The 239742-nt window shown below is 43.2% G+C and overlaps 9 protein-coding genes across 13 annotated transcripts; 7 read left to right on the top strand and 2 right to left on the bottom strand.

Annotated features, from left to right (window-relative positions):
* The first annotated feature begins 36775 nt into the window (after nucleotides 1–36775).
* LOC110525938 (inactive carboxypeptidase-like protein X2) lies at nucleotides 36776–60990 on the top strand. The gene is made up of 23 exons (XM_036980095.1): nucleotides 36776–37679; nucleotides 43132–43392; nucleotides 43539–43586; nucleotides 43802–43960; nucleotides 45707–45790; nucleotides 47144–47221; nucleotides 48156–48212; nucleotides 51862–51939; nucleotides 52074–52183; nucleotides 52584–52723; nucleotides 53067–53151; nucleotides 53302–53446; nucleotides 53544–53635; nucleotides 53887–54010; nucleotides 54140–54336; nucleotides 55665–55841; nucleotides 56456–56640; nucleotides 56753–57196; nucleotides 57504–57634; nucleotides 57862–58001; nucleotides 58908–59007; nucleotides 59268–59434; nucleotides 59524–60990. Exons 1-23 carry the CDS (start codon nucleotides 37439–37441, stop codon nucleotides 59899–59901), a joined length of 3621 nt encoding a protein of 1206 aa, XP_036835990.1. The 5' UTR covers nucleotides 36776–37438; the 3' UTR covers nucleotides 59902–60990.
* A 12282-nt stretch (nucleotides 60991–73272) lies between these two features.
* Nucleotides 73273–84523, top strand: npc1l1 (NPC1-like 1). The gene is made up of 20 exons (XM_021606462.2): nucleotides 73273–73657; nucleotides 74624–74785; nucleotides 74975–76180; nucleotides 76391–76614; nucleotides 76773–76873; nucleotides 77222–77394; nucleotides 77623–77751; nucleotides 78156–78338; nucleotides 78574–78688; nucleotides 79075–79340; nucleotides 79457–79546; nucleotides 79733–79923; nucleotides 81327–81454; nucleotides 81592–81721; nucleotides 81920–81975; nucleotides 82072–82222; nucleotides 82371–82602; nucleotides 82844–82957; nucleotides 83111–83273; nucleotides 83403–84523. The coding sequence occupies exons 1-20, from the start codon at nucleotides 73601–73603 to the stop codon at nucleotides 83561–83563; spliced, it is 4032 nt and encodes a 1343-aa protein (XP_021462137.2). The 5' UTR covers nucleotides 73273–73600; the 3' UTR covers nucleotides 83564–84523.
* Nucleotides 84524–98127: 13604 nt separating this feature from the next.
* On the bottom strand, nucleotides 98128–103713 carry LOC110525934 (synaptobrevin homolog YKT6). 3 transcript variants are annotated; one of them, XM_021606459.2, is made up of 8 exons: nucleotides 103460–103713; nucleotides 102907–103077; nucleotides 102605–102687; nucleotides 102413–102513; nucleotides 102133–102237; nucleotides 100909–100974; nucleotides 100642–100743; nucleotides 98128–100434 (listed from the first exon to the last, which is right to left on the bottom strand). In XM_021606459.2, exons 2-8 carry the CDS (start codon nucleotides 103008–103010, stop codon nucleotides 100399–100401), a joined length of 597 nt encoding a protein of 198 aa, XP_021462134.1. In that variant the 5' UTR covers nucleotides 103011–103077; nucleotides 103460–103713; the 3' UTR covers nucleotides 98128–100398. The 3 variants fall into 3 exon arrangements, with proteins under 3 accessions (XP_021462134.1, XP_036835989.1, XP_021462133.1); XM_036980094.1 differs by having other exon boundaries at nucleotides 103514–103713; XM_021606458.2 differs by having other exon boundaries at nucleotides 103377–103709.
* A 4315-nt stretch (nucleotides 103714–108028) lies between these two features.
* On the top strand, nucleotides 108029–113281 carry gk (glucokinase). 2 transcript variants are annotated; one of them, NM_001124249.2, is given in 10 exon segments: nucleotides 108029–108208; nucleotides 108898–109060; nucleotides 109316–109470; nucleotides 109611–109730; nucleotides 109868–109963; nucleotides 110114–110213; nucleotides 110396–110579; nucleotides 111370–111525; nucleotides 111694–111927; nucleotides 112044–113281. In NM_001124249.2, coding segments are annotated over 10 exon segments (1416 nt in total). In that variant the 5' UTR covers nucleotides 108029–108148; the 3' UTR covers nucleotides 112192–113281.
* Nucleotides 113282–114443: 1162 nt separating this feature from the next.
* Nucleotides 114444–118319, top strand: LOC110525935 (myosin regulatory light chain 2, atrial isoform-like). Its single transcript, XM_021606461.2, has 7 exons — nucleotides 114444–114645; nucleotides 117069–117170; nucleotides 117345–117420; nucleotides 117502–117606; nucleotides 117702–117780; nucleotides 117872–117920; nucleotides 118107–118319. Exons 1-7 carry the CDS (start codon nucleotides 114643–114645, stop codon nucleotides 118209–118211), a joined length of 519 nt encoding a protein of 172 aa, XP_021462136.1. The 5' UTR covers nucleotides 114444–114642; the 3' UTR covers nucleotides 118212–118319.
* Nucleotides 118320–118325: 6 nt separating this feature from the next.
* Nucleotides 118326–137074, bottom strand: LOC110525933 (glycerol-3-phosphate acyltransferase 3-like). 2 transcript variants are annotated; one of them, XM_021606456.2, is made up of 14 exons: nucleotides 136924–137074; nucleotides 130129–130296; nucleotides 129373–129439; nucleotides 127667–127815; nucleotides 126313–126458; nucleotides 126004–126078; nucleotides 125771–125860; nucleotides 125493–125586; nucleotides 124308–124423; nucleotides 122659–122714; nucleotides 122292–122377; nucleotides 122034–122162; nucleotides 121857–121936; nucleotides 118326–121692 (listed from the first exon to the last, which is right to left on the bottom strand). In XM_021606456.2, the coding sequence occupies exons 2-14, from the start codon at nucleotides 130270–130272 to the stop codon at nucleotides 121578–121580; spliced, it is 1347 nt and encodes a 448-aa protein (XP_021462131.2). In that variant the 5' UTR covers nucleotides 130273–130296; nucleotides 136924–137074; the 3' UTR covers nucleotides 118326–121577. The 2 variants fall into 2 exon arrangements, with proteins under 2 accessions (XP_021462131.2, XP_021462132.2); XM_021606457.2 differs by having other exon boundaries at nucleotides 130129–130288; nucleotides 136924–137064.
* Nucleotides 137075–141899: 4825 nt separating this feature from the next.
* On the top strand, nucleotides 141900–193591 carry LOC110525932 (A disintegrin and metalloproteinase with thrombospondin motifs 12). The gene is made up of 25 exons (XM_021606454.2): nucleotides 141900–142230; nucleotides 142547–142908; nucleotides 171308–171491; nucleotides 171703–171832; nucleotides 174766–174859; nucleotides 174972–175055; nucleotides 175724–175848; nucleotides 176010–176159; nucleotides 176293–176436; nucleotides 176757–176901; nucleotides 176990–177082; nucleotides 177207–177352; nucleotides 177491–177660; nucleotides 177927–178060; nucleotides 178742–178862; nucleotides 181692–181936; nucleotides 182057–182198; nucleotides 182529–182655; nucleotides 187692–187902; nucleotides 188678–189934; nucleotides 190774–190926; nucleotides 191450–191626; nucleotides 191773–191919; nucleotides 192108–192258; nucleotides 192443–193591. Exons 1-25 carry the CDS (start codon nucleotides 142116–142118, stop codon nucleotides 192556–192558), a joined length of 4923 nt encoding a protein of 1640 aa, XP_021462129.1. The 5' UTR covers nucleotides 141900–142115; the 3' UTR covers nucleotides 192559–193591.
* A 6832-nt stretch (nucleotides 193592–200423) lies between these two features.
* On the top strand, nucleotides 200424–211650 carry LOC110525027 (fibroblast growth factor 10-like). The gene is made up of 3 exons (XM_021604986.2): nucleotides 200424–201516; nucleotides 208718–208821; nucleotides 211070–211650. Exons 1-3 carry the CDS (start codon nucleotides 201021–201023, stop codon nucleotides 211259–211261), a joined length of 792 nt encoding a protein of 263 aa, XP_021460661.1. The 5' UTR covers nucleotides 200424–201020; the 3' UTR covers nucleotides 211262–211650.
* Nucleotides 211651–214509: 2859 nt separating this feature from the next.
* Nucleotides 214510–229718, top strand: LOC110525931 (polyadenylate-binding protein-interacting protein 1). Its single transcript, XM_021606453.2, has 11 exons — nucleotides 214510–214968; nucleotides 221005–221153; nucleotides 221557–221754; nucleotides 221873–221985; nucleotides 222142–222253; nucleotides 226178–226303; nucleotides 226510–226616; nucleotides 226775–226889; nucleotides 227104–227158; nucleotides 227251–227332; nucleotides 228065–229718. The coding sequence occupies exons 1-11, from the start codon at nucleotides 214779–214781 to the stop codon at nucleotides 228153–228155; spliced, it is 1338 nt and encodes a 445-aa protein (XP_021462128.1). The 5' UTR covers nucleotides 214510–214778; the 3' UTR covers nucleotides 228156–229718.
* Nucleotides 229719–239742: the final 10024 nt, after the last annotated feature.

Genomic DNA, 239742 nt, shown 5'->3' with positions numbered 1-239742 from the left:
CACAGTATTTGCAAATATACACAGCTTTTCCTTCTACATTAGCTGCAGGGAAATGTCTCCACACATCAAATAGTGCCCATAGGAATTTTCCTATAAAGATTATGGAAAAAATTAGTAAAAAACCCCAAATACAATTCCATATACTGATAAATAGTTAAGCAGTTAGATTAAACAACTTCTTTGTAAGATAAATGTTTTAAAATGACACATGTATGGAAACAGGTGAATTAACACTCCTCAGTTAGCAGGATCAAGCAAGCTAAAAGCCACATGGTAGCAAAGACTAACTAGCAGAAATTGTTCACCTCTCTGGAGCAGGCGTTCCGCTAGCGACCCACCTCAACAACATCCGGTGTAATTGCAGAGCGCCAAATTCAAAATACAGAAATACTCATAATAAACATTCATGAAAGATACAAGTGTTATACATCGGCTTAAAGATGAACTTCTTGTTAATCTAGCTGCTGTGTCAGATTTCAAAAAAGCTTTACGGCGATAGCATATCATGCGATTATCTGAGGACTGCGCCACACTTACAAAAGCATACAAACATTTTTAAGCCAAGTAGAGGAGTCACGAAAGTCAGAAATAGCAATAAAATGAATCACTTACCTTTGATGATCTTCATCTGGTTGCAGTCACAAGAGTCCCTGTTACACAAGTCCCTCTTTATTTCCCAATACCTCCGTTTTGTTGGCGCGTTTTGTTCAGTAATTCAATGGCGGTCACAACATGCAGATGAATACATCCTAATAGTACCGGTAAAGTTCGTTGAAACATGTCCAACGATGTTTAGAATTATTCCTCAGGTTGTCTATTATCTAAATAAATGATAATATTTCAACAGGACAATAGCGTATTCAATAGAAAGGAAAAACAATGAAGGCCGCGCAATCGGCCAGGCGCGCAAACCAGCTCTGCTTCATTCTACAGTCCACTTACAAAATGGTGTCAATCTTCCTCATTTTTCAGAAAACAAGCCTGAAACAATGTCTAAAAACTGTTGACATCTAGTGGAAGCCATAGGAACTGCAATCTGGGTCCAAACCCATTACATACTGTATAGGCATTCAATTGAAAACTACACACATCAAAAATATCCCACTTCTGGGATGAATTTTCCTCAGGTTTTTGCCTGGCATATCAGTTCTGTTATACTCACAGACATTATTTTAACAGTTTTGGAAACTTTAGAGTGTTTTTTTATTCAAATCTACCAATTATATGCATATCCTAGCTTCTGGGCCTGAGTAACATGCAGTTTACTTTGGGCACGCTTCTCATCCAGATGTCGAAATAAGCCATAAGTTTTAAATTAGAAATTATTTAAACACCCTTTATATGTGGACAACTGCAAAAACCTAGGTGCCTGGTTAGACTGTAAACTTTCCTTCCAGACTCATATTAAGCATCTCCAATCCAAAAATTAAATCTAGAATAGGCTTCATATTTCGCAACAAAGAATCCTTCACTCATGCTGCCAAACATACCCTCGTAAAACTGACTACCCTACCAATTCTTGACTTCGGCGATGTCATTTACAAAATAGCCTCCAACACTCTACTCAGCAAATTCAATGCAGTCTATCACAATGCCATCCGTTTTGTCACCAAAGCCCCATATACTACCCACCACTGCGACCTGTATGCTCTCGTTGGCTGGCCCTCGCTTCATATTCGTCACCAAACCCACTGGCTCCAGGTCATCTATATCTCTTTGCTAGGTAAAGCCCCGCCTTATCTCAGCTCACTGGTCACCATAGCAGCACGCGCTCCAGCAGGTATATCTCACTGGTAACCCCCAAAGCCTCCTCATTTGTCTGCCTTTCCTTCCAGCTCTCTGCTGCCAGTGACTGGAATGAATTGCAAAAATCACTGAAGCTGGAGACTCATATCTCCCTCACTAACTTTAAGCATCAGCTGTCAGAGCAGTTTACAGATCATTTCACCTGTACATAGCCCATCTGTAAATAGCCCACCCAACTACCGCATCCCCAAATTGTAATTATTTCACCACTATGGCCTATTTATTGCCTTACCTCCCTAATCTTACTTCATTTGCACACACTGTATATAGACTTTTCTATTGTGTTATTGACTTTACATTTGTTCATTCTATGTTGTTTGTGTCACACTGCTTTGCTTTATCTTGGCCAGGTTGCAGTTGTAAAGGAGAACTTGTTCTCAACTGGCCTACCTGGTAAAATAAAGGTGAAATAAAAATAAAATAAAAAACTTTGCTGTAGACTACTATTTACTGGTTATGTCATATAAAATATATTCACCCCACCCAGTATTGTAATCAAAACTTACCAGAAAGCATGTAGTCCTTGGCCCAGACAGTGTGCTAGTGTGGGCTCAATAGCATCTCATTAGTGTGCAAGATCTTGAGAATCAGCTGTACATGTGATGGAAGAATGCACTGTGCATGCAGATGGTTGCAATTCCATTGAATTGGGGATAGTTTAACCAAAATATCCCACAAGACCTAGAATTGCTTTATATGTATCCCACAAAAAAGGTTCCCTGTTGTAAGCTAACTTTTTTGATGAATTTAAGGAAAATTCCCAGGCTTAAATTAATTTACGGAAATTTCCCAGAAAGATTGCAACCCTATCTCCAATTTCCGTTTTCCCCATAAGTTTGCGCAGAATTGAAATTTGCTTGCTAAGGATAGCCACCTCATTCCTGTAATCCTCCGCAAGCAAACGATTGCCGCATTGGAACTCCGGATTTTCAATATTGTCCTGGACAAAGCGGTATAAACACAGCTTCTACAGCACTGGAAACGTTTGTTAGTTATTCCAGGCGAAGCGGGCTCCATTGCAACCTAGCTAGCTAGTTAGCTGGTTAGTGTGGTAGCAATTCTATAGGAAGAGAGACTGCAGATTCTTTCAAACAACACTTTATTATAAGATTTGCAAAAATGGAAAATCAACTATCCACTCAACAGTGCAAAGTTGAAAGCTCAACGAACAGTGCTGGTTCAGCTTTTATAGTGAACCACATCCTTTTTGTATACGTGGCAGTCAGATGGTGTGTAAAAGACAATTAGTTGTCTGTGCAGATTTAAGATACCACAAGGTTGATAGCCTGAGGGCTCAACCGTCTAACTGCATTCACAACAGCAAAACACCATAATGTTCACCTTTCTTCAAGTTTCCATACATGGGATGTCACATGCTGCGGTCGCAGCCAAGCGGACCTTAGCTATATGCTGAGTCTTAGAACTAAGTTCCACAAAGACATGTTTGTATCAGGTTAGAAAAAACACACTAAAAAAAATGTATTGGTCACATACACATGGTTAGCAGATGTTATTGCGATTGTAGCGAAGTGCTTGTGCTTCTAGTTCCGACAGTGCATGAATATCTAACAAGTAATATCTAACAATTCCACAGCATATACCTAATACACACAAATCTAAGTAAAGGAATGGAATAATAATATATAAAGATGCAATAGATAGTATAGAATACAGTATAAACATTTGAGATGAGTAATGCAATAAATGTAAACATTATTAAAGTGGCATTATTAAAGTGACCAGTGTTCCATTTATTAAAGTGTAGGCAGCAGCCTCTCTGTGCTAGTGATGGCTGTTTAACAGTCTGATGGCCTTTTTCTGTTTTTCAGTCTCTCAGTCCCAGCTTTGATACACCTGTACTGACCTCGCCTTCTGGATGGTAGTGAGGTGAACAGGCAGTGGCTCGGTGGTTGTTGTCTTTGATTATCTTTTTGGCCTTCCTGTGACATCGGGTGCTGTAAGTGTCCTGGAGGGCAGGTAGTTTGCCCCCTGTGATGCGTTGTGCAGACCGCACCACCCTTTGGAGAGCCCTGCGGTTGTGGCTGGTGCAGTTGCCGTACCAGGCAGTGATACAGCCTGACAGGATGCTCTCAATTGTGCATCTGTAAAAGTTTGTGAGGGTTTTAGGTGACAAGACAAATTTCTTCAGTCTCCTGAGGTTCAAGAAGTGCTTTCTTCACCACACTGTCTGTGTGGGTAGACCATTTCAGTTTGTACGTGATGTGTACACCGAGGAACTTAAAACTTTCTATCTTCTCCACTGCTGTTTCGTCGATGTGGATAGGGTGGTGCTCCCTCTGCTGTTTCCTGAAGTCCACAATCATCTCCTTTGTTTTGTTGATGTTGAGTGAGAGGTTATTTTCCTGACACCACACTCAGAGAGCCCTTACATCCCTGTAGGCTGTCTCATCGTTGTTGGTAATCAAGCCTACTACTGTTGTGTCGTCTGCAAACTCGATGATTGAGTTGGAGACGTGCATGGCCACGCAGCCATGGGTGAACAAGGAGTACAGGAGGGGGCTGAGCACGCACCCTTGTGGGGGCCCAGTGTTGAGGATCAGCAAAGTGGAGATGTAGTTTTCTACCTTCACCACCTGGGGGCGGCCCGTCAGGAAGTCCAGGACCCAATTGCACAGAGCGGGGTCGAGACCCAGGGCCTCAAGCTTATTGATGAGCTTGAAGGGTACTATGGTGTTGAATGCTGATCTATTGTCAATGAACAGCACTCTTACATAGGTATTCCTCTTGTCCAGATGGGATAGGGCAGTATGCAGTGTGATGGCGATTGCACCGTCTGTGGACCTATTGGGGCGGTTAGCAAATTGAAGTGGGTCTAGGGTGACAGGTAAGGTGGAGGTGATAGGGTCCTTGACTAGTCTCTCAAAGCACTTCATGATGTTTATTCCTGTCGGTGCTACGCACTGAGAATCCAGGTGGCTGTACCAACTCCGACAGCATTTCCTGGAAACCATGTTTCCGTGAAACAGAATATGTTACAATCCCTGATGTCTCTCTGATGTCTCTCTGGAATTCAACCCTTGCCCTGGTTTCATCGACCTTGTTATCCAGGGACGTTAGGGAGTAATATACTCGGAAGCGGTGGGTGGTGTGCACGCCTCCGAAGTCTGACCAGAAGACCGCTCCGTCTCTCTCTTCTCCATCGGCCTCTGGATGGTGCGGACAAAGGATACGCTGGTAACTGCTGGTAAATTGACGTCGCTCTGATATCCAATAGTTATTCCCGGCTGTATGTAAAACACTTATGATTTTCTGGGCTAACAATGTAATAAATAATAATGCAAAGTTTCCTAAGGACTAGAAGCGAGGCACTATCATATAACGAGACAATTATTTAAAACAGTAGAACAGGGGATAGCATGACTAATTATGTCATTTTCCACGATACTAGTTGGTAGCAGGTTTTGACGGAAAATAAATAAAACGTTAGAAACAAGAGGCCCGAAACTACAGTTCGAGGCGCAGGAGGTATCCGAGTTTGTGACAGGAGTTTGTGACAGGAAATGACATATAGTAGGTGACAGGCATCTCAGTCCTTGGGTAGAAACACACTGTCATTGACTGTACACAGTATGACCTTTTCCAGGGATATTTTTAGAAACACTCTAAACTGTCCCCCAGTTTTGTCAGGATTCTGATAGCCTATTCACGCAAAAAGGTGATTGTTAGAGGTGATGGGGTTTCTTTCTTGTAATTTTGTAGCTTCACCACTTAAGGGCGCCCTTTGACAGGAAAGTGTAGGTTTGTACCAGGATCAGCTCCACTCTGTTAAATTGAAACGTCTTCTCCACACTGGAACAAAGTAGTTCCTAAATTGACTCCAACCCTGCACTGTTTCTACAGTGGAAAAGTGAGACATTTAGTCATGGCCGATATTTCCACCCCACATCCGTAACTCATGCATAGCTGATCTGTCCTGTCTCTCTGGCTGTCACACTTACTGTAGATACTGAATTTATCTCCTAAACTGACTGCATTTAAATGGTTTGACCCTGACCCTGATTTTCTACACATAGCATTGTTGTCATATGTGACTGACCGCCTTGATTCGGTCTTATGTAGCAAAATTTGAAATTGTGTTTCTTACATTAGATAAAAGTAGAGACTTAGAGCTACAAAATGGCATATGCAGTTTAGGAACAATAGGAAAGTGATTCTGCTTTGAAAGTTGATAAACTTGTAACCCTACTTTTGAGAAAATGGCCCTTGAATGTTTTGGTACACCTACTAGAGAGCTCTTCTTTGTCTACATCAGCATCGTTCACACCCTCTTTAAGGCTTAGCACCACCTGTCTCTTTAACGATTCACATGAGGCCATGTGTTCAACATGCTATATCAAATAAAAGTTTATTTGTCACATGCACAGGAGACAGAAGGTGTAAACGCTACAGTGAAGTGGTTACTTGCAAGTAGCAATATCAACAACCGAAACTGTCCAGATGAAAATATTTTATGAATATTTTATCATTATTAGATGACGCTTACCCAACCTACTTGTCTAAATGGATGGGTCATGTGAAGGAAATGCTAAAACCAACCCCCAGCCACATCTAGCTAAGTGGATGGGTAACTATTGTCTAGACATGTTCATGAAATACAGTAGATGGCCGTAATCATCGCCAGAAACACCTGGCTAATTTGATGGGTCTTATAATAATCCGGCCAAGGTGGAGTCTTTTGTTTAGACATGTAGCTAGCTAGGTTGCTAGCTAAACTATGAACCGGCGTAATCCCAACTCCTGAGTGATGCAGCGGTCTAAGGCAATGCATCTCAGTGCTAGAGGCGTCACTACAGACCCGGTTTCGATACCAGGCTGTATCACAACCGGCCGTGATTGGGAGTCACATAGGGTCGACGCACAGTTGGCCCAGCGTAGTTAGGGTTTGGCCGGGGTTGGCTGTCATTGTGAATAAGAATTTGTTTTTAACTGACTTGCCTAGTTAAATAAAGGTTATATATATATTTGTTTTTAAATACTATCAATACAAACATTGTGTTAGCTGTAGTATGAATCTGCATGTAGCTAAAGCTAACAAACTACATTCAATGTTAGCTAGCTAACATTAGGCTATAACTAGCAATGGAAATGGATTTCTAATGGATTTCTACTATTAATATTACTACACAGGTTATACACGTAACGTTAGCTAGCCAGCAAGCTGGCATTCTGAACGCTTTAACTGACTCTGAACGCTTTAAGTTAAATTTAAAATTACTTTCTGACAAAATTAGAAACGTATATCTAAAAATGTAGCTAGACTCTTACCCATGTATAGTTGAAGTCAGAAGTTTACATACACTTGGCAAATAAGTCTGGCTGCACAACCGATTGGCAAACGTACCGCAAATTGAGAAACCATGTGGCTAAACTGAATAAAAATAAGAAACTATACTATGAAACAAAGATAAATTACAGTGCCTTGCGAAAGTATTCGGCCCCCTTGAACTTTGCGTCCTTTTGCCACATTTCAGGCTTCAAACATAAAGATATAAAACTGTATTTTTTTGTGAAGAATCAACAACAAGTGGGAAACAATCATGAAGTGGAACGACATTTATTGGATATTTCAAACTTTTTTAACAAATCAAAAACTGAAAAATTGGGCGTGCAAAATTATTCAGCCCCCTTAAGTTAATACTTTGTAGCGTCACCTTTTGCTGCGATTACAGCTGTAAGTCGCTTGGGGTATGTCTCTATCAGTTTTGCACATCGAGAGACTGAACATTTTTCCCATTCCTCCTTGCAAAACAGCTCGAGCTCAGTGAGGTTGGATGGAGAGCATTTGTGAACAGCAGTTTTCAGTTCTTTCCACAGATTCTCGATTGGATTCAGGTCTGGACTTTGACTTGGCCATTCTAACACCTGGATATGTTTATTTTTGAACCATTCCATTGTAGATTTTGCTTTATGTTTTGGATCATTGTCTTGTTGGAAGACAAATCTCCATCCCAGTCTCAGGTCTTTTGCAGACTCCATCAGGTTTTCTTCCAGAATGGTCCTGTATTTGGCTCCATCCATCTTCCCATCAATTTTAACCATCTTCCCTGTCCCTGCTGAAGAAAAGCAGGCCCAAACCATGATGCTGCCACCACCATGTTTGACAGTGGGGATGGTGTGTTCAGCTGTGTTGCTTTTACGCCAAACATAACGTTTTGCATTGTTGCCAAAAAGTTCAATTTTGGTTTCATCTGACCAGAGCACCTTCTTCCACATGTTTGGTGTGTCTCCCAGGTGGCTTGTGGCAAACTTTAAACTACACTTTTTATGGATATCTTTAAGAAATGGCTTTCTTCTTGCCACTCTTCCATAAAGGCCAGATTTGTGCAATATACGACTGATTGTTGTCCTATGGACAGAGTCTCCCACCTCAGCTGTAGATCTCTGCAGTTCATCCAGAGTGATCATGGGCCTCTTGGCTGCATCTCTGATCAGTCTTCTCCTTGTATGAGCTGAAAGTTTAGAGGGACGGCCAGGTCTTGGTAGATTTGCAGTGGTCTGATACTCCTTCCATTTCAATATTATCGCTTGCACAGTGCTCCTTGGGATGTTTAAAGCTTGGGAAATCTTTTTGTATCCAAATCCGGCTTTAAACTTCTTCACAACAGTATCTCGGACCTGCCTGGTGTGTTCCTTGTTCTTCATGATGCTCTCTGCGCTTTTAACGGACCTCTGAGACTATCACAGTGCAGGTGCATTTATACAGAGACTTGATTACACACAGGTAGATTGTATTTATCATCATTAGTCATTTAGGTCAACATTGGATCATTCAGAGATCCTCACTGAACTTCTAGAGAGAGTTTGCTGCACTGAAAGTAAAGGGGCTGAATAATTTTGCACGCCCAATTTTTCCGTTTTTGATTTGTTAAAAAAGTTTGAAATATCCAATAAATGTCGTTCCACTTCATGATTGTGTCCCACTTGTTGTTGATTCTTCACAAAAAAATACAGTTTTATATCTTTATGTTTGAAGCCTGAAATGTGGCAAAAGGTCGCAAAGTTCAAGGGGGCCGAATACTTTCGCAAGGCACTGTAGGTTAAAGTCATTAAAACTCGTTTTTCAGTCACTCCACAAATTTATTGTTAACAAACTATAGTTTTGTCAAGTCATTTAGAACATCTACTTTGTGCATGACACAAGTCATTTTTCCAACAATTGTTTACAGACAGATTATTTAACTGATAATTAACTTTATCACAATTCCCGTGGGTCAGAAGTTTACATACATTAAGTTGACTGTGCCTTTAAACAGATTGGAAAATTCCAGAAAATTATGCCATGGCTTTAGAAGCTTCTGATAGGCTAATTGACATAATTTGAGTCAATTGGACGTGTACCTGTGGATGTACTTCAAGGCCTACCTTCAAACTCAGGGCCTCTTTGCTTGACATCATGGGAAAATCAAAAGAAATCAGCCAAGACCTCAGAAAAAAAAATTGCAGACCTATAGTACGCAAGTATAAACACCATGGGACCATGCAGCCGTCATACTGCTCAGTAAGGAGACGCGTTCTGTCTCCTAGAATGGAACGTACTTTGGTGTGAAAAGTGCAAATCAATCCCAGAACAACAGCAAAGGACCTTGTGAAGATGCTGGAGGAAACAGGTACAAAAGTGTTTATATCCACAGTAAAACGAGTCCTATATCAACATAACCTGAAAGGTCACCCAACTTATTGTGGGAAGCTCGTGGAAGGCTACCCGAAACGTTTGACCCAAATGTAACAATTTAAAGGCAATGCTACCAAGTACTAATTGAATGTATGTAAACTTCTGACCCACTGGGAATGTGATGAAAGAAATAAAAGCTGAAATAAATAATTCTCTACTATTATTCGTACATTTCACATTCTTAAAATCCAGTGGTGATCCTAACTGACCTAAGACAGATATTTTTACTAGGATTAAATGTCAGGAATTGTGAAAAACTGAGTTTAAATGTATTTGCCTAAGGTGTATGTAAACTTCTGATTTCAACTGTACATGGATGAACGCTTCACGGCAGACTGAAAACATTTACCTCCATTTTGTTTGTAGCTACATTGTGTCAAGTCTCTCCAGTTCACACTGATTGTGGCGTATGCAGAAAGTAGCCCATCACTTTTTCCAACTAATCTGTCGAAAGTGCCTGCTAAGTTCAGGGCATCAATGTTGTTGAGAAAAGTAGCAAAACTTTTGTAGTTCTCGATGGCTAACGTTATATCTTTCAAGAACAGTGCGGTAGAAAAGACTGTCAACACATACTGAATAGCTCACATTATAGACAGAAGCATGCTACATGGCAAACCAATCCAAACCCATCTCCCGGAATGTCCAGGCCATCGATTATTTCAGCCAATCATGGTTAGTGGGAAGGTTCCTGACTTTTTCCGTGGCTAAACCTACTAGGCTCGTAATGTAACAATTTTATTCATATTTATGGATGAAAACAAGTTTGTTATTAAGGCACATGAAAGTTCACATGTTCCAGAATGCATTTCTGACACAAAAAAAACACATTTTGTTAAAAATTTATATTTACTTTCAAATGCCGCTCCTGTGAAGTAGTGACGTGCGATATGTGCCTAGTTTCCTGAAACAAGTCAATTTTCCCCTCATTATCCTTTCATGTGATTGATGGCTTCTACGTTTGCTGCCTGTGGGTTATCCAAAGTGTGATGATAAAACGGGTTGATGCCTCCTCCAGATCTGTGTCTGTATATTTTAGACAAATCAACAAAAGTGTCTGGAGCATTTGAGTGTCACCCTCTGGAAGGGAGGCCGGGTTCTCTGGTTCACTACAGATTCACAACTGCAAATTATCTCCTGCATGGCTAAATGTGGACAGTGTATTAATACCGAAGGTTATTTATCCAGATTTCACCTATCGGATAGGATTAAATGCAAAGAAATAGAATGGATAGAATGGACAAATTATTGACTTGAATGGGGACTCTCGTTCTATTCATTCTATTTCTATGAATTTAATCCAGCATTTAAGACAGAATCCGGATAGATAACTTTTGAAATACTGGGCCGTGAGGATTGCTAGGCCTCCGCTATTACCCGTGTGGCTCAGTTGGTATAGCATAGTGCTTGCAACTGCAATGCCAGGGTTGTGGGTTCTGTTCCCATGGGGTCCAGTATGAAAATGTATGTGCTAACTACTACTGCAAGTTGATCTGAATAAGAGAGTCTGTGATAGCATGGGTTCCTAAACTTATTCATTCAGGCCCCCCCTCCAGCATTGGAGACATCTCTGCACACGCTAGGGTCGACCCCAATTAGTCGACTGGTCGATTGTTTGATCATTAGGCTGTTGGTCAACGAATATTGTTTTAGTCGAGTAGTAACAAATACATATTCCGCTCATCTCAGTGAACTAATCCATTGCGGATGCCTAGACTAAAAGAACATTTATGCCTGATCCAAAAATGTGGTTGAAGGCACCAAAAGGAGGGTGTGACGCAATTGCCAATTGTGAAGCCTCCAGAGGTATGCATTGGCCAAATCTAGCTCTGTACCACATTGCCATGAGCCTCAACATTTTTGTAACAATGAGCAGGGCTCTGTATAGCTTTGCATTGAAACGATTGGTTGATGGTAGGTGGGGGCCGGTACATCCTGTGTAAACACAAACTCAATTCCTTGACAACAGCCCCTAACCAACAATGCAGTTTTACATTTTTTTAATTTAACAGCAGCAGTAAATTAACAATAGCGAGACTATATACAGGGGGTACCGGTACAGAATCAATGTGCGGGGCACAGTTTGTCGAGGTAATTGAGGTAATATGTACATGTAGATAGAGTTATTAAAGTGACTATGCATAGATGATAACAACAGAGAGTAGCAGCGGTGTAAAAGGGGGTGTGGGGTGCATTGCAAATTGTCTGGGTAGCCATTTGATTAGATGCTCAGGAGTCTTATGGTTTCGAAACCCCAGGAGTCTTAAGCTGTTTCGAAACCTCTTGGACCTAGACTTGGCGCTCCGGTACCACTTGCCGTGCGGTCAGTGACGGTTCTAGCTTGTATGGCTCCCTGGGCGAGCCCCCCCTTCAGGCCCCCCCCCCCCCACAACAAAATAATAGCACCATTGTGCACAAACTTTTTATTCAGACATTTGGAACACCACAAATAAATAATCACGACATTTAAAACAATATAAATACATACAAAAATAAGACTAATAAATACCAAAAAGAAGTAACAAAGACAAATAAAAACAAATTTGTGTTGATTTGGCACTCGAGCATCAATACATTACCCATACCCCAACACTGTCACAACACAGACTAAATCAATTCACCTTGGTGGTGTGCAGACTGTTTTTATATTATTCTTAACGATTTCACACAAACCAGAAAAAAATGCTACAATATGTCTGTGAAACTATATATTCACAGTATTATTTATGAATTGTGGCTCCTTGAAAGTGGCAGCTCTAGCCTTTAGCTCAGTGCGGATGTTGCCTGTAATCCATGGCTTCTGGTTGGGGTATGTACGTACGGTCACTGTGGGGACGATGTCATCGATGCACTTATTGATGAAGCCAATGACTGATGTGGTGTACTCCTCAGTGGCATCGGAGGAATCCCAGAACATATTCCAGTCAAAAACAGCAAAACAGTCCTGTAGCTTATCTGACCACTTTTTAACTGATCGAGTCACTGGTGCTTCCTGCTTTAATTTTTGCTTGTAAGCAGGAATCAGGAATTTGCCAAATGGAGGGCGAGGGAGAGCTTTGTATGCATCTCTGTGTGTGGAGTAAAGGTGGTCCAGAGTTTTTTTTCCCTCTGGTTGCACTTTTAACATGCTGATAGAAATTTGGTCAAACAGATTTAAGTTTCCCTGCATTAAAGTCCCCGGCCACTAGGAGTGCCGCCTCTGGGTGAGCGTTTTCCCGTTTGCTTATGGTGGAATACTAAGTGCGGTCTTAGTGACAGCATCAGTCTGTGGTGGTATGTAGACAGCTACGAAAAATACAGATGAAAACTCTCTAGGTAAATAGTGTGGTCTACAGGTTATCATGAGATACTCTACTTTAGGTGAGCAAAACCTCAAGACTTCCTTAGATATCGTGCACCAGCTGTTATTTATAAAAATACATAGACCGCCGCCCCTTGTCTTACCAGAAGCCGCTGTTCTATCCTGCCGATACAGTGTATAACCAGCCAGCTGTATGTTGATAATGTCATCATTCAGCCACGACTCCATGAAGCATAAGATATTACAGTTTTGAATGTCGTGTTGGTAGTTTACTCTTCCGCGTAGGTCATCGATTTTATTTTCCAAAGATTACACGCTTGCTAGCAGAATGGAAGGTAGTGGGGGTTTATTCGATCCTTATGAATTCTCAGAAGGCAGCCCGCCATCCAGCCCCTTTTTCTCCGCCTTCTCTTCATGCAAATGACGGAGATCTGGGCCTGTTTCCGGGAAAGCAGAATGTCATTCACTTTGGGCTCGTCAGACTCGTTAATGGAAAAAAATAACTCTGCCAGTTCGTGGTGAGGAATCACAGTTCTGATGTCCAGAAGTTATTTTCGGTCATAAGAGAAGTAGCAGCAACATTATGTACAAATTAAGTTAAAAAAAAAAAAGTTACATACAACGCAAAGAAATGAACAAAAAAAACACAATTGGTTAACTTTCTTCTCTGGCGCCATCTTTAAATGCTGCATGGCTAATACAGACGTCGGATTGACCATCCACCCAGATGCACAATGCATTTCTCTCTCCAGAATTCTCTCCCCTGCCAATTTGTACCCATTCATTGCTTCATAACTTAATTGTGTGAATTGTTTGCATTTGATTGTTAGTCTATATCAATTCCCCATTGCATGCATTCAGTATTATTATTCCAGTCTTCCCCTTCTCATTGTCTGTGTGGACACATTGTTTGCAGAGTGCACAACCTATGCTGCACTTGTGAGAAACAAGTTTTGGTTTATTTCATTCCATTTACGAGTTATGTCAATTTAGTCATTGTCTTTTGTTTGGAACGCTTCTGTCAATGTTGAGTACGGACGCATAGGCATAGAAGTAGGCCTATAGGCTACTTGAAAAATCCCTTTCGATAACCACTTAAAATGTAATGCTCTGATCCATTGGAAACATCATAAAATAGGCCTACCTGATTACTTCAGTGCTTGGCTTGTACTGAAATAGGTTCTGGTACTCTTTTTGGGTGCTGGTACTGTTTATATTTAGGTGCAGGATTTCTATAATACCTTTGAGCTAATAATCTATAAGAGGAAAAGGAGATTCAAGCAGTAGAAATGTTGTGGTGCAGGTACTCAGCTCCGGTGAGCTCCCGTCCAAGTCAGGCACTGCTTTTTATCCCTTGCGCAAATAGCCTATAGTTGTGTCTGTCCTGAGCTCATTGGCAGGGAAACTCATTATATTTAATATAATGTTGCAAGTTCGCTAGCACAAGCTTTGGGGCCTTGTAGACACAACTTAATAGTTGATACAATGTTTCACGTTTTTTGCAGCCAGGCCATGTGTAGCCAATGTGATATACAGTGGGGCAAAAAAGTATTTAGTCAGCCACCAATTGTGCAAGTTCTCCTACTTAAAAAGATGAGAGAGGCCTGTAATTTTCATCATAGGTACACTTCAACTATGACAGACAAAATGAGAAAAAAAATCCAGAAAATCACATTGTAGGATTTTTAATGAATTGATTTGCAAATTATGGTGGAAAATAAGTATTTGGTCACCTACAAACAAGCAAGATTTCTGGCTCTCACAGACCTGTAACTTCTTCTTTAAGAGGCTCCTCTGTCCTCCACTCGTTACCTGTATTAATGGCACCTATTTGAACTTGTTATCAGTATAAAAGACACCTGTCCACAACCTCAAACAGTCACACTCCAAACTCCACTATGGCCAAGACCAAAGAGCTGTCAAAGGACACCAGAAACAAAATTGTAGACCTGCACCAGGCTGGGAAGACTGAATCTGCAATAGGTAAGCAGCTTGGTTTGAAGAAATCAACTGTGAGAGCAATTATTAGGAAATGGAAGACATACAAGACCACTGATAATCTCTCTCGATCTGGGGCTCCACGCAAGATCTCACCCCGTGGGGTCAAAATGATCACAAGAACGGTGAGCAAAAATCCCAGAACCACACGGGGGGACCTAGTGAATGACCTGCAGAGAGCTGGGACCAAAGTAACAAAGCCTACCATCAGTAACACACTACGCCGCCAGGGACTCAAATCCTGCAGTGCCAGACGTGTCCCCCTGCTTAAGCCAGTACATGTCCAGGCCCGACTGAAGTTTGCTAGAGAGCATTTGGATGATCCAGAAGAAGATTGGGAGAATGTCATATGGTCAGATGAAACCAAAATATAACTTTTTGGTAAAAACTCAACTCGTCGTGTTTGGAGGACAAAGAATGCTGAGTTGCATCCAAAGAATACCATACCCACTGTGAAGCATGGGAGTGCAAACACCATGCTTTGGGGCTGTTTTTCTGCAAAGGGACTAGGACGACTGATCCGTGTAAAGGAAAGAATGAATGGGGCCATGTATCGTGAGATTTTGAGTGAAAACCTCCTCCCATCAGCAAGGGCATTGAAGATGAAACGTGGCTGGGTCTTTCAGCATGAATATGATCCCAAACACACCGCTCGGGCAATGAATAAGTGGCTTCGTAAGAAGCATTTCAAGGTCCTGGAGTGGCCTAGCCAGACTTTATGTAGGCTATTTTTACATAGTTGGCAATAGAAGTACATTTTTAGGTTTGTATACATTTCATTTAGATTGAGATTGAATGTTCTACCTGCAGGCTGTAATTATTAAATGTTTAACATTTTTATTTCACCTTAATTTAACCAGGTAGGCTAGTTGAGAACAAGTTCTCATTTGTAACTGCGACCTGGCCAAGATAAAGCGTAGCAATTCGACACATACAAGAACACAGAGTTGCACATGGAATAAACAAAACATAGTCAATAATACAGTAGAACTGTCATGTACTGTCATGTTGTCTTGTCTCTGTCCTTTCCCTTCACCCTGTCTCCCTCTGCTGGTCGTTGTTATGTTACCTTTTCTCCCCCTCTTTTCCCCAGCTGTGCCTTGTCTCCTCCTAATTACCCATTCACCCCGTTCCCCACCTGTTCCCTTTTTCCCTCTGATTAGGTCCCTATATCTCTCTCTGTTTCTGCTCCTGTCCTTGTCGGATTCTTGTTTGTTTGTTTGTGTCATTCATGCCTGAACCAGACCATCGTCGTGTTCCTGTAACCTTGTCCTGTCCTGTCGGAATCTGCCTGTCCGTCTGAGCCTACGTTTTGTTTTGTAATTAAAGATACTCTGTTTTGTTAATTCGCTTTTGGGTCCTCATTCACGCACCGTAACAGAAGAATCCGACCAAGAATGGACCCAGCGACTTCGGATCCTCTCCACTCAGCCGTCGAGATCCAGGGAGCGATGCTAGGCAGACACGAGCAGGAATTGTCTGCTGCTCGACATGCCGTTGAGACCCTGGCCACCCAAGTCTCCAACCTCACAGAACAGGTTCACCATCTCCGCCTCGATCCACCGGCCACTTCCAGGGCTTTCGAATCTCCGGAGCCCAGAATCAATAACCCGCCGTGTTACTCTGGGGAGCCCACTGAATGCCGCTCGTTCCTCACCCAGTGTGATATTGTGTTTTCTCTCCAGCCCAACACTTACGCCAGGAGCACTGCTCGTGTCGCCTACGTCATATCTCTCCTTACTGGACGGGCTCGTGAGTGGGGCACGGCAATCTGGGAGGCAAGGGCTGAGTGTACTAACCAGTATCAGGACTTTAAGGAGGAGATGATACGGGTTTTTGATCGATCTGTTTTTGGGGAGGAGGCTTCCAGGGCCCTGTCTTCCCTATGTCAAGGCAATCGATCCATAACAGACTACTCTATTGAGTTTCGCACTCTTGCTGCCTCCAGTGGCTGGAACGAGCCGGCTTTGCTCGCTCGTCTTCTGGAGGGTCTCCGCGCAGAGGTAAAGGATGAGATTCTCTCCCGGGAGGTTCCTTCCAGCGTGGATTCCTTGATTGAACTCGCTATTCGCATTGAGCGACGGGTTGATCTTCGTCACCGAGCTCGTGGAAAGGAGCTCGCGTTCTCCGTTGCCCCCCTCTCCGCATCACTACCATCTTCCTCTGCCGGCTCGGGAGCTGAGCCTATGCAGCTGGGAGGTATCCGCATCTCGACTAAGGAGAGGGAACGGAGAATCACCAACCGCCTCTGTCTCTATTGCGGTTCTGCTGGTCATTTTGTCACTTCATGTCCAGTAAAAGCCAGAGCTCATCAGTAAGCGGAGGGCTACTGGTGAGCGCTACTACTCCTGTCTCTCCTTCAAGATCCTGCACTACCTTGTCGGTCCATCTACGCTGGACCGGTTCGTCAGCTTCCTGCAGTGCCTTAATAGACTCTGGGGCGGAGGGCTGTTTTATGGACGAGACCTGGGCTCGGGAACATGACATTCCTCTCAGACAGTTAAGGGAGTCCACGGCCTTGTTCGCCCTGGATGGTAGTCCTCTCCCCAGGATTCAGCGTGAGACGCTACCTTTAACCCTCACTGTTTCTGGTAATCATAGCGAAACCATTTCTTTTTTGATTTTTCGTTCACCTTTTACACCTGTTGTTTTGGGCCATCCCTGGCTAGTTTGTCATAATCCTTCCATTAATTGGTCTAGTAATTCTATCCTCTCCTGGAACGTCTCTTGTCATGTGAAATGTTTAATGTCTGCTATCCCTCCTGTTTCCTCTGTTTCTTCTTCACAGGAGGAGCCTGGTGATTTGACAGGGGTGCCGGAGGAATATCACGATCTGCGCACGGTGTTCAGTCGGTCCAGGGCCACCTCTCTTCCTCCACACCGGTCGTATGATTGTAGTATTGATCTCCTTCCGGGAACCACTCCCCCCCGGGGTAGACTATACTCTCTGTCGGCTCCCGAACGTAAGGCTCTCGAGGATTATTTGTCTGTAGCTCTTGACGCCGGTACCATAGTCCCCTCCTCCTCTCCCGCCGGAGCGGGGTTTTTTTTTGTCAAGAAGAAGGACGGGTCTCTGCGCCCCTGCATAGATTATCGAGGGCTGAATGACATAACAGTTAAGAATCGTTATCCGCTTCCTCTTATGTCTTCAGCCTTCGAGATCCTGCAGGGAGCCAGGTTTTTCACTAAGTTGGACCTTCGTAACGCTTACCATCTCGTGCGCATCAGGGAGGGGGACGAGTGGAAGACGGCGTTTAACACTCCGTTAGGGCACTTTGAATACCGGGTTCTTCCTTTCGGCCTCGCTAACGCTCCAGCTGTCTTTCAGGCATTAGTCAATGATGTCCTGAGAGACATGCTGAACATCTTTGTTTTCGTTTACCTTGACGATATCCTGATTTTTTCACCGTCACTCCAGATTCATCTTCAGCACGTTCGACGTGTCCTCCAGCGCCTTTTAGAGAATTGTCTTTTTGTGAAGGCTGAGAAGTGCACTTTTCATGCCTCCTCCGTCACATTTCTCGGTTCTGTTATTTCCGCTGAAGGCATTAAGATGGATCCCGCTAAGGTCCAAGCTGTCATTGATTGGCCCGCTCCTAAGTCACGCGTCGAGCTGCAGCGCTTTCTCGGCTTCGCGAACTTCTATCGTCGTTTCATCCGAAATTTCGGTCAGGTGGCAGCTCCTCTCACAGCCCTTACTTCTGTCAAGACGTGCTTTAAGTGGTCCGTTTCCGCCCAGGGAGCTTTTGATCTCCTCAAGAATCGTTTTACATCCGCTCCTATCCTTGTTACACCTGACGTCTCTAGACAGTTCGTTGTCGAGGTTGACGCGTCAGAGGTGGGCGTGGGAGCCATTCTTTCTCAGCGCTCCCTCTCTGACGACAAGGTCCACCCATGCGCGTATTTTTCTCATCGCCTGTCCCCGTCGGAACGTAACTATGATGTGGGAAACCGCGAACTGCTCGCCATCCGGTTAGCCCTAGGCGAATGGCGACAGTGGTTGGAGGGGGCGACCGTTCCTTTTGTCGTTTGGACTGACCATAGGAACCTTGAGTACATCCGTTCTGCCAAACGACTTAATGCGCGTCAGGCGCGTTGGGCGCTGTTTTTCGCTCGTTTCGAGTTCGTGATTTCTTATCGTCCGGGCTCTAAGAACACCAAGCCTGATGCTTTATCTCGTCTCTTCAGTTCTTCAGTAGCCTCCACTGACCCCGAGGGGATTCTCCCTGAGGGGCGTGTTGTCGGGTTGACTGTCTGGGGAATTGAGAGGCAGGTAAAGCAAGCGCTCACTCACACTCCGTCGCCGCGCGCTTGTCCTAGGAACCTTCTTTTCGTTCCCGTTCCTACTCGTCTGGCCGTTCTTCAGTGGGCTCACTCTGCCAAGTTAGCCGGCCACCCTGGCGTTCGGGGTACGCTTGCTTCCATTCGCCAGCGTTTTTGGTGGCCCACCCGGGAGCATGACACGCGTCGTTTCGTGGCTGCTTGTTCGGTCTGCGCGCAGACTAAGTCCGGTAACTCCCCTCCTGCCGGCCGTCTCAGGCCGCTTCCCATTCCCTCTCGACCGTGGTCTCACATCGCCTTAGATTTTGTCACCGGACTGCCTTCGTCAGCGGGGAAGACTGTTATTCTTACGGTTGTCGATAGGTTCTCTAAGGCGGCTCATTTCATTCCCCTTGCTAAGCTTCCTTCTGCTAAAGAGACGGCACAAATCATCATCGAGAATGTTTTCAGAATTCATGGCCTTCCGTCAGACGTCGTTTCGGACAGAGGTCCGCAATTCACGTCTCAATTTTGGAGGGAGTTTTGCCGTTTGATTGGGGCTTCCGTCAGTCTCTCTTCCGGCTTTCACCCCCAGTCTAACGGTCAAGCAGAACGGGCCAATCAGACTATTGGTCGCATCTTACGCAGTCTTTCTTTTCGCAACCCTGCGTCTTGGTCAGAACAGCTCCCCTGGGCAGAATACGCCCACAACTCGCTTCCTTCGTCTGCAACCGGGCTATCTCCTTTTCAGAGTAGCCTCGGGTACCAGCCTCCGCTGTTCTCATCTCAGTTCGCCGAGTCCAGCGTCCCCTCCGCTCAGGCTTTTGTCCAACGTTGCGAGCGCACCTGGAAGAGGGTCAGGTCTGCACTTTGCCGTTATAGGACGCAGACTGTGAGGGCTGCTAATAAGCGTAGAACTAAGAGTCCTAGATATTGTCGCGGTCAGAGAGTTTGGCTCTCCACTCAGAACCTTCCCCTTAAGACGGCGTCTCGCAAGTTGACCCCGCGGTTCATTGGTCCGTTCCGTATTTCTCGGGTCATTAATCCTGTCGCAGTTCGACTTCTTCTTCCGCGATACCTTCGTCGCGTCCACCCGGTCTTCCATGTCTCTTGTGTTAAGCCCGTTCTTCGCGCCCCCGCTCGTCTTCCCCCCCCCCCCCATCCTTGTCGAGGGCGCACCCATCTACAGGGTCCGCAGGATTTTGGACATGCGTCCTCGGGGCCGTGGTCACCAGTACCTTGTTGATTGGGAGGGGTACGGTCCGGAGGAGAGGAGTTGGGTTCCCTCTCGGGACGTGCTGGACCGTGCGCTGATCGAGGATTTCCTCCGTTGCCGCCAGGTTTCCTCCTCGAGTGCGCCAGGAGGCGCTCGGTGAGTGGGGGGGTACTGTCATGTACTGTCATGTTGTCTTGTCTCTGTCCTTTCCCTTCACCCTGTCTCCCTCTGCTGGTCGTTGTTATGTTACCTTTTCTCCCCCTCTTTTCCCCAGCTGTGCCTTGTCTCCTCCTAATTACCCATTCACCCCGTTCCCCACCTGTTCCCTTTTTCCCTCTGATTAGGTCCCTATATCTCTCTCTGTTTCTGCTCCTGTCCTTGTCGGATTCTTGTTTGTTTGTTTGTGTCATTCATGCCTGAACCAGACCATCGTCGTGTTCCTGTAACCTTGTCCTGTCCTGTCGGAATCTGCCTGTCCGTCTGAGCCTACGTTTTGTTTTGTAATTAAAGATACTCTGTTTTGTTAATTCGCTTTTGGGTCCTCATTCACGCACCGTAACAAGAACAAAAGAAAATACAGTGAGTGCAAATTAGGTAAGATAAGGGAGTTAAGGCAATAAATAGTCCATGGTGGCAAAGTAAATACAATATAGCAATTTAAACACTGGAATGGTAGATGTGCAGAAGATGAATATGCAAGTAGAGATACTGGGGTGCAATGGAGCAAGATAAATAAATACATGATGTATGGGGATGAGGTAGGTAGATAGATGGGCTATTTACAGATGGGCTATGTACAGGTGCAGTGATCTGTGAGCTGCTCTGACAGCTGGTGCTTCAAGCTAGTGAGGGAGATATGAGTCTCAGCTTCAGAAACTTTTGCAGTTCGTTCCTGTCATTGGCAGCAGAGAACTGGAAGGAAAGACGACAAAAGGAGGAATTGGCTTTGGGGGTGACCAGTGAGATATACCTGCTGGAGCGCGTGCTGCGAGTGGGTGCTGCTATGGTGACCAGTGAGCTGAGGTAAGGCGGGGCTTTACCTAGAAGAGACTTGAAGATAACCTGTAGCCCGTGGGTTTGGCAATGAGTATGAAGCGAGGGCCAACCAATGAGAGCGTACAGGTCACAATGGTGGGTAGTGTATGGGGCTTTGGTGACAAAACGGATGGCACTGTGATAGACTGCATCCAGTTTGTTGAGTAGAGTGTTGGAGGCTATTTTATAGATGACATCACCGAAGTCGAGGATCAGTAGGATGGTCAGTTTTACGAGGGTATGTTTGGCAGCATGAGTGAAGGATGCTTTGTTGCGATATAGGAAGCCAATTCTAGATTTAATTTTGGATTGGAGATGCTTAATGTGAGTCTGGAAGGAGAGTTTACAGTCTAACCAGACACCTAGGTATTTGTAGTTGTCCACGTATTCTAAGTCAGAGCCGTCCAGAGTAGTGATGCTGGACGGGCGAGCAGGTGCGGGCAGTGATCAGTTGAATAGCATGCATTTAGTTTACTTGCGTTTAAGAGCAGTTGGAGGCCACGGAAGGAGAGTTGTATGGCATTGAAGCTCGTCTGGAGGTTAGTTAACCCAGTGTCCAAAGAGGGGCCAGAAGTATACAGAATGGTGTCGTCTGCGTAGAGGTGTACCAGAGAATCACCAGCAGCAAGAGTGACATCATTGATGTATACAGAGAAGAGAGTCGGCCCGAGGATTGAACCCTGTGGCACCCTCATATGACTGCCAGAGGTCCGGAAAACAGGCCCTCCGATTTGACACACTGAACTCTATTAGAGAAGTAGTTGGTAAACCAGGCGAGGCAATCATTTGAGAAACCAAGGCTGTCGAGTCTGCCAATAAGAATGTGGTGATTGACAGAGTCAAAAGCCTTGGCCAGGTTGATGAATACGGCTGCACAGTAATGTCTCTTATCGATGGCGGTTATGATGTCATTTAGGACTTTGAGCGTGGCTGAGGTGCAACCACGACCAGCTCTGAAACCAGATTGCAGAGCGGCGAAGGTACAGTGGGATTCGAAATGGTCGGTAATCTGTTTGTTAACTTGGCTTTTGAAGACCTTAGAAAGACAGGGTAGGATAGATATAGGTCTGTAGCAGTTTGGGTCTAGAATGTCACCCACGTTGAAGAAGGGGATGACCCTGGCAGCTTTCCAATCTTTGAGAATCTTATTCTCCATGGACTTTACAGTGTCAGGCCGATGCTAACACGCTAACAGTTAGTAGGCCGGGGCTAAACATGCTAGCAGTTAGCAGACCGGGGCTGGCAAGCTAGCAGTTAGCAGACCGGGTTAGCAAGCAAGCAGTTAGCAGGGGCTAGCAGTTAGCAGACCGGGGCAGGCAAGCTAGCAGTTAGTAGACCTTGGCTAGCAAGTTAGCCTTTGGTGGACGTCGCAATGGGGGTGAGTCTGTTTTTGCCTCTTCGTGTGGTGATGTCGATAGACCAGTCATGGAATTAGTAGGGTTCCAAGTAGCTCTAGGTAGCTAGCAGGCTACCAGAATGGGTCTTCAGCAGGCGTCGCGTCTGAGGGGCCTGTTGGAATCCTCGGGCAGATTATGTCGGTATTCCAGTCGTATAGGATCGGCGGGGTTCCTTGCCCCGCACCGGCAGTAGAAGGGGTCCGCATATTGTAGCCCAGGAGTGGGCTTCGGTGGTAACACAGGAGCCCTGGCCGGGCTAGCTTCAGGCGAATTGGTGCTTGCTCCGGGATGGAAACGCTAGCCAGGAGTGGTCACCCAGGATTGCGGTTAGTTAGTTGCGAAGATCCAGATGAAAATATTCGGAGTTTGGGATCGGAGTCCGCGGATATGGAGAGAAATAGGTCCGTTATGCTCTGGTTTGAGTCACTTTGTTCGAACTGGCGAGAGCTTTCCGAGATAAAGGTTAGCTGATGACCGCTAGCAATGGTTTGCTAACTGATCGCTGGTAGGTAGTTAGTTGGCTAAGTTCAAGGGGGCCGAATACTTTCGCAAGGCACTGTATACAAGGGACACAACAGGACAAAGACGTCTGACTGCTATGCGATCTTGGAAGATCAGTAATGTTTTCATTTGTTGGTTTTATGTAGGCTATTTTACATAGTTGGCAATAGAAGTACATTTTTAGGTTTGTATCGTTTTCATTTAGATTTGGATAGAATTTTGATTAACCACATGACAATGATTTTGAGATATGAAGACGTTATTATAAATGAAAATGAAATTTAATTTTTTCAGGAAAATGTGCAAATGAAAACAATAACTGGCATGCAGATCGGTAGAAATGGTAAGATAAATTGGCATTCAACATGAGAAAGGTTGCCGACTCCTCGTGTAGCCTATTACCTGCAACTTCAGGAGAGTAATGCCAGAATCTGCGAAAGCCAGCAGGAGCTGGGGTAGAATAGTTGGGTCTGGTGAAGTTTTGCACTTTGTGCATTCTGCTATTACAACTTTCAAGAGTAAGTTGAAAGCTGGACTGATTTCCAAACTGAGTTCCAAATTACCTCTCTAGTTTATTGGCCTGTGTGAGGGTGGCTATCCCTCTGTCTAGGAATATGTGAATCAGTGGTACACATGGGTAGACCAGACATGGGGGACTGTAACACGTGGCTCAAATCTCTCCTCTGCTAGAGAAGGAGAGCAAGAGAAAAATTAGGTATTGAGAGGAGAGCAGAGTCAGGTTAGAGACACTGTAAAGTAGTTTAACAGACTGCTTAGGAGCGCCTTTACAACCATGACATCAGACCCGTTCACCTCCATTTAACTGAAGATGATCTGTGACACTGGCGCTGAATCAACTATAATAAACCACTTTCTCCTCCAGGAGGAAATGTGCTTTGTGTTAGGCTACATAGACTGCTGTTTTCCTCATATTCTCCAGGTGTACAATGTCTCTCTAGGCACAATCAAATCTGGAGGGAGTGTTTTGAAGGAAAGTAAAGATGGCATGCTGAGATACAGCCAACCCAAGCTCAGTCTCATTCGTCATGGCCACTTGTGTTTTTCTAATAAAGAGACTTTGGCGTCCTCTAGCTAAGCCAGAGTGGAGGACAGGACAGCCAGATCTGAGACCCATCCATCCAGCACCTGTTGCTCTTATCTAGAGTAGAACCAGGCACAATGGTTTCTCATCTATGTTTTTTTCAAGTGTTTTCTCCATATTCAAGCAATGAAACAGTCAGTATATTTTATGTTTTTTTACAGTACATGGTTTGATATGCCTTAATTTAATTCCACTGGTACTGTAACTCATTTCAATTCATTTCTGCGGAAAGAATTTGTCCTCCATCAGTTCTGTCTGTAGCCCTGAAATGAGACCTGATGTAGTGTGATATTAGAGTGGAGATGACTTCCAGACATACGGGCACTATTAAAACCCTCAGGCCTCTGTGTGCATTACAGTTTGCCTTTTAAATGGGTAGACAAATGACACTTAACAAGCAATTGAAGGTGCTTTTGCACCGTAATAACGTTTTAAACTTCCCCTTCTTCCTTGTAAACTCTACAGTATAGCATACACCCTACAGCTGTGCTGTTTTTGGATCGGGTTAGATGGTGGTTCCAGCAGTCATTGGCCAACCAATGCCAGATGGGTAACTCCATAGTTGCCAAATTCTATAATAGTACATTAATTCTATATTTCACAGGTTTGCTACCTTCAGATCGAACACTATTTCTTTAAAGCCCAAAGTCTAATCACAGTCTATTGGCAGTCAGTGATAGTGATATAATTCCCCAACCACGCATCACAGAGAGGCCAGCCTGCCCTGACAGAGTAAAGGCAGGAACCTGCCAAAGGAGCTTTAGCTCTGCTCAGTTCTACATCTGTGTGTAATCAGGCTGGGAGTCATGGCTTGGGGTGACCAGCAGCAGATGACTGGGCTTTGGAGTCGCTGCATCAGGGCATTATGTGAAATGAAGCGCTGCTATATTCTCAGTTGACCTTAAGACGTGAATGCTACAGGTAACATCTCACAGGTTAACATCACAGAAGGATAACTGTTAGATCATCCAACAGGAGGATCTCCATGACTGTTCTGTCGTAAGATGCACAGAGCGCTGTTGCAGGTATAGATGTGAACAGTACCATTGTGGCCTCCCTCCTGTCTGCAGTACCTCAGCCTCTGCTTAACGGTCTGCTGGACTTTTATGGCACAGATGATTTAATTTGCTGTTCTGTTACAACAGGGTCACTGGTTCAATGAGACATGTTCCCCCTAAATCGCTGCACTATGCACAGTCGTCATGCCAGCTAGGTCAGCTTATGGAAATCGATTTCACACAGTTGACATCCACCGTTAAAACAATCATATAAAAATGTATTTGTCACGTGCTTTGTAGACAACAGAAGAAGTGCTTACTTACCCATGACCAACAATGCAGAGTTAAATATAAGAAACACAATCTAATAAAAAATAGAAATAGTGACACGAGGAATAAATACACAGTGAATAACAAATAAAATAAATAAAATAATATGGCTATGTATAGGAAGTAGAAAACGACATGGCTATATACAGTCGTGGCCAAAAGTTTTGAGAATGACACAAATATTAATTTCCACAAAGTTTGCTGCTTCAGCTTCTTTAGATATTTTTGTCAGATGTTACTATGGAATGCTGAAGTATAGTTACAAGCATTTCATAAGTGTCAAAGCCTTTTATTGACAATTACATGAAGTTGATGCAAAGAGTCAATGTTTGCAGTGTTGACCCTTCTTTTTCAAGAACTCTGCAATCCGCCCTGGCATGCTGTCAACTAACTTCTGGGCCACATCCTGACTGATGGCAGCCCATTCTTGCATAATCAATGCTTGGAGTTTGTGGGTTTTTGTTTGTCCACCCGCCTCTTGAGGATTGACCACAAGTGCTCAAAGGGATTAAGGTCTGGGGAGTTTCCTGGCCATGGACCCAAAATATCGATGTTTTGTTCCCCGAGCCACTTAGTTATTACTTTTGCCTTATGGTAAGGTGCTTCATCATGCTGGAAAAGGCATTGTTCATCAACAAACTGTTCCTGGATGGTTAGGAGAAGTTGCTCTCGGAGGATGTGTTGGTACCATTCTTTACTCATGGCTGTGTTCTTAGGCAAAATTGTGAGTGAGCCCACTCCCTTGGCTGAGAAGCCACCCCACACATGAATGGTCTCAGGATGGCATGACACAGGACTGATGGTAGCGCCCACCTTGTCTTCTCCGGACAAGCTTTTTTCCAGATGTCCCAAACAATCAGAAAGGGGATTCATCAGAGAAAGTGACTTTACCCCAGTCCTAAGCAGTCCAATCCCTGTACCTTTTGCAGAATATCAGTCTGTCCTTGATGTTTTTCCTGGAGAGAAGTGGCTTCTTTGCTGCCCTTCTTGACACCAGGCCATCCTCCAAAAGTCTTCGCCTCACTGTGGGTGCCGATGCACCCACAACTGCCTGCTGCCATTCCTGAGCAAGCTCTGTACTGATGGTGCCCCGATGCCGCAGCTGAATCAACTTTGGGAGACGGTCCTAGCACTTGCTGGACTTTCTTGGGCGCCCTGAAGCCTTCTTCACAACAATTGAACCGCACTTCTTGAAGTTCTTGATGATCTGATAAATGGTTGATTTAGGTGCAATCTTACTGGCAGCAATATCCTTGCCTGTGAAGCCCTATATGTGCAAAGCAATGATGATGGCACGTGTTTCCTTGCAGGTAACCATGATTGACAGAGGAAGAACAATGATTCCAAGCACCACCCTCCTTTTGAAGCTTCCAGTCTGTTATTCGAACTCAATCAGCATGACAGAGTGATCTCCAGCCTTGTCCTCGTCAACACACACCTGTGTTAACGAGAGAATAACTGACATGATGTCAGCTGGTCCTTTTGTGGCAGGGCTGAAATGCAGTGGAAATGTTTTTTGGGGATTCAGTTCATTTGCATGGCAAATAGGGACTTTGGAATTAATTGCAATTCATCTGATCACTCTTCATAACATTCTGGAGTATATGCAAATTGCCATCATACAAACTGAGGCAGCAGACTTTGTGAAAATTAATATTTGTGTCATTCTCAAAACTTTTGGCCACAACTGTACAGAGAGTAGCATTACCGAGTCGATGTGCAGGGCTACGAGGTAATTGAGGAAACTATGTCTTGTACATATACAGTAGGTAGGCGATTAGATAGGCACAATAAAACAGTTGGCATGCTTAGACCAGAGGAAACGTCATCTTATAAAAACAAACTGTGATCACTTGGCTACATAGCTGATGCCTGCTGGACTGTCCATTAATCACGGTACTTACTCCATTCTGTTTGTTTATGTTTTTATCTGTTGGCCCCAGCCGCACTCAGGCAGGCTCTGGGTGTAGTTCATCCGACCCTCTCTGCCTAGTCAACGCCATTTTACCTGCTGTTGTTGTGCTAGCTGATTAGCTGTTGTTGTCTCACCTACTGTTTTAGCTAGCTCTCCCAATCAACACCTGCGATTACTGTATGCCTCGCTGTATGTCTCTCTCAAATGTCAGTATGCCTTGTATACTTTCAGGTTAGTAATCATTGTTTTAGGTTACAATGGAGCCCCTAGTTCCACTCTTCATACCTCTGATACCTCCTTTGTCCCACCTCCCACACATGCGGTGACCTCACCCATTACAACCAGCATGTCCAGAGATACAACCTCTCTTATCGTCACCCAGTGCCTGGGCTTACCTCCGCTGTACCCGCACCCCACCATACCCCTGTCTGCGCATTATACCCTGAATATATTCTACCATGACCAGAAATCTGCTCCTTTTATTCTTTGTCCCCAACGCTCTAGGCGACCAGTTTTGATAGCCTTTAGCCGCACCCTCAAACTACTCCTCCTCTGTTCCGCGGGTGATGTGGAGGTAAACCCAGGCCCTGCATGTCCCCAGGCACCCTCATTTGTTGACTTCTGTGATCGAAAAAGCCTTGGTTTCATGCATGTCAACATCAGAAGCCTCCTCCCTAAGTTTGTTTTACTCACTGCTTTAGCACACTCTGCTAACCCTGATGTCCTTGCCGTGTCTGAATCCTGGCTCAGGAAGGCCACCAAAAATTCTGAGATTTCAATACCCAACTATAACATTTTCCGTCAAGATAGAACTGCCAAGATAGCCTGCAAAGTAATGTCATACTTTCCAGGTCCAAACCCAAACAGTTCGAACTACTAATTAAAAAAATTACTCTCTCCAGAAACAAGTCTCTCACTGTTGCCGCCTGCTACACCATTTGTTAATTGATCGCCCCCATTCTAGCTTCAGAGTTTGTTCTGTTAGGTGACCTAAACTGGGATATGCTTAACACCCCGGCAGTCCTACAATCTAAGCTAGATGCCCTCAATCTCACACAAATCATCAAGGAACCCACCAGGTACAACTCTAAATCTGTAAACAAGGGCACCCTCATAGACGTCATCCTGACCAACTGGCCCTCCAAATACACCTCCGCTGTCTTCAACCAGGATCTCAGCGATCACTGCCTCATTGCCTGTATCCGCTACGGATCCGCAGTCAAACGACCACCCCTCATCACTGTCAAATGCTCCCTAAAACACTTCTGCGAGCAGGCCTTTCTAATCGACCTGGCCCGGGTATGCTGGAAGGATATTGACCTCATCCCGTCAGTTGAGGATGCCTGGTCATTCTTTAAAAGTAACTTCCTCACCATTTTAGATAAGCATGCTCCGTTCAAAAAATGCAGAACTAAGGACAGATATAGCCCTTGGTTCACTCCAGACCTGACTGCCCTCGACCAGCACAAAAACATCCTGTGGCAGACTGTAATAGCATCGAATAGTCCCCGCGATATGCAACTGTTCAGGGAAGTCAGGAACCAATACACGCAGTCAGTCAGGAAAGCAGGCAGAAATTTGCATTCTGTAGCTCTAACTCCAAAAAGTTCTGGGACACTGAAATGTCCATGGAGAACAAGAGCACCTCCTCCCAGCTGCCCACTGCACTGAGGCTAGGTAACACGGTCACCACCGATAAATCCATGATTATCGAAAACTTCAACAAGCATTTCTCAACGGCTGGCCATGCCTTCCTCCTGGCTACTCCAACCTCGGCCAACAGCTCCGCCCCCCCCCCCCCCCCCGCAGCTACTCCCCCAAGCCTCTCCAGGTTCTCCTTTACCCAAATCCAGATAGCAGATGTTCTGAAAGAGCTGCAAAACCTGGACCCGTACAAATCAGCTGGGCTTGACAAACTGGACCCTCTATTTCTGAAACTATCCGCCGCCATTGTCGCAAACCCTATTACCAGCCTGTTCAACCTCTCTTTCATATCGTCTGAGATCCCCAAGGATTGGAAAGCTGCCACAGTCATCCCCCTCTTCAAAGGGGGAGACACCCTGGACCCAAACTGTTACAGACCTATATCCATCCTGCCCTGCCTATCTAAGGTCTTCGAAAGCCAAGTCAGCAAACAGGTCACTGACCATCTCGAATCCCGCCGTACCTTCTCCGCTGTGCAATCTGGTTTCCGAGCCGGTCACGGGTGCACCTCAGCCACGCTCAAGGTACTAAACGATATCATAACCGCCATCGATAAAAGACAGTACTGTGCAGCCGTCTTCATCGACCTGGCCAAGGCTTTCGACTCTGTCAATCACCATATTCTTATCGGCAGACTCAGTAGCCTCGGTTTTTCTAATGACTGCCTTGCCTGGTTCACCAACTACTTTGCAGACAGAGTTCAATGTGTCAAATCGGAGGGCATGCTGTCCGGTCCTCTGGCAGTCTCTATGGGGGTGCCACAGGGTTCAATTCTCGGGCCGACTCTTTTCTCTGTATACATCAATGATATTGCTCTTGCTGCGGGCGATTCCCTGATCCACCTCTACGCAGACGCCACCATTCTGTATACTTCCGGCCCGTCCTTGGACACTGTGCTATCTAACCTCCAAACGAGCTTCAATGCCATACAACACTCCTTCCGTGGCCTCCAACTGCTCTTAAACGCTAGTAAAACCAAATGCATGCTTTTCAACCATTCGCTGCCTGCACCCGCACGCCCGACTAGCATCACCACCCTGGATGGTTTCGACCTAGAATATGTGGACATCTATAAGTACCTAGGTGTCTGGCTAGACTGTAAACTCTCCTTCCAGACTCATATCAAACATCTCCAATCTAAAATCAAATCTAGAGTCGGCTTTCTATTCCGCAACAAAGCCTCCTTCACTCACGCCGCCAAACTTACCCTAGTAAAACTGACTATCCTACCGATCCTCGACTTCGGCGATGTCGTCTACAAAATAGCTTCCAATACTCTACTCAGCAAACTGGATGCAGTTTATCACAGTGCCATCCGTTTTGTTACTAAAGCACCTTATACCACCCATCACTGCGACCTGTATGCTCTAGTCGGCTGGCCCTCGCTACATATTTGTCGCCAGACCCACTGGCTCCAGGTCATCAACAAGTCTGTGCTAGGTAAAGCTCCGCCTTATCTCAGTTCACTGCAACACCCACCCGTAGCACGCGCTCCAGCAGGTGTATCTCACTGATCATCCCTAAAGCCAACACCTCATTTGGCCGCCTTTTGTTCCAGTTCCCTGCTGCCTGTGACTGGAACGAATTGCAAAAATTGCTGAAGCTGGAGACTTATCTCCCTCACCAACTTCAAACATCTGCTATCTGAGCAGCTAACCGATCGCTGCAGCTGTACATAGTCTATCGGTAAATAGCCCACCCAATTTTACCTACCTCATCCCCATATTGTTTATATTTATTTACTTTTCTGCTCTTTTGCACACCACTATCTCTACCTGTACATGACCATCTGATCATTTATCACTCCAGTGTTAATCTGCAAAATTGTAATTATTCGCCTACCTCCTCATGTCTTTTGCACACAATGTAAATAGACTATCTTTTTTTCTACTGTGTTATTGACTTGTTAATTGTTTACTTCATGTGTAACTCTGTGTTGTCTGTTCACACTGCTATGCTTTATCTTGGCCAGGTCGCAGTTGCAAATGAGAACTTGTTCTCAACTAGCTTACCTGGTTAAATAAAGGTAAAATAAAATAAAATAGCTGGACAGAAATGCATAACTTTTAAGAGGACCTGGGGCCATGAAGGCTTACTGATGGCTACTAACACTTTCAGTCTCTCCACCGCTCTCTGCCTCTGTCCCGCCCATCTTTCATACCCATACCCATTGTTTTAATGGGCAACACAGTCTCCGCCTACTCTAAAATTGAGATGATAAAAGTATGTTGAAGCATGCAAAAGGGATTTATTTTCCAGCAGCCAGACGGTAGCTTGGTATGTCGGAGAAGGGGTTAGGAGGGTTTCAGAATGTTACAAGTCTTAAGGAAGATAAGGAGAATGAAGGCATAAGGCTGGGAGTAGTTTAAATAAATATTGGTTTCCATGTGTACCTAGAGAGCCTTCTGGAATACGGCAGCTCTCTCTCTCCTCTTTCCTTCCCTCTCTACCTCTCTCTCTCTCTCTCTCTCTCTCTCTCTCTCTCTCTCTCTCTCTCTCTCTCTCTCTCTCTCTCTCTCACACACACACTTCCCCTCTCTCTTACTCACCCCTCTTTCCTTCCCTCTCTACCTCTTTCTCTCCTCTCTCTCAGGGCTGCTTGCTAGAGGTAGAGAATAGACATCGACAAAGCCATAGATATACAGTACATAGCATAGAATTATAAGTGATATGTTCAAGGAGCAGGCCAGCTGGAAGGAAGCCATTCCAACTCATATTATCCTGTGACAGACAACATGCATGAGCAATGATAAGACATGAGCAATGAACAGACATTGAGCAATGAACAGACATTGAGCAATGATCAACATAGTGTCATGAGAGGATAAGAGAATGAAGATGAATTTGCTTTTCCGACTTGGGTTAGAATGTGACCATCTGTGTCCCATTCTCCAATCAGGTTTCAGAAAACCTGGAAGTTGAACAAAGAAGTGTATTACATTTGTGTGCGTATCTGTGTTTCATTGAGTAATGAGACATCTGTATGGCATCTGTATGGCCTCTAAAGAATGTGGGCCTTTTATGCTCACATTTCCTTGTGGATCCAAGTTCTTCAAGTGTTCAAGTGTGTGTACGGGCTAGTGCTTATGTGTGTGCACATGTGCGTGTCAAAAATATCTTGAAGTTTACATAACACACTGCTTTTACAGGTTCAGCTCATGACAATGAGTTTTATAAATGTGGAGTAGTTATCTTTGGCTGGTGTCCATTAAGCATCGTGCCATGCAGTCCCACAATACCCCCACTGGGAGAACAATTCAAGAGAATTATGGAAACTACGCTGAATCAGATATAGTAATGATCACATTTTGCAAAGAAGAAAGAAATGTTTTGAGGGATAATGGAATGCTGTGCGTTATGGTGCTGTAGTCTAAGAACAGACAGTGCTGAAAAGTTTCTCAGCAATCTCACATACTTTGATTTACCTTTTTCCTCTCACTTGTATGTTTAATCTCTGCATTGGGTCTGTTAAATCCTCCAGTGATGGGATAGGGTAGGAGAGCATGGGAAAACCACAGAAACGTATGAGGCTTTTGTCTCTGCTCCCCTGTCAAATTAGTAAAACTCCAGTCACTCCCCTCTGTGCCTGTAGCATTGCCAAATACGCTGACCTCTCAGTTTGACCTTACTGTAGTCTGAACAGGAATCGTAATCTGCAGCATTCTTTGGCTGGAACGTCATCCCTGGAGTCTGAATCCCCATAGAGAGCGTAGAGACAAACACAGTTTAACAGAGCTCTTTCCTAAATCTAACTCTGCATGACGTCTTTATCTATTGTTTACCAGTATTTACATATTGGCCTATTTCTCTGCTCTTCGGCCCAGAGGCGTACAAAGTGAATCAGTTCACCACTCAGGGAGGTGTGTGTGTGGGTAAGGGTGCATGCTTGTCTGTGTGTGTCAAAAAATGACAGGGACGATATTCAGAAATGCTGCAGTAGTGTCTGCAGAAACAGGTTTCACAACTCATCGCCTACTCATCTCCTGCTTTGAGGAGAATAACACAGAGCCATCGACGGGGCCACCCGCTGCTCATGAGGACTGTGGTATCTCCGTGGCCGAAGTGAGTAAAGGACCATATCATCTCCACCTTACCCAACACCCTCGACCCACTACAATTTGCATTCAGCCCCTACAGATCCACGGATGACAACATAGCCACTGCATTGCACACAACCATATCCCACCTGGACAAGAGGAATATATACTGTATGTGAGAATGCTGTTCATCGACTACAACTCGGCTTTTAACACCATAGTGCCCCCCAAGCTCATCACTAAGCTCAGGGCCCCGGAACTGGAACTGAACTGTGCAACTGGGTCCTAGACTTCCTGATGGGTCGCCCCCTCAGGTGGTGAGGAAACAACACTCCCGCCACACTGATCGTCAACACTGGGCCCCCCTGGGGGGTGTGTGCTCAGATGGCAGATAGCGTGTATGTTGTTGTGTGGGCTAACGGTTTGCTGATGTCAATGTTGTGAACAGAGTGTCCCATGGTGGCAGTAGGGTTATGGTATGGACAGGCATAAGCTACGGACAACAAACACAATTGCATTTTATCTACCACTATCCTGAGACCCATGGTCGTGCCATTCATCTGCCACCATCACCTCATTTTACAGCATGATAATGCACGGCCCCATGTCGCAAAAATCTGTACACAATTCCTGAAAGCTGAAAATGTCCCAGTTGTTTCATGGCCTGCATACTCACCTGAAATGTCACCACCCATTGAGCATGTTTGGGATGCTCTGGATCGCCGTGTATGACAGCGTGTTCCAGTTCCCGCCAATATCCAGCAACTTCGCACAGCCATTGAAGAGGAGTGGGACAACATTCCACAGGCCACAATCAACAGCCTGATCAACTCTTTGCGATTGAGATGTGTTGCGCTGCATGAGGCAAATGGTGGACACACCAGGCACTGACTGGTTTTCTGATCCACGTCCTTACTTTTTCTTTTAAGTTATCTGTGACCAACAGTCTGTATTCCCAGTCATGTGAAATCCATAGATTAGGTTCTGTTGAATTTGTTTCAATAGACTGATTTCCTTAAATGAACTATAACTCAGTAAAATCTTTGAACTTGTTGCATTTATATTTTTCTTCAGTGTAGAAAAAAAGACATAATTAAATCATTATGGGGCAGTGTGCAGACCAAGCCGTGACAGTTTGAACGTAAAGGCAATAGACGAGGGTATAGCTTACTATTTTACACTATTCTCCCTATTATAATTCTGCCCACTAATCTTCTAACATTACCATGGGCAATTTTCTGAATGAATCAAACCACTGTTTTCTTTCTTTTGTGCTTGAAGGTTCTCCAAACCTGTTTTTTATGATTAATAAATACTTACCAAATGTTGAGAAGTGTGTAGGAAAGGTGTAAATTGTTAAAGTTGGAATCGGGCGCTATGTGAACCAGCCAAAATACTATAAATCCAGCTTGCTTTCATCAAGCAAACAGAGACAAAAACAAGATTGGTCAAAAACAACCCTTCGTACTCACTTTAAGTAATTTCCATCCAGATGCTTATATTATACTTGATTTGTGGGCTATAACTCTAAACACATTTCATCAATAGGTCCTTTTGGCCAAATCTCAAGAGACAGTACTACTCATCATCTAAACAATCTTGTTTAGAATCTATTTTTGCTGTTTTTTTTCTTCTGTAGCTGGTTGGCCGAGTCTGTGAGTCAGACAAATTGTTTGTGTGTGTGTGTGTGTGTGTGTGTGTGTGTGTGTGTGTATATATATATATATATATACATACATACATGTCAGAGCAAAAACCAAGCCATGAGATTGAAGGAATTGTCCGTAGAGCTCCGAGACAGGATTGTGTCAAGGCACAGATCTGGGGAAGGGTACCAAAACATTTCTGCAGCATTGAAGGTCCCCAAGAACACAGTGGACTCCATCATTTTTAAATGAAAGAAGTTTGGAACCACCAACACTCTTCCTAGAGCTGGCCGCCTGGCTAAACTGAGCAGTCAGTGGAGAAGGGTCTTAGTCAAGGAGGTGATCAAGTACCTGATGGTCACTCTGACAGAGCTCTAGATTTCCTCTGTGGAGATGGGAGAACCTTCCTGATGGACAACCATCTCTGCAGCACTCCATCAATCATGCCTTTATGTTAGAGTGGCCAGACGGAAGCCATTCCTCAGTAAAATGCACATACAGTGAAGCATGGTGGTGCGAGCATCATCCTGTGGGGATGTTTTTCAGCAGTAGGGACTGGGAGACTAGTCAAGATCGAGGCAAAGATGAACGGAGCAAAGTCCTTGATGAAAACCTGCTCCAGAGCATTCAGGACCTTTAATGAAGCTGCCAGAGGACTTGTGAGGCGTCTGTTTCTCAAACTAGACACTCTAATGTACTTGCCCTCTTGCTCAGTTGTGGACCGGGGCCTCCCACTCCTGTTTCTAATCTAGTTAGAGTCAGTTTTCGCTGTTCTGTGAAGGGAGTAGTACACAGCCTTGTACGAGATCTTCACTTTCTTGGTAATTTCTCGCATGGAATAGCGTTTAGTTCTCAGAACAAGAATAGACTGACACATTTCAGAAGAAAGGTCTTTGTTTTGAGCCTGTAATCGAACCCACAAATGCTGATGCTCCAGATACTCAACTAGTCTAAAGAAGGCCAGTTTTTTGCTTCTTTAATCAGCACAACAGTTTTCAGCTGTGCTAGCATAATTGTAAAAGAGTTTTCTAATGATCAATTAGCCCTTTAAAATTATAAACTTGGGTTAGCTAACACAACATGCCATTGGAACACAGGAGTGATGGTTGCTGATAATGGGTTTCTGTACGCCTATGTAGATTTTCCATTAAAAATCAGCCATTTCCAGCTACAATAGTCATTTACAACATTAACAATGTCTACACTGTATTTATGATCAATATTATGTTATTTTAATGGACAGAAAATGTGCTTTCCTTTCAAAAACAAGGACATTTCTAAGTGACCCCAACCTTTTGAACAGTAGAGCATGTATATGTGATATTTCTGTATTTAAATTTGCTAACTTTTTAAAAACATGTTTTCACTTGGTCATTATGGGGTATTGTGCGTACTTGGGCGAGGAAAAAATATATTGAATCCATTTTGAATTCAGTCTGTAACACAACAAAATGTGTAATAAGTCAAGAAATACTTCCTGAAGGCACTGTATGTACAGCAGTAGGTATATTTGAATGAGATATATCAAGAATCCAGTATATAAATAAATATGTGGTGTGTATAAACAGTGCAACTAAAATGCAATGTATAGTGGTAAAAAGCAAAATGGATATAATTGCAGGAAATTAGCTTCTAGACCTGAGACAGGAATATAAATTATAAATATGTATGTGAATGGTGTGTATGGACAGTATTTGAATAGATAATGGTGTGTATAGCAGTAGTTATATAGTTATACTGTATAGTTAGTTATATAATGTTCCTCTGTTCCTTAAATATTTGTGGGTTTCAATATTGTTAGCACAAACACACTGTCCTCGACTCCTCCCCCTATTCATTCCTGCCTGTTTGTGGCAGTCTGCAGAGGGGAAAGCAGGCGGAAGAAGTGGAAGAAGTGCTCTGCTGCTGAACTAAACTCTCTTCACCTCTTCAACCAGGAGTTACAGCCTCTATAGAGCCAACCTGGATTCTTCATTCCCTCTCCTGGCTTCTCCAGTGAGCTGCTCTGCTCAATCTATGCTGAGATCTCCTTTTGATCACTGCACCTGTTGAAACTCGTCAGCCAGGTGAAGGGATTATATCTCTCTCAGCCATAACTTTTTCAGCTGTCGATCCAGGAGAGCTGTGGATCTCGTTTAGTTAAATTGCAGGACAATTGGACTGCTCTCCCTCGCTCTTCCTCCCTCCCTCACTATTTTCTTCTCTCTGTGTCCAGCCCTGCCTCATGCTCTGAGTGAGTCTGTGTCTGGCTGTGGCTTGGAGCTCCAGAATCTTCCTGACCGTAGAGAAGACATGGAACACTAGAGTAGAAAACTGAGAGGTAGAATTCTGGGGTAGAATTCAGATATAGAACACTTCGGTAGAATTTCTGAGTAGCGTTCTGAGCTGGAACTTTTGGCAAGATTTTGGGAAATCAGAGCTGGAATACTTAATCGGAACACTGAGCTGAAACTTTTCAGTGGAACATTGAGGTAGAATCCTGAGGCAGGTAGAATAAGGAGGATGGGAGGTCATACTGCAGTGGTGTGTTTGGTTCTGCTGGCCATATGCTGTGTGCTACTGCCCAAAGCAGGGGAGAGTGCAGGAGGCATTGTCTCTTTAGGCCAGGCTGTAGAGGAGAGAGGGATGGAGGCCCTATATGGAGAGGAGTCCCAGAATGAACCAGCTAAAGAAGAGGAACTCACAGAGACACAAAGCCAAACTAGCAAGGAAAAGAGAGCCACAGAGGAGGATGCCCTACCAGGTAAGAACAAAGCTAACCCACTGGGCATAGACGTCAGTTCAACGTCTAGTTTTTGTTTACATTTGGTTGAGTTGTCAACTAGGGTGAATTAAACTCAGCCAAAAATGTCACCCTGTCATTGAGGTTAAAAGTTTGATGAAAAAAATTCAAAATTCTCTTACGTTGAAGACTTTTTGCAAATCCGATCAGTTTACCACGTTGATTCAAAGTTATCACATTGAATTTTGGGGTTGAAATGACATGGAAACATTGATTCAACCAGTTTTTGCCTAGTAGGAACATTCATATTATAATGCTATATATTTTACTAAGTGGAGAATTGGATCCCATCTGAGTTGTGGCTAGAAACATGGATGGTTTTACCTACTAGATGGGACCCAATTCAGCTGGTGTACAGGCCTTTGTTCCAGCCCAGCAATAGCACATCTTATCAGCATATCAGCTAATGATCAAAACCTTAGTAGTAGAATCATCAACAGCATCTGGTTGTTGGGCTGGAACAGATGCCTCCTTCCAGGACGAGGATTGGAGAACGTTATATGACATCATCAGGCAGGCACAGGGGACAGGGCACAAGGCAGGTGGAGGAGAGTGTTGGTCTTGAAAGAAGCCACCAGTTTCCTGAATTACCCACACACACCTTTCAGTCACTATGACAAGTCCAACAGTGTCTCCACACACACACACACACATACACACACACACACACACACACACACACACACACACACACACACACACACACACACACACACACACACACACACACACACACACACACACACACACACACACACACACACACACACACACACACGCACCTGGACTGTCTCTTGGCCCAAAGCTGGGACTGGGGAAGATTCAGTCTGCTGCAGTAACAGCCCTGGCTGGGCTCTGAGCTGAGCATCTTGGAGACAGATTTGTACAGCTAACTCTACTGTACTGTTCTGTACCACAGATCCTAGCTCCAAAATGGAAGGATTCATCCTCTGAGATGGGCTGATGATGCAGTGTTAGTTATAAAACACATTTTGTTTCTGAGATTCACAGCCTAACATCGAGTAAACTTCAGCACACACATCTGTTGGATTTAATCAGTCCCATTTCCCAATTAAATTGCACCAAAACCTTGTATTTACATGGAAATTACATTAGCTAGTAGGTACTGTAACTATTTTGTGGGTACACATTGTTACATAGCTTGTAGTGCAATATGTAAAACTTACTTCTACTGTTATAGGCTACATATTTATGGCTTGCACAATTGAAAAGATATTAGAAACACCAACTACACAGAATCAGATTTCTTAAGGACAGGGACAGGACAATGTTGATGACGCTCTGACAGCGTGCCATTACAGTTTGGCTGGGTTACGAACGGAGATGAATATTGAATACACATGAATATGACATGAATACAGAGCCTCTGTTCCACAGATACAGTTGAAGTCGGACGTTTACATACAGTACACCTTAGCCAAATACATGTAACAATTCCTGACATTTAATCCTAGTAAAAATTCCCTGTCTCAGTTAGGATCACCACTGTATTTTAAGAATGTGAAATGTCAGAATAATAGTAGAGAGAATTATTTATTTCAGCTTTTATTTCTTTCATCGCATTCCCAGTGAGTCAGAAGTTTACATATGCTCAATTAGTATTGGGTAGCATTGCCTTTAAATTGTATAACTTAGTTATGTAAAACATTTCGGGTAGCCTTCCACAAGCTTCCCACAATAAGTTGGGTGAATTTTGGCCCATTCCTCCTGAGAGCTGGTGTAACTGAGTCAGGTTTGTAGGTCTCCTTGCTCGCACACGCTTTTTCAGTTGTGCTCACAAATTTTCAATGGGATTGAGGTCAGGGCTTTGTGATGGCCGCTCCAATACTTTGACTTTGTTGTCCTTAAGCCATTTTGCCACAACTTTGGAAGTATGCTTGGGGTCATTGTCCGTTTGGAAGACCCATTTGAGACCAAACTTTAACTTCCTGGCTGATGTATTGAGATGTTGCTTCAATATATCCACATCATTTTCCTTCCATGATGCCATCTATTTTGTGAAGTGCACCAGTCCCTCCTGCAGCAAGCACCCCCACAACATGATGCTGCCATCCCTGTGCTTCACGGTTGGGATGGTGTTCTTCGGCTTGCAAGCCTACCCCTTTTTCCTCCAAACATAACGATAGTCATTATGGCCAAACAATTCTATTTTTGTTTCATCAGACGAGAGGACATTTCTCCAAAAAGTACGATCTTTGTCCCCATGTGCAGTTGCAAACCGTAGTCTGGCTTTTTATTATGGCGGTTTTGGAGCAGTGGCTTCTCCCTTGCTGAGCAACCTTTCAGGTTATGTCAATATAGGACTCGTTTTACTGTGGATATAGATACTTTTGTACCTGTTCCATCCAGCATCTTCACAAGGTCCTTTGCTGATGTTCTGGGATTGATTTGCACTTTTCGCACCAAAGTACGTTCCATTCTAGGAGACAGAACGCGCCTCCTTCCTGAGCGGTATGACGGCTGCGTGATCCCATGGTGTTTATACTTGCGTATTATTGTTTGTACAGATGAACGTGGCACCTTCAGGCGTTTGGAAATTGTTCCCAAGGATGAACCAGACTTGTGGAGGTCTAAAAGAGTGATTGATTTTGATTTTCCCATGATTTCAAGCAAAGAGGCCCTGAGCTTGAAATACACCTACAGGGACACCTCCAATTGACTCAAATGATGTCAAATTGCGTATCAGAAGCTTCTAAAGCCATGACATAATTTTCTGGAATTTTCCAATCTGTTTAAAGGCACAGTCAACTTAGTGTATGTAAACGTCTGACACACTGGAATTGTGATACAGTGAATTATAAGTGAAAAATGACTTGTGTCATGCACAAAGTAGATGTCCTAACCAACTTGCCAAAACTATAGTTTGTTATCGAGACATTTGTGGAGTGGTTGAAAAATGAGTTTTAATGACTTCAACCTAAGTGTATGTAAACTTCCGACTTCAACTGTAGGTCACTGGCCTACAGGTATTCAAATAGCCACGAAGAGAGAGAGGGAAATACCAATGAATACACTCCAATGACTTCTGTAGTTACACAACTTATTGTTTCCCAAAACAAAACAATGCAATACAATACAATACAATGCCCTCCGTGGCGATTTAGGCAGTACAAGAGCACAATTACAACCACATCCTATACCTAGCATGCAGCATACTATGAATATGTACAGTGAGGGAAATAAGTATTTGATCCAATGCTAATGTTGTACGTTTGCCCACTGACAAAGAAATGATCAGTCTATAATTTTAATGGTAGGTTTATTTGAACAGTGAGAGACAGAATAACAACAACAAAAAATCCAGAAAAACGCATGTCAAAAATATTACAAATTGATTTGCATTTTAATGAGGGAAATAAGTATTTGACCCCTCTGCAAAACATGACTTAGTACTTGGTGGCAAAACCCTTGTTGGCAATCAGAGGTCAGATCTTTCTTGCGTTTGGCCACCAGGTTTGCACACATCTCAGGAGGGATTTTGTCCCACTCCTCTTTGCAGATCTTCTCCAAAGTCATTAAGGTTTCAAGGCTGACGTTTGGCAACTCGAACCTTCAGCTCCCTCCACAGATTTTCTAAGGGATTAAGGTCTGGAGACTGGCTAGGCCACTCCAGGACCTTAATGTGCTTCTTCTTGAGCCACTCCTTTGTTGCCTTGGCCGTGTGTTTTGGGTCATTGTCATGCTGGAAAACCCATCCACGACCCATTTTCAATGCCCTGGCTGAGGGAAGGACGTTCTCACCCAAGATTTGACAGTACATGGCCCCGTCCATCGTCCCTTTGATGCAGTGAAGTTGTCCTGTCCCCTTAGCAGAAAAACACCCCCAAAGCATAGTGTTTCCACCTCCATGTTTGACGGTTCTTGGGGTCATAGGCAGCATTCCCCCTCCTCCAAACATGGCGAGTTGAGTTGATGCCAAAGAGCTCAATTTTGGTCTCATCTGACCACAACACTTTCACCCAATTGTCCTCTGAATCATTCAGATGTTCATTGGCAAACTTCAGACGGGCATTTATATGTGCTTTCTTGAGCCTTGCCTTGCGGGCGCTGCAGGATTTCAGTCCTTCACGGCGTAGTGTGTTACCAATTGTTTTCTTGGTGACTATGGTCCCAGCTGCCTTGAGATCATTGACAAGATCCTCCCGTGTAGTTCTGGGCTGATTCCTCACCGTTGTCATGATCATTGCAACACCACAAGGTGAGATCTTGCATGGAGCCCCAGGCCGAGGGAGATTGACAGTTCTTTTGTCTTTCTTCCATTTGCGAATAATCGCACCAACTGTTGTCACCCTCTCACCAAGCTGCTTGGTGATGGTCTTGTAGCCCATTCCAGCCCAGTGTAGGTCTACAATCTTGGAGAGCTCTTTGGCCACAGTGGAGAGTTTGGAATTTGATTGATTGATTGCTTCTGTGGACAGGTGTCTTTTATACAGGTAACAAACTGAGATTAGGAGCACTCCCTTTAAGAGTGTGCTCCTAATCTCAGCTTGTTACCTGTATAAAAGACACCTGGGAGCCAGAAATCTTTCTGATTGAGAGGGGGTCAAACACTTATTTCCCTCATTAAAATACAAATCAATTTATAACATTTTTGACATGAGTTTTTCTGGATTTCTTTGTTGTTATTCTGTCGCTCACTGTTCAAATAAACCTACCATTAAAATGATAGACGGATCATTTCTTTAACAGTGGGCAAACGTACAAAATCAGCAGGGGATCAAATGATTTTTTCCCTCACTGTACATTCAGAGGAAGCGGCAGAAAGAAGAACATCTTTATATCTTATCCATTACACATCAGATAGAAAAAAGCATGTGATAATTGAATGTTTTAATGTCATGTGACATAATGTGTAAACATTTACATAAACCCAGATGAGAGCTCCTTGACCTTGGGTGTGATGATACCACTGCAGTCCTTCTCCTTGATGTGTGTGTGTGTGTGTGTGTGTGTGTGTGTCTGTGAGTAGAGGAAGGACCCTGTTGAACAGAACACCCAGCCTGTCTGTCCGACGTTAGCTCAGCTGTGCCCCCTGCTAGGGTGATTCTGTCTGGCAGATTTCCCCACACCTGTCTGGTCCGGGATTTCGGTCATTCTGTCTGTCTCTCTGTTTCCCACTGTTTTTCCTCTGTCACCATCTCTCTCTGCCCCCTCTATCACTCTATTTATATTTGTTTATCTGTCTCTCTATCTCTCATCAGTCTACTTCAGTAGCAGAGAGTTGGTGTTGATGTATAGCCTTTGATTGAATGCCATCTTGTCATATCCTGGTTTATCCGACTGTTAGAGGATTGTTATATACTGTTAAACCTGACATTGGACCCTCAGGGATTAACATGTCAAAATGACCAAGTTTATTAACTTTCCTTTCCCCCCGTTGTCCATCTCCAAGCCAGGGTCAGAAGAGCCGAAGAGGAGGGCAAAGGGAATAAAAAGAAGGCCAAGAAAGACAAGAAAGACAAGAAGAACAAGGAGCCCAAAGTGCCCAAGGCCACCAAGAAGCCTAAAGCAGACAAAAAGCCAAAGAAGGGCAAAGGAAAGGAGCCACGGACAGAAGCACCTACAACAACTCCACCACCTACAACTACCACACTACCACCCACAACTACCACACCACCACCTACAACTACCACAGAGGTCTACACAGAAGCAGGTAATGCAGTAACACACCACTCTACTACTGTAATCAACGTTTTCTATAAAAACAGACTAGAATTGGTTGATGAGATTTTTTATTGGCTTTGCATTGTGTGAGTAACAAAGTTGTTTGTAATACTTTGATCTCTGTCCCATCTGAAGCTCCCACAGAACCTGACCCATACCCAGACTACCCCTACACAGACAACGGTGAGATCATGTGTACAGATGACAAACTATTATATCATTTCTCTGAAGCCGGTGCCTGTGTTCTAATACCACTCAAAACGTTATAGTATAGCCACTTTGTTTATGATTTTATTTGTACCTTGAAAAACCAGGTGGATTTTGTTTTATATCTTGCTTAAAAAACAAATCTCCACACTAATAAAGTTACCTCTACTGTCCATGTGTCCCTCTGATAGAGGATGACTACTGGAAGCCAGATGAGGAGGAGCCCGGAGGCCCAGTGGTCGACCCAGAAGATGACTATTGGAAGGGAGAGAACCCAACGGCCACGCCCCCCACTCTTGTGGTGGATGGAAAGGTGGACAAGGGAGACGAGGACTACTGGGACGCCAGATGTATGTTTCATCCCCCTCTGTGTCCTAAAATGAATGACTCAATTGACCGAATTAATGAATGAGTCAGGGGAGAACGACTTCCCCCTTTCATTGAAGCCATGAAGTTCAAGGTCGACCGGGGTACTACGGGCTGTTATTGCCAGAAAGCAAGGTCCTCCATTATAGGCAATTGGAAAATAGCAATCTTCATGGTCAATATTCGTGCTGCTATTACATCAGATGTATTTCCTTGAATCGATTATTTTAAAATCACACACAGAATGCCTTTCTAACCAATCAGAAACGAGTACTCAACAATGCTGTGGTATAAATAAGGATAATATTGAATTATATTGAAATATAAGTATAATTTAGTTTCTAATGGCAGCCTGCAATACTTGAGATATTCAATGAGAAGGGGCAGCACTGAGCTGTTACACTGAGTGTACAAAACATTAAGAACACCTGCTCTTTCCATGACATAGACTGACCAGGAGAATCCAGGTGAAACTATGATCCCTTATTGACTTGTTAAATCCACTTCAATCAGTGTAGATAAAGGGGAGGATTCAGGTTAAAGAATGATTTTTAAGCCTTGAGACAATTGAGACATGGATTGTGTATGTGTGCCATTCAGAGGGTGAATAGGCAAGACAAAAGATTTAAGTGCCTTTGAATGGCATATGGTAATACGTGCCAGGCACACCGGTTTGTGTCAAGAACTGCAATGCTTCTGGGTTTTTCACGCTCAGCTGTTTCCCGTGTGTATCAAGAATGGTCCACAACCCAAAGGACATCCAGCCAACTTGAAGCATTGGAGTCAATTCGGGCCAGCATCCCTGTGGAACGCTTTAGACACCTTATAGAGTCCATGCCCCGACGTCCATGCGCAACTCAATATTAGGAAGGTGTTCCTAATGTTTAGTTTACTGTGTATACAGTCTATGGATGGAATAAATGCATGAATGTAACAAAGGCATCAATGACAAAAAAATAACAATTTCAATTCACTTTACTAACTACTTCAAAATTATTATCAAAGTATTTTTTCAAACACTAGCTATTAGTTTAAACGTGTACTACAGGTGTATAACCTACCAGCCCTCACAGTCTCTCGTCAGAATTAGATTTTTCTCAAATGTTAAATTGCTAAGTTGTTCCAAATGTTGAATTTCGAAGTGTTAAAGGTTAAGTTTGGGCATTAACTCCAAATTTTTAAGGTTTGGCATGAACTCTGAATGGTTAAGGTAAGGGTTAAGGTTTGGGATGGGATGGGGTTAAAATTCAATAACTTTTTATCTCTCGATTTCTCATCTAGATCCACTCTAAATCGAACCCTTTATGGTATTTGCCAACTGGACTCTTTAACCAATGAGTCAGGTTTTCCACCTTATATGATGGAAATCTCATCTCATGTGAAGGTTTGTCAGTGACATTCATCTGAACTTTGTGTGATCGCTGCAACAGGTTTTCATTACTTTAGCTGTGTCCATAACTCCACCACTGTTTCACTCTACCATTCCTCCAGATTTTCCCTCCTACAGAATCTCACTCTCCATTTCTCTCTGTTCTCTGTTCTCACTCCACCATATCTCTCCATTCTCACCCTCTCCTTTCTCTTATTTCTCTACTCTTACTTCTCCATCTGCCTCCTTCCTTACTCTCATGTGCCACTTCGATCTTACTCTCTCTTTTCTCTTTTCTGCTCTCTTTCTTCTCTGAGATCTCCATTCTCACTTTCTCGTTTTCTCCGTTCTCCAATAACAGACGAGGTGCCCGAGAATCTTCCTTTCCCTGATGGTACAGAGGTCGTCCCCAAAGAGAAAGATGACTGGAGCTATGCTGTTACAGGTGACTTACATCTCAATTAATCAATCAGTCAGTCGGTCGGTCAATCAGGCAGTCAGTCACCGTTTAGAGGGCCACAGTGTATGCTGCTATTCCTCCTTTCTAAGAATGAAAGACAACCCCTGTTTTAGGGTTTATAGTGTGGAAGTCGATCCTGTAAACCATACGCTTAGACCTAGATTCAGTCAGATCAGTTGATGTTTTGGCGGTGTCTGTGGTGTAATGCAGGGGTAGACAGCAGGGGTTCAAACTGTAGAACCCAGTTCCTACATTTGAATATAAAAATGGATTTTATCAGACAAAACGTTGCTACATTTTATCTCTGGGACCATCAGGATGACAAATCAGAGCAAGATTACTGAATGTAAGTACATTATTTACCTTCAGAGTTGAATGTATCTAACCAGTTGCCGTGATAAAAGTATTTTGTTGTTGTGCACTCTCCTCAAACAATAGCATGGTATTTTTTCACTGTAATATCTACTGTAAATTGGACACATGAGTTAGATTATACAGAATTTAAGCTTTCTACCCATATAAGACATGTTTATGTCCTGGAAAGTTGTCTGTTACTTACAATGTCATTCTAGTAACATTAGTGAATGTTAGCAACAACCGTTCCGATTCCGTAGAGGTTAATGCAACTCTGTGCAGCCAATGCCAATGTCTGCTTTAGATATGATGCCTGGAGACGCTTGTGGATTTGATAGCTCTAATGCAGTTCCACCTCCAACACCGCCCAAACAACCGCTACGCTGATGTCGGCTAAAGCGGATCAGATTGAATAGAGCTCTTAGTCCAGGGAATGACAGAGTAGGAGGCTAGATCATCACCCTGCTTTTTAGAGGAGAGTGAGTGGGTGAGAGTGTAGTTCTAAACAGCCAAAGGCTTTTCATGGTTTTGTTTTTGAGCGAGAAGCCTTTCACAAGATGGCTGCTCTGTGATATTCCTTGTAAACTTAAATGAGACATTTAACTAGGCAAATAACAGGCAGCGTGTTATGCTAGCTTTATGTGGGTCCAAACAGAGTGTCTGTTGTCGCTGCAGAAATAAAGGCTCTGTTCCACCATCACTGTAGTGGAAGATTACTGTATTAATGTTTTGAAACTACATACTGCATTTCAGCTTCAGAGAGCTTTGGAAGGCACACATGAAATCAAAGAGACTCTCTCTGTGATGTTGTTTAGTAAAAAATAGATTAGTACTACTAGACAGGCTGCAAGTCTGTTTCTGCTTGAGCCAGGTTGTTGTGGCTTTGCCATGGCGGTTATGTACTGTTGAATCAATGCAGAAACAGTGTGCTACTCAATCTAGGATACTGTAATGATGGGTTTGTGTTTTCTCCTTCCAATACAGAGGAGCTTGTTACACCACCACCCACCTATGAAAGCCCATGGTACGAGGAGTATGACTACGGGCACAGTGGTGGACAGAGTACGTACACACACGGGCACACACACACACTGTCCTTGTGGGGAACAAACAATTGATTCCCATTCAAAATCCTATTTTCCCTAACCCCTAAACCTAACCCTTAACCGAACCCTAACCCATGAACCTAAACCTAACCCTAACCCCTAAACCTAACCCTTAATCCTAATTCTAACCTTAACCATAATTGCAACCCTAAACATAACCCCTAAGCCTAAAATAGCATTGCGAAATGTCTCGACTTGTCTGTATTTTCCTTGATTTACTATCCTGAGGTAAAACCAAAAACACACACACACACACACACACACACACACACACACTCTGCACTGTAAAATAAACCCTTGGCCAAATCTTCAATAGAAATATGTTTTTCATTTCAATGGGACCCTGTGGTGAAATAAAGATTAGATAGACACAATAAAGAACTGGGCCTTTACCACAGAGTCAAAAGTAATGGGCCAACACTTCTCATTCCCCACAAGAATGAACAAAAAAAATAAGTGTATACTGTTTCAATTATATGGTCTGTTGTCTAAGTTTGGGTTAAGCAAGACTTTGGCAGCTGATGTTCCAAACTCCCAATTAAGAAAATACCAAGTAACTGGAACAAACAACAGTCAGATCAAGATTATTACCCCCTTCAAACACTTTGTCATGTTTATCATTTGGATATTGTGGCAAACCTTAAGAAACACCTGGGCCTGTTCAGGAGGGGGAAACGTTACAGAATGTTTGTGTATATTATGATTGATTGTCTGTCAGGTACAATAGGAAATCACGACGTTATCTTTTATTCTATCTGCAACGTTCTAAATGTTTCACGCAACTGAAAACACCCCACATACACAGTATACTGGTACATGTAATGGGGAGGTGGGGGAAAGTAACCTCAAATTCAGCCATGATTGTTTTTTCCCTCCTTTGTTTACCACAGCGAAAAAACAGGAGGAGAGAGAGATCCAAAGGAGAGAAAAGGAGCGAGAGGATAGAGGTATTGTGCACAGCCTATTTTCCACTGTGATCTGAACGACAGTGATCTATCTATCTTCAGTTGTAGATACTTCCCATACACAGTAACATTTACATGCTGGTCATTAAGCAGACACTCTTATCCAGAGCAACTTACAGTCAATGCACTCACAAAAAAATGCTGGGTTAAAAACAAGCCAATTTGGGGTTTTTGGTAAATAAGGGTAAATATTGGATAGAACACACACTGGGTTATTTTGACCCAGTCAACCGATTGGGTTGCGTGAATAACCCAACATGTTGGGTTGTTGGGATTACCCAAACATTAATTTAACGATCAGTCGTTTTTTTTAAATTAACTTTCATTCTGGGTTGACGAGCAATTCTTGGAATCACGTTGTTGATTTTCATAACAAAGTCCACAAGACACAGAACTCCCGTTTGCAGAACAGAAAATGCGTTGTCAAAATGTAGTTGCCTTCTCAAAACATAAATACATTCATCAAAACGATATTATACCATCGGAATTGCAAATACATTCATGAAAAGGAACACAACTGTCCTGCGAAAAGATCAACGCAACCACACTTCTGTCCAAACAGACAAAACAGAAAGTTAGTCTTTCTTTTAAAAATCCCAGTAGATCAAAACAGTTTCTTTGCAGTCACTAAATCATGATGATCAAAATTGGAAGTACAAAAGGATACTAAAGTGCAGAATTATGGGCAATTACTCTCCTTTTATGCATATTTCACCAAACAATTTCATATATATCAAATCAAATTTGATCCCTGATTAAAAAATAATAAAACAAGCACATTGTGCAGCAGTCATTCATGGGTATCATCACAATCTATTTCCATAGTTTTTTAGTTTCCAATTGGGCACAGAAACACAATCCCACATTAGAAATAGGAAAGGTGAATACAACGGAGGAACACAACTGATATGAATGTACAGTATAGGCCTCAATCCACATCAAAACAAAATTCTATAATGGAAGGTCACAATGTAAAAAAATATAAAAAAACATGAAATGTTTTTTTTAAAAACAAAAAAAACAAAGTGACCCAATGTCTGCAACCCAGCAGATGGGTCAGTCAAACAACCCAGCAGATGGGTCAGTCAAACAACCCAGCAGATGGGTCAGCCAAACAACCCAGCAGATGGGTCAGTCAAACAACCCAGCAGATGGGTCAGCCAAACAACCCAGCAGATGGGTCAGTCAAACAACCCAGCAGATGGGTCAGTCAAACAACCCAGCAGATGGGTCAGCCAAACAACCCAGCAGATGGGTCAGTCAAACAACCCAGCAGATGGGTCAGCCAAACAACCCAGCAGATGGGTCAGTCAAACAACCCAGCAGATGGGTCAGCCAAACAACCCAGCAGATGGGTCAGTCAAACAACCCAGCAGATGGGTCAGTCAAACAACCCAGCAGATGGGTCAGCCAAACAACCCAGCAGATGGGTCAGCCAAACAACCCAGCAGATGGGTCAGCCAAACAACCCAGCAGATGGGTCAGCCAAACAACCCAGCAGATGGGTCAGTCAAACAACCCAGCAGATGGGTCAGCCAAACAACCCAGCAGATGGGTCAGCCAAACAACCCAGCAGATGGGTCAGTCAAACAACCCAGCAGATGGGTCAGCCAAACAACCCAGCAGATGGGTCAGCCAAACAACCCAGCAGATGGGTCAGCCAAACAACCCAGCAGATGGGTCAGTCAAACAACCCAGCAGATGGGTCAGCCAAACAACCCAGCAGATGGGTCAGTCAAACAACCCAGCAGATGGGTCAGTCAAACAACCCAGCAGATGGGTCAGTCAAACAACCCAGCAGATGGGTCAGTCAAACAACCCAGCAGATGGGTCAGTCAAACAACCCAGCAGATGGGTCAGTCAAACAACCCAGCAGATGGGTCAGCCAAACAACCCAGCAGATGGGTCAGCCAAACAACCCAGCATTTTTTTGTCTCCATTAAACTAAGGTAGGTAAAACAACCACATATCAGAGTCATTGCAAGTAAACTTTGCACTGTCAAAGCTCCCAGTCAAGCAGGTGAACATATGACCATGTCACTCACAGATTCATAATGTAGTGGAGGAATATCAGTCCCTAATGGTTCATGTTTCCGCTTAAAGCGAATGAGGGAAAAAAACACAGATATCAGTCTCTACCTGGGCATTGCAAACACGTAGCTGTGAAGCTTCAGTATGGCTTCACTTGCTATGACGAGGGACAAAAGTGTAGAGCAGGACAAATCTGAACCATAGAGTTGTGTTGCGAGGGAAGGAAAGGTCGCCGGTTCGAATCCCCGAGTCAATTAGGTGAAAAATCGGTTGCTGTGCCATTGAGCAAGGCACTTAACCCTAATTGCTTCTGTAAGTCCCTCTGGATAACAGAGTCTGCTAAATGACTCAAATGTAAACGTCTTTAACCTGTATTGGTGCATGGAAGAAGCTTTGAGCTGGAGCAGAAAGAAAGGAAGAGACGGGACAGCAGAGAGAGGTTACAGAACATGCTGGAAGGAAAGATGAGGGAAAGAGAGAAACAACATAAGGGAGTAGTGAGTCGAACAGTAATGGAGGGGAGAGATGTTGAAATCGTGAGCTTAGAATGAAGATCGAAACACTCGGGATAAGAACCAACAGCTGTTGCCACATGTTCCATTGTGTACTGCACCTCCTGCACAGCGAGGAGAGTAGAACCAGCTAAATGTATAATCAGAATGGAACCAGGGACTTTTGTCTATGGGAGATTACACTGAGTGTACAAACATTAAGGACACCTGCTCTTTCCATGACAGACTGACCAGGTGAATCCAGGTGAAAGCTATGATCCCGTATTGATGTCACTTGTTTAATCCAATTTAATCAGTGTAGATGAATGGGAGACACAGGTTAAAGAAGGATTTCTAAGCCTTGAGACATGGATTGAGTATGTGTGCCATTCAGAGGGTGAATGGGCAAGACAAAATATTTAAGTGCCTTTGAACGGGGTATGGTAGTAGGTTGCCAGGCGCACCGGTTTGTGTCAAGAACTGCAACGCTGCTGGGTTTTTCACACACAACAGTTTCCCGTGTGTATCAAGAATGGTCTGCCACCCAAAGGACATCCAGCCAACTTGACACAACTGTGGGAAGCATTGGAGTCAACATGGGCCAGCATCCCTGTGGAACGCATTCAACACCTTGTAGAATGGGGGGCGGGGATACTCTGTCCACCACTATCCGTGATTGCACATGTGGATGTAGAACAAAATCACATTTAATACAAAATGTGACAGCTTTCACATCCAGTTAGAGATAGACACTTTAAGCAGGGTTACCCATAAAATGTGACTGGTGGTTATGAAAGTTCGGATACAACAGTGTGCGGCCTGTCTTAGATTTACTGAAGAAAAAAAGAACAATCTGAATTTAATCAGCACATTCCTGAATTTGGAGAAACAGAATACATCTGGTTTCCTGCCTATCTGCAATGTGAAGGCATGTGGATCCTCTGAGGCATTACTGCATTTGTCGATAAACACACACACACACACACACACACACACACACACACACACACACACACACACACACACACACACACACACACACACACACACACACAGAGAATCCATTACTGGAATTGTAGTTAGTGATTGACTATGGTCCTGTTTGACAGAGAGAGCTCAGCAGAGGAGGGAGGAGGAAGAGAGGGCCAAAGCCAAGAAGAGACCACACGTATTCAAGGAGCCCAAAAGTAAGTAACTTGCTACCATCCAATGATACAACACTCTGTTAGCAAAAGTTTTAGCAAGAGCTTCAGAGGTTTTCCATTGTGGTTTGAAGTTTTTGTGATGTGTGTGTGACTGAGATGTTTTCCCCTGGTGGCAGAGTGTCCTCCCCTGGGTATGGAGTCTCATAGGATAGAATCAGACCAGCTGCTGGCCTCCTCTATGTCTCACTACCGCTACAGCCAAACCAGGGCACGACTCAACATACAGGTAACCCTAACCCTTACACACTAACACTAACCTTCACACTGACCCTCACACACGGACCCTAACCCTCACCCACTAACCTTAACACACTAAACCTCACACACTGACCTTAAACCTTCACACACACACTAACCTTAACACACCAACCCTCTCACACTAACCTTAACCTTCACACACACTAACCCTCACACACTAACCTTAACCTTCACACACTAACTCTCACATGCTAAGTCTAACCCTTATACACTAACCCTAACACATTGACTAACCCTAAGTCTCAGTACTGCTCTAGCCAACACAGAGCATGACTCAACATGCAGGTACACTCCTCACACTAATTCGAACCTGACGGTAAGCCCCCTTACCCTCATCTCCAACACTGTATGGTTTCCATGGTTTCCAGGCTTCGGATGATGAGGAGGACATGCATGGTGGGGCGTGGTGTCCTAACCCAGAGGACAATATTCACTGGTTTGAGATGGACGCTCGCAGAGCAACAGAGTTTACTGGGATCATAACACAGGGACGAGACTCACGCAACGAGTAAGACACACAAGCACACACACGTTTATTTTACTATCCTTGTGGGGACCAAAACAGGAGTTCCCATTCCTATTTTCCCTAACTCCTAACCCTAAAACTAACCCTTAATCTTAACCCTGAAACTGAATCTAACCCTAACAGATCACCCTAAACCTAATCCCTAACCTTAATCCTAACACTAAAATATTATTTTTCCTTGTTTTACCCTCCTTGTGAGGACTTCTGGTCCCCACAAGGATAGTGAAACCAAACCAAACACACACACACACACACACACACAGTGAATTTCAGAAATATCAAAGACAAAATGGTGACAAAATGTGTGTGCGTCTTTCTGTTTCAGGAGTGACTTTGTGACATCGTACTACGTGCAATTCAGTAATGACAGCAGAGAATGGAAAACCATCCATGACGGTTACTCTGACTGGGTGAGTCTGTCAGCCTCGCTGCTTCAAATGTACTTTGGTCCCAGGGTTCACTCTCATGCTTTTTTTTAATGTGGCACAAAAGTTCACCATGTCAAATATATTTGTCTCTCCCTCTCTTCTTACCCCCCCCCCCCCCCTCTCTGTCTCTAGTTGTTTTTTGGTAACTCCGATAAGGATACCCCTGTGCTGAATCAGTTAGCTGAGCCCATACTAGCACGCTACATCAGAGTTATCCCTCAGAGCTGGAATGGTAGTTGCTGTATGAGGCTGGAGGTACTAGGATGCCCACTGCCTGGTGAGTGACACACGCACCCACCCTACTAGACTTCTGGTCCCCACAAGGATAGTAAAACACGTGCAAACGTTCACACTGTGCATTTTTATTTCCTCAGACCCCACCAGTGCCTACCAGAGGCTGCAGAACGAGGTGACTCCAGTCCAGTACCTGGACTTCAGACATCACAACTACTCAGACATGGTCACGGTGAGACGGAACACTCCCATTTCAGGGGACTTCAAACCTTAAGGTCATCAGTGCCACCTGTTTGAACTTGAATCAGGTCTAACGTTTTGTCTGACAGATTGTGACAACTGACTTCAACTCTGTCGTGACACTTTGGGGATTCATTTAATACGATTTGTTGGGCTTGAACAAAGACTTGCACAGACCCCACTGAAGGTGTCCCGGACCAAGGTTGGTAAATGCTGCTTTCCCCTGTGCGTCTCTTCTGGTAGATGATGAAGTCCGTGTCTGAGGAGTGTCCCAACATCACCAGTATGTACAGCCTGGGTCGCAGCTCCAACGGACTGGACATCCTGGCCATGGTGATATCAGGCAACCCCACAGAACACGAGATAGGTGGGATGAAACAAATATTGTGTCTGTGTCCACAGTTTTCAGAACATGCACCCATTAGTTATTCCAGGCTAACTGCACCCGTTTGTTATTCCAGGCTAAGACAATGACAATCTGTGTTTTTCTCCTTAGGTGAGCCGGAGTTCCGCTACACGGCCGGTCTCCATGGAAACGAGGCGACGGGGCGGGAGATGGTTCTTCTTCTGTTGCAGTACCTGTGTAAGGAGTACAATGATGGCAACCCCAGAGTGCGCCGCCTGGTGGAGGAAATACGTATCCACCTGGTGCCCTCACTCAACCCTGATGGGCAGGAGAAGGCCCTGACAGTGGTCAGTACTGGATATCATACGGTTCATTCTTGGATTGCGGTGGTAAATGTTGTCCCTTGACTTTGGCACCATGTAAAAACAATTAAAAATGGCCAAACTATTAAAAATAGTACATTCAAATTTTATTTCAATGTTATTTAATAAGAAAACATATGTACTGCAAAACAACTATTTGTATGCATTGTTGAAACTACTGGGGGCTAGCAAATTGGCTTGTCCCACTGGTGATGTGTAGGGGTGTAGTGACATGTTTTGGTGTTTAGAGATACTGTATCTATTATTTTGAATGCTAGACAGTAAACAAAATTATTTCATATACTTTTGATCTCCCAAACTCAACTCTGGACCTTGAAGCCAGTTCTACTGTATTGTTTCATTGTTCCCCTCTAATCAGGGACTGATTTAGACCTGAGACACCAGGTGGGTGCAATTAATTATCAGGTAGAACAGAAAACCAGCAGGCTCTGGACCTCGTAGGGTCAGAGTTGAATAACCTTGCTGTAGATCAATAAAAACGCCTATTGTTTTACTAGTATAATGTGTCCCTCAGTTTTATGTCGTTGGTGTTACCACTTTGAAAATCGCTGATTACAAAGATATACAAAGACCTTGAGCATTTTCTCCCGTGGCAAACTGTTATTGAGTGAGGGTTCTATGTTAAAGAACATTATTATCTCATCACGACCTTTCAGTATGTCATACATTTGAGAATTTCATTTATCATTTTGTGTCAGCCGATTTAATTAAATTAAATAATGAATCCCTTCAGTAAATTATTTTTAAAGGATTAACCTTAGATTTGAGCATTTGTGGCCTCCTTTTCACAAAATCCTCATTGGTGTTACTACTCCACTGGTGGCACAATGTTAACGTAATGGTAAAAACATATTTTAAGTCATTAAGCTACCATATTAGTTGATTTAGAATGGGAAGATGTACCCAACTACATTTCAATGAAAAATCAAGTAATTATTTTCCAAAATGCCGTGCCAAAATGCCACCGTAATTCAAGAACGACCCTTACAGGGAAATACAGCCTGTATTTATACTTTACACTTCCAGGGTGCAAATCTGTTTTCTTCTATTAAGGAAAAGGGGTGCCAGACAGTTTCTGATTTAGCCAACTTGTTGTCCTGTAGGAAAGTATTGTTGTATGCAGGAACAGTCTAGCACCCAACTTTATTTTCCTCAAGAGAAGAAAACATATCTCAAGTCAAGACTAGAGATATTCAAGCAAATCCTAAGACGTTTGGTTTTAACACATTGATATTACTGCAGTAAAAATGCAGCCCATATCTCCATAACATCCTGTCCCATTGACACCATAGGGTTCCGAGCTGAGTGGTTGGACAACAGGCCACTGGACGGAGGACGGCCACGACATCTTCCAGAACTTCCCAGACCTGAACAGTGTTTTGTGGGAGGCTGAGGACAAGGGCATGGTGCCCAAACTGATCCCCAATCACCATGTCAAGATCCCTGCAGATCAAGAGGGGGATGACAGGGTGTGTGGAGGAAGGAGGTGGAGGGAGGGAGAGGGGAGGGAGGGAGGGGATAGTAAGGGAGAAAAAGAGAGGGGGAGGGAGGGGACAGTAAGGGAGAAAGAGAGGATCAAGACAGGGTGTGTGGAGGAAGGAGGTGGAGGGAGGGAGAGGGGAGGGAGGGGATGGTAAGGGAGAAAGAGAGGATGAAGACAGGGTGTGTGGAGGAAGGAGGTGGAGGGAGGGAGGGAGGGGATGGTAAGGGAGAAAGAGAGGGGATGAAGACAGGAGGGGAGAAACAGGAGGGAAGGAAATGTAGATGGTGTGAAGAGCAGAGACAGTACAAGCAAGTCCATTTCTCTGTTTATCAACTTAACAAGGGGACCCGAGAGGCACAGCGGTCAAAGTCACTGCATCTCAGTGCTAGAGGCGTCACTACAGACCCTGGTTCGATTCCAGGCTGTATCACATCCAGCCATGATTGGGAGTCCTATAGGGCAGCACACAATTGACCCAACATCCTCCGGGTTAGGGTTTGGCCGGGGTATGCCGTCATTGTAAATAAGAATTTGTTCTTAACTGACTTGCCTAGTTACATTTTAAAAAGACGGCTGCTGTTTGTTCTTCTTGTCCTGCAGATTGCTGTGGAGACTCGAGCCATCATCTTGTGGATGGAGAGCCACCCATTCGTACTGGGGGCCAACTTCCAGGGGGGAGAGAGGTTTGTGGCGTACCCATACGACAATCACCACCTAACCAAGACCGCCGGCACCAGCACCAGAGAGGGCAAGAGAGAGAGGGCACAGAGTCGCAAGAAGAGACAGTACGAGGCGCTTCTTCTCTCTTTCTCTTCCTGCACTCTTGGTATTTTTGGCAGGAGTAATAATGATATGAAACCAAATAAACAATCATCTCCATTTAAATCATTCTTCTAGGTACGAGGAGTTTGACGTGACGGCGTGGGGGAGGGACTACGACCGCGAGGAGCCGGAGGAAGACGATAGAAACAGGGGATACCAGCAGCCAGAAGAAGACCAGTGGAACAGGGGATACCAGGAGCCAGAAGAGGACCAGTGGAACAGGGGATACCAGCAGCCAGAAGAAGACCAGTGGAACAGGGGATACCAGCAGCCAGAAGACCAGTGGAACAGGGGATACCAGCAGCCAGAAGAAGACCAGTGGAACAGGGGATACCAGCAGCGAGAAGAAGATCAGTATAACAGAGGATACCAGCAGCCGGAGGAGGAGTGGAGGGGACATGGCTATGGCCACAGGGAAGAGGAGGATGACAGAGGGAGAGGGGAGGATGACAGAGGGAGAGGGGGGTACGCAGAGCCTGAGGATGAACCCAGGGCCACAGCAGACGCCTCCTTTTTCAGGTGTGTAGCATGAAGTAAATGTTTTTATTAAACTAGGCAAGTCAGTTAAGAACTAATTCTTATTTACAATGACGGCCTACACCGGCCAAACCCGGACGACGCTGGGTCAATTGTGCGCCGCCCTACGGGACTCCAAATCACAGCCGGTTGTGATACAGCCTGGATTCAAACCAGAGTGTCTGCAGTGACACCTCTAGCACTGAGATGTAGTGCCTTAGATCTCCGTGCCGTTCGGGAGCCCAAGTTAACCACAGATCTAGGATCAGATTACCCTATCTGACTGTGTGTGTGTGTTTGTGTGTTATAGGTGGTTGGCCATCTCTTATGCCTCTACTCACCTGTCGATGACATATACTTCCCACGGCTCCTGTCACGGCAATGACATCACTGGAGGCGTTGGAATCGTCAATCGCGCCAAGTGGCAGCCCGTCACAGGAAGTAAGGACCGACAACATCCCTTTTTTATTCCATTGTTGTCTGCTGTTCATTAAGCCATTTTTTATGATAGTCGACATTACATACAGTAGTTCAAAAAGGTTGAAACCTGTAATGTAACATTGATCAGAGTAAAGGACCCGGTTTTGGGGATAATGGCGCTCTCTGGTGGTTCATCATTTGCATTGCGGGTTCTCACCTATCTTCCCCCCCTCTCCCTCCATCCTCAGGTATGAATGACTTCAGCTACCTGCACACTAACTGTCTGGAGCTGTCAGTGTTCCTTGGCTGTGATAAGTTCCCCCATCAGAGTGAGCTGGTCATTGAGTGGGAGAAGAACAGAGAGGCCATGCTCACCTTCATGGAGCAGGTACACAGAGACACACGTATGCACACACAGAGAAACTATTAACACATTTTGAGAGTATACCAAACACACACACAGTCCTGGAGTGTGGCCGTAGAGCAGTGGTATTCAAATCTGGGGTCGCCAAAATGTAATATTATGCATATATACAGTGCATTCGGAAAGTATTCAGACCCCTTGAATTTTACCACATTTTGTTACGTTATAGCCTTATTCTAAAATGGAATAAATAAATACGTTTCCTCAATTTAAACACAATACCCCATAATGACAAAGTGAAAATAGTGTTTTTTTTGCAAATGTATATAAAAAATGACCTTACTTACACAAGTATTCAGACCCTTTTCTATTTTTCTATGAGACTCGAAATTGAGCTTAGGTGCATCCTGTCTTCATTGATCATCCTTGAGATGTTTCTACTTGAGTGGAGTCCACTTGTGGTAAATTGGACATGATTTGGAAAGGCACACACCTGTTTATATAAGGTCCCGCAGTTGACTGTGTATGTCAGAGAAAAAAACCAAGCCATGAGGTCGAAGGAATTGTTCATAGAGCTCCGAGACAGGATTGTGTCGAGGCACAGATCTGGGGAAGGGTAACCAAAAAATGTCTGCCACATTGAAGGTCCGAAGAAGTTTGGAACCACCAACACTCTTCCTAGAGCTGGCCGCCTAGCCAAACTAAGCCATCGGGGGAGAAGAGCCTTGATCGGGGAGGTGACCAAGACCCCAATGGTCACTCACACAGAGCTCCAGAGTTCCTCTGTGGAGATGGGAAAACCTTCCAGAAGGACATCCATCTCTGGGATCGCAAGAAATTGTGGGAAAAATGGGGTCCCCACTGAAAAAGTTTGTATACCACTTCTGTAGAGTGACTTACCTTTTGAACCCTGGTTTTCACCCCACCCAGGTGCAGCGTGGGATCAGGGGCGTGGTAAAAGACAATGAGGGGAACCCCATCGCTAATGCTACAGTTTCTGTAGAGGGGGTCAACCATGATGTCTCTACAGGTGGGTACAGTGTCTGGCTTTGTGTTAACCATGTACCATAGCCTACTGCCCTTGGCATTCTGACTGCTGTGAACACATGAATGTAGCTATGCACTGTTATATTGGTATATTCATTAAACTACAGCTGGGGTAGATATTGGTAACAACCTGTTGTCCCTTCCCCCTGAACAAACGTACATGCAGTGGACATCCAGGAGCCTGCAAGTGCCATCTTTAGTGAGTGTGCAGTCTAAGCCCTCTCCTCTCTGCTCCCTCCACAGCTGTAACAGGGGACTACTGGCGCTTGTTGAACCCAGGTGAGTACCGTGTGACGGTGCGGGCAGAAGGCTTCGCCCCCCTGACCAAGCTGTGTGTGGTGGGCTACGAGGCAGGGGCAACTACCTGCAGCTTTAACCTGGCCAAGTCCAACTGGGACCGCATCAAACAAGTGGGTACTGCTACACCTGCAATTATATTGCCTATTAGCCACTTTAGAGCCATTGAAGCACTATATAAATGCCATCTATTCATCCACAGATCATGGCCCTGCACGGCAACAAGCCCATACGCCTGCTCAGCCACGGCAACGGCGGAACAAGACAGAACACGGTCTCCAATGGCAACAGGGATGTGGGGCATCCCGACGGGGTCTCCGCCATAGATCCTAATGTGCGTCGCAAGCAAAAGCAAAAGCTAGAGTTCGACCGCCGTCGTCGTCTACGGCAACAGAGACTGATGAGATCGACAACAACGTTGCCCCCGACGACCACGCCGGTTCCCATGACAATAGAGGCGGAGCCCACCACTGCTTGGTACGACACGTGGTTCATAGGAGAGGGGCAAACGTCGGCACCGGAAAGTTTCACGGACTCCATCTTGGATTACAAATACGAGTACAAGATCGACGATTACTAAGCTTAAACACCAAGGCCTTGTTCAAATACATTTACAATACATCCTTCCTCCCCACTTCCTTTGCACTCTAAGGTATTTGAACAGGAACAATGTCATAGGCCTGAGCCCAGGCTGTTAACTCAATTCTTAGAGTAGACAACTAAGTGACCCCTTAAAGGGATATTTGGCAATGATGCCCTTTATCTACTTCCCCAGAGTCAGAGGAACTCGTAGATACCATTTTTATGTCGCTGTGTCAAGTATGAAGGAAGTTCGAGTTAGTTTCGCAAGCCAATGCTAACTAGCATTAACACAATAACTAGAAAGATGCTAGCAGATACCCATAGACTTCCAGTCATTGCGCTAAAGCTAGTTAGCAATTGTTAAGAACTTCCTTCAAACTGCACACAGATACATAAAAATGGTATCCACGAGTTCATCTGACTCTGGGGAAGTAGATAAATCCCAAAGTATCCCCTTAAAGAACTGACAGGTTCTTGAAACTCCAATAACTCTGGAAGCCCCCCAGCCATCCATTCTTTCAGATCAACAAAGGGGCCACAAGAAGTGTTTAGGTATATCTGCAAAAACTGATCAAAGGAACAATGCAGTGTTGAATGCAAAAACAGTCAGGCACACAAGCTAATGCCAGTGGTCTGTATAACTGCTCGAGTAGGTATTTTGATACAACGTTAACACACACAAAAATGTAAGTTTAGAGTAGAAAAATAGAACCACTGATATCTGGAAAACACATTTTATACCAATTCAATTTGAAAAGTTGTTGCAAAGCTTTCCTGGAGAATGTACTTCAGAGATCATGTAGATCTGGTGGTTGTAGATTACGCACTTGTTTTACTATCACCTCCACCCTTGAAGAGTCAAAACAAAGAATCAAAGTTTCTATTTTTCTTATAAATTGTGGATTCATTTACATTATTTTCACACATTGACAGCAAAGTCATAATATCGACATACAGTAACTTGACAAAATGTTTGTTGAATAGTAAGAGAGAAATCAAAAGAGATTTCCTTAAATGTTCCTCATAATTTAGCTGAGGTAGAGGAAAGACATTTTTTCAATTAATAAAGGCTTGTTTACATACAGCATTTACGTTTTGTTCTTCATGTCCACACTGAGCAAAAATGTGACCGACCCCCTCAATTTGGTCTTATGTGGCAGAATTTGAATTTCTGTTTTTTTACATTGGATAAAAGTAGAGACTCAGAACTAGAAAATGGTATATCATACACTGCAGTTGAGGAATAATGGGAAAGTAATTCTCCTTTGAAAGTTGATAAAGTTGGTCCTTGAATGTTTTGGTATACTTACTGGAGAGCTCTGTCTCCACCCATTCAGCATCTCTTAAGCCTTAGCCCCACCCATTTCTGTGGGTGGGACTACGGATTCACATGTGAGGCCATGTGCTAAACAGAGTGAGTAGTTTAGTAAACAACCAAAGATTAAGACTAAAAGTGGTAAAAGTAGTAGCCTGCAATAAGGAAAAACTCCAGGTAAAAATACACTTTCTCGTCCTTGTTGTTCTTCACATTACCGTCTCTGGTAAACACACACTATATCAAATAACATCTACGTTTATTTCTCACATGCACAGGACACAGAAGTTGTAAGTAAACTGCTCAGTGAAATGGTAATTAGCATAGTAGCAATAGCAAAACTAGAAAGTGTCCAGGTAAAAAATTGTATAATTATTAGATGAAGCTTCTCCGACACACTTGTCTAAATTGATGGGTCATGTGAAGAAAATTCTAGAACCACCCCCAAGCTACATCTAGCAGATGTGGATGGGTCACTATTGTCTAGACATGTACACATGTTCATGAAATACAATAGATGGCCGTAATCACCCCCAGATACAACTGGCTAACTTGATGGGTCATGTAATCATCTGGCGAAGTGGAGACTTTTGTTAGACTAGCTAGTTAGCTAAACAATGAACCGGCATAATCCCAACTCATACTACTACCAATACAAACATTGTCATAGGGATAGTATGAATCTGCAGGTGGCTAAAGCTAACAACTAGATTCAACATTAGCTAGCTAACATTAGGCTATAACTAGCAATCCAAATGAATTTCTGATTTAAATAATATTACTACACAGATCAGACACATACCATTAGCTAGCGAGCCAGCAAGCTAACGTTCGCTAGCTAGCTAGCTAACAGTACGCTTTAACTTGCAATGAAAATGACTGAGTAAATTAGAAACGTATAATATCTGAAAATGTAGCTAGACATACTCATATACATGGATGAACGCTTTACGGTAGACTGGAACCATTTAACTCAGTTTTGTTTGTAGCTACATCTTGTTTGGACAGCGTTGTGTCAAGTCACTCCGGTTCACACTGATCGTGGCACGTGCAGAAAGTAGCCCATCACTTTTTCCAACTGATCTGTCGATAGTGCATGCTAAATTCAAGGCCTCAATGTCTTTGAGAAAAGTAGCAATACTTTTGTAGTTCTTGAGGACTAACGTTATATCGTTCAAAAACGGCCCGGTAGAAAGGACTATCAACACATACTGAACAGCTCATGTTATAGACAGACGAATCCAAACTCATCTCCTGATATGTCCAGCCCATAGATTATCTCAGCCAATCATGGTCCCATGCTTCATGAGCTGAAATAAAATATCCCAGAAATTCTCCATAGACACAAAAAGCTTATTTCGCACACATGTTGTGCACAAATTTGTTTACATCCTTGTTAGTGAGCATTTCTCCTTTGCCAATATTAATCCATCCACCTGACACCTGTGGCATATCATGAAGCTGATTAAATGGCATGATCCTTACACAGATGCACCTTGTGCTGGGGACAATAAAAGGCCCCTCTAAAATTTGCAGTTTTTGTCACACAACACAATGCCACAGATGTCTCAAGTTTTGAGGAAGCACACAATTGGCATGCTGACTGCAGGAATGTCCAAGGTATCTGAGACCAACAGATGCATATCTGTATTCCCATTCATGTGAAATCCATAGATTAGGGCGTAATGCATTTATTTCAATTGACTGATTTCCTTATATGAACTGTAATTCAATAAAATCTTTTAAATTGTTGCATGTTGCATTTATATTTTTGTTCAGTATAAATTGGGAACCATGTGTTGACAAATAAAGGAGTCTGGGCACTGGCACAGATACAAAACACTTCATTTGAAATGAAGTTCCATCACAATCCTTTTCACACCACACACCTTTCATTCATAAGAGCTTTCAACTCAAACCGTACTGGGATACTGGGATGACTGCAGAGCATTGTTCACTAAATACTTGTGTCATTGCTTGTCTTTGCTGATCAAGATAAACCAACGAGAGACTTCAGACACTATGTCCCAGTCTATGAAGTCAAATGCATTTCGAAAAGCTTTCTGAACACTGCAAGGAACATGTTTCAATGTCAATTATCTCTCTGTCTGTGTCTTCTGCCAGGGCATTAGATATGAATTCTCTGTAAAACTTGTGCTTAGCATTTGGTCCAAACATCGAAATTTGTAGGAGGTGAAACGTGTTAAGTTTATCTGTCAACACTGTGAAGGACAGTCCTTTGCTGAGCCATGTCCCATGAAAGATGAGTCCAGGTAGTGTGTGGTAACCTTGTTGGTTGTGGGGTTTAAAAACCTTACGTGAACATCTTTAGCTTGTTAGGTTCAAATTTTTCAGAGTAAATCATTCACGGACACTAGAGAAGCTTAACCAAGTTTAATTCTTCCCAAAGGGTCGTTACAGATGTAATTCAGACAAAAAAAAAACATTTCTCACCATCACAAATATATATACTCCACTTTAGACACCCCTCCTTCTCTCCAATCCTTACATTTTATGGTTCGACAGTATTAATCCATCCACCTGACACCTGTGGCATATCAGGATAATATAAAAATAATTTCTCCCTTTGGGGGATCTGACCTGACCTCCTCAACTCAACCCCTCCTTCGCCTAATCCACAGATGTCCTCTCGTATCACCAGTCACACTCGGTGACTCTCTCCGGTCCACCCAGCACATTCCACAGCAACTGTCTTTCTACAGATCACACTCCTTTATATACTATGCGTCTGATCTATCATGTCTTTAATATCTCAATGTTCAAAGTTTAGCCCGAATCCAACAAGCTGAAATGGTTTGTTCTGCGATTCGTCAAAAAGCAGCACATTACTGTCCCGTGTGGCTCAGTTGGTAGAGCATGGCGCTTGCAACGTCAGGGTTGTGAATTTGATTCCCACGGGGGACAGTTACGAAAAATCTATCCGCTCACTACTGTAAATTGATCTGAATAAGAGTGTCCGCTAAATTACTAAAATGTAAAATGCTATTTTGCAACTTGTCCAGGAGGTGGTGCCGCAAGTAAGGTGCAAGACTATAATTGATCTTGTAGGCGGTCTTCTCCCCACAGGCATATTACTTTTCTATTATACTGTCTGGAAACATCGAGTGGGAAATTATGGTGTTGTCATCTGCACTTTTGCAAGAGTAGTGGGAGACGACACTTCATTGTCCATAGGATCTCTGCACGCCATGAAATCGTTGTTTCGGATTCATGAAGAGAGTTTTGAAGAGGACTCAGGTTGAGGATTCTGCATGAAAGAAAACTAATAACAATTCTGAACTTTTCTCAGTATTACCGTGGTGTCTCATTCTTTCTGAAAAGATGTCCACAACACCTTAAAATGATCAAATTTAGCTCATGTTAGGTTGTATTTGTAATGGACTATCCCTTTACTTGACATTTATATCCAACTACCTCATACGTTTAATCTTTAACCCTTAAACCTACAGCCTATGCTACATATTGCATGTATTTTCATTTCCACTTCAAACCAATTCCTGTACTCATATTATCATTGAACATGCATAATAAAACAGACATTAAACAAACATAAATAGAACAATGATGGTAATTAAAACCATGGTTTCAAGAGAAATGTATTAAATGTCTATCGTTATAGCTTTCCATAAGTAAGATTCAGCTGTAGAAACTACTTTCAACAACAATTGTGCTGAATGATAATGCCTAGTTCATAACGCAGCAGATCTTGACTCGCTTTGTTGGGGGAAAAAAATCTGATCTTTGACTATTGTAGCTGGAAACAGCTGATTTTTTATGGAAAATCTAGAAAGGCGTACAAAGGCCCATTATCAGTACCCACAAGAGTAGTCGCAAAACAATAGTACCCGCAAAACACCAGTCTCAACGTCAACATTAAGAGACTCCGGGATGCTGGCCTTCTAGGCAGAGTTCCTCTGTCCAGTGTCTGTGTTCCTTTGCCCATCTTAATATTTTATTTTTATTGGTCAGTCTAAGATATGGCTTTTTCTTTGCAACTCTGCCTAAAAGGCCAGCATCCCAGAGTCGCCTCTTCACTGTTGACGTTGAGACTGGTGTTTTGCGGGCACTATTTAATGAAGCTGCCAGTTGAGGACTTGTGAGGCATCTGTTTCTTAAACTAGACACTCTAATATACTCTTGCTCAGTTGTGCACTGGGGCCTACCACTCCTCTTTCTATTCTGGTTAGAACCAGTTTGCGTTGTTCTGTGAAGGGAGTAGTACACAGCATTGTACGAGATCCTCAGTTTCTTTGCAATTTCTCTCATGGAATAGCCTTCATTTCTCTGAACAAGAATAGACTGACAAGTTTCCTCAGAAAGTTCTTTGTTTCTGGCCATTTTGAGCCTGTAATCGAACCCATAAATGCTGATGCTCCAGACAGAACTAGTCAAAAGAAGGACAGTTTTAATGCTTCTTTAATCAGAACAACAGTTTTCAGCTATGCTAACATAATTGCAAAATGGTTTTCTAATGATCAATTATCCTTTTAAAATTATAAACTTGGATTAGCTAACACAACGTGTCATTGGAACACAGGAGTGATGGTTGCTGATAATGGGTTTCTGTACGCCTATGTAGATTTTCCATTAAAAATCAGCCATTTCCAGCTACAACAGTCATTTACAACATTAACAATGTCGACACTGTATTTCTAATCAATATGATGTTATTTTAATGGACAGAAAATGTGCTTTTCATTCAAAAACAAGGACATTTCTAAGTGATCCCAAACTTTTGAACGGTAGGGTAACTTATTTACATAAATATTCAGACCCTTTGCTATGAGACTCAAAATGGAGTTTAGATGCATCCTGTTTCGATTGATCATCCTTGAGATGTTTAGTTTTTTTAATTATTTTTTTATTTCACCTTTATTTAACCAGGTAGGCTAGTTGAGAACAAGTTCTCATTTGCAGCTGCGACCTGGCCAAGATAAAGCATAGCAGTGTGAACAGACAACACAGAGTTACACATGGAGTAAACAATTAACAAGTCAGTAACACAGTAGAAAAAAAAGAGAGTCTATATACATTGTGTGCAAAAGGCATGAGGAGGTAGGCGAATAGTTACAATTTTGCAGATTAACACTGGAATGATAAATGATCAGATGGTCATGTATAGGTAGAGATATTGGTGTGCAAAAGAGCAGAAAAGTTAATAAATAAAAACAGTATGGGGATGAAGTAGGTAAAATTGGGTGGGCTATTTACCGATAGGCTATGTACAGCTGCAGCGATCGGTTAGCTGCTCAGATAGCAGATGTTTGAAGTTGGTGAGGGAGATAAAAGTCTCCAACTTCAGCGATTTTTGCAATTCGTTCCAGTCACAGGCAGCAGAGAACTGGAACGAAAGGCGGCCAAATGAGGTGTTGGCTTTAGGGATTTCTACAATTTCTACAAATGGATTGGAGTCCACCTGTAGTAAATTCAATTGATTGGACATGATTTGGAATGGCACACATCTGTCTATATAAGGTGCCACAGTTGACAGTGCATGTCAGAGCAAAAACCAAGCCATGAGGTCGAAGCAATTGTCTGTAGAGTGCAGAGAAAGGATTGTGTCGAGGCACAGATCTGGGGATGGGTACCAAAACAGTTCTGCAGCATTGAAGGTAACAAAGAACATAGTGGCATCCATCATTCTTAACTGGAAAAAGTTTGGATCTACCAAGACTACCAAGAAGTTTGGATCTACCGAGCTTCTTTAGAAGCTTCTGATAGGCTATTTGAGATCATTTGAGTCAATTAGACGTGTACCTGTGGATGTATTTCAAGGCCTATCTTCACACTCAGGGATTCTTTGCTTGACATCATGGGAAAATCTAAAGAAATCAGCCAAGACATCAGAAAAACAATTGTATACCTCCACAAGTCGGGTTCATCCTTGGGAGCAATATCCAAACGCCTGAAGGTACCACATTCATCTGTACAAACAACAGTACGCAAGTATAAACAACATGGGACCACGCAGCCATCATATCACTCAGGAAGGAGAGGCGTTCTGTCTCCTAAAGATGAACGTACTTTGGTGCGAAAAGTGCAAATCAATACCAAAACAATAACAAAGGACCTTGTGAAGATGCTGGAGGAAACAGGTACAAAAGTATCTATATCCGCAGTAAAACAAGTCCTATTTCGACATAACCTGAAAGGCCGCTCAGCAAGGAAGAAGCCACGGCTCCAAAACCACCATAAAAAGCCAGACTACGGTTTTCAACTGCACATGGAGACAAAGATTGTAATTTTTGGAGAAATGTCCTCTGGTCTAATGAAACAAAAATAGAACTGTTTGGCCATAATGACCATCGTTATGTTTGGAGGAAAAAGGGGGAGGCTTGCAAGCCAAAGAACACCATCCCAACCGTGAAGCACGGGGGTGGCAACATCATGTTGTGGGGGTGGTTTTTCGCAGGAGGGACTGGTGCACTTCACAAAATAGATGGCATCTATGATCTCAATACCATAGAACATTTGTGGGCAGAACTGAAAATGCGTGTGCGAGCAAGGAGGCCTACAAACCTGATGGGCCAAAATTCACCCAAATTATTGTGGGAAGCCTGTGGAAGGCTACCCGAAACATTTGACCCGAGTTAAACCATTTAAAGGCAATGCTACCAAATACTAATTGAGTGTGTGTAAACTTCTGACCCACTGGGAATGTGATGAAAGAAATAAAAGCTGAAATAAATCATTATCTCTACTATTATTCTGACATTTCACATTCTTAAAATAAAGTGGTGATCCTAACTGACCTAAGACATGGAATTTTTACTAGGATTAAATGTCAGGAATTGTGAAAAACTGAGTTTAAATGTATTTGGCTAAGGTGTATGTAAAGTTTCGACTTCAACTGTACATATTTGATGAGTAATGCAAGATATGTCAACATTATTAAAATGGCATTATTAAAGTGACTTGCAATCTCTTTATTAAGTGGCCAATGATTTCAAGTGTTTATGTAGGCAGCAGCCTCTCTTTGTTAGTGATGACTGTGTAACAGTCTGATGGCCTTGAGATAGAAGCTATGTCTCGGTCCCAGCTATGATCCACCTGTACTGACCTCGCCTTCTGAATGGTAGAGGGTTGAACAGGCAGTGGCTCGGGTGGTTGTTGTCCATGATTATCTTTTTGGCCTTCCTGTGACAACGGGTGCTGTAGGTGTCCTGAAGAGCAGGTAGTTTGCACCCGGCGATGCGTTGTGCAGACCGCACCACCCTCTGGAGAGCCCTGCTGTTGTGGGTGGTGCAGTTGCCATCCATACCAGACGATGATACTTCCCGACAGGATGCTCTCAAATGTGCATCTGTAAAAGTTTGTGAAGGTTTTCTCTGAATGTCTTTGAGTGGCCCAGCCAGAATCTGTACTTGAACCTGGTCAAACATGTCTGGAGAGACCATAAAATAGCTGTGCAGCAACGCTCCCCATCCATTCTGACAGAGCTTGAGAGGATCTGCAAAGAAGAATGGGAGAAACTCCCCAAATACAGGTGTGCCAAGCTTATAGCGTCATACCCAAGACGACTCAAGGCTGTAGTCGCTGCCAAAGGTGCTTCAACAAAGTACTGAGTAAAGGGTCGGAATACTTATGTCAATGTGATATTTCAGTTTTTTTTATAGACATTTGCAAAAAATTCTAATAACCTGTTTTTGCTTTGTCATTATGGGCTAGTGTGTGTAGATTGATTAAATATTTTTTTTCCCCTCATCAATCTTAGAATAAGGCTGTAACATAACAAAATGTGGAAAAGGTCAAGGGGTCTGAATACTTTTCGAATGCTCTGTATCTACCATACAATGCCCCCCCCCCCCCCCCCCCCCCCCCGCCCGGACCTTGCAATACAGTACTCCCCTTATCCTGTTAATTGGTGTGGGGTCATGACTTTTCCACTCTATCACACCAGAATATCTCCACACAACTTTCAGATCTCCCATACAGGTGAAGTGTGCCTGCGATATTAGGTATCAGATGAGCGATGTTGCCTAGCTATCTAGTGATTAGACCTTTACACTACACAGATAGACAGAGCCAGGGGTCCTTCTATCTCTGTACAGACCACAGGGGTCTTATATCAGTGGGTTTACACATTGTTCAATTTGATCATAATAATTATTGGATAACCAGGCATTTAGAAGTATAGGCATGCGGCTGCTTGTGCTGCAAGATTGCATGTTTGAATCAGGATTAGTTAGGTTAAAGTTATCATTGAAATAAAATATTATTTGTGATACAATTGGTTTTGTTGATGCAATTGGAACAAACATTTCCTAGTGCAAGAGGTATGTTAACTTGTCAAGCATATAAAACCATAGCGTAGAATAGCCTGGCCTGACCATAATAAAGTTCTGTTCATTATGATGTTTTATTTTGTATGTGGTTTACTTTTAGATTGGCCTGTAGGCTGTTCAAAGGCTACTGGCTGCAGAGGAGATGAACGATAGACTGTAAAGTTTACGGCTTTAGGGCAGCCACAGTATAGGTACTGCAATAAACCGATTATTATGTTAGAGTTTTCCTATCATGGGAAGAAAACAAATATACACATTTTTGTTTGGAGACTTATGTATTACATCACTTTTTTAATAGAAATTATAGCTAAGTGCATGAGTAATTGTGTGTGAGTGTGTGAGTGTGTGTGCATCCATGCAGGCGTGTGTCCATGACTTCCCATTGATGATGTCGGCCTACACAGCATCACGCCATCATGATTTCTGTGGGATGATAGGAGCCATGACGCTGTTTAGAATGAGAAAGAAAGGAGTGGCCTTCACATTTGTGCTCTAAAGGACATGTGCCAGGGTTGTACCTTCTCTCACACACGCACACACTGGCAGGACGAAGAGGGAATTGTTATATTGCTGATGAGAATGGTATAAAAACCCGAAAGATTACTTTGGCATCATATTGTGTTGGCCAATAAAGGATAGTCAGCCTGTTTAATCACTTTTTTGCTCTGTCACCCTTCTACTCATTCAACTTTTCTTAAATATTTGATTTATTATGAAATTAGTTCACACTTTCAAAGTAAAAACATAATAATGGTAACACTTAATTTTACAGCCCACTAATTACCTACAAACTATAACAGTGTGATTACATAATTATTACTCGATAATACTTAATAATAGTATTCGCATCGAACACCAGGAAGTACCAATTGTCACCAAGACGTTACCAAATATTGTTGTGTGTTTGCATATGGGGAGTGTGCCAGACAGTGTATAAGTACACTGAACCCTGCTCAAGGACAAGCCTGCTGAGGAAAAGCGGGGGTGAGATAAGAGGAAAGCAATATAGACTACAATACCACCGGATTTCACACATCAGTCTTGGGATTTCAACCAAAAACCCTCTATTAGGCTCTCTAGCCTTCTGGTATTTGTAGTTCAGCACAACAGTGGTACAAGCGGCACTTGTGTCAATGAACCCTAATGAGACCAGACTAAGAGCACCGATTTGTAAAAATGTCCCTTAGTTGTTCAATATAGGGACCACTACTATGAAATACTGCACCTGACATCACCAGTGGACTGTCCCCTATATCCACTGTTGAGGAAGAACTATCTCTGGCAGATCACCTCTTGTCTTATCACCCATATCTGTGTGTTATCACAGAGAGATTGAAGCATTTTTGGTTCCCCATAGCCTCAGTCATGGAGCTGCAGAGGCTGTACCTCACAGATTACCTTGACGTGTAATAGTGATGGACACAGTCCAGGCAGGCCAAACATAAGCATAGATCTTATGATGAGATGACTCTTGTCCTGTTATAATAGCACGATAGGTTGCTACTGTCCTTTGGTCTAATTACCTACCTGAGAAGTGAGTGATAGATAGTGATCGCCCAGTTCCAAAAACATCCCCTTAGCCCTGAACCCTTGGCAACTCAAGGTTAGATAATGTGATGATTCCTACCTCCCACTTCAGATGGCTTGCCAACATGTTCATCAGTCATTTTTGAAAAAGAACAGACCCCAGTATTTTCTAATAAGAAATATGTGAACCACCAAGTAAACGGAACCATGTAGTGAAGCATGAGCGCAAACACAAGTGCAATCGCTGCTGTGTTTCTGGGCCATGTCATGCGTCTCTTTCTGCTGATATGTTCTGATGCTACCCTGTGAACCTGAAAGGAATGCCCTAACTGATAACAATCTAACATTCCTGCCCCTTTTACAGCAGCTCAGGGTATGACAACCATGTGGACAGAGAAAGTAGTCTCTGGCCATCATTATTACTTGATTATATATGGGTGAGAGAATAACAGAATAAGCTTTGACAGACTGTATAAGGTGTGTGCAGAGAATGATCAGTGATCGCCCAGTGTCATCCCTCCCTCCTCCCCCACACAACGGGCACTATGGCCGGGAACAGGAATGGGACCTTGAGCCTTCCTCATGGAAGGCCATGGTCTAAGGTTCACACTCTTGGAGTAGAGACCATATCCCAAGCAGGCCCTGATAAGATTCATGAGAAAGGCTTTAGCTACACTACAAAGTCAAAAGTTTGGACACACCTACTTATTCCATGGTTTTTCTTTATTTGTACTATTTATACATTGTAGAATAATAATGAAGACATCAAAACTATGAAATAACAAATATGGAATCATGTAGTAACAAAAAAGTGTTAAACAAATCTTCAACGTAGCCACCCTGTGCTTTGATGACAGCTTTGCACACTCTTGGCATTCTCTCAACCAGCTTCATGAGGTAGTCACCTGGAATGCATTTCAATTAACAGGTGTGCCTTGTTAAAAGTTCATTTGTGGAATTTCTTTCCTTCTTAATGCGTTTGTGCCAATCAGTTGTGTTGTGACAAGGTAGGGGTGGTATACAGAAGATAGCCCTATTTGGTAAAAGACCAAGTCCATATTATGGCAAGAACAGCTGAAATAAGCAAAGAGCAAAGAGAAACGACAGTCCGTCATTACTTTAAGACATAAAGGTTAGGCCTCCTGGGGGGCGCAGTGGTCTAGGGCACTGCATCGCAGTGCTAGCTGTGCCACCAGAGACTCTGGGTTCGTGCCCAGGCTCTGTCGCAGCCGGCCGCGACCGGGAGGTCCGTGGGGCGATGCACAATTGGCCTAGTGTCGTCCGGGTTAGGGAGGGTTTGACCGGTAGGGATATCCTTGTCTCATCGCGCACCAGCGATTCCTGTGCCGGGCCGGGAGCAATGCACACTAACCAAGGTCGCCAGGTGAACAGTGTTTCCTCCGACACATTGGTGTGGCTGGCTTCCGGGTTGGATGAGCGATGTGTTAAGAAGCAGTTCGGCTTGGTTGGGTTGTGTTTCGGAGGACGCATGGCTTTCGACCTTCGTCTCTTCCGAGCCCGTACGAGAGTTGAGACAAGATAGTAATTACTAACAATTGGATACCAAGAAATTGGGGAGAAAAATGGGGTAAAATATATATTTTTTTTACAGAAAAAAAAGACATAATGGTCAGTTAATCCAGAACATTTCAAGATATCAGAGGGACCCAAACACAACGTTAAACTAATCTCTGATACCACCTGTCCAACTGTAGGTCATAAAGTGCTCTGGAATAGAAAGCTCCTATCGACCCAGAAGTATTTACATTCAGTTAAACAAACACACGTGCTCAAGAGATGGACATCAGCCTATGAATTACAGCAACTCTCACTACCCCTCTCTCTCTCTCTCCTAACTTTTCACTCTTTCTCTCTTGTAAACTCCTTTCCGCCACCCTCTTTCTCTTTCTCTGTTTCTCCCTCGCTGTCTCCTTCTCGTTTCCTCCCTGTTCATTGACACAAATACAAGTGAGGCAAACCTTGAGTTAATGGGGTAAAGCTGGAATAGGGGTAAGGGGGATAAGCGCAGGGGTTTTGTGGGCCGTAGAGGGCGGTGGCGGTATGTTTGTTATTTTGTTTTCCCAGTTTCTCTGTCTCCTGGTAACATTCTACCATCCTCATTGCCCCGGTTAATTATCAATCAGATGAATGTCTCTTTGCTCGTTCTGATTGGCATTTGCTGCATCAGGCCAGATAAAACAGGTGACATCACACCACTGATACTAGTCATGGGGTGGGGTGGCTGATGTCTTTGCCTTTTCCTGCCCCTGGCTCTCACCCCTGGGACTTACAGACAGACAGGCAGGCAGACAGACAGAGAACGAGAGAGAGGACTAACACACAGAGGCCTCTCTCACTATATCATCCCTTCACTGGAAAAAAAAACATCTAACTTTTGTTATTTATTCAAGTGATCGTATTGAGATTAGAACTCTCTTTTGAAAGGGGAGACCTGCCATAGTACGACGGCAACTAAACCCGACACTCCATCCTAATCTACCTGGAGTTCCAGGCTCTTTCTAAGCTGTGAGGTGCTGTGGAATAGCAGCATGGGTAGACCCACTATGAGCCGTGCCACTGCCCTGCTCACACTCCTGGCCTGTCTGGTAAGTCCTTCCGTTTCTCCCCGATGGCTGTTACCCAGAGGTAGAGACGGAACGTTTTGTGTTGATGGCGTTTCCATTTCCACCACTGGTGTTACAGGGTGTGCTAGTTAAGCAACTTGCAAGTGTCTACGTTGCCATTCAACACTAACAGAATCACAATAACTCAGAATCCAGTACTCGAATGAGACTATATTTCTTTGAATATAATAATAGACTTAAAGGAAAGTGTAACTGTAATATCTACTGGGATGTGTTTATGTTAATGCAAAGTTTAGGTGTATGTAATATTATGTAATTCATTGTAAAATAGAGGGACTGTAGTTTTTATACTTATTCACTAAGGGGCGACCGTCATGTTTACTTAGTGGTCATAGTCCAATAACGTTTCCTCTATTTTTTTTTATTTTTTTAATTGTCTCTAGTCTCTCTATTCCTGTACATACTAATACTATCTGGTGATTAAGCCTTGAAACATACAGTAACTTACTCTCTCCACCCTCTTATTGTCATTACGCACAAACAGCAAAGAGCAAGGTAAAAAAAAACAAGGCGAATACAGAAGAATATTTGTAGGCCAGAAATCAGTTGAAAAATAGATAGTGGAAATTAGAAGAGTATCCCAACCAGAAGGATGAAAAGGTGAAGTGTATTCTGGTTACACCACCATTATCTCCCCTCAGTCATACGAACTCTGTCATTTCACTAGGATCTTCATTTGAGCCAGTTTGCTCCAGCAGGAAATAATCCTCCAGCAACAGGAAATGTGAATTATTATATGGATTATAATTAATGTACATTTTTGTAGGGGTTGATACACTTTTCGTTAGGGCAAATCAAGTCAAAGTGGTAATGACAACATTTTTAAAACTCAAATACACTACAAGTTTGCATTTCCTGCTGTGCAGGACAATTCTCAGCAACAAATAGTGATCAAATTGAGATCCTATGTGTGTATGTCTCCCCCAGGTTGTCTTAGAGGCCCGTCATGAGCCAGGATACTGTGCCTTCTACGAGGAGTGTGGTAGAAACCCAACGGTGGCGGGATCCCTCCTCCCCCCCATAATCCCCTGCCTCAACTACAGCCGTGCTCGAGCCCTCGAGGGGGAGCACTACCAGCAACTCAAAAAGGTCAGTGGTTCTGGCCCAGTAACTCTCTGGGTGGTTCTGTCTGTTTGCTCTGGAGAGCGTGCGCGCGCGAGAGAGAGCGAGAGAGAGAGAGAGAGAGAGAGAGAGAGAGAGCTGACATTGGCAGTGTTTTAAAGCGACAGAGCAATGTCAAGTTTCAGGTAAATGACCTAACTGTTGTTATGATTCTAGGTGTGCCCCATGCTGGACCGTGGAGAGGGCAGCACCACCGCCTGCTGCTCTATAAAGCAGCTCAAGTCCCTGGAAATGAGCCTGATGCTGTCCAAGGCAGTGCTCATGCGCTGCCCCTCCTGTGCTGACAACTTTGCCCACCTCCACTGCATCAACACCTGCAGCCCTGACCAGACCACAACCATTAACGTGACACGCACCATGAACATCACCACCTTGGGGATTGTCAAAGAGGCTGTGGTGGGTTACCAGGCCTACTTGTCCACCTCGTTTGCCGACAAATCCTTTGAGTCCTGCAAGAACGTGAGGATTCCCGCCACGGGGGGGTATGCCATCGCTACCATGTGTGGACGCTATGGCTCAGCACTCTGTACGGCTCAGCGCTGGTATGACTTCCAGGGAGACTCCAGTAATGGACTGGCCCCACTGGACATCGACTTCAGGCTGATCCCAGAAGGGGTCACCGAGGGGATACCCGATGGGGTAGTACCTTACGCTGGGAGGGCGCTGGGGTGTAACGAGATGACCCCAACAGGGGCAGAGGTTTGCTCCTGCCAGGACTGCCAGGCCTCGTGCCCGGTCGTACCCTCTCCCCCACCCCCCGCAGAACCCTTCACCATCGGGGGGGTGGACGGCTACCTGGTGCTATGTGTGATCTTCCTCTGCGTTCTCATTCTAGCCTTCCTGCTCTTTGTGCTCTCCACCTACCTCCTGAGGAAGGAAGAGGGCAAGGACTCTGAGAAAGGGAAAGGAAAGGGGAAAGGGATGGATAAGAATGGGAACAACGTGAGTGAGAGGCTGATTGAACCGTGGGAGGTGACGTGTACAGACAAGAACAGCCTGGCTACTCAGGAGTTCCTGGGTTCTGGGTTCCGGGCATGGGGCACCCTCGTCGCCTCACACCCCCTCAAGGTGTTGCTAGCGTCGGCTGTGGTCACAGCTGCCTTCGCCACAGGACTCATGCACATTGAACTGACCACTGACCCGGTCCAGTTGTGGTCAGCCCCAAACAGCCGTGCCCGTATGGAGAAGGACTTCCATGACAAGCACTTTGACCCATTCTTTAGAACCAACCAGATGATCCTAACAGCGCCGGGCCGACCTGGTCACTTCTACGACTCGTTGCTGTTCGGGAAGCAGAACTTCAGTGGAATCATTGCCAAAGACCTGATCCTGGAACTTCTAAAGCTGCAGAAAAAGATTCAGGTAGAGTAGAACAGACACCAACACTAATGGCACTACAATTGGTATTACTGAAATATCATGAACATTGTGTTAGTAGTAGTTCTACCAGTTCTATGATAGAGAACATGTGATTATTGACATATTGTATTTATTCTTAATGATTGTGATAATCAGAAATCACTAAAGTAATGCAATACTAAACTCCTTTATTGTTTCAACTCTTATCTGCAGAACATTGAGTTCTGGTCGAATGATCTGAACCGTATGGCAAGTCTGAAGGATGTGTGCTTCGCGCCCCTCAACCCCTCCAACCCCTCCCTGACTGACTGTGCTGTCAACAGCCTGCCCCAGTACTTCCAGAACAGTGTGGACAACCTCAACGCTAAAGTCAACATGACGGAGCTGGGAGTGACCAAGGAGGTGGACTGGAGAGACCACTTCATCTACTGCGTCAAGTAAGTCTGATTTGTGACACGCCTCCCTTTCTGTCAGTGAAAACACAATCAGATTCTAGGGCCGTTTTTAAATATTAATTTATCGTTGTTATATGTTTATATCATTGACAGTAAGGCAGCTAAATGAAACATGATCTTCTATGCCCCATTCCCTGCAGCTCTCCCCTGTCGTTCAAAGACATCACTGACCTGCAGTTGAGCTGCATGGCTGATTATGGAGCACCAGTCTTCCCCTTCCTCGCAGTGGGAGGATACGAGAGTAAGTCTTCATGTCGTTTATTTTTTTTGTAATACTACTTTAATTAGTCCCTAGATTGCATTCTTCTTTGGCTCTGCTACCAATCCCGCAGAACAGATGCCGACACTAACCTAGTAGCTTGACGACACTTCATAGACTAGATGACTAGTGGTTCTCCGTAGCTCAGTCGGTCGAGCATAGCACAGCTTTGGCGCTTGCAATGCCAGTATAGTGGGTTCGATTCCCGGGACCAACCGTATGTGAAATGTGAGTCGCTTTGGATAAAATCATCTGCTAAATGGCATTTGTTATTATATATCAGATGAATCCTGTGTATTAACCCAGCTTTCGTAATCTCCCCCCTCTCAGATGAAGGCTACACTACAGCAGAAGCTCTCATCCTGACATTCTCCCTCAATAACTACCCTCGAGACAACGTTAAGTTCAAGGTGGCCCTGGAGTGGGAGCAAAGGTTCCTGGACATAGTCCAAGAGTACCAGAAGAGTCCAGGCAACCCGTTCACCTTTGCGTACATGGCTGAGGTACGCAAACCAGGGATATCGCCCATACAGACAGTCTACTTATTGATTACCTGCTATTTACCTTGGAAGACATTACATGGTCATAATATTGAAATACATTGCTTTATTAGTCTATAATTACCTTTCTCTGTTCTCTCCCCTCTCTCCTTTTCTTTTATATACTTCTCTGCCACTGCTCTCTCCCATCTCTCACCCCTTTTCCGAACCCCTCTACTTCTCTCTCTGTAGAGGTCACTGGAGGATGAGATTAACAGGACGACAGCGGAGGACATCCCCATCTTCATGATCAGCTATGCTGTTATCTTTGTGTACATCGCTGTGGCTCTGGGGGAGTACACCTCCTTCAGTCGAATACTGGTGAGGCCACTCGGGGAAATACAATGTGCCAATTTGCCTTTCAACTGCTGCCATTTTAGCCGGACACACACAGAAAACACTTGGCCCGAAGCAGAAAGTCAAATCAATAACCTTAGTAGTTACACAAGGAAAGAAAGGAGGAAACGACTGTATAGATACAGCATGTCCAGATGCAGGCAGTCATATTCTCTAAAATTGCTGATTTTTATGCCTGCTTAGCCTTTTGGAGGGCTAGATGGAACCCAAATGGAATTCTCCGTAATGTCAAAAACTGTAACGCTAGTTTGTAAAATAGATGAAGAACTGTACTGTATATGACTGGGGTGGATTAAAATGTTTTCCTACGCCATACAGGAAACTGTGGTCAACAGGAGCTGCCCCTGACCTCTGTGGTGTCCCTACAGGTGGACTCGAAGTTCCTGGTTGGTCTGGGTGGTATCCTGGTGGTGGGCTGCTCTGTCCTGGCCTCCATGGGTTTCTACGCCTGGATCGGTATCCCCTCCTCTCTGATCATCCTCCAGGTTGTCCCCTTCCTGGTGCTGGCCGTAGGAGCTGACAACATCTTTATCTTCGTCCTGGAGTACCAGGTGTGTGTGTTTTAAACCTGCTTATCACTCTGCTGGGCATGGCCCACGGTCTCATATTCCTACTGCTCAGCTGCTTTGAGTGTGTGCGTGTGCGGGTGCGTGTGCGTGTGGCTGTAAGTCACTTGACTGTTTTGGTATTCCACAACGACCAGTTGTTCAGTTGGTTCACTCATAATGTTCTTCGTCAGGTGGCAGTATTTTCTCTCTCCGGTAATAGTAAAACTCTCTCCCCCAGAGGGACGCACGGAGGCCAGGCGAAAAGAGGGAGGAGCGGATCGGACGTGTCCTTGGAAATGTAGCTCCCAGCATGCTCCTGTGCTCTCTCTCCGAGTCTGTCTGCTTCTTCCTGGGTGAGCTCCCATTGGCGCACTCAAGAACATAGGAACAGAGCACACAGAAAAGACACTGGTATTTCTTGTCAGAGAGATGCTATTTTTCTTATTGACTCCTCTGAACCTGTAGTAATTCATCAGGTGTGCAAATATGTAGACTCGTCCACCAGCCGACTCTCTCTGTCAAACCTATGTGGTAGCAATGAGCCTGGGTACAAGGTTAGCAACAACGCGTTCTTTCAAATGTCGCCGTCAATGGCAATGACAATAGTGGTCTATACATACCAGGATGTAGCCTACATTCCATCCGTTTAATCAATTCCATACACATGGCGCCTGTGAAGGGGGTTTACATACTCTATGTTAATGACTAACCACTCCTGTTCCTCACCTCTGTCCCCCAGGCGCTCTGAGCACCATGCCTGCTGTCAAGTCCTTTGCTCTGTACGCTGCCCTGGCTGTGCTCATGGACTTCGTGCTGCAGATGACGGCCTTCGTGGCGTTGCTGTCCCTGGACGCCAGACGGCAGGACGGGAACCGCTGCGAGCTGGCCTGCTGCGTCTCCGTCAAGACCACGGCCCCCTCCAAACCCAACGAGGGTTTCCTTCTGCCCGCCATGAGGAAATACTATGCCCCCGTCCTCCTCCACCCCGTCACCAGGGTCATAGTGGTAAATAAACGATTGTCTTTTGACCTTTTATACATTGGTGTTCCTTCTAGTTAGCTCAGTTGGCTGGTTTTGGTTACGGTTGTGGTTGAAGTCCTCCTCCTCTCTCCCTCTGCCAGATTGTTGTGTTCATCTTTATGTTCATCTCCTCCATCTACCTGATGTTCTATGTGACAGTGGGTCTGGATCAGGAGCTGGCTATGCCCCAGGTGAGTGACACCTGGACTACTGCTTGAATGCACCTCCCATGACCCTTTATTCATTCATTCTTTCATTCATTCATGAATAACATATAACAACACACAGTATGAACGACAGGAAACAGCCTAAATAACAGTACATTTTCATCCATGTACTGGACACGTGACACCTTCTCCTCTCATCCTCTGTCTCAGGGTTCCTACATGTTGGAGTATTTCAAGTACCTGTATGCGTACTTTGAGGTGGGCGTCCCAACCTATTTTGTCACGACAAAGGGCTTTAACTTCACCAGCATAGCGGGTATGAATGCAACCTGCTCCAGTGTGGGCTGTGACCCCTTCTCTCTCACTCAGAAGATCCAGTACGCCACTGAATACCCTGACCTGTGAGTAGTCATTCGATTTTAAATTAAACGGAGGATTAAAAACAATAATAATAATTACATTTAGAAAGCTAGTTATTTTCACCTGGTCTCAAAGCACTTTATATTGGGTGTGGGTAAATTGGCTTGTATACACTAAGTGTTCAAAACATTAAGAACACCTGCTCTTTCCATGACACAGACTGACCAGGTGAATCCAGGTGAAAGCTATGATTACTTATTGATGTCACTTTAATCCACTTCAATCAGTGTAGATGAAGGGGAGGATACAGGTTCAACTTATTTTTAAGCCTTGAGACAATTGAGACATGGATTGTGTGTGTGCATTCAGAGGGTGAATTGGCAAGACAAAAGATTAAAGTGCCTTTGAATGGGGTATGGTAGTAGGTGCCAGGCACATCCGGTTTGTGTCAAGAACTGCAATGCTGCTGTATTTTTATGCTCAACCGTTTCCCGAGTGTACCAAGAATGATTCACCACACACAAAAAAAGTGCTATCTAAAACATTAAAGGTTTCTTCTTCAGCTGTCCCCACAGGAAAACCTTTTGAAGAACCTTTTTTCATTCCATATTGAACCCTTTTGGTTCCAGGTAGAACCCTATTCGGTTCAATTTAGAACCCTTGGAGTCAACATGGGCCAGCATCCCTATGAAACGCTTTCGACACGTTGTAGAGTCCATGCCCTGACGAATTGAGGCTGTTCTGAGGGCAAAAGGGGGGGGGGGTGCAACTCAAGATTAGGAAGGGTGTTCTTAATGTTTTGTATACTCAGTGTATATTCAAACACTACTTCCTTCTAACGGTGTTGTTCTGTTTCCAGTCTGTCTCTCTGACTCCTCCCTCACCCTTTTCCCCACTGCACTCAACCTTGAACTTATTGATATCCACAAGGCCACCTCGCACACAGCCAATCACAACGCTCCCTGATCAACCCAGTTACGCAAAACACATTCAAGAATATATCAGGGATTATGTTCAAGAGGATAGAAAGGCTATATCATCAAATCTGATGAGCAACCTATTCAGTCTTAATCTAGGGTTAGGATTAAGGTTAATGTTAGGGGTAAGGGTTAAGTTTAGGGTTAGTGGTTAAATAGCCTTTGTGGTCAGAAAGCGCCACACTTCTGACCTCTCTAGCGTGGAGATAAGGTCTCAGGGCTGCTGGTATCACCACCTCATTAATGCACCTTTGTTTTCGATTTGCCATATCAGCAGCTGGTGTTGTAAACGTAAAAGGTAGTACTCCAAAGCCAAAGTTCGGCTGACTCTGGGGGTTTTGCGTGAACGTGGATGAAAGTGAAATAAAATAAGGGGGAAGTTCGTAACGATGGCAGAATGATGGGTACTTTCTGATACATAACGGTGCTTGTTTTAATGAGTCCCAACTCATTGATATGATTAACAGATCTTACATGGCCATCCCAGCAAATTCGTGGGTGGACGACTTCATTGACTGGCTAAACCCTGGATCCAAATGCTGTCGGCTCTATTCCATCGGTCCTAACAAAGGGAAATTCTGTCCCGCGAGCGAATGTGAGTACCAAGTACCTCAGAGACAGCCGGACAATGGGAACTAAAAACAAAGAACATTATCCTCTCTGTTTGTTATGCATGAATAAAACATAAAGAAACATGTATCTAACCTGATGTATAATGTGTTGTGTGCGTAGCGGCCTTCCTGTGTGGGCAGAAGTGTATGAAGACTCCCCTTAACGGGGTACTGAGGCCCGACAAGGAGCAATTCAACCGCTTCCTACCAGACTTCCTAGGCAACAGGCCCGACCTGCAGTGCCCTAAGGGGTGAGTGTCACACACACACACACACACACACACACACACACACACACACACACACACACACACACACACACACACACACACACACACACACACACACACACACACACACACACGCGCACACACACACACACACGCACACATGCAAACACACGCATCCACACATGCATGTGTGTAATGGTCTGTTTCTCTTCCTAACAGAGGTCTTGGAGCCTATGATAAGGCTGTGATCACAGATGAGAGTGGAGAAATTATAGGTGAGGAATACTGGATATTATTTATCACATTTTAACCTAATACACAGACAATAAAGCTTCGGAAGTCGAAGGTGACCTGTGTCTCTGTGTTGTTAGCCACCAGGTTCATGGCGTACCACACGGCCCTGACCACCTCCAAGGAGTTCACTGCAGCTCTAAAAATAGCCAGAGAGCTGGCCCACAACATCACCCTCAGCATGAGATCCATACCTGGCACATCCCAGGACTTTGAGGTCTTCCCCTACACGTATGTTAGCTCAGCGTCCTCCTCCTTTCTCCTCGTCTTTTTCTCCACTTCTCACATCTTTCCGTATACATCTATTCCTCCTTTCCCCTCTGGGAGAGGCTGTGGACAAGCATCAGTTAATCAGACTGTCATCCTCCTCTCCTTCCAGGGTGACCTATGTGTTCTATGAACAGTACCTGACCATTGTGTCTGAGGGACTGTTTAACATCTCCCTGTGCCTACTGCCAACCTTTGTGGTGTGCTGTCTGCTGCTGGGCATGGACCTGCGCTCCGGCGCTCTCAACCTCCTCACCATCATCATGATCACCGTGGATACCGTGGGCGTCATGACACTGTGGGGCATCGACTACAACGCTGTGGCTCTTATCAACCTGGTCACGGTAAGGAACCAGAGCACTACTTGTGTTGGCGCGGGTGCAACTTCTTGCAACGTGTCTCAACTTCAGCACCAGTTTGAAACCTCATAAATCCTGTTTGTAAACATGCTGTAGATAGTGTCCCCAATCTTTACTCCCTGAAATGGACTATAAGCCACTGTCCCCACCCAAGCTGCACTTGACATAAGCAAACATGCGTTTTTACACCCTAACCCTCCCCCTTCCCTCTCTGTCTGGTCCACAGGCGGTGGGTATCTCTGTGGAGTTTGTATCTCACATGACACGATCCTTTGCCATGAGCATCCAGCCTACACATGTAGAGAGAGCCAAGGAGGCTACTGCTACTATGGGCAGTGCGGTGAGTCCAAGTGCCAGACCACACAATCCCTGTACAGCCATTAGATACATGGCCTTGTCAAAACCACAAAGATATATGTGGACACTTAATGGACTTCATTTTTTAATTTTTTATTTACGCTGAACGTCTGTTTGTCCCTGTGCGGTTCTACAGGTGTTTGCTGGCGTCGCCATGACGAACCTGCCTGGCATAGTTGTGTTGGCATTTGCCAAAGCCCAGCTCATCCAGATATTCTTCTTCCGTTTAAACCTGGTTATCACTCTGCTGGGCATGGCCCATGGCCTCATATTCCTGCCCGTGCTGCTCAGCTACTTTGGTGAGAGTGCGTGCGTGTGTGCGTGCGTGGGCGCGTGTCAACCAACAGATTAGTCACTGAATTAAGGTTTTTTCACTCTGTGACCTTTTTTGGACTGATACCTTTTTCCCTATCCTGTGTGTCTCTCAGGTCCTGGAGTGAATAAAGCAGTGTTGCTACGGCTACAACAGGCCAAGGCCCAGGAGCTGGAGCTGAGTAGCAACGCCAAGAACATCTACGACAACATCGGCTACGAAAACCAGGAGAACAGCCCCAACCCCCATCACCCCGTACGAACCCCGCACCACTGAGAACCTCAAAAAGGTTGCGATAGAAGAGACAATACCCCACCCCCTCCCCACACAGAGACAATCTCTGAGGAACAGCTGGATAAAGTGGTGAGAGTGGGCCATTTCTGAACACCACCACCTAACCAACTGTTTCCAGGTTATCTACATATACCTCCATAACCATAGGAACCGCAAGAGCCCGAAGCAAGGACAATGTATGTGGCAAAGCAGGGTCTAATAGAGATTCTATATATTGAGCCATATGTGCAGATCTTCATCTATGGCACTAGCGGCAATGTCCCATTATTCAGGAAAGGCAGGACTGAAGGCCGCAATAGACACGACCGTGCAATATCTACTACCAGATGAACTGTGTGGAGTGGAGATACATAACCACGCACTGAGCTGAGGGACCTATTGGTCGTTCAACAGAGACATCACTTATAATAAATAGTATACTGTGTAATGTAGACATGTAGTCTCTCATCTCCATATTCTGCATGTGACAGTTTCTGCCTGGGCAGGAGGAACTGGCAGGATGATTTCTGCATTGCAAATTAGGCAGGCACAAAGTGGTTCCTAGTGAGAAATTACATACAAATATGCTAACAAAATTATTTTTTTATACTATTAGAATTGTTTTATGTGTCAGTTAAATGTAAATGTATGAACAAAATCTGTTCATCAAGTATTCCCACGAATAAAAAAGAGATGTGATCATGTCTGAATGTAATCAAGGTAAGAAAGTATAGTTATTTTCAAATACAATCTCTTTTTGATTGTGGTCAATTTGCAGTGTACAAATTATTATAATTATGTTTCGGTTCCCCTTCCATCCACTCCGACAAAATTCGGCCTGCAGCTGAATCTAGTTGCTTTCCCCTAAATTACAGTAAGAGAAAACACTCCAGTAAATCATTATTTTCTGTATTGTTTGTAAAAAAATATTGTGAAATGACTATTAAACTTGTCTGTAAAGTATGCGTGACTTGACTTTGTAGGCTGTGGTAACCCCAGGAATAAAATGGCATAATGATTTTCATAATTCATTATAAATGCATTACATAAGCACAATGGGGCCGATTCCAAACGAAGTTTTAATGCACCTTTATCTCATGCATATTCTGACCTTGAACATAAGCATGAGAGTAGCATGCCATTCACCCGCTCGCTATTCATTCGGGTGGAGGTAGAATAAATTAAGGCGAGGCGGAGGTGTGTCTACAGATATCCCGTATTCTGACCTTGATTTAATGCCCTCATAATTCCAATGCCTTTAAGCGAGAGGAAACCAGTGTACCTACCGTTTCCAAGTGGAACAAGCATCTTTAAAAACAAATCTCATTAAAAACAACACCATTGTCCATGCACTGTGATTTACAACTTGATAAGTGCTATTGATAAGAGCAGGAAAGAGTAATCCATTTGGATAAGGGAATTGCAAATATAAATGAAACTTGTTTTAGATATATTTTACCTTATAATCGCTGAAGACAAATGTGAAACCAGTCATACGGCGTTAAACTGACGCATATTAACACATCAACTTTCCGACAGTAAAGTTTATGAAATGCTGTGCCATTATGCAGAATTGAAATTGTACGCCTATTAACTTTCAGGAATGGGAACTCTCGAATGTCTTAATTATAGGCTACCCCCGATTTTTAAAATATGTTAAATATTAGCCATTATCAGTATCGACCGTCAGTAGGCCTAATAACCACACATATTTAACTCGTGGTGGTTCCAAACTTCTTTCATTTAAGAATGATGGAGGCCACTGTGTTCTTGGGGACCTTCAATGCTGCAAACATGTTTTGGTATCCTTCCCCGGATCTGTGCCTCGACAGACAATTCTTTCAACCTCATGGCTTGGTTTTTGCTCTGACATGCACTGTCAACTGTGGGACCTTATATTGACAGGTGTGTGTGCCCGCCTTTCCAAATCATGTCCAATCAACTTAATTTACCACAGGTGGACTCCAATCAAGTTGTTGAAACATCTCAAGGATGATCAATGGAAACAGGATGCACCTGTGCTCAATGTCGAGTTTCAAAGCAAAGGATCTGAATACCTATGCACAAAAGGTATTTCTGTTTAGAATGTTTTATAAATTTGCACAAATTTCTAAAAACCTGTTTTCGCTTTGTCATTATGGGGTTTGTATTTAATCAATTTCAGAATAAGGCTGTAACGTAACAAAACCTGGAAAAAGTCTGAATACTTTCCGAATGCACTGTAGGCTAGTTAACTTGTTATGGAGTGGAGCGCAGACCAAGCTGTAACAGTTTGAACCCAACCCATGGCGCAGTACTTTGCCATGTCATCACAAACTTCCATGGTTAGTGCAGGCAACTGGCCTACTATTGTACACTGTTCTCCCTATTATAATTACATGTACACTAAACTTCCAACATTACCATGGGTTGAAGAACTGAATGTGGCAATTTTCTAAATGAATCAAACCACCTTTTTCTTTCTTTAGTGCTTAAAGGCTCTCCAAACCAATTTTTTATGATTCACAAAAACATTCCTATACCTAAATAATCTACAAGATCAGGGGATTTTTAAATCTACCAATTGATGCTGAAACTGAGACAAATATGCATATATTTAGATGGCTAAGTCTAAATACCAAATACTGAGAAGTGCGCAGGAAAGACATCAATCTCTGTCTGAATCATCCCCAACATCAAACATCAAATCAAATGTTATTTGTCACATGCGCCGAATACAACCGGTATTCAATTTCACCTTACAGTGAAATGCTTACTTACAAGCCCTTAACCAACAATGCAGTTTTAAGAAAATACCTAAATAAGTAAAAGATAAAAGTAAAAAATTATTAAAAAGCAGCAGTAAAATAACAATAGCGAGGCTATATACAGGGGGTACCGGTACAGAGTCCATGTGCGCGGGCACCGGTGTCGAGGTAATTGAGGTAATATGTACATGTAGGTAGAGTTATTAAAGTGAAAGTCTCAGTCTCCTCAGGGGGAATAGGTTTTGTCATGCCCTCTTCACGACTATCTTGGTGTGCTTGGATCATGTTAGTTTGTTGGTGATGTGGACGCCAAGAAACTTGAAGCTCTCAACCTGCTCCACCACAGCCCCGTCGATGAGAATGGGGGCGTGCTCTGCCCTCCTTTTCCTGTAGTCCACAATCATCTCCTTTATCTTGATCACGTTGAGGGTGAGGTTGTTGTCCTTGCACCACACGGTCAGGTCTCTGACCTCCTCCCTATGGGCTGTCTCATCGTTGTCAGTGATCAGGCTGTTGTGTCATCAACAAATTTAATGATGGTGTTGGAGTCATGCCTGGCCATGCAGTCAGGAGTGAACAGGGAGTACAGGAGGGGACTGAGCACTCACTCCTTGTTGAGGATCAGCGTGGCGGATGTGTTGTTACCTACCCTTACCACCTGGGGGCGGCCCGTCAGGAACTCCAGGATCCAGTTGCAAAGAGAGGTGTTTAGTCCCAGGGTCCTTAGCTTAGTGATGAGCTTTGAGGGCACTATGGTGTTGAACACCGAGCTGTAGTCAAATAATAGCATTCTCAATGAATGTGACATAACAGCTATAGCTGTTATATAGCTATGACTGTAAAGATAGCTGATGTGCGGTGAGCTTCGTAACACAGAGTCATCATCCAGTTGGGTGTTACACATATGAGCTGAGATCCATTGCTTTAGGATCTGGAAAAGCTCAAATCATTATTATGTGAAGTCTCTTGAATTCAGACTGTCACTCTCTACCTGCTCCTACCTTACTAAGGCAATACAATGTATAGTGCCAGACTCCCAGGCTTTGGCAGCTGAAATGTATTTGACGGGTGAAGTTACAGGCAGGTTGCGTCAGTCAGCCCTAAAAGTAAACAGTGAAAGTCCACTGTGGACTTAGTTGAGCTGATACATGACTAATAGTTAGTGGTACTTGATGTGGCTCTAGGATCTTCAGGTGAGTCTGGATTTTATTTTCCTCTTCCTCCTCAGCGCTGACATCAATAACTTCCGACATGAGTTGGCTCTGGTAATTAAATATGAATGCTGTTTGTCAACCTTGTATTTCCAAGTTTCAACAACAGACAGCAGTAGCAGTGAGCGGGCGTTTACTTTTTATTACAATCGCCCTTCTCTTTCTACCCAGGTGAGCCTTTTGGCCCTGTGTCTCTCCTGAACTATTGCTATGTCTAATATCAGATGGAGTTTGAGAGGCGCAGTGACTACAGCGACCACAGCTTCCAGACCCTGCTAAACTACCTATCTGGGGCCATGCTGATAGTGGGATCCCTATGGACCCAGGTTGGGCATGAGCAGTAAAACACCAGCAGTAGAACACTAACAGTAGGACACTAGCAGTAGGACCTGATCAGATAGGACTCCAACAGGTTGGACACCATCAGTAGAACAGTAACAGTAGGACACTAGCAGGTAGGACCCCACCAGGTAGGACACCAGCAGTAGAACACTAACAGTAGGACACTAGCAGTAGGACCTGATCAGATAGGACCCCAACAGGTTGGACACCAACAGTAGAACAGTAACAGTAGGACACTAGCAGGTAGGACCCCACCAGGTAGGACACCAGCAGTAGAACAGTAACAGTAGGACCCGACCAGGTAGGACCCCAAAAGGTAGGACACCAGCAGCAGAACAGTAACAGTAGGACATTAGCAGTAGGACCCGACCAAGTAGGACACAAGCAGTAGAACAGTAACAGTAGCACACTAGCAGGTAGGACCCCACCAGGTAGGACACCAGCAGGTAGGACACCAGCAGGTAGGACACCAGCAGTAGGACATCCACAGGTAGGACACCAGCATTAGGACACCAGCATTAGGACACCAGCAGTAGAACACCAGCAGTAGGACACCAGCAGTAGGACATCAACAGATAGGATACCAGCAGTAGGACACCAGAAGTAGGACACCAGCATATAGGACACCAGCAGTAGGACATCAACAGGTAGGACACCAGCAGTAGGACACCAGCAGTAGGACATCAACAGGTAGGATACCAGCAGTAGGACATGAGTGGAAGGACACCATCAGCAGAAGTGAGACACGGATGGCATAGGCCATTATCAGTCTTCTTTATTTTCAGGGGCAGCTCCCACTCAGAAGAGTCTATTTCTGCCCGTAAAGTTTACTGACAGATTACACCTTTAATGAAGGTGGTGTCCCTCCTCAGTGAGGCAAACAATCCCACTGAAGCTCCATGTTTTATCCCTGTAGCTGTACGAGGCATTCCCTGGCATGATGAAGCACCTCCCAGGACCTCACAATGCCATCTCCAGCCATCGCAAGGCCATGGAGGCTTTCATCTGGGAGGAGGTGGAGAGACACAGGCGGGACCTGGATCCCTGCGCACTGCGAGAACACATAGACACCTTCCTCATAGAGATGGCGAATGTAAGGCTGTTACTCTGATGCTATTTCCTTCCAATTATTACATTTGGGTCTTTTAGCAGACCCTCTAAAACAGGAGGCTGCTGAGGGGGGGACAGCTCATAATGATGGCCGGAATAGATCGAATGGAATGGCATCAAACCCACGTGTGTGATGTATTTGACACCATTCCACTAATTCCCCTCTAGCCATTACCACGAGTCCGTCCTCCCCAATTAAGGCGCCACCAACCTTTAAAACCTTAATTTGGGATTGAGGCCTTCACATCGTGAGAGGATGAACACCTCCCCCGACAGCACAATTTAAGGTTTGTTCCTGCCTGGCACAGAGACCACCACCACCCTGCTCTACATGATCACACACAGGGTGTGCCTGATAGACGTTTAACTGACTATACAAAACATTAAGAACACCTGCTCTTTCCATGACAGACTGACCAGGTGAATCCAGGTGAAAGCTATGATCCCTTATTGATGTTAATCCACTTCAGGAAGGTGTTCCTAATGTTTGGTATACTCAGTGTATGTCTCCCTCATTAAGATGTATGCTAAGGTTGACAGTTATCAGAACTGAAGCTGATATTCCTCCACAGAGAAGGTCCTGAGAACCACTGATTGATTGATTTTGATTGATTGGTTAAGCCCTCTGTTGTGACACATGGATAAGGTCCAGCCTGAGATAGACAGCGATAGGCCTGTCCCTCCAGTCCAATATACACAGAGCCAAGATGCCCTTCACGGACGCTGTCATCCACGAGATCCAGAGGATGGGCAACATGGTACCTCTCAACGCACCCAGGATGGCACACAAAGACACTACGCTGTGTGTCGGTACTTCATACCAAAGGTGTGTATGTGTTGTGTTATGTGTAGGGCAGTTTTTGGAGTTTGTTCTTATGTGTGTTTGTTGTTGTATTTCTATTAATTACCAAGGCAGCAGCTACTCTCCCTGGGGGTCGAAACACACTCAGGCACTAAAATCACACATAAAACAAAAGATAAAACAGTACATCATATAACATTATTACACCACTACATGTCTACAATACAGAATGTACAATACAAAATGTATAATGCCACCATACAACAATATTACAACGTACATGTGTGTAGAGTGCGTGTGATTTTGTGCTTTTGTGCGTATGTGTGTGTCTGTAACTTTGTGTGTGTCTCTTCACAGTCCCCGCTGTTCCATAAGGTGTATTTTTACCAGTTTTTTAAAAATTTGATTCTACTGCTTGCATCAGTTACTTGATGTGGAATAGAGTTCCATGTAGTCATAGCTCTATGTAGTACTGTGTGCCTCCCATAGTCTGTTCTCACGTCTGGTGAAATGTCTTGTGGGGTATGCTTGGGTGTCCGAGTTGTGTGCAAGTAGTTTAAACAGACATTCAGCTTGTCAACTCTTCTTACAAAAACAAGTAGTGATGAAGACAATCTCTCTTCCACTTTGAGCCATGAGAGATTGACATGCATATCATTAATGTTGGCTCTACGTGTACTTTTAAGGGCCAGCCGTACTGCCCTGTTCTGAGCCAATTGTAATTTTCCTAAGTACCTCTTTGTGGCACCTGACCACACTACTGAACAGTAGTCCAGGTACGACAAAACTAGGCCACTAGGGCCTGCCTTGTTGATAGTGTTGTTAAAATCTCTTAAGGATCCACCCCTTTTTCCCATTTTCGCCTAAAATGACATACCCAAATGTATCTGCCTGCAGCAAGGAAATGCATATTATTGATACCATTTGAAAAGAAACACTTTGAAGTTTGTGGAAATGTTTAAGGAATGTAGGAGAATATAACACATTAGTCTGGTAAAAGATAATACATAGAAAAAAAAAACCTTTTTTTTGTACCATCATCTTTGAAATGCAAGAGAAAGGCCATAATGTATTATTCCAGCCCAGTTGCAATTTAAATTTTGGACACTAGATGGCAGCAGTGTATGTGCAGTGTATGAACATTTCTGTTCAAAATGTTGCATCAAGACTGCCCAAATGTGCCTAATTGTTTTATTAATAACTTTTCAAGTTCAAAATTGTGCACTCTCCTCAAACAATAGCATAGTATTATTTCACTGTAATAGCTACTGGAAATTGGACAGTGCAGTTAGAGTAACAAGAATTTAAGCTTTCTGCCAATATCAGATATGTCTATGTCCTGGGAAATGTTCTTGTTACTTACCTCATGTTAATCACATTAGCCTACGTTAGCTCACCAATCCTGAATTAAGGCAGAGCGGCGCTTTATTATAGACAGACTTCTCCCCATTTTAGCTACTGTTGTATCATTTTGTTTTGAACATGACAAATTACAATCCAGAGTTACTCCAAGCAGTTTAATCCCCTCAATTTGCTCAATTTCCAAATGATGCATTACGAGATGTTGCTTCTAGGGTACGATGTTGATGACCAACCTGAACTCAGTGCAGTTTGATCAGACTGAATGGGAGACACCTTCAACCCACAACACTTCCTGGATGCTGAGGGACACTTTAGAAGGCAAGACCCATTCATGATCTTCTATGCATGTAACAATCCTAAGGTATGCATGTCTCCTCCTCGGGTACGTGTGTGTGTCTGGGGGAGGGTCTGGCCAGTACAGAACTCTTCCAGAAGTTGAGTTTATCTTCACTGGATGGAGTGGAGCCGAGTCTGGAAGGAGCCACAAGAACACCACACCCCTTTTGTGGTGTTTGAGGCACATGCTCCTTTAATTATAACAAGACAGTTTGAAGAGTATGTGTACAAGTATTAGTATTTGACAGAGCAAATTTGCAGCTGATCTGATTCACTTCAAACCTCTCCTTTCCTAGCACTGTTGGGTAATTTGCATGGTTGTCAATCAGTAAATGTACAATCATCACAACCTTAAATAGTCTCTCTGGTGCAATTTTTCCAACTGTTAATGACGATGACGTGCAAAGCACTTTATATCCGTGGCAAATCATTTGAAAGATTCATATCTCCTCCTACTTACAGCACTAGGCGTTAGGCATTTGTTAAGTTTTTAAATGTTGCCTTTTTAAAATGTATTTGATATATTTTTTATTTTACCCCTTTTTCTCCCCAATTTCGTGGTTTCCAATTATTAGTAGTTACCAACTTGTCTCATCGCTACAACTCCCGTACGGGCTCGGGAGAGACGAAGGTCGAAAGCCATGCGTCCTCCGAAACACAACCCAACCAAGCCACACTGCTTCTTAACACAGCGCGCATCCAACCCGGAAGCCAGCCGCACCAAAGTGTCGGTGTTCCGTGCACCTGGCAACCTGGTTAGTGTGCACTGCGCCTGGCCCACCACAGGAGTTGCTATTGCGCGATAAGACAAGGATATCCCTACCGGCCAAAGCCTCCCTAACCCGGACGACGCTAGGCCACTTGTGCGTCGCCCCACGGACCTCCCGGTCGCGGCCGAATGTTGTCTTTTTGATGATGATCGGGACCTGTTAGTGGTTGTTTTGTGATAACTGTACTGTGATTAAAATGTTGTAAAAAGATTATGTTTTTTTCTAAACGTTAATGATCCCAAACGTCACCACTAACAGGAATATTTATGTTGGTTAAATTATATATATAATAATAATATTATACATACTGACTTATTCCACATTTTGTTGTGCTACAGCCTGAATTAAAAATGTATTACATATATTCTCTCACCCATCTACACACAATACCCTAATGAGAAAGTGAAAACATGTTTTTTTTTGCACATTTATTGAAAAAGAAATACAGAAATCTACATAATTTACATAAGTATTCACACCCCTGAGTCAATACATGTTAGAATCACCTTTGGCAGCAATTACAGATGTGACTATTTCTAGGTAAGTCTAAGAGCTTTGCACAGCTGGATTGTACAGTATTTGCCCATTAGTCTTTAAAAATTCTTCAAGCTCTGTCAAGTTGGTTGTTGATCATGCTAGACAACCATTTTCAAGTCTTGCCATAGACTTTCAAGGTCAAAACTGTAAGTGGCATTCACTGTCTTCTAAGCAGCTCCAGTGTAGATTTAGCCTTGTGTTTTAGGTTATTGTTCTGCTGAAAGGTGAATTAATCTCAGAGTGTCTGGTGGAACCCAGACTGAACCGTTTTTTCCTCTAGGATTTTGCCATTTCAATTTGTTGAATTTAATAAATATAGTATCCAACATCCAATTTGGACATTGATTTGAGGATTCAAAAAAAGCCTGTTTTAGGTCAGTTAATGTGAAATGTCAGAATAATAGTAGAGAGAATGATTTATTTCAGCTTTTATTTATTTTATCACATTACAAGTAGGTCAGAAGTTTACATTTACACTCAATTAGTATTTGGTAGCATTGCCTGTAAATTGTTTAACTTGGGTCAAACGTTTCAGGTAGCCTTCCACAAGCTTCCCACAATAAGTTGGGTGAATTTTGGCCCATTCCTCCTGACAGAGCTGGTGTAACTGAGTCAGGTTTGTAGGCCTCCTTGCTCGCACACGCTTTTTCAGTTCTGACCACAAATTTTCTATAGGATTGAGGTCAGGGCTTTGTGACGGCCCCTCCAATACCTTGACTTTGTTGTCCTTAAGCCATTTTGCCACAACTTTGAAAGTATTCTTGGGGTCATTGTCCATTTGGAAAACCCATTTGTGAGCAAGCTTTAACTTAGTGACTGATGTCTTGAGATGTTGCTTCAATATATCCACATAATTTTGCTTCCTCGTGATGCCATCTATTTTGTGAAGCACACCAGTCCCTCCTGTAGCAAATAACCCACACAACATGATGCTGCCACCCCCGTGCTTCACGGTTGGGATTGTGTTCTTCGGCTTGCAAGCCTCCCCCTTTTTCCTCAAAACATAACAATGGTCATTATGGCCAAACAGTTCTATTTTTGTTTCATCAGACCAGAGGACATTTCTCCAAAAAGTATGATCTTTGTCCCCATGTGCAGTTACAAACCGTAGTCTGGCTTTATATGGCAGTTTTGGAGCAGTGGCTTCTTCCTTGCTGAGCGGCCTTTCAGGTTATGTCGATATAGGACTCGTTTTTACTGTTGTTCTGGGATTGATTTGCACTTTTCACACCACAGTATGTTCATCTCTAGGAGACAGAACGCGTCTCCTTCCTTAGCGGTATGACGGTTATGTGGTCCCATGGTGTTTATACTTGTGTACTATTGTTTGTGCAGATGAACGTGGTACCTTCAGTTGTTTGTAAATTGCTCCCAAGGATGAACCAGACTTGTGGAGGTCTACAATTATTTTTCTGAGGTCTTGTCTGATTTCTTTTGATGTTCCATGATGTCAAGCAAAGAGGCCCTGAGTTTGAAGGTAGGCCTTGAAATACATCCACAGGTAGACCTCCAATTGACTCAAATGATGCCATGTCTAAAGCCATGACATAATTTTCTGGAATTTTCCAAACTGTTTAATGGCACAGTCAACTTAGTGTATGTAAACTTTTGACGCACTGGAATTGTGATACAGTGAATTATAAGTGAAATAATCTGTCTGTAAACAAATGTTGGAAAAATGACTTGTGTCATGCACAAAGTAGATGTCCTAACCGACTTGCCAAAACTATAGTTTGTTAACAAGAAATTTGTGGAGTAGTTGAAAAACAAGTTTTAATGACTCCAATCGAAGTGTATGTAAACTTCCGACTTCAACTGTAACATAGAGATGTTTTCTAATAATTTTATTGAAAAACATGGCTGGCATGCAATGGTTTATAATTGTGTTATTTTAATTAGGGTTGTCACAACATTTTAGTCACTAGCCCATTTCTCCATCAAATTGTTTGGCCTATTATCAGAATGGCACCATAGGGATAGCCCTCTCGGAGAGCTGTCACTTGTTGAACTATTCAAGGAGAGTTGGGTTGAATGATTAGGTTGCTAAGAGAAGAAACAACTTAATTTATTTCCTGGAGGACTGGCTTGACCACAGAATGTAGTAACAATTGGTTTTCTACACAAAGATGTAAAGGTCATGATGGGATACATTTGATAAACACAAGAGACTAAACAAAAGTATAAAAGCTGTGTGGCAGGATCTACTGCAGCATCTAGTTGGCAAAACTGGGCACTTTCACATTAATTAATAGGCGGAAACGCCAGCAATTTCAATAGCTAATTGCTTTGAACAGGGGGGGAAATCACCAAATTCACTGAGAATACATTACATAGTAAGAATATACATTACTCCAAGATGCAGCTTCATACTAGTTGTCAAATAGAGAACTGATACTGTATACTGGCCACTGGGATGTGCTTGGTGTGGGGTTTGGGGGGTCCGTGGGTAACTTTAGACCATTCATTTGTTTTGATTCCTCACATCTTAATCATTGTTTAGAAGATGTGTGGTACAAATCGGATGTTGGGTACTATATTTATTGAATATTATATGAATTCTATCAATTTAAATATCCAATTTGGGTTCAACCAATTAGCTTAATTTCAAATGATCTTACAACAAAATAATGTTTCAGGAATGCTTATCTTATCTGTTTCTAAGTACAGAACCCATTTCAGAACAATCTGAGATGGTGACTTGCTGAAATGAAATGGAACCCACCAGGGAAACATTGAGAATGTTCCAACTAAAAGCTTAAAATCAGATAAGAGGATAGCAAGAGAGAGACAGAAAGTGTGAGGAGAGGCAAACTGAGCTATGGCTTGTTTAATCTGCCTGACAGATCAATGCACCAATGAAACTGTCATCTTCGTCTCACATAGGCAACACAGACATGCCTTTGTCAATGCAAACAAGTGATGAGTGTGTGTCACCTGGGATGATGCCACTGCCTCTGGCAGGTGAGTCATCTGTGTTCGAGGGATGAGGAAGGGCCGTTGAACCTTGAGAATCTGAAAAAATACATACTTGAATAAGATTTAGACGCATATGTGCTGTGTGCAAGGCCGGTCCTTGCTGTTCTGTCGCCCTAGGCGAGATCAAAAAATGCTGCCCCACAAAACTAAGCAAAATGACTTTGAAAAGACGTCTTAAAGGCATATTTTTCAGACGTTGAAATTCAGTTTGATTTAGGTTCTGAATGAAAGGTGAAGAGACGTATTTTCCGTAAGTTTGAAATACATATTTTCCTGGACGTTGAAAATATATATTTTGCGGGTGTTGAAAAATAAGTATTTTCCGGACAATGAAATCAGGTTCATTTTCGGGTTCTGAATGAAAGTGGAAAAAATACTTATTCTCCAGATGTTGAAGAATATCTATTTTCCAGATGTTGAAATCAGGCTCATTTCTGGTTCTGAATGAAAGTTGAAAATACGAAATTCATAGACGTCTATGTTTGGGCCAAATCAAGGCTGGTCCAGACTGGACAAAAGCTGAATCAAACATACAGTAGACGACTATGATTGGTTGAGATCCGCACTGGACCAAAAATCTATGACGTTGAAATCAAGGCCTGTCTAGACCGCACCAAATCTGAACCAAACATAGACATCTATGATTAGTTTAGATTTGGTCCAGACCAGACCAAAAACCAATGTCCGTGGATGTGGAAATCAAGGCCGGTCTGGACTGCACCAAAAAAAGACGTCCAAAAGGTGCAGTCGGTCAGTTCTTACTACAGTGTTGCCTGAATTGAAATTTTATGAATGCCCATCTATAGTATGAGGTAAGCCTTCCATTTGTAAAACACACAAAAAAAGACGTCCGGTCTGGACAGGACCAAAAAAAGACGTTGGCTCGTACTTACTGGGCTGTAGCCTACCATGTCAGCCCTCAACTGAATTTTATGAATGCCCATCCATGTTGTAGGCCCACCATTTGTAGAACAGTTGCATTGTCTTTATTAGTCCTGATTCCTGTGACTGATAAATGTGTCTATTTAAGCTCTGAATATCAGCTACCCAACTTTATCATAAGTTATTGTGAGCCTTGCAATGTGATTACACAGTGATTGAGAAAGCATATAGGACACAGAAACACAATCCCAGTACACACACACAAAAGTTCCTGGAAAAATCACACCAGAGGCGTTCAGTAACATCTTCTTGTTTGTGCATTTCATAGACTTATCCTCGACCTACACCACTCTGATCAAACTCGAAAATATGCTTACTTTAACTCCACCGACCCTTACCTACCATAGGTTTTTTGTCTAGAAGGGATACAGCTATTGTCAAAATGTACTTTTCATAGCAGGTTTAAGAAAACCTACGCAGCAGGTTAGTAGAATTAACATAGCTGATTATGATCATTAGGATAAGGTTTGGAGAAGGGTCAGCTCAAATGTAAAAAAAAAAAGAAAAAAGTTTTATGTCAATTTGACAAAAGCTGTACCCCATCTAGACATGACCTGCCATATTGGCACTCCTCAGAAGAAGCAGTCCTCCTTATGAATTAATGGAATTCTACAGTATTTAAATTAAATGTTTCAAAGACAAAATTGCATGTATTTAAATATTTTTGTCACAGGGACAGTAACACTATAATACTTTCAAAAAAATTCTACTTCAAGAAAAATGTTTTTACATGTGATGTTTAGTTCATAATATATACTGAACAAAAACATAAACACAACAATTTCAAAGATTTTACCCAGTTACAGTTCATATAAGGAAATCAGTCAATTGAAATAAATTCGTTAGGCCCTAATCTATGGATTTCATATGACTGGGCAGGGGTGCAGCCATGAGTTGGCTTGGGAGGGCCTACCAACTGGGGAGCCAGGCACAGCCAATAAGAATTAGTTTTCCCCAAAAAAGGGCTTTATTACAGACATAAATCCGTTTTATCAGCTGTCCAGTCTTAGACGTTCCGCAGGTGAAGAAGCCGGATGTGGAGTAGTTACACATGGTCTGCGGTTGTGAGGCCGGTTGGATGTCCTGCCAAATTCTCTAAAATGACGGAGGCGGCTTATGGTAAAGAAATGAACAATCTATTATCTGGCAACAGCTATGGTGGACATTCCTGCAGTCAGCATGCCAATTTGGTGCGCTCCCTCAAAACTGAGACATCTGTGGCATTGTTGTGACAAAACAGCACATTTTAGTGGCATTTTATTGTCCACAGCACAAGGTGCACCTGTGTAATGATCATGCTGTTTAATCAGCTTCTTAATCAATTACCTGACAAGTATGGCATATCATCTTGGCAAAGGAGAAATGCTCACAAACAGGGATGTAAACAAGTTTGTACACAACATTTTAGAGAAATTAGCTTTTTGTGCATATGGAAACTGTGTGGGATCTTTTATTTCAGCTGATGAAACATGGGACCAACACTTTACATGTTGCGTTTTTATATTTTTTGTTCAGTATAATTTTAAAGTATGCATTAAGGCAGGGATGGGCAACTCCAGTCCTCAGGGGCCTTATTGGTGTCACACTTAACACTCCTGACTCCAATAATGAACTAATCATGACCTGCAGTTTAAAACGCAATTAGCTAAATCAGCTGTGTTTTGTAAGGCTGTGGGAAAAGTGTGACATCACTCGGCCCCTGCAGACTGGAGTTGTCCATCCCTGCATTTAAAAGGGGACTGTAATAGAATAAAGGTGACAAAAACAAATGTAGACATTCTATAGCTTAACTTTTTTACAATAGTGGGGGAGTGCCAAGATGGAGGCACGGTGGTGTCAAAACAGCGCTCCGTCAGTCATCTAATGTAGCCTATATAAATCATTGGTTAACACCAAAAAGCAGGGTTAACAAAAACATTTGAGGAAATTAAAGTAGGACTGTGCTGCCGTAGAAGTATCTTTCATTGGAAACACTGGGGTCAAATGAACTGTTTCCCTACTCAAATTAAACAGGTTTCAAGATAAAACATTATCTGGAGAGAATATAGTCAGCCTACGATTGCACAGAAGTTGTGACGTAAAGCAATAAGAGCAGTTAAAGTCTGACTAATTATGTCTTTGCACACAGTCACAAACAATTACACATACACACAACCAGGTCATACACACAAAATAAGGCAGCAAGATACACTACATCTAAAATATCAAAGGCCTCGCTTTTATCTCACATATCCGCTGGGGTCTGGAAACACAATGACAACCTGAAGCCATTTCTGCTAAAAAAAGAAAATCAAATGGGTATGTTTAATACTGAGCGCAACAAAATGAGTGATCTGTGAGTGTGTTGTGCACCCAAAGCTGAGCCTGTTAAATGAAACAGAATACATTGATTGAAATATTTGTAAAACGCACACGATTCTGTGTTATGCTGAAAAGGGAATATTGTCTGTTCTATACATTACATTTCTACCTGCAACATTAGAAGCATTGCTCACCATGAAATAATAACCTCAGGTAGTAATTTCCTTGTTCCAAAAGTGAAGTTAACTACCCAACATGTGTTGTCATGATCATTCAGTTAGAATTGAAATCCAATCCAGATGTAGTATGTTCACACTGCCAACAGGGGGCAGAGCTGCAGACATAAGGCTGCAGTAGAACACCTAATGGTGGAGCAAAACCCATTGGTGGGTCGTGGCTGATTCATTGTGTGCCATGTCTTAAGCCTTTGTCCAGTCTAGAAACACAACAGCTTTAGAAGGATTACAAAGTCAGAGAGCCCCTCCAATAGGACACTTTCCAAACACATACTCATACGTAGGGGGACTTCAATCTAACCCCATATTTTAATAAGGCTTTGTCTATCAATGAGAATCTGTAGACATCACTACACAATGCTCTATAAGTACAGGTCACCCTATTTTAGTTCAACATAAGTTCACCCGCTTGTGCTACAATACCAATCAACTTTTATGAATTTGAAAAACCTGGGAATGTTTCAAAGTTTTCACGTGTTCATAGAGAACAACAAAACATCAATGGGTTACATATTGTTGTTTTGATTAGGTTACATAATCAAAACACTAATCCAATTAATGTCCTGTAGAAATGAGCTTTGAAAACAAACTCAAGAGGATTTGATCATGGAGTTCTGTTGTCTCAGGCCCTGAACCACGAATGTGAGGAAACCGTGTCATCTACAGGGCAGAGGAAATAAAATGTCAATACCAGACCTTAATGAGATCACCAGCAGATCCTGTGAGTTACTGCAATGAGTACAGAGGGAGATTGTCAGGGTTTCTTTAACGCCAAGCATAAGATGAAAACTCCCAGAAAGCTGAGTTCAAACTCAGATTAAGACTCTGATACGGTCTGAATTCAGGAAACGGTTTAAGACATTTTGAACAACAAACACGTCCTGGCTGGCTAGGAACCTCCTCAAAACACCTTTTGAACTGTTACAATGAAGCCAATACGTATGATATCTTCCTGATGAAACCCCACCAGTCCTGCAGCCCCACATCCTCTCCTCTTCCCCAGTAAGCATGTAAAGAAATTCCAGAGATCCCACATCCTTCCTCCCCTGCTCCCTCCCAGAGACTGAGTGGAGGCCATTCGGTCTCCTGGAGGCTGGGGCACGATGGAAGTTGTAGAATGAGCAGAAAGGCCAAGAGAGAGATATCCAAGAGGACAGTCAGCAACATCACATGACCTCACAGCATGAGTTCTGCTTCCGTGCCTGTTGGATAGAAAACACAGACAAAGTGACTGATCAGCGATTACAATATCAATTTCACACTGAGAAGGATACATATGTAATGGAAATTAGCCTTAATAAAAAAAGTTGATGAAGTGTAGCAAATTAAATTGGGATAAAAGTAGCACAAGTTTAATCAAAGATGCTGTGATTATTTTAACTGGAGAGCGCAGTTCAGTCACCACTCACAGTCTTATAAAAGGCTTTAGACTGGTTCCCCAGGTGTTCAGACTTCTGCACCAGGTCATCCAGCTTCTCCCCTCTCTCCAACAGAGACTCCATGGTGTTGTGCTGCAGAGACAATCACAGCCCAGTCCACTTCATATACAGCATCCTACCAACCACAGGCACTAACAGTGTCAGATATGCAGTAGTGCAAGCTTCCTACACAGGGGGGAAATGTTCTTACGGGAGATGTTTTGGAGTTGTACGCGAGTGTCGACTAAAGTGTCTCACCAAAATGATTTTTGTCTCGTCTAGCTCAGCCTGCACTTTGGTCATCGCATCTGCCTCTCTGGGGTTCTGAGGAGAGAACACAAATTCTGTCAAACTTTCACAATCATCCAAGAAGAAACATGAAGGACTCAAAGTAGGGTTGGCTATTCAAGTGTTATTTTATTAATCTATGTGCAATATACACTACTGTTCAAAAGTTAGGGTCACTTAAATGTCCTTGTTTTTGAAAGAAAAGCATTTTTTTTAGTTCATTAAAATAACATCAAATTGATCAGTAACACAGTGTAGACATTGTTAATGTTGTAAATGACCAATGTAGCTGGAAACAGCTGATAAAAAATAAAACAAATGGAATATCTACATAGGTGTACAGAGGCCCATTATCAGTAACCATCACTCCCGTGTTCCAATGACACACTGTGTTGATCCAAGTTGATCATTTTAAAAGGCTAATTGATCATTAAAAAAAACCTTTTGCAATTGTGTTAGAACAGCTGAAAACTGTTGTTCTGATTAAAGAAGAAATAAAACTGGCCTTCTGACTAGTTGAGTATCTGGAGCAGCAGCATTTGTGGGTTCGGTTACAGGCTCAAAATGGCCAGAAACAAAGAACTTTCTGAGGAAACTCATCAGTCTATTCTTGTTCTGAGAAATAAAGGCTATTCCATGAGAGAAATTGCTGTGTAATACTCCCTTCACAGAACAGCGCAAACTGGCTCTAACCGGAATAGAAAGAGGAATGGGAGGCCCCGGTGCACAACTGAGCAAGAGGACAAGTACATTAGTGTCTAGTTTGAGAAACAGACACCTCAAGTCCTCAACTGGCAGCTTCATTAATAGCTGCATGCCTGCATAACACCAATCTCAACGTCAATAGTGAAGAGGTGACTCCGGGATGCTGGCCCTCTAGGCAGAGTTGCAAAGAAAAAGCCATATCTCAGACTGGCCAATAAAAATTAAGATGGGCAAAAGAACAGACACTGGACAGAAGAACTCTGCCTAGAAGGTCAGAATGCCGGAGTCGCCTCCTCACTGCTGATGTTGAGACTGGTGTTTTGCGGGTAAGATTAACAATGTCTACACGGTATTTCTGATCAATTTGATATTTTAATGAACAAAAAATGTGATTTTCTTTCAAAAACAAGGACATTTCTAAGTGACCCCAAACATTTGAATGGTGGTGCATTTTATGTGTCTATTTCAGAGACAGGATGCCATGTGTACCTGGTATTTGGCCAGGTGGATGTCCAGGGCTTTGTAGTTGATGGTGTCTGGGTTTCCAGATGGCCAGTCTATACTTTCCACTTGCCTGGAGAACTCCTCTAGCACCTACATGATCAAACATCAATCTAGAACAGCTGAAAACATAAAAAATAAAGCCGAAAGGGCCTGGCGAGGAGCAATAACTTTGGAAGAAACCTTGAGAGGAACAAGACCCAGAACAGAGAGTAATATTCTTCACTTGTTGCTAAGGAGGTAATGCACATATTGGCAGTGTACCCACTTTGTCTAGTAGTGTGAAGGCGACTCTTTGGGGGTACTCGCTGTCTGCTATCACCACCGCACTCAGACTGTCATTCCTCACATACACATGGCACAGATACTCTGGAGGGAGGAAAGGGTAGAAATTATAGATGTCCTCACATAACAAATAAAAAACTCCCATATGCTATAGCCCAATGTATCAGGGCTTAACCTTGTTCTTTGACTGAGGCTCGGCTGCCGTGTGCAGAACGCTCCACAATCAAGGCGCTGGTGAAGGTCATGAACTCCTGGACACTGCCAAAACCAAACACAAACAATGGTGAAAACATTGTTGGTGTTCTTGTCAATTCTAATGAAGTGTAAATCCATGACAGGTTTAAGATAGGCTATTAATGACAGGGGTGTTAACTTCTTCATCTGCCCTGATGTACAAAAATCAGTGAAGATGGAGGGAAGGAACCCTCTTAGACTATTGAGATGCACTTCAGCCCATGTGCCAAGAGGAAGACCCACCTGGAGCGCTGGAAGAAACTGAAGGAGGAGAGGTCATATGCGGATTTGAGGAGATTGGATTTAGTCGCTCCTTTGTGGAGAACGCTTAGGCTGTACAGCTTCATGATGACGCAGACAGTCCCAGGGCTATGACTGGCGTGTCCCAGCGCAGCAGCCTAGAGGTCGCAATGCCTACATGTCAAGAAAGGGACACAAATTCAAATCACATGAGCCAAACCATCCGTACAGCCACACAATACATAAGCTGCAAGGTAGCTTATTGTCTACTACACACATACTCTACAATCCAAACGATTGCCTAACTAACGCTACCACGATAGACTAACGTTTATCGACATGTAGCTACCGTTCTCGCCATATATTTGTGTGCTGCTTGCTAGCTAACGTTAGCACAATTGTTGTTGTTGTTAGCTAAACTAAGTGCCAAGAACGATGGAGCTAGCTCAAGTTCCCTTGTCGTACTTACTTACCAGAGAAGACTGCACTAAATGGTTTGTTAACTGTTGAGAATAAAATACCAACTGAATTATTCCATAATAACTTAGTGAACGACCTGTAGGATGTTATCAGTATTATGACCAGTTCGTCTCTTTCTAGCAACACCAACCACGTCACGATCGAAGCAATGTCCCACAGGGTAATTGTTCCGGAATGCAACAAGGCCTCATTACAATTCTGTGTTCAGTTCCTACTTCCAGATCGCTTGTGCTTGAGGTGTGAAAAAGTAAGCATAGGAACATGTTGTGTTGCGTGTAGGCTTAATATCAATGGGAGTGGCTGTGACCCCACTCCCTGCTGGTGTCACAGGCATAGCTCTGGGAAGTAGGGATTCTGGCTGTGACCCCACTCCCTGCTGGTGTCACAGGCATAGCTCTGGGAAGTAGGGATTCTGAGGGTAACCCTGTATATAGCCTCGCTATTCTTATTTTACTGCTGCTCTTTAATTATTTTTTAATTGTTTTGTTTTTTTAAAAGATTTTTTTTTTTACAAAAATAAACTGTGTTTTTGGTTAGGGCTTTTACTGTAAGTAAATATTTCACTGTAAGGTCTACAGCCGTTGTATTCGGGGCATGTGACAAATAAAATTTGATTTGACTTGACTGATATAAAAAAAAAATCCCTGATCTCAAATCCAAAATGCTGGAGTATATATCCAGATTAAACGTTTTAGCTTCACTGTCCAAATAAATAAGTATAAAGAAGTTAAGGAGTGTATAAAACCCCCACAAATTATTATTATTAGGCTTATTAGGACAGGTCATGAGTAGACAGTGACCTTTCGATCGGGTATAGGCCTTGCCACTTCTGATTTCTCACCACTCTCATTTGTTGTTTTCCTAAGTAATTTTGCTTAATTTAACAATTTCCTCCTGGCCACTTAACTCGGTGCTAAGTGCTTTCCATACTAGAAGTGTGCAGATAAATTATTGACTCCCAGGGCAGCGAATTGAAAACGTTGGGCACGGAGACAGTGAAAGAAAGCTATTGTGAGCATATGTTGACAGGGTGGTTGTGGCAGGATAAGGGGTGTTTCCCCCCCTTTAATCTGACAGTTTTGGTTGCCATGGATATTGAGAAAAGAATAGCAGCCTAGTTAATGAGATGTAGGCTAAGAGCTTTGGAGGTGTATGTGAGATTGTTTTCTCAAACGGAAAAGCAAAAGAACATTTATTTTTGGATATACATTGAGGTTACTTGGATGGAGATTATTTGAATGTTACTGCTACATTTTGGGATCTGAGGACCATGGTGAGAAGGACTTGATTTTATCTGAGGTTGAGTCGTTTTTTTTGGGCCAGTGCACTTCTGTTATTGATGGCCGCAGTGGATGCGTCATGAACTACAAAAGCGCACTAATGAATAAAAAAAGTGTATTTTAGGACTAGCCTACACAGACTTTTCCAGGCATTTGAGTGAACACTTTTAACTGAAATAGTGTTTGTTTATTTATACAGGCCTTTAGTGTGTATTATTTTACAGAATAACTAGCCTAACAGCAGACAATGTTGTCCACTGAGGAACTGGTTGGACATAAATCATTTGGACACTCCTCAAACACATGTTCAATAGGCCTGTATTAACAGATGAAGATTCAAGACCAACTGCTACTTTCCAACCTGCTCTCGTAGCCTAACTGGACAACACGCTTACTGTTCCACAGCAGACAGCACCCATGACCGGCAGGACATGTATGATATGGATCCTCATACGATGGATAAGGTAAAAAATATTGGGATAATCTTATCCATTTAATGGAAGATTCCCTGAAGGGCCGCTTTAAGTTGTCCTATTTAGAAAGTCTCATTCCAGGGCAATGGAAAATCCTACTTTCTAGCAAACTGAGTTTTAGAAGCATAAAAATAAATCACTGCCAAAGTCCATGAAAGCATGAAACAGGGTATCAGATAAGGTGTATATGAAAAATGAATTATCAGGCTATTTAGATGACTTGCCTACAGCATTTAACATTCTAAATGTGGCATTGTACAAGTAGTACTATTTTTGCTTTACTTTTGAGAGATGACTTTCGCAATTTTTGGTTTTTAAGAAGGTGGATGTGTTAGCTGAATGACTGTAGACAGTTGTTATGAATAAAAAGTGGGTGGTTTTATGTGGTCTCATCTGAGGAGTGAGTCAGGTGAATGGAAGCCTTGCCCATCAGGCCATCTCAGCAAACAGCCCAGTAGGAGAGCTTTAACTGGGTTAAATTAGCCAAAAACGTCAGCTATGGAGCTACTTGGCACACATTCAAGTTCCATCCATAAAAGGACCTGACACCAATCAAACATGGATGGATTTGTCAAACAGCAGCATGCATGTGTGTGCGTGCCTGTGTGTGTGTGCCTGTGTGTGTGTGTGTGTGTGTGTGTGTGTGTGTGTGTGTGTGTGTGTGTGTGTGTGTGTGTGTGTGTGTGTGTGTGTGTGTGTGTGTGTGTGTGTGTGTGTGTTACTGTAACACCTATAGCATCCTTGCCCAGGGTTATACAGGAAGGTTGAATTAAGATCCTCACCTCTTTTCTGATTTATGTTGCACATGTGCATGTTGGGGGGTGGCTATTCAATCAAACTTTACACACAAGAAAACATATTCTTCAGGTTTGATTTCATAATACAGTACAATGATTTATTACACAAGATTATACTGATAAAGAATAAAGAATATGGAATGTTTAAATGAACTCAATCTCTTATTATTGTGGAAACAGGCCGAGTCAAATATAATCTGGACTTGTGCCAGCCTCTACTGAAGATCTTTGTTCAGGCAGTTTTGTACATGCATGAGCTACCAATTCATTTAGCTAATTCAGTTTCTGTCTTTGAGATTCTCCCTGTAAGTGCTATATAAATTAAAGCGCTATTTGAATTAAATCCATGATTAATCTCCCGATAAGGCGGGTTGTAGTTGACAAAGTGTGTGTCAGCCTGTTGGTAAGAGTTACTGTTGCATTTATTCTGAAATCAGGAGATAGGGGCACTCAGGAAAGGGTCACCACAGCTATTTTTGGAGTTGTTTTTGACAGTACCATTGGTCATGTCTAAAATTAAACCTTTTCGGGTGATAAGCACAGGAGACCTTTGCCTACAACGCTTCATTATTGATTTTATCGGTCATTCAACTTTGCAGTGCGCTAAATTTAGATGCTTTGACATCTAATATTGAGCTAGTTAAACAATGACTAAGACTTTGAATACAGCAATATTACACTCTTTATACCAGTGTCTGATCTACCTCCCTATGTGAAGATATCTTAATACTGTAGGTACATATATTCAGACCTACTGTAAATCATAATCCTGTGAGAGGCTTCTGTTGAACCCAATGAAATAGGTCACACCTTTGCCACGTTTTCTAAGCAAACACAGTCATCTATGAATGTCAACTATTTCTATGTCAATGACTAAGCTCAAATGACCATGTTACCTGTTCTACTAAACAGACAAACTTCCAAGTCTGGTCATTCATACCATCAAATGGATACAGAGTGGAAATTAATGTAGGTTACTTGTACTAGAAATGCTGTTAAATAGCAACAGTAATAGTTAGCTGTATGTATGCCTGCTTTTGGGTTTGTCTTTACGCATATGAAAGATTTTCTCACTGCAATACTTTGCTGTTCAAATTGACCTGTGGTGATAATTCACATTCTATAGCGTAGCAAGCAACAGTGCCTTCAGGAAGTATTCACACCCCTTGACTTTTTCCACATTTTGTTGTGTTATAAAATGGGATTGAAATGGTTTGAATTGTATTGTTTTTGTCAACAATCTACATAAAATACTATGTGATGTCAAAGTGGACAATAAAAAAAAAAAAAACATTTCTAAAAAATTTATGAAAAATCAAACACTAATACATCTTGATTAGATACTGTAAGTATTCAACCCCCTGAGTCAATACATGTTAGGATCACCTTTGGCAGTGATTAGAGCTGTGAGCCTTTCTGGGTAAGTCTAATAGCTTTACAAGCCTGTATTGTTCAACATTTGCCCATTATAAATAAACAAAATCTTCAAGCTCTGTCATATTGGTTGTTGATAATTGCTAGACAACCATTTTCAGGTCTTGCCATAGATTTTCAAGCAGATTTAAGTCAACTCCGTAACTAGGCCACGCAGGAACATTCACTGTCTTCTTGGTAAAACCTCTGTCCTCTGAAAATGTGTCCTTGTGTTTTAGGTTATTGTCCTGCTGAAAGGTGAATTCATCTCCCAGTGTCTGGTGGAAAGCAGACTGAACCAGCTTTTTCTCTAGGATTGTGCCTGTGCTTAGCTGATTCTGTTTCTTTTTTATCCTGAAAAACTCCCCAGTCCTTAACGATTACAAGCATACCCATAACATGATGCATCCACCACTATACTTTAAAATATGGAAAGTTCTATTGGATTTGCCCCAAACATAAAACTTCGTATTCAGGAAAAAAATTTAATTGGTTTGTCAATTTCTTTTGCAGTATTACTAGAGTCATATTGTCTCAGAAATTGTAGATATCATCTGACCACATGTCCTTGGCTAGATGGGGTGAAGGGTTAGGGGGTGGGCATTTGTGTGGGCCTCCATCTTCCCCCGGCCAGCCCCCTTTACCAGAGCATAAAAACAGCCGAGGTCCTCATTCAACTACATTTACAGTTCACTGCCTCTGCATACACACACACTCATGCCAAACACACACTTACCACACACCTAGATACACACGCAAGTGATTTAGAGAGCTAGACAAGATACTGTGCGTCAGCTCCTTCATGGGCCAGATGGGGAAGATGCCTTGTAGCCTCAGCTCTGTGCTAGAGACAGTCATCATGGTAAGAGACACATTTCTGAAGAGTTTAGGTCAGAAATTCTGAATAATCTCATTTGGGTTTGGTTTACTTGAGTTGATTAAGTTTTCAAAAAATAATTTGAACATTATTGCCTTAACAATGTTATAATTTAACTTTCTACTCTGCATGAATGTTGTCTGAATTAACTCAAGTCTTCACACATATACTGCTCCATGTTGTTTGAGAGGAAGTTTTGGGTGAGAAGCTTTGTCAGACATTCAGTTTACTACTTTGTCCTCTTTGTGAAATACCTGGATGAAACTGTGTATCTTGGTGGCGAAATGTATTTCAGAGCCACCATAACACAGAGCATACGGCATGACGCAACTTTTATGTCTTTGAAATTATTCTATTTTTTTTTATTGGTTTTCAACGCTTCTGTTTCCGCAGCTGACATTTTAGATGAATAAAAATTAGAGAGAGAAAGGGCTGAAGTTAAACATGAAATAGATCTTCCTTATCCTTACCCTTACTGTCATTCTTCACACTTTCCTTTACTGTGCTTTAAATTCTGTACTCTACTCATGACGTGCGTATGTAAAGTGTCCTTGGACTTGAGAAATGCCACACCTGAAGTTCCGTTGGGTAAATAATGTTCTTCTATTCTCAAGGTATTCTAGGAATGAATATTATGATGGTTACTTGTGAGGGCTCTGTCCCTCCCACCCCAGGTGGAGCAGATCCTGTCGGAGTTCAGGCTGAAGAAGGAGCAGTTGAAGGAGGTGATGAAGAGGATGATGAGGGAGATGGACCGGGGACTGCGTGTAGAGACGCACCAGGAGGCCAGTGTCAAAATGCTGCCCACCTACGTCTGTTCTACCCCTGAAGGATCAGGTAGAGGCATATACCTAGTTTATATCATGCTTTCTTGCGAGATAACAATGTAAATGCAAGATACCTAGGCTATTTGTACTAAATGGGTGATGGCACATGAAAGAACATGACATTTCTTATTAGATTTATTTGACATTCAATTTGTAGTGCTTTAAAAAACAAAAAAATAAGATAGAACAATGTTCTTATTCCAGAAACCCCTGCTGTGTGTGTTTGATCCTATATGACACCGTTCTGTGTGTTGCGCTGTGTCAGAGGTGGGTGATTTCCTGGCCCTGGACCTGGGGGGGACTAACTTCCGTGTGATGTTGGTGAAGGTGGGGGAGGATGAGGAGAGGGGATGGAAGGTGGAGACCAAACACCAGATGTACTCCATCTCTGAGGACGCCATGACAGGCACGGCTGAGATGGTGAGAGTGCAGTGTACTTAGAAGTGTTCACCCAGAACTGCATTGTGTCGACTAGTTTAATCAGTGTCCCCCATAAATCATCATGACTCACCATCCTCTCTCTCCCTTCACCCTTTTCCCTCCTTCCCCGCTCTTCTCAGCTCTTTGACTACATTGCTGAGTGTATATCAGACTTCCTGAACAGACAACACATCAAGCACAAGAAGCTTCCTCTGGGTTTCACCTTCTCTTTTCCTGTACGACACGAGAACATAGACAAGGTTGGAGATGGACTAAGTACAAGATCTGCACAGGGCACAGACTTCAGATTAGAGATTTGATACGCAAGTGACTATCTGAGTATCTGAGTTAGTGTCTGAGCCCTGCTAACAACCCAAACCCTCTGTGTTCCTCCCAGGGCATCCTACTGAACTGGACCAAAGGGTTCAAGGCGTCTGGAGCAGAGGGTAACAACGTGGTGGGACTACTGAGAGATGCCATCAAGAGGAGAGGGGTAGGATTTTCACTTCAGGATTAGGATTCTGTGTTTATGATACATAGAATAATAGATATGTTGTGATAGACATGCTATGATACATTTGTAAAACATGCGTATTAGATTCATGCAAATAGAGCCGTACTGAAATGTTCCTTTACTCTTCAGGACTTTGAGATGGACGTCGTTGCCATGGTGAACGATACAGTTGCCACCATGATATCCTGTTACTATGAGGACCGCAGCTGCGAAGTGGGAATGATTGTGGGTAAGGATGCACATGCACGCGCGCACAGACGCACGCACACACACACACACACACAGGTTTATCAGCCATTTATCTCATGTTACCTGCCAGCTCTCTACCTCTCCTTAAAGCCTACTATGTTGCTATTTGTCTGTAATACGACACACAAATCAAATGTAATATGAGCATTGTCCTGTCCTCAGGTACTGGGTGTAACGCTTGCTACATGGAGGAGATGCGGACAGTGGAGCTGGTGGAGGGGGAAGAGGGGAGGATGTGTGTGAACACAGAGTGGGGGGCCTTTGGAGCCAACGGAGAGCTGGAGGAGTTTAGACTGGAGTACGACAGGGTGGTGGACGAGACATCACTCAACCCTGGACAACAACTGTGAGTATTGGGCCTTACACTGTTTATCTCAGCACAATAACCTAATTAGGCCTTCCTAAGTTTAGGGAGTGTTACCATCTCCACTGGTGATAAAACTACCTTTAATTGGCATAAAGTGGCTAAAATAATTGATTACTTTCCAGGAATTTGCAGAAATTTGAAAGTAGTTCTTAGTTTCTCTTGTGCAGTACTGGTTGCATGTACAGTATATCCAGACATGTATAAATGTGTCCATTCTTAGAGCTCAAAGTATGTGAGAGTCAAGAGTTTCTGAAAGACCTGTACTTTGCTGTGACACAATGCACATGCAGCCTGTCTATAACACTCACCTGACACTAACCTGCAGCCTATGTGTGGTCACTAGGTAACCCTCTTGTTTTCCAAGTCGAGGCTAGTGGCAGCCCAGTCACTAGACATCAGGGTCAGATTAATGAGCTCCTGTCCAGCGCTAGCTAATGTCAGCCAGGCTAATGGCTGTTTACCGTCTACTCTGACAGGCCCTTGACACAGGCAACCGCTGAGCTGAGCCTCACTCACCCTAGCACTTTATCTCTCTCTCCGCCCCACAGCGACCAGACCGAGAGATCGCTCTCCTGCTTTTCAATCTCTCACTTTCTTGTTTCTCCCCGGCCTAGCTGGGAAATGATGATGACAGGGATGTATTTTCACGTGTTGTGTGACGCACAGCTCTTTTTCTCTCTTCCTCCATCCACTTGCTCTGCCCCGCTGCTTCCCTCAACTCTCCCTTCTGCCCCCTTTCTCTCTTCCTTCCTCGCCATCGCTCCCGTAGCTATGAAAAGCTGATCAGTGGGAAGTACATGGGAGAGCTGGTGCGGCTGGTATTGTTGAAGCTGGTGAACGAGGAGCTGCTGTTTAACGGAGAAGCCTCTGACCTGCTGAAGACTCGCGGCAGCTTTGAGACGCGCTACGTCTCCCAGATAGAGGGGTGAGGGGTCACGACACAACAATGACATTAGAATTACAACTGTCAACACTATTACAATGCCATCGACACAGTTCCAACTCTTTGTGTCAGTGACTGTCTTCTGTCCGAGCCAGTCAAAGCTTCCCTCACTAAGTCTAAGTGTGTGTTCTCTCCCTGTGTGTTTCTCAGTGACTCTGGAGACAGGAAGCAGATCTACAACATCCTGTCTACGCTGGGCGTGTTGCCGTCGGAGCTGGACTGTGACATAGTGCGTCTAGCTTGTGAGAGCGTGTCCACGCGGGCAGCACACATGTGTGGGGCGGGGTTAGCCGGCGTCATCAACCGTATGAGAGAACGCCGCAGCCTGGCGGTGTTGAAGATCACTGTGGGCATCGACGGCTCCGTCTACAAACTCCACCCCTGGTGAGGAGGGAGGAGGGAGAGGGAGTCACCAAGTATAACATACAAATAATCTTAGTCATATCTAGCGACAATGTCATGTTTTGTATTCTAACTCTGATGTTAATCTCCCTCCGCAGTTTCCAGGACAGGTTCCACAAAGTTGTGCGGGAGCTGACGCCTCACTGTGACATCACCTTCATCCAATCAGAGGAAGGGAGTGGCCGGGGGGCGGCACTTATCTCGGCAGTAGCCTGTAAGATGGCAGCGTGCATGCTGACACCCTGAGAGTCGTAACAGCCTCCCACCTATAGGGGGCGATGCAGGTGAACCAGGCTTAACTCTGACCTCATACAGTAAATTATACCTCATCTAGGGTGATCCAGCTCTGGCCTCCTCTTGAAGCTTTCACAGAGTAATCTGTAACTCCTCATTGGTGAGAGAAGCAATACGAGTGTGGATAACTCACTGTACATACAAATAACCCCACCACACAGCACACACAACATGGGATACACAGAGACAGATTCAATCATCACTTTTCCCAGTGTACAGTATTATACAGATGTGTTTTTGAACTGATGAGCCTCTGAAAATTCCCTGCAGTCCCACAATGCATAAGTGGTGAGTCCCAGAAAGTAACGAACCCTTGTTTCAACATGTTCTCAAGCTTCCACTGATTGCAGGTATTTAAAGCTTGATTAATAATGTAATATAATGTTAAAGGGAAAAAGATTGGCATTGATTTATAGCATCAGTATGTTTTTTAGTTGGATGCTGTCTGTTTAATCCAGAGATGTTACCGTATATAAATTTAAAACTAAGGGATTATCCCTTTCAAATGTGTTGCAGTGCAGTCTTTCACTTACTGTTCGTGGGAAATTAAATATTTATTTGATAGCATATTGATAAAAGTGATGTATCTGTGATGAGCGTAAAGGTCTTAATTCCTATGATGTATATCTAAGAATGATAATGTGCTTTGTAATGTGACCATTTTTTATTGTTGTAAGTAAAGTTGCTGTAACATACAAATATTTTTGTTGTGTGCCTATCGTCATTTGAAATTGAAGGGGCCAAATAACTGAAGTGGCTTTAGCGTACATGACCACATCCTGTCACAAAGAACTGTCAGGTTTCTGTTTCTGTTCAGTAAAGTGAGCAACTCACACAAAGTTTCCCAGGCAAACACCCAATGCAACTGAATAGGACTGTAAACTACAGTCATTCTCAGTGGTGTAAAGTACTTCAGTAAAAATGCTTGAAAGTACTACTTAAGTCGTTTTTTAGGGTATCGGTACTTTACTTTACTTATATATATTTTTGACAACTTTTACTTTTACTTCACTACATTCCTAATAAAAATGATGTACTTTTAACTCCATACATTTTCCCTGACACCCAAAAGGACTCATTACATTTTGAATGCTTAGCAGGACAGGAAATGGTCTAATTCACAAACTTATCAAGAGAACATCCCTGGTCATGGCTGATACCTCTGATCTGGCGGACTCACTAAACACATGATTCATTTGTAAATGATGTCTGAGTGTCGGAGCGTGCCCCTGGCCAGTGGCGGATTTAGGCAGCCGCCCAGGGGCAACATCTTGCCGGGGGCGGCACGGGACGCCTGCACAAAATAAAATGTGACATTTGAGCAATCGGTTTTCTATCGCTCATTTGCACGTTACTTCAATGATATCATGTCACCTTGTGGGACTGTGGGTCAATTAACCTTGTCGGAGTGGGAACCCTGATTCTAGTTTGTGAGCTAGACTGGCTACTGCCTGGGAAGGTCTCCCACTCAGAAGTACGAGATGGGGAGGGGGGGCGGGGGTAGGTTGACCTCAGCTCTCCCAACTGGAAGCCCGAGGGAGAATCTATCAAATAGCGCACCTTTAACTTTGTACAGTACTAATACAATTAGTAAAATCAGTCACAATACGAAATGTTACCAAATAAACCACAATTCATTCATAATATTGTGAATATATAGTTTCACAGACATATTGTTGCATTTTTTTCTGGTTTGTGCGAAATTGTTAAGAAAAATCGCAGAGGAAGCCATACAAGGTAGAACCGCCACTGCCCCTGGCTATCGATAAATTTAAAAAACAAGAAATGTATGCTGTCTGGTTTGCTTAATATAAGTAATTTGAAATTATTTATACTTTTACTTTTGATACTTAAGAGTTTTCAAAACCAAACACTTAAAAACGTTTAGTCAAGTAGTATTTTACTGGCTGACTATCACTTTTACTTGAGTCATTTTCTATTAAGGTATCTTTACTTTTACTCAAGTATGACAATTGGGTACTTTTTCCACCATTGGCCATACTCATGGGTAACATGGTATCTTCACTTCCTCTCTTGCCATATCCCACTGGCTCCTCTCTCACACCATTTTGTCCAAATCCACCTCCCCCTCTGTCTCTTTCTCCCTTCTCGTCTCTCATCCTATCACCTCTCCTGCTCCTTCTCCCTATCTCCTTTTTCTACCCCCCGTGGAATCCTGGTCGGGTCCTTATCGTGTCCACATAGAGAGAGAGAGAGAGAGAGAGAGAGAGAGAGAGCGAGAGAGAGCGAGAGAGAGCGAGAGAGCATGTATGGCCATGTATGGGACTGTGGTACACACTGCAGGCCTATTATAAGAGGGCAGAAGATAACATGAGCCATACATAAACTCTACCCAGCATCACACCTAGTCCTGGGCACAGAGAGCCACTATAACACACAGACATGGTGAGTACTAGAACAATGACTCAATATTATACATCATTTGCCATCTGACTTTACTCATAAGCAAAATCTTTATGTAACGTTTATCTGGAAGTTATTGTTAAATCTGGAGTTCATTGTTGTGATGAAATATTATGGTCATTCCACAAAAAGAGTGCCCTTTGCGTCCCTTTGATATTTTAAGTAGAAATCGTGCACCGATATTGGATTTTAAAAGCCTGTTATATTAAATGAAGTGCCCTTTAATATACACCACATACAGACTTCAATAAATCAGATTTGATATAATATATAAACAATTTCGGATGATTGTTATTTATTTCTTGTGATCAGTGATTCAGTGATGTCTATCCCTCATTTTTAAGGTCAACTCTGTTAGGTGAACTTTACTCTTATTTTAATATAGTGAAACTATTTGTTTTTAAATATTTTCTTTCAAAAGAAACATTGAATAGTCAAGTCATAGAGCTGGTTGTGCTATTTGCAACAATTTGTTTGTATTTTGTGATGGAAAATTGAGTGGGTGGAGCATAAGACGTCAACCCTGTTTGTTATCCATAGATAGGCTAGAATTGTTTTAACAATTACATTGTTAAAACATGCATTCAAGTGCGCATTCAATTGCCATTCCCTGTTGCACACAACAAGCTTCCATTTCCCCTGTCACAACCCAATCGCACAACCCTGTTACCTTATTTGGCACTTCTATAGTCCTTTTTAAAAATATATATTATTTAACCTCTTGAAAAACGTTTTTTATGAAGTTGAACACGTGCTCTTTATGACATAATGTTAAAATTAGGTGAAATAAAAAGTTACACTTCTCAAAAGGCACTGAATGTTTTTGACTGTAGAGAGTAAGCCCAGATATAGGTTTCAAATTTTAACTAAAAAGTACGACTTCGACAGTCAAAAACACGTTTATAAACTCGACAAAAAAAAAAACTTTCCCGGACATTTCTGGGGGGAATGGCCCTAGCCCCCCTCCTCCGATCCAACAGGTCCCAGATGTGCTCAATGGAAATTGAGATCCGGGCTCTACGCTGGCCATGGCAGGACACTGACATTCCTGTCTTGCAGGAAATCACGCAGTGAACGAGCAGTATGCCTGGTGGCATTGTCATGCTGGAGGGTCATGTCAGGTTGAGCCTGCAGGAAGGGTACCACATGAGGGAGGAGGATGTCTTCCCTGTAACGCACAGCGTTGAGATTGCCTGCAATGACAACAAGCTCAGTCTGAGGATGCTGTGACACACCGCCCCAGACCATGACGGACCCTCCACCTCCAAATCAATCCCGCTCCAGAGTACAGGCCTCGGTATAACACTCATTCCTTTGACGATAAACGCAAATCCGACCATCACCCCTGGTGAGACAAAACCGTGACTCATCAGTGAAGAACACTTTTTACCAGTTCTGTCTGGTCCAGCAACGGTGGGTTTGTGCCCATAGGCGACGTTGTTGCCGGTGATGTCTGGTGAGGACCTGCCTTACAACAGGCCTACAAGCCCTCAGTTCAGCCTCTCTCAGCCTATTGCAGACAGTCTGAGCACTGATGGAGGAATTGTGCGTTTCTGGTGTAACTCGGGCAGTTGTTGTTGCCATCCTGTACCTGTCCCACAGGTGTGATGTTTGGATGTACCGATCTTGTGCAGGTGTTGTTACACGTGGTCTGGTAGCCTGAGTAACAACCTAGGGACTCCGTCAGCCTGTAGTGAAACAAAGCTGGAGTCTCCAAGTCTAGAGAAGCCTGAAACAGGATGTTACCATTATTAATTGGAAATACAAATCATTGAGACGCACACACACACTCCTGAATAGAAGATAAGTGTGTGTGTGTGACTGCAAGGACGATCAGCTGTTCATCTTGCCTCCCTGTACCGCTGACTTAGGCGTCTCACAGTACGGACATTGCAATTTATTGCCCTGGCCACATCTGCAGTACGACAGTTCCATGGGTGCATGTTCATTAATGAATGAATTAACAATCATGGAAAACGGTGTTTAAACCCTTTACAATGAAGATCTGTGAAGTATTTTGGATTTTTTACGAGTTACGTTTGAAAGACAGGGTCCTGAAAAAGGGAAGTATCTTTTTATGCTGAGTTTAGTATGTGTCCTACTATTTTAATTAGAAATGACTAATCCCTTAGAAAGTCGTTAGTACTGATTTATATTGAAATCATACTAACTCCGGATGACCTTGGTCAAGTAAACCTGGGTGTTTCACTGTAAAAATATGTGTTAAATGTATGTGACATGTGACCTTATTACTCATTTTTATTCTTTCACATAGAATACATGGTTTCCATTGTTACGTGTTGACGTGGTTATTCTTTTTTGGATTCCTCTGCTCTCATTCGTTTACGACTGGTGACAGTGATATGGCCATGCGTAACCTCCTGTCTATTTTTCTGGTTTCTCAGGCCAGTAAGAAGGCTGCTAATAAGAGACAGAGAGGAGCCCAGAAGAGCTGCTCCAATGTCTTCTCCATGTTCGAACAGTGTCAGATACAGGAGTTCAAGGAGGTGCGTGGCTACAGTACACTTACACTGGCTGGTCCATAGACATTAGACATCAGAGGAAACGGCTCATAATATTAGACATAAATACATTTTGGATATTCGTCATTTATTTTACGATGAAGGTAAAATTCTGAAGGGGGAGAAATCTATTAACGGATGTACTGTGTTTATCTCCAGGCTTTCGGATGTATTGACCAAGACAGAGATGGTGTGATCAAAAAACAGGACCTGAGAGAAACCTATGGACAGCTAGGTATTTTAATTGTCTCACTTTACAAAATGTGTGTATGTGCATGCGTGTGTGTGTATGTCGATTTATGTTTTTGTGTACCAGGGAAGCTGAACGTTAAGGATGAGGAACTGGATGAGATGTTGAACGAGGGGAAGGGTCCCATCAACTTTACTGTGTTCCTCACTCTATTTGGAGAGAAACTCAACGGTAAGAAGACCCCATCCCTCTGCTTCTCCATCCTTCTGCTGTATGCGTCTTTGGTTTCGGTTCATGTTAACGGAACTATAACCCTCCCTTTACAGGCACAGACCCCGAGGACACCATCCTCGCTGCCTTCAAGCTCTTCGACCCAAACGGCACAGGTTTCGTCAACAAGGATGAGTCAGTATCATTTGAACCTATACACAGATTGCCAAAATATACAATGACAATGTGGGCAATGAATGATTAATTAGCTGTGTATTCTTTAAAGGTTTAAACGGTTACTGATGAACCAGGCGGATAAATTCACAGCAGAGGAGGTTGGTATTCTTTTTTCTCTTTTTAACCTACCTTTTTTCTTTAAAATGATACATTAACAAATCACACAGTTGACATTACTTGAGAGAGAGATAAACCATCCTATCAGCAGTCCTACATAGAAAGTAGGCCTTTGGTCAATTCACATTGTTGCCTAATCCCTCTCTGTCTTCTGATGAAATCCTCAGGTGGACCAGGCGTTCTCTGTGGCGCCAATTGACGTGGCCGGCAACATCGATTACAAGTCACTGTGTTACATCATCACCCACGGAGACGAGAAGGAGGAGTCCTAAAGGCCCTCAGCAAAAAACCCTGACCCCCGACCCATAACCCCTGATAGGGCAGAACTGGAATCTCCTCTGTGGTTGTCTTTTGCCAATCCAGTAAAGAAATCAAATCAACACCTGTCTGTAAAATGTTTATGTTTATTTGTGGTTACATTTAGATACAGTACAGTTAGTATTTGTACTATCGCACAGTTGAATGAAAGTGTTGTCCTCTTTACAGTCGTACAAACTCTTGTTTCTGACAGCTGTTGCCGATACTGGGACCAGAACACTCACAAACTACACTTAACCACTACAAAACATGTTCAAGTAAACCTAATTACCCCCCCCCCCCCCCCCCCCCCACATCATCCATCTCCCCCTCAAACACAGCACGATTTAGATTAAAGGTTTAATGCAGCCATTTTTATATCAATGTCAAATCATTTCTGGGACACAATTAGGTACCTTGCTGTGATTGAAAACAATTAAAATAGTCAAAACGAAACAAAAATAGTTTCTTCGCAAGAGCAATTTCTCAAGCAAGAATTTTGCTAGGACTGTCTGGGAGTGGTCTGAGTGGGGAGGGGAAAACTGAAAACTAGCTGTGATGATCTGCCTTTTGATGTCACCAGGCAGATCAAAAAACTCTATCCCACCAAAACAGCCAGAAATGTCAGGCTCTTACACTAAAAGGGAATTATCATCATTTTCACAATTTCACAGATTATTCCAACCTCAGGGTGGAATTACAGTATATCTAAAACACAGAAAAATCACATTGTTAACTGCACTGGGCCTTTAATACCCCAAATGTGATCTGTAAGGTGCATCCAGGAGAAAGGGCACACTGCAATGAGCCTGTGTAGTTCCAGTCAGAGCTATGCATTTAGAATACAATTCTAAATATATGGCTCTGGTTCCAGTCATTTAGGCCTCGGTTGCCGTGGATACAACAACAAACCCGTTAACTCCACTGCCAAACAGCCACCACATCTATTGGTCAAACAGAGCTAGAGAGACAAGGTTCACCCAAATTTGTAAGCCAGGCTGGGGATACAAGCTACCTAAGTCCCTGCTTCTAAGTCCCTACGGTTAGGTGTTTGTAAGATTTTTGTCGTTTTTTGCCGTGTGAGATGTAGTTGTTGCAGAAGAAGCAGAGATGCCTATATCTTCTGGAGCTGAGGGTAGAGTAGATGTGGGGATAGATACATCCATAGCGTGGACACCAGATGGGGTGAAGAAAGAGGCAAAACCGGTCAAGAACTTTGATTCCTATTTAAGAAGGTGGGTGGATTGATCTTTACTCTGTTGAATTAAAGTGACATCTTGGTTGAAAACAAATGTTGCATCCTCATGAAACACACCATACTGTATTCATGTCCATGTGTCCGCTACAATTAACATTAAGAACAATAGTAAAAAAAAATATATAAAAAATGCAATGAATTCATGCATCACATAATTTTAGGCTATTTCAATAACTTTGCTGTTATCATCTGAAGGCATTTTATTGCTGGTCAACAAAAGCTGTTTTAGTGCTGCCTCTCACCGTCCATCCGATAGTACCCTCTCTTACATGTGAACTATGCAGCAGGACGTAGGAACGTCAGGCACTAAACAGGCTCCTTAATGTTTCAACTGGTCAAGCTCTTCCCTCAGACAATGATAGAATTTCTCTCGCACAGTTTGTCTTCAATTACTTGTGCACCTTGGTTGGACTGCAAGGTAGCGACAGTACACTTACATCTGATCTGATCTGATGTTAACAGGCATCTGGAAAGCCAGGCATGGAAGAAAGAGCACAATAGCACCATTTTGGGGGTAAGTGTCATCATTGTTAATAACAGGCCAAATATACAGTACATTTACATGAACTGATGCAATACATCAACACGTTAGATGTTGTTCTGTGTGTTTTCACGTAGTTAAATAACATTTGCTTAATCTAAAAGCAGGATACCAGTCAACACCGTGCTGGTCCAGATGGAGAGAACATGGACACTTTCTCACCCGGTAAGTTAGTAAGGAAGAGGGAATTTCCTGCACCTTATATGCTAGTGTTAACATACATTTTTACCGAAATATGAATGACTTAAATTGGTTCAACTCTTCCAGGTGCGAGCAGAGATCCTAACACGCAACAGAAGAAAGGAGGCAGTGACGAAGGCAAAACCTCAGGGAAACAAACCAACGAGAAGAGCTCGAAAAAATCCCAAACATGTACCCTTCTTTAGAGACACAGCACTATGAATGGGATGCCCAACACCACGTTCTACTTAGTGCCATATAATCCCATCGTATCGAGTCGTTATGATCACCCCAAGTTCTCTTCCTTGCCTGTTACTGTGATGAATCATAGAAACAACATAGGGAGAGGGAGAATATATGTTTTGAGGGGAATGACTGTGTAACTGCAATCCATGCCTGTCACTTTGCCTACCGAACAATCGCCTTTTGTTATTATTGTACTGTTTGGCTCCCTTTCATAACCTATGTACGACTCGTGTCAACAGTACCGTAAGCAAATCATTTCAAAGCGTCAACTGACAAGTGTTTTTCCTGATTCTGACTACCTTGTTCTGGTAGCTTAGCTTGCTAATGAACACGCCACTAAAGCAAGAGAGAACAGCTGTGGGCTCATGTTTATTTCCAAACGATTAGCAGTAATGATTGATCGACAGGATTGATCAACTGGCTCTGAACGTTTCAGCAGCTCATACAATCATAAACGAAAAGGGGGGGGGGGGGGGGGGGGGGGGGGAAACACGAAGACAAAATAAAATAACCTCAGATAGTCGTCGCATAACACTGACATTTAGAAGTTTGGGATCAAAAAGTCTCTACAGTCACAATTGCACTATTCACAAAGTCATCCATTGATTCTCATGTCTTAACACAGGATTTTATAGTAATTTTCCAGCAGAGAATTAGAACAGTGTTTTATAGCAGAACAAGAAAGAGCTATTCAAAATCCCAAACGGATGCTATTGGACCTGACACCTCATCTCCTTTACAGTTCCGCTTCACTGTGTTGTCACAGTAGACGAGAGTAATTGTAATGCAATTGGCTAATCAGTTATAACATTCTACAGTCCGCAACGCACTTTAAAACGGTTCATTCACTCGATGGCAGTCTAGTCCGGGGTCGTCAGCAGTGCAGTATTCAGGCAGTGATGGCCAAGCTCCTTTCCAAACTCCCAGATAAGAGCTTTTGGATGGGCCTACGCCCACCTTCTGTACACTGTGAAAGCTAAATGTATTCACGCTGCGTGATCATGGGAGAAACCGAAATGCGACGCGACCACTGCCAAAGTAAAACTCCCGTCTCCAGCGGTCGCGATGTAGGTTGCTCGAGAACGAGCTGCCCTTTTCACAGGTTAGAGGAGGGTGTCAGTCACTGTTACCGCTGCGGTCCTCCTCGCTACCCACCACCATGCTGCTGTACTTCTTCTGCTGCTCCTCTCTATACGTGTCCTTCACCTTAGCCCTCTTTAGGCCTCCGTCCCTACAGGGGAACAAACACCTGGTCTAGGAGATACGAACACAAAATAATCTGTGTGCAAGAGATATTGCAAATGTGTCCATTCTGAGGTGTAAGAGATGCATAGCAGAGGGCCAGTATGAGACAGTCAGGATGCCATTCATAGTAAGATGGGAGGAGATTCTTACCAGGACAGGTCCACTAGTCCCCCCTGATGTGCGATGACAGACTTGACTCTGTTGGCAAACTGGACAGCATCCTCCCCTTCCTGAAAACATGCAATAAGTTAGTGGCACTTAGTGATTAATTGGTAGGTACTGTGTAAGTGTGTGTGTGTGTGTGTGTGTGTGGTGTTGTATACACACCTGTTGGTGCATGGCTGGCAGGTACCAGACGTTACAGACTATAGCCCAACTAGTCATCATCCTGAGCAGGTAGCTCACCATGTTGTACTTGGCACTGTTCCAGAACGCATCCCCAAACTGAGGGTCATACTGAGGGAGGGAGACAGAAAACCTCTTCAAATCTTTGCTGACTTTGTCACGCAACTTTTCCAATGTCATCTTTGCATGATTTAGGGAAAAGTCAAATACTGAACAGAAGTACCTTACAGAGTACCTTACCTTGATGGCTACCGGGTATATCGTTCCTCCGATTTCAAAACTTCCCTTTTTGAACATCATGACAGATGTGTTGTTGATACAGGTCCCTGAGGAAACCAGAAATATGGACTGCAGATAAGCCATAACCAGAACGACCAGAGATATATATAAAGATCAAATCAAATTTCATTGGTCAGATAGGATCTCTATGATAACAACAACGCTCTCCAAAATCACAGATAAGGGAGAAAAATGCATTGTAGCAGATGCTACTCATATGTACAGGTATAGGATGACCTTACTGTACATAACCAATGCAACACCAATGCAGCTTATCCGAACCAATGCTAAACTCACTGACTTCATTCTACTCCATTGTAGCACTTACCTTCCGGAAAGAGCAATATAGGAAGCTTAGTCTTGTCATTCACGTGATCCCTCAACCTGTAAACATGAACAACAATTAGAAAACCTAACTTTATATCTGGGAGGAGCGTGAACATACATGATATGGTTTTAGTTAAAGCTATGTCCATACCAGGAAATCTTAGTATTAAATTGTCAAATGGCAATGACATTTATGCTTGAATGTTCTACAGTTGGGGATTTTGACAAGCACCTATATAACAATGTCATCGGACTGGCATGAGGGTTTTATCTGGATAAGGAAATAAGATAGGTATTTACTTATGATTGTATTTGATGTGTATTATTGTGCTTAACAGGGTTCATCTGGAAAATATATATTGGTCACAGCATTGACACCCTGTCAAAATAAAAGGTTAAATAAAAAAGATATATGACTGATTTATTTGCAGTGGTGTAAAATACTTAAGTTGTTTTTTGGGAGGGTATCTGTACTTTACTATTTATATTTGACAACTTTTACTTCACTACATTCCTAAAGAAAATATTGTATTTACTCTGTATATTTTCCTCTGACAACCCAAAGTACTCATTACATGTTGAATGCTTAGCAGGACAAGGAAATTGTGGAATTGACACACTAAGAGAACACTTGGTCATCCCTACTGCCTATGGTTTGTAAATCATTTCTGTGTGTTGGTGTGTGCTCCTGGCTATCTGTAAATGTAAAAAAAACAAGAAAATGGTGCCGTCTGCTTCGCTTAATATAAGGAATTTGATTTATACTTTTAATCCTTAAGTATTGATAAAATAATGTATATGTTTAAAGATAATGATTACCCTGAAGCCTAACTATTAGGGATTATAGTTTATGTAGCAGGTATAAGAAATAATTAAAGTATTAACGTAAACGTAAGTCCAACAAGGATCAGAAGAGACCTGTAAGGGAGAGAAATGTGTGTGCCTAAGAAAATACTGAGCACAATTAAACTGTGTTTGACCCGACCCGGCTAGAACTCTGAGAAACCTATGATAGGACAGGGAGTACTCTTCAAGGTGTCCCTAATCTCGGGGGAATGGAACTGTCGGCTGGGTAGTGCTATACAGTGGTGAGAACTCTGGAGAAGAATATAACTCACCTACTGTTCGTGTGTATGTATGTGCGTAAGTAAGGAGCATGGTATAAAATGGATGTCTTTGTATAATGGACTGGAGAGTGCTCTCGTGAATAAACATTTTGACTATTGTAAGCTGGGAACTCTGTCTGTTTCATTTAAACCAGAACCTTACAAACTCTGGGTTGCAGAGAGTAGGTTAATTGAAGTTTATGATCATTGATAATGAAATTCTCATATCAAGTATATTTTAGCAATTACATTTACTTTTGATTCTTAAGTATATTTAAAACCAAATACTTTTAGACTTTTACTCAAGTACTATTTTACTGGGTGACTTTCACTTTTACTTGAGTAACTTTCTATTAGGGTATCAATACTTTTAATCAAGTATGACAATTAGGTACTTTTTCCACCCCTGTTTATTGGTCTGTAGCAATTTTCCACAGGCATATCAGTGCTTGTCGGAAGAGTGTTGGCAGTCAGAATACCAGTGTCTGGTGCCAGGAACATGCCCAACCCACTGGCTGATAAGATAGCAAACAGATAAGCTCACCTTTTGGTCACTAGGTGGCGATCTTTCATATCAGCTCTCTCAAACCAGATGTGAGGACAGGACCTCGCCATGGCCCTCTGCAGCACTCCCATCAGACCACCATGTGACTGGCCCACCTAAAACATATCAGATCAAATCACATCTAACGCCCTCATAATACATTTCACAGACAAATCATCTGAACAGGATTAAAGTTAGCAACAGATAAACTGAGACTGCACTTTCTTTATACATGCTACCCCTTGGCAATGTCATCCATAAGCACAACATGCACTTTCATTGCCATGGTGATGATCATGACACCCAATTGTATTTATCTTTTAAACAAGACAATACTTTACAGTCAGCCCACCTTGAGACATGCCCCACTTACGTCAAACACTGGATGACAACCAACTTACTGCTTTTAAACTCTGACAAGACAGAAATTAAGCTACTTGGCTACAAGAAACTCACAAAGTGTCAGACCTCACTCTAAACATTTACGGTTGCCTCATTACACCAAACACGGTTGTTAAAAACCTTGGTGTGACCTTTGAGCCTTGTCTAACTTTTGACAACGCATATCCAAAACAGCATACTTCCATCTCAGGAACATTCCAGAATTAGACTACATGCAGCTCTGGCTTTGATCTCAAAACAAGTGCATCTATTCACGACCACTCACGCTGTAAACACAGTCCAGTTCAATGTGAATGGCACAGATCCATATATGGCAATGGTCTATTTGCATATAGGCCTACTGCAGCTCTGATTGGTTATGCTGCACTGGTCTGTGTAGAGTATGGGCTGAGTGGTGTGTGTCAATGCAATAGAATCCTACCCGATGCATTCTGCCTACAACAATCTCTTGCATCGTTAATTTTGCATACTAAGTCTTGCATAGTTTGTTTTGGTACATTGTATTGAAAGTGGCTAATCTTGCATTGATTTGATCACAATTCCCACAGTAAAGGGAAATGTTGATGGTGTTAACTAAGGCGGAAAACTCTAGAAAGTTGAGTGTAGTTCAATCCCCTGCTTCTCTACACAGGTTGATATTTATTCTGCGCGGCAGTCCTGGGGGAGCTGCGTGCCCAAACATGTGTGCAGCTTAGAAGGAACATTGATTATATAGGTATAAAAAAAATATGTAAAAGTTTAGCTATTTCAAGTTAGGCTTATTTTCTGCTTCATTTCACATACCATGGCGTAACACCCATCGTTGCAGAGAATGACAATATCAATCGGGGAGGTGTGATTGGCCACACAGATTCCTCCTTTTCTGGGTCTGTTTTCTCTGTAAAACACAAGACAGAGAACACACGCAGACACACGGTAAAGTGGCAGACGTGCATCTTACATCAAAACAAAGCTCTGTGCACATATCACGAGGACCTCCCGTAGAGTCACTGGGGGACATGACGGTGTGTGTGAAAGCCTGCTGTGTTTGCATGTGTCAGAGGAGAGGAGCGTTCACCGACTTGTTGTGGTAGTGGATGGTGCAGGAGAGGCCTCGAGCACAGATCCTGTAGCACATCACATGGACCCACTCACTCAGCCAGGACTTGAGCCTAGAAAACACACACACACGGGCACGCAAGTAAGAAGCTACCATGAAGCTGATTAAATACAAAAATCACACAAGACAAAACGTCTCAGTTTTTAAAAAAACAATCCCGTGTGAACCTGTAGATTCAAAGCAGTGTTACTGTACCTCCAGTTAGGGAGGAATCCTACAGCAGTGGTTCCTATCACCAGCCAGGTCAGGCCTATAGACGCCAGCATGATCCTGAAAGAAAACATTCGGACTCAGAAACATACACGAGACACGACAACACTGGTCATGGATTAACGCACTGTCGAACGCTACGTGGTTTAAATCCTGCCTGTAAATCCTGTCTATTCAGCAACATAAACGTCAGTCAGTGCTTGGTTTATGGATGTGAACCGTAAGAGAGCTAAGGCCTTATTAAAAAAAGGTGAGCACAGTGACGATGACTGATTTCACACTCTCAGTAATGACCTGAGCGGAGTCAGGATGCAGTAGCGTATGAACACGCCCAGGCCCCAGACCATAGTCAGTTTGAGGCTGATGTACTGGAAGTCGATGTTGGTCCGAGTTAGCAGGTTCCACGACACCAGCTCCTCTGACGAAAACCGCTGGGTCACCTGGAGGTCAGAGGAACAACATGAAAAACAACTTAGTAGGCCTACCTGTACAGAAAGTAAGTCTGGGTTTTGAAAAATTGATGTTGTACTCTTTTGCCCAATCCTGAATCAATGCCTATTTCCCAGGCCCTAAGCACTTCCTGATACCCATTCAACAGCCACGTTTACATGCGCACAGCATTCCGGGATAATAGCTCATATCCTGGTTAAGGTCTTATTCAGAATAACATGTTTACATGCACCTTTGATATATCCTGCTCACAGGGATCCCTGCAAACATGAATAAACAGAAAACTCCTCATTTTCCCAGTGATGACAGAACGATTTTTTGAAGGGGGTGCTGAAAATAAAGCTAAGCCTTATTTAGATATTGTTCGGCTTATAATTTCCGGCGTTAGGTCGGCTTCTGTCATTACTTGATCCTCTAGAATGCTAAATATAGCCTTGCTCACCAGAATAATGTAATAAATCGATGGAATGAAAGCGGTAAAGTTCTCTTTCATTTCTGCTTCTCTTGCAGAGAAGACGTTTAGGGCCCGGGAAGATTTTCCACACAAAATGTCCAAATGGCATCGGTTTGTTGACCAGTTTCAGGGAAATTAAAAGATGTAATAACAAGCCAACATGTTTCTGATAGTAACTCAGTCCATTTTGGAATCTTATTTTAGTTGAAAGTGAAATACTGTCAGCTTTTATGTCGCAGAAGAAAATTGCACATTCACATTTCCTCAAGATGAAATAAATCAATAATATTTCTCGATTCCTGTTACTGAGACAGAATATACATTTGGTCTATAATTTTACTGCAAGAAAACAACAGTAAACGGGATAAGATGTTTACATGCCAAAGTATCCGTCCAAGACCAGCATAACCCAGGCATCTTTTTCGGGTTTCTCAAAACTGGGATACAAGCTTATTCGGGTTATTGTAAACGGGATATGACATTTGTATGCGTCAACTCACAACAGAATACTTGAGTATCCCGAATAACAACAGGATATTGGTGTGCATGTAAACGTGATCATTGATTTGAAAGGACTGGAGGGGTGTGCAGTAGGCAATAAATTACGAAACTCATCCTAGACTACCAGAGGGTTAGGTGAAGCTACAGGTTTTACTCATTTCTTTTAGGGGCCATCATGGAATGTCTGGGGTTAGGGATACATTTGGAATTAGGCATCAATCTTATTCTAGTCTGTGGACTCACCTCATCCTCTACGATATCCTCAATGCCTCGTCTGTAGAAGTAGAAACAGTCGCTGAGGGTGAAGTCTCCCCCCACTGGTGGTTTGGGGCGACTGCGCCTTAACCCCCTCAGCTCCTCCTCCATAGAACCATCCTCCCTCTGGACGAGGCCTGGGGAAAACACACACGCTCAACTAATCCACCTCATCATTTTTAGATTGGATTGTATCGTACCACATATTTATATTTGATAAGGAAGATGATTCCGTGTTTCTTTTACCATTGATAAAAGACAACATTCACAGTGTTACAAATCCTAGAGTCAATAGGCTTAGAATTTTCATACATTTTGAATGAAAGGAGGACAAATTGGTCAAACCACTGTGGACTTGTTAGGAGCTGGTGAGGAAGGAAATGAATCAGAGGATTGCAACACACTTGTGTCACTAACTCTCACACTGTTGCCCCATATTGAGAAAACAAGATATCCTGGGCTGATATCTGAGTAATCCTTATATAAACTTATTTAAATCAATGAAATCCAGAGTTTATCACTGTGGGCAAGGCCTCACCAATAGAATTGTCATACAGAATCCATATTAAATGACAGGCCATCAAACAGAGAAAATGTCAGTGGCCTTGCACTTTACAAACTGGGACCACTTCAGATAACAGCTATCAGAGAGCAGTGTTCACTGATAAATGAGGCTCCTTTCTTTCCTTAAAAGGGCCTCCCTTTGTGTCTATCATCGAGGTAATCACAGTACTAGGATCAGATTACCCAACTCCAACCCAAAGTGTATCCCTCCCTCCAGCAGGTCTGAAGACAGTGGGATCAGCTAAGGATACACTATCTGATAACACAGGACAAAGTCCAGGAGAGAGAGAGACTGAGTGACTGACTGACTTTGTGTTGAATTCAATCCACCCTTTGCTTTCTTTGAAAACTACGCAAACTCTTTATTTTAGGAAAACTTCAGTACAGTACAAGTGAGGGGTCTATGGTATCCATATAATACAGAAACCATCCATCCTGCAAGTTGATATGCTAACAAAATAAAAAGAGCACATTGATGTGCTGTGCTAGCTAGTGAACACCGCACTGCGAGTTTAATTGAATTACCCCCCGATTAGCCTATATGACTGCTGATTGTGAGGGGAGGAATTGCGTCAGCCCAACAGATAGGCAGCAAGCCCAGCGCCACATAATACCGTATATCACATCGGAAATGCTCTGGGGACTGAGCTGGACCAAATACCGTCTTCTATTCAACAAACACTGCTCCAAGCCATCTCCACTGCAATCCCCTGCCCAGCACTATAAACAGGTTTACACGGTCTCTAGGTTCTCAAGAGGTATCGTTTCATATAAATGTACCACTCCCTTATCGTTTAACGTGGCTTGGGCACATTGAGAAGCTGTATACGTCAAATGCAACCTATTATCAACTCGCAGTCAACCATTGACACCTCAGCGAAACTCATGTCAGGACTGATTTCCATGCACTCAACCCTTCTAACTACACTAACACACTTCATTCATTCTAGGGCACTTTACATCTGAGCTTCTGAACACAGCAGATGAACAAGAGTGGATGTGAGTGGATGTCATTACCAGAGAGCAATGAATAAATCAATCAATCCCTTCATCTCGCTATCCATCATTCAACCAATAAACCAATCAAATGAATCTATTGATCGGTGTGAGAGCTCTGCTCATTGACTCACTATTGAATGAGGAGGATTGGATTATCCGCTGCTCTTTGTTGACTGTTTGGATCCTCAACGTGGCCCACTGGAGGACAGGAGAAATGAGAAACACCTTTAGTCTTTGACCTCTCACTCCCTCACCCACACAAGGACAGAAGAGAAAGGACACACACATTTACCCCTGAACTCTCATGCCAGAAAACCTTTCAATCACTGTCCAGAGGCTTATTCAGAAGGTCGTAAGGTTACAGGACAATTACAAAAAAATATAACAAATATTACACTGTAGAACATACATGCTTTTCTGTCAAAAAACACACATACATTCCATGTCTATACGTCACATGTGCAGAGTTGTGCTAATTGATTGTTGTGTACAGTAGACTTTCCCTACAGTAAATATGTGACAGCTGATCATGACAGCGCAGTGACAATGCATTTCTTGTTCCCGCATTCCTGAAACTGATACAATTTCCAATGTAAATAAAATTAACGACCATGGCTAGCCAAGTCATGTGTACTGTATCTTATTATATTGTGTAGTATGAAAACAGCATACATTTAGGACACCAGGCTTATATTTAGAACATGATACATAATAAACATTTAAGACAATTATAGACACATGCAGCTGTGCACCTCATATTGTCTGAGTGAGGCAGTATACCAGCCTTTAAACAGTGTGTAGGTAGTAGAATTCCTCTTTCCCATTTGTTGTACCATTGTGCGAGTAAATGTTTGATGGATGGCAACTTCTGGACAGACGCATTTTACCTCCAAGATTTTGACCAGGATCTTCATGTATGTCTCGGAGATGCCCAGGGAGAAGCCAAACATTGCAGGCACCATGAGAAGAGACACAATGAGGCAGACCCACACCTTCAGCCCTGCCAGGACCATGGCCCAGAAATCCTCCATCGCTACAGATCTCACTCTGTCACCCTGCGGAAATAGTAACAGGAGAAAGATAGTAGTAGTAGTAGTAGTAGTAGTAGTAGTAGTAGTAGTAGTCGTAGTCGTAGTGTACACATAGGGGGCTAGGGGACATAAATACACACAACATTCAACCAAGGGTGACAGAGTAACCTTCCTTTTAGCTGGTTTTAGCAATGCTAGTATTTACACACGAGCGTTGCTAGAAATTGGCTTGCCAAAAAACGGAATAGTCCGCCAATTGTCCATAGGGTTGGTCCGTGTGCAGGGGGGAAATTGAGAAAAAAAAACATCTAATAGAGCATAAAGTAAACAGACTTTCCAAATGTGGGTCTGTTGTAGAGCCACTTCCTCTCCGTTTACCTTATGTCAAAATAAAGAAGTCCTGCACGTGCAGCATAACTGCAAAAAAAGCAAGAACTTGTGGGAGACTTTTATTTTGGAATGAGGTAAGCAGAGAGAGAAACTGACCATGCTGAGGAACTGCATGGGTCTACAACAGACCCCCCTGTAATTATACGTTCCATTAGACGTTTTTTCCTCAAATTCTCCCCTGCATAAGGACCGAGCCTACAGGCAATCGAGAGAGTAAGTTGACATTTTATTTTATTTAACTTCTGGAAAACGATTCCTTTTTTTTCTCCAAGCTAATTCGCAGCAATGCTAGTGTGTAAATACTAGTGTTGCTAAGAGCTACTACCTCCGTCTGTAAGTGTACTTTAGCCCATGTCTGGCATGCTGACTGGTCTTTTATGACACAGGAGTTCAGGATGTTGTTGGTTCAATAACTGACAGTACTACCTCAATTGCTACAGTTAAAGATATAGTTCACCCAAATTACATACCCTGTAAGCAGTTTATGGGCAGGGTTGGGTAGTTACTTTCTAAATGTAATCTGTTGTTACTAGTTACCTGTCCAAAATTGTAATCACTAACGTCATTTTTGGATTACCCAAACTCAGTAATGTAATCTGATTACATTGTTACTTTTAGATGACTTTCCCCTTTTAAGAGGCATCAGAAGACAAAAATGTTACCAAATAGAATGACATCTATTGCAGGATAAATCAATGTTAAAGTTTACATCGCTGGCCATATATGGATGTTACATTTTACTTTATGGGTTGGTTATGTAGGCTTCTTCTAACCCATGGCTTTCAACTACATATTGTCAGGAATGATTCGCAAGGAAGGTGGATCTTTTTGAATATGAAAGTGGACGAAAAAGAGATTTGGCTCATTAATCTAGATGGTCCAAATCAGGATGATCCATACTTGTTCGAAAATATTTTTACCAATTTATTGAACTTACAGGCAGCAAATGATCAAATCATTAAAGTGGGAGACTAACATAATAGTTGTCATTCTCCTTTTGGTGTTTGTGGGATCTTGTTTTTGTTAGCTCTGTGAAGCCTTCAGAACGTTCGTTGTTCTTTTGTTGTTTTTTGTTTGTGTTCATAGTAATTAAAGAATCATGAACACTTACCACGCTGCACCTTGGACTCCTTCCGACGACAAACGTTACAGAAGATCCCACCACAAACAGACCAAGCAGCATGGTCAGGAGAACTGGACATGGGAGGACAGCCTGGATGGCAAAGGATCCTGGACTTGGGAGGAGATCCTGGCCGGAAGGGATCGCCTCCCATGGGAACAAGGGGAAGCAGCGAGGGAGTCATGGCAACGAAGCAAGCACGAGAGGCAGCCCCCCCAAAAAAATTGGTTGGGGCACACGGGGAGATTGGCGGAGTCAGGTTGTAGACCTGAGCCAACTCCCCGTTCTTACCATGGGGAGAGAATGACTGGTCAAGCACCGTGTTATCCGGTTCTGCGCACTATGCCTTCGGTGCGCAGCCACAGCCCGGTGCACTCTGTGCAAGCTCCTCTCAGTGGTCATGCTAGAGTGGGCATTCAGCCAGGACGGATTGTGCCGGCTCAGCGTTCCTGGCCTCCGGTGCGTCTCTTCGGCCCAGGTTATCTTGCGTCAGCTCTACGCACGGTGTCCCCGGTTCGCCAGCAAAGCCCAGTGCGGCCTGTTCCTGCTACCCGCACTTGCCGGACTAAGGGGGGTATCCAGCCAGGACGAGTTATGCCAGATCTGCGCTCCAGACCTCCGGTGCGCCTCCACGGCCCAGGATATCCTGCGCCGGCTCTGTGCACTGTGTCTCCGGTGTGTCTGCACAGCCCGGTGCGTCTGGTGCCAGCACTCCACACTCACCGAGCTAGAGTGGGTATCCAGCCAGGACATGTTGTGGCAGCTCCACTCACTAGGCTGCCAGTACGTCTCCTCAGTCCAGGGGGGACCTGTTCCAGCTCCACGTTCAAAGCCTCCAGTGATGATCCACGGCACGGAGCCTCCAGTGAGGATCCACGCCACGGAGCCTCCAGCGTTGATCCACGGTCCGGAGCCTGCAGAGACGGTCCCCGGTCCGGAGCCTGCAGAGACGGTCCCCGGTCCGGAGCCTGCAGAGACGGTCCCCGGTCCGGAGCCTGCAGAGACGGTCCCCGGTCCGGAGCCTGCAGAGACGGTCCCCGGTCCGGAGCCTGCAGAGACGGTCCCCGGTCCGGAGCCTGCAGAGACGGTCCCCGGTCCGGAGCCTGCAGAGACGGTCCCCGGTCCGGAGCCTGCAGAGACGGTCCCCGGTCCGGAGCCTGCAGAGACGGTCCCCGGTCCGGTGCCTGCAGAGACGGTCCCCGGTCCGGTGCCTGCAGAGACGGTCCCCGGTCCGGAGCCTGCAGAGACGGTCCCCGGTCCGGAGCCTCCAACGACGGTCTCCGGTCAGGAGCCTCCAAAGACGGTCCCCGGTCAGGAGCCTCCAAAGACAGTCCCCGGTCAGGAGCCTCCAACGACGGTCCCCAGTCCGGAGCCTGCCGCGACGGTCCTCGGTCCGGAGCCTGCAGTGACGGTCCCCAGTCCGGAGCCCCCGGCGATGATCGGTGGTCTGGTTCCTCCGGCGATGATCGTTCCTCCAGTGAAGGTCCATGCACCAGGGCCGCCATCAAAGCGAAAGGATCTGCGGGCAGAGGGGGGTCTACGTCCCGCACCGGAGCCGCCGCCGTGGAGAGATGCCTACCCGGACCCTCCCCTTTAAAGTCAGGTTTTGCGGCCGGAGTCCGCACCTTTTTTTTTTGGGGGGGGGGGCTTTTATTCTTTATTTTGGTTAGGCCAGGGTGTGACTAGGGTGGGCATTCTAGTTTCTTTATTTATATTTATTTATTTTTTGCCGAGTGTGGTTCCCAATCAGAGGCAGCCGTTTATCGTTGTCATTCTACTTTTGGTGTTTGTGGGATATTGTTTTTGTTAGCTCTGTGAAGCCTGCAGAACGTGACGTTCGTTATTCTTTTGTTGTTTTTTGTTTGGTGTTCATAGTAATTAAAGAATCATGAACACTTACCACGCTGCACCTTGGTCTCCTTCCGATGACAAACATTACAATGATATTGTAAATTGGAATGGTAGAGTTGTGTATTTCATGGAGTTATCAGAATTGTACAGGAAGGTCTACTCAATCCAAGAGTACAACCAATTGATTACAGCATTACCCCAAAAATGGAGGAGGCAAGTGGCAGCGGGATGAGGTAGGGAACTGGTCAGTCTGACCAATGTAAAGGATACAAACTGGTTGAGGAATAAAATAGCATAAATAGGAAAGTATACCAGTTTCATTTGAGGACCAGGATGTTGACAACTGTGCCATACAGATTGCAAAATAGTTTGGAAGAGATTTATGATGTACCAATTCCATGTTACAAGGTGTATGAGTTGATATATAAAACGACGTAAGAGACAAGACTGTGCTTTTCAGCTAAAATTATTATATAGAACTCTTGCCACCAACAAAATGTTAAATATTTAGGGCATAAAATCATCGAAACTCTGCAGATTTGTTTGTGAGGATAGAGAATCAAAAGACCATTTATTTTTGTATTGCCCTCAGGTAGCCTGTTTCTGGTCTCAGGTTCAGGAATGGCTGAAAATGCACAGCATTTATCTAAAATTGACCCTAGAAATAGTACTGTTAGGAGATCTGGAGAGACCGGGTCAGTCAATTAGTACAAGTATTTATCTTCAACTCGCAATCTGTGAATTCTATTTGATTAGATAGATAGAAATTGTACGTTAAACATCACAGCATAGTTGAAAGATATATGATGCATAGAAATCCAAAGAGGGTGGCCAGCAGAGATAGGTGGGATGAGCTGAGGGAAGCTGAGGGTTGGGATGTGGAGTTGCTGGGCGGAAGATAGAATGATGGTCAAAGATAAAAGTATAAAAAATAAAGTACCAATATAACATAATAAAAAGTATGTTTGAATGACCGTGTTTTTACAGCTAATGCCGGTTTGCCTGAGGCTGATGCCGTGCAGAGGTTTGTACACCTGCATATACACACACTCTCATTCAAATACACACATACATGGACACAAACACATGTAAATAGTGACAGACATGCACTCAAACATATACAGTTGGCCTTGCTGTTATGATTTTAGTTGTCCTTGATGTGCTTTGTTTTTTTTTTTCCTGTTTTCCATTGTCTTTTCCCTATTTAGTTCATTTTCTTGGTTGTTGGTGCATTGGGAGGGTTCTTGGGGGTGGGGAATGGAATAAAAAAAATATGTTCTTGGGGGGACTGCGGGAGGGGTCTCGGATGGTTGATGGGCTGCTATTGGGGAACGGTGGGGGGGATATTGGGGGGTTCGGGTCCCCGTTTTTGGCCTTGTGGGAGATCTGTCGACATGCCCTTGAGCAGGGCATTGACCATGGATACTTCTGTGTGTCGCTCTGAATGGGAGTCTGTTGGATGACTGGTGTGGTGTAGTTGTTGGGCAGCTTCACTGCAAGTATATTGTATGTTTTGGATTCAATAAAAAAATAAGTGATATCTGTATCGCCAAAGAATACAACACTGCTGTCATCCTTACCTCGAAGTGTTTATTCAAGTTGGATAATCTTTGGATTTCGATACCAGTCGCACCATTGGAAGACATAGCTTGGACTGAAGCCTACAAAAGCATATTCCTGCTCTTTTCCCACGATCCATCAAACACATTTGGGATGTCATCATAGTGGTCTCTGATTTGTGGTCAGACTTGCTCAGGTGGAACAAACATAAAAACGTGAGCCTTTTTTCAACGTTGATTTGAATGTCAGAGGAAACCTAGAAGTGTCAAATATTTTTTTCCGCAAACATCCTTTCTGAATTTAAAAGTAATCCTCGAAGTAATCATCTAGTTTTTCAAAAGTATCTGTAATCTGATTACAATATTTTTGCTGGTAACATAACGCATTAGTTACAGTTCATGTAATCCCTTACATGTAACGGGTTACATGCAATCGGTTACTCCCCAACCCTATCTATGGGCATGCTTTGATCAATGATGCTTTGGGCTAGCTCTTGTTCAGCAAAGAGGGCTCCCTCTCAGTTGAAGCATTAACGACGGCGTGGGACTGTGTACTGTGCAACAGTCCTGACGCTCTGTCTACACGTTAATAATCCTCGCTTGTGATACGGTTTTGGAAACCTTTGGAAGTTTGCTTTCAAAAATCAAGAAAGATGTGTCATAAAACAAAAGGTTCAATTACTACACACATTTATAGGGTTTAGGTTCCCACACGATCATATTTCCATGTTACAGCGCTTGTTTACAGAAGAGAGGCGAGACCACCTGTTCTAATTAGCTATCTTGCCTCCGAATACCTGTTTGGAACAAGACTGTGAGTACTAATCGGCTGCAACTATTACAACAGTGTACAATAAGTGTATATTTAGCATTTGTGAAAATGTTTTGATGTGATATGAAAGTATAAGCCTTTGTTTCTAAAACCGTATAGTAATTAAGAATCCATTCAAGTTTAGACAAAGTAATGGCTGTCTTGGCTGCCAACGCCTGTTTACCAATGAACATAACATTTAATAAGGTCATTGGATGTTAAAAGGAGTAGGCTTGTCTACACTCCTAAGCAGTACATCTTGGGCTAGCTTTTGACATGAAATGTGAAAAATACCAATAGACATATTGACTTGGTAGACAAATTGACTCTGCCACAAAAGCATAGATCGCTGTCTTGTCCATAGACTGCTTACTGGGTAAAGAAACCAACCTGTCGTTTTGGGGTGAATTATCCCTTTAACTATAGGCTAGATAAAAGGTAGAAAATTATACAACTAAGATTTTCAGGAAGAACACAGAACATGGGCTCACAGAAGGTTCGTATGTGACTACGTAAAGCTGAATGAAACAAACAAACATGAATAACATAGCAAGGTTCAGTTTGACCAAACGCAAAATGAGCGTTCATCAACACATCCAAGGTGCATGTCTAAAACAGCAACACGTGACGATTTCTAAAGCGATAGAAAAAAGCCCAACGTTTAATTATCAGAAACGTTGGTAGGCTGAGTGGTCAATGACATTTAAAAGAAAGCCTACCAACTTAATTTAGCTTGAACAACATATACGCACGTCATCAAAAACCTAATTCAACAACAAGTCAATCATATTAATTAACAGTCAAATTAATATACAACTTCACCAAATCCCTAAACAAAGAACCGTGGGCGAATCTTCCAGACCTGGCCGGACAATCAAAGTTTTTCCTTGATATTCAGCCCTGCGCGTAGTGGATCTTACCTTTCAAACTTCAGTCCATACTACCATGCCCTTCCCTGTTGTAGAACTCATACAAATAACTGTGACTGAGGGTGAGACGGCAAGCCACCGCTGTAGTGAAAGCGCGCCTTCATGTAGAACAGCGCCATCCATTGGAACAATTAAAATAAACGTTTATTGGTCATATACGCATATTTGCAGACGTTATCTCAGGTGCAGCGAAATTATTGTTTTTCTAGCTCCAAAGGTGCAGTAATACCTAGCAATAAAAAAATATATATACATGCAATCCATAAAAATAAACAAATACGTTATGAAGGATGAACCATGATTAGAATACAGTAAATACATACAAAGTGGGTACAGCATGTAAACATTATTCAAGTGACCAGTGTTCATTGACTCTAGGCACATAGGGCAGTATGTAGTATGTAGCGCCCATAGGGCAGTAGTCTCTAAGGTGCAGGGTAGAGTACTGGGTGGTAGCCGGCTAGAACAATGACTAAGGTTCAGGGCAGGGCACTGGGCGGAGGCCGAATAGTGGTAACTATTTAACAGTACGATGGACTGGAGATAGAAGCTGTTTCTCAGTCCCTCGTTCCCAGCTTTGATGCACATGTACTGTCTCCACCTTCTAGATGCTAGTAGGTTGTACAGGCAGTGGCTCGGGTGGCTGAGGTTCTTGATGATCTTCTTGGCCATCCTGTGATACCGGATGTGATACGGTAGATGGCTGGCAGGGGTGTCCTGGAGGACAGGCAGTGTGCCCCCGCTGATGCGTTGGACTTACCGCACCACCACCCCGTGCAATTGCCATACCACGCAGTGATACAGTCTGACAGGATGCTCTCAATGGTGCATCTGTAGAAGTTTACGAGGGTCATAGGGGCCAAGCCGCATTTCTTCAGCCTCATCTTTTGACTCTCTACGCTGCGGCCCATCGATGTGGATAAGGGTGTGTTCTCTCTGCTGTAGTCCACGATCAGCGCCTTTGTTTTGTTGACGGATGTGAGAGGGATGTGAGATGCCTATCGGCAAGCTCCTGCTGAAGTGCCCGTTGCCAAAACCTGAGGGTGGATAGCACCTTGATGTGCACCGGAATGGCATGCGTTTTCTTTTTTAAAGTATGTCTTAATCCTCGCAAAGATCCTATAAAATTGCCTCGTCAGATATCGTTTCCCAAAACCAATCTGTACTTTCCGCAAAAAAAGTCCCACCTGTCTCAAAAAATGTGCTCTCGGCGAAATGCAGCTTGTTCCAAATCTTCCAACAGGGCAAGATCAGGCACCTCTCATTCGATTTCCCATTATCTCAGTCTTTTATAGTATTTACACAATGGTTTCACTTTCACACGTGCCCTGTAATTTAACAAATGACTGTACATTATATGGATTATTATTGTAAAAATTCACTGATTGGGAATACAAGTAAATCGGAATATTATTAAATTATTAGGCCTACTCTCACAATTTCACACATTTTCAAAATATATTTTCTCTATTCTATAGTAAAGCAGTTCCTTCCACCACTTGGTACTGTGCGTACACATGGTAATGTCTGTACGTACACACTCAAGCAAACATTTATATTGATAAATCCAAAGATTACGGATATACTGACAAGATGAATGTCTCTCTGCCCTAACAATGGGAGTCATTGTCCACAAAGCAGCACAGCAGGCTGTCTAGCTCCCGCCTATCCTTTCTTTGGATTGGTGGATACATCTCATTATTGTGATAATTGTTTGGATGAGGGTTGTTGACGCCAACCGACTGTATTCGATGGAGGGAGAGGCTATGCTACTAGCCTCATGGCATGAATATGCATAGCCATCTTGAGACGACTGATATAAAGGGTTTTTTCTCAAAGTTTCTGGGATGTCATGTGTCCTACTTACAGTATGTCAGTACACTTGTAACAACCTAAGCATTACAAAACTTCTATTCGATCAAATAAACCTAAAGGAGCAAATAAGCCCTACATTTTTATGTTGACCAAATTCAACACTCTCATTGACCTCCATACAAAAACTCCTTGCTTGGTTGGTGAAACAACAAAAACGCTGGAGAGAGACAGATTTTCCCCCGAGTTGGGCCTCTCTCTTCCTCTCTGATAAATCTCACACTTTGCATTGAAATGAGCTCACGCGTGGCTTACACACAGATTTGTGCCTATGCATGATTGATAAATGAAGCCCCAGAAGAGTTATTACTGTGAATCCTTGTAATGTTGTATCAGTTAATATTTGTTTATGTGTCAATTAATCCTGAAAGGGATGGGTCACTAACTGCCGATTCATTCATTAATTTAACACACACACACACTTCTACACTTTTTACAGTCTGTTTCACAATAAACAGCAGCTTTTTGGAGGTCTGTTTGGGAAACAGCTCTGGGACTGATAATTTAAAAAATACTGTGATCATAATTCTGATTTAAGAAACATTTTGGGATAAGCCAGAGCCATATATTTAGATATATTGCTGTAGGATAAGACAGATACATATATTTAGATATATTGATATATGTCAGCCCTGACCTTAGAGATCCTTATTTATTCTCTATGTTTGGTTAGGTCAGGGTGTGACTCGGGTGGGAATATCTATGTTTTCTATTTCTTTGTTGGTTTTGCCAAGTGTGGTTCCCAATCAGAGGTCTATTATTGTCTCTGATTGGGGATCATACACTATATAAGTTGTGATTTTCCGTTTGGGTTTTGTTGGGGTGTTATTTTCTGTTTAGTGTCTGTCTGTGCCTAACGGAACTGTTCGCTTTCGTTTTTGGTTTTGTTATTTTTGTTTGAGTGTTTCTTGAAAATAAATATCATGAACACTTTCCACGCTGCGCTTTGGTCCACTCTTCCTTCCACCGACGATGAGTGTTACACTATAGGATAAGACAGATACATATATTTAGATATTTTGCTATAGGATAACAGATACATATATTTAGATATATTGCTATAGGATAACAGATACATATATTTAGATACATTGCTATGGGATAAGACAGAATCTGGTGTCTTGGCAGAATAAATGTCTTCCATTTAGGTCGTTACAGTACAAGAGATTCCATGGACATAAAACAATAATGGTTTTCATTGAAAGCAGCCTAAACACATACAATTATTTGTTTAGGCAAGCAATTGATCATAGGTTATTTAATCTAAAGTTTAAAAAACATATCAAACCAACAAATTCACCAAGTTGGCCCCCTGCCCCAACTCAATTTATAATCAGTCAAACTAGATATGGAATGTATTGAGCCTGCAAGTAAGCCTTTCAGTGTACTTTACCATGTGTATCCTGTGCCTATGACAAACGTCATAATCAGCAGGACAATAATGCCACACCATCTCCCTTTGATGTGTATAATAGATTATATATCTCTATTGCCCAGCTTTGAGTATGTGGGTGTGGTAGGCTACCACTCCACTACTTACCAGGACTGAAATAGCTGGAGGTTGCTATTTCTGTCATTACATAAAAGTCTCAATAAAATTGCTTTATTACTACAGATATAAATTTGTTTAGTGGCTGTTGTGGACTGGAATCCCCCAGTGGTTTACTGAGAGGTGTGTGTGTGTGCTTGTGTGTGTGTGTGTGTGTGCATGCATGCATGCGGAGTAGAAACACAAACACTCCACCCCCACACTCCTCCAGACAGACCCCATAAATGTAACAATTAACAGGGCTTCTTGCTCGACAAACAGGTGAGAATGTTGGGAATGTAGCACATCCCACTGTGTAGTCTGGGCCAGGACGTATCAATTTGCATAAAACACCACTCTGACTCTAGATTGGGTGGAGGAGTAGCTCTCAAATTAAACTCTGCAGAGACTTAACAGCAAAGCCTACTGAGAATGAAAAGGGAAGCAATTCTACACAGTTATAATACAAATTATAGGCCTATCAAGACATCGAATTCAAATGAAATATTGAATAAACAGTTTAGAGCGTGAAGTTTGCAGCGGTTACTTTCTAAAAGCGCGGGAGGAGATAACCCATTCATAGACTAACTACCTTTAGTGCCTATTGATGAAGGTATCTTCTGGCGGGGGAGTTTTGTTAATTAAGAGCCCCGACGCTCGTTCTGAACGTTAAAATGCATCGCTTGCGGTATGGTTTTGGAAACATAAGGAACGTATCTTTAATATCAGTAAGAAATAATAATAATTTTTAAAAAAAGGTTAAATTACTACACACCTTTATAGGGTTAGGGTTCCCACACGGTCATTTTTCCATGTTACAGCACTTGTTTACAGAAAAACTGACGTAATACAGAGGTGTAACTTAGCTAATTAACAATCTGCGTCTCAGAACAAATGTGTTGTCACTGAAAAATACTATTGGTTGCAACTGTGTTAAAACCGAGACAGATTTTGTCATTTTGTGAAGTTATTTTAAAGTGGTATTTAAGTAGAGGGCTTTATGTTTCTAGAACCATACCGCAATTGTGAATCTATCCACGTTTAGATGGACTATTTGGCTGTTTTGGCTTCCAGAGCCATTTCGCCTCTCAACAGAACATGTAAGGTCCTAGGACTATAAGGAGGAATGTTAGGCTACTGTAGTACATTATTAGACTAGGGAGAAGATGGCATAGTCCAGTGATAGGCAACTAGATTCAGTCACAGGACGATTTTTGTCTGAGCGCATGGTCAGAGGGCCTGAACATATTTATAGAAATTTGCAGCAAATTGACCACAAGTAAACCCAAAAAGAGATTGTATTTGAAAATAACATAAACATTTCATAACTTGATTACATTGAGACATGATCACGTAAGTCTCTCTTTTTATTCGTAGGAATACTTGTAACTACAGATTTACTAAATTATTGGTGAAGGGGAAAAAAAACAATATTGGGACGGTTTTGGCCCGGGGCCGCCTGTGGCCTATTCTGTTTGAATTATCTCCCACTGCGTCGCAGCTGCAAACCACACTGCTCCTGCTCCCCTCTCGCCCATGGAAAGAAATTAGACACTATCCTCACAACACTCCTCCCCTCCCTCTCAAACTTGGAGCTTTCTCCCACTTTTACCATGTTCTTCTGTAGCCTATACCCGGTCTTCTTCGATGCAGCCTATGTTTTCCTCCTTATCATGGCTGGCTGTTGATGGAACAAACAGGTCGCTGGACCGCCTCTAAAGCACAATCGAAACATCAATGCCAGTGAAAATTTTTCAATCTCTTGATTTTGGTTAGATGAAATATGCGATGTCCGCGTGTGAGCCGGGTTCTTTTTCTGCTACATTCTGTTTTGTTTTTGGCTGCCAGCCATGTCGAGTTCTCGCTGCCTGGTAGCCTCTCTCCAGACGAAGAACAAGGTCAGTGTGTCTCAGTTGTTACAACTAGCCTAGGCTATAATTACTGCAACAATGTTGCAACAATAAAATCGCAATTTCACTTACATGCATAGATTCAATGCAACAAACAGCACACATCGTAGTTAGCCATTACAAAGTTAGTGCATGCATTTGTGCATAATTTTAGCCAAATGGCAGGTTGATCAATTAATTTATAATTTGATAAATGATTAACTGATTGATCTGGAAATTATATTGTAAGTATTGGATCATTTCAGTGTAGTGGTTATTTGTATCCAACTGGCCTAATGTTATTACTTTTCCATGTTATCCTCAGGTCGCTTTCTCCAGTCCCAGTCGGATGTGTCCATGGTTCATCCAGTCAAAGTTGACAGCGATGGACAGTTTCTCTCCCACTCCCTAGCACACCGCTTTGAGCGCGTGCGGCACAAGCGAGACTTGGGGACTTTGGAGGGACGCGTTTATTATAAGGTGACCTACAAAGGTCGCAATTTGTTTTTTAATCTAACAGTCAACAACTATTTGGTGTCGAACAAATATGTTCTGGAGTGGCGGAACGGAAGTCTGAACCGGACTGAGCACCGTACCACAGGGGAGAATGCGTGCCACCTGATCGGCACCGTGACGGATCCTACTAATGCGCGCGGGACAGCCGCCATCAGCACCTGTGAAGGCTTGGTAAGAAACCAGGATACTGACCATTATTGGAATTTAACTCCATGTCATCTTTAATTATTTTCACTGGTTTTAAGACATATCCAGACAGGACGTATACGTCTCGCCAATGTCTGCACGATGTAACATGATACATCGCGCTGATGTAAAATAAGCGTGACATAAATAAATACAAATAAAATGTAGTATGGAGAGCGTTTGCAAATTGGCAAGATGTCACCGAGGTGTCGGCATTTGATAACATTTGCCCTTCAGGCGCGGTTTGGAGGATGCATGTCAAAGCTGTTAAATTATACTGGCAATAATGAAAAACAATAAGCTTTATATTTTAGTCATTTAGCCGACCAAACTTACTAGTGAGCGCATACATTTTTGTATTTTTCATACTTATCCCCGTGGAATCGAACCCACAAGCACCATGCTCTACCAACTGAGCTAAATGGGACTATACTAGACTATACGTGATTTTGTTTGGGGGTAAACTGAAGAGAGAAGATTCAAGTTTATTAGGCTATTGCTAAACCATGTTAAAACTCTTAAGGATCCGCCCCTTTTTTTCAATCTTTGCCTGAAATGACATACTCAAATCTAACTGCCTGTAGCTCAGGCCCTGAAGCAAGGATATGCATATTCGTGGTACCATTTCAAAGGTACCATTTGAAAGGAAACACTTTGAAGTTTGTGGAAATGTGAAATTAATGTAGGAGAATATAACACAATATATCTGGTAAAAGATAATACAAAGAAAAAAACAACTGTTCTTTTGTGACACTTGTCCCCAGTCAGCTCGCACACTTTTGGCCGAGGTATCAAAATGCGTAGGGAATATATCGTTTAGAGAGCGTTTTTGCACATTGGCAAGACAACACCCGAGACATTTGAATAGAATGTTGATGCCTGGCCGACATATAAACATCTGCAAGACATCTTGTCAATGTGCTAACGCTCTCCATACTACAGCTTCCCGATGTATCATGTATACATCGTTACTACTTTGAGCAGACGTACAATACCAGTCAAAAGTTTGGACACACCTACTCATTCAAGGGTTTTTCTTTATTTTTACTATTTTCTACATTGTAGAATAATAGTGAAGACATCAAATCTATGAAATAACACATATGGAATCATGTAGTAACCCAATTTTTTTTTAACAAATCTAAATATATTTGAGATTCTTCAAAGTAGCCACCCTTTGCCTTGATGACAGCTTTGAACACTCTTCACATTCTCTCAACAAGCTTCATGAGATAGTCACCTGGAATGCTTTTCCAACTGTCTTGAAGGAGTTCCCACACATTCTGAGCACTTTTTGGATACTTTTCCTTCACTCTGCGGTTCAACTCATCCCAAACCATCTCAACTGGGATGAAGTTGGGTGACTGTGGAGGCCAAGTCATCTGATGCAGCACTCCATCACTCTCCTTCTTGGTCAAATAGCCCTTACACAGCCTGGAGGTGTGTTTTAGGTCATTGTCTTGTTGAAAAATAAATGATAGTCTCACGAAGCGCAAACCAGATGAGATGGTGTATCACTGCAGAATGCTGTGGTAGTCATGCTGGTGAAGTGTGCCTTGAATTCTAAATAATAATTGACAGTGTCGCCAGCAAAGCACCATCACACCTCTTCCTCCATGCTTCATGGTGGGAACCATACATGTGGAGATCATCCGTTCACCTCACAAAGACACAGCAGTTGGAACCAAAAATCTCAAATTTGGACTCGTTTGTCTGCTTATTTGAACTGTTCTTGCTATAACATGGACTTGGCTTTTTACCAAATAGGGCTATATTCAGTATACCAACCCTACCTTGTTACAACTAAACTGATTGGTTCAAACGCATTAAGAAGGAAAGAAATTCCACAACTTAACTTTTAACAAGGCACACCTGTTAAATGCATTCCAGATGACTACCTCATGAAGCTGGTTGAGACAATGCCAAGAGTGTGCAAAGCTGTCATCAAGACAAAGGGTGGCTACTTTGAAGAATCTCAAATATAAAATAAGATTTTGATTTGTTTAACATTTTTTGGGTTACTACATGATTCCATATTTGTTATTTCATAGTTTTGATGTCTTTACTATTATTCTACAATAATAAAAATAAAGAAAAAACATAGAATGAGTAAGTGTGTCCAAACTTTTGACTGGTACTGGTATGTGTGCTATCTGGGTCCCAATTTTGATGTCTACAAGATCTACAGCCAACTCTGTGATGCTGAGCGGCCATGTGACGGTGCAGCGCGAATGCATTTCGACCTCCTACACTCACAGCCACCCTCCCGCCAACCTTCTAAATGGAACGCAATCTACTAACAATATACCGCTGTCAGGCCGACATCGGCGAGGTGTACGTGTTTACTGCTGTCGGGCGCCGTCTGAGTAGTTGGGCCAGTGTAATCCTTCTCCAATGCATCCTTATACTTTTCTCTGTCATTCAGTGATCAATATAAGGCTTCACAAATGAACCACATTTAGAAGCAGGTAAATATAATTGAAATAAGGAGATATGTACCCTCATTATGATTTAGCCACATTGATTTAGCTTAGATAGGACATTTTGTATGTGTAATTTCTTGGCCTGTTTACCATTCACATATTATAGAAGCGGCTGCCTCCCCAAGGTCAGAGTAACTTCTTTAAAATATACAGGAGAGAGACATCAGAGAAGTAGTAAAATATGCAGTAGAGGATGTGGTCTGGCTGGTCACAGTTGAGCAAACCCTCAGACTGACAGTACTTCGTCTGTTGGTCCGGCCTTCAAAGATTTCCTGACTGTTTGCAGAAGGACTTTAGCTTCGTAGCCCCCAAACGTCTGCATCCGCCGCCTCTTCTCGGTCTACTGGGAGACTCTGGCTCTCTTGCATGCTCTTTCTCTCCTCCTTCTCTCCCTTCTCGCCCGTCTTCTCCCACATTTGTCTTCTACTCTCAGCTCTCTCTCTCCCTGAATCTGCAGTGTTATGTTTCTCTTTGTTTGACCACAGAGAGTAAGTTTGAGAATGTGGCTTCTATGGCTACTACTTACAAAGAGGCTGAAGTAAAACTTGGATTAGTGTCACACACAAACACAAGGCGGCAGTATTTTTAGAATTCTTGTATGTTTCTTATAAGAAACCTACTTTTATCTACAAAGGAAAGGAAGACTTACATTTTTATCACAATGACAGTTGAGTTTTTCTCTCTGTCTGCTAACCAGAAAACAGCTGGACAGCAGAGAGCGACAAAGGGGAGACTTCCGTATTGTCCCTGATTTATTTCTGTAGAGGATAAGGAAGAGGGAGGAACTTCCCTCTGTATTTGATCAGACTTGTCAGTAAATGGCCTGTGATGGATGTCTCTCAGTGTTTACTCTTGTCACATCAGGAATGCCTCTGCTGCAAGGTCTTGTCTCAGTGTCTGTCAGTCATGTTTGGTTTGCAGTCGCTCAGTAAGCCAAACCTTGTAAATACATGTCATTGAGTATATACAGCTGTTGTGATTGTGAATGCGTTTGGGTTAGAGCAAAGAGACAGGGAATGTGCAAAGACCTCCCTGCATTTGTTATCCAGTTGCTCCTAAATGTTTCCTAGGCTGTGACCCCAGTGAGATCACACCAGATCGACTTCAGTATTCAGGTATTCAGTTTCTCCAGGTCCCCAGGACGTTAGGAGATGCTGTCAATGCTGTCCACTAGGGGCAATGTGAGCGCGTATTGCCATCTCGTAGGCTCGCGGCTTGCTACAGTGTTGTGGATGGGGATAGATGGGCTTAAACCATGTGCTTCGGCTTTGAGGATCGCAGGTTCAATCCCGGTGGCGGGTAATTGTAATGTTCTTTCTTCCCGTTTTAACCTTATCCCATACCTTAACCATTACTTAACCTTAACCGTTAAGTTTTGTTTATGCATAACCGTCAACTTTCTTCTGCTTTAACAACCTTAACTCTTACCTACTTTCACTTCACCCATAGACATTTCACCCATTCACCCTTTTTTACTCATTTCCATGTAAAGGACCCATGAGAACCAATATGTGAAGTTCATAGAAGCATATTCAATTGTGTGTCTAATGAAAGCTAAGAGTATATATTTCTGGGAAATGAAGGCATAGATACATTTTTCAACCATTTTCCTTAGAAATTAGGCTTAAGTAATGGCTTGGATTTTTGGTCAAACGGATGGAAAAGGGGTCACAGAAAACATCTACCAGAAAAAGTCTTAAAAGGTATTAGAAATACATCAAAACACAATGTTGAAGTAAAGACCCCTGCCAACTAATATCAACACTTTAATCATTTGAATAAATTATTTACCTTCTGTAAGTTTAAGAAACATTCGCTTGTGCCTTGTAATTCCATTAACAAAACCCACATATCTTTAAGATATTTTCTAATTTCTCTCCCTCATGAGGAGGGAGGATAATGCAAGTTCAGGTAGACCTACCAATTAGTATTTTTACTGATATCCGTTTTTGTTTATGTGTTATTAAGTGATTAAAACTTGTAATTCGGCAACATAATTATAAGTAACGGAATTACTGTAATTAATTGGCTACAATGGGAATTCATAGTAGTCACAAACCACAGTTGGGTCTCCTGCTACTGTCCTCCCTTCCACTGGCATACTGTTATGTTCAGCACATAGGGTCTCCTGCTACTGTCCTCCCTTCCACTAGCATACTGTTATGTTCAGCACATAGGGTCTCCTGCTACTGTCCTCCTTTCCACTGGCATACTGTTATGTTCAGCTCATAGGGTCTCCTGCTACTGTCATCCCTTCCACTGGCATACTGTTATGTTCAGCTCATAGGGTCTCCTGCTACTGTCATCCCTTCCACTGGCATACTGTTATGTTCAGCTCATAGGGTCTCCTGATACTGTCCTCCCTTCCACTGGCATACTGTTATGTTCAGCACATAGGGTCTCCTGCTACTGTCCTCCCTTCCACTGGCATATTGTTATGTTCAGCACATAGGGTCTCCTGCTACTGTCCTCCCTTCCACTGGCATACTGTTATGTTCAGCACATACATGTTTTCTCTCTCTTTCTGTCATCTGGTGGTCAAAGCGAGAGTGTAAAAACAGTCTGGACAACCCCTCCTTCCCTCCTCTCTCTTTTCTCTCTCTCCAGTTAATGTTACCTGTCCCGGCTTACTGGCACCTACCCATGTGAGCCCCCTCTCTTTCCATTTACTGTAACCAGTATCCGCACCCACTAAGCACCAGAGGACCATGGACGTTGAAAAGTAGTTGTAGATTTTTGGTCCGGTGCTTACTTACGTGTCCTTTTCCAACAATGTAGAGTTAAATATGAAATAGTGGCAAGAGGAATAAGTACACAGTGAAAAACAATAACGAGTAAAAAATAACACGGCTATATACAGGGAATAAAAACCATTACCAAGTCGATGTGCAGGGGTACGAGGTCATTGAGATAGCTACAGTATGTACATTTCGGTAGGGGTAAAGTGACTAGGCAACAGGACAGATAACAGACTGAGCTGTAGCAGAAGCGTATTTATGTATGTTGTGTGTGTGTGTGTCAGTGTAAGTATGTGTGAGTGTGTAGGTAGAGACCAGTGTGTGTGCATAGAATAATAGCCTGTGTGTAGAATAATACCCATATACACTATATACAGAAAAGTATGTGGACACAGCTTCAAATGAGTGGATTTGGCTATTCCAGCCACACCGTTGCTGACAGGTGTATAACATCGAGCACAAAGCCATGCAATCTCCATAGACAAACATTGGCATTAGAATGGCCTTACTGAAGAGCTCAGTGACTTTCAATGTGGCACCGTCAATGAATGCCACCTTTCCAACAAGTCAGTTCATCAAATGTCTGCCCTGCTAGAGCTGCCCTGGTCAACTGTAAGCGCTGTTATTGGGAAGTGGAAACGTCTAGGAGCAGCAATGGCTCAGCCATGAAGTGGTAGGCCACACAAGCTCACAGAACGGGACCGCTGAGTGCTGAAGCGAGTAGCGCGTTAAAATAGCCTGTCCTCGGTTGCAACACTCACTACCGAGTTCCAAACTGCCTCTGGAAGCAAGGTCAGCAAAATAACTGTTCATCTGGAGCTTCATGAAATAAGTTTCCATGGACGATCAGCTGCACACAAGCCTAAGACCACCATGCGCAATGCCAAGCGTAAGCTTGAGTGGTGTAAAGCTTGCTGTCATTGGACTCTGGAGCAGTGGAAAAGCATTCTCTGGAGTGATGAATCACGCTTCATCAGCTGGCAGTCTGAAGGACAAATCTGGTTTTGGAGGATGTCAGGAGAACGCGACCTGCCCGATTGCATAGTTCCAACTGTAAAGTTTGGTGGAGGACTCGGCCCCTTAGTTCCAGTGAAGGGAAATCTTAACGCTACAGCATACAATGACGTTCTAGACGATTCTGTGCTTCCAACTTTGTGGCAACAGTTTGGGGAAGGCCCTTTCTTCCACAAAGCGAGGTCCATACAGAAATGGTTTGCTGAGATTGGTGTGGAAGTACTTGACTGGCCTGCACCGATCCCTAACCACAACCCCATCGAACACTTTTGGGATGAATTGGTACGCTGTCTGTGAGCCAGGCCTAATCGCCAAACATCAGTTCCCGACCTTACTAATGCTCTTGTGGCTGAATGGAAGCAAGTCCCCGCAGTGATGTTCCAACATCTAGTGGAAAGCCTTCCCAGAAGAGTGCAGGCTGTTATAGCAGCAAAGGGGGGACCAACTCCATATTAATGCCCATTGTTTTGAAATGAGATGTTCAATGAGCAGGTGTCCACATACGTTTGGTCATGTAGTGTATGTAGGGCGTTCACTCACAGCTGTACAATGTAGAGAAAAACGGGTTAATTCAAGAGGCTGCTATGAAATGTATTTCATAATGTAGTTTTATTTGCTCTATGTCATAAATTACATGGAATTAATCATTAGATTGTTCTCTGAAATATTATAACCTTAATATATTTGTACTTGACAGTGTTGATGAAATTAAAATGTTATTTGCTGTGATTGTTGCTAGCCTCTCTTGGTTGTATCTCTTCCATATTTGGTGTTGTGAGGTGGTACCATTTGGAGGTGTTTCCGCTGGTTGGACCATTCAAAATCAGCTTCATACTTCTTCATTTTCACCTCCAGATCCTTGGCTTTCATTGCCTATAATCGCGATCAATTAACATTGAGAGGGGCCATTTCTATGCCGATTTAAAGGGAAAGACTCAGGCATACACAATGAAAACAGGAACAGATTGTCTTTGCAGAGGGTGGATCCTGAAATTCAGTATGTTTAGCTTTGTAAATAAATATATATTTAGTCTCCTATATAGTTTTGTATTCAGCGGATTTCATTTAGAAACAGCCCATGTTTTCACAACACAAATCTGCAGCTTGTTACTTGACGTTCGAAAGTTAGTGCCGTTCTGCAACAGAGCAGCACCACAGAGTTCTATTAAGCATTATAAACTGGGTGATTTGAGCCCTAAATTCTGAAAGCCATGGTATTTCAGACCATATACCACGGGTATGACAAAACATTTAGTATTACAGCTCTAATGATGTTGGTAACCAGTTTATAATAGCAATAAGGCTCCTCAGGGGTGTGATATATGGCCAATATACCACGGCTAAGGACTGTGTCCAGGCACTCCGCGTTGCGTCGTGGATAAGAACATCCATTAGCCGTGTTATATTGGTCATATACCACACCTCCTCTGGCCTTATTGCTTAATTATACAATGTGTGGTTCTAATCCTGAATGCTGATTGGTTATAACCGCATTCCAGTCGGTGTCTATTCCACAAGTTACCACCGGCTAAATATATGACGTTAAAATATGCCTATTTACTCTGTTCCATCTGACTGTGCAATCCACTGTCTTATCAGCCCAGCCAGGCAATTTATAAACTTGCTCTCCACTATGAAAAGCATCTAGACATTATCTCACATTTCTTTTAGACTAACATCTTGTGTTCAACAGCGGAGATTTGTATAAACCTTTCTGTGTCTCTCCGACATTTGCAACATTGTTACAAAATATTCAAATTCAATCTCCAGCTGTCCCATAGTAATGAAGGTGTCGAGAAGAGACAGACAGTCAGGCAGCTTGTCTCAGCCAGTCGAAATCACGAATCAGCATAATTTTTATGGATATATACAAAGAAATGTAAATTGAAAAAAGGTCAAATGAAACAAAGTGCAGATAGTTTACTGCGCTTCATTAGCTCATTGTTTTGGATGTATCCAAAAAACAGCTTAAACAAATGCAAAGGCAGCTACAGTTGTTATTCTGCACTGTTTGACGTGACTGTTGTTGGCTAGCTAGAAAGCAAGGGATAATAATGTTGCCACCCAGTATGGCAATGGAACATTTAGAACGAACGACTGGGTCACGTCCATAGATACAGAACAAAAAGACTGAACGACTGGGTCGCGTCTCTGGCAACCGAACCAATAGAACAAACGACCAGACGGCTTGGATAGCAACCCTAGATGTGTGTCGGGACTATATCTTGTGGAAGGATGAAATAGTATGAATAAATTAATCAAAATAACGTTGTTTTTAAAAAAATATGTCAACCATTATTTGAATATTTTGGTAGCCTGTTGTAAAGAAGTGATAATGCCCTTGAAGCAGGTGTTTGGAGGATATATTGGCATGGTTTGCAGGCCTATCAACACCCATGCCAATATATCCTCCAAACACCGGCTTCGAGGGTATTATCACTTAAGTGACCACTTTGACCATGGCTGTGATGACATTCCATTCACTCGAAATATGCTATAGTCAAATCAAATCACATTTTATTGGTCACATACACAGGGTTAGCAGATGTTAATGCGAGTGTAGCGAAATGCTTGTACTTTTAGTTCCAACCGTGCAGTAATATCTAACAAGTAATCTAACAATTTCACAACAACTACCTTGTACACACAAGTGTAAAGGAATGAATAAGAATATGTACATATAAATATATGGATGAGCGATGGCCGAACGGCATAGGCAAGATGCAGTAGATGGTATAGAGTACAGTATATACATATGAGATGAGTAATGTAGGGTATGTAAACATTATATAAAGGGGCATTGTTTAAAGTGACTAGTGATACATTTACTACATCCAATTTTTTATTATTAGTGGCTAGAGATTTGAGTCAGTATGATGGCAGCAGCCACTCAATGTTAGTGATGGCTGTTTAACAGTCTGTTGGCCTTGAAATAGAAGCTGTTTTTCAGTCTCTCGGTCCAAGCTTTGATGCACCTTTTTGGCCTTCCTGTGACATCGGGTGGTGTAGGTGTCCTGGAGGGCAGGTAGTTTGCCCCCGGTGATGCGTTGTGCAGACCTCACTACCCTCTGGACAGCCTTGCGGTTGTGGGCGGAGCAGTTTCCGTACCAGGCGGTGATACAGCCCGACAGGATGCTCTCGATTGTGCATCTGTGAAAGTTTGTGAGTGTTTTTGGCGACAAGCCAAATTTCTTCAGCCTACTGAGGTTGAAGAGGCGCTGTTGCGCCTTCTTCACCACGCTGTCTGTGTGGGTGGACCATTTCAGTTTGCCCGTGATGTACGCCGAGGAACTTAAAACTTTCCACCTTCTCCACTACTGTCCCGTCGATGTGGATAAGGGGGTGCTCCCTCTGCTGTTTCCTGAAGTCCACAATCATCTCCTTTGTTTTGTTGACGTTGAGTGTGAGGTTATTTACCAGACACCACACTCCGAGGGCCCTCACCACCTCCCTGTAGGCTGTCTCGTCATTGTTGGTAATCAAGTCTACAACTGTAGTGACGTCTGCAAACTTGATGATTTGAGTTGGAGAAGTGCATGGCCACGCAGTCATGGGTGAACAGGGAGTACAGGAGAGGGCTGAGAAAGCACCCTTGTGGGGCCCCAGTGTTGAGGATCAGCCGGGTGGAGATGTTGTTTCCTACACTCACCCCATGGGGGAGGCCCGTCAGGAAGTCCAGGACCCAGTAGCACAGGGCGGGGTCAAGACCCAGGGTCTCGAGCTTAATGACGAGTTTGGAGGGTACTATGGTGTTGAATGCTGAGCTGTAATCAATAAACAGCATTCTTACATGGGTATTCCTCTTGTTCAGATGGGTTAGGGCAGTGTGCTTGTGATTGCCTCTTCTGTGGACCTATTGGGGCGGTAAACAAATTGGAGTGGGTCTAGGGTGTCAGGTAGGGTGGAGGTGATATGATCCTTGACTAGTCTCTCAAAGCACTTCATGGTGACGGAAGTGAGTGTTATGAGGCGATAGTCGTTTATCTCAGTTACCTTAGCTTTCTTGGGAACAGGAACAATGGCGGCCCTTTTGAAGCATGTGGGAACAGCAGACTGGGATAGGGATTGATTGAATATGTCCATAAACACACCAGCCAGCGGGTCTGCGCATGCTCTGAGGACGTGGCTAGGGATGCCGTCTGGGCTGGCAGCCTTGCGAGGGTTAACATGTTTAAATGTTTTACTCATATTGGCTGTGGTGAAGGAGAGTCCGCAGGTTTTGGTATCGGGCTGTGTCAGTGGCACTGTATTGTCCTCAAAGCGAGCAAAGACGTTTTTTAGTTTGTCTGGGAGAAAGACATTGGTGTCCGCGATGGGGCTGTTTTTCTTTTTGTAATCCATGATTGACTGAAGACCCTGCCACATACGTCTCATGTCTGAGCCATTGAATTGTGACTCTACTTTGTCTCTATACTGACCCTGAGCTTGTTTGATTGCCCTGCGGGGGGAATAGCTACACTGTTTGTATTCGGTCATGTTTCCGGTCGCCTTGCCATGATTAAAAGTAGTGGTTCGCGCTTTCAGTTTTGTGCGAATGCTGCCATCAATCCACAGTTTCTGGTTGGGGAAGGTTTTAATAGTCACCGTGGGTACAACATCTCCGATGCACTTGCTAATAAATTCGCTCACCGAATCAGCGTATACATCAATGTTGTTGTCTGTGGCTATACTGAACATATCCCAGTCCACGTGATCGAAGCAATCTTGTGTGTGGAATCAGATTGGTCGGACCAGCGTTGAACAGACCTGAGCACGGGCGTTTCCTGTTTTAGTTTCTGTCTATAGGCTGGGAGCAACAAAATGGAATTGTGGTCAATTTGCCGAAAGGAGGGCGAGGGAGGGCTTTGTATGCGTCGCGGAAGTTAAAGTAGCAATAATCCAGAATTTTGTCAATATGCTGACAAAATTTAGGGATTTTCAGATTAGCCTTGTTAAAATCCCCAGCTACAATAAATGCAGCCTCAGGATATGTGGTTTCCAGTTTACATACAGTCCAATGAAGTTCTTTCAGGGCTGTCGAGGTGTCTGCTTTGAGTGGGATATACATGGCTGTGATTTATAATTGAAGAGAGTTCTCTTGGTAGATAATGCAGTCAGCATTTGATTGTAAAGAATTCTAGGTCAGGTGAACAAATTTACTTGAGTTCCTGTATGTCGTTATGATCACACCACGACTCGTTAATCATAAGGCATACACCCCCGCCCTTCTTCTTACCAGAGAGATGTTTGTTTCTGTCGGCGTGATGCGTGAAGAAACTGGGTGGCTGTACCGACTCGGATAACGTATCCTGAGTGAGCCGTGCTTCTGTGAAACCGAGAGTGTTACAATCTCTGATTGGAAGGCAATCTCTCTGGAAGGCAACCCTTGCTCGAATTTCGTCTACCTTGTTGTCAAGAGACTGGACATTGGCGAGTAGCCCGTTCTGCAGCGCTGTTGTTTTGGGTCGCCTACTGGGATCCGATCCATTGTCCTGGGTGATGGTCCAAACAGAAGATCCGCTTCAGGTAAGTTGATTTTGCTCTTATATACAATAGCTCTTCCCGGCTGTATGTATTAAGACTTAAGATTTCCTGGGGTAACAGTATAAGAAATAATACATAAAAAAACCTAAATACTGAGTAGTTTCCTAAGAAGGCGAAGAACGCGAAGCGAGGCGACCATCTCTGTCAGCCCCATCACTTGAGTAAATCGTTAGTAAGTTTTTAACCATATATGGTAGAGACATGGGGTTTGGACTATTGTTTATCTGACTGAATTGTCTATTGAATGGACATATTTGTATAAACCTTGAATTAATTAATACTTTTACGGGTGAACACCCTAATATACCTAATGGATGATATTGCATAATTCTAACTATTCAGGATACATCACCGTGAAGAGAATTACATTCATATCCATAATTATGCATTTCTGTAAAGTACAGATCAGGGACCCATAATGTAACTCCTTTCCCTTAATTCTGTTACCAGGTGTGAATCCACTTCACTTCAACATTTTTTTTTTTTTAACTCAAGGTGTCATGTCATAGCTGACATTCTTGCTGCAGACATCTTTGAATCTTAAAGAAAACATTGCAGAATTAGGTTGCATTATGATTTGTTTTTATCCTTCCAACTAAAAGTCCCTGACATATCACTTTACATGTTTATATTGGGGAAATGTATATTTTATCCGAATTTGACCAGAGTCATGTCGGAAAAGCATTTGGAAAAGTGATGTTAAGAGAAGCACTACATGAGTGGGAGTGAAGCCACTGTCCACATACGAGTAAAGACCCACATCATGCCGATTGTTTTAGAACAAATATTTTGGCACTCTGAATAAAGCCAAATTATCATCTGACCATATCCTGTGATTTCTTTATTCTGTATAAGCCCCAAAATATTGGACACAGGCTTTTTACATCGCCCCTTTTACACCCCTGCTGGCTTACCCCTCCTAGATAACCACTAGCAGCCTTGAAACACATCACTTATTAGCAGTTCAGCACATCAGCATTTCTTGTACTCTTATACAAATTCAAGATAAACCTTTTCCATCATAGTAGACATTGATTGTCGATAACAAAACTCTGTTGGCCAATGGTAGATATACAGTTGAAGTCGGAAGTTTACATACACTTAGGTTGGAGTCGTTAAAACTCGTTTTTCAACCACTCCACAAATGTCTTGTTAACCAACTATAGTTTTGGCAAGTCGGTTAGGACATCTACTTTGTGCATGACACAAGTCATTTTTCCAACAATTGCTTACAGACAGATTATTTCACTTATAATTCACTGTATCACAATTCCAGTGTGTCAGAAGTGTACATACACTAAGTTGACTGTGCCTTTAAACAGCTGGGAAAAATCCAGAGAATTATATCATGGCTTTAGAAGCTTCTGATAGGCTAATTGACATCATTTGAGTCAATTGGAGGTGTACCTGTAGATGTATTTCAAGGTCTATCTTCAAACACAGTGCTTCTTTGCTTGACATTGTGGGAAAATCAAAAGAAATCAGCCAAGACCTCAGAAAATTAGTGTAGACCTCCACAAGTCTGGTTCATCCTTGGGAGCAATTTCCAAACGCCTGAAGGTACCATGTTAATCTGTACCAACAATAGTACACAAGTATAAACACCATGGGACCACGCAGACATCATACCGCTCAGGAAGGAAACGCGTTCTGTCTCCTAGAGATCGACGTACTTTGGTGCGAAAAGTGCAAATCAATCGCAGAACAACAGCAAAGGACCTTGTGAAGATGCTGGAGGAAACAGGTACAAAAGTATCTATATCCACAGTAAAACGAGTCCTATATCGACATAGCCTGAAAGGCCGCTCAGCAAGGATGAAGCCACTGCTCCAAAACCGCCATAAAAAGCCAGACTACGGTTTTCAACTGCACATGGGGACAAATATCGTACTTTTTGGAGAAATGTCCTCTGGTCTGATGAAACAAAAATAGAACTGTTTGGCCATAATGACCATCGTTATTTTTGGAGGAAAAAGAGGGAGGCTTGCAAGCCGAAGAACACCATCCCAACCGTGAAGCACGGGGGTGGCAGCATCATGTTGTGGGGGTGCTTTGCTGCAGGAGGGACTGGTGCACTTCACAAACTAGAGGGCATCATGAGGAGGCAAAATTATGTGGATATATGGAAGCAACATAAGTCACGACATCAGTCAGGAAGTTAAAGCTTGGTCGCAAATGGGTCTTCCAAATGGACCCCAAGCATACTTTCAAAGTTGTGGCAAAATCTCTTAAGGACAACAAAGTCAAGGTATTGAAGTGGCCATCACAAAACCCTGACCTCAATCCTTTAGAACATTTGTGGACAGAACTGAAAAAAACATTTGCGAGCAAGGAGGCCTACAAACCTGACTCAGTTACATCAGCTCTGTCAGAAGGAATGGCCCAAAATTCACCCAACTTATTGTGGAAGGCTACCCGAAACGTTTGACCCAAGTTAAACAATTTAAAGGCAATGCTACCAAATACTATTTGAATGTATGTACACTTCTGACCCACTGGGAATGTGATGAAAGAAATATAAGCTGAAATAAATCATTCTCTCTATTATTATTCTGACATTTCACATAATTAAAATAAAGTGGTGATCCTAACTGACCTATGACAGGGAATGTTTACTAGGATTAAATGTCAGGAATTGTGAAAAACTGAGTTTAAATGTATTTGGCTAAGATGTATGTAAACTTCCGACTTCAACTATAGTTAGCCACATGCTAACATGAGTGCTACTACTAACTGCAGTAGTTCCAGACAATGGCTAACGCAAACATTGGCTACCATGATATCCTGTAAATTATATCAGCCAATAGGCAGTACAGCAAAATTAAAGATATACTTTGAAATAAAAATTAACACTAATCCGATTTGATATTTGACCATTCATTTCTGCAAAACGTGCAGTATTCTATTAATGGAATTGTTGTAGCTAGGTTGCTTGCTAGCTAGCATATTTCATCCCCAAACACCATGCTAGATCTTCGTTTTTGAAAATGATCTACTAGGAACATAATATAACAAAACTCTTTGGGCACTTTAGTACTTACCCAGTTCACATCCATCACCGAAGCCACCCGCCGTGGTGCTGTAAGACTGATGGTGTCAGTGGACTTGGAGTCTACTGTAGGCAAAGAACCGGTTTTAGCCTCAACTACATGACAAAAACACTCTTGCACTGTTGGTAACCATCGTAATAATTTGGGACAAAGCGCCAGGGGTACCCTTGGCGCAGTCTGTCCGAAGCGGTAAGTCTTTCTTCCCATCTTGACCAAACATGCATGCTGGTTAACAGTGCACTGCCTCAACCACCAGGCCGTTCCTCTCTTGACATCAAAGCCGCAATGTATTGTTTGTATAGGAGTTTTTTGAGAAACATAATTCAAATTGCAAAAATAGAACTGTATAATAAAAAATGTACTATAGCATAAAGACCGTTTCGATTGAATATCATCAATCTACGTTTTTAGGTTTGTGGTAATATATCGTGCAACCTGGCATTTAATTCGGAGCAGATATTTCAGAGCGTTTTGGGAAAATGTGTTCCCAATAAAAAACAGAGGGAGATTTTACCGTAATTCTGTTACCAAACTTTGCGTCTGCACGTATGTGGTTTTGTGAAATGGTCTGTGTCAATGGTTCAAAGTAGTCCTTGTACAGAGAGATGATTAGTTTGTTAAATGTTGAAATCAGTGGTTTTTGTTTGGCCAAAATGTTTAAGTGAACAAATAAATTAGTAATATAGGGTGTGCAACCATTCGGAATACACTGCACTAATCCTCAGGGCTAATCTACTATAGTGTTCCTTAGTAAGGAAGGAGGTCAGTGAATGACCAGACCACAGGGCAGGCAGCCAGCTGTGGGAGGAAACACTGCCAGGTCCAAGCTGCAGTAGAGGCCATGAGCACTCTCCAGAGACACGGAGGCACTTCTCCAAGTATGAAATGATGGGCCAGATTTAACAGCGGTTGCTCCACTGTCCAATTTTATTTTCTGTTTTCAGGAAAGAAAACAATGAAACAGTTTTATCAAGAAAGTCTCAAGGAAACCACACCGGCCACGCTGAATGGGCGAGCCTTGCAAAATAAGTGTACACATACATGTTATTCACTTACACTGCTCGCACAACTGCATTATCCAGCACTAAAATATAACTTCTATTTGAGACGCTCCACAAGTCCCCTCAATATTGGATAACAGGAAGACACAAACCCGTGTGGATGCTGGAAAAATAAACAAAGGAGAGATGTATTAAAGATGTTTCTAAAAAACTGGCTAGGTTTTCATTTTTATCTGTGGATTAATCGTCAGAGTAGACAAACGCACGATTTTGTATGACTCCCGGTTCAAAATTCTACAAAGAACCAGCTAAAAAGAGGACCATGTGCATGTCAGCTAAAATAACAACCCGATGCTCATCTCCCAGGACAAACTAGCTAGCAACCGCTACCTAGCTAAATGTCCACGAGTCTGTGTGTTTCCACCTGCCCTCAAATTAATATCACTGATTCACAGTTGATTTTGGTATTTAAACCTTAGTGTCATTATCACGTCTAGTGGGTATAGACAAAAATCAACATGTGCATGATGGCGGAGGCCCCGCTCGTGGCTGGTGTAGTCAGCATGTAATGTTAAGGTGCTCATAGTGTGCACTTCCACCATGGTAAAACACATCACCCTGAGCTATGTTTGCATAACACAACTGCCTAGGAAATAGCTACATACCTGCCTTGACCTACAGTAAGAGAAGGCCTGTTTTTTCTTTATGCTTATCGGTTGTAAGGCTTTTGAGGGTTAGCTGTGATTGGTGAACTGAATGGAATGCGTGTAGCTTGGCATGGACTAGGCGTCAGCCCAGGCGACAGCACAGGGACATACATGCCTCTGGATTGCAAAAAAAGCTACGGTGTGGTTACTAAATGAACACCCTGCAACCTCTGATTCCAGCCCTCTTCTTTTGGTAGAGCACATAATGACCAGATGAAGTCAAATCCACATGGTCTCAGGGCAATTTGTATTTTTCTGTATGTAATTCGGACACTCCATTTATTATGATATGTTAGGTTAGGTTACATTATGAATAGCGGTCTTACAATAACATACATCTTGGATGAGACCAGGTTGCTTGATTACGTTGGTGGTTAGGTGAACTAATGACAAAGGTTAGGATAATTTACATAGCAGGTTAGGTGAATTGGGTTAAGTTTAGAATAAGGGTTAGGGGAAGGGTTAGCTACATACATTTGACATTTACATTTTATTACTTAACAGACGCTCTTACCCAGAGCGACTTACAGTTTGTGAGTTAATCTTAAGATAGCTAGGTGGGACAACCATATATCACGGCATAGACGGGGGTGGGGGGGTCAAGTGCAAGTGCTGGTTCAGTGTTTTATTTGTATTTTAGAGTGGGGGGGGGGGGGGGTCAAGGTGAGGAGGATTATTATTTAAGATACTGTTTGAAGAGATAAGGTTTCAGATGTATTTGGAAGATGGGCAGAGACTCAGATGTTCTGTAAGCACAATGGTCTTGTAGAGGATGCAAGTTTCGACTGGAAGCCAGTGGAGTGTTGCGGAGGTGCTTGATGACATGAGAGAACTTGGGAAGGTTGAAAACCAGGCAAGCTGCAGAATTCTGGATAAGTGGCAGTGTAAAATGCTACAGTTGTCCCCGACACGACTTTCAACATGCAACCTTTGGATTGCCAGAGAGTCGCAGAAAACGCCTACCCATCCTCCCTGTCAACCTCCCTACTTTTGTTTCTGTCTAAAGTAACTGGACCATTAGTAGGGATCATACTTCTTGGCGGTGCTCAGAAATGCGTAAAATATGTTCTGTATGGCTCTGAGGCCAGGCTGATCAAATGGGCACAACCAACTTGAACTAGCAGTTGAATGTGTTTTAGTATAACATGATTCATATCTAAGGAAATTAATTTCCATGTGTCCTATCTGTGCTTAGAGTTGAAAAAAGTTGTAAACTAGCAGTGTTATTAAGTCACATTGAAGTTATAATTTATTTATTTTTTAACTATAATTTCCGTAAAGCTATGAAGGAACCAGTTAAATGTTGTCAGAACCTCCCTGCAACCTAAAAAATAAACGTACCCTGGCAACCAACTCGTTAATTGAAAAAGTATTCTGATCTTTCCAATAAATGGGCAAAAAGATCAGAATACTTTTTCAATTAAGGAGTTGGTTGCCAGGGTACGTTTATTTTTTATCTGATTAGATCTGATTAGTCAAAAGACCAATAGTTGGGCAGAAGACCAGAATTGGACTGTCTGTGTAAAGGCAGGCAATGTCATATAGAGAAATTCACAAGACATAGCTGTTGAAAAAAAATTGTATTCCAGCTGAGTAGTCAAACCAAACCTAATGCTTTTTCAATGGAGGTGTTGGTCGCCCCAAGGCACTACAAGGAACAAGTATTTGCATGTTCAGTGCCATTATTTCGGCACATTATCTTTTGTGAAATGCCTATCTCCTCATGCTGTCTAAAGCCACATATTCATTCCCCAGCTAGCACATTTGGTTCCTTGGAAATTATGGGAACGTATGTTTTTGGTTTGACATTGGTTGTTGGAATGAAGCCATACGTTTTGTGACCGTTAAAATGTAACGTTTTTTAAAATGTTCTGAGAACAGAAAATAAAATTACACCTGTTCTGGGAATGTTTATTTTTAGGTTGCCGGGAGGTTTTATTAACGCTCCCTGCAAATTATAGGTCATTTGGAGGTTTTTGAATAACTTCCTTAATACTTTAACTGAATCTTTCAATGAGACTTAATTACACTGCTAGATTATTTTGGGAAACTTTTTTGAACTCTAAGCACAGATTGTACACGTGGAAATTAATTTCCTTAGATATGAATCATGCAAAAACATATTTTTTTTTATTGTGGCACAGCATCAGTGAGATTCAAACATATGATCTTGTGTTCTCTATCCATGGAATTATTCTACTGCTCCACCAGGATGGAGCTACAGATGTCAGATCTTAATTTGAACACTCTTTTGTCACAGAAAAATATCCTGCACATCAGGAAATTCAAATGAGCCTTTTGATTTAGATATGTTCATTGAAAAGTTATCTTTTTCTCCATGCAGGGGCAGTCGAGTCATTCAGACCAGTGCCAACTATCAAAATCATCCTCGCTTTCTCACGGTTGTCACTAGTTACCACAGTCACAAAGTCAAAATTGGCTGTTGTAAAATGTAATGAAAACAAAAATGTGCTTAATTTAGGGTTAGGCATAAGGTTAGCAGTGTGGTTAAGGTTAGGGTTAGCCTATGACTTTAAACCTAAATATAAATTAATGATCTGATGGTGGCACTGCAAGGGCAAACTTGCAATGTATTCAAGGTTAAAAGTCCTCTGAATTTTTGAATTTTCACCTCAAAATCACCAACCTGAATCTCAACATATAGTTTTATTTTCAATTTATTTTCTTTGTTTTTGGTTTCAATGGTGGAATCAGTTCACATAGCATCTGTTGTTGTTTTCTAGGTCTGTGTTTATTCACGTTCTGAGAATGGAATATATATGCTTTTTAATGACATTCTTAGAACATTCTCTGAATGTTAAAGTTTTCTTGTGGTTTTAATGTAAGGTTTTCTTCATGTTCTGAGAACGTAATTAAGTTCTTATTGACGCTCGTGGGAATTGGCGAATATGGAAAGCGTATGCATAACCATGGTAGAAATTACACAGAACAAAAATGTTATCTCAACATGTAAAGTGTTGGTCCCATGTGTCATGAGGTGAAACCCCCCCCCCCCAGAAATGTTCCATATGGACAAAAAGTTTGTTTCTCTCAAATGTTTTGCATACATTTGTTTATATCCCTGTTAGTGAACATTTCTTCTTTGCCAATATAATCCATCCACCTGACAGGTGTGGCATATCAAGAAGCTGATTCAACAACATGATCATTACACAGGTGCACCTTATACTGGGAAAAGAAAATGCCACTTTAAAATATGCAGTTTTGTAACACAACACAATGACACAGATGTCTCCAGTTTTAAGGGAGCGTGCAATTGGCACGCTGACTGCAGGAATGTCCACCAGAGCTGTTGCCAGATAATTTAATGTTAATATCTCTACCATAAGCTGCCTCCAATGTCGTTTTAGAGAATGACCGGCCTCACAACTGCAGACCACGTGAAACTTCGCCAGGCCAGAACCTCCACATCCTGCTTCTTCACCTGTGGGATCATCTGGGGGGGGGGGGTTGTTGTTCCCTGAGAGTCTTCAACTATAAGGTGCTTTTTTGAGCTCCCCTAGTTGTGCTATTGCGGAACTAGAGAAAGCACACTTGGAGTTGTTTTAAGGCTTTTACACAATACACAAAGGGCTACTGTGGACATTTACATTTTTTGGAACATTACCATAATATTGGCAAGAACGGACATGAAAGAGAACCATACATTCCCTGAACGTTCTGAGAATATCGCTTGAGAACTTTCCCAAAATGGAGTAAAAATTACATTCAACAGAACCACATGTGAACTTGTGTGGAATGTTCTGTGGAAGTACTAAAATTCCCACAGAAGAACGTTGTTTCTTAACGTTCTAGGAACATTTTTAGAACATGACTTGAAATAGAACTGTGCGGAAACCTGGAAGTACTGAAATTCCCACAGAATAAAGTTTCTTAAAGTTCTCAGAACTATCACGGCTAAGGAAAAGACCCAGATGCAAACAGTTCAAATAAAGGACATTTATTATATAAACAGGGGGCAGGCAAAGGACAGGTCAAGGGCAGGCAGGGGTCGGTAGTCCAGGTCAGAGTCCGAAAGGTACAGAGCGGCAGGCAGACTCAGCGTCGGGTGCAGGCAGAGGTCAGTAATCCAGGGCAGTGGCAAAAGGTACAGAACGACAGACAGGCTCAGGGCAGTCAGAATGATCAAAAACCCAGGAAAACTAGAAAATGGGCTCAAGGAAACAGGAGTAAGAAAAGCACGCTGGTAGGATTGACTCAAGAAGAATTGGCAACAGACAAACAGAGAACACAGGTATAAATGCACAGGGGATAATGGAGAAGATGGGCGACACCTGGAGAGGGGTGGAGACAAGCACAAAGACAGGTGAAACCGATCATGGTGTGACAGACAACATTCCCAATGTCAAACTAGTTGGAGAACGTTCCTAGAACATTACCAAAATTAAATGTTTGAACTTTTAGGAAACGTTCTGTTAAAGTCAGGACAATAGGAAATACCAAAAGTTTTTTTGTCAAGCAACCATCCTGCACCATTCCCAGAAAGTTGTGGGAAGGTTGTATGTAAAGTAACCATAGGACAACCACACTCTCACCAAGCTCTAAGAAACATATAGTTCTCATAACTTCATGTGCTAGCTGGGTATGGTGAGCTGGAAAGAAAAGTTGTGTGTTTAATCATCGTCCACACCATCCCTCCCCAGTCCCCACCTCCCCCGCCCCATGTGTCCCAGTAAGGAGTGAAAGGCCACAGACACACTTTATTACAGCAGTCAAGCAGCCAGCCAGGCAAGAGGCAGCTTACCCCTGGCCGCCCGTCCCTCTTGGCCTGCACTCCAAAGCCCAGCAGAAGCAGGAAGCAGAGCTAAAACAGTTCCACATGGCTACTGTATTACAGCTTCCCTGGCTCTGGCACCTCACACTAACACACACACTTCCTCTCAGATACTCAAAGGGGAGGAGGAGGATTAGGGGGAAGAGGAAGAGGAGGAGGAAATGGTGAGGCTTAGAGAAGGCAGGCTGGGTCAGTTGGCAGAACTTACGATGAGCAATTTAGGACTCCCAGTCTGTCCTAATGAGTTTAGGACTTTCTGAGTTGATCTCTTTGTTTGTTTGTTCTCAATATCCATGTTTGTTTCCTGAAATTCTCTTAAAATACATTGAAGGCACTTTGAATGAGGAACATTGCTATTATTTCTTCCTTTCATGTTCTGTGTTGTTGAATGTTAGTAGAGTAATAGATGCCTTGACAGCTTGTGGATGGTAGTTTAAGGATTACAGGTAGTATCATGCATTGATCCCTATGCAGATCACTTCTGAGCCAGGGTGAATGTTTGGATGGGCCTCTCTTGATTCCTTACCAGCTGATCTGCAACCCTCCATCTAGTTTTTTCTTTTGGGACTGAAATAATAACTGATTGAGGGAAACATCTAGAGGAAACCGCCTCCAATCCATAACCCAGATTAATATGGAGTGCTGGAGGTAAAAAAAAAAAACAAGCATGTATTAGTCTATAAAGTGTTTATTTTGGTATCTATAGAAATAGATACAACACAGAGAAACAGTCAAAACACCAGCATTCATCTGGGCTTCGTAACTGACCATATAACCATGACCGACTGAGTCACTGCATGCTTTCTCAATGAGTCCACTGAGCTGTGAGAGCCCTGGCTTGCTTCCACTCTCTTTGGCTCAGTGTTGCAGAGCTCTTGGTATAACTGAATCACTCCCATGATCTAACCATTGTGGCGTTTCCCAAACTCGGTCCTGGGGACTCCAAGAAGTGGGGTTAGTTGACTAGTTCATTTTTTTAAATCGGCTGTGTGATGCAAGGGCAAAAACCTATGTGCGCCTCTTTGGGATCCCCAGGACCAAGTTTGGGAAATGCTGATCTAACCACTAATCAGAGAGAACACAGTCAGAGCCAAATATACATGGAGAGTTTGGCTCAGAGAAATGAATAAAGATAAAGGTATCTATGGTTTGTCCATTGTGATTCCAATCAAAAAGTGTTATGGTGCCAGATGACATCAAACAAGTCTGTGAGAGCCATGTTCGTGCCTCAAAAAGCTCTCACAGACTCACGTCAGAATTAGACAATCATCCATGTTTCACAAATGTAAAAATTCAAAGGGTCAAATTTCAAAGTTAAGTTTAGGCATTAACTCCGAAATCTTTTATTTATATCCCCAATTGGTAGTTACAGTCTTGTCTCATTGTGCAACTCCCGTACGGACTCGGGAGAGGTGAAGGTCGAGAGCCGTGCGTCCTCTGAAAAACACAACCCAACTGCACTGCTTCTTAACACAATGCCCACTTAACCCAGAAGCACCAATGTGTCAGAGGAAACACTGTACACCTGGCAACCGTGTACTGCGCCCGGCCAACCACAGGAGTCACGATGGGACAAGGACATCCCTGCCGGCCAAACCCTCCCCTAACCCAGACGACACTGGGCCAATTGTGCGCTGCCCCATGGGTCTCCCGGTCACGGCCAGCTGCGACAGAGCCTGCACTCGAACCCAGAATCTCTAGTGACACAGCACTTAGACCATTGCGCCACTCGGGAGGCCTAACTCTGAAATCTTAAGGTTAGGCATTAACTCTGAATGGTTAAGGTAAGGGTTAAGGTCTAGAATAGGCTTAAAACAAACATGCAACCTTTAGCACCAGAGACAGATGCTTACTCCCATCCGCCATCCCATCTGCTGGTATGCCAGCAGCATACCACCCTGCATACCACTGCTGGCTTGCTTCTGAAGCTAAGCAGGATTGGTCCTGGTCAGTCCCTGGATGGGAGACCAGATGCTGCTGGAAGTGGTGTTGGAGGGCCAGTAGGAGGCACTCTTTCCTCTGGTCTAACAAATATCCCAATTCCCCAGGGCAGTGATTGGGGACACTGCCCTATGTAGGGTGCTGTCTTTTGGATGGGACGTTAAACCGGAGTCCTGACTCTCTGAGGTCATTAAAGATCCCATGGCACTTATAGTAAGAGTAGGGGTGTTAACCCTGCTGTCCTGGCTAAATTCCCAATCTGGCCCTCAAACCACCTAATAATCCCCAGTTTACAATTGGCTCTTTCATCCTGTAACTATTCTCCAGGTCGTTGCTGTAAATGAAAACGTGTTTTAAAAAAAAATATATATATATATTTTTTAAATCCCTGTCCACAACACCCTAGCTAAACGGAAACCTATTTGAAGGCAACAGCGCTTGCCCCTAGTGGCCGGTTTCCACGTCATCTCCCGACGTCCTCGGACATGGATGGACGTCTAATACTGACTTGTATCACAGGTGACCAGGCTGCATCCTCTCTGGTTAACTTTGACCAATAGCAGTTCACAGAATTGGCAACTAAACTGGACACCTGAACCGCTAGAATCAGAAATACACTTGAAGCAATCATTGTGAATGGGTGATAGGATTCTCTGACCATGGTTCACCTGTGATACCTGTGATTGTGTTTGTTGTGTCCCTGACTGGGGGATCCGCCATAAGCACAGAGCCAGGTGCTCTGACATAGTGGTTGCTGAGGGACTATTGCCTAAAGTATTTTGCACTCGCTGAACCCTCAGCGCACAGGAACTAGAAAACTCAAACCTTGCCTCCTGAGACATAAACTTGGCTGGAGAGAGTAGCAGATTTTCTAGATAGAGACGTGCAGTAGACTGCAGGATGCGTAAGAGCAGAACAGCACAGCACTTGGATGAGTGGACTTGAGTGGATGGCAACGCTAGCCCTCCAGTGGATGCCCCCCCCCCACTCTCTCGCTCACTCTTTTTATTTTTTGCATGTTGAATTGGAGATGCAGAGAAGGGCACACCCATGTTCAGTTTGGGCTTGTTAGTACATACATTAGACACACACACACTTTGCACTCTGCATGAGGGAATGTGCCCCAGGGCAGTGGTGGATGCCTCCCTCAAGTGAATAACTCTGCCCTGACCTTAGCTGTAGGTGTTTAATGAGGGGCCGTGAAGAATACAGATAAAGATACAGAACTGCAGCACTAGCTTCTTTACTGACTTTCATGGCTCAGAGATTATATATCAGAGTTGTAGGAATGTTGTACCTCACATTTTCCTTTTTAGTCATAGCAAGTTACAATGTGTTGGATCGGTACTCTGTCTCTACACACACACACACATCAAATCAAATGTTATTGGTCACATACACGTGTTTAGCAGATATTATTGCGGGTGTAGCGAAATGCTTGTGTTTCTAGCTCCGACAGTGCAGTAATATCTAACAAGTAACATCTAACAATTTCACAACATATACCCAATACACACAAATGGTGAAGGAATGTAATTAAGAACATATAAATATACGGACAAAAAATGACAGAGCGGCATAGACTAAGATACAGTAGATAGTATAGAATACAGTATATACATATGAGATGGGTAATGCAAAATATGTAGAGGCGAAAGAAACGCACACCTATTTAGGCGAGGTGCTGGCTAGCGGAATTTGTTGTATGCTATTTTAATACATGAGAATTAACCAATGATATCAGGCCACACCCGACAATGATCACAGACACCTGTGTGTGTCTTTTGACACTATGTACAGTGGGACAAAAAAGTATTTAGTCAGCCACCAATTGTGCAAGTTCTCCCACTTAAAAAGATGAGAGAGGCCTGTAATTTTCATCATAGGTACACTTCAACTATGACAGACAAAATGAGAAGAAAAAAAATCCAGAAAATCACATTGTAGGATTTTTTATGAATTTATTGGCAAATTATGGTGGAAAATGAGTATTTGCTCAATAACAAAAGTTTATCTCAATACTTTGTTATATACCCTTTGTTGGCAATGACAGAGGTCAAACGTTTTCTGTAAGTCTTCACAAGGTTTTCACACACTGTTGCTGGTATTTTGGCCCATTCCTCCATGCAGAACTCCTCTAGAGCAGTGATGTTTTGGGGCTGTTGCTGGGCAACACAGACTTTCAACTCCCTCCAAAGATTTTCTATGGGGTTGAGATCTGGAGACTGGCTAGGCCACTCCAGGACCTTGAAATGCTTCTTACGAAGCCACTCCTTCGTTGCCCGGGCGGTGTGTTTGGGATCATTGTCATGCTGAAAGACCCAGCCACGTTTCATCTTCAATGCCCTTGCTGATGGAAGGAGGTTTTCACTCAAAATCTCACGATACATGGCCCCATTCATTCTTTCCTTTAGTCGTCCTGGTCCCTTTGCAGAAAAGCAGCCCCAAAGCATGATGTTTCCACCCCCATGCTTCACAGTAGGTATGGTGTTCTTTGGATGCAACTCAGCATTCTTTGTCCTCCAAACACGACGAGTTGAGTTTTTACCAAAAAGTTATATTTTGGTTTCATCTGACCATATGACATTCTCCCAATCTTCTTCTGGATCATCCAAATGCTCTCTAGCAAACTTCAGACGGGCCTGGACATGTACTGGCTTAAGCAGGGGGACACGTCTGGCACTGCAGGATTTGAGTCCCTGGCAGCGTAGTGTGTTACTGATGGTAGGCTTTGTTACTTTGGTCCCAGCTCTCTGCAGGTCATTCACTAGGTCCCCCCGTGTGGTTCTGGGATTTTTGCTCACCGTTCTTATGATCATTTTGACCCCACGGGGTGAGATCTTGCGTGGAGCCCCAGATCAAGGGAGATTATCAGTGGTCTTGTATGTCTTCCATTTCCTAATAATTGCTCCCACAGTTGATTTCTTCAAACCAAGCTGCTTACCTATTGCAGATTCAGTCTTCACAGCCTGGTGCAGGTCTACAATTTTGTTTCTGGTGTCCTTTGACAGCTCTTTGGACTTGGCCATAGTGGAGTTTGGAGTGTGACTGTTTGAGGTTGTGGACAGGTGTCTTTTATACTGATCACAAGTTAAAACAGGTGCCATTAATACAGGTAACGAGTAAAGGGCAGAGGAGCCTCTTAAAGAAGAAGTTACAGGTCTGTGAGAGCAAGAAATCTTGCTTGTTTGTAGGTGACCAAATACTTATTTTCCACCATAATTTGCCAATAAATTGATGAAAAATCCTACATGTGATTTTCTTGATTTTTTTTCTTCTCATTTTGTCTGTCATAGTTGAAGTGTACCTATGATGAAAATTACAGGCCTCTCTCATCTTTTTAAGTGGGAGAACTTGCACAATTGGTGGCTGACTAAATACTTTTTTGCCCCACTGTAAATCAGTCATCCTCTAGTGTTTGTCATACCCTGATGAAGACAGCTTATCTGTCAAAACGTTGAACATAAATATTTTTGCATCTGAGCTCCTAAAGTGTGCGGCTCTCCTTTATTTACATTTTTAAATGCAAAATATGTAAACATTATTAAAGTGGCTAGTGTTCCATTTATTATAGTGGCCAGTGATTTCAAGATTATGTATATAAGGCAGCAACCTCTAAGGGGATAGTGAGGGCTATTTAACAGGCTGATGGCCTTGAGATAGAAGCTATTTTTCAGTCTCTCGGTCCCAGCTTTGATGCACTGTACTGACCTTGCCTTCTGGATGATAGCAGGTTGAATAGGCAGTGGCTTTGGTAGTTGTTGTCCTTGATGAACTTTTTGGCCTTCCTGTGACATCGGGTGCTGTAGGTGTCCTGGAGGACAGGTAATTTGCCCACGGTGATGCTTTGGGCAGACCGCACCACCCTCTGGAGAGTCCTGCAGTTGTGGGCAGTGCAGTTGCCGTTCCAGACGGTGATACAACCTGACAGGACGTTCTCAGTTGTGCATCTGTAAAAGTTTGTGAGGGTTTTAGGTGCCAAGACAAATTTCTTCAGCCTCCTGATGTTGAAAAGGCGCTGATGCGCCTTCTTCACCACACTGTCTATGTGGGTGGACCATTTCAGTATGTCCGTGATGTGTACGCCGAGGAACTTGAAGCTTTCCACCTTCTCCACTGCGTTCCCATCGATGTAGATAGGAGTGTGCTCCCTTTGCTGTTTCCTGAAGTCTACGATCAGTTCCTTTGTTTTGTTGACGTTGAGTGAGAGGTTATTTTCCTGGCAGCACACTCCCAGAGCCCTCACCTCCTCCCTATAGGTTGTCTCGTCATCATTGTTGGTAATCAAGCCTACTGTTGTGTCGTCTGCAAAATTGATGATTGAGTTGGAGGCGTGCATGGCCACGCAGTCATGGGTGAACAGGGAGTACAGGAGGGAGATGAGCACGCACTCCTGTGGGGCCCCAGTGTTGAGGATCAGCAAAGTGTAGGTGTTGTTTCCCTCCTTCACCACCTGGGGGCGGACCGTCAGGAAGTCCAGGACCCAGTTGCACAGGGCGGGGTTCAGACCCAGGGCCTTGAGCTTAACGATGAGCTTGGAGGGTACTATGGTGTTGATTGCTGAGCTATAGTCAATGAACAGCATTCTTACAAAGGTATTCCTCTTGCCCAGATGGTATGGGGTAATGTGCGATTTCATCTTCTGTGGATATATTGGGACGGTATGCAAATTGAAGTGGATCTAGGGTGACAGGTAAGGAAGTAGAGGTGATACAATCCTTGACTTGTCTCTCAAAGCACTTCATGATGACAGAAGTGAGTGCTACGGGTCGATAGTCATTTAGTACAGTTTCCTTTGCCTTCTTGGCTACAGGAACAATGGTGACCATCTTGAAGCATTTGGGGACAGCAGACTGGGATAGGGAGAGATTGTATATGTCCGTAAACACTCCAGCCAGCTGGTCTGCGCATGCTCTGAGTACACGGCTAGGGATACCGTCTGGGCCGGCAGCCTTGCAAGGGTTAACACGCTTAAATGTCTTACTCACGTCGGCAACAGAGAAGGAGAGCCCACAGTCCTTGGTAATGGGCTGCGTCGGTGGCACTGTGGGCGAAGAAGGTGTTTAGCTTGTCCACACACACACGCAGTGTACATATACTGTATACCGTTTGTTTGTGTTTCCCCCCCACAGAAAGGACTCTTTACCTTGCCTGAAGGACCCCACTTCATTCAACCAGTCCAGGGGTCCACTGATGGGGCTGTCGAAAGGGAGGGACCAGGGCTCCATGTGGTCTATCCCAGCGTAACCACGGCACCACACAGATACCGACGCAGCTCTGAGGCTCGGGACACACACAGCCCCTGTGGGGTCAGAGGTGAGTGGAATATATTAGAACATAACTCAATTAAATAGACTTGAACACAATGAAATATAATATAATTGAATATAGTTTGTTTTGTTAGATAGGTTTGGCTTTTGTAAATGTTTTGTACGAGCATGAGGAGTGCTCAAGGTCCTATTTTTCCTCTTGTCTAATGCAGTCGATTGTTTTACCTCATATCTCTGTGCTGCTGTCCATCCTGCAGACGCACCAGGTGATTCCCTAGTGGTGGAGAGGGAAAGAGAGGACTGGGAGAGGGAACAGCAGGAAGAAGAGAGGGAGAGAGAGGAGGAGACGGCTCAACATCGCTCCCAACGCTCCATCAGCAGAGATAGGTGCACAGCATTGTTTCTCCTACCATTGTATAGGCGGGTCGGGTGGCAGAAAAGAGTTTGGCTTCTATTGACACATGTTATGCCAGTAGGAATCAAACTAGGTGAATGGTGCATTTTTTTCCCCCTGGAATTCTTTGAAAATGAGGCATTTTTTGGAATGTGTTGTTTTTCCGACATTCTGGACTTCCTGACGGGCCGCCCCCCCCAGGTGGTAAGGGTAGGTAACAACACATCCGCCACGCTGATCCTCAACACAGGGGTCCCTCAAGGGTGCGTGGTCAGTCCCCTCCTGTACTCCCTGTTCACTCCTGACTGCATGTCCAGGCACGACTCCAACACCAACAACTTCTCATGCAACGTGATTAAGACTAAGGAGATGATTGTGGACAGGTAAAGGAGGACTGAGCACGCCTACATTCTCATCGACAGGGCTGTAGTGGAGCAGGTTGAGAGCTTCGAGTTCCTTGGTGTCCACATCACCAAAACACAAGCATGGTCCAAGCACACCGAGACAGTCGTGAAGAGGGCACAACAAAAACCTATTCTCCCTCAGGAGACTGAAAAGATTTGTCATGGGTCCTCAGACCCTTAAAAAGGTTCTACAGCTGCACCATCGAGGGCATCCTGACTGGTTGCATAACTGCCTGGTATGGCAACTGCACGGCCTCCGACCGCAAGGCACTACAGAGGGTAGTGTGTACGGCCAAGTACATCACTGGGGCTAAGCTTCCTGCCTTCCAGGACCTCTATACCAGGCTGTGTCAGAGGAAGGCCCTAAAAATTGTCAAAGACTCCAGCCACCCTAGTCATAGACTGTTCTCTCTGCTACCGCACGGCAAGCAGTACCGGAGCGCCAAGTCTAGGTCCAAGAGGCTCCTTAACAGCTTCTACCCCCAAGCCATAAGACTACTGAACATCTAATCAAATAGCTAACCAGACTATTTGCATTGCCCCCCCCCCCCCCCCACACCCTTCCTTACCTATTTTATGCTGCATCTACTCTCTGTTATTACCTATGCATAGTCACTTTAATAACTCTACCCATGTGTATACAGTGCCTTGCGAAAGTATTCGGCCCCCTTGAACTTTGCGACCTTTTGCCACATTTCAGGCTTCAAACATAAAGATATAAAACTGTATTTGTTTGTGAAGAATCAACAACAAGTGGGACACAATCATGAAGTGGAACAACATTTATTGGATATTTCAAACTTTTTTAACAAATCAAAAACTGAAAAATTGGGCGTACAAAATTATTCAGCCCCCTTAAGTTAATACTTTGTAGCGCCACCTTTTGCTGCAAGTCGCTTGGGGTATGTCTCTATCAGTTTTGCACATCGAGAGACTGACATTTTTTCCCATTCCTCCTTGCAAAACAGCTCGAGCTCAGTGAGGTTGGATGGAGAGCATTTGTGAACAGCAGTTTTCAGTTCTTTCCACAGATTCTCGATTGGATTCAAGTCTGGACTTTGAGTTGGCCATTCTAACACCTGGATATGTTTATTTTTGAACCATTCCATTGTAGATTTTGCTTTATGTTTTGGATCATTGTCTTGTTGGAAGACAAATCTCCGTTCCAGTTTCAGGTCTTTTGCAGACTCCATCAGGTTTTCTTCCAGAATGGTCCTGTATTTGGCTCCATTCATCTTCCCATCAATTTTAACCATCTTCCCTGTCCCTGCTGAAGAAAAGCAGGCCCAAACCATGATGCTGCCACCACCATGTTTGACAGTGGGGATGGTGTGTTCAGCTGTGGTGCTTTTACGCCAAACATAACGTTTTGCATTGTTGCCAAAAAGTTCAATTTTGGTTTCATCTGACCAGAGCACCTTCTTCCACATGTTTGGTGTGTCTCCCAGGTGGCTTGTGGCAAACTTTAAACAACACTTTTTATGGATATCTTTAAGAAATGGCTTTCTTCTTGCCACTCTTCCATAAAGGCCAGATTTGTGCAATATACGACTGATTGTTGAGTCTCCCACCTCAGCTGTAGATCTCTGCAGTTCATCCAGAGTGATCATGGGCCTCTTGGCTGCATCTCTGATCAGTCTTCTCCTTGTATGAGCTGAAAGTTTAGAGGGACGGCCAGGTCTTGGTAGATTTGCAGTGGTCTGATACTCCTTCCATTTCAATATTATCGCTTGCACAGTGCTCCTTGGGATGTTTAAAGCTTGGGAAATCTTTTTGTATTCAAATCCGGCTTTAAACTTCTTCACAACAGTATCTCGGACCTGCCTGGTGTGTTCCTTGTTCTTCATGATGCTCTCTGCGCTTTTAACGGACCTCTGAGACTATCACAGTGCAGGTGCATTTATACGGAGACTTGATTACACACAGGTGGATTGTATTTATCATCATTAGTCATTTAGGTCAACATTGGATCATTCAGAGATCCTCACTGAACTTCTGGAGAGAGTTTGCTGCACTGAAAGTAAAGGGGCTGAATAATTTTGCACGCCCAATTTTTCAGTTTTTGATTTGTTAAAAAAGTTTGAAATATCCAATAAATGTCGTTCCACTTCATGATTGTGTCCCACTTGTGGTTGATTCTTCACAAAAAAAATACAGTTTTATATCTTTATATTTGAAGCCTGAAATGTGGCAAAAGGTCGCAAAGTTCAAGGGGGCCGAATACTTTCGCAAGGCACTGTATATTACCTCAATTACCTCGACTAACCGGTGCTCCGCACATTGACTCTGTACCGGTACCCCTGTATATAGCCTCGCTATTGTTATTTTACTGCCACTCTTTAATTATTTGTTACTTTTCATTTATTATATTTTTAGGTATTTTTCTTAAAACTGCATTGTTGGTTAATGGCTTGTAAGTAGGTATTTTACCGTAAGGTCTACCAGTTGTTAGATTTGATTTGATAATCGTCTGTAACTGAAATCGACCTCTCTTTCTTTGTGTTTCTCTGTCCTGTTTGAAGGTGGGTAGAGACCATGGTGGTGGCAGACACTAAACTGATCGACTACCACGGCAGTGACAACGTTGAGTCTTACATCTTCACCATCATGAACATGGTGAGTAGGGAGGGTCAACCCTTTACCTGACACTCCGTCCGCACAAGACATATACACAGCAACAGTGTCATGTCATGCAGTGTGTGTGTGTGTGTGTGTCTGTCTGTGTCAGGTGGCAGGGATATTCCATGATGCCAGTATAGGAAATGCCATCCACATCACCTTGGTCCGCCTGATCCTCCTGCAGGGCGAGGAGGTAAAATCAAGACTTCACGTAGCCTATAGGAGCACCAGAAAAATGTATTAGGCCTTTTGGAATCCCATCTTTTGAGCTAGCTATCCAGACCCTTTTCTTTCTTCCAGTGCTTTCTTAAACCGTACTGGGCAAGTTACCAGGTTTTTAGCCAGCTAGGTTTGCTAGCCAGTTAGCAAATTAGAGCCCAGCATATGATGTCTGTTGACATATAATTGACATACATTTCTAGGATTTACATAATTCATATAAGAGGAGTGCACCAGGGCGGCAGGTAGCCTTGCGGTTAAATCAAATTTATTTATATAGCCCTTCGTACATCAGCTGATATCTCAAAGTGCTGTACAGAAACCCAGCCTAAAACCCCAAACAGCAAGCAATGCAGGTGTAGAAGCACGGTTAAGAGCTTTGGGCCAGTAACCCGATAGTTCGCTGGTTCAAATCCATGAACTGACTAGAAAAAAATGATGTTTTTATGTGCCCTTAAGCAAGGCACTTAACCCTAATTGTTCTTGTAAGACTGTCTGGACAACAGTGTCTGCCGAATGACTCAAATGGAAATGCACACTAATCAAAAACAACTCAAACATCCAATGTCTTCAGCTGATGTGTTGTGTTGCCTTTTATCTGTGCCTCTATGATGATGGTGTTGTTCATGTTGTCTACTTTAGAAAGGGCTGAAGATCATCCACCATGCAGACACCTCTCTGGCCAGTTTCTGTGCCTGGCAGAAGAAACTCAACCCACTAAGTGACACACACCCTGCTCACCACGACGTGGCAGTGCTGGTCACCAGGCAAGACTGCAGCCGTACGCACATGAACACCCATACACTACACTGTACAACTGTGGATTGTGTATGACGATGCTAAGGTCCCTGTGTGTGTGTGTGTGTGTGTGTGTGTGTGTGTGTGTGTGGGTGTGTGTGTGTGGGTGTGTGAGAATTTCGACCACCAGGAAGGACATCTGTGCAGGGCTCAACGAGCCGTGTGAGACCCTTGGTCTGTCCCATCTGTCAGGGATGTGCCAGCCTCACCGTAGCTGCAACATCAATGAAGACTCAGGACTACCTGTAGCCTTCACCGTTGCACACGAGCTGGGACACAGGTTTGTGGCTGTGTGTGTGTTTATTACCCATTTCTACTTCGATCTCAGTCAAGACTGTCTAAGAATTCTTATCTAAGCCTATTGCTTCGATAGGTCAAATTCAAAAGGACCATCTCGTCTTTGTTTTCCTCAGCTTTGGGATCCACCATGATGGTCAGGGGAATGACTGTGAGCTGGACGGCAGACACCCCTTCATCATGTCCAGACAGCTAATGTACGACACCTCCCCACTTACCTGGTCCTCCTGCTCCAAAGACTACATCACACGCTTCCTAGAGTGAGTCTCTGTCTCTCTCTCTCTGTCTGCTGTCTGTCTGTCTCTCTCTCTCCCTGTCTCCCTGTCTGTCTCTCTCCCTGTCTGTCTGTCTGTCTGTCTGTCTCTTTCTCTCCCTGTCTGCTGTCTGTCTGTCTGTCTCTCTCCCTGTCTGCTGTCTGTCTGTCTCTCTCCCTGTCTGCTGTCTGTCTGTCTGTCTGTCTGTCTGTCTCTCTCTCTCTCTATCTTTCTCTCTTCCTCTCTCTCCCCTTTGTCTCACCCTCTCACCTCTGTGTAGTTTTTTGATGCTAACGTGGATGAGGTGATTCTCTCTGATTCCCTAGTCGTGGTTGGGGCTTCTGTCTGGACGACCGTCCCTCAAAGAAGGATCTGACCACCCCACTGGCCCGTCTGGGGGTCCGCTACACCACACAGCACCAGTGTCAACTACAGTACGGCCCCAATGCCACCTACTGCCACGAAATCGACGTGAGTTACACACACACACACATACACGCCACCACCACTTTCTAGTCTGGATGGGAACTTACTTAGCCCGGGTTTGTCTTCCTTCTAGAATGTGTGCCAGATCCTGTGGTGTTCAGTGAATGGGTCCTGCCGATCTAAACTGGACTCCCCCATAGATGGCACTAGCTGTGGCCCTGAGAAGGTAGGTTGAGACTGTGTATCTGTGTGTTTGTACGTGTGTGTGTTGTGGGGCACTGTTTCACTGGCAAGTTTGCGATGGTGTTTAGAATGTCCTCTCTTATGTGTGTATGTGTTCTCTCTGTCAGTGGTGTATCTCAGGGGAGTGTGTTATCATAGGGAAGCTACCGGAGACAGTGAATGGGAACTGGGGACAGTGGAGTAGCTGGTCTCACTGTTCCAGGACCTGTGGGGCCGGGGTGCAGTCTGCTCACAGGGAGTGTAACCACCCCAAGTAAGAACTGATCCCACATCTGTCTCTCGTTTCCTATCCTCGCTTATTCTCTCCTCCATCTCCTCTTCCCTCTTCTCCTTTTTCCACCTCCCCTCTTTCCATATTTGATTCAAATCTGTGGTCCTTTGTTTCCCTCAGACCAGAGTTTGGTGGGAAATACTGTACAGGCGAGAGGAGGCGTTACCATATCTGTAACACCAAACCATGCCAAAAGGCCAAACCCACCTTCAGAGAAATGCTGTGTAGTGAATTTGACACAGTGCCCTACCAGAACGAACTCTACGAGTGGGTCCCTGTGGCCAGCCTATGTAAGAGCTAAAATCATCACACACACATACCACAGTAAACACACCGAGACACACACACATATATATATATATATATATATATATATATACACAGGCCTCATCATTCCAAGAGCTGTGGTTATATGTATCTAGCAGCAGGGGGCAGCATATACATGCATTTCCAATACTATTCCAAAACTGAAAAGGGAATTAAACTTTTCAATACTTTGACTGATCCAACCCCCCCTCCCTGGTTCCATCTCTTATCTCTTCCGTGCCTTGCCCAGCGAGTCCGTGTGAGCTGCATTGTCGTCCTGTGGATGAGCATTTCTCTGAGAAGATGCTGGATGCTGTGACAGATGGAACTCCCTGCTTCATGAACAACAACTCCAGAAGCCTCTGTGTCAACGGAGTGTGCAAGGTAGTGTGGCTGGGTAAGAGAGAGAGACAGAGGGAAGGGGGGAAAGGGGAGGGTGGAAGAAAGTAGGTATTATGCTGCGTTCATAACCATGTGGGAATGTGGTAATTACCAGTTGTGAAGTCGTAAATCCAAGTTGGATGCATTCACGTTCTTTGAACTCGTTGAGAAATGCCGATTGGCTAATGGCAAACACGCCTCTTCAACCATAAACTAGAAGTACAGCTATCATGCTTGTAAACAAATGATAGTGTTTAAAACCATATTAATACTATGCTTTTTATAAATAATGTTTTGTTGTTGCATTTAACTGCTGAGGTCATTTCCTTAGTAGGTGACGTCAGAGGAGAAGTCGGCGCTCAGGGATGATAGATGAGTTTTCCACTAGTATTTACGATTTGGAGGGATTTTTTTCCCCAGTCGTATGCTCATATTTACCAATTTACGAGATGTTATGACCGCAGCATAAGTCCTGTCTCTGCAAGTAGAGAGCATTTGGGCCTGAGATAGATTTAAGATAGGGTCTATACCTGTTGGAGTTGAGAGGTAATCTGTTCGTTTTTTTCCTTCCGCCTGTGTATCTCTGTGTGTACCTGATCTGATGACCTTGAATCTTTACCTTATCCGTGTCTGTGTGTCTGTGTGTGTGCGCACGCATGCATCATTCTTGACCTGTGTGTGTAGGAGGTGGGCTGTGACTATGGTATAGACTCTAACGCTGTAGAGGATCGTTGTGGAGTGTGTCTGGGCGATGGATCCTCCTGTGAGACTGTCCAGATGACCTTTGATGGGGGGGATAGCTTCGGTGAGTCTCCTATCTCCTTCCTAAATATCTCCCTGAGGTCTCATCTCTCCTCTCATACCCCCAAAACATCTCCCACAACGTCTTCACGCACTGGTCACAGGATTGTCATTGTGTTGTTGCCATGTGGTTGTCATGGCAGCGCTCTGTATGGGAGTATACAGCTGTTCTGCTGTTTTTGGCAGCTACCCTCGGGGGGGGGGGGGGGGGGGGGGGGGGGTGTACAGTTATTTGTCTTGCTGTCTTTGGCATATTTGACTGTCTGACTCCAGTACAACTGCATTTTTGAGAGAATGACTCACTAGTGACCTCCGTGACCTCACAGCCAGAGAGAAAGATAGATTGATAGGTGTTCTCTTCAGAGCAGGACATTATTGTAGCTTACTATACTGTCCTACCAAGCAAAAAGGCAGTAACTGCTCTTATTAGGTCGAAAAATTAGTTGTTGTCATTTCCGCTACATAAAATACATGCTTAATCATGTGGACTAGTATCCTGTCTCTATTGTATTGTGTTTTGGAGAAAATGGGGGTCATATTAGCAGTAACTGCAAGAAGTTACTGTGAAACCAAGGTAAATGGAGCATTTACTGCCTTTTACCTTGGTATCATATCATTCTATTTTGAAAGTGATACAATTGAACCTGTATGACACTAACTAGCTAGCGAACATAGACTAACAATGCTACCTGCTCCCATGAGAGGAGATCCGCAATTGATACCAATTTCAATCTATTGGCCCCATAATGAATTATATTCCGAGATTTAATCTGATGGTTTCTTTGAATCAGTACCACACACACACCATTTCTAGCCAGCGACTGCCACCTAGCTAGAACTGGCACGGCCCGTCAAAAATGTCAAAAACCTACCTAGCTAGCATTAGCACAAATCAATAGATTTGTGCTACCTGCTCCCATATGAGGCTATTAGCAGTTTATACTATCTTCAATCTATTATCCTTATAATTAATATAATCCCTATCATTTTATTACGACATTCGGGGTTATTTGAATGAGTAACGTTACACCACACACGCGATCTCACGTCAGTGGGACGTGCACCCCATACTTTCAGTTACTGAGTTGTCAAAAGCCACTCACATCTACTCACATGTCCAGGGTTTCTGGACTTCTTTTAGATTCCAGTACTGAGTGATTGTCTCGGTCAGGAAAGTTCAAATCCAAAATTGTGTCCATCAGCTTTGTTGGTGGTGTATGTAATTAGTACAAGCTTTGGCATGCCAAATTTGCGCTCAATGTGTCCACTTCAGTGCCATCATTACATGAATGTGGGAAAATAACTGTTTTGCCAAAATGACTTCCACCAATCCCTGTGGCCTTGATGATTATAGTATCTATGCGGATCAAAGTTGCCATGTGAGGGTGCATTAGAATTGTACAACCGTGTCAATATTAGGTTTTATTCCTGTCAATGTCCATCCATGCAATTTGTTTTGATTTGTAAATAAAGATGCAAATTGAATAGCCTTTTTGGGAGCAGGTATGAAATGAATAGATTAACTGATTTATGACAGTGAAGATTATGATCATAATGTTTGCAAAAGATAAAATCAACATTGATTCTATCCCATATTATAGAATAAAATAACTGAAAAGGATTATGATCATATGTTGGCACACCACCAAATGTCAGTATTAATTATTATCATCCATGACAGAATAGAATCATTCCCTGATTATTTGCTCTATTTATTTTAGTTGATTGTGAGGGCCACATTCCAACAAAGATTCCTGATCTGCCCCCTTCACCTGAAGTCACCGTTTTTATTTATAATAAATCTCCAAGCAGCTGTTCCTCACATGTCACATTCAGATGTTATTCAAGCCTTGAATATATGGCGACAACTCCACTCAGCACTTTGGAGGGCCCAGTCCCCAATTGACCCCTTAGACCCGGGTTGGGTTGTGGGCCCCCCAGATAGCATATAGAATTGTGTATAATTGCATGAAATTAGCTTTAAAACCACAAACTGTTCTCTCAGCCTCATGGTAAAATGTGAACAATAGCGTTAGATGAGCTATAAAACAGCACATTTTTCTCTCTGCCCATGGCAAAAAGTGTAGAACTGCAGGACATAAGCTTTCAAACTGCAGGTAGTAGGCAGATCCATTCCAGTGCTGGCCGCATGATCCCTTCATATCTGGTAGGACAAGTCATCCAGGGCTGGGAGAAGGGAGTGAGCTTTATGTTTGGAATGCAGACCCAGATCTCAACCTTACCTCCCAGACACCCACTGTGTGTGTGTGTGTGTGTGTGTCTTCTGTGGCCTTTTACGGACACCCTCCGGCTCAGATGTATGAAACTTCAAAGGGCAGAGCTGAGATCCAAAGTAATGCTTACCCCCCCCCCCCCCCTCCTTTACCCTCACAAACAGACACACACCAACACCTCCCCCACACATCTACACACTATTAAAAACCAGAGGCCCTAACAGAGCAGTGCCCTCCCACACACACTGTTACAGACGAGAGACAGGGTTACCCCACCCCGCCACCCAAGGCACACACACACACGCCACTCTCCCACCCTCTATTAAAGATCACAGAGAGTCTGGAAGTCTGGATGTTGGTGTAACCATATAGCTGGCTGCCATGGTGGCCTCTCTGTAAGCTCTGGCCTCTCCCACGTTGCGACCTGCAACCATGATTCATTCTGTGTTTAACAGTGTATTTGTCATGCCTCTGCTTGCATTTCATTTCTTTAGCTTTGATACCATTGTAGGTTTAGGGTCCCACAGGGTTTTCAGGCTTTTGTTCCAGCCCAGCACTAACACAACTGATTCGCCTTCTTCTCCTTCCTCCTGTCACAGGCTACGTGGACGTGGGAGTGATCCCAGAGGGGGCACGTGACATTGTGGTCCAGGAAATGGAGGAGGCGGGGAACTTTCTGGCTCTGCGGGGTCAGGGGTCAGAGGAGTATTTCCTGAATGGCGAGTACATCATCCAATGGAATGGAGAGTACAAGGCAGGCGGAACTACCTTCTACTACGAACGCAGCGGAAACATGGAGAACCTTACCTCCCCTGGACCCACCAAACAACCAGTCATGATCCAGGTATACACACCATAAACACTATACACATGAAAAAATCCAGCTAGATATTGACCAGCTAGATCAGGATTCAGATATGATACACACAGCCTAACCGTTTAGTGTTTGTTTCCTGTTGTCCAGTTGCTGTACCAGGAAAAGAATCCAGGTATAAAGTATGAGTACACCATCAAGAGGAACCGCCAGACAGGAAATGAGGTCATCAAGTCGGAGTACAGGTGGAGGCATGGGGCCTGGACAGACTGCAGCACCACCTGTGGGCTAGGTGAGGGGTTGTCTTTTAAACAACTTATGATATGCTTTTTATTTCTAGTCCCTGTGTTAACTTGTCATATGTTGAGAGTTGTGGATGTTGGAATCTGGTGGTCTGGCATTATTGAGTGTCAGAGCATACAGTGTGATTATTCAGACAGAAACCTTTTGCTATATGCTAAGTGGGATGCTTGTGACGCACCAACCCCATTGAAGTTTACATTTAACAGGTTAGGGTTAGGTAAGAGTAGGGATTAAGGTCAGGGTTTAAGGTAGGGTCATCCCACGGATCCCACTTAGCATCTACCGAAACCTTTCCCTGCCTGTGTTCTGTGACGTCCAGGTGAGCAGCAGCAGCCTGTCAGGTGTTTTGAGTTGGAGGTGGGCGTGGTCGATGAGGCTTTTTGTGACCAAGAGAGCCGCCCGGAGGACCGACACCGCAAGTGCAAGAACATGGACTGCCCCGCCAGGTTCCTTAGTTTCCCGATTACTATGACGAATACTCTATAACACCTGTCTTATTTCTACTATAGTACCATGTTATTAACACTGTTACTCAGTTACACTGTTAATAACTATGGATAATCTCTCATGGGAAAAAGTAATGTACAACAATCCTTTATGTAGAATATTAAATAACGGTTATTTCTCTGAGAACTTTGAATTGTCAAGAGGCATTAAACAAGGTTGCCCTCTGTCACCATACCTATTTATTATGAACTGTTAGCTTTAAAAATCAAATGATAACATTAAGGCACTAAAAATGTATGGATTAGAGACAAAAGTATCAATGTACGCCGATGATTCAAGTGATTCTCTTGAGTCCTCAGTCTTCAACCTTGAAGGGCCTCATTGAGGACCTGGATAATTTCTCCAGTTTCTCTGGACTCAAACCCAACTATGATAAGTGTACTTACTATATTATGGGTTTTAAAAGATATAAACTTTTAAATTGCCATGTGGCCTCCCAATGAAATGGGTGGATAGTAAAGTCTATGTACTTGGTGTACATATCCAGGAAAAGTTGAGCGATCTAGCAACTAGCGAACTTAGCAAAATAGATAGAATTTTGAAACCGTGGAGAGGGAAACACCTATCCACATCTGGGAAGATTACACTGAGTTAAAACTATTAAATATTAAGGCATTAAACCTCTCTCTTAAAGTCTCCATTGTATCTAAATCCAAACTGGGTTTCAAGCAAGCTACTAAGAGAGGCCCATCCTATGTTTAAAAATATATATATATATATTGGACAAAAATGTACAAGAAGGGTATAATATTTATGAAGAACATTTTAAACAAGGACGGTAAAATGATGTCATATGTAAGGGCGTTCGTCTGTAGGAGGAAGAGAAGCGGACCAAAGCGCAGCGTGGTGGTTATTCATGTTTTACTAAATCACTACACATGAACAAACTAACAAAAACAAGAAATGTGAAAACGCAAAACAGTCCTATCCTGTGACACCAAACACAGTGACAGGAACAATCACCCACAAACACACAGTGAAACCCAGGCTACCTAAGTATGATTCTCAATCAGAGACAACTAATGACACCTGCCTCTGATTGAGAACCATACTAGGCCGAAAACATAGAAATGCCCCAAAACATAGAAAAACAAACATAGACTGCCCACCCAACTCACGCCCTGACCATACTAAATAAATACAAAACAACAGAAATAGAGGTCAGAACGTGACAGTACCCCCCCCCCCAAAGGTGCGGACTCCGGCCGCAAAACCTTGACCTATAGGGGAGGGTCTGGGTGGGCGTCTGTCCGCGGTGGCGGCTCTGGCGCGGGACGCGGACCCCACTTCACCATTGTCTTAGTCCGCCTTATTGTCCGCCTCCCTGGCTTACTCACCATGGCCACCCCTCTCAATGACCCCACTGGACAGAGGGGCTGCTCGGGACAGAGGGGCAGCTCGGGACAGAGGTGAAGCAGCTGCTCGGGACAGAGGGACAACTGCTCGGGACAGAGGGGCGATAGCAGCTCGGGACAGAGGGGCGATAGCAGCTCGGGACAGAGGGGCGATAGCTGCTCGGGACAGAGGGGCAGCTGCTCGGGACAGAGGGGCAGCTGCTCGGGACAGAGGGGCAGCTGCTCGGGACAGAGGGGCAGCTGCTCGGGACAGAGGGGCAGCTGCTCGGGACAGAGGGGCAGCTGCTCGGGACAGAGGGGCAGCTGCTCGGGACAGAGGGACAGCTGCTCGGGACAGAGGGACAGCTGCTCGGGACAGAGGGACAGCTGCTCGGGACAGAGGGACAGCTGCTCGGGACAGAGGGGCGGCAGCAGCTTGGGACAGAGGGGCGACAGCTGCTCTGGACAGAGGGGCAGCTGCTCGGGCGGCCCCTGGCTGACTGACGGCACTGGCGGCCCCTGGCTTACTGGCGGCCCCTGGCTGACTGGCGGCACTGGCGGCCCCTGGCTTACTGGCGGCCCCTGGCTTACTGGCGGCGCTGGCGGCCCCTGGCTGACTGGCGGCGCTGGCGGCCCCTGGCTGACTGGCGGCACTGGCGGCCCCTGGCTGACTGGCGGCACTGGCGGCCCCTGGCTGACTGGCGGCACTGGCGGCCCCTGGCTGACTGGCGGCACTGGCGGCCCCTGGCTGACTGGCGGCACTGGCGGCCCCTGGCTGACGGGCGGCACTGGCGGCCCCTGGCTGACGGGCGGCACTGGCGGCTCCTGGCAGACGGGCGGCACTGGCGGCTCCTGGCAGACGGGCGGCACTGGCGGCTCCTGGCAGACGGGCGGCACTGGCGGCTCCTGGCAGACGGGCGGCACTGGCGGCTCCTGGCAGACGGGCGGCACTGGCGGCTCCTGGCAGACGGGCGGCGCTGGGCAGACGGGCAGCACTGGCGGCGCTGGGCAGACGGGCAGCACTGGCGGCGCTGGGCAGACGGGCGGCACTGGGCAGACGGGCGGCACTGGCGGCGCTGGGCAGACGGGCGGCGTTGGCGGCGCTGGGCTGACGAGCGGCACTGGCGGCGCTGGAGAGGAGGAAGGCTCTGGAAGCGCCGGACTGAGTAGCTCTCGTAGCGCCGAACAGGCGGGAGACTCCGGCAGCGCTGGAGAGGAGGAAGGCTCTGGTAGCGCCGGAGAGGCGGGAGACTCCGGCAGCGCTGGAGAGGAGAGAGCCCCTGCAAGGATGGGCCGGAGAGACAGCCTGGTACGGGGAGCTGCCACCGGAGGGCTGGTGCGTGGAGGTGGTGACGGATAGACCGGGCCGTGCAGGCGCACTGGAGCTCTTGAGCACCGAGCCTGCCCAACCTTACCCGGTTGAATGGTCCCGGTCGCCCTGCCAGTGCGGCGAGGTGGAATAGCCCGCACTGGGCTATGCAGGCGAACCGGGGACACCGTGCGCAAGGCTGGTGCCATGTAAGCCGGCCCAAGGAGACGCACTGGAGACCAGATGCGTAGAGCCGGCTTCATGGCACTTGGCTCGATGCCCACTCTAGCCCGGCCGATACGCGGAGCTGGAATGTACCGCACCGGGCTGTGCACCCGCACTGGGGACACCGTGCGCTCCACAGCATAACACGGTGCCTGCCCGGTCTCTCTAGCCCCCCGGTAACCACAGGAAGTTGGCTCAGGTCTCCTACCTGGCGTAGCCATACTCCCTGTTAGCCCCCCCCCAATAAATTTTTGGGGCTGACTCCCGGGCTTCCTTGCCAACCGAGTTCCCTCATATCGCCGGCTCCTCTCTCCGGCTGCCTCTGCTCTCCTCGCTGCCTCCACCTGTTCCCATGGAAGGCGATCCTTTCCCGCCAGGATCTCCTCCCATGTGTAGCAACCCTTGCCGTCCAACATATCATCCCAAGTCCATTCCTCCTTGTGCCGCTGTTGCCCGTTACCACGCCGCTTGGTTCTGTTGCGGTGGGTGATTCTGTAAGGGCGTTCGTCTGTAGGAGGAAGAGAAGCGGACCAAAGCGCAGCGTGGTGGTTATTCATGTTTTACTAAATCACTACACATGAACAAACTAACAAAAACAAGAAATGTGAAAACGCAAAACAGTCCTATCCTGTGACACCAAACACAGTGACAGGAACAATCACCCACAAACACACAGTGAAACCCAGGCTACCTAAGTATGATTCTCAATCAGAGACAACTAATGACACCTGCCTCTGATTGAGAACCATACTAGGCCGAAAACATAGAAATGCCCCAAAACATAGAAAAACAAACATAGACTGCCCACCCAACTCACGCCCTGACCATACTAAATAAATACAAAACAACAGAAATAGAGGTCAGAACGTGACATCATACAAGCAACTAACAACAGTGTATAGATGTGTATGCTCCATACATTATAATCAACTCATCTACATAGCTTGCCCTTTGGGTTTTAGGCTGAGTTTCTGTATAAACACTGTGACATCTGCTGATGTAAAAAGGGCTTTATAAATACATTTGATTGATTGGTAGCTGCTCTGCCACAAAATTGGAAGAGACCGTTACTTAAAGAAGGAATTAAATAATTTGTCTCACTGACACCCATAAAAAAATCATAAATGGCTAAAAATGATTAGCATAAATCACTTAAAGTCAAAAGGTTTAACAGCAATGCTGTATAACATTCAAGTTAGTTGGGAACAGGTCTTTGATGTTCTCATACCTTGGCAACAGGTCTATGAAGATGACATATAAATCGACAATTGACACAATTCCATTTGTTTTAATTTACGCTATTATATAAAATACTTGCTACAAAAATAATGTTCAATATATGGGGCATTGAACAGTCAGCCTTGTGCAGACTCTGCAGAGTCAGGTCCAGGCATGGTTGTTATGTCATAATATCAGGGTTCAGATCAACATTGTTACGGGATCCGAAAAACCACGATCCGTCAATGGGAAATGTCATTATACTCTTGGGTAAAGTATTTATTTTTAGGGCAATATTAGTAGAAATGCTACAAATAGGGAGGTTCAGTACCCTAATAAGACGACATAGTAAAATGGAGGAATGTATTAAAAATGAAATAACAAAATGACATTATACTGGGAAAGATGGGTTCGTCTGTGGACATCGGGAGGGTTGGAGTTAAAATCAGAATGAATGGTGGATTGGTCGCTGTGGGTGAAAATCCAGTACTTGAAGAAATAAGAAATTAGGAATATATGTATAATTATTTAACTACAGGTACGCGAAAATAGCTGTAAGTAGCAGTAGAAGTTTTGTTGTCCGTTAGTTTACTCCAATCAGGGTAGGGGTGGTAGGGTTGGAGGGGAGTATAAATAAAACATTTAAATAAAAAATTAAGAAATTATGCAAACAATTAAACTGACGGAACCCACAATCTATCTGCAATATTAATGCTGATCTCAAATAAATACAGTTAAAAAGCGCTGTAACTCAACAGGTGTTATTAGTGTCTGTTATGACTGTTGGCCCTGTTGTTTTTGACACCTATTCATTTCCGAAGCAAATCAGACCAACACAAATTTGTTCAGGGCCCTTATCTCACACTCTCTCCCCTCTCCCCCTGTGTAGGTGGTGGGTGGGGGGCTGGCAGCTATGCTCTGCCACCTGTGGTTCGGGAGGGGTGAGGAAGCGCACAGTGCTGTGTGTGCGCACGGTGGCCGGGGAGGAGAGGGTGCTCCACCCTGGGGACTGTAAACAGCTGCTCAAACCCAAACCTGTAGTTCCCTGCAACAGAGACCAGCTCTGTGGACCCGACTGGGCCGCGGGCAACTGGAGCATGGTACTATTCTCTTCTTCTCCTTTCTCTACCATTCTCTGCCACTCTCTTTATCTTGTTCTGTTAATAACCTAATTAATCTCTCACTCGTTGTTCTGTTAATAACCTATTTAATCTCTCTCTCTCCTTGTTCTGTTAATAACCTATTTAATCTCTCTCTCCCTGTTCTGTTAATAACCTATTTAATCTCTCTCTCCTTGTTCTGTTAATAACCTATTTAATCTCTCTCTCCCTGTTCTGTTAATAACCTATTTAATCTATCTCTCCTTGTTCTGTTAATAACCTATTTAATCTCTCTCTCCCTCCTTGTTCTGTTAATAACCTATTTAATCTCTCTCCTTGTTCTGTTAATGACCTATTTAATCTCTCTATCCTTGTTCTGTTAATAACCTATTTAATCTCTCTCCTTGTTCTGTTAATAACCTATTTAATCTCTCTCTCCTTGTTCTGTTAATAACCTATTTAATCTCTCTCTCTCCTTGTTCTGTTAATAACCTATTTAATCTCTCTCTCCTTGTTCTGTTAATAACCTATTTAATCTCTCTCTCTCTCCTTGTTCTGTTAATAACCTATTTAGTCTGTCTCTCCTTGTTGTGTTAATAACCTATTTAATTTCTCTCTCTCTCCTTGTTTTGTTAATAACCTATTTAGTCTCTCTCTCTCCTTTTTGTGTTAATAACCTATTTAGTCTCTCTCTCTCCTTGTTGTGTTAATAACCTATTTAGTCTTTCTCTCTCTCCTTGTTGTGTTAATAACCTAAATAATCTCTCTCTCTCAGTGCCCAGTGACATGTGGTGGTAGTGTGCGCACCCGGACGGTCACCTGCCTGACCGCACCCCCAAAAAAGTGTGACATCAAAACCATGCCTCGCTCCAAGTCGCTGTGTGCCCTGCAGAGCTGCCCAAGCGCAGGCCTCCGACGGCGCCCGGGACCACCCCCTAAATACCGACGTTTCTACCTGCCCAAGAGACACCCAACCAGGCAGCCAGTTACACACACCTGGGGCCCCAAAAGCACCAGCAACGCTACACCCGGGACCAGCACTGTTACAGTGACTGAGAGAACTGCAACCCCCATCACCACCTCTACCACCAAGCCCCTCCCACGGTCCTCCACAGCCACTGATATCATTGACGTCGATGACCATGTGGTGAAGAATGGGCATGTGGAGGACAAGGACGGGGCATTTATTACGACCAGTCCTACTGACACGGAGAACAGGGAGAGGGACATGAGAGAGAAAGAAGAGGAGGATGAGAAAAAGGAGGAGGGGAGTGCAGCTGATTTGGTGTTTCCAGACGTGGGGGTTACGTACACCCCGGGGAATGACTATGTAGTGGAGGATGTGACTGCAGAAGAGGAGGGGCTTACAGATCTGGACATTTTTACCACGGAATCCTCTCTCAGGACCCCCATCCAATCACCGCCCACCGTGACCACCGCCAGGTTACACCCTACATCCACACCACACATACCACACACAAGTGTCCCAACATCACGTACAACCCAACACACAACCAGAGTACCCCTCACTACCTCCCCCTCAACGCCACAAACCAGCACTGCACACTGGGCTATGAACACCAGCCACTACACACTCACTCCCCCCAACACCACCCCTTCTATCAAACCTTTCACCAAACAGACAACCAGGGTGCCCCACACCACCCCTATACCCCGGGCACACACAGCGGAGATGAGGAGTACACTTATAGCACCTTACGACACTACACAAGGACTGTATCCCAATACAGAAGGCATTTTCCACACTAGCGATGCCCTGTACTTCAGCAGCCCAACCCCAGAGTCCCCCGGCCCCACTGTGAGGATCATTAAATGGAAGAAGCCCATTAAGACCCCCAAGAGTGGCAGCGCTGAGCCCCGTTCTAAAAAGCCAGGCCCACATTCAAAGGGCAAAGGTCAGGAGCAGAGACCAGGAAGTCCCGTAGTGACCTTCGCCAGTGATTATGGCTACCTGAACGCCCAAGAGCCAATCAGCATGGAGGTGTTCTGGTTGGTGGGTAATTGGAGCGAGGTGAGTACAGACGAAAATAACCCTCTGTGTTTATGAGCTTGTTGATGACCCTATAGGCCAGGGTTGGACAACTTTGATGGGGATGGGGGTCACAAAAAAAATCTGAACTCGTCATGAGGGGCCGCAGTTGCTGGTGGATCTGCGTACCCACGCCCATACCATAGTTAATTTTGTGCAAATCTACACATTTTGCCCTGGGCTGTAGAGAAAATGTTTGCAGTTTTAAAGCAAGTTTGCTGCAATTCTACACATTTTTACATGGGGCGGAAAGAAGATTTTGCAATTGTATAACAAATTTCATGCAATTCTAAACATTTTGCTATAGGTTGCCATTTTAAATATGATATCTGAGTGAAACTGGCTAATAAAATCAACGGGGGCCCCCCGGCCGGTAATTCGACCATGATAACAAGTTTAGATAGCTGTCCACTAAACTAACTTAGCAATCTAAAAAATATTTAGTTGACATGGGCTAATTGACTGACTGCCAGTGACCGGCAATAATAAGAGAAAAAATGCTGACACGTTTCTAAATGGCACCTTAAGTATTCTACTATTCTAACTCACAACAGTAAGTTGAGACACCGACTGAGTTGCTACATTTGTTTTATTTGTATAATTGATTTATTTCTGGGGGTGTGGGAATTGACCCGAAGGCCTTCAAAGGGTGGGTGGACCGCCAGTTGCCCATCCCTGCTATAATCATACAATGCATTTTGGTTATTAGAATCACTGATGTAACAATCAACACCCTTGTAGTGAATAATCCCAAGGCAGAAATGTTTCTATGCCGTACTACATACTTTCCGTCTTCCTCTCTCACCTGTTGTCTGGGCCAGTGCTCAACGTCGTGTGGCCTGGGGGCAGTGTGGAGGCCAGTGATGTGTAGCTCCCAGCAGGAATCGGACTGTGCCAACCTGAAGAGACCAGAACCAGCTCGCACCTGCCACCTGCGCCCCTGTGCCACCTGGCTGAGTGGCGACTGGAGCAAGGTCAGTAGCCTGGATACACTGTACCTGGCTGTCTCTGCTTTTCTATAGCTCATCTAATAATAATATGCCATTTAGCAGACGCTTTTATCCAAAGCGGCTTAGTCATGTGTGCATACATTTTACATATGGCTGGTCCCGGGCAGTTTTACCCACAATCCTGTGGGTAACTTTTCTACAAGTTTCTACAACTTACCTTGTGAAACTACGCAAGCACAGCAACACGTCAGCTACAGCAGAAGCAAGTGTATTAGTGACATTATTGAATAGCCATATGAAATGTGTATTAGTGACATTATTGAATAGCCATATGAAATGTGTATTAGTGACATTATTGAATAGCCATATGAAATGCGATGTCCTTTACATGCCGAGGCGAGGACCACTCTAAAATAAAAACCTACAAATCACATAATAAGAAGAACAGATAAGGTATTATACTGACTCTCTCCCTCTTTCTCTCTCTCCCTCTCTTTCTCTCTCTCCCTCTCTCTCTCTCTCTCTCTCCCTCTCTCTCTCTCTGTAGTGTCCGAAGGGGTGTGAGGTGGCGGGGAGGAGGCAGCGTGAGGTGCAGTGTGTGGACGAGCAGAAGGGGCGTCCACTGAGACCGTTCCACTGCCAAGTCCTGTCCTCCAGGCCGCCCAGCACACTGTCCTGTCGTCTCCAACCCTGCCAGCCCTGGAGAACCTCCCCCTGGGGACAGGTACATATACACACACACAGACACAGACACAGACACACATATATTGACACATGCTGACTGGCTTTGGTCCATATGCTATTTTCTAGTATTAATGAGAGTAAATGAGTTTGAATATGATTGTAGATATGAACTCCTTTCATCGCCAGTGCTCACGTAGCTGTAGTGGTGGATTGAGGGAGCGGCTGGTATACTGCCCTGAGCCGCAGCGCTGTACCGCCACCCAGAGGCCAAACGACACAGAGACCTGCAACCTGCAGCCCTGCAGCTACTGGGACCCACAGGACTGGGAGGAGGTAAAGGTTCCCGGGGAACATATTTACTTACAGTTCATGACTTGCAGCATATTTATTTCCCTACAGTATGTGCAGACTCTGTGACTGTTGCATGTTCAGAGTGTGCGTTGCATGGTGCGGATTTGTCAGTGGGGACTAGTGTGCCTGTGTGTGTTAGTAATGTCGGTGGTCTTCTGTGTGTGTGTCAGTGCTCTGTGAGTTGTGGTGAGGGGTTGCAGCATCGTGTGGTGCGGTGTGTTGTTGAGGACTCCGACTCTGTGGAGGACAGTCTGTGTGAGCCGAGCAGCAGGCCTGACACACTCAGGAAATGCCACATGCAGGAGTGTCAGACTAACACCGGTAAGACAAACACCCATCCCTCCCTGTTGGCTATTTAGAAAGGATGTTTCACCATAAGATAAAGAAATAGTTCCTACTGAAGCGATATTTGTTTGAGATGTATGCTGTTGATCGACGTACTGTATATTGCAGTTGAACTAAGACAGTGGTCTGTCCTGTCCTCTCCTGCGTTGTGATTGTGTAGGTCCGTTGTGTAGGAAGAACAGCATGTCGTCTCGGTTCTGTGACAAGCTGAAGCTGCTGGGCCGATGCTCCCTCAGGTCCATCCAGAAACAGTGCTGTATCACCTGTAGAGGGTAACTCTGACACGCACTACCTGCCTCATGGACCTCAAACGCATACATACAGGGCATCCACACTGCGATCCTATTGGTGGATCTCATCTCTAGTGCAATCAACTGCCAACAGCCTTTTCTTCTTCCTCATCATCATCATAACATCCGCAGACCGTTACCTATATGGGGTGGGAATTCGAGAAGCTAAAGTACTGTATATTGCTGCTGTATGCAGTTGGTCTGAGCCTTGCACCTTCCCAGCTCATACTGTGTAACCCAGGGTATCGGGCCTCCAACAGCCTCGAAAGACTTAGTTATGTGAACTTCTCACCCATGTCCCACCTGCTTTCCAATACGGTTGAATGTCAAGTCAGAATGTCAAGCTGTGTAAAATCCTGTTTGGCATGCATTTTGTTTTCTATTCCAAGTTCCCCCACTAATACAGAAGTGATGGTGACAGCCAGTAACACCCCCTTTCAGCTGGTATTTACCTGGTATTTACACATAAATTATGTGGTGACAATGGGTCTTTTCTGGCGCTTACTTTAATGGTGCTGGATTTAATGAATCCCCCAGAACATGAATTATTAATGATAAGGTAACTATTATGTAATGAACATTTTACTATGACACTTCTAAGAAAATACTTGGTAAATAGTAGACTGTACAATAAAGATTCATGTTTTTAATTGTAGTGTTTTTTGTTGTTTTGTTATTGTGTTTTTATTGCTCTTGTTCTCAGAGCTCTCGGGGGTACTGTGGCTCTGGACAGTTGTTTCCCTTAAGCACAGATCTGGAATCAGCTTACGCACCTCAAATGCTAACTTTAACATTAAGGGGAATTCATACACCTGACCAGGGGTAACTTCCTCCTACTCTGGTGCTGTGTGTCTATTCTGTGGTGCTCCTCCCCTTTATTAGGCGGGCCAATGAGAACGAGGCGTTGCAGGTCATCCCTCTCAGGCCTCAGTTAAGATGGCCACTGTGTTGATATGATAGTGTACAGATGCTATCGTCTTCATAAAAAGCCTTCAGCAATAAATGCAATGATGAAAGAAGCATGCGGGCGTGACTCATTTTTGCTTTGAATGTCCAACGAGATTGTATCATCACTTTGCACTGTTATTCCCCTGCAGTACATCCTCAGTAGGTGTTAGTTCAGATGACAACGCAGCCTTTAACGTGAGTGTAGTGGGAAATGTTTTTTTTGTAGGAGGAAATGAAGAGAAGGAAGACATGGTGGTAATATCCTCAAACAGTCGGCAATTAACACTCTTACCAGCTACTCTTCTCAACCAAAACTGGCTTCATACTTGGTAACGTAAGCAGATACTTTATAGGACATGGCTCCTCCCCTCTTCTGTTTCACTGAGGTGTTTTGTGGCGCTGCACATTTTCTAGTATAATTTACTGCAATGACTTTGCATGCTAAAAAGGAGTGGTTAAAGAGGCAAATCAGAAGTTGCCACGTCAGTCTTTGAACTTCTACATTCATGATATGTACCCCTTGATTCTTGAAGAATATAACTTGTAAATGCCCCGGGAGCTCAGTTCAACTGTCGCACCCCATCAGAACCCAAAATATATATATTTTTTTGTTTTTTTAACTCCAATGTTTGTAAACAAAGTAAATGTAAACAAACACTGTATAGCCTCAAAACATGCTATGTCTACCAATTTGAGAGTGGTTACATTTCTCAAGCCCCATCCCTTTTTACTGGCACGGGGACGGATTGCTGCTTTAATGTAATGGAATTGGGACCGAAGCTGTCATTCATCTGAAAAAGTGCAATTGGGACTCAGCTGAATATAGTATGTGCACTTGACTATGTAAATGCCTTCCGCTTGGTCTACATGCTGTAGCATGACATTGGATAGGACCGATTTACCACACGTCTTTAGAGAAAAAAGTAACACACCCAGCACTGATGTGGAGCACGTACTCAGCTCAGCCCCACCACACATGGCCTATGACAGTGGAGAGGTGAGGGGTGAACATTCGCAGCGGGTGATTAGCTACTAGCTGTATAACACTCAGCACTGTAGTGCCAGCTTGTGTTTCAGGGATCATGTTGAACTGGCCCAGATAACCTGGGAAACTGCTCTCTGCTGCTGACACACACACACGCGCACACAAATTAGTCAGCAGTAATGGAACACCGGCCCAATGTGGAGCACAGTGTTGTGTGTGTGTGTGTGTGTGGTGGGTGAGTGAGAGGAGTTTTATTCCAAAATGCTATATATCCATTTTCAGAAAAATTGGTGAAAGAGATTGCTGTGTTTTTTCGTTATCTAATCATGGCATGAGGCTGTTCAACGACATATGTATTTGTTCCTAAAGTTATGACTTGATTCAATACATTAAGATGAGATCTGTAAAACATGTACATTTTGATATTTTAGTCATTTAGCAGATGCTCTTGTCCAGAGCAAACTTAATATGCATTCATCTTAAGAAAGCTAGGTGAGATAACCACATATCACAGTCAAACATACAGGATACGGACATTACATTCCAGCTCATCATGTATAGCGTTTTGCGAAAGAAAATCCAAATCTGAGAACAGTAATATTGTACACACACGCATGAAGGTACCCAGCAATCATTCCTGATGAAAAAGAAATGTGTGGCTATAGCATTTATAGCACTTTAGGAGTAAACTCTTCATGTGTGATTAGGCCTACTACCTAACCACGTCTCTCTTACTGACGTCATGCCATAGTTCATTGTCTAATTGATGTTGGCTCAGTAGGCTAGTAATTGCAAAATGGAAATAAACTCTGTCTGTTTTCCTTTTAACCTTAATTACACTTTAGCACTCCAAGCGAATACGAGAACCATCTTAAAAGCCTAGTCCTGACCTGCAAAATGTATTTGTGCCATTTAGTCCAGGACTAGGCTTAATCTGGCTGTGGGAACCAGCCCGTTATGGTTAGATATTGTCTTTAGTTTGTAGACTTATCATCTTTTGTGCATTATTACTGCACATCATACCTCATTTTCAGTAAATAATATTATCCTATCTTGGCCTGTCCATTTTAGTTCTGATGATGCGATTCATGTTTGGGGTCTGTGTTAATGTTACTGCGTCATTACCTCTTGTTACCCGAGGTAATGACCACTACCGCTCGTTACAGGTGAGCGGATCCAGTTTTTGACCTGTAAATAAACTCCTTTGGCCTGCTGCAACCGACCCGTGGGCGGCGGCCATGCTGATAATGTAAGTGTCCCATCCTGGATGTGAGAGAACATGGCAAGCATCTATCGCTCAGCATAAGACCGGGACCTCATTTGGGTTACCAGACACCCAACCTGCCGCACACCGGCCTGGGACACATCAAATATTTACATCTGATGACTGGCTAAAAGGGGCCTCAGGTCACCTACAAACATAGGAGAACAGTTGCCAAGGGAAGTGTCTTCTGTTCAAAATGAATGGAAACCAATTAGGGGCCGATCCATCGCCTATCAAGGTGAGGTGAGTATAGGAATGGATGCGTTGGACGCCGAGGTGTAGCCCAGTCCCTCCCATCTGGGCCAATTCAGACTGTGTACCTACACAGTAACACAGGCATCCCTGTCTGTACTGTACTGTACCAGCCCTATTCCTTTAGCGAAGATAACATATTGCCCACCTGACAAATCGCTGACATTGTCCTTTTGAACAGTCCAGCGGAATCATTCCATAAATGCTCCGCTCTGATTTCAAATCCACTTTTGGTATGAGGAATGTGTCAACTCTAATCCTATTTGATGCACGTGTATCTATGGTGGTTTTCCATTTTGGTGTTCTTTTGTAATGGTGTTTTTGTTTCTGCAGGGTAAAGAGCCAGCTGCTGCAGCCTTCAGCTGGAGATCAGAAACACATTGGCCTGTTGCATTGTCTTTGCTTTTTGAACTTCAAAAGCAATCCTCTGAGATGGATCAATAAAGATAGGGTAAGCACTACATCCAGGGAGAGAGATGAGACCCTGGCCGCTCTCCAGTAACTCCAAAGCCTACTTATATTGTTATAGGAGAAAAAAACACAGGCTTGGTGGCATTTACAAGGAATTTGCTCTTTGAATTTGCTCTTCCGCTTCTCAGCTCGGATGCACCTGCAAAGGACAGTGTCCTCTGTCTGAAGGGAAAGAAAAACCACTCGATAGAAAGAAGTATCACGATACTTTAAAAAAAAACGTCACCTTTACCTAGAAAAAGAGATATGCCCACCAGAAACCAGGGTACAGTGCCTTCGGAAAGTATTCAGTCCTCTTGACCTTTTCCACATTTTGTTAGGTTACAACCTGATTCTAAAATTTAGTAAATTGTTTTTTTCCCCCCCTCATCAATCTGCACACATTACCTCATAATGACAAAGCAAAAACAGGATTTTAGATTTATTTTTTGACAAAATGTTTTTAAAAATAAACTGAAATATCACATTTACATAAGTATTCAGACCCTTTACCAAGTACTCTGTTAAAGCACCTTTGGCAGCGATTACAGCCTAGAGTCTTCTTTTTGAAACTTTTTTTTACGGGGTGGATCAGCTTAATATTGCAGAAAGATTGTTGCTTCCATCAATGTAATTGTCTGCATCATTTCCAATCCCCCATATATATTTTTTATAAATATATAAATCCTTATACATACACGTATGCATACAGATACACAGATATACATACACATACCTATATAGATACACATACTTTTTTAAGAATGTACCTTTGTTATTCCCCACAAACCCTACCACCCTTCCCCCAATTGGAGTAAACTACTAAACACTTAGGCTTCTACCTTCAGTTTATACATCTTATACACATTTTACAGACGCAATCTATTTTACAATAGTTATATTTTGTTTGTCCTTCCTCTATTTCTGATGTCCATCCAGTTTGATTTCTATTTGCAACTGTGCTATTTCACAACATTTGTGAACCTATATACATTTTACAGACCCTGTATGTTTCACATTGGTTATCTTGTTATTAGTCCCACCCTTCAGCTCCATTGAACCACACCCATCTGTCTCTCAACATCATCCATCTTGGATTTCTATTTGCCATATATTTTTCAACTGTGCTGTGATGCTTCACAAAAGTTATGAACCTTTCTATTCTCACCTTTACCTAGAAAAAGAGATATGCCCACCAGAAACCAGGGTACAGTGCCTTCGGAAACTTGTCCTTTGACAGCTCTTTGGTCTTGGCCATAGTAGAGTTTGGAGTATGACTGTTTGAGGTTGTGGACAGGTGTCTTTTATACTGATAACAAGTTCAAACAGGTGCCATTAATACAGGTAACGAGTGGAGGACAGAGGATCCTCTTAAAGAAGAAGTTACAGGTCTGTGAGAGCAAGAAATCTTGCTTGTTTGTAGGTGACCAAATACTTATTTTCCACCATAATTTGCAAATAAATTCATAAAAAATCCTACAATGTGATTTTCTGGATTTTTTTTCCTCATTTTGTCTGTCATAGTTGAAGTGTACCTATGATGACAATTACAGGCCTCTCTCATCTTTTTAAGTGGGAGAACTTGCACAATTGGTGGCTGACTAAATACTTTTTTGCCCCACTGTACTTTTGGGTGTCAGGGCAAATGTATGGAGTAAAAAGTACATTATTTTCTTTAGGGATGTAGTGAAGTAAAAGTTGCGAAAAATAGAAATAGTAGAGTAACGTACAGATACCCCAAAAAACTACTTAAGTAGTACTTAAAATATTTTTTACTTCAGTACTTTATACCACTGATCAGAACATACAGTGTAAGGAAGGGCCTCAAATGCGGCGCGGTTAAAAAATAAATGCAGTTATGTCAATTCCATGGGAATCGTATGGATGTTCATTATAATTCGCTCAATAATCAATATCAACTTATTCCCTGCTCCTCCCAGCTCTGTTTCCTTTAAGTGCTGATTCCGGCTATCATGGTGGGAAGGTAGACAACAAAGGAAGTAGTCTACTGATAAGATTTTGTTTGTGGGGTACCTGATGAACACAGACGGCTAGCTTAAGACCAGACTTAGGACCTGACCAATGCTCTGGCAGCATGTCATTGACAGACATTTAAAGCAGCCACTAAGAAAACCGTAGGGACTTCAGGAGAGAAAGCAGAAGGCAAGACATGGCATCAACTTCTAAAGGGATGAGAGGGGGAGACAAGGAAAAAAGGTGGTTTCAGAAGTATAATTTACAGTTACACTCAGCAAGATGATGGTTTACAACCAACCAATTAATACTGGCAGTCTTGACAGATTTTAATTCTTATTTTTTTCTCTAAGTAGGAAATGACTCCCCTGTGTATGATGATGTCATCTTGCTGAGTCTACCTTTAATTTCTTGCAGTTTCAGTAACCGTCTCAGAAACCACCAATTCACAGATTGGAAATGTAGGTGAATAAAGTTAAATGGACTAAGTAATATTCTCCAACTAAATTGAATTACTGAACATTTGACAACGTGACACAGTTCTGAGTAGGGGGGTAAAAGAGCTTCTACTTGGCTGTGGGCCATGTGACACCTGACTCTCAGAGGAAGGTAGGTGAGATGAGAGAGGCCTGACAGATTCTCTTAGAGCAATTGGATTGAAACCAGCAGTGGTAACCTTATAGTGTGTTTTATCAGGAGAGATAAGAAATGACACACACACACACACACACACACACACACACACACACACACACACTCACCATGCACACTAAAACAGCCTACTCAGTAAAGTGTTTGAAACACCGATGTAACTGGTCTATTACTACTACACATACCTCTATGTTATCTACCCAGATAAATCCTATCCTACCCTGGTCTCCTTTCCCACCACCACCCTTGTCATTCCGCCCCATATTCTCACTCACTCACACACACACACACACACACGCACAAACACACATCACCCTGACACAGCCCACTCCAATATTTTACAGGGAGTGATGGGAAATTAGAGAACGGTAGGTGGAGTGGAGTGGAGTGGGAGGGAATGCATGAGAGAAAGAGAACATATGTAAACATATGTTTCGCATGCCAATAAAGCCCTTTGAAAGTCATTTAATTTAGAGAGAGAGAGAGAGAGAGAGAGAGAGAGATATGTAGAGCGATGAGAGAGGTGGAGGGGAAGAGAGAGAGAACGAGAGGTTGGGAGTCTCATATTCACATACACAAACACGAACACACATCTTTCAGTGACAGGTAAAGAGATCAGACCAGGCGTCCTCCTATCCAGCCTGGCCTCAGAGCCATTCGAAAAAAGAAAAAAAATGGAGCACTTCCAAGACTTATGATACTTACAAATAGTGTAGTTACTTTAGACAGAAATGAAAGCAAGGAGGTTGGTCGGGGTGGTTGTAATCCGTGACAGTCTAGCAATCCAAAGGTTGTGTGTTCAATTCACCTAACCTGCTACGTAAATTCACCTAACCTTTGTTGTTTTAGTGCCCCTAACCTTTCACGTAAATTATCCTAACATTTTTGTTAGTTCTCCTAACCACCAATTCTCCCAGTAATTCTTATGTGTTGTTATGAGGCAACAAGCAACCTGGTTTCAGAGAAAGACGTATAATACTACACATCATCCAAGATGTATAATAAGTTATGCAATCCAATTCGTATGCTATTGTTCGACCGAGTAAGACGTATGATACTATAAGTCCTATAATTCGTATGTTATTGTATGACTGCTATCCCATTCACTTTGTAACCTAACATTACGTATCATACTAAAAGTTGTGTCACAGATTTACATACTGAAAAATACAAATTACCCTGAGACCATGTCACATCAAACCCAGCAAGGGGAGCAAAACATCTTTAACACACACACACCCCTCCTCAGCCTGTCACCTCAGTGAAGGTGGAGCCACTGTAGAGAGCGGGAGAGAGAGTGAGTCCACTCCACACTCATCCATGGAGAGAGAAAGAGAGGAGAGAGCAGCGGAGGATTTCACACTCAAATGTATTTGACCTTCTTTGTGAAATCTGGAAATCTGTGGAGGGTATCTGGCAGCAATGAGCTGTTGAATGTTTGAGACTTGAGGGATGGACCTGGAGAAAGTGTTATAGCAGAACGGTCCTACATCAGTGGACCTTTCATTATTGGAGTAATCATCTGAGAAACTCTGGTTTGGAATTAAACTCAGCGGGACATAGGACGGCTCCTTGATTTGTCATTGGAATACACTGACAGTATATGCACTTGTAAAAAAATACGGTGGGTGTTTTTGTTTTTATTTATCTACCTGGACCTCTGTATGGGAAGAAACGTGAAAGAGAGGACTCTCAGATTGGTCATTGGAATTCATTGACTTTCAGTACAGTAACTGCTCTAGCTACCAAAAAAAACAGGAGGAACAGAAGGACATCTCTTTTTGCGTAGAGAACTGGTAGAAAAGGTATCAGATAGCCCCATTTCCCAGGAGGGCTCCCCTCCCTGCCCTCCTAGCCTCCCCTGTCCCCAGCAGCATGTCCCAGGCTGTGAGGCTGATTCCAGTCCTCCCCAAACCACTCTACCATGAGCACATGGGCTGCTGGAGGGAGTAAGGCTGCCTCTGCCTGGTCCACCTCTGGGTCTTGGTTTAGGTCTGGCTCTGGGTCCAGATTTAGGTCTGGTTCTGGGTCTGGGCTAAGGTCTGGCTCCAGCTCCATCTCGGGGTTCTCCTTTTCCAGCCTGTCACTGTCTCTGCTGCTAGCACAGCTGCTCTCCCTTTCTGTCCCTTTGGTTGTCTGTCATCAACCTCTCTACAAAGGCAGGAACCAGCCCCACAGCCCCAACAGCACTCTTAGTGCCCCGGTGAACAGTTCCCTGGCTGGGTCCAGGATTGGAGGAACTGGGCAGACTGGGGATCCCTTAGGAAGGACAGGGGGTCCACTTGGGAGGCATGTACGCAGCTACAACCACCTGCAGGGAGATGTGCGGCGGAGAAAGCTCTTCTCCTTCCAGAAGTTCTTCCTGCGGATCGATGAGTATGGCAGAGTCAACGGGACCAAGAGCAAAGATGACCCACTCAGTAAGTAACCACAAGAGTATGTTTTTCAATTTGTAGGAAAGTGAAAGAGGGGGAAACACAGGTTCAACCATAGTGTATTAAAGATGAACCATTGTGTTGTTCAGGCTTTCTCAAACCTGGCACGGTCTTCACTACAGAATATCATACAAATTACAGGGAAAAAAAGGAAACAAATTCAAATGATTGACTTGAGTTGAATAACTTTAACGAATAACTTTTTTTTTTGCATTGGTCATTTCAAATACTGTATGTTGAATCAAAATGGCAAGATTTGTCTCCTGGCAGTTCACGGACGTTAAACCTTTTAGTTTGGTTCACATTCCTGATTAGAAGCTCCTTTTTTCCATCTCTAGCAAACATCCATGTGATATCTGGCCTCTCCAAACATTCAGCACAATGATGGTAGATCTCAGATGGCTAAAACAGGACAAGGGAGAAATAGATTACCAACCTGTTATCTGTCATTATTCACTGCCCAGGGTAAATAGCCCTGATAACAACTAGACAGGAGCAGGACTGGGGGAAGGAGAGGAAACGTCAATCACTACCATGCTCTGAGACTCTAACACACACAGCCAGTCTGCTACATAATGCTGATACCATCTGGTTTATGATCAATGCAGTATAATGTGATTGTGATCTGATACATTTACACAGGTGCCCGTAACATAAATGGGGATGTTTTTTGACTTACGCCAAATGTTTGGGCCTGAATATCCTATTGTAAACGGTGTGGCATGACCAGTAACGCGTCTAAACACTGTCTTCACTGCAGCTCTTTTGATTTAGTGTTCTCAGCGATCACTTGGAGAGAAAAAAAAAAACCTTTCTATCAACCCACTTCCCAATTAGCTACGTGTGTGAGCCTATCTGTGTGCTGGCACTCACATGCTCAAGTGGGTGTGTGTTCGGATGTAGAAACCAAGGAACCAGCCGCACATGTGCCCACTTAAACTACAACCTCCACCCACCCACCCACCCACCACACCTACCACCCCCGGTATATGGTACTCTAACGTTTCTCCTGGGAGTTCTTAACCACACATTCAATCAAAGACACTTATGGGAAACAGTAAGGGATGTAAAAATGCCACTAATGGTGTTTGTTTTGACAAGAATATGACAGAAATGTCTTTATAGACTCGACCCTTTTATATAAATGCATTTATAGACTTTAAACTGTCTTCATTTGACAGTGAGGCAAAAATGCAATGAATTTCAATGTGCCCCTTTGGGGTATTTGTGAAATAGTACAACAGCCAGGCTAGCAATGTCTTTACTAAGATGATTGGTGGGTTCAACTTGACGCTATAGTGCGTGTAAACCTATTGAACCTATCAATTATCTCTCACCATTACTCATCACAATTCTTTACATTTCTAGGCTACAATACTACTGTACTAGTAGTATATATTAGTAATATTCTGTCGTATATATTACTAAGCATTTGCAAAAGGTGACCAAGTTTATCTTTGGGATGGGTATGAATGCAGTGGTAGGGGGGTTGGGCGGACACTAATTCATGAATGACATGGTTAACGTCATTGTGGTCACATCAAAGCTACGAGTGTTCAGTATCAACGGTGGTGCCGTCACAAAGCCGTGTCCTGGGGGGGACTGGGGACAGTGTGTGTGGATTATATGGCCCACGATCAGGTTCACAGGGAAAGGGATACTACAGAAGAGCAGCTCTAGTTTCTGCTCTGGACCAGGGGCTAGACATGATCCCTGGGAGGATGTCCTAGACATGATCCCAGGGAGGATGTCCTTTGTGGGCCCTTGAAATGGCACTAGATCAGGTTTTTGGCACTGATTCTGTGGTAATGCCCAGCTCAACACTCCGGGTTGATAGAAAATAATAACATAGGATCGATATACTGTATGAATAAAACTAGAAAAGGCCATTTCCTAAACTAAATCTGTGTGCTTGTTCTTGCTAGGAGCAATCACATTAAATATGTTGAGTTAAAGGCCTGGTAATCTTTCCATAGATATGTTAAATTATGATTATGTTTATGCACTACAAAAGCATATCTGTAGACAATGTTACCAGTTTTGATTAAAAAAATTTAAAAAAACATCCCTCACTCTCTCACTAGTCATTCTCATTACTTCTCTTTAGAGATATGGTTTGCGTCAAGTTTGCTTGTGTGCAAGGCTGAGACCCGACCTTTGAACCCTGGTTACAACAGTGCAGCATTAGAAGGGAAACAACTGGTTTGGGGTTTGAAATATCAACCTTGCTAGCACAGATCTCTACAGATGTAGAGGTGGTGGTTTTGGGGGCTGCCCATGGTCCTGTGAGGACCCTGCTCTGTTTAAGAGCCTGTATCCAACCTCCCACAGATTTATAGGGATGCCAGTGCAAAACTGTCCCACATGGCACTCCATCATGCTGGGATTCTGCTGGGAGCTGACAGAGAGACAGACGGGGCTGGAATGGAAACCCCGGAAATATGGAGCTTTGCTAAAATAAGCACATGGGTATAAAGCGACACAAGCTAGCCGGCATGCAGAGTAACAAAAAATGTGCTTATCGATAACCTAATTTGCTATACATTGTTACATTTCGCCAAATTTGAACAACCTAAAGCATTTCTAATGAATTGTACATTGCTACTGAGAACAGCAATGGTGGACTCTAGCAGTGCTAACTGAGGCACTAACAGATGTGTGGCGGCAGACGGATTAGTCTAATTACACCCAAACTGGGATTGTGTGAGTTTGAGCCCAGCCTGTCAAGAGCGCAGGAGGCAAATATAGGAGGCCACCAAACGTGTCTGTGTGTCTCTCTCTCTCTCTCTCTGCCAGGGGCCATGTGTGCTGAGGCGCCAGCGGACTTGGCCTGACATGGTCCCCACTTGCTCTCTCGCTGTGTGTGTGTGTGTGTGTGTGTGTGTGTGTGTGTGTGTGTGTGTGTGTGTGTGTGTGTGTGTGTGTGTGTGTGTGTGTGTGTGTGTGTGTGTGTGTGTGTGTGTGTGCCCCCCACAGAAGGGAAACCACAGCCAGTACTCTCAGGGACACTGAGATAGAGATGTAAAGTTGTTTATGGACGTGGATAGAGGAAGGATATGAGCAAACGAATTACATTCATTGTGGTCCTCATCTGCTTAACAGCTGATTTATGTTTCCATCAATCCCATATTTCAACATGACAGTACAGTTCGAATATTCCAGATCTCTGTGTATATTTTTCCTCATTCTTAAATCAAGCAGTCTACCGTATCTGTACTGTAAGCTCTGTCAAATTTTTCTGAGACAACACATATTTTTCAAAGAGTAAACTTCCAGTTACCAAGAATAACAATGCAAACTGCAAAACACATCTGAACTTGGCAACCCACTGTGGAAAATCCACCTTTAATTCACTTTGGCATTGTCTGCACCACTTCGACCCTAACGCACCATTTGCTGTAGTAACTACAAACAGAGCGTATCAAATGAGCAACACATTAGGAAAAAGAATCCAGTATGCAACAGATATTTCCTTAAATAAACAGATGCAAATGTGTGGTTGACCCAGGGCTATGTTTTTATGCGTGGTGTATCAGAATCACCACAACACAACACACAGGTGTCACATTTGGTGCTGGGTGTTGTGATGTGTAGTATGTTAAATTAAGAACACATTTGACCTCGTGGCTTTGTTTTGTGGCATTGTGGATATCATTCCTAAGTGAGCAAGTAGACATTAATCATCACGAACTGAGTGGATACAGGTGGGAACTACTATAGACTCGAGTGTGTGTGTATGTGCATGTGTGTGTTCACGCATACAGATGTGGGTCTTAATTTGAACCCATTTGCTACAGCAGGAAAGTGATCCTGCAGCAACAGGAAATGAGAATTATTATGTTGATTATAATTAATGGACATTTTTTAAAGGGGTTGCTACATTTTTCGTTAGGGCAAATGACATTTTAAAGTGGAAATGACAAACTATGAAAGCCTTTTTAAACCTTGAATACACTACAAGTTTGCATTTCCTGCAGGGAAATTCTCAGCAACAAAAGAGTGATCCAATTAAGATCCTACATCTGAATGGGTGTGTGTACACAATGTGTACAATGTATACTCTATGTTTGTGTGGGGGGAGAGACTCTTTGTGTGTGTGTGTGTGTGTGTGCTCAAACTTTATAAGAGCCGTCTCGCCCCAGCCTCCGGCGTGTGTCTTTGATCAGTGGTCATTAAGTTATTTCTAATCCTCATCTCCCTGTCTCTCTGTCATGGCCTCTGTTCTCCTCTGTTCTTTCTTCTTTCATCCCTAGCATGTTTACAGAGGGGCCAGAGACAGCCTTAGATAGTCTTACATCCTCACACGATACCGGACACCTGATCCCTTACAGAAGCAACTCTCAGATCTTCAATGGCCGTTGTGTCATAGTCCCCACCACCACTTCACCTAACGGTAGAGCTGGGCGATATGGACAAAAGTCCATATCACTGTAAATGTACTGAATTATCATGGTAACGATACATTTAACGATAAGTTTATAACATTAAAGTGCACCACATTTAAAAAAAAAATATATAACCCTAAAAACGACTACTACTTTGAATGTTGTCGCTGTCAATAGTCCCATTAACAATCACACATATTAGCAAACTTATATAATTTCAAACTTGTCAGCCAACCCGCCCTATAGACGGGCTAGCTGACAATGTCACAAAAATGACCACCTTTACTCCACACACAGAGAAGCGTACAAAGCTCTCCCTCGCCCTCCATTTGGCAAATCTGACCATAAATCTATCCTGATTCCTGCTTACAAGAAAAAAATAAAAGCAGGAAGCACCAGTGACTCGGTCAAATAAAAAGAGGTCAGTTGAAGCAGATGCTAAGCTACAGGATTGTTTTGCTAGCACAGACTAGAATATGTTCCGGGATTCTTCCTATGGTATTGAGGTGTACACCACATCAGTCATTGGCTTCATCAATAAGTTTATAGATGACGTCGTCCCCACAGTAACTGTACGTACATACCACAACCAGAAGCCATGGATTACAGGCAACATCCTCACTGAGCCAAAGGCTAGAGCTGCCGCTTTCAAGGAGTGGGATTCTAACCCGGAAGCTTAAAAGAAATCCCGCTATGCCCTCCGACGAACCATCAATCAGGCAAAGTGTCAATACAGGACTAAGATAAAAAATCATACTACACCGGCTCTGACGCTTGTCGGATGTGGCAGGGCTTGCAATCCATTACAGACTACATAGGGAAGCACAGCCGAGAGCTGCCCAGTGACACGAGCCTACCAGGCGTGTGTGTGTGTGTGTGTGTGTGTGTGTGCGTGCGTGCGTGCGTCTGTGTGTGTTGCAAGATAGGATAACAACACCACACAGGAAATGGGAAGAAGAAGTCAAGGAGTGAGGCATGAAATCAAACGTGCCATGGGAAACAGAGAGGGGTCATTAACACACACCAGCATCAGATTAGATAAATGTGTGTGTGTATGTGTGTGTGTGTGTATGTGGAGGATAAGTGGGCTCTCTGGTCAAAGGACACATTAGGAAGCTGTATCTCTCTGACCTCTGATACCATGAGCACAATTAATTAGCTCAGCTGTCTACAACAACAGCATGCTATGGTTACTAGGGTATAATTCAACCTTTTCGAATGGCTTTTAGGTAACCAGAATATTTGCACTGTGAATTGGTGGCCTACATACCACATAAATCTAATCTGCAACTGTTATAATCCTCATGCCAAATGTAATGTTTGTACCATGTTTTGTGCTGCTACCATGTTGTTTTGCTACCATGTTGTTGTTATGTTGTGTTGCTACGATGCTGGGTTGTCATGTGTTGCTGCCTTGCTATGTTGTTGTCTTAGGTCTCTCTTTATGTACTGTTGTGTTGTCTCTCCTGTCGTGATGTGTATTTTATCCTATATTTATATTTTATGTATTAATTCCAGCCCCTGTCCCTGCAGGAGGCCTTTTGGTAGGCTGTCATTGTCAATACGAATTTGTTCTTAACTGACTTGCCTAGTTAAATAAAGGTTTAAAAAATTACAAAAATTACAATGAGTTAAGGTGAAGTCGGTTGTTTTTGAGTAGAGGGGATGTAGATGAAGCAAGCTTATTTGGATGAAATCAAGGATGGATGATGGATGAATGGATGAAAACTTTACCCTACAGTTGAAGAGATTCTTTAGGATTTTCTCTGGCTATTAACTAGAGTATTTTATGTATCTACTGAGCACCATAAGTAGCATAACAGTTCAAATAGGGGGTGCTGATACCTGTCCTGTTATCTGTCCTGTTGATATCTGCCCCTTTTCACACATGAACAACCTGTACAAGTGTGTGGTGTGAAATTGAAATGTGTTTTTTGAATATCCCACTTCCCCTGCCATTATTGATGCGACCCTGGAGCAATTAGGCTTAAAGCTGCAATATGTAACTTTTTGGGAGACCAAAAAAAATGTGCATAGAAATATGATTTACAGCTCTGTCATTCTCATTGAAAGACAGACATGGTAGATCTGTTCTATTTGCTTTATTCTTGCTTGTTTTGTCACATAAACAGAAATTAGGCAAACTATAGGATTTTTTGCCACTGGGAAATGGATTTCTACATAGTGCATCGTTAGGTGCCTTGCTCAAAGGCAGATCGACAGATTTTTCACCTAGTTGGCTCTAGGATTTGAACTAGCAACTTTTTGGTTACTGGTCCAATGCTCCAACTGCTAGGCTACCTGGCACCTAGTTGGCTATGAACCCACACAATTTCACCTAGAGGCTTTCTCAAACCCATCCAGACAATGTATTGTCTTAAGAAAGGCTCTAGCCGGAACATTTAATGTGTCAATTATTGATGGGCGTGGCTTGGGTAACAATGGATGTATTCCTGTCACCTCACTTGACAGTCTGTGCTGCTGTCCATGGACCATATAGATCTGTCCATGGACCATATAGATCTGTCCATGGACCATATAGATCTGTCCATTTCCCTTTATCTGACACAGCTGGTGGCTGGGCCTTTGTCTTCCTCAATCAGGAGGGGCAGGCTGACTGTTTTACAAAGGCTGACTGTTTTACAAACTCTTATCTGCAGTGTATATGACTACAGCGGATCCGGAACACTAGCTTCTATTTCCTCTGCCTCTGATGTCCCTTAAATCCTCCCCTACAAGTGGTCATGGTGATTATAAATGGCTTATAAAAATGTGTTTTTTTGTTGTGTGTTTATTCTCAGGTATTCTGGAGATCACATCAGTGGATGTGGGCGTGGTGGCTATCAAAGGACTGGGCAGTAACTACTACCTGGCTATCAGCACCAAGGGAGAGCTGTATGGAGCGGTCAGTAGCCGTGTCAGAGTTCATTCAACAAGCCTCAAAGAGATTCCCTTAGATTCTTCCGTCTTTATCACAAGATTGTTTAACTACGTAGCTGCTTTCACGTTCAACCAATGGTGCAGTGGAAACTGTGAAAAGTGCTAAGAGTACACAAGCATTTAAAGACGAAATTGGAAGTCAGCAAGTCGTGACTATAGTTCTAAAGGGACACAGACATTAGATTACATCACATTTATCACTGATTTGAATAACTAACCATTTCTATTGAATGTACCCCTCTGGTACATCTTGACTAAGTTGAATTGGTTTCCGCTGGGCAAAATCAATGTTGTTTTCAACTGAATTTTTCAACGTATTGTGACGTGGAAACTATGTGGAAAATATATTGGATTTGAAAAAAAAAGCCATCAACTGTTGTTTTTGAGATGAAATTTCAACTACAGGATTATGCCATCATAGTGATTCATTTTCAACATTGACCAAGATTGTATAACATGTGTTGAATTTGTACCTTTGAAACAATGTCAGATCTTCAACTCAATATCCACTATAAGAAAGAAAGAAAATGCTGGTCAGCACCTCCTACTGGGTAGTTGATATATATACAAGCTACCCTTTAGTCTCCCATCCAGGGTTTTAACCAAGCCTGGCTTTGATATTTATCACCAATGCGCTTTTGCGAGAATGTTTGTTGAGAAATCTCCACTTAATAGATTCACTGTTGCTATCATAGTCATTCCCAATGGGTAGGTTTAAGAGAGCAAATGAGATGTAACCATATATTTTCAATCATGTATCATCAATGATGCTATTTAGGCCTATGTAGCATTTTGGGAAGTCATCAATAGCTATTGTTTAAATTCAACCCAGGGTTCAACTGAAACTAGACAATGCCTATAGGTCTAGGCCTAGGATTTTAAGCTTCGGTTGATTTCAAAAGTAATCTACAAGTTAGTAAAACAAATATGTTGGATTCACATCTCCATCCAAACAAAACATTGAAGTTAAAGAATATAACTGTATTTAAAGTGCATTTAAAAGTTCGATTTTATTTGATTGAATCCTATTAATTAGCTTAGATTTTTGGTTTTAATGGAGACATGAATCCATCATTTCAATTATTCATGTGTAGACAAACTGGAAGTAAGCCAGACACAGTGGCACAGAGAGAACTACCCAAGGACACATATCCTTCAAATGTTGCTATTTGGTTGCGTTGACAACCAAACACAATTCAAGTATCACTTTAGACATACAAAAGTAAATAGTGTATTAACTTGTTGACCAGTTAAACAAGTATATGTTGGATTCAGGTCTCAATCTCAACCAAAAATAAAAGTTAAAGAATAGGACTAAGCCAGTTGCTCCTTTAAACGTTGATATTTGGTTGCATGGTTAACCAAACACAATTCAATATTACTTTTGTAATAAAATAATGTAACCGTATTTATTCAACACATCCCATGCCACATTCTGAGGTTACTGTAACAATAAATGTCTTCTCATGTAATCATAGAAAGCTGCATGTTCAAGATAGCGCGCAAATGTCACAGGTCTGTGGAGACTTTCAAAATTGATATAATAATATGCGCAGAATCTCAAACTCCGTTGACCACTTGCACTATGTATTTAAGTAATCTCAATTGCAATCCAGGTCACATGGTTGCGCTATTAGATGAAGCACAATGTTGACACATTAAGTTGTTGTACAAATAAACGAAATATCTAACGTTGTATTCCCATTTAAACTTTGTTGTGTTTTTAAATGGTTGAACGCGCAGTAATGACAAATTTAGGTGACAACTAAAACAAAAATCGGACATTGATTTTCGATCGGAATTTCGTTGTGCTTTTAGATTGTTGAAAGCATAGCGACAACACATTGGGAATTAAACAAACTTTTGACTGTCTTTTTGAGTGGCTGAAAATAGGTTGTAATATAATTGATCAATCTACCAACCAAATATTACCCAATTCTCCACGTCGGAATTACGTTACGTACCCAGTGGGTTATCAGTTAGCTAATTAGAATGAATTAGGTTGAATAAATACCTGGAAATATTTGGATTTTGATTTAAACTCTTGTATGAACAGTACACCACTGGATTAACTATAGTGGGGGTATTTTTACATCCTTTGCCAGTGTATGCACTTCAAAAATGGAAATGGTCGAATCAGTATAAAATGGATTCAGTCAGTATCCAAATACACATATGTGAATGTAACCCAATAATGTCCCTTGTTCTTCCAGAAAGAGTTTGGCATTGACTGCACACTGAAGGAACGTATTGAAGAGAACGGCTATAACACCTACGCCTCAGCCGAGTGGAGGAACAAGAAGAGACAGATGTTTGTGGGCCTGAGTGTCCACGGGAGGCCACTGAGAGGGAAGAAAACACGGAGGAAGAATACGGCCACACACTTCCTCCCCATCATGGTGTGATGATGAGGAGGAGCTTTTTACTGGACTAGACCCTGTCGGAGAGCTAATTCAGCACTGAACAATCTTTCAACTAAGGATAAGAAAGGAATCTGGACAGAGAGCATCTGAACTAAAATACATATTTTGTCTAAGGAAGTTACTTAACTGCATGCTGCCTCCCACTGGGCACGGACGTCAATTCAACGTCTATTCCACGTTGGTTCAATGTGATTTCATTGAAATTACGTGGAGCAACGTTGATTCAACCAGCTGTGCCCAGTGGGGCTGCTTCTGACTTTGCTTGAGATGGTTTATTGGTTTGGGGGATGGACAGTGTTTTCTGTGGCACATGGTGAAATATAAACTCTATTCTGTGCCAAATCATTGGAAGGAGGTGGACTGAAGGAGGATGTGACATGGGGGGGGGGGGGGGGGGGGGGGGGTAGGAGGCTGTTTCACACACCAAGTGGATGAACTGAGGAAGCACTGGTTTTGTGTGTACAAAACACTTGTTACAAACTGTAATTCACTGGTTCTCAATCGCATTTCAATCATCTGAACAGGTTTAGAAATCAAGAAGTAGGGCTGACAGATCATCATGCGAAAACAGCAGTAAACTCTTGAGCAAGATCCTCGTGCTCATTTTAAGCCTGAAACCATAACAAAAGTGAACATATAATGTATACTTAACCACTGAGTTCTGACTGTGTTGAAGCAAATTATTTATTTTGTGTCATATTTAACTGGAGGTGGAAAGAAGGTGAACATTTATTTGCATTCTTTTACACCTTTAATGTCTAAGAGAAAATAAAATGAGACGTTTCCTCCTCTGCATCCAGATGTTCTCATGTCCATCACTAAAGTGTGCAACTGGTTGACTCAGTAAACATCCGACCAATACACATATGAGAATGTGAACTTATCCCTCTTGTACTATAGAATATTAAGTAGATGTCTACATAGGTAACAGGCTATGCTAAAAGAAAGATAACCCAGAGCACAGAAAACAAGTGTAGTTTTCGAATGACAAAAGGTAACCATTACAGGCCCACCAGATATTCCATGTGGCAACCATTGCGCTAATGATTAGAGTTCCCAAACAAACTGGAAACATACAGGCCAACCACATCAAAACGGAAGGGAGGTAACTACCCTGGTATGGGCTGTAGATGCTTACATCATTTTTTTCAACTATCACCCCATTACCGTGCGGAGGCCTTGGGCCACATGGATACAGAAAGAAAGCCTTTTTTCATACAGTAAGTAATATGAAGAAAAGTTGACCGTATGTAGACCACACGTTTCTGCATTGTATTGTCCCACATCAAGCCCTTACTAGAATGTGGTGCAGGGTATGTGGGGTAGGAGGCAGTGAGTGTGTGTTTGTGTGTGCGTGCATGTGCGTGCCTGTGTGGGGCGCATGCGATGTGTGCACGCGATGCGTGCATGAGAGAGATGTCCGTATGACCTGTGTCTCGCCAACACACGTCCTCCTGTAATCGTCAACAAATGCTCTAATCAATGACAGCTGTCAGATGCCAGATCAAAAGACCAGGGGGGAGAATGTTAACACCACGAACGCTCGGTCCTGTGCCTCTCTCATCTAAATATATGTTTATGTAAGGGCGTGAAATTGGGAAAAGAGCACAAAGTGTGTGCAAAACAAACATGAAAATGTCCAGATTCATCCCATTCAACTAGAGACTGTGATTCCTGGCCTGGAACTACTGTAAATGCTTGGAGATACTGTAGGCTGCCAGGGATCATGACGGTATTTGTTTTGAGCTAGAAATGCTAATATTGTCCCCGTAATGATGGCGTATGGACTCACAACAAATTATTTTGTGGTGTTGCAATGCATTTCCAACATACTGCAATGGTCCTTACTATATGAGCCAAGTTAAATTCCCACCAAATGGGGTTAACCCTATTGATGCAATGCGTAGGGTGTTTGCCTTTCCCGCCAGCGACACAGGTTTGATTCCCTGCCGTGCCGTTCGCTACGTTGGTGTCAGAAGTGGAATGGTGACTGTGAGGCCATTGGAGCGCATGGCTTAGATGTGTGAGGTGGCTGAATAGTCGAAGTCTGCCTTCCCATTCCGAGGGGGCAGTGTAGTAATTCTCGCTGAGCTACGTTACAATTTCCACCATGGCCTTGATATCGTCCCCTTTTCACTGCATTTCCTTGGATTTTAACATTATGCTATATTGTTACTTGGTCACAGATAGTGGGGGTATTTTTACATCCTTTGCCAGTGTATGCAATTCAAAAATGAAGTTTTAACGATTTAATGAGCCAATCGCAGTTTCACTGTACCGGCCGTGTCTACTTAGACTTGCATGGCTTAATCTTTGAGACAAGCATATGCTACTGGCAGGATCAACCAGGTAGCCAATCACAACATAGATGTTGTACCCCCCACACACACACACACACACCCCAGCTAGCAAGGACTCCAAAAGGCATTGTCATCTTCTATGCGTTCCTAAGACTTGACTTGTGAATGTTTGAACTCCCTCCAAGACACCCATTTAGGGGAAAAACAGCAATACCAGAAAATAGGGGAAGTAATCTTTTATCAAAGTGTGTCTCCACATTTCTGGAACGGGAATGCTCTTTGACATAATGTGATCCAGCTTTGGGAAACATGTGGAAAATGACTGAAGGCTAAACAACTAATGAATGCTTATTGTTTATGTCTGGTGAAACACACATGTTTGTAGTGGGCAGCTACTGAGAGAGCAGCAGAGGGAGAGTGGCACATGTGAGAGGGTTTGATCCGCAAGGATCCTGATTCTGCTCTCTGATGCATGCGTCTGTGGTTTTATTGTAGTGTGGGAGGTGGGTGGTAAGTTTATATTATTCGACCACCCCACTCTCTTTCATTGCTAAAGAACTTGGGTCACATCTATCATGATATGTGTATTTGATTAACTTACTTTTTTGCTTCAGATCAATGTAGTCCTCCTGGGACTTTTTTCCAGTCTGCTTCCGCTCGGTTGTCACTAGTTACCACAGCCACAAAGGCAACATTGACTATATCGTACAAATGTATGAAAACAAACATTTGATGTTAGTTTAAGGTTAGGACTAGGCATAATGTTAGCAGTGTGGTTATAGTTAAACTCAGATTATAAGAATATACATTTTAAAAATAGGCAGGGTTTTAATCGTAATTATGACTTTGTGGCTATGATAACTAGTCTACCGACGACCCACTCCGCTCCAAGTTGATGCTCTGCCACTCCCTTCCCCTAGAGGTCACCAATACCTTCACTTGCACATGAATAATCAGCCGATATCCTGATTTGTTGTGGAAGGAAGTGGCCTTACAGAAATATGTTTTAATATCCGATCGAGAAAAATAAACGTAAATATTAAAGTGAGATAAGTTAGTGTTTGAGGCCAAACTAAATAATTATTTAATAGCACGTTATTGGAATTACCAAACCGCTTCACATTTGTTTGGAGGGAATGCCAGGTGTTCTGTAGTGTTGTGCTTTACCAAACAGGCCGTAGTACAAACAAGCAGCAGAGATGACTGAGAATTTCGACCGAGCCCCAGGCGCAGGTAGAGCCCGTATAAAGCCAACAAGCCCTGGACTCGCAGATGTAGGAGACGGGGACGCAAACTCTGTTTTCAACCAGCGTGAGCCTCTACGACAGCCTCGGACGTCTCCACCTTTGACTGAGAACAACACAAACACTAGTGAGGCTATCGGCGGAGGTAAGATGTGCTGTCAGTTCAAATATGCCTTTACTGTAAGTAATTTGCATTAGTTAGCTATGTCATAGACAAGAAGGAAAACCTTATAAGTTACTGGATTACTGTTTTAGTTACCAGTATCTTTGCCTACATTTTAACAGCTATTTAGCTAGACCTGTGTGAAGCTAGCCACAACGATTAGCCACAATAGTTTAATTTAGGGTTTCGCCTCCAAAATAAAAGTCCTCATTGAATATGATTCAAACTGATACAAATAGTGGAATCATGCCATTTGGACTAGATAATACTAAACAAGACCGGAATGTTGTATGAATTCAACACAATACATAGTTCATTTGATACTAAAAAGTTCAAGTCAGTTGAAATCGCACTGGATTGTATTAGACTTTAGATTTTCATTGGAGGCATACTTGTATCAGAGAGGAAAAGGAAGAGAGAGGTCAAACTCGGCAGAAAATCTCTGTACAGCAGGTGACGTTGTTTCGCCCACCAAGGAAGGTGTTTTTGTATGGAGTTCAATAGAGCCCCACAGTGGTGTAATAATTCCCTGTTTGACCACTAGGTTTTATGGGTAAGGGTTCAGGTATTGTCAAATTAAAACTTGCACAAGATGGTTCACAGAATTGTCCATTTTAAAGAAATGTAGCCAATTTATTCATTACTACGTTTAGCTAGCATTAGATAGTAGAGGTGGACCGATTATGATTTTTCAACGCCGATACCGATTATTGGAGGACCAAAAAAAGCTGATACTGATTAATCTGCCAATTTTTTTATTTTATTTATTTGTAATAATGACAATTGCAACAATACTGAATGAACACTTATTTTAACTTAATACATCAATAAAATCAATTTAGCTTCAAATAAATAGTGAAACATGTTCATGTTCAACTTGGTTTAAGTAATGCAAAAACAAAGTGTTGGAGGATAAAGTAAAAGTGCAATATGTGCCATGTAAGAGAGCTAACGTTTAAGTTCTTTGATCAGAACATGAGGACATATGAAAGCTGGTGGTTCCTTTTAACATGAGTCTTCAATATTCCCAGGTAAGACGTTTTAGGTTGTAGTTATTATAGGAATTATAGGACTATTTCTCTCTATACGATTTCTATTTCATATACCTTTGACTATTGGATGTTCTTATAGGCACTTTAGTATTGCCAGTGTAACAGTATAGCTTCCGTCCCTCTCCTCGCTCGAACCTGGAACACATCGACAACAGCCACCCTCGAAGCAGCGTTACCCATCGCTCCACAAAAGCTGCGGCCCTTGCAGAGCAAGGGGAGCAACTACTTCAAGGTCTCAGAGCGAGTGATGTTTGAAATGCTATTAGCGCGCACCCCGCTAACTAGCTAGCCATTTCACATCGGTTACACCAGCCTAATCTCGGGAGTTGATAGGCTTGAAGTCATAAACAGCTCAATGCTTGAAGCACAGCGAAGAGCTGCTGGCAAAACGCATGAAAGTGCTGTTTGAATGAATGCTTACGAGCCTGCTGGTGCCTACCATCTCTCAGTCAGACTGCTCTATCAAATCATAGACTTAATTATAACATAATAACACACAGAAATACAAGCCGTAGGTCATTAATATGGTCGAATCCGGAAACTATCATCTCGAAAACAAGACGTTTATTCTTTCAGTGAAATACGGAATTGTTCCGTATTTTATCTAACGGGTGGCATCCATAAGTCTAAATATTCCTGTTACATTGCACAACCTTCAATTTTATGTCATAATTACGTAAAATTCTGGCAAATTAGTTCGCAACGAGCCAGGCTGCCCAAACTGTTGCATTTACCCTGACTCTGCATGCAATGAACGCAAGAGAAGTGACACAATTTCAACTGATTAATATTGCCTGCTAACCTGGATTTCTTTTAGCTAAATATGCAGGTTTAAAAATATATACTTCTGTGTATTGATTTTAAGAAAGGGATTGATGTTTATGGTTAAGTACACATTGGTGCAACGACAGTCGTTGATTGATTGTTTTTTATAAGATAAGTTTAATGCTAGCTAGCAACTTACCTTGGCTTACTACATTCGCGTAACTGGCGCACTCCTCGTGAGGCAGGTCGTTATTGCGTTGGACTAGTTAACTGTAAGGTTGCAAGATTGGATCCCCCGAGCTGACATGGTAAAAATCTGTCGTTCTGCCTTGTTCCTAGGCCGTCATTGAAAATGAGAATGTGTTCTTAACTGACTTGCCTAGTTAAATAAAGATTAAATAAAGGTATAAAAAAATTTTTTTTAAATGTTTTAAATCGGCGCCCCAAAATACCGATTTCCGATTGTTATGAAAACTTGAAATCGGCCCCAATTAATCGGCCATTCCGATTAATCGGTCGACCTCTAGTCTCCTCTGAACAGTTGATGATGTGTCTTGAATTCTGTGAACGATTTATTTGGGCTACACTCTGAGGTGCACTTAACTCTGCAGCAGAGGTAACTCTGGGTCTTACTTTCCTGTGGCTGTCCTCATAAGAGCCAGTTTGGTCTTTTCCCAAATAGGGCTATCTTCTGTATACCACCCCTACCTTGTCACAACACAACTGATTGGCTTAAATGCATTAAGAAGTAAAGAAATTCCACAGATGAACTTTTAACAAGGCACACCTGTTAATTGAAATGCATTCCAGGTGACTACCTCATGAAGCTGGTTGAGAGAATGCCAACAATGTGCAAAGCTGTCGTCAAGGCAAAGGGTGGCTACTCTGAAGAATCTCAAATATAAAGTATATTTTCAGTTAACTATTTCTATGGTTACTACATGATTCCATATGTGGTATTTCATAGTTTTGATTTCTTCACTATTGTTCTACAATGTAGAAAATTATAATATAAAGAAAAACCCTTGAGTACGCGTGTCCAAACTTTTACCTGGTTCTGTATTTTAATTTAGTTTTTTTGAGCTTTTTCTGTTTTTCACTTTAGTTTATTTAGTAAATATTTTCTTAACTCTATTTTCTTAAAATGGCATTGTTGGTTAAGGGCTTGTTAGTAAGCATTTCATGGAAAGGTACACACACCTGTTGTATTCAGCATATGTGACAAATAAAATTAGATTTGGATTTGATACTCAGTGATTCATTGTGTTGGATTTGGCCTAAACATAGTGCTTTGAATTCAGGGCCGGTCCCGGCGACTCTGGGATGCTGGCCTTCTAGGTGGTGTTCCTCTGTCCAGTGTCTGTGTTCTTTTTCCTATCTTAATCTTTTATTTTTAATAGCCAGTCTAAGATATGGTGTTTTCTTTGCAACCCTGCTAATTTTTGTATCTATGAACATTTGATCTCAATACAGTTTTCTGTTCCCAAAACTAGAATATATTATGAACAGAGAGGACAAAGTTTTGTAGACTTTACTCTTTGCCAAAGTTTTTAAAATTCCATTGTTTAGAAATGCAAGAGTGAATTGAGTTATTGCAGACGTGAACTTCAGAGTAGGCGTTCACTAATGGAAATATGCAAATACATGCTAGAACGCGCCAATAGGATCTCGCAAGCTTGTGTCTGGCCCTTCCCACCTCCTTGCTTGTACTGCCCACTGATTAATTTGCTCAAATTGGAAACAACAGGTTGTGGTCTATCTTGGGTTAGTTATAAAATCTTTGGCTGTACAGTTCCTATACACTGCCTTCAGAAAGTATTCACACCCCTTTACTTTTTCCAAATGTTTTTGTGTTACAGCCTGAATTTAAAAGGGATCAAATTAATTAATTGACCTACACACAATACACCCTATAATGTCAAAACAATTATTTTTTTCTAGATCCTGTTTGCAACAAGGCACTAAAGAAATACTGTCAAAAATGTGGCAAAGCAATTTCTTTTTTTTGTCCTGAATACATAGTATTATGTTTGGGGCAAATCCAACACAACACTGAGTACCACTCTTCATATTTTCAAGGATATTGGGGGCTGCATCATGTTATTGGTATGATTGTAATCATTAAGGACTGGAGAGTTTTTCAGGATATGACAAATGGAATGGAGCTAAGCACAGGCAAAATCCTAGAGGAAAACCAGGTTCAGTCTGCTTTCCACCAGATACTGGGAGATGAATTCCCCTTCCAGCAGGACCATAATCTAAAACCCAAGGCCACATCTACACTGGAGTTGCTTACCAAGAAGACAGTGAATGTTCCTGAGTGGCTAATTTACAGTTTTGACTTTAGTGTAATTGAAAATCTATTGCAAGACCTGAAAATAGTTGTCTAGCATTGATCAACAACCAATTTGACAGAGCTTGAAGACTTTTGAAAAGAATAAAGGGGAAAATGTTGCATAATCCAGATGTGGAAAGCGCTTAAGACGTGTTCACATAGGCAGTTTGAAGTGACTAAAATCCCATTTATTTGCATATCCAATTCGAATCTGTTATTTTTCCTACAGTCTGAACAGCCAAAAAGCACATTTCAAGCCACATTTCAAAGCACCTTCGTAGGTGGTTTGAAGTCGGGAAACAAATCTGATTCCTGGCCATAAGACTTATCTGACTGGTCAAATCAGATCATAATGTTTTGGCCCTCAAGTGGTATTTAGAATGTTATTTTGTTGTCGGGGCGGCAGGGTAGCCTAGTGGTTAGAGCGTTGGACTAGTAACCGGAAGGTTGCAAGTTCAAACCCCTGAGCTGTCGTTCTGCCCCGGAACAGTTAACCCACACTGTTCATTGAAAATAAGAATTTGTTCTTAACTGACTTGCCTAGTTAAATAAAGGTAAAATAAATAAAACATTATGTGGTAGCTTGTTAGTTGTTTACAAACAAATTTGTGAATGTGCTATAAAGCTAATCAGCTAGCTAGTTGACTGCTTGGGCTAGCCTAAAAATACATTTGAAAGTTGGATCATCTTACCATTTGAGGCTTTGAAGGTGTTCTTACCTTAGCTTGCTACATAACTTCTGAGTGATCACTTGTAACTTGCTGCTTGGACAGTCAGTGGTCAAAAACGGATTTGAAAAACAAACTGATGAGCATCAAGGCTTGCGGTGTGAACAAGGCTTTAGATACTTAACCAGAAAGACTCAAAGCGGTAATCACTACCAAAGGTTATTATACAAAGTATCTTTGTAAATTAGTTATTTCTGTGTTTAATTTTCAGTAAACTTGCTAACATTTCTTAAAACATGTTTTCACTTTGTCATTATGGGGGTATTGTGTGTAGATGGGTGCATTTTTTTAAACATTTATTTTTGATCCATTTATTTTTGATCCATTTTGAATTCAGGCTGTAACAGCAACATGTGGAATAAGTCAAGGGGCATGAATACTTTCTGAAGGCACTGCCACTAAGTATGCCCCCAATTCAATTATAAAGTCTAATACATCCAGTGCGATTTCAACTCTGCCAAGTAAACTAATTGTGCTTTGTTGAATTTATGTAACATTCTGACCTTGTTTAGCATTATCTAGGCCAAACATATAATGAATCCACTAGTTGAATCCGTTTGAATCAATTTCAAAGGGGAACTTGTATTTTGAAGGCGAAACGGAAAATCCACTTGTGGCTCATACTTATTATGGCTAGCTTCACACAGGTGCTAGTAAGTAGCTAGCTAGCATAGGCAACAAACTGGTGAATTTCCTGACAGTGGACCTCTAGCGTGAATCTACACAACATTCTCTCACGGGCATGGGTTGAGCGCGCCCCGTTTGCTCACGTCAGCAATAGCTGACAAGCTATACTTTTAGACGACTCAAGAAGGCTGCACACACGTTTCAGACAAACATTAGTAGCTACACGATTTAAACGTCAATTGAATTACGTCACTGAATACATTATACTAAAAGCGAGAACAACTTGAATCCCCCCGTCATACCGACAAAAATTCGCTATTCGTCGCACGAATTACCCATAGCTAAATTGTAAGTCTTATTTTAGACATTGGTCAGTGAGCTAACTGCTAAATAAAGCGCAAGGACGGCGGCCAAATCAGGTCACATGACTAGTTATGTACATGCCACCCAGTGTCCCTCGTGCCAGACTTGCTAGCTATGGTCTTCAGTATTTCCTTCATTTCCCACTCAGAAAGCAGAAGACCAAGCAAACCCCACCAGGTCATTCACAACAACAGCACTCCTGCCTCCAAAGTGAAAAGGGTGGACTCTCTGGTGAACACCTCCATTCTGTCAGCCAACGCACCCGAGTTCTACCCTTCCAGCTCCCCCCCCTATGAGGTATTAAAGCAGTGTTCCCCCAACCCCCCCCCCCCCCCCAGTACTACTAACACACCTGGCTGGTTCAACTTGGTCAGGGTTTCCCAAACTCAGTCCAGGGGCCCCTTCTGGGTGCACATTTTAGTTTAAAACGTGCACCCAGGAAGGGCCCCTGGACTGAGTTTGGGAAACACTGAACTAGGTTAACCAAGTAATAAAGCCCCTTATTAAATTAAATTAGGTGTTGTGGTGCTGGGTTCACACCCTGTACAAATGGATAATGATAATGGGTTGCATAGTACCTCATCAACTGCACTTTACATTATAAGGACTGAACTAGTGAATCACCTCATCCACTACCAATGTCTAGCTAGTATCCATATTTTTCACCAATCCTTGGTTACCGGTATTCTCAATTTTAAAGGAATCTGTTTCGGAGGATGGCAGTGATGGCTATTATACTGAGACAACATTGGCTGAATTGGTTGAGGAGTTTCTCAGCCACCTAAACTCCTCGCCGGGGTCCTTTGAGAACGACATTGAGCACATAGCAAACATGCTGAACAGCTGGGTCACTACAGAGGAGACGCTGCAGGAATTGGTGGAACTCCTCTACACACAAGTATGTGTATCAACACACGCACGGTTCGGCCATCTAACTGCTTATGAATTTTATAGCACTGTCTATCTTTTTTTAAATTGGACTAAATTTGTTATGTTGTGTGATTCCTGTTTTGCAGTCTACTGTTATCCCCAATTTCTCTTACACGGGGGCAAGGCTCTGTAACTTTCTGTCTCACAACCTTGCACTCAGCCCAGCAAGTGGCAACTTCCGTCAGCTGTTACTAAAACGGTGAGCTTTGTTTATGTTAGTAACATTTTATCAAGTAGGCTTAACATCTACTTCATCACTTTTGTCATCATTGGGCTTCGTGCTGATGCTTTATGCCTAACATAATGAACACTTGTAGCCAATCATACAGAAACACACTCTCTCTTCCCCCGGTAGGTGTCAGACAGAGTATGAACAGAGGGGTGTAGCGGTGCGGGGGGACGCGGACACTCAGAAGAAGTTCCATGCCTATGTGCTCTTCCTGGGGGAGCTTTACCTCAGACTGGAGGTGAGCAGGAGCCCCTCTGTCCTGTCCCAGTCTTTTGGGGTTCTTTGTCTCTGTGGATCTGTGCCATTTCAACCCCTCAACTTTGACACTTGCTTCCCATAACCCAACTTCCAATACCCCTCCCCCTAGATACATTTTGAGTTGATAATAAACTCTAGACAGAACCTAATCTCTTGTGGATAGACTACCTAAATATAACTGGTACAGTAGATCTGTCGGCATGCTATGGGATCTGTGAGATAACGAGCAACAGTTGGGTTTTTGTCACTGGGTATTTGGACGTATCAGGATTGGGCAAAGGAGTTGCCTAAACAGATTAATTTTGACTGATGATGAACACAGTTGAAAATGTTGGAGGTGGGGGGCTTTGGCTGAGTTTCCTTTTGCAAGGGTGGAGACTTTGAAAACCGGAAATCTTCATTTCTAACACACAATTGTGGCACAATTATGGCACAATTATCTTATAATCAACCATTCTGGACATTAGCCATGGATTTATTTATTTTTTTTACAAATATCTTAATAGGGGGGGTCCAACTTTATATTCAAGTAGATGCAGTCCTTTCAGAAAGTATTTATATCCCTTGACTTATTCCACATTTTGTTACAGACTGAATTCTAAACGGATTAATGATTTTAGAATTTTTTGCAAATGTATTGATAATGAAATACAGATCTCATGAGCATAAGTATTCAGACCCCTGAGTCGATACTTTGTAGAAGAACCTTTGGCAGCGATTACTGATTTGAATTTTTCTGGGTAAGTCTCTAAGAGCAGGAACATTCACTGTCTTCTTGGTAAGCAACTCCAGTGTGTAGATTTGGCCTTGTGTTTTAGGTTATTGTCCTGCAGGAAGGTTAAACCATCTCCCAGTGTCTGATGAAAAGCAGACTGAACCTGGTTTTCCTCTAAGATTCTACCTGTGCTTAGCTCATTACGTTTATTTTTTTATCCTGAAAAACTCCCCAGTCCTTAACGATTACAAGCACACCCATAACATGATGCATTCACCACTATGCTTGAAAATATGCAGAGTGGATTTCCAGTAATGTATTGGATTTGCCCCAAACATAACTTTGTATTCAGGACAAAAACTTAATTGCTTTGCCACATTTTTGCCATATAACTTTAGTGACTTGTTGCAAACATGATGCATGTTTTGGAATATTTTTAATTCCTGCTTTTCACTCTGTAATTTAGGTTAGTATTGCAGGATACTACAATGTTGTTGATCTATCCTTAGTTTCCACCTATCATAGCCAATAAACTCTTAATGGTTTTAAAGTCACCATTGACCTCATGGTGAAATCCCTGAGCGGTTTCCTTCCTCTCCGTCAACGGAGCTAGGAAGGACGCCTGTATCTTAGTCACTACAGAGTATTACTAAACCAACCAAAGAGTAAATAACAAATTCACCATGCTCAAAGGGATATTTAATGTCTTCTTCTTTTCTTTTTTTATACCAATACCTACCAATAGGTGCCCTTCTTTGCGAGCATTGGGAAATTTCCCTGGTCTTTGTGGTTGAATCTGTTTTGAAATTCACTGCTCGACTGAGGGACCTTACAGATGATTGTATGTGTGGGGTACAGACATGGGGTAGTCATTAAAAAATAATGTTAACCACTATTGCACACACTGAGTCCATGTGACTTGTTAAGCATATGTTTACCCCTGAACTTATTTAGGCTCGCCATAACAAAGGGGTTGAATACTTACAATGCCTTGCGAAAGTATTCGGCCCCCTTGAACTTTGCGACCTTTTGCCACATTTCAGGCTTCAAACATAAAGATATAAAACTGTATTTTTTTGTGAAGAATCAACAACAAGTGGGACACAATCATGAAGTGGAACGACATTTATTGGATATTTCAACATTTTTTAACAAATCAAAAACTGAAAAATTGGGCGTGCAAAATTATTCAGCCCCTTTACTTTCAGTGCAGCAAACTCTCTCCAGAAGTTCAGTGAGGATCTCTGAATGATCCAATGTTGACCTAAATGACTAATGATGATAAATACAATCCACCTGTGTGTAATCAAGTCTCCGTATAAATGCACCTGCACTGTGATAGTCTCAGAGGTCCGTTAAAAGCGCAGAGAGCATCATGAAGAACAAGGAACACACCAGGTAGGTCCGAGATACTGTTGTGAAGAAGACGGATTTGGATACAAAAAGATTTCCCAAGCTTTAAACATCCCAAGGAGCACTGTTCAAGCGATAATATTGAAATGGAAGGAGTATCAGACCACTGCAAATCTACCAAGACCTGGCCGTCCCTCTAAACTTTCAGCTCATACAAGGAGAAGACTGATCCGAGATGCAGCCAAGAGGCCCATGATCACTCTGGATGAACTGCAGAGATCTACAGCTGAGGTGGGAGACTCTGTCCATAGGACAACAATCAGTCGTATATTGCACAAATCTGGCAGAAGTGGCAAGAAGAAAGCCATTTCTTAAAGATATCCATAAAAAGTGTTGTTTAAAGTTTGCTACAAGCCACCTGGGAGACACACCAAACATGTGGAAGAAGGTGCTCTGGTCAGATGAAACCAAAATTGAACTTTTTGGCAACAATGCAAAATGTTATGTTTGGCGTAAAAGCAACACAGCTGAACACACCATCCCCACTGTCAAACATGGTGGTGGCAACATCATGGTTTGGGCCTGCTTTTCTTCAGCAGGGACAGGGAAGATGGTTCAAATTGATGGGAAGATGGATGGAGCCAAATACAGGACCATTCTGGAAGAAAACCTGATGGAGTCTGCAAAAGACCTGAGACTGGGACGGAGATTTGTGTTCCAACAAGACAATGATCCAAAACATAAAGCAAAATCTACAATGGAATGGTTCAAAAATAAACATATCCAGGTGTTAGAATGGCCAAGTCAAAGTCCAGACCTGAATCCAATCGAGAATCTGTGGAAAGAACTGAAAACTGCTGTTCACAAATGCTCTCCATCCAACCTCACTGAGCTCGAGCTGTTTTGCAAGGAGGAATGGGAAAAAATGTCAGTCTCTCGATGTGCAAAACTGATAGAGACATACCCCAAGCGACTTACAGCTGTAATCGCAGCAAAAGGTGGCGCTACAAAGTATTAACTTAAGGGGGCTGAATAATTTTGCACGCCCAATTTTTCAGTTTTTGATTTGTTAAAAAAGTTTGAAATATCCAATAAATGTCGTTCCACTTCATGATTGTGTCCCACTTGTTGTTGATTCTTCACAAAAAAATACAGTTTTATATCTTTGTTTGAAGCCTGAAATGTGGCAAAAGGTCGCAAAGTTCAAGGGGACCAAATACTTTCGCAAGGCACTGTATTGACTCAAGAAATTTAACCTGACATTTAGAAATAATTTGTACAAAATTTGAAACACGTAATTCTACTTTGACATTATGGAGTATTGTGTGTTGGCCAGTGACAAAACAAATCTCAATTGAATCCATTTTAAATTCATGCTGTAACAAAATGTGAAAAAAGTCAAGGGGTGTGAATACTTTCTGACGTGACTATAGTTTACCCAATAGCAGTGTTCATTTTGACATGAAATGGGTTATGTTGGTAATCATTTTACGAGCAGAACAGCAGTGTCTGGAGGAGCAGCATCATTTCCCAATGGGATAGGGGTGTCACCAAGCTGTGTTGTATTCATTGTGTATGTTGTAGATATTTTTCTAAGATGCATTATAAATTGAAAACATCTTTCAACAAAAATGACAATTATGACGACAACCGAGGCCATTTTTGCATGACAATTCATCTTCTCCCAAAATTCCATATTTGTCACAGCCCTATTTTTAAGCACGCTCCCCCCAGAACGTATTCGAGCATCTGTCCAAATGGTGCTAGATTTTAAATTCTGGGTTAACTGAGATTAGACCGAACCTGACTGCTGTCTTGTATTATTGGTTGTCTCAGCTTAAGAGTGCGAAAGGGCCTCCGTCTCGAGCTGAGATCCTGCTTACTGCCCTGAGGGAATTGATGAATGCCCTCTTCTCCCACCCCGTGGATGGAAACCTCATCTGTGCTGTCAAACTGCTCAAGGTGATTACACACGTTTTCTGATCTCTAATGTCAAGTTGATTCAATGTTCCACATCGGTGGTACACCGTTAATTACTGTCTATTGAAAGAAATCTGCAGGCCACAATCCAAATGATACTATATTACAATGTAATGTCAAGCTTGTTGTAATGTGCAAGAAAAATTCCCCTGTGTTACAATGACGTTTACCTGTGATGTCATCTGTAGTTGACAGGCTCGGTTTTGGAGGATACGTGGAAAGAGAGCGGGAAGTCTGACATGGACCAAATAGTCCAGAGGATTGAGAACATTGTGCTGGATGCCCAGTGCAGCAGGTTGGTGTGTGTGTTACCTCTGCCAGATTCAGAAGTAAAATGAATGCTTCTTCTATTAGGTAAAAGATGGTAGGATGAATGACTGCCTGTTGTGTGAAGAAGATGCTGTTGACGCCGAGTGAGTGATTTTACATACGACTGTCTTGTGTTTTCATCAGAGATGTGAAGCAGATGTTATTGCGACTGGTGGAGCTGAGGTCTAGTAACTGGGGCAGAGTCCATGCTGCTGCTGCTGCCGACGCTACACCTGACAACGACCCCAACTACTTCATGGTGAGGAGTGGGGGCTAGGGCCAGAGAACAACAAGCTTTTAAAATGTTTCACTCGTGTCTCAAAGCCAACTCCTGCTTTAAGCCATGGCACAAAAGGAATTGCGGGGCATCCAACATTTGGGCAAAACTGGTTTAAATGTTGAAATGGAAGTTCATGCCCACCAACCTTTCACCTGTGTTCCTTGTGTTTGTCTTTGTGTGCTTCTCCTGTCAGAATGAGCCTACGTTCTACACTGCAGATGGCACTCCCTTTACAGCAGCCGACCCTGGTAAGTATCAATCCTCAGTATCAAGGTGAAAGGTGAAACCCTGCAAACTGCAAACTACCCATTGTCCCTAAATTTATGTTTTGGTGTTACAGAATATTCTGAAAAATACCAGGAGATCCTGGATCGGGAAGATGACTATTTCCCAGAGGCCTATGAAGAGAATGGAAATGAGTCGTGAGTATTTATTGTCTGTGATTTAGTTTTGGTCATGTTCCCTGGCTTTTTCAGTTGACTTGGTTCCCACGTGTGTGAGTCATACTGGAACTTAATCCGTAAAATATACCTATGTTGTTCTAGAATGCTATTCTGGTCTAGAAAATTCCTCTATAGTTCTAGAATGCCGTTCTGTAGTTTTAGAACGTTCCTCTGTAGTTCTAGAATATTCTTCTATGAGAACCATCAGACCACAAAAAATAAGTCACACAATCCAGTGCTATTGTCACAAATGCCACTAGTATTTGTCTTGTGACCTTTCTGCCTCACTCCTGTGTGCAAATGCCAATGCAGTGTTTCCCCTAAGATTTTTCTCAGCAGCGGAAGCAGAGTTAGCGGGGGTTTGGGTCTGTAATACGTAGATCTCCTTTTTTTTTTTTTTTTTGCAGTGGCGGCCATGATTTAGCAGTGCAAACTGTCACCCAGGTCACAAACTGAGAGCCACATGAGGTTGATGACTTGTGTGTAACTGTTTAGCTCACAATTAAACAGGGGAAGCCAGAACCTCCTAGTCAGATGAGTCTGCAGACGAAACAGAGCGCTTAGTTGACCCGTCTACCTCCCACTCGACTGTGTGTGCATGCCTTTTCCTTTAGAGGACTGTGACTTTGATATTTAGTGGTACACTGAATGGCATTTGAAACAAACCTTTATATTCCCTTAATAATTTTGCCTGCGTTTTGTGTGTTCCAGATCATTCAATGACGAGGATGAGATGGACCCTGAGATCGAGGAAGCTTTTGAGAAGTTCTGCTTAGAGTCTGAGAGAAAAAGACGACCATGACACTAGTATGAGAGCATAGCGGGAGACTGAACTTACACATATGTTTCGTGTTCGACTTGCTGGAGTGTTTTCGACTGGGGAAAAATCAAAGATAACCAGCAATTGATATGTTTCAAAAAATATATTTTTTTTCTCAAAATAAACTGTGCATAGTTTGCACTTCAGTTACAGGTTATTTTCTGGCTGGAATTTGTGTTGGTTGGAAGATTGGGGACAATCAACTGAATCATTTATTTCCTCTGAGTTGTAGTGACTGTTCTGAGTGGGGGGAGTTAGTTTTCTGCTTCTTTTGATTATTTCATAAATGCTACTTTCCCTCAATCTTCCTCATAACGCCGTTGGAAAAAAAGTGTGTGAGGTGGATTTTAGACTACTAAGTAGCTCAACAGCAGAGTAGCATCATCAAATGTGTGCTTAGTTTGATTTCATACTAACTGTATAAGCAACAACAGAATATGGGGTTCAGCTACAGGGAGTAGTGCAGGGGAGGCAACACTCAGAACATTTACAATACAGGGCTTTTTCGGAAGAAGAAAAAAAATATGCTTAGACCACCAAGTATAAAAAATAAATAACGTTTTCAGGAAATTAGCATTAAAACTGAAAAAAATGTATCTCCGCTCCATGGAGACTGCATTGTTGCAGGAAATTGGATAAATATGTTTTTTTTTACAATCTATACCGCCAAGATGAGCCCGACGGGCCAACCGTGCTCATTGCCATGCTTCCTGCCACACCATCACCTAAGCCCCTTTTTTGATCTAGAAAAAAAACCTTGCAATAGAAATGCGATGTATAGAACGAACACTGGAATGCGTACAATTTTGCTACATGGGGCTTATAAATACAGTATTCAAGAGAATTGTCTGTTCTATATGGTACTTCTCTGTTTTCAGTGTTCTGAATGTTGCACCCTACTGACCTCCAGGGAAATTTTGTTAAATTGCACATTGAGGATTTGGCCAATTAGTTGGTCAACCACCCTTTAACAAGCTATGCATTTAAGGAGGTGGGTTTGTGAAACTAATAAAAGAGCTAGAAATACTGAATACTGTCAAGTGGCAGCAAACTGTCTGCAAAAGAGAGCTCCAGTTGTTTCCACTTTAGGGGTGTTTTTGTTATTTTACTGGTTCAAATGAGCCTTTTTAGAATTGTAATTTATTGGAAAATTGTTGAGTATAGTACGGGGGTTTATTCATTACGGAAACTGTTTTAAGAACCAAACGGAGCAAAACAAGGACAGGTCCCTCCTGGTCCCTCCTGTTCCATTTGCTTCAGTTTAAGAAACGTTTTGCAACAGAATTGGCGGAATGAATACACCCCTGGCTCTGGTATCGTTTTTAATCCAATTTGTCTATTGAACAGGGCTTTAAACCTTTTGTAAGTCCTGCAGTTTGGACCTGTCATTGAGAAACACCACTAAAACAGTAATCTCTCAAAGGATGTACCTGCAAGTTCAAATTTTTCTTCATCAGCAATTAATCAATCCCATACAAAGGAATGTTTGTACATATTAACAGTATTGTTTGCCTGCAATAAATTATTTAAAGTATGAGTATTTCACTGCCTGACTCTTATTTTGAGTGTGTATAGGATGTTGCGAAATGTAAGTTACCTGAAAAGCACAGTAGATGATGCGAATCCTTTTGTCCACTACTAAAATGTTCACTAGAAGAAGAATGAGCATCCATCCAATGGGACACAGTATAATGCACCTTTGCAAGTTGCGGGAATTTTGTTGACAGTGTTGCACACCAGCAGAAAATTATTTGGTTTATTTACTAGCTAGCTAAATCAACAACACCAATATCAATTTGATGATCACGAGAATGAGTTGGACGTCTGTTACGGAGATGATTCACGTCTGCACTCTTCGGCCTGTACTGTGGTTCTGTGTTGGAGAAAGCCCCTGCACCCTCCTCTACATCCTCTCCAGTCTAGCAAGAATGTTTGACAGAGGATGAGGTTGGCCTTCAGCAGCTCTAATTGGCTCAATTCAGGAGTTTAAGCACCAGACATAAAATGGGTTTAGAATATCTATTGAGGAAGTGGAATGGATGTGAGAATGAGGATTCAGTGGGGAAATGAGAATTGGACTTCAGGTAGACGTCACCGTCAGGCCGTGGTAGTTAGGCTACTGTAACGAAGAAGAAATGTGCATGGATTGGTCTTGAACACCTGTGCCTGCCTCTCAGACCAATCCAATCCATTGTAAATGTTCTATCTGGCATTTTGTCGGAAGTCAATGTTGCAGAAATGAAAAATATGTTCAAGTTGTGGAAAAGATCATATGTGTTTTAAAAGTGATAAATGATACAGGGTGCAATTGGGGTGGGAACCATGAAGCCACGTCTTTGGAATGCACAACAAGGATGAATGATAATGAGCTGGCCAAAGTAAGGGCTGTCCAGAGCATTTCATATGCAGGGGCTGTTAAAAGGTTTCGAATGGTGCTCCTGAAGAGTCGATGGTGGTGGATAGGCCTTCACTGAAGGCTGTAGAGGTTGTCGCTTAACAGCAGGACTCAGATATGTTAAAGGTTAAGAAGGTGGACTTTGTGGCCTTTATAACTATGGTGATTAATGGCACTGCCACGGTGGAGAGGATGTCCAGGAAAATAGACATTATTGTGGATGCGACGGAACGGTTCCTGGGACTGAGACTTTTTCGGCCGAAGAGTTGTTGTCAGAAGCCATGCCACCCCCTCAGGTCATAGAGCCTGAGAAGGGAGATATGGAGATTTGAAGGAAGAAATGGGATTTTTTAAATTGTTTTTTTTGGGGGGGTGGATTAAGTTAGTTTTTCCTATCACGAATGGGTTTTATTTATCCTTTAGGAAAGAAGAAACCTAAGGAGGTAAAGAAAACAGAGTTGGCAAGAATAAGAGCAGTCCAAAATGTCTCCTATCTCGAGGCGTTGAGAAGAGTGGAAGAAAGGAGTGAAGTTAAAGAAGTAATGATCAAATCAAATCAAACTATTTGTCACATGCGCCGAATACAAGTGTAGACCTTACTGTGAAATGCCTACAAGCCCCTAACAAACAGTGCAGTTGAAGAGTTAAAATATTTACCAAATAAACAGAAGTAAAAAGTAACACAATAAAATAACGAGGCTATATACAGGGGGTACCAGTACCGAGTCAGTGTGTGGCGGTACGGGTTAGTCGAGGTAATTTGTACATGTAGGTAGGGGTGAAGTGACTATGCATAGATAATAAACAGCGAGTAGCAGCAGTGTACAAAAGTTCCTTGGCTTCCTTGGGCACAGGGACTATGGTGGTCTGCTTGAAACATGTAATTATTACAGACTCGGTCAGAGAGAGGTTGAAAATGTCATTGAAGACACTTGCCAGTTGGTCCTCGCATGCTTTGAGTACACGTCTGGTAATCCGTCTGGCCCCGCGGCTTTGTGAATGTTGACCTGTTTAAAGGTTTTGCTCACATCGGCTACCGAGAGCATTATCACACAGTCATCCAGAACAGCTGGTGCTCTCGTGCATGCTTCAATGTTGCTTGGCTCGAAGCGAGCATCAAGCATAAAGACATTTAGCTCGTCTGGTAGGCTCGCGTCACTGGGCAGCTCGCGTCTGGGTTTCCCGTTGTAGTCTGTAATAGTTTTCAAGCCCTGCCACATCCGAGGAGCGTCAGAGCCGGTGTAGTAGGATTCAATCTTAATCCTGTATTGATGCTTTGCTTGTTTGATGGTTCGTCTGAGGGCATAGTGTGATTTTTTTTTATATAAGCGTCCGGTTTAGTGTCCTGCTCCTTGAAGAGTAGAGACATATGATATGTTAAGGTGTATTTTGTAGTGTTTACTACTTTGGTTATCAACTGCATAGCGCAAACTGAGAGGAAACCCGGAGAAAATAGACATTGTGAGTGCTGCTGAACGTAGTCTGCCATAAAACTTAAAAAAATAATTGGAGGGGCCTCCCGGGTGGTGCAGTGGTTAAGGGCGCTGTACTGCAGCGCCAGCTGTGCCATCAGAGTCCCTGGGTTCGCGCCCAGGCTCTGTCGTAACCGGCCGCGACCGGGAGGTCCGTGGGGCGACGCACAATTGGCCTAGCGTCGTCCGGGTTAGGGAGGGATTGGTCGGTAGGGATCTCCTTGTCTCATCGCACACCAGCGACTCCTGTGGCGGGCCGGGCGCAGTGCGTGCTAGCCAAGGTTGCCAGGTGCACGGTGTAGCCTCCGACACATTGGTGCGGCTGGCTTCCGGGTTGGATGCGAGCCTTGTTAAGAAGCAGTACGGCTGGTTGGGTTGTGTATCGGAGGACGCATGACATTCAGCCTTTGTCTCTCCCGAGCCCGTACGGGAGTTGTAGCAATGAGACAAGATAGTAGCTACTACAACAATTGGATACCACGAAATTGGGGAGAAAAATGGGTACAATTCAAAAAAATAATAATTGGAGGAGAGATGCAACACAAAACAGACAGGAGGAATGAATAAACTATCCTATTCTAAGCCAAGAGAGGTATATCTGTCCACCAGAGTGGTCTCCTGTGTTCCTTTGGTGTGGTGCTGCCCTCACTCTCTGGCCCTTCTCCTGACAGCAGAAGAGCTAGGCAGGGAGGCAGGGAGCGTGAGCCCCCACAAGGGTCAATCCGATCATGCCTCTCTGTTCCTACTCCCCGCTTACAAGCAGAAACTCAAGAGGGAGCCCAAAAAAAAAAAAAGCTTATTTCTCTCAAATTTTGTGCACAAATTGGTTTACATCCCTGTTAGTGAGCATCTCTCCTTTGCCAAGATAATCCATCCACCTGATAGGTGAGGCATATCAAAAAGCTGATTAAACAGCATGCTCATTTCACATGTGCACCTTGTGCTGAGGACAATAAAATGCCACTCAAATGTGCAGTTTTGTCAATACCACAGATGTCTCAAGTTTTGAGGAAGCGTGCAATTGAGCATGCACCAGAGCTGTTGAATGTTAATTTCTCTACCATAAGCCAGCCTCACAACTGCAGACCACGTGTAACCACACCAGCCTAGGACCTCCACATCTGGCTTCTTCACCTGTGGTATCGTCAGAGACCAAACTGTGGGTTTGCACAACCTGTCAGAAAATGTCACAGGGAAGCTCATCTGCATCCTCACCAGCATCTTGACCTGACTGCAATTCGCATCATAACCGACTTCAGTGGGAAAATGCTCACCTTCGATTGCCAGTGGCACGCTAGAGAAGTGTGCTTCTCACAGATGAATCCCAGTTTCAACTGTACTGAGCAGAAGTCAGACCACGTGTATGGTGTTGTCAACGTTGTGAACAGAGTGCCCCATGGTGGCGGTGGGGTTATGGTATGGGCAGGCATAAGCTACGGACATCGAAAGCAAATACATTTTATCGATGGCAATTTGAATGAACAGAGATACCGTGACGAGATCCTGAGGCCCATTGTCATGTTATTCATCCGCCGCCATCACGTTTCAGCATGATAAAGCACGGCCCCATGTCGCAAGGATCTGTACGCAATTCCTGGAAGTTGAAAATGTCCCAGTTCTTCCATGGCCTGTATACTCACCGGACATGTCACCCATTGAATCGACTTGTACGACAGCGTGTTCCAGTTCCCACCAATATCCAGCAACTTCACACAGCCATGGAAGAGGAGTTGGACAGTATTCCACAAGCTACAATCAACAGCCTGATCAACTCTATGTGAAGGAGATGTGTCGTGCTGAATGAGGTAAATGGTGGTCCCACCAGATACTGACTGTTTTTATGATCCATGCTCCTACTTTAAAAATAAAAAGGTATCTGTGGCTAACAGATGCACGTCTGTATTCCCAGTCATGTGAAATCCATATATTAGGGCCTAATGAACTTATTTTAATTGATTGATTTCCTTATATGAACTGTAACTTTGTAAAATCTATGAAATTGTTACGTGTGGGTTTTATATTTTTGTTCAGTGTACATTGTCAGTCACAGGCTTCATTAGGAAATGTGTATGTTGTACCCACAATAACAATCCAGACATACCCCAACCAAAAACCCTGGATGAACGGAGATATCCGCACCATGCTGAGAGGCCGTACTGCAGCATTCATACAGTATGTGGCAACACCACAGAATATCACAGACTACAAAACAAATTCAGCTGTGTGGTGCCCACCGACGCCTCTCTCCCAGACGAGCTTAACACATTCTATACTCGCTTCGAGGCAGACCATACTGAACCATCCAGGAAGATTTGCTTCTCCGGACGACCAGGTGCTTTCCCTCTCCGAGGCTGACGTGAGTAAAACTCTCAAAAGAGTGAATACGTTCAAAGCAGCCGGCCCAGATGGAATTCCTGATCGCGTCCTCAGAGCGTGTGCTGGCGAGCGTCTTCTCCGACATCTTCAACCTGTCCCAGGCTGCTTCAAGGAGACCACCATCATCCCAGTGCTTAAGAAAAACAAGGTGACATGCCCAAATGACTATCGACCCTTCGCACTCATGAAGTGCTTCGAGAAGCTGGTCATGGCCCACCTCAAGGCCAGCATGCCAGGCACACTGTACCCACTTCAATTTGCCTACCTAGCCAACAGATTCATGGAAAATGCCATTTACATCGCTATTCACACGGCCATAACACATCTGGACAAGAGGAACACCTATGTAAGAATGCTGTTCATTGGCTACAGTTCAGTATTCAACAATATTGATTCCTCCAAGCTCAACACCAGGCCCTGGGTCTGGACACCATCTTCTGCGACAGATTGTGAGGATTGGCAACAACACCTCTTGCACACTGACTCTTAACACAGGGCCCCGACGTGTGTGTCCTCAGCCCTCTGCTGAACTCCCTGTTCACGCACGCCTGCGTGGCTTTGCACAACACCAACTCCAAGTTTTCTGATGACACCACGGTTGTAGGCCTGATAACCAACAACAATGAGTCGGCCTATAGGGAGGAGGCAAGTGAACTAGTATTATGCTGCCAGGACAACAATCTCTCCCTCAATGTCAGCAAAACAAAGGAGTTGATTGTGACTTCAGGAAGCAGAGGAGGGAACATGCGGGACAGCAGTAAAGAGAGTCAGCAGTTTTAAGTTTCTCAGCGTCTACATCACTGAGGACTTGACATGGACCACCAACAACCCCACCACTCTTTTCAAGAGGGTGCAACAGTGACCCTACTTCCTAAGGAGACTGAAGAAACCGGTTGCATGATGCCCTCCAGCCAGTGGTGAAGCCAGCCCAATACATCACTTGGGCGTGTTTTTACTGTAGGTGGAAGCTCAGGGACTCTCTGGTACAAGGTGAACAGGAGCCGGACCAAAACTTACCTACAGAACTGGTTAGATTGATGTTGTGCCAAGGGGTGCTGTACAGGTCCACAGTATGCAGTATGATACATATTAACTTGATAAGGTTTGATGATTAGTTAATAAATATAGTATATTCTGCTTTTTAAAATATAGAAATCATGTTACACCTTAACTCTTTTAGAAAGACAGGAAATAAAAATAGATGTTTCTTAGTCGACAAACCTTGTCCAGATATTTTCTTCTCTTTTAACCATTCGATCGATCCATCTGTCCCTGTCTGTCTGTCTCCTGTCCAGGATAGTGTATGGAGGAATCCCAGTCAAGGTAGTTTCTCCAGGGGATAGTTCAGTCATTCGGTCTAACGGAGTGCTGGCTACTTCACCCACCACAGAGCTGGCCATGGGCTAAATCTCACTTCATCACACTTCAAATTACAAATGGACTCTTGAGGGTGCCCTAAAAATAGCTGTTAATACACTATATATACAAAAGTATGTGGACAGCCCTTCAAATTAGTGGCTTCGGACATTTCAGCCACACCCATGGCTGACAGGTTTACAAAATCGAGCACACATCCATGCAATCTCTATAGACAAACATTGTCAGTAGAATGGTCTTGCTGAAGAGCTCAGTGACTTTCCACCTGGCACCATCATAGGATGCCACCTTTCCAACAAGTCAGTTTGTCAAATTTCTGCCCTGCTAGAGCTGCCCGTCAACTGTAAATGCTGTTATTGTGAAGTGGCTACATCTAGGAGCAACAATGGTTCAGCTGCGAAGTGGTAGGCAACACAAGCTCACAGAACGGGACCACCGAGTGCTGTAACACGTACAAATCTTCTGTCCTTAGTTGCAACACTCACTAGAGTTCCAAGCTGCCTCTGGAAGCAACGTCAGCACAAGAACTGTTCGTCGGGAGCTTCATGAAATGGGTTTCCATGCCCAAGCAGCCCACACAAACCTAAGATCACCATGCGCAATGCCAAGCGTCGTCTGGAGGGGTGTTAAGCTCACCGCCAGTGTACTGGAGCAGAGAAAACGCATTCGCTGAAGTGATGAATCACGCTTCACCATATGGCAGTTTGATAGACAAATCTGGTTTTGGCGGAGGACAGTGTGCTTCTTCACCTGCATTGCTTGCTGTTTGGGGTTTTAGGCTGGGTTTCTGTACAGCACTTTGAGATATCAGCTGATGTACGAAGGGCTATATAAAATAAATTTGATTGATTGATTGACAGGAGAATGCTACCTGCATGAATGCATAGTGCCAACTGTGAAGTTTGGTGGAGGAGGAATAGGGGAAATCTTAACGCTACAGCATACAATGACATTCTAGACAATTCTATGCTTACAACTTTGTGGCTGCAGTTTGGAGGAAGGCCCGTTTTCTGTTTCAGCATGACAATGCCCCCGTGCACAAAGTGAGGTCCATACAGAAATGGTTAGTCGAAATCGGTGTGGAAGAACTTGACTAGCCTTTACAGAGCCCTGACCTCAACCCCATCGAACACCTTTGGGATGAATTGGAATCGGCCAACATCAGTGCCCGACCTCACTAATGCTCGTTGGGCTGAATGGAAGCAAGTCCCCGCAGAAATGTTCCAACATCTAGTGGGAAGTCTTCCCAGAAGAGTGGAGGCTGTTATAGCAACAATGGGAGGACTAACTATATTAATGCCCATGATTTTGAAATGAGATGTTCGAGCGGGTGTCCACATTCTTTTGGTCATGTGTATTTCCTTGAGACTTGTGCTACCCTGTGTGCACCCCGTAATTTGAACCGTGCACTGAGTTGAAGTCTGTCCTCATTTATGCGGGCTATATTCTATCCTTCAGAATAAAGCCATCTTTCTTTATTACCATCTTATTCTGCTTTTATTGGCAGTACAGACTTACAGATGCTTCCATGATTATTTGTGGAATCTTAAACAGATATTTGGGATGCTGCTGAGACAAATCTAATAGGAAGTGCAGTATTTCTGGAGCTACAGTACCTTTGACTATTGGATGTTCTTATAGGCACTTTACTATTGCCAATGTAACAGGAACACATCGACAACAGCCACACAACAGCCACACTCGAAGCAGCGTTAACCATGCAGAGCAAGGGGAATAACTACTCCAAGTCTCAGAGCTAGTGACGTTTGAAACGTTATTAGCGCGCACACCGCTAACTAGCTAGCCATTTCACATCGGTTACACGAGCCTAATCTCGGGAGTTGATAGGCTTGAAGTCATAAACAGCGCTGTGCTTGCGAAGAGCTGCTGGCAAAATGCATGAAAGTGCTGTTTGGATGAATGCTTACGAGCCTGCTGCTGCATACCATCGCTCAGTCAGATTGCTCTATCAAATCATAGACTTAGTTATAACATAATAACACACAGAAATACGGGCCTTATGTCATTAATATGGTCGAATCCGGAAACTATAATTTCGAAAACAAAACGTTTATTATTTCAGTGAAATACGGAACCGTTGGGTATTTTATCTAACGGGTGGCATCCCTAAGTCTAAATATTCCTGTTACATTGTACAACCTTCAATGTTATGCCATAATTACGTAACATTCTGGCAAATTAGTTCGCAATGAGCCAGGCTGCCCAAACTGTTGCATATACCCTGACTCTGCATGTAATGAACGCAAGAGAAGTGACACAATTTCACCTGGTTAATATTGCCTGCTAACCTGGATTTCTTTTAGCTAAATATGCAGGTTTAAAAATATATACTTCTGTGTATTGATTTTAAGCAAGGCATTGGTGTTTATGGTTAGGTACAGTCGTCCAACGATTGTGCTTATTTCGCACTAGCGCCTTTGTTAAATCATCCCCCTGCGTTGCATCGATTATATGCAAGGCAGGACACGCTAGATAAACTAGTAATATCATCAACCATGTGTAGTTAAATAGTGATTATGATTGATTGATTGTTTTTATAAGATAAGTTTAATTCTAGCTAGCAACATACCTTGGCTTCTAACAGGCCGGCTCCTCGTGGAGTGCAACGAGAGGCAGGTGGTTAGAGCATTGGACTTGTTAAGAAAATGATGTACTTTTTACATAATCTGACACTCAAAAGTACTAGTTACAATTTCAATGCTTAGCAGTACAGGACATCGGTCCAATTCACAAACTTATCAAGAGAACGTCCCTGGTCCTCCCTACTGCCTCACATCTGGTGGACTCACCATACATAAATGCTTCCTTTGTAAATTATGTCTGAGTGCTGGAGTGTGCCCCTGGCTGTCAAAAGAAGTTAAAAAAAAAGGAAATTGTGTTGTCTGGTTTGCTAAAAATAAGGAATTTGATGTATAGCATTTACTTTTACTTTGTTATTTTACTCAAGTATGACAATTTTTTACTTTTTCCACCACTGTACTTAAGTACATTTAAAATCTGATACTTTTAGACTTTTACTCAAGTAGTATTTTACTGGGTTACTTTCTCTTTTACTTGAGTTGTTTTATATTTATGTTACTCAAGTATGACAATTGAGTACTTTTTCTACCTCTGGTAAAGACTAAGTCAGTGGACCTTGACTTTGACCTTCTGAAGCAGGTTTACAATGACTAGCCACCCAGGACAAAACTTGCAGGTAAAATAAACAAAATAAATTACGTGTTAAATGTTTGAGGAATATTTGTCAATATTTGTCAATGTATGACAGTTTCTTATCTTTGTATAGTATTTGACTGACATCTAGCGGTCAGAAATGTTATTGCAAAAGTCATGCTGAAACAGTGGTGCATTGACAAATAGTTTAGTCTTTATCCCTTCTTTCCTTTATGAAAGCCCCTGAACCCTTTCCCACATATAATCTCAATACAGTGAATACACCATCTGGATCTTTTTGTTCAATAACGGTTTAATCTCGATTCTCAGATTTCCCCCTCCACCACCTCCACTGTTTACAGATGGAGGTAATGATATGATCACTTGTTCATTAGGAAAGTGAAGAGCAACCATTTCTTTCCCAGTCAAATTATTTCCCTGTATTCTATAAATAAAACCCCTATTCTATTTGTTGTTCTGTACAGTGTAAACTGTCAAATTGAGTTGACAGAAGTGTGTTGCTTCATTGGTTTAAAATACTGTATGTGTTCAACAGTACTACTGATGACCTTTTTGTCTTTATGTCCATAGACAAGATATATGACAGTGTGGAGTCCCAGAACGTCCCTGCCCCTCCGCCTCTCAACAGGTGAGAAGATGGTCACAGTGACATAGTTGGGTCGACCAAATATACTCTCGAATAGTCAGCTCAGACACAAATTGGCTTGAAATCAATTCCTGAGTTGAATAATTTTGTGTTTCTCCATTTCAGTCT

This window comes from Oncorhynchus mykiss, chromosome 6 (assembly GCF_013265735.2).
Source record: "Oncorhynchus mykiss isolate Arlee chromosome 6, USDA_OmykA_1.1, whole genome shotgun sequence".
Classification (NCBI taxonomy): domain Eukaryota; kingdom Metazoa; phylum Chordata; class Actinopteri; order Salmoniformes; family Salmonidae; genus Oncorhynchus; species Oncorhynchus mykiss.
This window is presented reverse-complemented; position numbering and strand designations above follow the sequence as displayed.

Bases quoted from the DNA above. Each gene is read 5' to 3' on its own strand.
- LOC110525027 (XM_021604986.2), top strand. From the start codon at position 201,021: ATGAGCACATGGGCTGCTGGAGGGAGTAAGGCTGCCTCTGCCTGGTCC. The intron at 201,517-208,717 runs GTAAGTAACCAC...GTTTATTCTCAG, and splicing joins GAGCAAAGATGACCCACTCA to GTATTCTGGAGATCACATCA. The intron at 208,822-211,069 runs GTCAGTAGCCGT...TTGTTCTTCCAG, and splicing joins AGGGAGAGCTGTATGGAGCG to AAAGAGTTTGGCATTGACTG.
- LOC110525938 (XM_036980095.1), top strand. From the start codon at position 37,439: ATGGGAGGTCATACTGCAGTGGTGTGTTTGGTTCTGCTGGCCATATGC. The intron at 43,961-45,706 runs GTATGTTTCATC...CTCCAATAACAG, and splicing joins GGACTACTGGGACGCCAGAT to ACGAGGTGCCCGAGAATCTT. The intron at 57,197-57,503 runs GTGTGTAGCATG...TGTGTGTTATAG, and splicing joins GCAGACGCCTCCTTTTTCAG to GTGGTTGGCCATCTCTTATG.
- gk (XM_021604925.2), top strand. From the start codon at position 109,366: ATGTTGGTGAAGGTGGGGGAGGATGAGGAGAGGGGATGGAAGGTGGAG. The intron at 109,731-109,867 runs GTTGGAGATGGA...TGTTCCTCCCAG, and splicing joins GACACGAGAACATAGACAAG to GGCATCCTACTGAACTGGAC. The intron at 111,928-112,043 runs GTGAGGAGGGAG...CTCCCTCCGCAG, and splicing joins GTCTACAAACTCCACCCCTG to TTTCCAGGACAGGTTCCACA.
- LOC110525931 (XM_021606453.2), top strand. From the start codon at position 214,779: ATGACTGAGAATTTCGACCGAGCCCCAGGCGCAGGTAGAGCCCGTATA. The intron at 227,159-227,250 runs GTAAGTATCAAT...TTGGTGTTACAG, and splicing joins CTTTACAGCAGCCGACCCTG to AATATTCTGAAAAATACCAG. The intron at 227,333-228,064 runs GTGAGTATTTAT...TGTGTGTTCCAG, and splicing joins GAAGAGAATGGAAATGAGTC to ATCATTCAATGACGAGGATG.
- LOC110525935 (XM_021606461.2), top strand. The intron at 117,421-117,501 runs GTATTTTAATTG...TTTGTGTACCAG, and splicing joins AGAAACCTATGGACAGCTAG to GGAAGCTGAACGTTAAGGAT. The intron at 117,921-118,106 runs GTTGGTATTCTT...TGAAATCCTCAG, and splicing joins ATAAATTCACAGCAGAGGAG to GTGGACCAGGCGTTCTCTGT.
- LOC110525932 (XM_021606454.2), top strand. From the start codon at position 142,116: ATGCGATGTCCGCGTGTGAGCCGGGTTCTTTTTCTGCTACATTCTGTT. The intron at 142,909-171,307 runs GTAAGAAACCAG...TCCCCCCCACAG, and splicing joins TCAGCACCTGTGAAGGCTTG to AAAGGACTCTTTACCTTGCC. The intron at 191,920-192,107 runs GTAAAGGTTCCC...TGTGTGTGTCAG, and splicing joins ACCCACAGGACTGGGAGGAG to TGCTCTGTGAGTTGTGGTGA.
- LOC110525933 (XM_021606456.2), bottom strand. From the start codon at position 130,272: ATGGAGGATTTCTGGGCCATGGTCCTGGCAGGGCTGAAGGTGTGGGTC. The intron at 126,079-126,312 runs GTCATTACTGAG...GTTTTCTTTCAG, and splicing joins TGCATCCTGACTCCGCTCAG to GATCATGCTGGCGTCTATAG. The intron at 124,424-125,492 runs GTATGTGAAATG...GATATGTTTTAG, and splicing joins ACGATGGGTGTTACGCCATG to GTGGGCCAGTCACATGGTGG.
- npc1l1 (XM_021606462.2), top strand. From the start codon at position 73,601: ATGGGTAGACCCACTATGAGCCGTGCCACTGCCCTGCTCACACTCCTG. The intron at 74,786-74,974 runs GTCAGTGGTTCT...TTATGATTCTAG, and splicing joins ACTACCAGCAACTCAAAAAG to GTGTGCCCCATGCTGGACCG. The intron at 78,689-79,074 runs GTGAGCTCCCAT...TCTGTCCCCCAG, and splicing joins GTCTGTCTGCTTCTTCCTGG to GCGCTCTGAGCACCATGCCT.
- LOC110525934 (XM_021606459.2), bottom strand. From the start codon at position 103,010: ATGAAGCTGTACAGCCTAAGCGTTCTCCACAAAGGAGCGACTAAATCC. The intron at 102,688-102,906 runs GTGGGTCTTCCT...TGGTTTTGGCAG, and splicing joins AGTTTCTTCCAGCGCTCCAG to TGTCCAGGAGTTCATGACCT. The intron at 100,435-100,641 runs GTGAGTGGTGAC...TCTATCCAACAG, and splicing joins CTAAAGCCTTTTATAAGACT to GCACGGAAGCAGAACTCATG.